General features: G+C 38.7%; 3 protein-coding genes, 1 non-coding gene and 1 pseudogene across 6 annotated transcripts; 3 read left to right on the forward strand and 2 right to left on the reverse strand.

Moving 5' to 3' along the window:
- Positions 1–12,917: 12,917 nt before the first annotated feature.
- LOC150059814 (large ribosomal subunit protein eL24 pseudogene) lies at positions 12,918–45,152 on the reverse strand (annotated as a pseudogene).
- A 2,457-nt stretch (positions 45,153–47,609) lies between these two features.
- Positions 47,610–111,986, forward strand: Mettl24 (methyltransferase like 24). The gene is made up of 3 exons (XM_090338291.1): positions 47,610–47,688; positions 57,570–57,798; positions 107,588–111,986. Exons 2-3 carry the CDS (start codon positions 57,604–57,606, stop codon positions 107,900–107,902), a joined length of 510 nt encoding a protein of 169 aa, XP_090194417.1. The 5' UTR covers positions 47,610–47,688; positions 57,570–57,603; the 3' UTR covers positions 107,903–111,986.
- Positions 111,987–113,259: 1,273 nt separating this feature from the next.
- On the reverse strand, positions 113,260–158,675 carry Cdc40 (cell division cycle 40). Of its 2 annotated transcripts, none has more exons than XM_090338292.1 (15): positions 158,264–158,675; positions 147,679–147,765; positions 141,087–141,216; positions 135,235–135,318; positions 133,084–133,223; positions 131,859–131,955; positions 130,100–130,239; positions 129,376–129,450; positions 127,042–127,087; positions 124,827–124,928; positions 122,710–122,825; positions 122,349–122,482; positions 118,225–118,301; positions 116,613–116,757; positions 113,260–114,489 (listed from the first exon to the last, which is right to left on the reverse strand). In XM_090338292.1, exons 1-15 carry the CDS (start codon positions 158,450–158,452, stop codon positions 114,312–114,314), a joined length of 1,740 nt encoding a protein of 579 aa, XP_090194418.1. In that variant the 5' UTR covers positions 158,453–158,675; the 3' UTR covers positions 113,260–114,311. The 2 variants fall into 2 exon arrangements, with proteins under 2 accessions (XP_090194418.1, XP_090194419.1); XM_090338293.1 differs by lacking the exon at positions 158,264–158,675 and adding an exon at positions 154,729–154,785.
- Positions 158,676–159,045: 370 nt separating this feature from the next.
- Wasf1 (WASP family member 1) lies at positions 159,046–209,319 on the forward strand. 2 transcript variants are annotated; one of them, XM_090338295.1, is made up of 9 exons: positions 159,046–159,469; positions 193,232–193,392; positions 199,822–199,956; positions 200,790–200,943; positions 202,160–202,277; positions 204,506–204,675; positions 206,034–206,213; positions 207,294–207,922; positions 208,519–209,319. In XM_090338295.1, the coding sequence occupies exons 2-9, from the start codon at positions 193,260–193,262 to the stop codon at positions 208,674–208,676; spliced, it is 1,677 nt and encodes a 558-aa protein (XP_090194421.1). In that variant the 5' UTR covers positions 159,046–159,469; positions 193,232–193,259; the 3' UTR covers positions 208,677–209,319. The 2 variants fall into 2 exon arrangements, with proteins under 2 accessions (XP_090194421.1, XP_090194420.1); XM_090338294.1 differs by having other exon boundaries at positions 159,048–159,469; positions 204,503–204,675.
- On the forward strand, positions 201,733–201,888 carry LOC150059818 (U1 spliceosomal RNA). Its single transcript, XR_016536540.1, has one exon. It is a non-coding gene; the product is annotated as a U1 spliceosomal RNA (small nuclear RNA).
- Positions 209,320–213,871: the final 4,552 nt, after the last annotated feature.

Below are 213,871 nucleotides of genomic sequence, written 5' to 3' on the forward strand. Positions count from 1 at the left end.
TAAAAACAAATAAGTGGAGCTGTGGGTCAAGTGGTAGAGCAATAGCCTCGAGCAAGAAAGCTCAGGGGCAGCACCCGAGGCCCTGTGTCCAAGCCCAAAGACTGGCACCAAAAACAGTAATGTTGCAGTCAGTAATCATCAAAGGACAAATGAGAACCCCAATATGACTTTTATCTGTGTGGTGGTTATTATCACAAAGACCAGAGGTGACAAGTATTGCTAAGAGCCATTGGCAGGGCTTGCGAATCTGAGCACACTGGTGGGAAATGTTATGGGACAGACCATGGGAAAATAGGATTGAGCATCCTAAAGAACTGCCATACAGTAAGACTCAGCAAAGGAGAAGAAATGGCCACCTTCTAAAGATAGATGCAGTTGCATGTTCATCATTGCTATGGAACTAGCTACCAACAGATAAATGGAGAAAGCCAAAGTGGCATATTTATACAATGAGAAAGCCAATGTGGCATATTTATTCAACGAGAACAAAAGGAGGAGATTCTGCCACTTCTTACAGCACAGATGGACTCAGAGGACGTTATGTTAAGTGGCATTGCCAAACATAGCCAAAAAGGATTATGTGATCATCTCACTTATAAAATAGCTCAAATATGCAGAGATAGAAAATGAAACACTCGTTGCAAGTGGAGGAGGAAGAGCAGGGAAGGAAATGAGGGATGTATGTGGGAAGATAAAGATTGCTGGACACATGATATGAACAAATTCAAAGACCCTGTAGTTACTGTCTTAGACATTCTTGTTAAATTGGTACAATCTCTCCGTCTCTCTCTCTCCCCCCTCTCTCTTTTTCTCTCTCTTGCTGGGCTATTACATTCTGAGGTTGCAGTTACATCAGTTCAATTGTGGTGTAAAAGTATTAAAATGGAATTTCCATTTATTATTCCAGAAATAATTTATCAGTTTTAAATGGAGTACTGGGTTTTGGTAGCAGTCAGTGGATGTCTCAGTTATCAGACTGATGGTTGTGCTGTGTTTTTTGTTTTTTGGGTTTTTTTTTGCCAGTCCTGGGCTTGACCTCAGGGTGAGTACTGCCCTTAGGTTTCCTTAAGGCTAAAGCTCTACTACTTGAGCCAAGCACGCAGTCTGTGCATGCTAGGCAAGTACTCTTCTACTAGGCCAAAATGCTGGCCTAGTGGTTGTGCTTTTGCAGTGCTTGTAAATTGACTTGAATGCTGCAGACATTCAAGGGATCTTGGAATCTATCCCTGTGGGGTAGGGCCAGAGGGAGAGAACTGCTGTAGGATTTTGGACACTCTTCTCCTAGGACCTATATGAGATTGTAGATATGTTAATGCACTTTACTACAGAGTCTACAATTCATGTTCTCTAGCTCATAACATTGTGTTGTAAGCAGCCAATGTACATAATAAAATTTGTTTTTAAAAAATGATGTTGGCCGTTAGTTTGGCCTAGCAGTAGAGTGATTGCATGGCATGCATGAAGACCCCCGGTTCGATTCCTTGGTACCACATACATAGAAAAAGCCAGAAGTGGTGCAGTGGCTCAAGTGATATAGCTCTAGCCTTGAGAAAGCCCCCAAGGACAGTCCCTGAGTTCCAGCCCTAAGGCTGGCAAAAAAAATGGTGTTGTAGTTAATAGGGAACAGACATTTTTACTATGATAATTTCTTTTTATCTTATAATAAACTTCTAAAATCTGCTTATGCATAATATAACCAGAAAACTGACCATAATCCTAACTAGTCAGTTGATGAATACCTTTATCATTGCATTCCCTCTTTCCTGTGATTCAGAACTTACGACATAACTATTACCATCCATACATTTAAAGAGTTTTAGTGCTATACATGGCAATGTTCCAGGCTTAAGCACATTTTGTGAATCATCTCATTTGGTCTTCATTGTACTCCCATGAGGGAGACTATATTATGATAATTTCAAATATGCTCAATGATAGAGAGCTTGCTGTAATGACCATCAACTCAACCCTGTGTACCCTCCTACCTCCCTATAGGATATCTTTAAGCATCTCTAAAAATGTTGTATTAGTTTATATGAAAACTGTAGATTATAAAAGTAGATAAAACTATCACAATACAATTTCATTTTGGTGAACTATATACATATAGGGAAACATCTGACAGTATAGTTATGTCTGAGTCATGATTATACAAGTCGTTGTTATATTTTCTCTTGTCTGCATGAACTTGAGCATATATTGTAGACAGAAAAGATGGGGAGGGTGTGTCTAGGCAGGGGTTGATACTCCAGCTTTATTCCTCTTGTATATTTGATTACTTTAATTCAGACTGAGTACTTCAGTTTGTGGAAACAGAAATATGACTTCACAGAGGTATAGAATCAGCCCCTGCCTTCTCCTTGGACAATCTGGAACTCAAAGCTTACCATGTTAGCATCTTTTGTTACAGCAGGGTTTCTCAGCTTCGGCTCCAGTGACATGTTGGCCTGGATCCTGCTTGGTTGTGGAACACTGTCTTTTTCTTTAATAGCATCATCTCCCTTACCCCACCAGCTGTAACAACCAAAAATGTTTTCAGACTCTGCCAAATGTTCTCTTGGGAGGCACAGTCAGCTATGGTTAAGAACTGCATATTCAGCAGGTGTGTGAGTTGAAATGCACGAGGTCTGAATTAGCAGCCGAGATGTTTTGTTTCACTCATTTTGCTGGCTTAAACATCATACGGGATATAATTTGTGATTGAGTAAAAGCTGCTATTGCAGTTTGCTGATCGGCACGTTGAATTAGCCAACTTATGACACAGTGGTTAACAGTGGTCTGCATTTCTGAAACACGCGCAGGAAGGGAATAAGATGAGTTCAACGCTTTGAGAAAAGCAAAGTCATGACTGAAAGATGACATGTCAGCTAGCACAGTGATCAGTCAGATTTGCATCTCTGGTTTCTAACAGCCTATTTCACTATTCACGACCATCCAGGGGCACAGGGAGATGTTGTGTGGTGTTAAAAAAGAGATTTCTTCCTTGAAAATGATTATTCTACATACATATAAAGAGATCTTTTGGGTTAGTAATAAACACATAGATAATGGCTGCACAAGAAAATAAAAGGGGCATTTAAATAGTCTATTTAATTTAGTTATTTTTTCATAATGGAAACATTTTATTAAACAGCCATAGACATGAGATAAGGGAAATATGAGGTCATCTTGCCCATTTTCTTCAAGGGCTACACTGTTCTGTATGCACCCACCCCACCCTCTACTCCATCCTCTGTGGAATCTTACTAAATGCTTTCATTTTAATAATCTATCTACTGAAAGATGAAAAGCAGAGCAAACACATCAGTTGTACCTTACATTCAAAAGATTAGTGGCACTGTACAGCCTGCATAGAAAAAAAAAATTGAGGCAAAGTTGACATCAGACCTTGTTGATCCCGATTTATCAAGCACTGTACAAATTATGTCTTTTATTTGTTATTTTTTAATTTAGTTGTTTTATATTTTGCCAGTTCCTGGAGCTTGATTTTGGGCCTAAGCCGCTCTCTTTGAGCTTCTTTTCTCAAAGCTAGTGCTCTACCACTGGAAACCACAGCACTACTTCTGGCTTTTTTTGAGTAGTTTATTGGCAGTAAGAGTCTTATGGACTTTCCTGTCCACATTGGCTTTCAACTTGATCCTCAGATTTCATCCTCTTAAGTAGCTAGGAATTACAAGGTATAAGCTAGCTGTGTGTGTGTGTATGTGTGTCTACACTTTGGCTTGAGCCTTGAGCTCTTCCTTAGCTTTTTCATTCATGTCTGATGCTCTACCACTTGAACTATGCCCCCCCATTCCCCAAATCGTATCTTAAATAGTATCACATAACTATACAACTTCATAGAGTGTTTGTGGGGTCTTGAATTTTAATGATTATTTTCTTAGAATTATTGGGTATTCCTAATTACAGAGAACACTGGGAGGTAAGTGTAAATCTCCATATGTATGTGTGTAAATATGTTCTCTAGTGGTTAATTGGAGATAAGATTCTTGTAGGCTTTTGTACCCAGGCTGGCTTTGAACTGTGATCCTCAGACCTCAGCCTCAGTAGGTAGGATTACAGGCGTGAGCCACTAGTCCTGGGCTCCTTATACTTTCTTACACTTGATTATCTTAAAAAAAACAAACAAACAACGTACTTTTTTTGTGACATTTGGAATTTTCTTTAATGGCCAATAATAGAAAAATAACTATCAGGGTGGGGGGTTGGGGGGGAGGGTAATGAGTACCAAGACATGTGAAAGGGTATCAATGTATGTGAATTAATGCACCTTCTATCTGGCAAATATCATGTAACCCTTTTATTAATTACAATAAAAAATAAAAAAATAACTATCAACTGAGTATTTTCTATGGGCCAGATATTACTTAGGTACTCAGACAATAGTTATGCAATATTTATATTCCTACTGTATTAACATGTATGTTTCTCCACAGGAAAAATGAAACCAAGAGGTAAGGTACATTGTCTAAAAGTCTCCCTTGGCTAAATGGCAGGTTCCTGATGAAAACACAGCTCAGGTAAATAGTTACAGGATATGAGCCTGTCTCCTCCAGTTTGTGTGAAGAAAAGAAATGTACTTGTTCAGAGCCTTTAACATAGACATCACCTGCAATTTCCCTGTGGGTAGGAAGGCTGCATCTTAAAAACAAAGCAAAACAAAACAAAGTCAATCAAAATAAAACCTTCAAAAGCCTGAGGACCTGCTGTGGTCTAGAAATGGACTAGAAAGGGCTGGGAAGTTTGTTACTTGGAGAGAAATGGTGTAAATGCTTTGTTCTGTGACAAAGATGAAGCTGAGTCTTAAAAAACTCATTATTCTCTTTAAGCAGTTGTATGAAGAGAATTCGATTCAAAGCATCAGTTCATAACTACAATGCAGCTTGATCCAAGTCACCTCTAAGCTGAGTTTTTCTTAAGCCAGGAAGGGAAAAGGATTTTAGAGAAGAGAGCCTCTTATGACAAATCAGCCCTGGAGAGGGCTAGGGCTCCATATTGGTTGGGTCTCTGTCGTCTATTCTGAGGGAAAAAGAGAAGAAAGGTCAATGGATGCAGCCCCATGCTGAGGCATGAAAAAAAATACAAGCACAAACTACCCTGAGCTGGGGAGACCTGGACATAACTTTAAAAGCAACCCCCCCACACACACATACAATATAGAACAACATAAACCCCCCTAAACACAAACAAAAACGACAAAACCACAAAGGAACTAAGCCTGTAGAAGGCAACCCCACCCCTAAACCAAGGATGGGAAATCATCACCAATTGCAAATGAAACATTCAACCTTGGACTTCAGGCTGTGGCTGCTCTGTCTGATTAATTAAGGTGAAGGTGATGATGGAAATACCAGCTGGGGAGCATTTTGCCCCAAGATAAATTCGTCCCTCTGTATCTCTGCAAGACAGCAGGGAGGTGTGTGTTTGGAGCTTCATTTGATTTCCTTCATGCCATGGTGACTTCTGTTCTCGCTCCCTGCTGTCAGATGCCTGGGCGGGCGCCGGCCCTCTCCTCCTTCTTCACCCCCGCGCGTTTCGTAACGCGGGGACGAGGCAATGGGCTGGCTCCAGGCAGAAGTTAGCAATGGAAGAGGGCTAATTTGATGGTTTTTTCTATCCCTCTCCGCCTCCCCCTTCTAGAGGGAGAGAAGTTGTAAAGCGGGGCGCAAAGTAGGGTTTATTTTTATAGGGCGCTTAATGGCACACGCGGCGTGACAGTCCGAACCCGTTCCGTGTGGAAAGCCCCGCGGCCACCTCCCCTCCCCCGGTGGGGCTTCCGTGGTACTAACACCGTCACCCGAGATGGTGGCCCGGGACCCATTAGCAGCGTGCCTTTGCTGGCCCTGTCCCTCGGTCTTTCCCAGGGTCTGGAGGCCAGCTGGAGGGGGGGGTCTCTTGAGGGACCCCTGCCCAGCGGGGCGGCGCGCCACGCTGGGTCGTGGCGGTGTCCGGGCGCGCCTGGCTGGGCGGGAGGCAGGGAGGCGGGTCGGAGCCCGTGCCCCAGCCCGCTGGGGAGTTCCCACCACAGGCAGCTGGGTCCCCGTCGGCCGGATCCGTCTGCAGCCGCCAGGCCCGGGGACCCTGAGCGCCTCCCCCCCGCCCCCCGGGAGTCGGCCCCGCCATGGCCCGGGGCCGCGGCATCCCGCACCGGTGGCTGCTGGGCGCCGCGCTGCTGTTGGGCCTGCGGCTCTGCGTGGAGCTGCGCCGAGCGGGGTCCGGACCTCCGGGCCGCAGCGCCCCACCGGGCCCGGACCCCCGGCCGCCCGGACCGCACCAGCTGCCCCAGCCTGGCCTGCCGCGGGGGGCCAGCCGGAGGCAGGTGACCTACGTGCGCAGCGGGCGCCGAGCGCCCCCCGCAACCACGCCTGGCTGCTGCGCCCCGCGCCCGCGCCCCCGCACCAAGGTCAGTTGCGAACCACGCAGGCCTGGGCCTTGGACCAGAGGGACACCCCCTTCCCCTCCAGCCATGCTAGGCGGCGCTCGTGGGGGGGCCCTCAGCACCCGCGCTTGCTTCCTCCCTCGGGCATCTTCACTGGCCTTCAAGACCCCGCTGGGGTGGAGCGGTGCTGAGCCGAGGTGCTGAGCAGAGCTGCTGCGTTCTAGGCGCCCTCACAGTTGGCTGAGCACCCTTCCAGGCCCAGTGAGGACAGGAGGGTGAAGGAGAAGGAAAGGAGGTGTGGTTGCTGCTTTTGTGCTGCGTGCCTCTCCCCGTCGTGGGGCCTGGACAAAGCTTGAGTGGGCAGCCCACTTGTGAACGGCTGGTCCACGACCTCACAGGTGCTAATGGAGAGCCACTTTCTAGCCAACTTGCCCTGGAATGTCACCCCAGCCGTTGGCAGGATGGTTATGGCAGGGAGAGAAGTCAAGCCCCCTACACCACTACTAATGGGAACTTAATTGGGTCCTGGAGGACTGAATAATAACTGCGCGCGTGTCTTAACAACCATGGACGGTGTTATTCTTCCTACCTCATTAACTTCTTGCCCTACCCCTCATAGACTAGTTCGATTTTAATCGGATTGTTAAGCCTCTGGCCTCCCATCCTCCCTTTTGGAGCTTGTTAAATTTAGAAGTGGAAAGATGAACAACTGTAGGTATGAGCCTGCCTAACTCTTACCCAACACGCCTGCTTTTAACCTCAGCTGCGTCCTCTGAACCCACCTCTGTCTGAGTTCTGGTGTGTCTCCCCCATGCTGCTGAGTCTTAGACTCTTGCTGCTCAACCTCCTCCTCCTTCTCCTCCTCCTCTTGCTCCTCCTTCTTCTCTTCCTCCTCCTCCTCTTCCTCCTCCTCCTCTTCCTTCTCCTCCTCCTCCTCCTCTTCTTCATCTTCCTCTTCTTGTGGGTCATGGGGCTTGAACTCAGCCTTGGCGCTGTCCCTAAGCTCTTCAGCTCAAGGCTACCACCCTACCCCCGGGCCTGGGTGCTGTCCCTGAGGTCTTTAGCTCAAGGCTACCGGCCTACCCTTGAGTCAAGCCCCACTTCCCGTTTTCCAGAGGTTAACTGGAGATAAGAATCTCAGGTCCTTTTGTGCCCTGGCTGGCTTTGAACCTTGATCCTCAGATCTCAGCCTCCTGAGTAGCTAGGATGAGAGGCATGAGCCTGCTCAACTTCTGAACTACTTTTTAAAATTCTCCACTCTCCCTTCCACATCTTTCCTTCCCCTCCCCTTCTTCCCTTCCCTTCTTCCCACACCACTGCTGTTTCTTTTCAGGCCACCCCATGGTATCTGCTAGAAACTCTGTTCTTTTTCTTGTCTTTGAAGTCACAGGTCCTGTATAAAGTCTTAATGAGCTCTTCTAAAAGAAAGCAGCCATCTCCTTCACAGGTTGCTCAGGTGTTTTCCATGACCCTGAAAAGCATTGGACATTCTTGCTCAGAGCTTCCCAGATACCCCATGGTGTCTGGGGAACACAGCATAAGTTCCAAGTCCATGCTCTTAGAATCCTCCAGTGGTTAAACTAGTCCTGTAGTTCAAATGTATTCCTTTGAAAGATTGCAGGGAAAGTCAGGAAGGGCAGAACAAGGAGGGGATGCTGAGAAAAGGAGTTGCAATTTATGAGGAGTTTGGCTTCTTTAGGCCCTTTCTGGATGTGCTCGAATGTCCTATTATTGGTAGGTCAGATAGGATGAGACTAAATGGAATGAACTCTAGGATATGGAAACAAGAGCTTTATCTTTTGTGATTGTTGTTCTTAATGTAGTATGGTATTTCTCTTCTCTTTTTTTGCCCTCTCTTTTTTGCCCTTATGGTTAATCTCATATTGTTACTCTATCTGACTTTGTTACCTGGTATATTATATATATGTTTATATATTTATTTGAAATAGGAAAGGGAAGGGAGAAAACAAGATGGTTGGGAGGGGGTAGGGGGAGGGAAATGGGGGCGAACACCTGAGAAGGGGTATCAATATGTGAGAAGTAATGCACCTACTACCTGACGAATGTAGCTGTAATCCCTCTATACATTATCCTGATGATAAAAAAAAAGTCCTATTATTGGTACTGTTCATTCCACTCTTTTCTTTTCCTTGAATTAAAACATTCACAGCCAACATCTATTGTTTGTGCTGTCCCCTTTCCAAGAACTCCTCTTAAGTTATCGTCTGCACTTTGGCTACAGCACTGATAGCTAGAGCCTACAAATGGCAAGGTTTGGAATGCATGGAGTTTGAGGGTCCCTGGAAGGCAAGTTCACATCTATCTCATCTTTGAGAGGCTGTGCAGCAATCCAGGGGGAGGAGACCTGAGACTGGGTCCTATAGACCTGTCACATTGATAGTAAATTAGAGATAGGCATAGAAGTACATTTTTGCAACCCTAGTGTTTGGACATCCCAAGTATGTTATAAGCACTGAATAATGGTAGCTTTGATTTTTACTAAATAGTCTCAGGTTCTGAACCTTAGCTATCCCTCAAATGCTTTCAATTTCCTTTTCTCTAGTTACTTATCATTCAAAAATGTGTATCTAAATCTCCCCAAGTTCCTAGATAGCAAAGACCTTGAATTTGTTGCCATTCTTTCACACTTGAATCAGAATATTCCTAAAACTGGAAAGACCAGTTACCTGATGGGTCTTTCCACTTCTGGGAAGAATGCCCAATATCTTCTATCTCTCTGGGGACAAAGTCTGTTCCTTCTGAGGCTTAGAATAAGACATGGTGTCATACATACAATACACAGCATTAAGTAATTAAATTAAGTTTGGAGTTATTTGTTAAACTCCAGAATTTTATTTTATTTCAAGTTTGCTTGTTGAAAATATTGATGTACAGTGTTAGGATCTTTCTTGGTTCTTTTGCCTTAGGCAGCTACCAGATTGTAGAGCAGAGCAAGTTCCAGTCTATTTTGAGGACCACTTTCTGGGTGGATGAAAACCTGCATGAAATAATTGGGTTGTTGACTATTTCTTGTTACCACGCTCCCTTCGCAGGTGTTAGAGGCACAAAAAAATTCAGCAATTATATTTGCCACTTTAATCATAGCCTGTTCTGCTCTTGGAGCAAAGAATCTGTTATAGAAAAGGAAGTCAGAAATAGGCCTTAGGTAGTTCTTTCTCCCTATTCCCTTTGTCCACTAAAACACATAGGCACTTGCTCCACATGCTAGGACCTCTGGCTCTTCAGGAATCCTGATCTTAGAGCATTGGGAGGAGAGGCAACGGGGAGATGATAGATGACCTTTTTGGTTGGGTCTACCTCTGAGCATATATATTATTGAATATACAGACTCAAAGTCTTCCCTTGGAGCTCTTAATCTCCAAAATTTGCGTGCCATCCATGTGTAAGGTATCACTAGGATCCTTTTTTTTCTTTCCCTGTTTTCTTTATTTTCTATTTGTACTTCTATCTCTCTGTTTTGTTTTTCCTTTTAAAATAGGCATCACTGATTCTGGTAAGTAATGCTGTCTGTGATGGGGTGATGATGAGAAGTAGACATGGTGTGTTTGGTTTTGCTTTCTTAGGCTGTTCTTGGGTTCATGCTATACATCATATAGGCTGACATTCCACCTAAAAGGCAGCAGTTTTAAAAATGCAGAGCTTATTTACATAGGAGAGACACTCAAGAGGCCATGCTCTCTGGAGAAATGTCTTCTGTCTTATCAGAGATATGTTACTTGACATTTCATGTTGGCTACAAAAAGGACTTCTGAGTCACTGTGCTACAGAACCTAGCAATGTGTTGGCTTGGCTTGTTAGCTACAGAGCCTTTGAAACAGTATGTCAGGGGGTGGAGGGGAAAGCTGTTTCCTCTTCTTCTGAAAAGCCATATGGTAAAGTTTGGTCTTTTATATGTCTTGTCTCTTAGTTTTTTCCTTCTGGGATCATCAGAAAGGAGGAAAAATGGCATAACATGTCCACATATAGCCAAGAACCATAGAGTCTTTATTCTTTACAAAATGCTTGAAAGTAGGCTTGGACTCCCAGTGAAATAGGATCCAGTAGCAGTGCAAAGCCCCTTTGGGTTTTTGCATATGTACCTACACTTCTCCTTCAGAGATCTGCATGAGTCAGTCCTCTCCCACTGCCTGCAGGAGGCAAAGCATTTTTCTTTTAAACAGAATCAGTTGTGGAGGGACTTGAATGAGCTCCAGCAATATGTGGGTGTTAAATAGCAGCAGTTGCTTAGTTTCATAAAGACAAACAGGTTTTGATTACAACTTTGATGTACCTTCGATGGGGACTGGATCTCTGCATTCCATCTAGACCCTGCAGTTCATTTCTCAGAGTGTGTTTTGCAGGGAAAGGAACAGCTAATGGAAGCTCTTATTGTTTTTCAAAACTGGTGGTAGAAATTTTAGCTTTGTGTGCGTGCGTGTGTGTGTGTGTGTGTGTGTGTGTGTGTGTGTGTGTGTGTGTGTAATTTGTCCAGTCCATTTTCTCTAAGGAAAGGAATGTTTTGTTAGTTTTCTTGAAATGAATTAGCTTTTAGCCTGTGAAGAGAATCAGGGTCTCATAGTTTAACCAGAAGCTGTCTACAAATGGAGGCATGTGAGATTTTCCATCTGTGAAAAGGTGTCTTTGGAGTCCTTGTGATTCTAAGGAATTTGGCTTTATTGCCCTGGATTCACAGAAAGAAACAAGAGCTTGAATCTTTTCTCTAGATATCTCACACAGAACCCATTAATGTCCTGTAGAGTTTCCTGCTAAATGAGAGTAGGAAAATTTGCTGTCTGAGAAGCATTTCTACCTGGCTCAAATGATTGAAAGAAAATCAAGTTTTAGGGGCTTTACAATTTAAGGCCATTTGTAATTTAAACTATTAGCAAACTGAGGCTTATCAGGCCTATGAATTTTTGAGTTACATAGCATTTTATGTATTTAAATCTCTCCCCTACCACTTACTGAGGATTAAACTCAAGGCCTCATGTGTATTAAGCAAGCACATTCATTCTGAGCTATATTTCAAGCCCAGATGTTCTCAAAATCACCACTTGCTTTTCCTAAAATATGACAGTGAGGTGAATGATGCTTGGCTTGTTGGTAGTGTGACATATAACTACAAGGTACAGAAACAGAAAGGCTTCTGAATCCTTCCTTTTAAGAAAGAAGTTGCCCAAGGCTGGAGCTAGAGAGGGTGAGTTTGTAAGGAAATCTACATAAAGCAAGGAAAATGGACTCTGGGTCAGCTTGAGCAAAAAGAAGAAGGTAAGAAATAAAGAAATATATTGGACTAGATGCTAGTGGTTCATGTCTATAATCTTAGCTATTCAGGAGGTTGAGATCTGAGGATTGTGGTTCAAAGCCAGCCCATTTAGGAAAGTCTGTGAGATGCTTATCTCTGATTAACCACCAAAAAGAGAGAAGTGGAACTCTGTATCAAAGTGGAAGAACACTAGCTTTCAGCACAAAATCTCAGGAACAGTGCCCTGAGTTCAAGCTTCAAAGGAAAGAAAGAGGGAAAGGGAGAGAGAGAGAAAGAGATAGATAGATAAAGGACAGAGGGAGAGCGAGAGGGAGAGGGAGAAAGAAAGAGAGAGAGAGAGAGAGAGAGAGAGAGAGAAAGAGAAGAAAGAGTGAAAGAAAGGAAGGAAGGAATTGGGAAGCATTCTTCATTGAGTTGGAGGAAGAGTTCAATCACTGTCCTGTGAAGGGTTCTGGAAATCTCAGTTTCTGATCTCCTGTCCTTTTCCCTTGAGAGCCGCCATGAGGTGATTGATCCCATCTCACTTTATGTTGGGGTCCTTCGTCCCCAGTCCCTCTTTACTAGTAGGGGGATGGGGAAAAACACACCCCGACCAGGCCAAGCTGCGAGAGGAAGGGGCCCAATGTCCTCCCGCACTCAGCCTTCTTACCCCGGAGCACGAACAGAGACGCCACGCAGCTTCATCAAGGCAGGAAGACCTCTCTCTCTCTCTCTCTCTCTCTCTCTCTCTCTCTCTCTCTCTCTCTCTCTCTCTCTCTCTCTCTTCCCTAAGTCCCTCCTCCTTATATTGGGTGAGGGAGCCTATCAGTATACAAGATGGACAGGACAAGCCTCAGCAGAAAGTTATTAGACATGGCGTTACTCGGCTCCCAACATCTCCCCAGTTTTTATCTTAAAAAAAGACAACTTAGGATATGTGGGGCTACCACCATATTAGATCGGCTGTGCCTGCCTTAGGTGTCTCCAAGCTCATTAGTCTTCTTACCCATCATGGGATCACCAAGTCCTTTTTACCTGGCTCCTGTCTTAGGTTGATAGGCTAATAGCTGGGACTTTCCTGTCTTTGACTACCAGCCGTCTATTTAAGCAAACCAGACTTGAGGGGATGCACCTATTTCCATGCGAGCAAATGCCTGTCGCATTAGCATTCACTTTCTGCGTTGACTTTGTATTATTTTAGGCAAGCAATATAGACGTATTACAATTATAGCACACAAAACAAATCCAAACTGATCAATCCTGCCCATCTTTGATCAAGTCCTAAAATAGTCTCTAGTAAAGATAGCGATCTTCAGCGATGTGGATAGGGTCGTCATTGCCGCGTGGATTCACTCGGGGATCTGCACTCGTAGAAGAGTCTTCATCTTGACCCACATGCTTCCGAGGAGTCTCCACCGTCTGGCACATCAGTCTCTCCGGCACCTAAATGGGACTGTCAGCATCCTGTGGAAAACACACACACTTCCTCGCCCCCACATGAGGACAGGGTCTGGTCCTTTCCAGTTTCCAGAGAGAATATCTTTCCACAATACTAAAGGTTTATGACTTCTAGAAGGATTAAAATGTCTATCTCCTGCAGAACGTCCTTCAGCATCAAGAGTCAGAAAGTTTAAAGTGCTTTAAACTACTGTTCAAAAATGACTCTGGTCCCTTCATTTTAAGGGGGTTATGGGCGAAGATCCATTTTCTGTAACTTCTTTAAGCTGACTCAGGGGTGTTGTCTCTCTCCTCACTGTCCACACAGGACCTCGGCCCCCTCTCCACACTGTCCACACAGGACCTTCTTTATGGGTTTTTTTCAGACTTCTCTGGTTTTTTCAGTCTTTTCCTTAGGTTTGGGAGAAGTTTTTGGCTTTTCTTTTTAAGCACTCTCATGCCCTTTCATGCCTCTTTTGTGCCCCTTTTGTGCCCCGCATTAGGCGCCAATATGTCGGGGTCCTTTGTCCCCGGTCCCCCTCTGCTAGTAGGGGGATGGGGAAAAACACACCCCGACCAGGCCAAGCTGCGAGAGGAAGGGGCCCAATGTCCTCCCGCACCCAGCCTTCTTACCCTGGAGCACGAACAGAGACGCCACGCAGCTTCATCAAAGCAGGAAGATCTCTTTTTCTCTCTGTTCCCCAAATCCCTCCTCCTTATATTGGGTGAGGGAGCCTATCAGTATACAAGATGGACCGGACAAAGAGGTCACGTGTTTTATCCCTACTACAAGCCTCAGCAGAAAGTTATTAGACATGGCATTACTCAGCCCCCAACAACTTTAGGTCTTGGAGGGGTGAGCTCTTGCCATTTGTCCTAAATATACCATAATACTTGGCTTGTCCTTACTCACTCAGCCATCCTGGAAGCCATTCTTAGAGTAAGAAATGTTTTCTAAGTTCCCCGAAGAAGTTAGTTTTACACAGTTTGCTCCTTGGCTTTTTTCCCCTGTGTTTTATTTTGTTATTTTAGCTAGCCCATTGTGGAGATCTTGGAATTGAGTACCTAAAATAGACTACAGAGTTTTTGTTTTTGCCTTTTAATAATCCCATAATAGCATCTATGTAAATATGAGAGAAGAGTTTCTATTGGTTATTGGCATTACTATGCATACAGTCAGTAGTCACTAAATATTTCTCTTCCTATTTTCCGTCTTCCTCTTCCTATCTTCTTTCATCTGTCTGTCTTAATCTTCTTTAGATGATGGAGATACAAGCTAAGAGGGTAGAAATGGGGAAAAGATAAATAATGAATTTCTAGAGATGTTAATATAAAAAGAGATAGGAGATATACAGTGGCAGTATATTCCTATAATTCTAGCTTTTTTGTTTTGTTTTCTTTCTACAAAACGTTTATTATTTTGAGAGAGATAATTATTTTAAGCAGCATTTAATAAGTTGTTGCCCAAATTGGCATCTAAAAGTTCAGAATATGTACACATAAAATATGTGTCGGGGTCCTTCGTCCCCAGTCCCTCTCTACTAGTAGGGGGATGGGGAAAAACACACCCTGACCAGGCCAAGCTGTGGGTCCTTGGGCTTGAACTCTGGGCCTAGGTGCTGCCCCTGAGCTCTTTAGCTCAAGGCTGCCACCATACCCCTTAAACCACAGCCCCACTTCCAATTTTCTATGATTAATTGGATATAAGAGTCTCACATTCTTTAGTGCCTGGGCTGGCTTTGAACTGGGATCCTCAGATCTCAGTCTCCTGAGTAGCTAGAATTATAGACATGAGCTACCGTGCCCAGCTATCTTGCATTCTTTTTAAAATTTTAACTTTCAATGCTGACTTACTTTTTAATGAAAACATCCAAATATTTTATCAAGGCACTTGTATATGTATAGCCCTCTCTCCAGCGGGCTCGTTTTGGGGTTCTTCAAAGTGTGGTTGCTTTATCACGTAGGACTTTTTGGATTGAGAGTGACAGATCCATCTAATACTAGGAAATCTGGGTATTAGAACAGTGCTTGGAGGAAACATGGAGAGCCAAGAGTACTCTGGGTACTGGACTATGGGTCAAAACAAGCCCAGAGACCTTAGTGATCCAAATTGCCCATTATTGCAAGTGAAGTGGGTATTTATCATTTTGACAGTGTATCTTTGAGCATCCATTTGTGTTTGAGGATTTCCCTACCACTTTAAGAAAAAAAGGGAAAACGTATTTCCCCACCATTTTTCCTTTACCTAGAGTGCCCTTGTGGGTCTAGCCATTCAGTCACAACTGATGAGTGTTTGTATTGTGCCTTGTAGATATAAAGAGGCAGGTGGACTAGGCCCAGGAAAACCCAGGGAAGCCCAGTGATTGGGGTATTAACAGTGGCGAGTGAGTCATGCACAGCACGAGTATCATACAGTCTACACTACCTGTGCAGAGATATGTCTCCTGCCCTTGAGGTCTATAAGTTAATAAATCTTTAATCAATTTCCTTTCTACTTAACTAGCCCGAGCCGTTTCTATTGTTTACATCTAAGCACCTTGACAGACCAATAACTTAGAACGGGCACTTGGAAAGTCACCACTGTAACTTTGTAATTCTGCTTAGGTCTATTTAGTTCAAGACTTAGATGATGAAAAAGAGGAGGACAAGTGAATTATGGGCCTAGGAACCTTCCCCTAACAATGGCATTCAGCTTCAGATTCTAAACTAAACAAATCTGTTCACTCATCTCTAGATGAACTCAATTCCAGCTTCATGGTTCTGTGTACCTCCCATACCGGGAACCAAGAGTGTGGGTTCTATGACTTTCACAAACAATATCCAATCTTAGGGCTCATATTGATGTAGGTTTGTCTCCTACTGGAACCATATATTTAGTGGATTGGCAGATTGGGTACTACTCTGTGCTGTCCTTAGTCCTCCAGGCTAGCAGTACAGACATCCAGCTATTTGCTGGTCAGGGTTAGTGCTCTGCAAGGTCTTGCCTGTCACCACTCTTGCTCACAATCCACCAACCAAGTCTCCTTTGTCCCAGAGTCTCTCTCTTCCTCCTAATGCCAGAGGTGCCAGAAGTCAGAGCTGAACATGTTTGATGGGTGAACTGTGGCCAGCACAGCATGGGGACCCTTCCATCATGGATACTAGGTCATGTTTCAGGTCTGTGTTTTGTACACTTCACTGCATGTGAGCATTTTGACACTACTGAATAAACCACACTTGGCTCTTTTCAGAGGGCTGAGATTTAAAATGAAGCAGATGTCCAAGTTAAGCATCTCTGTGAAATAAAACCAGAACTGATTTACATCTCACAAATAGTGCTGGGGTATGTCCTGCAGTTTGTTAAATGCAATGATGTTTATTGACATGATTATGTGAGATTCTTTGCACACAGAAAAGATGGTCAGCCAGACATTTTCCTGGGAAAAGAGGATGGGGAGAAGCAAGGCATTTGAATAAATAAATCCATGAATGCAAATGAGCTGAAGGCTTCTGATGAGAGGAGTCAAGGCTATGTGCAAAGCCATCTTCTTGGAAGCCACTTACTCTTCACAATTGGAGCTAGCTGAAAGGCTTCCAAGTGTGTTTGCAGAACCCAGCCCCAAATCAGAGGCCGTATACATGTTGTGTAGCATTTGTTCCCTGAACAATCTGACAGCAAGCAATTTTCATCTGCTTTTCATCTACTTTGAGTAGAGCACACTAAATCACTTAAGAAATCTTAATTAGCAAAATGCATGCTCATTGAGCTCAGAGTGATTAGGTGGTGGAAAGAGACTTCTTCAGTCAGCAGTTTTGGAAGTCAAAAATGTGGGCAAAGTCAGCGAAGGTAATGCATAAGATCTTTAGACACCTGTTTATATACATTTACAAGTGTCATGAAAAAATACTTCAGTTGATGTAGGCTGCCCCTAAAGTGAGCGTCAGTCCCCGCCCCCCCCTCTTTCTCTCTCTTGCATCTTGATCTTCCAATCTTTACTATTTTTGTAGCTGGAATTACAGGTATGAACTACTATACCCAGTTCTTGTATTATTCATTTATTTATTTCTATAAGTTGTGGGACTCAAAATTAGGGCCTAGGAGGGGTCCCTAAGCTGCTTTGTGCTCAAGACTAGCACTCTACCAATTGAGACAGAGGGCTACTTCTGGTTTTTGAGTGGTTAATTGGAAATAAGGGTCTCACAGAGACTTTTCTGCTCAGTCTGACTTCAAACTGCAATCCTCAGATCTTAGCCTCTTCAGTAGTTAGTATTACAGGTATGAACCACTGCCCCTAAACCCCTATTATTATTATTATTATTATTATTATTTTGTTGGTCGTGGGACTTGAGCTCTAAGCTTGAATGTTGTGTCTTAGCTTTTCAGCTCATGGCTTCTACCCTAACTCTTGAGCTACAGCACCACTTCCAGTTTTCTGGTGATTAATTGGAGATAAGAGTCCCATGGACTTTTTAGTGCCTGAGCTGGCTTTCAACTGCAATCCTCAGATCTCAGCCTCCTGAGTAGCTTGGATTACAGGCATGAGGCACTGTGTCCACTCTTTTATTATGTTTGAAACATAAAACATATATAATATGTTCAAGCATCAGAGGACCTAGAAGGACCATCTTTTTAGTGTTCATATTTTCAGTTATTTCTGATATAACTCATTTATGAAATTGTTAAGGTTTACTTGTTTATACCAGTTTATGATACTTTTTTCTCAACCTTATCACAAGTATCTCTTGTAAAATGCTGTTGAATAATTCTGGTATATATTATGATTGATTACATAGATGTGATTCTAAACTTTTTGAAATAGGAGTTTACCTCAAAGGAATGTTTATAAGTCTATTCACTGGCTTTGACCTGGCTATTCTATTACTTTAGTTCAAGGTTTTTTTAAAAGAATTATTTTTTATTATGTCATTGCTATACTTCCTACACACTATAGAGTCATTGGGCAGATTACAGTATGAAAAGCAAATGATCCCATTACTTTTACCTTCTGAAGTCTCCTCTTCTCTCAATATTTACATGAAAATGGCTTGAGCCATACACTAGTGGAATGTTATAGCTTCCCTTCCATCCTATACTCAGATAATGTTTGGGGCTTGCATTTCTCAGTCCCTTTTATCTGAACTCTTGCTGCAAGCTCATTGTCTTTCTCTTGCCTGCACAACCCACTTTCATCTTCCTGAGTGATACCACACATGCCCTACTGAAAGTGTCAGGAAAATAGAAAGAGGTAGCAAATGCTGTACAAAACAAATATCACCCTAAAATCAGTGCCTTGAAGTTTTTCTGGCGGTTGAGATTTCCTGCTGGCTATTTCCCTTCTAAGGTTCCTGTATCCTTGTTCCTGCCTTTTCTTACATACACGTAAGTCCCTTTCTTCCATTACTTAGTCTTTATGTCTCCACCCCTCGCCCTATTGTCTTGAGTTCCTAGCAAACAAATCCTAATATATGTCCTTCTGGTTTTTTGTTTGTTTGTTTTTAAACTTGGGCAATTTAACTTGCTTTATTTTCCTCTGGCCTTGCAGGCCTGGCCCAGAGATGAGATGTGCCACTCAGATGGTAGAATTGGCAGGTAGATTTTGTTTTCTTTTTTTTTTTTTTTCCAGTCCTGGGCTTGAGCTCAGGGCCTGAGCACTGTCCTTGGACTTTCTCAAGGCTAGATCTCTACCACTTGAGCCTCAGCACCACTTCTGGCTTTTTTCTATGTATGTGGTACCGAGGAATCGAACGCGGGTCTTCATGCATGCTAAGCAAGCACTTTAACCACTAGGCCAAACTCCCAGCCCAGATTTTGTTTTCAATAGTCATGCTTTCTCTCTTCTCTGCTACTAGTCAACTCATGACCGTGGACATAGTAAGCACTTAGTGCTGTCTCTACTCTATGCGATAACCTGACTCCATGTTGCAATCTAACTGCAGCAAAACATGCTGATAGTATAGGTTTTAAGTTTGACATTAAGGCTTCTCATCTTCTCAAATCAGCGAATATGTTTTAGAGGTTCATTTTTGCTATTTTTGCCATGTTGGAATTTCAAGTATGCCTTACATTGCTTAAAAACAAATTTGAACTGATTATATAATTAGAATAGGAAATATTCTCTTTGAATGGTGAATATTCAATTTGCACAGAAATAGTAAAAACTAGCTTTTGAAACTAATGTGCATTTAGAGCAGACTCAATCAGGAGAGGAGCAGCCAGCTACATCAGTTTTGAAAACAAAATGCTTGAATTTATTTGGGTGCCCTGGATACAGTAAGTTGTTTTGGAAAAAATCTGAAGGCCTGGACCTTATTCCTGGACAAGGAATGTTCTTATTTATAAAACTAAACCACCAGCACACATTGGAGTTTGTTTAACATGTATAACATCATTATCTTTGCTTGTTATGGTAATGTGTCAGGCAAAGAAACAGAAATAGTGAACTACCTATATGTACCATTTTGTCTTTTAGAAAAATATAGATGTTGGCAATTGAAATTGTTTTTGGTCAAGTCATTAACTTAATTTGAAAACCAGAAATTATTCTTAAGGGTTCACCCCCCCTCTCTGGTGTTGTAATAAAAAACCCACACAGCAATGGGGGAAATAGGGTAAGAAAAGTTGGAAATTTAATTGTCTGTCATTTTTTTCCCCAAAGAATTCTTAGGTTACAGTTATTTAAAAACCACAAACTTTAAATGTAAAAATAGATATGAAGAAATAGGAACAGACTGCAGTCTGGAGAGGAAAAATATAGAGTGAGAAAGAGAAATACAGCAGGGAGACTGTACAGGGAACAGTTCTGCTCAGGGCTCAGGCTCTTAGGAATGTGAGGATAACTGAGGGATAAATACTTGGACTGAGCTTTCAGCAGCAGGCTTTCTCTACCATCCTTTCCCTTCCTTTTCTTTTCCCTTCCTGGGGCCTGGGAACTGTCCCTGAGCCTTTCCCACTTATGGCTGATACTCTACTATCTGAACCATAGCTCCACTTCCAGCTCTTTGGTAATTAATTAGAGAAAACTTATGGACTTTCTTGTCCTGGCTGGCTTTGAACCACAATCTTCAGATTTCAGCCTCCTGAGTAGCTAGGATTGCATCCATGAGGCTGGCTATTTCTTTTTTCTTAATGTTTCAAAACTGATGAGAACAATTTGATGGAAGCACCGGAAGCGTAGCAGAATGCTGACCATCTGCACATACATATTAATTGGCAGGTAATTTAAAGGGGCTGTGGTTCTCAGAAAGCTAAACTCTATTATGACAGCAGATCAGTATCATTCATAGGATTTTCTAGAATATAGATAACCTCTGCTTTCCCAGGCATTCTGTGAAAATGGGTGCCTGGGCAAGACGTGGAGCCAGTCTGAGACGGCCAGTTCCTGAACTTGGGGCAGATGACCCACCTTTTGACAGAAGTTGCCCTGGTATGCTGGGCTTTTCTTTCTTGGAATTACCTTACTGTTGGCTGGGCTGAGCTTCAGTGGTGGTGGATCCTGAAGCTGAAGATACCAGCTATAGGGGAAGGAGAACCCCATTTCATCCTCCAGCCTCCTCCTCCTGGTACATGCTAGGCTAGTCAGGTCTGCACACTTTTGTGGTTTTAATCTAAACTCAGAAGAAGAGCTAGGTTTTCTTTTCAGAATAGTAGGCATTAATGTTTGTACTATTCCATTTGAAAGCCAAGCACCTTTGCTATGTCATATAATTGGTCAGTGCTAAATGAATTTTGAACATGGAAAAAAATTCATAGCTTCTGGAAAAATAAAATAAATAAGGGAGTTATAGGTCATCTCTTCCATCTTGTCCGTGTTCTGATTTCTGTTTTTATTCCTCCAGTTACACTTCAAGTTTTGTCTACCCTCTGACTAAGCTGATCAGCAGCCTTGCATTGCCTCTGCCCATGTGTTTATGTGATCTCCACAGCTATTAACTTAACAATTGGAGTCCAAGCATCATATCTAAAGTCAGTCATTTGTAGTAATTGGGTCAGTTACATAAAAGATGGAGGAATCAGTGAATCACAAAGGCATGCACATGTGCATGCACACTCTATTTCAACTGAAAACATGTGCATGCCTATTCCTTTGACAATCTTTCTTTTGCAAATTTTCTTACAAAAACCATCTAAATTGCCTCACCTACCCTTTCCAGTTTCAGTTTCTTTAAAATGGAGCAAGAACTTGACACTTACGAAGCATTCAGAGTGCAGAACACTTGGAGATTTCGTGATTTTTGTTATTATCTTTTACAGTTACTTCACCCATACCCAACCCAACAGTATTTAAAAATAACAACCAGCTTTTATTCACTTGGTTTTTATCCAGAAAGAGAAGAACCCATTTTCTTCTGTGCCCACATTTCTTGCTTTTGCTCAATGATCATAGTAAGTTACATTATTTCTGTAACTTGTACAACTGATAGGGATGGTTTGGCCTAATGACTCCTGATGAACATGAACTAAAACATTAGTGCTGGGAGTGAACAAGGAGAGAAAACTGAAGTGTCAGATCATCTCAGGTGGTTTTGTAGAGACCAAGTAAGATTGCTTCTAGTATCTGTGTGTGACAGCACATGTCTGTAAGGCTAGTGTTTGGGGAGCTGAAGCCCTAAGCTAGAGCTTGTTCGGTCATGGGCTTTGAACTCTGGGCCTGGGCACTGTCCCTGAGCTCTTCAGCTCAAGGCTATGGCCCTACCCCTTGAGCCACAGCGCCACTTCCGGTTTTCTGGTGGTTTACTGAAGATAAGTGTCTCATGGACTTTAGTGCCTGGGCTGGCTTTGAACCTTGATCCTCACATCTCAGCCTCCTGAGACGCTAGGATTACTGGTGTGAGCCACAGGCTCCCAGCATGAATTTTTCAAATTAAATTTTCGTTTTTCACTTACTAGATATCATATTGAAAATGAACTGTACAGTTTATAAATGTGGGCTGGAAGGAAAAACTGATAGAAAGCAAAGGAAGAAGTGACATTGTTCAAACAGAAATGTATTTTTTGCCTGACTTACATAACTGTATATCACCTTCACAATAACAATAAAACGTGTAGAAATTCTACATTAAGTAATTGTGCAAAGAAGTTACAATTCCACAAGTTGGTGAATACAATGCCACTCCTTCTAGAGTTCTCTCTCAGTTTCCCTCTCCTGTCCCTATCCTTGAGTTATGCTGTTCCATTTTTGCATAATATATATTGAATATAATGACTTTGAAGCCAGACTGGGCTACATAGTGAGACTCTATCACGTTAAAAAAGTTTCTACTAGCCACGTGCTGGTGGCACTGTGGCTCAAAGTGGGAGAGCACTATTCTTGAGCTGAAGAGCTCAGGGACAGCACCCAGACAGAGTTCAAACCCCATGATGGGAAATAAAGTTTTTACTGTAATGTACATTAAGGAAAATAAAAACTGTGCATCATACTTTAAAATGTGTTAGCACTCCTTTATTTTACCTATAAAATGAGTTTCTACAAGCAAGAGTATCTTCAGTGAATCTCAAGAGAACCATCGGCACATTGTCACAGAGGGTGACAGGGAAGACTGGATCCAGAGCAGTTATTATCAGGTTACCTCTGAGACATTTGGGGGTCAAACTCTTACAGGTTTACTTTTTTTTTTTTTTTGATGGGTCATGGAGTTTAAACTCGGCCTGGGCACTATCCCTGAGCTCTTCAGCTCAAGGCTATCACCCTCCCCTTGAGCCAAGCCCCACTTCCCGTTTTCTAGAGGTTAATTGGAGATAATAGTCTCAGGTCCTTTTGTGCCCAGACTGGCTTTGAGCCTTGATCCTCAGATCTCAGCCTTCTGAGTAGCTAGGATTATAGGCATGAGCCACTACACCAGGCTTAGTTTTACTTTTATCTGAGCAGTTATGTTCTCTCTACTTTTAGCAAGTAACTGTGTGTGTGTGCATATGTGTGTGTGTGTGTGTGTGTGCGTGTGTGTGTGTGTGTGTGTGTGTGTGTTCTGGGGCTCGAACTCAGGTCCTAAGATTCTTTTTCCCATGGCTAGCACTCAATCACTTGAGCCACAGTGCTACTTTCAGCTTTTTCAGAGTAGTTTATTGAAGGTAAGAGTCTCATGGCCTTTCCTGTCTAGGCTAGCTTTCAATAGCAATCCTCAGCTCTCAGCCTCCTGAATTGCTAGGGTTACAGGAGTGAGCCGCTAGCACTCAATAGCAAGTAACTTTTACAATAATAAATACTTATAGTTTTGGTTTCTGGCCAAATCTTTGGAATTATGAAAACGTTTAATATTGTAGAAAAGTCTATTCTTCTTAAACAGATGTGGATATGGCAGAGCATCTAGGTGGCAAGTCTCAGGCTCTGAGTTCAAACCCTAATACTGCAATAAAAACAAACAACATAAATAGATGTGGACCAAATATAAAGCTACGGTTTTTCATTGTCCAGACTACGTACAGATTTAGTTTAAAGTTTATAATAACTGGTATGTAGCTATTATACTTAAATCTATCGAAACAAGTGTTCATTTTTGTTTGCTTTAAATGTTCAAGAATGCTTTCTTACAGTTTTTCTCAGGGTTTCTCATCCCTGATTTTTATTTCAACTCAAAGTGAATTAAATGGGGCACCAATGGTTCACATCTGTAATCCTAGCCATTGAGGAAGCTGAGACCTGATGATTGTGGTTCAAAATTATTCCAGACAGGAAATATGTGTATCCCTTATCTCCAATTAGCCACCAAAAGCCAGAAGGGAAGCAATGGCTCAAATGATAGAATGTTAACCTTGACTGAAAAATTTAAGAGACAGCACCAAGGCCCTGAGTTTAAGAACTGAAGATATTCAAAACAATCTATTTCTGCCAAAATCAAAGAGTATTTACATTTAGCTAGATTATGCTATTATTACATAATGCCAAGTTAGTAAATTTCCTTTCTTCTCCCACAAACTAATTTTAAAAAGTCCTCAATCCCAAGAGGTTTATCATGCTCTTTCCTCCTTGGAATTTAAATCAATGTAAAAATGTCCCTTGGAACCAGTTTTGTGGAGGATTGTGGAAGATGCAAACATGTGGTATAAGGCTTCTTATCTGGTTAGATTGACTTCCTGAATCAGATCATAACAAACATTCAATTAAGTTTCAAGCAAAAGTAAACACAATAAAACTTGCGCACTCCAGACAGAGTGGACACTTTGGAGATTAGGGCCGTGGAGAGCAGAACTAAAACTAGATTCTAAAAACTGAGTAGAATTTGAACTGACAAATGAGGGTGAAAATTCTGGGTAGGAGGATAAAGGCTGAACAGAGACTGGATATGCTTGGAAAACAGAGAATAGGGCTTGGTTTGTGACCAAAATGTCCTTTAAAAGAATCTGAATATTTCCTATCCCTTTGAAGTTTTATCTCGACACTGTCTTTAGTTAATTTTTTTTCTATCCAAGAATCTCTATAAGGCCAATGTTTTGTTTTAGCCTTTCGTTCAGTCTCTGAAGGTGTGTCATTGGCAAAATTCTGTAGGAATGCAGTCATAATAATAATGACCAGCTTTTACTGAGTGCCTCTTAGATGCTTGCTTGAGTCAGGACAGGCTAGGTTATGCTGGAGTAGTAAACATCCATGGGATATTTGAATTTCAAATTTCAGTGGATTAAAATAAACATCGTTTATTTCTTGGGCACATTGTATGCTCATCATGGTGGGTAAAGTCAAGGTCCTAGTATATTGCAATTATTCAAGGGTTCAAGCTGATCCCTGCTGTAGCTTTCATCAGCCACTACAATTCATCATCCTTTCCCCTGATGCATTCTAGCTTGCCTGCCTACCTGCCTGCCTTCTTTCCTTCCTTCCTTCCTTTTTTTTTTTTTTTTGGTGGGTCATGGGGCTTAAACTCTGGCCTGGGCACTGTTCCTGAGCTCCTCAGTTCAAGGCTACCACCCTATCCCTTGAGCCTTAGCCCCACTTTCCATTTTCTAGTGATTAATTGGAGATAAGAGTGTCACAGACTTTAGTGCCTGAGCTGACTTTGAACTGCTATCCTCAGATCTCAGCCTCTAGCTAGGCTGAGTTCTATCTGGGCTGTAGTTAAGATTATAGGTGTGAGCCACCGAGCTTGACTCCCTCCTCTTTTTTTTTTTTAAGAACAACAATCATTAATTATATGGCTTAAGTTTACATCATATTTTAAATGACAAGTTTAACAAATGCTCCCTCCTCTTTTTAAAGTCTCTTTCTTCTTCTCCTTCATCCCACACCCCTCTTTCTGTACTAGTCCAGGGACTTGAACTGATGGCCTGGGCATTACTGTCCCTGAGCAGCTTTTTGCTCAAGACTAGTGATTTACCACTGAAGCCATAGCTCTACTTATAGCATTTTTGGTGGTTAATTGGAGATAAGAGTCCCACAGACTTTTCTGCATAGGCTGGCTTTGAACTGTGGAACTGTGATCCTTGGATCTCAGCCTCCTGGGTAGCTAGAATTACAGGTGTGAGCCCAGGCACGTGGCTTAGTCTTCCTTTTTTTTTTTTTTTGTCATGGGGCTTGGACTCTGAGGCCTGGGCACTGTCCCTGAGCTCTTTGGCTCAAGGCTACTGCCCTACCCCTTGAGCCACAGTGCCACTTCCAGTTTTCTAATGGTTAATTAGAGATAAGAGTCTCATGGACTTTAGTGCCTGGACTGGCTTTGAACCTCGATCCTCAGATCTCAGCCTCCTGAGTAGCTAGGATTACAGGCATGAGCCACCGCCCGGCTTTAGTCTTCCTTTGTAACTCTTGAGGGTAATGATATTTTTCAGATCCATGGTCAAATTTCTTAATATATTCCATATCTGTTATATAAAGAATTGCATAAATTTAGCCAAGTACTGGTGGCTCACACTTGTAATCTTGGCTACTGTGGAGGCTTAGAAGTGAGGATTGAGGTTAAAAAACAGCCTAGGGAAGAAAAGTCCATGAGACTCTTATCTCCAGTTAACCACTGAAAAGCCAGAAGTGAATTTATGGCTCAAGGGGTAGAGTGACAGCCTTGGATATAAAAAGCCAAGAAAGAGTGTGAGGACTTGAGTTCAAGTCCAATACACACACACACACACACACACACACACACACACTTCATAAATTACTACCAATGAGGCTTCCAGTGCAAGAAAGCAACTGTGGTTTCACCTGTGATTTCCCTTTGAAGTTGCTGTTGGCATGCTATGTGTGTTATGATCAGGAAAACTATGTAAGGGGAAGTAAAAGTGAGAGCTAGGATGGAGGTAGCTTGGAGAATCAGAGCAAGGATGGGACTAGCTGTCCAGTCTCATATGTCAGTGCTTACTATAACTTTGACTTGTCATGTCACTTCTCTGACATGTCTCATCATCTTCAATAATAATATGAAGGGGTCAGTGTAGATGATCTAGAAAGTCACTTTCAATACACGTCTTCTCTATGTGTATGACACAAATAAAATTTAAAGCTAGAAACAGCTTGCTTGCATCTTGTAGATTCTGTAACTTTTGCTTTGGTCTGTCTTTAAGTCTGCCATGTGGAAGGATGTTTTCTCTTGAAAAGGAACATTCATCCCTTCTCAAACTATGAAGAAATATTCTCAGAACTTCATCCGCTTCAAGCTATTTGTTTGTACAACGTCTCCTCTTGATTCTTGTTACTTCCAGTCTGGGATGGTGTCTGGAATGGGACAAGGTCATTGCCACTTGGGAAGTCTCACTTTTGACCTTGGAGCTTCTCACTAACATCCAGTGAAGAACCCCCGATCCAGACAGCTCCTCAGCAGCAAACCCAATAATAACTGGTCTTCAACAAGATCTACTTCCTTCAGTGGCTCTTCATGTTCCTGAAAAGGGCCACTTAGTGATGGAGATAAAGCTTTTCCCTTCCATTTAGGCCAGAGGCTTAAGTGCTTATCGTTTCACAGGAGTCCAGCCAGCTCTGCCTGCCTTGTTTCACATGTTGGCAGCTTCCCACAGATTAAAAAGAAACATTCACAAGGCTGCTTCTAGTTTGTCAGACACTATAACTTACAGTGCATTCAGGCAGAAAAACGTCCTATAAATATAGATTCATGCAAGGAATGTTCCAGAACCAAAGTCTTATCTCTAATTGTCAGGTAGGATTTACTGGGGTTACCAAATACTTAATCACTGCCTAAAGGCCAGAGTGACAATGTGGAAAATATGAAATATGGACAATATGAAAATGAAAAAGAGTTAATATATATGAGTGCATGGTGAAAACTGAGAAATATATATGCCTGTGTCCATGCATAATTATGTACAGGCAATGACACTGAATTGTGGACTATGACAGCCTCACCAGGAAGTAGATGATACCTTTAGCTATGTTTTAATGGCGTGCAAGTGTGTCTGATGTCCTGTACTCTGTTTGGCTTTGTCTCCTTGCACCCTTTTTGGGGGTGGGGGAGGTTGTCCTCCTCACTTTAGGGCACCTCCAGTCTTGCTTGCCCAGGTGAGCTTTTCAAGCATCATGCAGTATCTGTAGTCAACTACCAAGGGAATGTTTTGCTTCTGAGCTGTGTGCTGTGCCACATGTGGCTGCCATGCCTTTTGCCAGCCTTTGGGAGTGGCTGTGGGATGAGGCCTCTGCTCTGAGTTCAGGTCCTTCATGTGGCATCAGGGATGGTCTCTCTCTGCTGTGGTTCCTGTTCCCTTGGTGACTGGAGAAGGGGCATGTTTATTATTTTATTGTGCAAGTCCTGGAGCTCAAACTCAGATAGGGCTTGGGTGTGGTCTCTGAGTGTTGTTTTTTTTCTTTTTTTTGCCTAAGACTAGTACTCTACATTCTGCCATTTGAGCCATTGATTCACTTCCAGTTTTTTGGTGGTTAATTGGAAATAAGAGACACAGACTTTTCTGAATTGGCATTCTCCTTTTTAAAAAATATTAATTTAATTTAATTTTTATTGTCAGGGTAATGTATAGAGGGGTTATAGTTACATTCGCCAGATAGTAGGTGTATTACTTCTCACACATTGAGACTCCTTCTGAGATTCTCCTTTGTAACTAGAATTACAGGTGTAAGTCACTGGCACCTAGCACTACTTTTTTTTTTTTTGTGGGTCATAGGGCTTGAATTCTGCCTGGGCACAGTCCCTGAGCTCTTCAGCTCAAGGCTACCGCCCTACCCCTGGGCCTGAGCATTGCCCCTGAGCTTTGCAGCTCAAGGCTACTGCCCTACCCTTGAGCCAATCCCTACTTCACATTTCTAGAGGTTAATTGGAGATAAGTCTCACTTGTGTAGGGTGGGAAATGTGGCTTAGTGGTAGAGTGCTTGCCTAGCATGCATGTCGGGGGTGGTGGTAGTGGTGGTAAATAACTGCTTGCTGTTTTCATATGGAAGTAAGTCCATGAACAGAGCAGATTGATGTGGATTCAGATGATGTTAGATTTCTAGGATTCTGGGTCCAGTAAAGTCCAGGTACCTTACTTATTTCAAAGAGGTTATAGATGTGGGGTGTGTGTGTGTGTGTGTGTGAGAGAGAGAGAGAGAGAGAGAGAGAGAGAGAGAGAGAGAGAGAGAGAGAGAGAGAGAGAGAGAGAGAAAGAGAGAGAGAGAGAGCAACAAGGATAGATAGAAGTCCTTAAGAGCCTAGCTAATGCTTTCTCCAGCATACATTTTCATATAAACTTATTTAGATGAAGTTCCCAGCTCCTCCCCTGGCTGGTATGCCTCCACATTGAAATCCCTGGCTTGACATTTTCGTTCCTATTTTGTATGCAGACACTGTATAATGTCTGCATCATGAAAACAAATGGAAACCTCTGGCTTTCACTGGATCTATTCCAGGTGTTTGCATCTCTTTTCACTGATAACACCGAAAAATGCATCATGTTTTCTTCTCTTTGCCATCCCCTGGGGTATTCAATCTCACCCAGATTGAGCCATTTTGACACACAGAGAAAATATGGTGAATTTAAAGATGTCAGTTTAAGAACAAAACCCTATTCTAATTTGCTTGGCTCTTCTTTGCAACTTACCAGAATAACTTAAAGAATAAATCTAGAGCTGACTGTTTATTCTTCCTTGTCTTTTCCCCTCCCCTTCACCTCTCCTTCTGAAAAGTTATCAGAGCTTGCTTGAGTTATAGTGCATTTTTTTCTTGCCAAAGTTGATTTGATTTCTGGTTCCCCTGCCTCCCAGCCCACACTCTGTGTAATGAAGTAGGGGTGGCAGATTGATGGGGAAAGGATGCAAAACTGTGCTCTGGATGTGGGTTTTAGCATGATGTGGTCTGCTGCCAGAGACATTTAGCAGATGGACTTGGTGGAGAAGAGCTGGACTGGGTTTTGCCTGGGATATGAGGTGCCCCTATGAACTAGGATGGGCTGGCTCTGCCCTTTCTTCACCCTGATCCAGTGCCCACTATATCACAACATGGTCAGCAGTCAGCTCGGTTGTTGCTGCTGTCTTCAGTTTCCAGCAGTTTGATGATGATGTACATAGATGTGGAATTCTTCCAATGTTTCTCTTAGGTTTATGTATTTTGTCCGAGTTTTGTTAAATATTATGTATAATGGTGATATATTTGTTTTAACAGGCCATTGGGTTTGGGGCATCAAGTTCTAATGTGTTTTTTTTTTTCTGTAATGTCACAGTGTGAATATAAAGTGTCCCCTACAGGCTCCTGGGTGGCAAGGTTGCTGCCTAGATAGTGATGTTATTTGGTAGAAGCCTTAGGAAGGGAGATCCGATTAGAAGAAGTGAGTCACTAGAGGTGTGCTTTGAAAGGTGTCTTGTACCTGATCCCTTACTGCCACCTGGGGTGAGACTCTGCTTTGCTACACGCTTCCACCATGATGCTCTGCCTCACCAGGAGATGGGAAACCTGGAATCAGCCAACTGTGCACCCAAACCTCAAAAGCTATAAGCCCAAATAACCCTTTCCTTCTTTTAAATGTTTTTTCCTCAGAGGTTTGTCACAGTGACAAGAGACTGACATGCATTCTAAGTTCTATGTCCATTCTGTTTGCCAAACCCTCGCCGTGTGATTTAGCTCTGTGTGTGTATGTGCATCAGAGGTCATTCAGTTTTCAAAAAACAGTCTGTTACTATTCAGGATCAAGTCTCCGAAGGTGCAGTTCAAACTGCTTTGTGGGGTGCTCCCCCAGCTACTCCTCTCCAACTGCCATAGTACTATACAACTGGCTCAGCCTTTTGAATCTCTCGACAGAAGGTTTGGGCTTTAGATAACCCAGATCTGTTTGTGATTTTCTGCCTACTTCCTGCACAGTCCAAGACCCAGATATGAGAGGAGAAAATAGTAAAAGGATTCATTCCTGTACTTCAGGTCAGACAAGAAAGCTGTCTTTCCCTCAGAGTTTTAGGTGCCTTTGGGCATTGAAAGATACTCACTGTGGGGCCGGGAGTTTGGCCTAGTGGTACAGTGCTTGCCGCAAAGACTGGGGTTCAATTCATCGGTACCATATGCATAGAAAAAAGCTGGAAGTGGTGCTGTATCTCATGTGGTAGGGCTCTGGCCATGAGAAAGTCCAAGGACAGTGCTCAGGCCCTGAGCTCAAGCCCAGATAGTCAAGATAGTTACCGTGACTTCTACTCTTAATGTTATATTGCCTTGGGTTAGGAGACAAGAATTGAAAAAGGGACCAAAAGAGGGGAGGAGGGAGGTAAGGAGTTGCTTTAGCATTCTTTCTGAGAAACAGGAGCCACCTTCCATCTGTGAGTCTGAACTGGACTGCTGCTCTGGGGCCTCTGTCTGTTCCAAAGCCTATCACCTGGGCTGGGCAGCTGTGAGAGCAGGTGGGAGGGAAGGTAAAGGAAAACCAAGAGGGCACTCACTGCTGATCCCAAGGGACTTTGGGTTTGTGCCTTATTCTGCAATCTGCCTGTAAATGTTTACTTTTCTGATTCCTCAAATTACTGTTCTACGCTATCTATCTGTGCATTTTGTTGCTGCATCCAGTGGAGAAGGCAATGGTGGGAATGTGTTTTTCTGACCTGGAACTGAAATTGAGGCTCTAGTTTTTTGAGTGGAATTTTGATGATGTATTTGAATTTATTATTATTGTTGTTGTTATTATTATTATTATTATTATTTGTGCTTGTCCAGAGGCCTGAATTCAGGGTCTGTCCCCGAGCTTTTTTGTTCAAGGCTAGTGTTCTACTAATTGACTCATAACTCCACTACTGGCTTTTTGGTGGTTAGTGGAAGATAAGAGTCTCATGGACTTTCCTAACCTGGCTACCTTTTAATCACAATCCTCAGATTTCAGCCTCCTTAGTGTCTAGGATTACAAGTGTAAGTAAGACACTAGTGCCTGGTGGACGTACCTGAATTTTAAGAATCACCATAAAAATCAATCACTGGCTCTTGCAGGATTGAGTCTGAAAACTGAGCCACTAGCTTGAGAATGTTGAGGGAAGGCGTGTGAGCTGCACAGTCCCCCCTCCGTGCAACTTCAGAACCCTGGTTCCACTTAAGCAAAGGCCTGGGAACACCAGTTGTGGTGAATTCTCAATTGTGGCTAGATTCATGTTCTGTCCACACACAATTTTGTGCCTCTCCCTCCTCCTACCACCCCAAATAATCCCTTTTCCTTTCTGAACAGGAATAAACAATTTGCCTCATTCACTGTTTCCTGCCCACTAGCAGATGCTCTTAATTAGCACAAAATTGCTAAATAAATCTATTTTAACATGTTTTGGGTTTGTTTCTCCCAGAAAGCTTTGGCTTCTCCAGCATCAGCATGTCAACATTCACTCAGCATTTTATCTAGTTTGTATTAAGGACTGACAATCTTGCACTTTGCTATGGGTACAAGCATAATGTAGAGAGCCAACTGTGAGCCATTCCTCCTGCACAAAATTCTGGTTCTAAAATCTTTCAGGAACTTGGTCATGGTAGGATGTGCATTTAGGACTATTGACATTTCATGAGAGATTTCCCAATCTATTAATTATCTGTCACAATGAGGAAGCTGATCCATACATCACTTACTGTACACTATAGTTCAAAGAACTGTAACATTGAGATGCTGAGAAATGAAGCATTAGACATTTTCTTTCAGTTGATTTTACTTCATATTCTTATATCTCTCCCAAATTATATAAAATGTATAAAAATTGCCTGTAAAGCGAATGGTGGCACTGTTTGTAGTTTGACAGTTCTCTCATGGGCTGCATGGGGCCATTGGAGTACTGTGGAGAGGGTGAGGAAACTGAAGAGAAAACTGAGCTTCCAAATTCCCAGACAACAAGCTTTTGCACAAGTCAGAGTTGAGGCCTTTTTTCTAGGTCATGGGTGGGTCTGCTTTTTTAAATTTTCCTTTTCTTTAACTATTTTTCAAGATATCTGTTTTGTTTGGGCTTATAGTCTTAAACTAGTAAGTGTAAGCTGATAGGAAAAGAAAAATTTTAAGAGTCTCTTTTTGTTTTTGTTTTGGGGGAGTGTGTGTGTGTGTGTGTGTGTGTGTGTGTGTGTGTGTGTGTGAGATCTTTTGGGAATGAAATCTTGTAATCTAGCTTTGAGGTTGAGAGGATCTTTCTTTCCTCCTTTTTTTCTTGACACAAAGTTTAAGACTGAGATCACTAATGATTAAAAAAAAATCCAAAGCTTAGTGACTGTGCCTACTGTAATTTCATTGATTCAGATTCCTTATTACCATGCATTGAAACCTTTCTTACCCTTTGGGAAGTAGAACCTGAGATGTCTATAAAACAGCCACCAAATAACAACAGGACTCACTGTGTCACTTTTGCTATCCTTTATCTTTTAATTTTTGGAATAAAAAGATGGAACAAAGACTTTTGCCTGCTTTTCTGAAACTGGCTTTTAGAGGGGAAAAAAAGCTTTTGAAAAGCCAGCTAGCTTTCAGCACACATTCCCTAGAGGAGGCACTGGAGAAGCCCTTGTGAGCATAAAGGAGGCTGCTTCCTTTCTTTGGCCATCTGGGAGTTTGCTTTGTATGACTGTCCAGAGGAACAGTATTATGAATCTCCAAAGAAGCAGAGAAGCTTCCATCTCTGCAAGAGCTCAGGAGCAAGGCTCCTCTCTGTGACAACCTACCAGTACAGCCTGCTAGAGACACTCAGACAGACAAATCCAAAATAATGGTGCCTCCAACCACCTTCTGGTAAGTGTTACCTGCTAACAAAGAAGTTTGATGGACTGACAAGATTGTGAATCCACATTCTCAGGAACCCTTGTTCTTAGAAGCCATGAAGGTAGCCTTGTTAGGGTCATGGTATTTGAAGCACATAGAAAACAGGCATTTAGTGTAGCCTCATATTAAGCAAGATATTCAGAGTAGAATCATAATAAAAATAATATTGGGAAAAATAATATTGGGTTGGGCGCGGTGGCTCATGTCTGAAGTCCTTCCTACTCAGGAGTCAGAGATCTGAGGATAGTGATTCAAAGCCAGCTCAGGCTCTTATCTCCAATTAACCACTAGAAAAATCAGGAAGTGGGGCTGTGGCTCTAGGGGTAGGGCCATAGCCTTGAGCTAAAGAGCTCAGGGGCAGCACTCAGGCCCAGAGTACAAGCCCCATGACCCATACACACACAAAAAATGTTGGATAAAAAGATGGGATTTTTCCTCCTCTTCTATTAAGCCTGCCACTGTCATTTGAAGATGTTCATAGAATTCTGTTGGTGGGAATGTGGAAAGGGCAAATGTTGATGCATTTGCACTGGAGAATTAAGACAAATGATCATTGAAAGAGATGATAAAAGCTAGTGGTTTCCTGGGGTAACGATCATGATCTGCTGGCAAATTGATTTCAATAAGAACATTGCTTTATGTGAAATGTTTTTTAAGCAGTGCAACCAAATCTCTAAGCCAGAGCACTTCTGATGGTATCTATTTGCTCTATGTTTCTACTGTACCCTCACCTGAGACTCTTTGATCTAGCTGTTCCAGCTGCTGTGTTTATATTCTCTGTGGTCAATATTCAATTGAAAATGAGAAATAGCAGATGGCAAGAAGGATACTATTGGTGGGTTCCTAAGGTAATTCTATAGCTGCACTGTACTGACTCATCCTGTGGATTCACAATTATTGATCTGTGTAGTTACTTTTGTGTATTAGCTTAGGTTAAATGCTACTATTGTGTTCAAACTATCTATGTAACCAGGTGCTGGTGGCTTACACCTATAATCCCAGCCACTCAGGAGGTCGAGACCTAGAGGATCAAGGTTGCAAGCTAGATAGGGCAGAAAGGTCTGTGAGATGCCATTCCCAATTAGCCAGCAAAAACTGGACTGGGAGAATGGCTCAAATGGTAGAATACCAACTATGAGCAAGTAAAACTGAATGAGGGTGTGAGGCCCTGAGTTCAAGCTCCAATAACTGGTAAAGTCTTTTTTTATTGTTATTGTAAAGGTGATATACAGAGGGATTACAGTTACATAAGTCAGATAAAGAATATATTCCCTTTTGGATAATGTCATCCTTTCCCTGTCTGTCCCCTTGTTCCTTCCTGTTATCCCCGCTCCCCCTACACCAAGTGGTATAGTTTCTAGTGAATATCACTAGCTGCATTTGTTTACTCTTTGTCCCACGATTTCTGTGCTCCCCCATTCTGCTCTCCTGAACAGATAAACTTGCAGACAAGACAAATGGTACAGAAAACGAAAACAGCAATGAAGGAAAGAAAAGACCTAACAATAACAGATACTGGCAGAGATGTGGCCAGAAAGGAACGCTACTACACTGTTGGTGGGAATGTAAACTTGTTCAATCACTCTGGAAAACAATATACAGGTTCCTCAAAAGACTAAATGGTATTGTAAAACTCACGAGGAAATGGAAAGACTTGGAAAAAAATATTAAGTGCAGTAAGATGGACCCAAAGAAACATAGGTTGCATAGTTTCTCTCATTTATTGTAACTAGAAAGTGCCTACACAGGGGCCGGGAGTTTGGCCTAGTGGTTAAAGTGCTTGCCTAGCATGCATGAAGACCTGGGTTCGATTCCTTGGTACCACATATAGAAAAAAGCCAGAAGTGGTGCTGAGGCTCAAGTGGTAGAGCTCTGGCCTTGAGAAAGTCCAAGGACAGTGCTCAGGCCCTGAGCTCAAGCCCAGGACTGGCAAAAAAAAAAAAAGAATGTGCCTACACAATTACAACTGGATGATAAAAAAACAAAAAATAATACACTTGAACACAATAAATATGCATGCCATTAGATATTCACACAATATTCTTAGGAGAGGATCACAAAGGCTCAGGAGCTATGTGCATATGATCATATAAAATGATATTTATCAAAATGAACTACAGAAATGGAAACTGGTAAAGTCTTCTTTTTGTTGTTGTTGTTGTTGGTTGTGGGGCTTGAACTCTGGGCTTGGGCAATGTCCCTGAGCTCTTCAGCTAAGGCTAGTACTTGAGCCACAGCACCACTTCTGGGTTTCTGGTGGTTAACTAGAGATAAGAGTCTTATGGACTTTTGTGCCTGGGCTGGCTTTGAACTGCGATCCTCAGATTTCAGCCTCCTGAGTAGGATTTATAGGCATGAGCTCCTGGCACCTGGCTTGAAAAAGTCTTTAATATTGCTAGAAAGATCTTTGAGGTGTTTGGGGGCTAACAGTAAAAATTGTTTTCCATGATCTGCATTATTTGCTTTTGTTTTTGGCATTTTTTTTAATGGACTGACAATCAAGTGTTCCATTTCTTTGTACCTCCACAGTACCCTTTGAGATTCAGACAGAATCCCTAAACAGTTGGTTGACTGTATTGGGTGAAACAGCTGTGTCATATATTAACTTGTAACCAAGCCTGGTATGAGGCACAAATAAGGCCTACAGCATGAGCAAATGATATCTTAGGCAAACATCACCACTTCTTTCGAAAGTATACTCTCCAGTTAAGCTCCATGTACCAATCCTAGTCCAGTCCCTATTCTGTTCTATTTGTTTCTAGGAGGCTAAGAGCATGGGCCAACTACTTTCTAGCCTTCCATTTGTCTCAGGCTAATAGGAAGCAGGAGATCCTCAGAAAGGGCAGACAGCAAAGATGCCGTCTGATAGGATTGGCTATGTTCCTTTATTAAAGACCCACTCAATATCATTTCTCTTGGGCTTGTAGGGCCATGAACCCTGACCACATTTTTGTAAGGGGCCCCTTGCCAAACAGTTTGAAGATTCCTGGTATCTTGCTGGGATCCTGACTGATATTTGCCCAAATTACTTAGATGACAAAGTTGGTTCAATGTAGCTACCACAGCCTGTCTCCCTTGTATGTTTTCCAACTAAATACACTCTTCTAGGCCACCTAACCTCCAAATTAGAATCAACTAGAGCAAGGGTTAGCAAGCTACAGCTCACAGGCCAAATCCCACCCGCAAAGGCCTGTTTCTGTAAATGGAGTTTTACTGGAATACAGCCAGGACATTTGTTTACTGTCTCTGTCTGCTTTTCAGCCAAGATGGGAGGTGAAGGGTTGCAACAGGCTCACTACGGCCTGCAAAGTCTAAACTGCTTGGTATATGACCCATGATAGAAAAAGTTTACTGATCCTTGACTTAGTGGGAAAGTAGACATATGAACTTCATCTTTTATTCAGAAGGCTCCTGGGCCAGATGCCGGGGGGCAATTGTGAGTAAGCCCAGGATAGTTAATGGGGGGTTTTGGACACTAGCCTGACAGTGCTAGTGGAGAGCCATTCTTGCTGTGCAGCTGCTGTAGTGACCTGGGAAGGCACACTGTCTAAAACATAAAAAAGAATGTGACCAAGAAAAAAGAGGAGGTGTTTGTGTTCATCATTTGTGATTTCAGAAATATTTCCTGAAAAGAATGGCTGGCCTGAATGTATTCATACTTCCTTATCAATGTCATATTGTACGAAGCTGACTCCCTCACCTGAGCATACTGCCTCTTAAGAATCCAGCTTGCAGGGGTCGAGAGTTTGACCTAGTGGTAGAGTGCTTACCTAGCATGCTCAAAGACCCGGGTTTGATTCCTCAGTACCACATACATAGAAAAAGCTGGAAGGGGTGCTGAGGCTCAAGTGGTAGAGCTCTAGCCTTGAGAAAGTCCAAGGACAGTGCTCAGGCCCTGAGCTCAAGCCCAGGACTGGCAAAAAAAAAAAAAAAAAAAAAAAAAAAAAGAATCCAGCTTGCATTTAGAGCCCTCCTTATCAGTACCTGGCACAGAGTTGCCAGTGCTCAATAAACAGTTTCACCAAATGGTATTCAATGTCTAAGAACAGAAAGAAAAAAGAAATAGGGGGTGGAAGGTGTGTTAGGCAGTTCTTATGGGTCCCTGCCTGCTTGACCCTCACAGATTAAGAGCAGCTAGCTCTAAGATGAGGTAATCCTTCTAGTAAAGGTGTCTCTCAGGGCAACCGGCTACATAATTTATGTAAATGAAAATCCAGAGATTCTTCTTCTTCTTTTTTCCAGTCCTGGGGCTTGAACTCGGGGCCTGAGCACTGTCCTTGGGCTTTCTCAAGGCTACAGCACCACTTCTGGCTTTTTCTGGGTATGTGGTACTGAGGAATTGAACTCAGGGCTTCATGCATGCTAGGCAGGCATTCTACCACTAGGCCATACTCCCAGGCCTCCAGGGCTTCTTATTAAAAAATTAGTAAAAATTTGAAGACACGGTCAGTTGAGGACTAAGGAAGTCCCTCTAAGCCTGAGGAGGTTGTGCATCAGTGAGAAAGAGGCCACTTGCAGGACATCAGGGAGACCCTTTCTCTCTAGAGCCACTACAAAAGGCAGCTACAGAGCCCTGAGACTCTGCAGTGACAGACAGCTGGGACTGCCTGATCCTGGGTGAAGAATCACCTTCAAAGTGTCTGCAGCAGCTCCCACCAGCCCACAGGAGGCGATTGCTTTTCCCAGGCCCTGCTTATTCTACCCCTCCCTCTTCCAGTTTAATCCCCAGTCATGCAGGCCACCTCATCTCAAGACAGTCAGTTCTTGCTAACATATCTTATGGACAGCCAGTTTAGCTATTTCTTTCCTGAGTGTCCATGACTGTCTTTACCCAATGTTTATACATGGATAATTCCTTATCTTGTCCCCAGAATCCTCCCCTGCTCCTCTTATCACCACTGCACAGAGATCCCTGGAGGTCTTTCCAGTCCTGCTGGCTGCAGCTCCATCTCAGCCCTTCCCCACGCTGCAGGCTGAGCCTCTCCTTTCAGGCTCCTTCTGAGTCTCTGGGAAGTCTCAGGGACAGTGCTGGGCTTGCAGCTCTGACTCGCTGCAGGGACTTCCAGAGGCATGTTTCCTTTTGATTGGATAGATGGCAGTTTCCTTTCCTCCAGACTGCCTTCCTCAGCCCCTCTTCAGTCCCTTCTTGCGCAGAAGGGGCTCAGGGGTCCTTGCAAGCTCCCTACTAGTGGGAGAGACACTGTCAGCAGTCTCTCATTGGCTGGCATAGGGTCTGCTCCACCCACAGTGCCAGGAAGCTACCCTTCCAGTCCTAGAGATGACAGCTCCAAGGTTCTCACCTTGTGTGCATGAACAACAGATGGCCCTGCCTGCTTCTAAGGGGTGTGCTGAGGAAGTGTGCTTGAGTATTTTGCCCCCACAAAGATGTGATTTCAGCATTAGGGTGCCCTCAACACCAAAGAACTGGGCACAGAGTCCCCAAACCCTCATCTTAAGGAAACAGTGGATAAGAAACATTTCTTCCAGGTAGCCTTGTGCAATAAAGGCTGTGTTAAGGATAGCCTGATGAGGTGAAATTTCCCTTTGATCCAAAACATTGGAATGACAATTCGTAAGGCTAATGTAGTCTTCTGCTGAACTTGGGGCGAGGAGCCCTGTCTGGTCTCATTTGTTTGCCTGTGGCCAATATAACTTTAACGACAGTAGCTCTGTGCACACAGCTTTGGTGAGAGCGAAGGCAGCTTAGGCCTCTTCAGATCCTCACCACATCTGCACAGCTCCTCCTGCTCACACAGTGCCTGTGTTCTGTCTCTCACAGGGGTCCCGGTGGCACATTGAGCTCCAGCCATGGGCAGGCCCTGCTCAGTCCCTAGAAGAGGAGGCCTCAAGGTTCCTGAGATACATCAGCACCATGCAGGTTGTGTTTCAGCCTTACCTGGGTTGGAAGACTGTCAAAGATACTGACTGTCCCTTTGAAAGAAGGATTTGTTCCTGAGGGATGGGAGGTTGCTGGAAGGCTGACTTTTATTGGTTCCCTCTGAAGAAGGTAAAGATGCTGAAGCATCTTTTTCCTTCCAGCAGCCTCATCAACCTGAAGCATTCTAATGATTCATCCTGGAGTGTTTTAAAGATCCACTTTAGAAAATTGCTTTGGAAAAGCATTGGAAGCAACAGATTTGTCCCCATGAGAAGGCAGTCAAGAGTGTCATAGAACAAAACTGTCATCTGGGGGCTCAGACTCCAATTTGTATTTGGAGACATTTGCCTTCTTGCCAGCCAGGGACATGCTAGGTCAGGGAGCAGAGGAAATTCTGAGACAGAGCACTGCTTAACAAATCTAAAGGCGCTGGCTCTTTGTGGAGCACTTTAAATCATTACCAAGCAGCGGCCTTTATTAGTGGCTTAACACACAGTGTCAGCTCTCATCCAGCTTGAGGCTGAGTTGACTGAACAGGCGAGAGACCATCTATTAAGGAGAGTCTATGGCTCTTGACACATTACTCAGAAGGTACTGTTCTTGTGGCAGTCATAAGAGAGGATCTAGGCCTCAGGGACACTTAGGCCTGAACTGAGAGGTGCTAGTGAATTAGTATGCAGAGTGCTGGTCCACCTGTGAAGCTGCCCAGGTAGAATGAAGTCTGAGCAGGTGTGATTGCAGGGATCCTTTAGTCTACTGGCTCTGGGCACTTCATTTCTCTTCCTGAGCCTCAGTGGGAGCAAATCCCATTTTTCATCTGCGGAAAAGAATCCTTCTAGATTTTTTGAGGCAGGGGTGGGCAAAGCTCCAGGCCCAAACTCTTTGATCTTCCTAGGTCAGATTTCTGAGTGTTGGGATTGCAGGTATGCAATCTTATATAGCATGGTCAGACAAGCAGGAATTTTGATACTTGTCATCCAAACATGGAATTCAAAGCTTGTGGACTTAATTATGGTGATGGAATGATAAACTGGTCCTTAGGCTTTACATATATCATCTTTTAATAGTGCAAGTTGGTGTGGTAGACTTATGCAGATTGACTAGTATACTGAAATTTTATTTATACTGATTGGCTTTAGACAAAGGATAAGGAATGAGACCTCTTAATTATGACCAGCTGGGTATGGTGGCTCACGCCTGTAATCCTAGCTACTCAGGAGGCTGAGATCTGAAGATCGTGGTTCAAAGCCAGCCTGGGCACTAAAGACCACTGTGAAACTCTTATCTCCACTTAACCACTAGAAAACAGGAAGTGGTGCTGTGGCTCAAGAGATAGGGTGGTAGCCTTGATCTGAAGAGCTTAGGGACAACGCCCAGGCCAAGTTCAAGGTCCGTGATTAAAAAAAAATTTCTACAGACCTTAGAGAGAAATAAGAAGTGTTAAATTTATGAATGGCATTTGGAACTTATTGGGGTCCACTCTCCGACAAGAGTCCAAATTCTACTTTATGTGTATTTTAGGTTAATGTTCTGTAACTTAGATGTGCAATGGTGATACAGTTTCAGACTCCTGGATTTTTTTCTTGAGCTATGGGCTAAGAGGAAGAAAAGTCTTAAAATAAGGGAAGCATTCTATGATATAATATAGTCTGATATTGTTACTCTGAGCAATATACTTTGCTTCTATGGCTCTCACTGTTGTGATTCTGAGAAAGAAAAAAAAGAGGTTAAATTGAACTATTTCTAATGTCTCCCCAGTTCTGTGATCTTGTAGTGTGCAGATATTAGGGTAAACATGTGATTAACTAAGTTTTTTGTTTCTTTCTTGTTTTGGTGCTGGTCCTGGGGTTTGGAATTCAGCCCCCAGGCACTGTCCTTAAGCTTCTTTTGCTTAAGGCTACCATTCTACCACTTGAGCCACAGTGCCACTTCTGGCATTTTGGTAGTTAAGAGTCTCACAAACTTTCCTGACCAGGCTGGCTTTGAACTACCATTCTCAGATGTCAGCCTCTTGAGTAGTTAGGATTACAGCTGTGAGCCACTGGCACCTGGCTTAACCAAGTATTTCTGAGCACCTACAACATGCCAGGAACTGGAAGGCTTTGGGGATAGTCTCTGTCCTCAAGGAGTTGATGAATGAATTGTGAGGATAGATAAATCAACATACAATTTTTATTCAGCTTGATAAGTGCAATAATAGAGGTTTGATGACGCTACAAGGGAGAGAAAGATCCCTTCCGCCTCTGAATTCTTATATGGATTATCTAGGGTCCCAATTAATGCAAAAACTGGTTAAGAAAAGAAACACATAAGAGTTTTATTAAATTTTCATATATGTGGAGATCTTCATGAGAGAATCAAGTCTAGGAAAACAGCATAATGAGGACTGGGAGTTCCGCCTATGGTAGCGTGCTTGCCTAGCATGCACGATTCCTTGGTACCATGTACACAGAAAAAAGAAAAGCAGGGAGTGGTGCTGAGGCTCAAGTGGTAGAGCTCTAGCCTTGAGAAAGTTCAAGGACAGTGCTCAGATCCTGAGCTCAAGCCCAGGACTGGCAAAAAAAAAAAAGCATAATGATTTTATATGTTTTGAGCAAAGGACAGTAAACTTGTGAATAACAGAAATAATAGGCTAAATGGACCTCTAGACTAGAGCAATGATGAGTAACTTCTTTTCTTTCTGTCTTTCTTTTTTTTGTGTGTGCCAGTATTGGGGCTTGAACTCAGGGCCTGGATCTTGTTCCTAAACTTTTCCTCTCAAATCTGGTGCTGTATCTCTTGAGCCACAGATCTGATTTTGATTTTTTTGCTTGCTAATTGGAGATAAGAATTTCATGGACTTTCCTGCCTGTGTTGGCTTAGAACTATGATCCTCAGATCTCAATCTTCTTGAATATCTAGGATTACAGACATGAGCCACTAGTGCCAGGCAGAGCAATATTTTTTAAGGGTGCTGCCAAGAGATATATTGAGTTTCATTATGAATAGATAATTAGGTAGATAGATAAATACATGGGAGATAGATGAGAGATAGCTAGATGATAAACAGATAGAAAAAACAGACTTTAAAGCACTTCAGTGTTTCTAGTTCAGAGCAGGCACTATAGTTTGGATTAATTTTGTACTGCAAGGCTTGCTTCCTGCAAGCATGTGGTTTGGGGGTTGACAACATGGTAAGAATATTATCAACCAAGTATTTTTGTGCCAGTTCTGGGTCTTGAACTTAGTTTCATTATGGTCTTAATTACCAGTCTTTGATGATCAAGGCAATTTCCCACCAATCTGGCTTGCTGTATGTGGTCTTTTCTGAAGTTATAGTTTCTCAAGTAATTTTAGCTTGAAATAATCAACACACTAATTCAGAATATTTGAGATGGCATATTCTCAATTCCTACAAGCTCATTAAATGAATTTTTGTCCTCCAGAAAGAATAAGATAAAGTACCAGACCTGACAATGGCTTTGCGATTAGGAGCCATTTTATCCAGGCAAAGCACTGGGCTTTGGTTCACTTCCAGGCTAACAGGAGGCCAGAAGGTGGGAGTCATCAGCAATGACACTAAGAGATTCTCACCAGAATCTTTTGCTAACTCTTGCTCCATCCCCTTCTCTGTTTAATACAGAGTGTTTGGGTTGCTTTTGTGGCTTCTTGCCTTATTTAGAACTCATTTTGATAATGAAAGTTTGCAAAACTGACAGAATACTGGAGTCACTGTTACCTAAACCTTTTCAGTTAGCAGTGGTGAGTCATAATAGGTAGAACAGAAAATCTTTGTATACCTCTGAAAGTATTAAAGCATATTCATCCCCATCCTCTTATGATAGCTTTTACAATAAGAAATTATGTCTCTCCAATCCATATGCTTGTACAGAACTCCATATTTGATAAGTCTATTATTGATTTTTTTTCATGTATGAGTTACAGCAGGCTTTTGTTGAGCACCAGCTCTGTGTCTGGTACTATGCTGATCTTTGGGGTGTCAAACCTGAATGTAATGCTCCTGCATGCTGGTAATCAGCTAGTCTTCAAGAGAAATCTACGACCTCTCATACAAGGTGTAAAGCTAGGTGGGGAAGCACCCTAGGCCAAAGGGGATGAAGCATAGAGGCATAAAGCATGGCACAGCTGCTGGCCTGGCACTCCTGCACTCTCACTTCACAGTGTCCCTGTTGGCATGATGGGGCCTCTGCATCTTTAGCAAAACATCAGTGGAACATGGTACATAGAACACGAGACCCAGTTTCATCAGAAATGCATTTTTTTAGTTATTATGAAAGGCTATGAGGGCATGGAAGAGTTCTGCAGTCGATAATACAATCTGCTGCTGGCAAGAAATGGTTAAATCATAAACATAGTGCTCTGTTCTGAGAGAAGACTCCAGATACAGCTTTTTATGGCAACCCCCAAACCATATGCCTGCAGGAAGCGAGCCTTGCAGTACAAAATTAATCTAAGATACAGTGGTTATTCTGAACTAGAAAAAAGAAAATGCTTTAAAGTCTGTTTTTTTTCTATTTGCTTATCTATCGATCTATCTATCTATCATCTATCTAATTACTCACCTATTTGTAAGAATAACCTAAGAACTCATGGTTTGGAGCTGCCAACAATAAATTGACAACATTATAACAATCGTATTACTTTTTGGCATTCAACAATAGTATTATATTGATTTTCCTTCTCTCTCTCATTTCCCCCACCCCCTCTCTCTTTCTCTCATTCTCTCGTTCTCTCTCTCTCTCTCTCTCTCTCTCTCTCTCTCTCTCTCTCTCTCTCTCTCTCTCTCTCATACACACACACACACACACACACACACACACACACACACAACCAGAACAAAAGCAACAAAAGTTTAGTTCTTCCCTTGAGCCTTCCAAAACAATGGGACTGTATCAACAAACAGTTGACAAGGAATTTTTGCCCAAAGTCTCCAAATTTTAAAGACTTCCTTTGCCACATTCCAGTTATGAGCTGGCAGTAATGCTATTCAAGCTTTTGGAATAAAAAAGGAAAGAAAGAAAGAAAGGGAAGAAAGAAAGAAAAGGAAGAAAGAAAGGGAAGAAAGAAAGAAAAAGAAGAAAGAAAGGGAAGAAAGAAAGAAAGGAAGAAAGAAAGAAAGAAAGAACGAAAGAAAGAAAGAAAGAAAGGTAGATTAGTTCCCTTTGAGCTAACTAACTAAAAAAGAAAATATTTCAGAAAATATTTTTCCCTTCTGGAGTCTATTTTTCTTTATCCAGACTTGATTTGCTTTTCTATGGCTAAAATTACAAGGGGAATGAGGCATAGAGAGAACATAATTACTTGAGTTAGAGCAGAGCTCCATTTTACCATCCTGGCTTCACTTGCTTACAAGGGAGTTTATTGAAGCCCTGGTCATAAATCTTATCTAGAAAGTGTGAAAAGTCAATATTTAATTAAATTTAAGGAGAGAATTTTATGAAGGACTTCTATGTATTTTCAAAAGCCTAATGTCTGTCAATGAAATGGTTAATGAATGATTAGAATCAGATAACTCCTTGTTTTATTTTTGAGCTGAGACAGGAAGGAGTCTGGATGGTAATGCTGTGTTTTTAAAAGGAATATCATTGTGTAAGACAAAAATCTTTTTTTTTTTTAAGTTACAGATCTTTATTTCAAAGTCTGATCTGCCAAACCAGAGTTTTCCACCAACTTGGGGAGCAGAAATCTTCACAGGCTTTACAATTTTTGGTTAGGCACAGCCTTTGTGGGAGCCTTAGCAGCAGCCATTGCTGTCTTCTTGGATGATTGCTTAGCCTTTTTTGCTTCCTTGGCAGCCCGAATAGCTTATTCTTGCTGGGTTCTGATTCCTCTAACTTCTGGGTTCTGATTCCTCTTGGCTATTATGTCAGCAAGCGATGCACCAATGCTGGCCCTTTGGAATTTGACTGCATGTCGGGTTCTTTTCTTTTGAATTTCTTCCGATTGTCCTTTCTTGTGCTTTCCTCTGTAGAGGACAGTCCAGTTTACCTGTCGAGGATTCCTCTTGGAATGGAAGGCTGACTCCCATTTTGCATTAAGCAATTGGAAAACCTTCATCAGTCCTGGCGTAGCGCCTCCCGTGCCCAGGGTAGATCTTGTACCCGCTCAAAATGCAGAGTTTGACCTTCATGGCGGCAGCTGGAGGCGACAAAAATCTTATAATAAGAAAAATGCTAACCTAGACCAACTGTCATCTATAGCAGGGCAAACTCTAGTCAATGGCTTTAACAAAGGAGGACCAGCTAGACTTAAAAGGCTTGACTTTTGGTTTTTAATACCTGACTTGGTAAGTTTGTAGCTAGCTGTGGGTGCCAAGCCTGTCTGGCCCTTCCTTAAGAGTGGTATTGGAGGGCCTGCCCTGTTCCTTTGGAAGCTCAGGCCCGTGTATAACCTTAAGCTCCTAAGACACAACTGAGATCAGTATGGAACCTTTCCTTGGGACAAAAGACCAGGCCACCCACCTAAGAATCACCTTGGGAAGCATAATACATGTTCCCAGGAGTCAGTGCTTACCATTCTGATGGAACCTGAATGTTAAGTACTGCCCAAGCTATTCTGATTCAATTGGATTACACTTTACAAAGTGCTGTGGAAGAGGCCAAGTTAGATTTTGATGGTGCTAGGAGGAAAGCATGAACACATCCTGTCTGCCATTATCCAACAACCAGAAACATCAGCCGGCGCAGTGAACAGGAAGCTGCCCTGCAGCAACTGACTCAGGCTTCTGAGTCCAGATACACCTTGGAGGCCCAAGAACTGCCTTGGACTCACCTGCTTCCTGCTAGAGCAGGTCTGGAACAGAAAAGGCTAAAGAGGAGGACGCAGCACAGCAATCTTCCCTACTATAAAGTAGATCAGAGCCCAGTATGCACAAGGAACTCTGACTGATTACATTAGGCATTTTCCTGCTCTTGGGGCAGGATGGATTCGTGGGGACAAGGAAGTGGCCTGGCAGAGTCTCCCTTTCTCTCTGAGATAAGAGTAGAAGGTGAGTTCTACAAGGGTACCATGCTGATGTACCCCAGTAATATTTGTATTCTGCACTAGTTGCTTGAGAGAGTTCCATTTGCGATTACTTTTCCCTTTAGACAGTGATTGGAGATAGAGAAGTATGAAGATACTGGATTGAAGGAAAGACCAGTGTTTTTGCGAGGGCAGGCCAGCCATAGATTATAGCAATCAGACTGCAATGCTGGTTGAATAGGAAATAAATGATTTACAGTAAAGGCTTGGGTAAGTCTAGAATACCTTAGAAGAAGAAGAAGACAGTTATCACTTACTGTTAGGTTTTTCTAGTAAATTCAAGCAAGAAACTATATCACCCTTTGTACATAGAGTATTTTGTTGTGTTCTTTTTTTTTTTTTTTTTTTTTTTTACTAGGCCAAACTCCCGGCCCTCACTGCTAGCTTCTTTTTTTTTTTTTGCCAGTCTTGGGCTTGGGCTCAGGGCCTGAGCACTGTCCTTGGACTTTCTCAAGGCTAGAGCTCTACCACTTGAGCCTCAGCACCACTTCCGGCTTTTTTCTATGTATATGGTACCGAGGAATTGAACCCAGGTCTTCATGCATGCTAGGCAAGCACTTTAACCACTAGGCCAAACTCCCCGCCCTATTTTGTTGTGTTCTATGTGACAGCTGAGTCTTGGTGCATCACGGCCGTGAGAGTTGCTTCTGTGGGCTCTCTCTCTCTCTCTGCACACACGTGTGCATGTGTATATATGTGTGTGTGTGTGTGTGTGTGTATGAGAGAGAGAGAGGTCCTGAGTTCAATCCTGGGTGCTGTTCCTGAGTTTCTTTTTCTCACCGCTAGCATTTTACCACTTGTGCCTCAGATCCACTTCCAGGTATTTTGATAATTTATTGGAGATAAGGGTCTCAATGACTTCCTGCCTTGGCTGGTTTCGAACCTGGATCCTCTTGCGTAGCTAGGATTACAAATATGAGCCACTAGTGCTCAGCAGAAAGAAGCTCTTTAGGGCAGCTTATCATCTTATCAACAGAAAGTACACAATAATTTCACTTGACCCACAGTCAGCTGTGTATTCTGGATAATGTATCATCTTTCTGGCCTTATTGGCTCCACCTTCCTGCGTTAAGGAACAAATACCCTTGGGAGAACCCTTCTGAGATCAAGGCCAGTGGTCAGAGCACACATTTCACCCTGTTCTCTGTGTCTGGGATTCCCTGGGCTAATACTTGAGCCTTCTGGCCAAATCTGGTTCATCCTTCCAGACTCACACACCACTGCATAGCCTCTTGATGCTTCTCTTTCATCTCTGTTCCTGATTTGCTCTCTGAACAGATTGTACTAACAGCTCTGAATTCCCCTTCCAATCTACACTGAGTCTCCATGAGGCTACTTCTTATCTGGTATATAGTTTAAATTCCTAGGAACATTCTCCAGAAGTCTTGTGCTTGGTTCCCTGGAGAGAAGAGAACTCTCCTATTAGAGTTTTTAGGAACAAGGAAAGCAGTTTGCCACCTACCTGCCATTTAGCATCCACCACTGTAAGTTATTCATATTGATTTCCAATCCTTGCAGATTGTGTGTGATCACATGGGTACAGACTCCAGCCTTGCCAGCAATCCCTGGTTGGTGTGTCTTGATGACAGATTTGGCTTAATTCATCAAATCCGCAACAAGCAGTGCCGCCTCTATTCTCTAGGGTGAGTACATTTACTCTCCACTCCTCCCGCAGAAGAAAACACAATTCCTGCAGACAGCCCTGGCTTCTTCAGGTACACAGAATTATGACTGGTGTCTGTGTTTACAGGCACGCTGCTTTGTCTCCTGTCCTTGTTACAGACTGATTTGTTATGCTACTGTAGGCACAAGCAGGTCACTGAGGTTGCCTTGTCTAGAGCTGCCTTTATTTATTTATTTTCTTGGTGGGTAAATTCCTGTTAATCAAACTCTGGAATTGTGCTCACCAGGCTAGCACTCTACTACTTGAGCCACATCCCTGCCTCTATTATGACCAAAACATGTCTTTGGTGCTTTTAACAATTAGGATGGGCTAGATGGTGGTGTCGTTCATGTGCACGTTTGGATGAAAATAATAATATGATTACCTTTCTAGTGTAGATTGGTGGGGAGGTAAAAGGCAAGATTCCAGCTTATTGTTATCTTTCAGAAGATCAGGTGATACTAGAGTTTGGTTGTAGGGCCTTACATTTAATAGGAAAGCACTATACCACTTGAGCCCCTATCCTATTTTTTCTCTCCCCCACCCTCACAGGATCTTGCCTTTTGTGGAGGCAGCTTGGACTGTGTTACTCCCATTTACATCTCTTCTGTAGCTGAAATTGACCTACCTGTTAGTTGAGATAGAGCCTTGCTAACTTTTTCCTTGCTGCTTTGGATGAGCTTGAACTATGATTCTCCCTGTCTCTACCTCTTAAGTGGGCATAATGACAGGCATACTCCACCTGCCTGGTCTGCAGTCACTTTTGTTCCCATTCTGTTGATAACAAATTGGCAGTTTGAGTTTTCTCAGGATAAATATAATCCTCTGGTTGAAAATGAGGATTTCCAACTAGAACTAGCATGCCCTCCTTATAAAAAGAAAGAACACTAATTACCTATACTTATGAAACATAAAAATATGTTAAAATTTTTATATACAACTGTGACTAATTCAAGACCAGTGATAGCCACTCCTTGACTTTTTATTTTTTTGGTCATGGGACTTGAACTTGGGCCTGGGCACTGTCCCTGAGCTCTTCAGCTCAAGGCTAGTGCTCTATCACTTGAACCAGAATACCACTTCCGGTTTTCTAGTGGTTCAATGGAGATAAAAGTCTCATGGATTTTAGTGCCCGGGCTGGCTTTAAACTGCGATCCTCAGATCTCAGCCTCTTAAATAGCTACAGACATGAGCCACTGGTGCCTGGCTCCTTGATTTTATATTGTGTGCCAATGATAAATTTATGTATGACTAAGAGCAGTAGCTCTTGCTTAGTTATTCAGAAGGCAGAGCTAGGAATTTAGAATGAGGTTAACTTAGGTAAAAATGTTAGCAAGATTCTCTTGTAATCAACAAGCCACGTATAGAAGCTCATATCTGCATTCCTGCTTTCCCAATGGTGGGTGGAAAAGAACTGAGGTCTCGAACTGGCTCCAGGCAAAAGCAGAAGACCTGATACAAAAGATAAATTAAAGCAAGAGGACTGGGGATTTTGGTTCAACTAGTAGGGCGATTGCCTAGCCCTGCAAAAAAAGATGTGTGTGTGTGTGTGTGTGTGTGTGTGTGTGTGTGTGTGTGTATGTGTGTGCTGATCTTTGGGCTTGAACTCAGGACTTAGGTGCTGTCTCTGAGCTAGTGCTTCACCACTTATGACACAACTTCATTTTTGTTTTTCTTTTGGAGTTAATTGGAGATAAGTCTCACAGATTTTGCTGCCCACTCTGACTTTGAACCACAATCCTCAGATCTCAGCCTCTGGAGTAGCTAATATTACAGGTGTGAGCCTCTGGTGGTGGCTATCATTTTGTACTTGACTAAAAAGAAAGTGAAAGGAACTTTTAAAAAAAAAATCATGTGAAAGAATTGATATTCAATTAAAGTTGAAAATGATCTCAATGCACAAATGGATTTAAGGAGCTTTTAGTAAAAGGATGTATATAATGTGGGAGGCTATTTCACCAAATGCTTCATTGCGCAGTCCTGAACTTACAAATGATAATATGCCCAAGACAAGGCAGGAGGGAGTTATTTCAGTTTGTAACAACACCCTGGTCTATGGATGCTTGTAGAAACTATGCAGGTTCTCAGGCTAGACCCCTGAAGACAAACCTAGAGAGCCTACAGACATGCTTGCTCCTCATCTACAGGTTTCACTATCTGCCTCTACACTTTACGTTCTGACCATGGCCAAGGTGGGCAGGGTTAGGAAGAGCTATCTGATATGGAGACCTCCCCAAGGGTACCCAAAGAGGACCATCATTACTATAAAACTCCAAGCGACAAGAATTACCAAACATCATGGATTGGAAATAAAGCAAAAGATTCCACTGAAAGTTTAAGCATCGTGTAACCATTCTTATACTGAATAAGAGAGATATTGAGATGGCATCTATCAGTGAGACTCAGCATATAGTAGACACTCAGTATTTGCGCTGTAAATGATGGCTTGAAGGGCGGAGTCCATGGAAGGAAATTGGGCTCAGAGTCTAAAGGCTGGGGTGGGTATCGAGCTGCTCAGGCCATTGCTTGGAACTGAGCTCTTTTCTCTGAGAATTAGAGCTATGTTTCTAGTCTGCAGGAAGAGCTGGAAGTTGTGACAACAGAGTTTATGTCACAAGAAAAACTTGTCAAAGTAGTATAAAATAATTGCATTGTATCACATGTAAATTGGAGATCTCAGCTGTAGTCTACATTTATTGCTCCAAACTGTCTTTATAGTTTAATGTTATACACACTGAAATAATTTTATGTTAAGCATATATAGTAAAATAAAACTTGGAAAGCTAGTTTTTGGGAAAAATTCTAAGTTCCTTTTTTCCCCCTAATATTTCCGAATGGGTAGATAAGGAGGTTCTACAGTAATACCTCAGATGATTACAAAAAGGTTGTGTGTGTGTGTGTGTGTGTGTGTGTGTGTGTGTGTGTTTTGAGCTCAAGACCTTGGTACTGTCTCTTAGTTTTCTTGGTCAAGGTTGGCACTTGACTACTTGAGTTACAGATCCACTTCTGGCTATTTGATTATTGATTGGAGATAAGAGTCTCGCAGACTTTCTTGCTTGGCTGGCTTTGCACTGAGATCCTTAACTCCCTATTGCTCAAAGCTCCATCCTCAAGCAATTACTCCCTGATGTTCTGTCTCTGTAGATGTGCATGCTCTGGATATTTCATGAAATGGAATGATATAAGACGTGGCCCTTTGTAAGTGTGTGCTTCACTCACCATGGTTTCTTTGTTGTTGTTAGTTGTGCCACTTGAACACTGGGCCTGGGTGTTGTCCCTCTGCTCTTTAACTCAAGGCTACCACCCTACCCCTGGAGCCATAATGCCACTTCTAGTTTTCTAGTGGTTAATTGGAGGTAAGAATCTCATGGACTTTAGTGCCTGGGCTGGCTTTCAACTGAGATCCTCAGATCTCAGCCTCCTGAGTAGTTAGGATTACAAGTGTGGGCCACCATGCCCGGCCACTCACTATGTCTTTTAAATTTCACCCACATTGTAGCATGCATGTAACAATATTTCATCCCTTTTTGTATCTGAATACTATTCCATTGTTCATGTGATTATGAATATGAACAATGTCCTTTGGTTGTTTCCATTTTTTCAGTTATGTTCAAAGAGTCATCTCATAAAAGGTTTTAAGTAGGCATATGTTTTCATTTGTTATTTATTGTTTACTTATTATTTATTTATTATTAAATTCCCACAAATAATTTCTGGTAGTTCTAGTTTCTCCACATCCTTGCCAATACTTACTCTAATTGGTCTTCAATTATAGTCATCCTGATGGATGTGAAACGCTATCTCATGGTAGCTTCATTTTAAATATCTTTTTTTTTTTTGCCAGTCCTGGGCTTGAGCTCAGGGCCTGAGCACTGTCCTTGGACTTTCTCAAGGCTAGAGCTCTACTACTTGAGCCTCAGCACCACTTCCGGCTTTTTTCTATATATGTGGTATCAAGGAATCGAACCCGGGTCTTCGTGCATGCTAGGCAAGCACTTTAACCACTAGGCCAAACTCCCAGCCCTTCATTTAAATATCTTAAAGGATAATAATCATGAATATCTCCTTCTGTCCTTTGCTCTGAATTTTTCATTCCTAGGGAATGGAAAGGCCATTCACCTTAATACTCTCTCTCTGTCTTTCTATCTATCTATCTTCTTAATACTCTCAAATGTGTATGTGTGTGTGTGTGTGTGTGTGTGTGTGTGTGTGTGTGTGTGCATGCTTGAACTCAGGGCCTGGGCTCTGTCCCTGAGTTTCTTTGGCTTAAGGCTAGTTCTCTACCACTTGAGTCACAGCACCACTTTTGGATTTTTTCTGAGTAGTTTTATTGGAGATAAGAGTCTCATGGATGTTCTTTCTGGGATGGTGATCCTCAGATCTCATTCTCGTAAGTATCTAGGGTTAAAGGCATAAGCCACCATTGTCAAGTTCTCAAAAATATTTTTAAGAGTATACAAAGACCTGGAACAGAGGCGCGCTCCTCTCTCCTCTCTCTCTCCTCTCTCTCTCTCTCTCTCTCTCTCTCTCTCTCTCTCTCTCTCTCTCTCTCTCTCTCTCTCTCTCTCTCTCTCTCTCTCTCTCTCTCTCTCTCTCTCCTGGTGACATAAAAGGGCATGTGATTGACAGCACCACTCTCAGATATTCCAGAGAACTCCACCATTGTACAACTTGCAAGTGAGTGCTTCCTTCAAGAATCCTTACCAGCATCCTCAAGAAAAGCATCACAATGGCCATTATGGGGTGAATGACATTCCCTAACGTTGTGACTGTTGCTTCCTTCTTAACTCTCTTGATGGCTGGAAAAGACTAGGAAGAGAGAAAACTGAGCCCCCATTTACACTTTGATCTGAATCCATGTGGCTAGTCCTTCTTGCTGCCTGGAGTCAACATTGAAATATTTCTATCAAGTAAACTTTTCTACAGGGAATTCTCTTTCCATCTTTGTAAGTGATTTCCTTTAAGAATAAATTCATATTTATATAAATAAGCAGCCATTGTAATATAGTTATTTATTCAAAATTCTTTCTCCATTACTTCACTTTAAGTTTCATCAGTATGTATTTGTCTTTTTGTCTCTCATGTCCAGTAGTGTAGCTTGCATTTATAAAGTATTCTATAAATATATTTAGGTACGTGAGTCAAGCTGTGAAATACTACCCATCACTTCTATGCTTAGATATTGTGTGGCATATTTTGAGGATTTGCGACTTTCTCTAAGAGGGTTTTTTTGTTTGTTTTTCGATGTAGGCAGTGTTCTGTAGTTCTGTCAGCAGATCTTCCCACATGGAAAATTAGGGAATATGCAGGTTCAACATAGACCTTCCTTCAGGGAGCTTTTCCATCTAATAATGGACACTTTTATCCCTGAAAGCGTAAATAGATCCGATAATTCCAAGTCTTATTCATGAGTTACAAGGTGGAAGTAGAGAAAGAGAGTGTACACTTTGGAATTAGCAGGATTGGCTGTGACTCGAGTTAAGACTACTTTGGGCTATTTTCTCGTTTCACAGCACCTTTGTGCATTCCATATGCAATTCTTCATGCTGTTTGCAGCTCCCACAAACATAACTAATTTCCACTAAGCCCAAAGAAGTCTGATTTCGACTACATAAAAGTGACAGTTGTAGACAATAATTAAATCAGCATAGCTTACCACTTTCCAATGTAGTATATGTTTATATACTAATATTAAATTGTATGAAAATATTACAATGAAACCTCTGGTCTTGTCTGGTCAATATATGCTAACAATAAAGATGATTAAATGAAAAATGGGTGCAATTGGGGCCGGGAGTTTGGCCTAGTGGTTAAAATGCTTGCCTAGCATGCATGAAGACCCAGGTTCGATTCCTTGGTACCACATACATAGGAAAAAGCCGGAAGTGGTGCTGAGGCTCAAGTGGTAGAGCTCTAGCCTTGAGAAAGTCCAAGGACAGTGCTCAGGCCCTGAGCTATAAATAATAAAAAAATTTAAAAAAAGAAAAATGGGTGCAAATAATGTAAGTTAAAAAAATAGCCACCAGAAGGCTGAGATCTGAGAACTGAGGTTTGAGCCAGCCTGGTCAGGAAAGTCTCTGAGACCTTTATCTACAAAGCAATCAGAAAAGCTAGAAGTGGAGCTGTGGCTCAAGTGGTAGAGTGCTGGCCTTGAGCAAGAAAGATCAGTGCCCAAGCCCCGAGTTTAAGCCCCAAGATAAGCACACTCACAAAAAAATTAAAAATAGTTTTATGTTATCTAATATATCATACAAAATGACAGCTCATTATTTAATGATTAATATATGAGTGTATGTGATTGTAATAATTTGTGTTACATAACACCCATACATATGTAAAAACCTTAAGGAATGTTATACAAAAAAACTGTCGGCTTTATTAATCTCTGGAACTTAATGGCTAAAATTTCTAGCTGTAGATGTAGAAAAATCTCATTTTTTGATTTCTATACTACTTGATTCTTTCTATAGTATTTGATTCTTTTCTTTTTTTTATTGTATTTTATTGTCAGGATAACATACAGAGGGGTTATGTGCAGTCATAATTCTTATTTTTAATTATAAGAAATTAGTTTAAAGATTTCAGATATATGTCAATGGTATAGTGCCTGCTATGCAGGTTCAAGACTCTGGCTTTGACTCCCAGCTTCACAAAACATAACAAAATAAAACAAAAGAAACCTATTTCAAGTTGGAAACCAATTAGTATGCAATAAAATGGCTTATCTAACCTCCCATGAGAAAAAAAAAAAAACAAACAGAACAGTTTGTGGCTAATTTAATCCTTTAATTTCTTGATTAAAATGTATGTGTTTTAGAGTAGAGAATTGTTCTTGGAAAAGAAAAACCCGAAAATTTACAGAGGAAGTATGCACATTTTGTTTAATTCTCGAAGGTTATGTACAAGTGATATTTAATGAGTATTTGGGTCATCTTTTTCTCTTAGCAAAGTTTCAGAATTACCCTATGATAACATTGCTTTGCTCATCTAAGTTTTAAATAAATTTAATGAAATATAAAAGCCCTTGGTTTGAGTGACTTCTACAGCATTCTAACCTGTATAGAAATAAATCTGCCTACTAAGAATGCTTTGTAGTTTCAGCTGGAACTCTAGGATTTATATTTATGTCACATATCAGCTAGTTTTGCAGTGTAACAAATCATCCTAATACTCAGTGGATTAAAAGCTACTGTTATTTATGGTTGCTAATACGTTTGCTGGTCTTCTGGGTTTCAGTTGATCTAGGCAATTCTCAGCTAGGAGGCTTTATTTCATGATAAGGTGACTGTGGGTAGTTCCATTTTCTTCTTCTTCTTTTTTTTTTTTTTTTGATATAGAAGTCTGGAAGACTGCCTCTGCTCCTCATAGTTCCTATTCTGCTGAGACAAGCAAGCTATCCATAAGACTAGTGGATGAGAGCAAACAGAAGTAGTCCAGAACTATGATGAGGACTGCATACCTCTTGGAAGGAAACGAGTCACAAGGCTAAGCCATAAAACCAAGGGGCAGGAATGGCATTCCCTTATAATGCACATGGCAGGAGTACACGCAGAGGAAGAGTGAAAAACTAGGGACAAAAAGTCAATCTGCCATATCAGAGTAAATGATAGAAAAATTGGAAAGGGAATGGGTAGAATCTATAGTAGTTGAAGCAGTGTGGATTCAATAGGGAACATGACTTTTTGGTGGAAGAAACGGGAATGCTTGAGAAGAGTGCTGGATTCTTCTTTTTCTTTTGCCAAATAGTATGAAAGAACTTCAGTGGAGGGGGCACGTAAAATCTGATGGGAAAATAAGCAGTACAGGAGGGTGAGCAGAGAGGACAAGACAAAGAAGACTGCTAGATAGGGCTGGGGAGCAGCTCCACATTGAAGACATTTTTTTTTTTTTTTTTGCCAGTCATGGGGCATGGACTCAGGGCCTGATCACTGTCATTAGACTTTCTCAAGGCCAGAGCTCTACCACTGGAGTCACAGCACCACTTTCTGGCTTTTGGTATGTATGTGGTACCAACGAATCGAACCCAGGGCTTTGTGTATGCTAGGCAAGTACTCTACTACTAGGCCAAACTCCTGGCCCTGAAAACTTATTGCAATGAATTGAAATTTGCTAAATAATTGTTATCTACTGTATTTCTAAGTTTCAAAAGTATGCAGTGGTCTGAATTAGTAATCTAAGAGTATATAACATGTTTCCATACTGGATTTTGCCAACATACTGTAGAAATTCTGTGGGACTTGGGTCTACGGAATCAAGCTACCTTTAGAGAGAAAAAAATTATTATTTTGAACAAGAATTAACTCTCTCTCTTCTCATTTATTTCCATACTTTGTACCACTTTAATTAAAATGATAATTCTTACATAGTGATGCAAGAAATATTCTTGTAAATTCAGTGTTTGAGAGTATATGAATAACTCATATGATATGTTACCTACTAAGTACATTGCTTCCCCTTATTGATGTGAATTTAGATAAAGAACTTTTTATTTGTTTCTTGTGCTTTAGATCCAATCGAATCACATGCACTTGCTCTTAAAGGAAACTATACTCTTTTATCTTATTTTATTTTATTTTCATTGTTGGTTATAGGGCTTAAATTCAGGTCCTGGGAGCTGGCCCTAAGCCTCTTTGTGCTCACGGCTAGTGCTCTACCATTTGAGCCACAGTACCACTTCTAGTTTTTCAGTGGAGATTTGGAAATAAGAGTCTCATGGAGGCTTCTGCTCGGGTTGGATTTGAACTGTAGCCCTCAGATCGTCGACTCCTGAGTAGCTAGGATTAAAGGCTTGAGCTACCAGCACCTGGTGAAAACTATAATATTTTAAAGCATATCCTGTTCAAAGAAAATGGCTGCCATCTGTAAGTTAAATTTCATACGCAGCATGATGGCCTTTATAATGGAGACACATTTAGTTCGTTGGCAGAATGTATTTCTCCTTAGGGGAATAATCCTATGACTTTTATTTTTGGCATTTTCTAAGAACATCTCTTAGGACTAGTGGATATTTTTATTTGTCTCAATGCTACTATGATTTATGTCCTTAAAAATCATCCTCAGCCAGGCACAGTGGCTTAAACTTTTAATTGTAAATACTTGAGATGTAAAGATCAGAGGATTGTGGTCCCAGGCTAGCCTGGACAAAAAGAAGTTCATGAGTTTCCATTTCAACCAATGGGTGAGGATGGTGGCACAAACGTCTTATCCCAGCTACAGGAGAAGCACAGTATCTGGACTTAAAGTTGCAAGCTTGTCATTCCCGGAAATGGAGGAAGCACAGGGGAAGGAATGGTAGTTAGCCCAGCCAGGGTATAAAGTAAGACCCCACCTCATAAATATCCAACACACAAAGGAGCTGGAAGGCATGACTCAGTGGTGGAACTTGAGCTCAATCCTCAGTGCTGCTGAAAAAAATATTCTCATATTCTTCCACATTTCTCTCTTTCTTTTTTATAGAGGTTTTGAGCTGCAGTGCTTATATGTTGCTTGAAAGGAAGTTTATTGAATGTATGCATTAGACATATATTAAAACCAGAGAAAGCTGGATAAGATTAAGAAAATTAGTCTGGACTGGAGGGTCTGGTAGTTTTAAGTGTAGAGTACTTGCCTGACAAGTGGAAAGCCCTAGATTCAAATCCTAGTACCACAAAAAGAAGGAAAGAAGGGAGGGAGGGAGAGAGGGAAGGAAGGAAGGAAGAAAGGAAGGAAGGAAGGAAGGAAGGAAGGAAGGAAGGAAGGAAGGAAGGAAGGAAAGAGGGAGGGAAGGAAACAGACTGATTTTTGAAACCATGGTTTAAGTCACTTCAATACTTTACTTCATTTGTATTTTTGGTTACTGGTCTCCTTCCTCTTTTACTCCAGGCTAGGAAGTGATGATATTCATTTCGAGACAAGCATGGCCAATAATGGGTGTGAAGTGCACCGTTTTGATCCTAGTGTCAAATCAGCTCACATTCTGGAGAGCCATCGCTTTTGGCACCACCGCGTGTCCATTGATTGGCGAGATCCACATCCAGCTGTCGCCGCTCAAAAGACCCACAGCAACACCCGAAAACTGAGAAGCATCTTGGACGAATTTGGGCATCATAAGGTGGGACTTTGCATTTGCTTTCATAATTAAATAAAGTGAACAAGCCCATCAAATACAAATCAAGGGTTACAATATTGACATTGGAAAGTTGAGGTCCAAGTTTAATCTTAGTGTTCACTCAACATTATTTATGAAATCAGCTCTATGGATGTAAAATTTTGGCAAGGGAGGAGGGAAATGTTTACATTGACTTGAAGATTTTAATCATTGTGGCAAAGATTCTGGCCAACACTGGGCAAGAAGACTGCCCCAAGGTAGACTGTGGAAGAGCACACCATTTATGTCAGAAAGAAATACACAAAAATCTAATCTAGGTTTATGTTTGGTAAGATACTGCTTGTGTATATTTCTCATTATAACATGTTTCTCACTATGTTGAGCCTGTAGGCTTCTGAAATTTACAGGATATGTGTAGCCTTGATTAAAATTTACTTTGCTAAATAGTATGAACATTATGTTTCAGTTTGAGTCTGCAAATATTTGATTGTGGATAGAGGCAAAAGAGAAATATCATCTTTGAAGTATGTTCGCAAAAAGTAATTTTTAACGTAAAATATCTAAGCTAATCACATTTTGTACGCTGCTGCTAAAATGCCTGAGTGTGGTTGGTTGGTTTGATCTGCAACGTTTTTTGAGTTTGGGCTGTTTTGGCTTATGATCCGCAGCCAGAGGTGGCATGAAACGTAGAACTTGCAGAGTGGGCATTCATCTGAGAGACAGGGTTTATGAAACCTTCTAATTTAAGTAGCTTCTTGATCTTTAGTAACAGAATTTCCTGCTGTATTGTTCTTTCTCCTCTCCCTCTTTCATTTTTAAAAGTTGCTTTAATTACACAAAGAATGTATTCTTCTTGTATCATGCATTTGACTATTGATTGGTATTTTGCTTTGCCCAGTGAGAGTAACTAGCATTTAATAGTCAGGAACATTCATGGATTTTGTAAGTGAAAATTCAGAACAAAACCCTTATTCATACACTATTAATATTTCAATAAGTGTGGCAAAAGATTACATTTTTGTGAATTTTGTTTTTTTAATTTTTTTGTCATTTGTTACCTTTGTAGACTTTTATTTTTACAGCTGAAAATTACAGGTCCTATTCTCAAGACACCAACTGGGGAGCTAATACGTACACTTTATGTTCAGTAAGGAGCCTTGCTGCTCCCCGCTCTTGCCTTTTTCTTCCTAGCCTTCTCCCCTCTCTCCCAAGGAAAAACTGAGTAGGAAAAGAGGTGAAATTTAATGCCATCTTGCAATTTTGGATACTATTTTAGCAAAAAATATCCCCCAAAGTGATGCTAAAATCAGGCTTTGAAAAGGCCATGGATGGGCATAATTGATGTAACCCCATTTCCTATAGAGAATATGTTTTGAATAACAAGTCACAATCCTGGATTGTGTTTTGCTTTGATTAGCTTCCTGGGAGTTGCAGTGACAAGGCTGCATTCAGGGGAGAAAGCAGAGAGGTCTTTGTAGCACCACCCTTGAGACAGCTGGAGGATTTATAAGCATGCTTAGAAAGGATTGCTTATGTTCCTAAGGCTATTTGTTTTTATTGAAAGTATTAATAACAATAAAAGTGATCTGACTTATAATCACTGGGTATATTTTTACTGCTAAATACAACAAAAGTCATGCTTAAAGAATTAAAGTTATCCTAATATACTTTCATAGGGATTTTTTTTTTTTGGTAAGTGGTTTCCAACCAAAGCAACATGCTACATCCATGGATGTGTGATTGTTCCCATCAGCAACATGCTTGGAGGGGCACCATGGGGCCAGGTGAAAGCAAAACTTGCCTGGGGCCCATGGCAAGCCTGGTCGGTCTTCATTTCTCTTCATGTGAATAGACCTTGGTAGATATGAGTTAGCGATGGCAAGGAGGCAAAGAGATCAAAGCACTCAAAGTGTCAGTGCCTTTGCCTTGCCTTCTTTACTTACTGATTTTTGAAAGGGCCATTGGGAACCAAAGTTTCTTTTATTCTGTGTGACTTTAAAATATTCTATATAGTTTTGCAATCATTTCCCAGTTTATCTACTTCCCTCTCCTTCCCTCCTTCTCTATACCCAAGCTTAGATTCCAGTCATTCAAAATATTATGGGCTAAATCAAAGGCAGTATTTTGAGAAGGTGACAGAAAGATAAGATGCATATGACTTTTGCAGTGCTTTAAAAAAAGAAACCCTTGGTTGATTTTAACTTCAAGCTATAAAGGAGAACTTTCCTAGAACGCAGGTAAGGAGCAATTAGCTATATCAGCAAAGCTATGTGAATCAAGAGGCAATCTAACAGGGAATAGTATCTTCTAGGGTCTAGCATTATTTCTGCCTTTCTGAGATGGGAGCTTGACACTGAGACTAAACCAATGGCAACTACAAGCACGTTGTTAATACTGCTCAATGTTGGGATGTTTGTTGGGAATAATACTTTAGCTTTTCTGAAAATACAAAACGATATAGTCTTTTAGGAAGGAAACCTGATCACATGGGTGTGTTACTTTTTATTCCTAGAAATCTTTTTGCCAGCCAGGCTCTGGTGCTCATCTGTAATCTAGCTACTCTGCGTAGTCCTGGCTGTTAACGTAGCACATTTTCCCAGAATGTATGAAGACTGAATACATTTTCTACTCATACTAATTATATTCTACACTTATCACCTCCCAGTTCCCTTCTCTTCCCTTCCTTTCCTTCCCCTTCCCTTTTCTCCCCTTCCCCTCCCCTTCCTCCCCCTACCTTCCCCCTCCCCTTCCTTTCTTTCCCCTCTTCTTCCTTCCCCTTCCCTTCTTTCCTCTCCCCTTCTTTCCCCTCCCCTCCCCTCCTCTTCTCTCCCCTTCCCTTCTTCTATTAAGGATTAAAATCAGGGCCTCTGGCTTGCACTCTAATCTAACATTTAAGACACATTCCCGTCCTTTTGTTTTTCATTTGCTTTACAGATAGGATCTCCCATTAGCTTTCACCAGGCTGGCCCTTGAACTGTCATCTTCTCACTTCCACCTCCCAAGTAGCTAGGACCACAGGCATGTGCTAGCATGCCTAGATTGTTTTTGAGACATGGCCTTTCTAGCTTTTGCCTATCTTAGCCTCGAATTATGATCTCAGTTTTCTCCTCTTGAGTATCTGAGATGACGACTGTATAGCCCCATACCTCTCCTCCAACTCTTTAAGACATAGAATTTCAATGAATTACATACTGAAATGTTACTGCATACTCAGGCTTGTTTGTGAGAAATTATGATCATTACTATTAGCAGTCTACGAAGAAGCCTTTTATTTGGATGGAAATTGTGAACAGGAAAAATGCAGCTCCTTCGGTATAAGTATTTCTGAGTTTAGGGTACACACCTCCATTTTTAGTGTTACAACTCTGGACTTTAGGTGCCAGTGCCCCACACTCAACAGCTGTTATTACAGCTTGGAGCTTTGAATGTCAGTGGTCTGAGCTCTTACTGTGACAGCTCTGGGTGGCTTTCAGAAGCTATAGGTAGCAATTCTTCACACCTTTCTGGAACTCTTAGCCAAGACTTGTAGCTCTATCTAGTCTTAGCTCTCCGTGGTCTCTTGCTTTCTGCAGTCCTTGCTCTTCATAGCCTTTCACCTTCTGCAGTCTGTAGAATCTCAGGTCTCTGCACGCTTTTGCCTTCTCAGCAATCCCAGAGTCTTTCGCAATATCAGCAGTCCAGCTGTCTCTGTGTCCAGCAGCTTTGGAACTCTTCAGCTCTCTGTTAGCTAGTGAAGGTTGTGCCTGGGGCTGACAGCCCTGGAAATGGCCTGCTTTTTGCATTATCTATTTCAGCCCACTCCACTCATAAATACTATAAGAGATGGGTGCTCATGCCTCTAACTCTACCTTCTCAGGAAGCTGAGACCTGAGGATCATGGTTTCAAGCCAGTCCAGACAGGAAAGTCTCTAAGATTCATCTCCAATTAACTACCAGAAAACTAGGGGTGGAGCTGTGGATCAAAGTGGAAGAACACTTGCTTTGAGCAACAAAGCTCAGGAACAGCTCCCAGGCCCTGAGTTCAAGCCCCAGGACCACCACCACCAACAAAAAGATTGCAAGTGGGCAGTGAAGCCAATCTGAGTAGGCCTTATTGTGAAAGAGTGTTACAGCCCGGGATGTAGTGCAAATGGTCTCCTGAGCTGACTGGAGGAGAATTAGAGAAGGGCTGCTTACATGCCACTTTGTATAGCCAGTGCCGCACATGCACAGATTTCCCCGTCTATTTGTTACACAGTCTGTTCAGGCTGTACTGGGACTGTGTGTTCCAGCTGTCATGGGCTGGGTGTTCATCCCCAGCCTTCTTGAGGACTTCAGTGAGGGTGTCAGTTGTAGCTATGGGTAAGGTATTCTAACAAAGTCTTTCACTGCCAACTCAGGATCCCAGGAGTTACCTGATGGAAGCAAATCCTGAAAGCCACTGTGATTGGAGCAGCCATGACATAGTTGGGTGGTTTCTGTGTATGGAGGATGCCTCCCTGAGCAGCCATGAGATGGCTAAAGCAGCCATGCCTATCACTGTCATGTTGACAAGGGAAAACAACCAGGAAGAAGTAGCTGATGGATTGACAGCTCCCATGGCTCCCCAGGAAAGAGGCAGTGCTGAAGCTGCAATTGCTGCCATCTCTGACTGGTCTTTAGGAGTGGCAGTGATGTCATTCACAGCCCAGAACCACAGAGACAGCAGTAGTAATTTCCATGTGACCTCCTGGGTCTGGGACAGTGACTGGATTCTGCTGCTAGACAGGTGCCACTGCAGCCGGAGGAGGGAGAAGGGAAAGAGGATCTGATAGCTGTCAATCAAGCAATGGATTCATAGTCATTTAAAGAGAAAAACAAAAACAAAAAACAAATCAAACATCGAGAAGTGCTTACCACAAAGCTCTAACATGAAATCAACATTCTTCAGCAATTAACGGTGCTTAGCCTCTAGAACCCAGCTTATGAAAGGTTTGGCTGTTCTGGTTTATCTCATTGCTGCTTTCAAGTCTTAACCCCTGCTTAAGCACTGCTGAGAATAGGGCCAATATGGCTTGCGGAGAGCTTACCTTTGTGAACTAATTAATCTAGATTTGAAATGTGGGTCCACTTTGTTAGCCCTTGGCATCCGTCAAGTAGTTTAACCTCTCTGCAGAAGTTGTGGCTTGTTTTGAGAATTTGATCTGAGAACACAGTAGAAAGCCAGACCTGTAGTAATCATTAGACTGTTTTCAGTAAACTCAGAGGGTTGTTCAAGAATCTTATACTCAATTTTATAGAAACGATTGGTCTTTCTTCCTTTTCAGGGAAATAATATCAGAGATTTCTCTGGAAATTGCTAACTGCACCTAATTCTAGTCCCAATTTTTAATGAATGCTTTGATGAACGCTTTGTGAGACAGCAAAGGGCAAATAGGTTCTTTAGATGTGATTGTAAGAGAATTCTTATTGCTTGTTGCCTTGAGGCACTGAACCAGCCTGCTGGTCAGTGTGTAAATACTGTATAGAAATTAAATAAGCTGCAGGGAGTTAATTGCAATCTGTTCCACATGAGCAGATATAGACCTTGGGGCTGGATCTCCTGGTTGCATGGCCCCAGGGAGCTGGGCTTCCTGCCTGTCAACTTGAGATCTTTTCCCTTGCTGACCCCATCACTACCCCTGGAGCTCCAGTTTTTTCTTGGATCTGAATTGAATTATAGTTTCTGCCTCTCTAGGCTGGGGGCTTGACATCAGTTTCCTGATGTGTTTTCTGTTGTGTTTGAGAGAAAATGAAGTTCAAGATCAAATTACAAAAAGATTTTTCTTTTTGCTTATCAAATCGGCAAATAGAAGCAAGTTATTAATATTTTGTTCCATATTAGAGAATTTGTTAGGAATAATACTCTGGCTTTACTGGAAATAGAAAATGATGTCATCTTTCAGGAAGGGAACTTGACCATATGAGTCTGCATATGCATGTATATGTATATCTAGATCTAGATCTAGATCTAGATATGGATGTGTGTACATGTGTGTGCCTGTATATATGTCATTTCTTAATTCTTAGAAATGTTTTTTTGCTAGCCAGGCATTGGTGTTCATGACTGTAATCTTACCTACGCAAGAGGCCGCGTTCTGAGGCTTATTGTTCAAAGTCAGCACAGGCAGACAAGTCTGTGAGACTCTTATTTCCAATTCCAAAAACCCAGAGTAGAGCTGTGACTCTATCATTTAGAGCACTAGCCATGAGCATAAAGCTCAGCGGCAGTGCCTAGGCCTTGAGCTCAAGTCCCAGGATCAGATTGTGCACACATGCGCACGCATACTATACACACACACACACACACACACACACCCCAAGTCTTTTTATCATGATTCTGTTTTAATTTGTGATTAGTTCTGCAACACCAGCTTTCAAAAGAAAGATTTATATGAAATACAATCTTAGATTTCTTTATTTTCTTCCTTTTGAATAGTTTTAATCTATGTGTGGCTGGCTAATAACAGCAACTATTCATTATAAATCTGGATTGTATTTAAAATCTAATCCATTGGGGCTGGGAGTTTGGCCTAGTGGTAGAGTGCCTGCCTAGCATGCACGAAGACCTGGGTTCAATTCCTCAGTACCACATACATAATAAAAGCTAGAAATGGTGTGGTGGCTCAGGGTAGAACACTAGCCTTGAGGAAAGCCCAAGGACAGTGCTCAGGCCCTGAACTCAAGCCCAGGACTGGCAAAAAAAAAAAAAAAAATCTAATCCATTAATTGGTTTTTAATAGGTATGTGTTCATTCACATAATTATAATTATTGTGATTACTTTTGTAGTTGTCCTAATTTTTACTTTTGGACTTTTGTTTTTTTCATAATTTTTTTATTCTCTTCTGTTGAAGCATACAGCTCTCTCTCTCTCTCTCTCTCTCTCTCTCTCTCTCTCTCTCTCTCTCTCTTTCTCTCTCTCTCTCTCTCCTTTCTTTCTTTTTTACTTGTGGAGTTGTTTGGTATTTTTTTTGCCAGTCCTGGGACTTGAACTCAGGGCCTGAGCACTGTCCTTAGACTTTTTCTCAAGGCTAGAGCTCTACCACTTGAGCCACAGCAGCACTTCTGCCTTTTTTTCTATGTGATACCGAGGAATTGAACCCATGTCTTTGTGCATGCTAGGAAAGCACTCTACGACTAGGCCACGCTCCCGGCCCAGTTGTGGAATTTTCAGAATTTGATTTTATTGTCAAAGTGATGTACAGAGGGGTTACAGTTACCTATGTGAGGCAGTGAGTACATTTCTTGTTGAAATTGTTATTCCTCCCATGGGTTAGTCCTCCCATGTTTTTCTCCTACTTTCCCTCCCCACTAATCCAAAGTTGTATAGTTCATTTCTAACATATTGCCTTGTATTGTTGTTGTATTGGTTCTTTGTCCTTTGTCCCTTTTTAAATTTTTTTTTGTCCTTTGTCCTCTGTATCACCATTTTATTGTTTCCCTTCCCTTCCTTAATTCAGATAAACATATATACATCAGATACCAAAATCAATTGCAGTGGTCTATCTTTCTAAATACTGAGACTTGATTTTAGAGCCTTGTACTTGTTAGGGTTGGTTACTTGGCTGGTGCTCTATCGATTGAGCCTCATCTCTAGCCTGATTTTTCGTCTGGTTTATTAGAGATGAGGAGTCTCGGACTTTCTCTAGGCTGGCTTTGAATCATGATCCTCCAGGTCTTCGCCTCCTGAATACCTAAGATTAAAGGCAAGTGCCACCAGTGCCCAGCTCAAAGTATGTATCTCTATTCTTTATGGCTATTCCTAATTTCTTTATTTTCTTTCAATCTTTTTTTTTTCAGTGCTGTGAATGAAACCCAGAGCCTTGTATAACAGTAAGGTACCCAAACCCCTATTCTTAAAAAATGTATGTAATTCATTCTATACTTTTAAAACAGCATACTTAAGTAATGCACCCTTCATCTGGTGAATATAATGTAACCCTTCTGTTAATTACAATAAAAATATATGAAAAAACAAAACAAAAAAACAACATACTAGATTGTTTATCTGAAGTGTAAAAGTGACCCTCACATTATTATTATCGGGAGTCTTACCTTTTTAATATTTTGATTTGAATAAAACCTAAAAATTATTGGAATAATATAATGAAATTTCATATAATTCTTTTATATATTTCTAGTTATAACTCACCAACTGTTGAATAAAACCTAAAAATTATTGGAATAATATAATGAAGTTTCATATAATTCTTTTATATATTTCTAATTATAACTCACCAACTGTTAGGGTTTTTTTTGGTTGTTTTTGTTTTTGTTCTTGGTTTTTGTCAGTCTTGGCGACTGAACTCAGAGCCTGGGCACTGACCTTGGACACTTTTTTGCTCAAGGCTAGTGCCCTGCCACTTGATCCACAGCACCATTTCCAGCTTTGTCTGTGTATGTGGTGCTGAGGAATCGAATCCAGGGCTTCATTCATGCTAGGCAAGCACTCTACCACTAGGCCATCCTCCTGGCCCTGTTAGTTTTTATGAATCTTTATGGACTAACTAGAACAATTTCGGAGACATGTCTTTAATGAAAGGAACTTGTAAGGCAATATAATTGCCAAAAATGTTGAAAAGAACAAAGACATGTTAGTTGATTTTAAAACTTAACTGATAGTCAGATATTCACCACAAATGTATGAGCTAGACATTTCTTTTGTTTAGAATATATAAAGACTCATTGCAATAAAAAATAATGAGGCAGAAACTCACTTTAGAATCAACATAAGATTTAAACAGACTTTACCAAAAAATATTCACAGATGGAAAATACAGATGAAAAGACACTTGACATATTAGTCATTATAAAAATAAAATAAAAGCTACAATTAAATAAAATTACAACTGCAATTAATTAGATACCACTCCATAAGCATCAAAAGCTAAAATGAAAAAAAGTTAATACTACCAAATGATGGTAAAAATATGGAGTATCTAGAATACTCCTGGTGGTGATGCAACTTCTTCAGAAATGTATTAAGTTAATGTCATAGTTTGGGTCTGGAATGCCAACCAATGCTTATGTGTGTGTTAAGCTTAGTACATGGTGTTACTGGAAAGTGGTGGAACAGTTCAGTAGGTGTTGCTTGGTGTAAAGTCCTTAGCACATTGGAGGGTATATTGGCACTGTGGTCCTTTCTTCTTCCTCTCCTTCACATCTTGGGTATGAGGTGAACAGCTTGCTCTTCCCAAGGCCTCCTGCTATAAGCCCAAAGCAGTACAGATAGCCAGCCATGGTTAGCCTTCAGAACTGTGAACCAAAATAAACCCCTCCTTTTTAAAGCTTGATTTATTGCAAGCATTTGTTATAGTAATGGAAAGTTGGCTAATGCAGTTGAGTATATATTCACTGATAGACTTACCAATATGTGTCTAAGAAAACGGAAAACTTGTGCTTCAAAGTTCAAAGAAGTCATAGTCATAAGAACATTAACTGGAAACAACCCCAAGTCCACAAGTGAATAAATGGAGAAGTTACACTGTGAATATAACAAATATAATGTTCTATGTTATTATACCAGCCAAATAAGATGGAATTCTGATCAGAAGTAAAAAGGAATAAGCTTTTGACAGATGTAACATGAATGAATCTCACAGACTTTATACTGAAGGCAGCTAAATATAAAAGACTACATGTTGTTATGCATATTAAGTAATATATTCACAGAGAGAGGTGAACTTATTGTGGTGACAGAAATCAGATGAGTGGTAACTTGGCACAGCCAATGAGGTAATAAAGTAGATTACTAAAATGATTACAGGGAAATTTGGGCGTTTGTGAAAATACTTTATATTTTGAATGAATGTGTTGGTGAATACATTACTATATGCATATTTTAAGATCCACCAAGTGCTCATGTCTATACTGCTCACTACTCAGGAGGCTGAGATCCGGGGATCATGGGTTAAATCCAGCCTAGGCAGGAAAGTCCATGAGACTTATCTCCAATTAACAAGCAAAACAACCTGAAGTAGAACTTTGGTTCAACTGGTAGAGTGCCATCATTGAGTGAAAAAAGCTAAGGGACAACATATGGCGCTGAGTTTAAGCTCCAGTATTGATGTGTGCACACACACACACACATACACACACATCATTGACTCATATATTTAAAATATATGAATTTTATTGTATATTAATTGTACTTCAGTGGAGACAACTGCAGAAGAGTATGTATGGTTTCTATCATTTCACTGTTTAGAATATATATATATATATGTATATATGGAGAGAGAGGGAGAGAGAAAGACAGACAGACAGACAGAGAGAGAGAGACAGAGAGAGAGAGAGACAGAGAGAGAGAGAGACAGAGAGAGAGAGATAAGGAGGGAGGGAGGCAGGAATCTTTCTGAAAGCATACAAAATAAACTGATGGTGCTGGTTGCCGTTAGGGAGAACTAGATATCTAAGGAATAGACGCTATGGCTGTGTGTTTTTTTTTCAATTTTTTGAATATCTTGTGGATATTCAATAATGAAACGCTTCTTGCTATAATCGTCTGTTTCCAAAGACACTTGATCCTCCGCTTGGTGCTGTTGGTGGATTTTAGAGGAGTGAGGCCCTTGAAAGGCACATTGGGACCACAGTCTCTTTCCTTCTCACTCTTTTCCTTCCTGTTTGCCGTGGATGAGCAGCCTTCATAGCCACATTTCTTGCCTGACACACTACCTGTCTAGATGCCGAAAAGCAAGGTTGTCAACTGATCAGAGGATCTCTGAAGTCATGGGCCTCTATGTCTTTCCATGTTTCTCTTAATTGCTTTTGCATATTTTAACATGTCGCTTATTTTCATAGTTTAAGGTGAATTCCTCTAGCACTAGTTTCTAATTTATTTATTTAAAGAATTTATTAACATTGATTTTACATCATATTTCAAATGACATGTTTAACAAACAAATATTCAAGAAGGGACTCTCTACATACAATCACTGGCACTTAGATTTTAGAACATAATTAAAATTAGGCGAAGGGTTTGTATGTCATAGATACATATTAATCTGTGTAATAAAATATTATGTCTATAGAGTCATCAATTTTTATATCACCTAGGGTTTTTGACATTTAATCAAAATTGACAATTAATTAATCAAAAAAGATTAATTATGGCCCGGTGGCTCACACTTGTAATCCTAACTACGCAGAAGGATCACAGTTCCAAACCTAGGCAGGAAAGTTTGTGATACTCTTATTTCCAATTAACCACCAGAAAAACAGAAATGGTACTCTGGCTCTAGGTATATTTGCTGGGAGCAGAATAAACTCAGGGACAGTGCCCAGGACCTTGAATTCAAGCCCAATGACTGATGACAAAAACAAAAAGACAAACTTCTATACCTCTAAGCTTTCAATTGGTATTTTTTAATACCCATCTCCTCTGTTCTTTCATTTTGATTTTATAAATTTAAAAATGGATTGTCACTGCTTCTCTGCTTGTGAAAGTACACATTTCTCTTGATTGCTCTGATCATCCAAAAGACACTTATTATAGCCAGATTGTGAAACAAAACTAATTTAATCTTGGAAGGAAATAGCATTCCAATTATTGTTTTGGTAGCCTGGTTTTCTTTATTCTTTGAGTTCTTGCATTTTGGTTTGCTGGCTCATGTTCAGTGGAAAGTTTTTTGGTTTGGTTCTCATTTTCTCTTTTCATTTTGGTTCACTCTTCTCTGTCTAGTGATTTTACAATAGCCTTCAGCATCTGATCTTAGGTAAGTGTCTGGGGAACTGATTCCCCTGAGTAATACAGGGAATATTCCGTCACTGAGCGCTCTGACGTATGGCTAGCTTGCCATTTCCTGGGATGTGTCTCCCCTTCCTTCATTTCCTTAGGCTGTTTTTAAACCAGCAGTAGCTGCTGGGAAGTTTATTTCAGGATCCTTATTGGAATGAGAGAACTCCACCCCAGTCCCTGGTTTTAATCAGTGAAGGGCTCTGGCTATTCTCCCAGGGGGCCTCATTACTTCCTATTCCCTGCAGAAGATGCCCCTCCCTCAACACCACGCTACCTGCTTGAGAATGGAAACCTGGAACATCCTGGCTTTATCCTGCTGTCCTGTCTATTCAGGTTCTGAGAGCTATGTACCTTGTTTTGAGCCCTGCTTTATCTTATTTCTCTTTGTGAAATAATTCTTTCTTTTTGCTTTGTGTTTGACATGAGTTGAAAGTGCACCATATTTTCATACTTCCATTTAAATAACCTTCAACTAGTTTTAACATTCTCATCGTTATCTGAAGAAATAATATGGTAATGTATATTAAAATATCTGACAAGTGACAGTTCTGAAGTGTTCAGTTAAATTGCCTCTAAAGCATATAATGATTTCTTTAATGTTATGTATATATTAATCGCTTTGTTGGCCTGGGGTGGGACTGGGTTTTCTGATTTCTAGTAAGCTCTGAGGTGATGCTGCCCTTGCTGTTTTGAAAGCTCTACTTTGAGAGGCAAGGTCTTCATTGCACGTGGAGAAATCTAGGCCCAGAGGGTACCTAATAGTAATCAGTAATGCTCAGACCCAAATCTGGATGCTGTCCTCCAGCACCTGAGCACTGGCTGCTTTGTGCTCTGTTGATGTCTTCTTCCATCCTCAGCCAAGTTCCTGCCAATGTGGTGTGATGGACAGAGCTATGATGTGTTGTGGGTCCTTTCTCCCTCCACAGCCTGCTATTCCAGATTTCTGTTGCAGCTGCCATCTTAGGACACATTTTGTTCCTCCTCATGAGGGAAATTCCTTTGTTCAAAATGTCCCTGCTGGTCTGGCATATCAGTTAAGGACCATGCATGGCTGAGTTCCAAATGATTAATGATTTTCCCTTGAGCAGAAGTCTTACTTCTGAGATGTACGTGAACTGCTGGGTAGAGAAAGTGACCCCTCCAAATACCTACGGAGGGTTCTGAAACTACACAGGAAACTTGTCAACCGAGCTTCCTCTCCAGTACCTTCCTATATCACATGTGCAGGGGTAGTGCAACTTGAATCCCTTATCTTTTGGCACAGAATTGATAAACAGCAACCAGGAGGCACACTGAGGTCTTCCCGAAGGGCACTGGACTTTCTGAAGAATGAATGTTTGAGTGGGAAAGCTCAGAGAAAACCAGATGTGGTGCAGTAAGGGAGAGATCTGGGTGCAATGTTCTATTTACATTCATTTGTATGCCTTTTTTCAAAGAAAGAAATGTATCATTCAGGGATGTGAAGGTACTTTGCCGTGTGGAGTTATTGCTTAATCAAGAAGATGCTGTGTTTCTAAGCAATAAGCATGAGTCGTTCCTGGTGTTGAATTGCTATTTGAAATGCAGAGACAGATGTCCATCCATCAATCTGTAGTGGACCCAAAGGACAGACATCTTAAGAAGTGAGCCCACAACTTCCCAGCTTGGCACATAGGAAATGAGTTATAGTTGGTTTTGGTTTTTTTTTTTAGCTTTTGCTTGTTCATTTATAATGGTGAGATTTTTTTTCCCATGAAGCAACATTTATTTTATTTTATTTTTTTATATTATTGTCAGGGTATTGTATAGAAGGGTTTCAGTTACATTCCTCAGGCAGTGATGGATTACTTCTCAAACACTGATACCCCTTCTCATGTTTTTGTCCCCCTTTCCCTTCCCCATCACCTCCCAATCAACTTGCTTTTCCCCCTTCCCTTCCCTATTTCAAATAAACAAATACACGTATATACAATACACAGGTAACAAAGTCAGATACAGTAACCACATGAGATTAAGCATAAAGAGCAACATTTCTTAGCTCTTCTGTCTGTCAGACCATTTAGTATTTAACTAGCCCAGAATTACAACAGCTCAGAAAGCCCCACCTGACAAGAGGACTAAGTATCTGTGGATTTCCCTGGGGCTGGTGCTTTCTTGCATGTGTATTCCTCTCAGTATTCCTAGGGTAGAAGCTGTGACTGACAAGGTATGGTGTTTTGGAACCTGGAGACTTCCTGCCACCTGTATGTCAAAATGGTTACGATGGGAAAGTCCAGGCACTAAACCAAAACGATGACCAGCAAGACATCACTAGTAGAAAATTCCAGTGACAAGCAGCGCTCAAGTGAAATGTCATTCTGCTGTAGTTCATCCAACATGGGGTCAGAAACCTGCGTTTTTAACCAGGTCCAGTCCACTCTAAACCAGGTGATATGACTTGGTCATGGTTCGGATTGTTAATATCCTCTAAATGTTTATATGGTATAGGCCTGATCATTATTGTGTGACACTGTTGACGGGCAGTGGAACTTTTAAGAGGTGAAAGTTGGGGGAAGGAATTTAGATCACTGGGGTGTGGCTTCTCTTTGCCCTCTAGCCATCTTGAGGTAAGCAGATTAGTTTCTCCATTGGCTCCCTGCCACAATGGTCTTAGCTCCCCATAGGCCTCGAAACATCAGAGCCAAGACATGGACATCATTGAACAGAAAACCCACATAAATTATTTTCCTTTTTTTTTTTTTTGCCAGTCCTGCAGCTTGAACTCAAAGCCTTAGTACTGTCTTTGGGCTTTCTTAAGACTAGAGTTCCACCACTTGAGCCACAGCACCACTTCTGGCTTTTTTACTATGTATGTGGTACTGAGGAATCAAACCCAGGTCTTTGTGCATGCTAGGCAAGCACTCTACCAGTAGGCCAAACTCCCAGCCCTATTTTTCCTTTTTAAGTTGATCATCTCTGGGTATTTTTTGTCATCACATCAGAAAACAAACTAACACACCACCTACTGAGGAACCTCATTGTGTAGAAAGTTCTTGAATGGCCCTGTCTTCCATTTGTAGATACTGCTTGTTCTGCATGCATTCTGTACAGGCAGAAGTCGGGAGCCTGACTGTCCACTTCTTCAGGATCCTCTCTGTCTCCTCTCCAAATCTTTTTAGTCTTCCATCCCCCTGTTTCTCCTATTGTATGTGGCATGAATCCCTGCCACTGGAGAATGTTGTACAGGCAACTGAGGGAAATTGCCTCCAGGGAGTTAGCATCTGTTGTTGTTGTTCTATGTACCAGGAATGGTTGAACTTGTCTGATAATTTTGTCATCTTGATAAAATTTGGGTAGGAAATGAGAGTCAAGTGAATACTAAGGGAAAAAAAAAAACAAACTTAGGTGCCCACCAAGTTCTTTTGGCTTGCCCATCTGACTTCTTTTCCTGAAGGAGAAAGGTCCTCCTTACGTTTAGAATGGTAGGTTCACACAACTCTGTGCTTCTTTTATGTGTTTTAAAAAATCTTGATGCCTTCCAAAGGAAAGAGCCCTGAGAACTCCCTGTCAGATTAGTGAAGTGTATTTACATCTGAACAAACTCTTCCAGCTTATCCCCATGAGCTGCCCAGAGCCTCAGAGCCCAGCCAGGCTACTTTTCCAAAGAACTAGCTCCAGGTATCTGGGATAAGGTAGATAATATCTGCCCTAACCCTGAAAAACCTAGTTTACTTTCAGCCAGTGAAAATGCCAGGAAAGGTTATTTCATTAAAAAAAAAAGAGAGAGAGAAGAAGAAAAAAAGATGTCTTTTAAAACACAAATTTCCTAGCATAGTGTGGCATTCAAGAGTTTTGCAATTTAAATGATGAAACATTTCTTACAAGAGCTTCTCTTTAAAATCAATGCGATGGGTTCACAGCACACCATTAGGAGGAATTATGTAAAACAGCCTCTCTGTTCCAAATTTTATTTTAAGATTTAATTTATTCCAGATTCGGCAGGAAAAAAATACCCATGTGACAAGCCTGCTAACAGATGTCAATTTCATTTTCTAGCACACGCCTGCACTTGAGAGTCAGAAACTGGAGATTATTCCTTTTGCCTGCTGTTTATTGCATATCCCAGCTTTATAACACTATGCCCCAGCGGGGAGCTGATTAGTAACCTGAGGACAAGCAACCAACCCTGCTTCATCTCTAGCAGCCTCAAGAGTGAGCTTAGTTCACGTTGCCAGGTTGGCTCCAAAGAGCCAAGATGTCAGAAAATGGGGTTTCCTCCATTTTAATATCACCTAGGTCAAAAGACAGATTGTGCTACAGTATGAGTGATACGGGAACAAGATAAAAGCACAGTAACTAAATGTGATCAATATTAGAGTCAAGTTAACCATAGTCAGAATACTTCACTTCTTCCTATTCTAGGGCCTGGTTCTTCCTGTTTTCCAGGTGTAGTAAATGGTAGGTTTCTATGTTCACTGTGGTTTTCATCATCACCCATTCAGTTCTCTACCATTTTCTGTTTATCCACCCAATAAATATCTATTAAGTATATTCTATATGCAAGTTCCCATGCTTAAATAACTATGAAGAGAAACAAATCTCCTTGTAATATTTCACTTTTTCTTTTCTTTTTTGTTAGTCACGGGACAAGTCCAGCCCTGGACGCTGTCCCTGAGCTCTTTTGCTCAAGGCTAGCATTCTGCCACTTTGAGCCACAGTGCCACTTTCAGTTTTTGAGTGATGAATTGGAGGTAAGTCTCATGGTAACTTTTCTGCCTGGGCTGGCTTTGAACCATAGTTCTCAAATCTCAGCCTCCTGAGTAGCTAGTATGCTTAGTAGCTAGGATGCTACTGGTGCCTGTCATTCTTTTAATATTTTACTTTTAATTGCATTAAAATTCATGTAATGAAATACTACCTTAATCACATTAAGTGGCTCAGTAGTATTGTTGGCAGTGTGATGTTTGGCAATGCTAAACATATTTACATAGTTGTGCATTCAATTTCCAGACTTTTGCATTTTGTAAAAGAGAAAGCCTCTGCCCATTGAGTAACTCCTTCCTTCCTCCTTCACCCCTAATGACCTTGTCTTTTCCCCCTTATTTGTATACAGTTTATTTCACTTACCATATTCTTTGCCTAGCATAGGTCCCAATATTGTGGCAAGTGTTTCAATGGCCTTCCTTTTTAAGACCAAATAATGTTCCTATTTGGTTTATCCGTTTATCTGTCAACAGATACTTGAATTGCCTATTGTAATACATATTACTATAAAATTAAGTATTCAGATCTCTCTTCCAGGCCCTGCTTTCTATATTTTTGGATATGCCAGAACCATATGAACTATGTGGCTACCCTTATTTTCAGTGTTTTGAGGAACAACCATAATGTTTCCTATAGTGAATATATTCTCATAAACATGTGTTTTAAGATTGTGATGATGAGGGCTGGGAGTTTGACCTAGTGGTAGAATGCTTGCCTAGCATGCATGAAGACCCAGGTTTGATTCCTAGGTAACACATACATAGAAAAAGGTAGAAGTGATGCTGTGCTCAAGTGGTAAGAGTGCTAGCCTTGAGAAAGCCCAAGGCCCTGAGTTCAAACCCCAGAACTGGCAAAAAAAAAAAAAAAAAGATTGTGGTGATGAGTACTACAAAGGGAAAGTACAGTGCACTATGGGAATAATTAAGAAAGACACACAATCAAATCTGTTACTAGTTGTATATTCTTCCGGCTTGTGGCAGTAATGGGGCTCTCACTTTGCTTTTTCTTTCATGGATGGTACTCTATCACTTGAGCCACTTCTGTTTTTTGTTTGTTTGGGGACTTTTTGTTAATTAACTGGAGCTAAGAGTGTTTTGGACTTATCTTTCCTGAGTAGGCTTCAAACTCAAGATTCTCAAATCTTAGCCTCTTTAGTAGCTAGGCGTATAAGTAGGAACCACTGGTGTCTGGTTGGTTTTGTATTCCTGATTCTTGCTCTATAATGGGCCTTGAGGAATGTCGGACAGTGGTGAATGAGCCACCAGAACTTGAGGACTTCCTTCTTCCTTCCTCCATTCTATAGAATGGCAATAGAGCACTTATTCATAGATAATTGGCTTTTCTTAATTGCTCTTATTAATTAAGGAAAATATGCAAGTAGTTTTTTAAATTCTATATATCATCTAACATTCAGAGATGTTGAGATATTTCCATCAGAGACCTGTCTGTCTTTTCTCTGGGGCGGAAGGAAGAAGCTGCCTGTGAATGTTAGATGAAAGTATAGTGATGTTGGAAAGTGGTGGGATACTCAGGGGGAAATGTTCTTTCTATTCTTTGAATATTGTCTCTAAAGAATTTGTTCTTTGTAATGAAATAAAAAAGGCCTCTTCTTCATTTTCTCATTTGGCCAGTAATATGCTATTTGTACCTGAAATAGAAATTTCCATTTTGAGATCTTTCAAGAGCATTTCAGTTATTTAGGATATGTAGACCTCATATTTAATGACTTATATTTCTATTTCTGATTTATGGAGAGGAATCTGTTTACTTGATGCTGAAATAAATGAAAGGCACAGTTACCATGTTGTCCTACTTTTAATTTTGTGTACAATTGAGGCAAAGAAAGAGGCTAGCCACAAAAATATCTGGCACAGTTCTTTTCTTAGAAATGTGTATTGAGTTTAGTGTTTCTCCTGTGTTATATTATTATTAACTAAAGACCAATTATCTGTCTGCAATGAGTTGTGAAGTTTTCCCAGAGTTGCTGTGTTCTTAGTATTGGCATAGGAGAACAGGGTTGATGGTAGATACTTTCAGGGTTTGGGGACTGGGAGCAAAGACTGAGTCATGGTGCCTAGCAGAATGGCAGTTGGATCTCAGCCAGCATAGCAGCTCTCCAGCCTGTTATTGTATGAATAGCACAGGTAAATTCAGCCCTGTGAGCCACATTTCTTGGGGTCTGTAAGGTAGATATAATCCCTTAGCTGCAGGATTGTTCTGGAGGTGATTATGACCCAAAAGGACTGTTTATAGCCTAGCACGGGGCCACTTACTTCCCACATGGGACTGTGTATTTAACAATATTTGGGTTAGATTGATTTAAACTGTCCTTAGGATAGAATATGAATGGTTTAATAGCCTTTATTATTCTTTACTTGCTTAGTAATTACTGGGGAGAGTTTGATCAGGTCAAGCATTCACTCCAGAAAGTGTTAAAAAGTTGATTTTCTATATGTGATTTTGAAAGTATTTATAACAACAAGACTGTCCAGATATCCTTCAAAGCTCTCGGAATCTTGCTTGTCTTTTTTGTTCAAGGTTAGCACTTGAGCCTAACCTCCACTTTCATTGCCAAGCAATTTTGATTCCTTTTTTGAGGGACAGACCCAGTATAGTGTGGCATACTGACAGAACTAAGACCTCAGGAATATAATGAGTAATGGAAATCATCTGACTAAGTCAAGTGGTGGTGTCCGCCTCTCTGTTTGTTATTGCTTTTCTGTGCTGTACATATGTACGAACACTTCTATATTTTATTTGAATTGTGGGTCTCATATTATGCTCAACATTTGGTACTTTGAGTCTTTAACAGTTTATCTAGGATAACTTTTTTTTTTGCCAGAACTGGGACTTGAACTCAAGGCCTGAGCACTGTCCTTAGGCACTTTTTGCTCAAGGCTAGTGCTCTGTCACTTGAGCCACAGCACCATGTCCAGCGTTTTCTGTGTATGTGGTACCGAGGAATCCAACTCAGGGCTTTGTGCATGCTAGGCAAGCACTCTACCACTAGGCCACACTCCCAGACTCCTGGGGTATCTTTCTATATTATAAAAATACAGACATGCAGCATGCATTTTAATTGTCACTGAATATTCAAATGTATGGTTTTTTTTCTGAAACTCCTTTATTCAGTCCTTAATGAAAGGACTGTAAATAATGGACATATGAGACTGTATTAAATGGCAATTTATTGTGTTAACTTAAGTACCTTATTTGATGCCAAGGTCTGAACTCAGTTTCTCACTGCGGGCCTATAGATACCCTATGTTCTCATCTGACTGAATGATTTCCCTTCCAACTTGCCCACATGCTTTCATCCCATGTAACTTTAGTCACAACTCCTATTATCTCTAACAGGTTCTCTGTAGAGAGCAAGTAAAAAAAAATCATCTATCTTTCAGGTCTTATCCCAAATGTCATCTCATTCACAAAGCCTTTCTAAAATCCATTTATTTTTTATTGCATATGCCATGTTCACTGTAGAAAAGTTAGATCACAGGGAACATAGAAAATAAAAGGATAGAAGTTAACTGCATATAATTCTATCCCTAGACATATACGACTAGTATACATAGTCTCTCCTTCCAGTCACCTCCTGGTATGGTTTACTTATAACTGGTTCTCCACCACTTGAGCCATACTTGCAGTTCCAGCCTTTTGTTGCTTAAATGGAGATAAGAGTCTGCCTTAAACCAGCTCTGATCCTTAAGCTCGGCCTCCTGTGTAGGATTATAGTCATAAACTGCCAACGCTCAGTGGCACTTACAGTTTAACAAATAAAGCTGAGATCATACTCTATTATTATTTTATAAGCTGATTTCTTTTTATGGATTACTAAGTCTTGAATATTTTATATATAATTAAGTACTTTAGATATAATGCAGTATTACTTCTAATTGCAAAATTCTGGAAACAACATAATTACCCTTCCATTAAGGGCTGAATAAATGAATTTTAATTAAACCTATATATTTGAATATTCAGGGACACTTAAAGCAGATGATATATATCTGTATTTTGCTAATATAGGAATATATCATAGATTAATTGTTAACGATTCAAACAAAGTATCAAATGGTGAGCATACTATGACAACCACAATTGGAATAAAAATAAAACATGCATGCAGTTATGTTTATATACTCTACATACTTTCAAACATGGGTTTTTAGGAAAGGTGCTGGGAATTCTGGGGTGGAACAAAGACAGGATATCACTTTTTGAGGGGTTTGGATTTTTTTTTTTTACTATTTGTGTTTTGTACTTTTTCTCCCCTAAAATCCTACAAAATATCTATGTGCTGGGCATGGTGGTTCACACCTGTAATTCCAGCTACTCAGGAGACTCAGATCTGAGGATCACAGTTCAAAGCCAGCCTGGGCACTGAAGTCCATGAGACTCTTGTCTCTAATTAAACACTAGAAAATTGGAAGTGACGCAGTGGCTCAGGGGTAGGGCTATAGCCTTGAGCTGAAGAGTTCAGGGACAATGCCCAGCCCCAGGGATAGGGTGGTAGCCTTGAGCTGAAGCTCAGGGACAGCGCCCAGACCCAGGGTACCATGTAATTTAATGGCTTCGTTTATCCTAGTTGAATGTACTGTGGAGTTTTGAACTACTCCTCAGTTGTTGAATATATAATTTCAAGTTTGACAAACATAAGCTGTACAATATTAAACCTATTTAAAATGTATTGCTAAGTTGTTTTCAAGTGAGTTTGCACCAATTTAAAATTTACTGAGCCTCTTTCAATGGGTATGGTTCTTACTTCTTTGAATTGCCATAAAACTTTGTTTGCATGTCTTTGAGGTAGAAGTTAGCCAGTATCTTATACCATTAGAGAGATATACCCAGCTGTCTATGCTGGGTACATAGTGTCTCTGTGATAAACTATGGATCTGTCTGTCTATAGAATATAAGATACAAGTGTTATAAAATTGCAGAGACGGAGACTGTACTATTCACCGCCTTGTGCCCACGACACCTGTGCCTGGCCTGTGTGAAATGTATAGTAAATTAAGGCTAGATACACTGAAATGAATTCCTTTCACCCTGTGAGGGAGCATCTTTGTAAAATGACAGAAGTGAAACTTGTTCAATGGGCTGGGCAGCCAGCTAGATTATATCCTGAAATACCAAGAGCTGTAACTTATCGTTTTCACTAGGATAATTTTACCAGGAGAAAACATGACTAGATGTATGCAACCATGAAGCTATATAACCAGGCCACAAAACTAATCAATGGTGACTACTTCAAGTTTCCCCATTAATAATTGGCTATTACATGTTTGTTTTTCTCTGTGGACACTTAGTGATAGAAAATTAGAAAACACTGGTGAGTTTTGTCATGTGGGAAATTACCCTGATGCAATGTAACCTCTACATAAGCAACTAGATAAGCGATCTCTCTCCAAGATTATAGTTGCTTGAATTGCATGCTTTATTGAGTTAATTAAAAATACACAATGGGAAGGAAAGAGTATGTGGGGGGGAGAGGGTGACACTTAAGCCTAATAAGTTGGTGTTCCTCCTCTGCTTTTCTCCTTGCCTTACCTCTTTCCTCTCCCTCCCTTCTGCTTTCCTTCCCCTTTGATTTCTTATTTCTCTACCTCTTCTCAGTAGTCTCTGCTTATGGTGGGGCTTGATGATCAGAATTGAGGCTTGGAGCAAGAAGGTTCAAATGGAGAGATGCAGGGACAGGTGCTTCTGGTCACAACTCTGAGCTCGTCCATGGATCTAGGAACTGCTATGAATTTTATCTGTTCAGCGCACCTGGAGCGATTGTTGGCAACTGAGTGACTTATATTCCTCCTGTATATTTAATGTTTAGTAATCACTTCAGTGCTCAATCAGCATTTCTATCCCTCTCTGGCCTTAGCACTCATGGACTGCTTATGTTAATTATAACCAGTATATCTCATATAGTACTCTTTTGCCTATACTTACCACATGCTGTAAGCATCACATCTCATTTGCTTTCTCATACAGAATGAAATATTCCCAAGTACAACAGATGCGCATTGCTCATTCAAAACTTAATATTCATAGGATTGTATAGAGTAACTGTTTTCACTATTAACCCACTTGTGCATTTAATCACAGTGAACCTAAAACTCTTATTGGTAGGCTGTCATGAATAAAACAGATGAGTAGGTGGGGAGTTTGCTAATCTGGTATAATCATTCTAAAGCTTCCTTATATGGTGCAGTAATGGTTGAACAACACAGAATTGTATGTGCCTCCATTTAAGAACTTCTTTGGAAGCTGTCCTTCCTTCCCTCCCTTCCCATTCCCCCTCCTCTTTTCCTTTTTTCTCTGCTTCCCTCCTTCCTTCCTTTGAGAGTCTTTCTATGTTCCTTAGGATGGCTTCAAATTCACTATGTAACATAGGCTAGTTTTGAACTCTCCTGTTGCTACCTCCCAGGTAGCTAGAATAATATGCGTGTGCAAGTATGCCCATCTGTGTTCATTTAAAAAAAACAAACAAGGTTTATTGTGTGATTCTGTCCTCATAATTATATTTTCTTGAAACTGACTTGCAGAGAAATATTTTGGCATTGCCCAATGCAGTGCTGTGGCAAATGAGAATTAACTTCTTGTGATTCAGTTCTAGTTAATGGAAATTTAGAGACATTCTACTAGAGGAGTTGTGGTGCTTGAGGTAGAAACTCTCCAGTATCTGACATAGTAAGAGTTAAGCTCTCAAATCTTCCCAGAAAATTAAGCTCGCTCACATCACCTAGTACTCCTTCTTCAATTTCTGGTCTCAGTTTCTTTCTTCACTCTAGATTTTAATACAAGCTATTTCCAAAAGGAAAGAATGCACCTAAAGTGATCCACCTATCAGCTTCCTTGTAGAAAGTGATAAAATGAAGCCAGTGACTCAAACCTGTAATCCTAGCTATTCAAGAGGCTGAGGTCTGAGGATTGTGGTTCAAAACCAGCTGAGACAGGAAAGTCCAGAAGACTCTTATCAAAAAAACTAGAAGTGGAGATGTGGTTTAAAGTGATAGAGTATTAAACTTGAGTGACAGAACTCAGAGATAGTCCCAGGCCTTCAGTTTAAGTAACACAACTCACAGACAGACTGACAGACAGACAGACAGTCAGAAGGAAAGTGATAAAACGTTAAAAAAAAAAGGGGGGGCGGAGCTGGGAGTTTGGCCTAGTGGTAGAGTGCTTGCCTAGCATACACGAAGATCCGGGTTCAATTCCTCGGTACCATATATATAGAAAAAAGCCAGAAATGGTGCTGAGGCTCAAGTGGTAGAGCTCTAACCTTGAGAAAGTCCAAGGACAGTGCTCAGACCCTGAGCTCAAGCCCACGACTGGCAAAAAAAAAAAAAAAAAAAAAAAGGCCAAAACCATCCCTGAGGAATGGAAGCAAGAAAGATATTGTCTTGGTAAGGGTATGCACTAACTCTTAACACAGGGGACCAGAAACAAATGACTCAGCGTGCCCATGAAAGGGTCACTTGGCCTGAGAGACTTACAGAAACAGAGAGGATAAGAATTTGCACCTCCCCCCAATTATGTGCATAATTTATCATTGGTGGTACTTCCAAAAAGTAAACGTCTCTCAGTCAAAACATATCACAGTCAAAAGTTAAAGAAAATTTTCATGTGGAAAAAAATTTAGATGCCATTTATTTTGATCCCTGAACTATTTGATAATACTCTTTCCTTAACTGTTTGGAGGCAAGTCAGAATAATTTTGCATGATTTAATTCAGGCTAGAACATTTCTATTGATACTTTTTGACATGATAAGTGTTTTTAATCAAGACCAGTTCATTTATTTATAAGAAGACTCCACATTCAGGAATCAAAATGAAGGATAAGATATCGTGCCCAAGAAAATCTCCAGCCCGAATAGAAGAAGGCAAATTTATTTGGGCAGAAAAAGATTAGCGGAGTGTTAGCTTTCTGTATCATTTTCCTGACAAAGTTTCCCTTACTATAACTTACACCACAGTTTTGGAAGGGCTTTTCCATTTAGAGTGGATTTAATAGCCATAGATACAATACAGGATAGCAATTTCTAAGAAATTATTGGACAGCAGAGGATAAATGGATCCAGTTCCCTAGGCAACCACATGGAAGGGATAACATCCTTCAAGCTCCTAAAATAAAGTGTATGGTTGCTACTATTTTTGGTTTCAGCTTCCTCTAAAAATGGTTTTTATTTCTTGAAATTATTCTTTTGTGTAATGAAGCCTGAGACTTTTCCAGTTCTTCGGCCTGTAATATTATTGGTCTTGTAGGTAGCTCCATCCTTGACCTCAGCATGTATGGCTGGTTACCCTGGCAAGCAGGTCAAATTGAGGTTAGAAACTCCAGAGAAATGAGGGCAGGGCCAAAGCATTTCCAGGCATTTGTTAGGTTTTGTGATAAGGAAAAGTATTTGGAGCTTTCTGATGCATGCAATCTTTTGTGAATTACAGTTCCCATTTTTTTCCAACTAGTGTGAGATGAATGCTAAGCTTTAGGTGAAAGACATTTTAATAGAAAAATGCTAAAATGTGTACATTTCTGATTCTTTTGGTAGCTTTCTGTACTGGTACCAAAGGCTAGCTATTTGAGTGTGGAATCTTCTATGTGGTTCCCCCCAGAACTGTTATCCTTTCTCATCTCAGCTTTTTAAAATCTCCTTGTCTTTTTGCTCTGTTTCTATTTGTCTTTTAGTAATTTTCTCTCTTACCTCACCTCCACCCAGTAATTCAGTGATATATACACTAAGCAGTTTGGTCTTCAGAGCCTTTTTGTCCTCTCCACCCCACGAGGAATCCTGCAACCTTTCTCTTTCTGTGTGAGTTCTGGTAACTGATGCCATCACTTTACCATGCTGGGGCTGGTGGTATCTTTGACCCAGAAAATCCCATGGACCCCTGGAAGGCCTCCAATAAACATCTCTCTCTGGTGTATTCTGGTTAGATTATTTGTTAATTAGTACTATTTGAAAAAGATGTTCCTCTCTGGAGAATGAGCTTTTTTCCCTGCTTGAATATTAACTACTTGTTTTAAATCACATTACATAGTAGGTGTCTCACAGAGGTGTTTTATGACACTTGGTTAAAGGGTTGCAAATTGGCCAAGGTAGAAAAGGAGAAATGTTTCTATGAGGCTTGTTGCATGTGCTTTAATAAGAAACTCTGGCCAACCAGAAGGGCATCTGATGGTGAATACTGAGGGTGCAAAGTCACAGGAGATGAGAAAGAAATACAGTAGAAAGTGGGATCATTTACCTTCTTTGCAGTTTGGCTGGAGCTACAGAAATTCCCCTTGTGGAATATTTTTCTTCCATGAACTAGTCATCAGTCCGAAATGTTTGATTATTTTATTACTGGTGATTTTGCTGAGCTACATTACAACTCTTTAGTATTTTTTTCCCTTGAAAAATAAAAACAGAACAGACCATTTATTTTATGTAAAATAAACTGCAAGCATAATACTAATGATAGTTTTCTTTATTGATTTTACTTGCTACATACTGGTAATTTATCAAAGTCAGTTACAGAAAGTAAATGACTGAAAATTAAACAGATAGAAATCATGCACTTGCACTTGTAAAACAATCTATATCTATCTATTATTTTTTATATTTTAGGGGAGGTAGGAATGGGTTTGAACTTGGGGTCTTGCTCTTGGTAGGCCAACACACTACCACAGGGGCCACACTTCCAGCCTTTCTTCTACCTTAGTTATTGTGGGGTGAGGTCTCATGTCATTGTCCAAGGACAGCCTCAGACTGTGATCCTTCCATCTGTACCTTCTGAGCAGCTGGGATTAAAAATGCACACTACCATGCCCACGTTGTTGACTGAAATTGGGATCTTATTAATTTTTGCTGCCCTGTTTGATCTAGAACTGACAACCTCTGATCTCTACCTCCTGAGTATGTTTTTTTCCCCCTCATTTAATTTTATTGTCAAAGTGGTGTACTGAGAGGTGACAATCACATATGTAGGGTAATGTGTACATTTCTTGTTGAACGTTTCTGCCCCCTCCCTTGTTTACTTCCATGTCCCCATCTCCTGGCCGCCCCCCAATTAGTATTCTTTTTTTTTTGCCAGTTCTGGGACTTGAACTCAGGGCCTGGGCACTGTCCTTGGGCTTTCTCAAGGCTAGAGCTCTACCACTTGAGTCACAGCACCACTTCTGGCTTTTTCTGTGTATGTGGTACCAAGGAATCGAACCCAGGGCTTCATGCATGCTAGGCAAGCACTCTACCACTAGGCCAGTTCCCTAACAAGTATTCTTTGAACCCTTTTTTGTGGGAGAGAGCTAGGCTGGGTTTCTACTGTTTTGGTGCCATCTGCTTTCCCCTTGAACCTTTTTATGAAGGTCTCCTGTACACCAAGAACAGAAAGTCAATGCCAAAGATCCTTGCCTTTAAATATATGATGGTCAAACAGTTGCACAAAACTTGTATTTAGTGCCTCACAAAGAAGCAGTTTTTCCGTGAAATCAGGAAGGGTGAGGGCATACAGGAAGTAATATTTGAGGCGACTCTTTGCAGTTAAATAGGAGTTTACCAAAGGTAGAAAGGAGTAGTAGTAGGATAGAGGTGAGAAAGAGGAAATCAAATTCCAAGAGGGGAAAGATACAGTATGCTTGGCACAATGGATGATTTGTGGAGGGAGCCAGGACGCAGGGCAAGAAAGGGTGGTTGGGCCTAGGTTTAGAGGGAGTCCTGGAAACACATTTCATTCTGGAAGTTAGCAGAGACCCTTAACTAGAGAACTTAAATAATTAGGTTTAGATGTACACAAATTCTGGAAGCATAGTAGAAGATGCACAATTCAAGGCTAAGATCTTGAAAGAGTACACGTACTGTATTAAAAATCACAAACAAACAGTGAAAAAATTGATCCCAGTCAATGTTGAAGGAGATGCCACTAGTTGAGTTTGGCATTTTAGTAAAAGCTATCATATCTATCAATAAGTGCCAAATGTGGTAGGTATGGTAGTTCTTAGTGTTATTTTTTTTGTATGGGTCCCGGGGCTTGAACTTGGCCTTGGCACTGTCCTTGAGGTCTTCAGCTCAAGGCTACTATCCTTGAGCCAAGCCCCACTTCCCGTTTTCTAAAGGTTAATTGGAGATAAAGAATCTCAGGTCCTTTTGTGCCCAGGCTGGCTTTAAACCTTGATCCTCAGATCTCAGCCTCCTGAGTAGCTAGGATTACAGGCATGAGCCACTGCGCCTGGCTTAGTGTTATTTTTATAACCAATTTTCATAGTAACAAGTTTGTTTTTGGAAAAGAGAAAATCAAATCTCAGTGGAATCAAATTAAAGCTATAGCCTGAAACTTTTTAAAGCTTTATTTAATAATTCATTTTCAATAAGAAATATTAATTCCTAAAACATTAAAAAAATCCCTGTAGGAATGGCTATAAACAAATTTAAAGTGTTTTTGTTTGTTTTTAATCTGTGAGGAAAACAAAGAAAAATATGTCACATTCTCCAGAAACAATGAAAAGTGTCTATTTAGTTCCTCTAGGGATTCTTTTAATATAAATTACACATAACTCCAAATTAACATTTGATATTTACCAATGAACTCTGCACATGTAAGTGCTTTTGTATATGGGTTTGGAAATCACAATAGATAAAAGAGTTTATTTCTCTTTGGAGTGTAGGCTAAATAATTGTGAGGTTTCATGGTTTTGTAAGATGACAGGGTCATCTTACATGAAGCCAGGCTGACCTGGAACTCTGCATGTAGCCTAAGGTGATGTTCAAGTTCATAATCCTCCTGCTTCATCTTCTTGAGTGCTGGGATTATAGATATGTGCCACCACGTTCAACATATACATGCACACATACATGCATACATGCATACATACATACATACGTATGTATGTACATGCATATATACATATATATATATATATTTTTTTGCCAGTCCTGGGTCTTGAATGCAGGACTTGTGTTTCTTTTGCTCAGGCTATCAATCTACCACTTGAGCCACAGCTCCACTTCTTGATTTTTGGTGGTTAATTGGAGACAAGAGTCTCACAGATTCTCCTGCTCCATCTGGCTTTAAATCATTATCCTCAGATCTCATCTTCCTGAGTAGCTAGGATTATAGGCAAAAGCCACCAGCACCCAGCTATTGTTGTTTCTAATGTGAACTATAGACACATTTTTTGTTGCTGCTTCCCTGTGAACTATTTTTCAAATGTATGTCTAGGTGAAAATTTCTAGCACATGACTGGATACAGGTAGTTTCATACACTCAAATTTTTGGTGACAAGAAACTGGAAACATATTCTCCTGAGACTATCAGAAGCAGTATTCAGCATGAAGTTGGTAAAAACCCAATTTGTGAAGTTAAGTTACCAAAATTGGCAACTGCACTTTAGAAAATCCAAGATGATGTCAATTTCCCCTCTCATGTGGGACAAGACAATTAGAATACATTTGTCTCCTCCAAGTGACACTGGTTTGAGGACTATTAGTACCTTGAATTTGGAGTAATCTATGTTGTTAGTAGAATTGCATATTAGCAACTTTGCAGTTCTTCTAGAGAAGAGAGATGAATAAGAGGGCAGAGAATCCTGGGAACTTCAAATGCTGTTATGATATCGAGGAAAAGAAGCTATTAGGTTTGTAACAATTCTTATTTTATTCAAGCTAATTTTATTCAGAACTATCCAGGGAGACTGAATAATATCTGCCTAAAACCACTCATTCTCTGGAATACAGAGTGTACGTTTTGTTTAGATGAAGTGTTCATGGCAACAGGCTGGCAATCAACTGACTGCTGCACTGCATAAATGGTGTCTGCACGTTGGGGCATCTGCATTCTACCCTATGCATTCATTGGGAAAATGCCATTTGGAAAACTCCATCAGCTCTAAATCACATCATATTACCTCATGTTTGAAACCCCCAGGCATCAGCAATTCTTCTGAAGAAGGAAAATGAATAGGATAAGAGAATCCTGGGAAGTTCAATTAAAAAAATTATAGTACCACTATCCCTGAAATAAAGCAAGATGATGATGTTCTTGGCTGAAAACCCATAAAACCTTGATGATTACCTCTACTCTCTGTTCTGGGCCAACACACATCCTTTAAAAAGATCCATTATACATATTGATCTTTTTGCTTCAGTTAGTAGAGTATATTTTTGGATCATTTTCAAAAGGATGATTATTTGCCAAAACCCCCTCATGTCACTTCATATCAAACAAAGCAGTGAGGGCTAGACACTGGCGGCTCATATCTTTAATCCTATCTGCTTAGGAGTCTGAGAGCTGAGGATCTAAATTCCAAGCCAGTCAGGCAGGAAAGTCCCTGAGACTCTTATCTTGAAGTAACCAACAAAAAGTCAGAGGCGTGGCTCGAGGGGTAGAGTGCCAGCCTCAAATGAGAAACCAGGCAAGAGTTTAAGTCCCCATACTGGCACAAAAAAACCCAAAACACCAAAACAGAAACCAAACCAAAGCAGGAGCATAGGTGCCTTTTCATTTTTGTGGCTCAGTTAGCAGTCATCTTACTATTTTCTTTGCGGTAGAGCTGAGGAAGTGAAAAGGTCTTTGGCAGCCAGAGAGGAGAAATTGCAATTCAAGGTCCCATATTGCATTCCTTTCTCTCCTCCTCTTTTGAATCCAATTCTTCCACCTCCCTCCTATCAAACAAGGTTCTCAACATCCAATAAATGTTTCAGTGACTCCTCTGCATGTGCTGCAACCTCTCCTTGCTTTTCAATGTGCAATTATTTCTCCTTATACAGTTCCAAGATTGGCAGGCATAGAGCTTGTGAAACGTGGAAAAATGTAAAAAAAAAATTTTTGAATAGGCAGAACAGCACTAAATCAACCACATTTTTTTCCAGAAAAGTCAACTCTCATGTTGTCATGAGGATGGGTATAGTTTAAATGTTGGAGGAATATTTTCACTATCCTAGGATTGAAAAGTTCCAGGACTGCTTACTGGATTACACTTATGAGAAACTCAGACTGTCTACGCACATCTTCCAGCCTGTTCAAGTCAAGATGCTCAAATGATCTGTGACTGACATACAAAGGAGCTCTTCATGACTTACATAGATGGTCTGTGAACCAATTCAGCAGTGAAATCCACTATGACACTATGTTGGACATGAACTATACAACATGGGGTGGGGAGGGAGGAGGATTCAAGAGGGGAAAAACTGGGAGGGAATGAGGAAGGGGGTACATTATTCAAAAGAAAGTATACTAATTACTTTGTTTATGTAACTATAACCATCTGTGTAGCATCTTTGTATTTTAATCTCAAAAACTGGAAGTGGTGCTGTGGCTTAAGTGGTAGGTCATTGCACAAAGAGGCTCAGGGACAGCACTCAGACCCTGAGTTCAAACCCTACAATTGACCCCCCCCCAAAAAAAAGAAAAGAAAAGATGGCCTCCTAAAGTAAAAAATCAAGAAAAAACGCAACGACTGATTTCAGGATTATAGACTGTATGATCCCAATTATTTTCTAGTAGATAAAATGCTGCAAGAAGTAGCAGTCATTTCGCCTTGTAAAAGGAAGGTGAAATAATTTTTTTCTTCTTCTCTCTGCCTTTTTTATTTTCCTAATTTTTAAAAATTGCTATGCCTTATTTTAAGGAACAGAAACAAAGATATAGCTTTCCACATTGTTGTCTCATTCTTTTCTTTTTGGTGCCAATCCTGGGTCTTGAATACAGGGCCAGGGCACTGACCTTGAGCTTTTGGGGTCAAGGCTAGAGCTCTATCACTTAACCCACAACTCTACTTCTAGCTTTTTGGTGTTTAGTTGGAAATGAAAATCCCCTACTTTCCTGCCTGGGTTAGCTTTGAACTGCGATGTTTAGACCTCAGTCTCCTGAATAGCTGGGATTACAGGTGTAAGCCACTAGCACCTGTCTCTGTTGTCATTTTCTAAGGATAGAGAGTCCTAGAGTAGAGTTCAGATGTCACTGATGGTTTCCTAGCAAATTAGGTCTCAAGTAATGTTTTCTTTTTGAAAAATTAATATGCATCATAATGTTCGCTATAGGCCTAACTCCTTCCAATTGGACCTCAACCTGAATTTAGACATTGAAGAGAATAATACAATCCATTTTTGGAGGATGTGGAGAAGGATGCATTAGTAGAGAGAAACCTTCTGTAGCAGGACCAGGCTAATGACAGTCATTTGGTCTTCAATACATGAAACTGGTGGCTTTCTTCCTATTATGTAATCACATCAGTGTATATGGAACCTTATAAAACATGAAGTAGCAAAGAAAATGTTTCAACCCCTTAAAATGCCATTCAGTCATTAAGGAAACATGAAATTAATATGGAGAAGGAAAAAAGTACATAGAGCAAGAAGGCCGGGGGCAATAGCTCCAATGAGAAAATACCTACAGATGTGATAAATTGTAGCCAGGCCTGACTTTTGTCATTTACCCCCAGGGAAGGCAGAAAGTGAGCCACGCATGTTAGAATCTCAGCAGGACTTGTTAATAAATACTCCACATTTTGCTTTTGTCTAGTCTGTCCGTGTTGCGAAAGAAACTGAAAAGTCAGCAGCCCACAACAATGTGATACTCTGTGCTTGAGCCCATTAGTTCTGAGAAGGTATAAGAATGTCAGTTTTAATGTCGGATCCCAAGAAATTCCTGACTCTGCCACTGAATGACTGATCTTGGATAGTTGTTTTGCTACTTTGAATCTCAGATTTCTCTGGAATTTTTTTTAACTTGGAATTTTACTTGGACTTTTTCCTAGTACTGTGGAATTTTACTTGGATTTTTTCCTAGTACTGATCCTTGAACTCAGGGTGTTGTACTCTTGCCTGGCTTTACTGCCTAAGACTTGTGCTCTACCATGGAAGCCACACCTCTACTTCTGGCTTTTTGCTGGTTAGTTGGAGATAAGGATATCTGGGATTTTTCTGCTAAAGCTGACTTCAAATTGTGATCTTCAGATCTCTGCTTCCTGACTAGCAGAAACTACAAGCATGAAACACCCGTGCCTAGTTGTTATCACATTTATAGGCCTCAGTTCTCATGTGTTACATGAGGGTAAGGAGATAACTTTTTTATTTGTTTATTTGAAAGTTGAGGCATTCCATATAAAGTGCTTAACATACTACTTGGACGAGCACATCCAAAAACTTAAATATAGTTATAGTTTTTCCTTAACAGTAGGTACATGATGAAAAATTTATTTCATTATTATTAATTGCTTTTTTTAAAAATTTTTAATTAGACTTTTTTTTTTTTTTGCCAGTCCTGGGCTTGAGCTCAGGGCCTGAGCACTGTCCTTGGATTTTCTCAAGGCTAGAGCTCTACCACTTGAGCCTCAGCACCACTTCCGGCTTTTTTCTATGTATGTGGTACCAAGGAATCGAACCCGGGTCTTCATGCATGCTAGGCAAGCACTTTAACCACTAGGCCAAACTCCCAGCCCTATTAATTGCTTTTGTCAGTTGTAGGGCTTGAACTCTGGGTGCTGTCCTTGAGTTCTTTAGCTCAAGGCTACCGCCCTACCCTTGGAGACACAGCACCACTTCCAGTTTTCTAGTGGTTAATTGGAGATAAGAGTCTCTTGGTCTTTAGTGCCTGGGCTGGCTTTGAACCTCGATTCTCAGATCTCAGTCTCCTGAGTAGCTAGGATTGCAGGTGTGAGCCACCGTGCCCAGTGCATATAAAATTTTTTTAAACACAATAGAGTGAAAGCCAGTGAATGTCCATTGCAGATCACTGTCTAAACATTTTTATGAGGATGAGATTTATAGATCTAACTCTGATCTTAGTACCTAGTACTTTTGTTTGTATGGAAGACATCTATGTGATAGGAACTGATTTTGAGTATGATGTAATTGCTACATGAAAATAACAAAAGATTAAAACTCTACTACTGGAATGTTTGTCTTACAGTACTTTTTTTTTTCATCTTTTCTGGACTTTAACCATACATATGTTGATAGCTTTTTTTCACATATACAAACCTTGTGTATACATCTTGATCATAAGCAAAAGTTGGTTTATTGGGACTGGGAGTTTGGCCTAGTGGTAGAGTGCTTGCCTAGAATGCACAAAGACCCAGGTTTGATTCCTTGGTACCACATACATAAAAAAAAGCCGGAAGTGGTGCTGAGGCTCAAGTGGTAGAGCTCTAGCCTTGAGAAAAAAAAGTCCAATGACAGTGCTCAGACCCTGAGCCCAGGGCTGGTAAAAAAAGAAAAAAAAAGTTGGTTTATTATAAAGTTGTTGAAACTTAAGTCATAGGGCCTCTTACTTGCATGGGTTGTAGGCCTTTTCCAAAACCTGCATCTAATTCTCTGCTAGGTATAGTTACAATTTTGTAGTCATCTTTTTTTAAAAAATTAGTTTTCTTCAAATTAAATAAACTTCAAGTTCCACAAGATCTAGATCTTCACAAATTACAAATTATGTTCATTTTACATGTAAAAGACATGCTATTTTCAAGTTGAAATTATGTAAGGTAAATATCATTACAGGAGTATTATGAAACTAAGCATATATTTTATTTTATTTGACTTGTATGTCTGATAAAGGTTTGATCGGCTTCAAATAAAATATTTAAAAAAGCATCTGGACTTCCTTTAAAAATGTACAGAGCCTGTAAAATCCATTAGCTCTTCACAATAAATCAGCATGTGGCTTATTAAAAACATTCTAGAATTCCAAGTGTACAGACAACATAGAGCCCTAATTTAATGAACATGATGCCTCAAATGTAGTTTTTGGACTAAAGGAACTAACTGTGACTTTTTTTTGTTTTTGTGAGGTTTTGTTTTATTTTGTAAATTTCTAGACTAAGAAAGGAAGGTGGGTAAGTTGCAGTGGTCATGGGAATTATGGCAGGGGTTTATTTCTGAGAAAAGGGGAAAGAGCCAGGAAGGAAATATGTAGGAAATCTGGAGGAAGAGTAAGGATCCCAGAATGTGAAAGTTACTCATTCAGATATGAATAAGAACCAAGGACCTGGAGCTGATAGTAGTTGCTTCCTATCACTCTGACAAAACTAACTTAAAAGTAGAGATATTTAATTTGCCTCAGAATTTTAGAGGTTTCATCCCCTTGTCAGCTTTTAGACCTGTGCAAGGCAGAAACATGAGCCAAGGGCATAGTGGAGGAAGTTATTGGTCATGAGAGCAGAATGATCTGAGAACAAGATCTATCCTTCAAAGACCTCCGGTCTCTTCTTCCAAAGAGGGCCCACCATTATCTCACAGCCATCAGCGGTTAATTCATTACCATCAGATGAGGACCAAACTTTCAACACATGAGCCATTTGAGGGAACATCCCATTCTTTTTTTTTAATTAAAGAATTTATTAACATTGATTTTTATATCATATTTCAAATGACATATTTAACAAACAATTATTCAAGAAGGGAATCTCTATATACAATCTTCTAATTTATTTATTTATTTTTATTAAAGAATTTATTAGCATTGATTTTTACATCATATTTCAAATGACATATTTAACAAACAAGAATTCAAGAGGGGAATCTCTATATACAATCACTGGCACTTAGTTTTTAGAACATAGTTAAAAGTAGGCTGAGGATTTGTATGTCATAGATACATATTAATCTATGTAATAAAATATTATGTCTATAAGTCATAGATTTTTATGTCTATGTAGTTGTGTTTGTATTTCCAATACCATGTCTATAGCATTGGGCAGGCAAATATTGAGTCCTCGCTCTTGTACTATTTGGATCTAATAGCCACATATTAAGGATATCATGCACCTTTTGTTCCTTTGGTCTTGACTTGTCTTACTCAACATGATTTGCTCTAGATTCATCCACTTCCCTGCAAATGCCATTATTTTATCTTGTCTGTTGGCTATGTAGAATTCCATTGTATATATATATATATATCCATATATATATGGATATATATATCACATTTTTATCACATTTTCTGTATCCATTCATCTGCAGTAGGGCATCTGGATTGTTTCGATCGCCTGGCTATTGTGAATACTCCAGAGATGAACATAGCTGAGCAGGTGTCCTTGTCATATTTTTGGGTTATGATGTTCAGGATAGATGCCCAGTAGTGGTATGGCGGGATCATAGGGAAGGTCAATTTTTAGTTGTTTAAGAAACCTCCACACTGCTTTCCAGAGTGCTTGAACTAGTTTACAATCCCACCAGCAGTGCAGAAAGGCTCCTTTTTCTCCAAAACCCCACTAGCATCTGTCATTGTCTGAGTTCAAAATCTTGGCCATTCTTGTTGGGGTAAGGTGGTATCTTAGGGTTGTTTTTATTTGCATTTCCTTTATGATCATGGATGATGACCATTTTCTCATATGCTTTTCTGCCATTTTAACCTCTTCTTTTGATAACTCTCTCTTTAGTTCCCTTGCCCATTTAGTGATTGGTTTGTTGGGTTTGAGGGGGATTAGTTTCTTGAGTTCCCTGTAGATACTGGATATTAAACATTTATCTGTTGTATTGTTGGTAAATATCTTTTCCAAGTTGGTTGGCTATCTTTCTACTTTTGTGGCTATGCTTTTATCTGTGCAGAAACTTTTTATTTTTAGGTAGTCCCATTTATCGGGTCTTTCTCCAATTTGTTGTGACCCTGGGATTTTTTGCCTATGCCTATGAGTTCCAGTGTCTCTCCAAATCTATCATGCAGCAGTTTCAAGGTTTCCTGTCTGACATTGAGGTCTTTGATCCATTTCGAGTTAATACTTGTGCATGGTGAAAGGCTAGGGTCAATGTTTAGTTTTCTGCATGTGGCTGCCCAGTTTTTCCAGTACTAATAATTGAATAGGCGGTGTTTGTTCTACTGTATATCTTTGGCTCCTTTGTCAAATACAAGTTGACTATAGGTATGTGGTTCTATTTCTGGATCTTCTATTCTGTTCCATTGATCTTCTGGTCTATTTTTGTGTCAATACCATGCTGTTTTTGTTATTATGGCTCTATAGTAGGGTTTGAAGTCTGATATTGTAATAGCACCTGCATTGCTCTTTTTGCCTAGAATTGTTTTGTCTAATCTAGGTCATTTCTTGTTCCATATGAACCTTTGGATTATATCTTCTATTTCAGTAAAGAATGTCTTTGGGATTTTGAGAACATCCCATTCTTAAACCACAATATTCTACTGTACTAAAGGCTTTTTTCCCCTTACAGTGAAAAATTCAGTCTGTTTCCAGGGGTCCACCTAAATCTCCACACTTGCCTAAAAGTTGAAGTTCAAAGCTACTTCTGAAACTTGATGGAAACACTCATAATGGTAGGCTAGTCTATACACTTTCCTATTCCAAAAGAGAGGAATAGAAAAATAGGAAGGAAGACTTGGGCTACAGGAAGAATGCAATCACATGGCAGACATTAAATGCTGTAACTCCATGTCTGGCATTTATAGTGTGTGGTGGTGGGATATAGATACCAAATACTGTAGGTAGCTCTGTCTCTACGACCTTGCTGCTCCAACCCAAATGGCCTCTCATCACTTGTGATTTTCCTCAGCAGATATGTCTCATTCCTGGCATCTCTGACTTCATGGGTCCATTCTCGGAGACGCACACATCACTCTTTTAGAAGCTGACGGCAGGAATCTTGACAGTGCCCTACATTGCTCAACCTCCCTGCCTTTGAAATCTGGGTGGAATCTTCTAGGGTTACAATAACTCTTGTATTCTTCAAGAATAGGGGGGGAAGGGGGAAAAAAGAGAGGGGGAGAGGGAGGGAGAGAACATGGATATGTGGGCACACAACATCTCTTCTAGGCTATATTTCCTTTAAATAAAAAATGCACATTATTTCCCCATTTTATAAAATATATCTTAGTGCATTTTATGGGATCTGAATTTTATTAATGTACAAACTTGTATTGACTAGAAATAAATTTAGAAAACACCAGATTGTGCTTTTCTTTGTGCTTCTGGTGTAAAGAGATTCTTGGCAGGGGAGATGGTGGGGGGGGAGATAGAGAGGGAGGGAGGGAGGGAGGGAGAGAGAGGGAGAGGGAGAGGGAGAGGGAGAGAGAGAGAGAGAGAGAGAGAGAGAGAGAGAGAGAGAGAGAGAGAGAGAGAGAGAGAGAGAGAGAGAGAGAGAGATTTGAAGAACCACTGTATACATGTATTAAATTTTAATTTTGCCTCTATGCTATCTCCCAAACTCAGCTTGTCTATAAAGTACATTTTGATCTTAACCTAAGTCAGTAACTCTTAATATCTTTTTGGATCACAGACATCAGGGAGAAAGAACTGGCAAAAACAATAGCCAACATTGATGGAGCGCTTTGTCCATGCCAGGTTTTTATGTAGATGCAGTATGCTTTGCACATATTCTTTCTGTTGCTTTTCCTCTGAATCACTAAGTGGAATGACTCCCTCAAACCTTGTGGTGGGGTAATTAATTGCCCCAGACCCCATGCCCTAAACCATCTTACTGTTCTTCAAGATTGTTTGTGTGCACAAATAACATACTTGTATTCCAGGGAATATGACTATCACTGAAATTCTGGCCTTGTATTTAGGAAACTGACCACAATTAAGAAACAGCTTATGTAGAAAACTACCATAGACTCTACAAGGCCAAAGACCACCAGCATGTGAATAACTGGGGCATCTCATCTTCTGACGATGGGTACGGAGGGGTGGAGGGGAGCGGAGGGCAGGGCAGCCAGCTTGAGCTGAAGCTGAGAGTCCAGGACACACACAGCATCCTGAGGCAAGTCCCCGTGATTCTCTGAGTGTGGTTCTTGGGCCAAGCAGCTGGGCTTCTTTTTTTTCATATATTTTTTATTGTAATGAATAGAAGGGTTACATTATATTCACCAGATAGAAGGTGCATTACTTCACATACAATGATACCTTTTCTCATGTCTTGGTCCCCATTTCCCTCCCCTGGCCCCCGCCCCTCATCTTGTTTTCCTCCCTTCCCTATCTGACTTCAAATAACCAAATACTCATATATACAATATATCAGATAACCAGGTGAAATACTGTAACAATATGAGATAGCCAAGGGACAGCAAAAGAGAAGAGAGATAACGTAGTACATTAAGGACATCAGTCACTCATTATATGGCTTTTGTTGCAGCTGGGCTTCTTTAGAAATACAAATATTCAGGCCCATTCTAAATTTATCTGTCTGTCCATTGATCAATCACCTATCTCCTGTTCATCTATCTGTCTATCATCTATCAAACATCATCTGTTTATCATTTATCTACCCTTCATCTATCTGTCTGTTTCACTAGCCCTCCAGATGATTTAGATGCATATGGTTCTGAGCAGCACCAGCCAGTGAAGCATTGTGGGAAAACAGGGAAGTCTTGGCGCTTCCCTGTGCTGTGTGCTGGAGACTGTCACATGTAGCTACCAAGAACTTGCAATGTGGTGCAGGAACTATCATTTCAATCGCATTCATTTAAGTGGCACATCGTGAATAGCTACCATGTAGAAGAATATAACGGAGTAGTATTCCCAGGTCTTCACATCCAGTGAACTGCCTTGCACACTCACAGCAAAGTAAAAACAGAATATTTGGAGAATTGTATGTTGATGACATATATTTCCTTATTCAATGTTGATATCATTTAATTCGAAAATATTTGAGATGAGAGAGCCTTGCAGTTTAGTGCCAGTGAAGCATTTCATAACAGAAAACCAACTCTATGCATTTCCAGAGAACTGTGAGAACTCATTGTAAATTGTACCTTCTAAGGTAATTGCCATGCTTGAAATCGCAAGGATAGAGTTTTAGAATAGCTTAACAACTCATTTGTTTTTCTAGTCCTGGAGCTTGAACTCAAGGCCTGAACAACATCCTTGAGCTTTCTTAAGGCTAGTGCTCTATCACTTGAACCACAGCACCACTTCCAGCTTTGTCTGTGTACATGGCACTGAGGAATTGAACCCAGGGCTTCTAGGCAAGCACTCTACCACTAGGCCTTTAAAAAAGGAAACCCAGCCTGTACTTGAAGGACATTTGTGGGATTCTGTTTGGTTTGGCACACAATTTGGAGATGACATAAAAGAAGGAAAATGAATGGCATCTTGAGGAATAGCAAGTTACATTTGGATAGACTCATGTGTGTAGTAGTTCTGGAAATCAAGACGCTGGTATATATGTGTGCCCAGTGGAAGGATGCATTCCTTACTGATTTCTCTCCTAACCTCTAGCCTTTTGACCTTCTGCCTCCTTTCTTTTAGTCTGTGAGATCTGAAGTAAGGTCTCCATGAGGGCAAAGTGGAGGATGGAGGAAAGAGCCAGACTGAGAGGTTATACAGATAAATTATTTGTTATTATAGTTTGACAGGTTTTGGACAGGGTACATCCATTACAGGCTAGACACTCTAGAATTGACCCAGACTTACTATACGAAGTTCATAGTCTCCAGGAGCGAGAACATATCTTTCTGAAGAGCATTTGATTTGGATGCTTACTTGATTATTTATTTGTTTATACACCTGAACATTTGGTCTCACTTTGGATTCTTTGGAGAAGCTGAATTGCCCCTAATTGCTTTGCAAATGTTTTCCCTTGTACCCTATTAAATCATATGAATTCTGTTCCATAGATGTATGTTTTCAGTCCCATTTCCTTCCCAGAAATACTTTTACAACATTTGCATAAGCACTATAGGCCAAGAAAACCAATGATCCAGGTGATGTAGCTTAAAGACACGGATCTATCAGCTGTCCCAGAGGTGGGGGTAGAAACCTCAAAGCAGCTGGGTGGTGCTGTCCTTGGTCCTGCCACTGACTTTCCACCCAACTTTGCCTTTGGTCAGGTCTCTTTCTACAACCTGGCTCTTCTTCATGTTGCTTGGTTCCTTGTAGCTGTGAATTACCCTGCTGGTGGCTGTTAGCAGTTCACCCATTGCCTGGGCGGGACATGAGTGCATCACCTGACTCAGCTCTGAAGAATCTTGTCCAGCAGCCTTAGGTCAGATTCTTTGATCAAATTGGTTATCTGGTTTTAAAAAAAAGTCCCTGCAAATGTGTTCTTCGTTTTCTTTTGCATCTGTAGAGTCTTGTTCCCTGCAGAGGTCATTTCTGAGAGCTGATTACTACATGAAAAATATTTTCCTTTATTATTAGTTCAGGATTGCTTTTAGATTAGCTCAGAGTGATTCCCGCATGCTTCTCATAATGCGTGGGGTAAATCTCATCTCCTTCCCTGGTGGTAGCAGATGTTTTGTAACATTACATTTCTACCAGTTCACAGTGATAATTGAACCTGATTTAGTGTGCTTAGTGTCTAAGGCTCTCAAAGAGACTTCTAATCCTCTTGTTCATTCAAGGTAGATTAATTCTACTTTTCTATGATACTCCCTTGATACTGTATTTAGCTATTAGTTTGTAAGTACAGATATAAATTTGGCATAAGGAAGTTTAGATTATTTTATCATTAAGTAACAACCTTTGAACTCTTGGCCTGGGCACTATTCCTGAGCTCTTTAGCTCAAGGCCAGTGCTCTACCACTTGAGCCACAGTGCCACTTCAGTTTTCTGGTGGTTAATTGGAGGTAAGAGTCTCACAGACTTCAGTGCCCAGACTGGCTTTGAACCACAATCCTCAGATCTTGGCCTCCTGAGTAGCTAGGATTACAGTGTGAGCCACCTAGCCCGGCTTTAAGTAATAACTTTTTTTTTTTTTTTTTTTTTTTTTGCCAGTCCCAGGCTTGAGTTCTGGGCCTGAGCGCTGTCCTTGGACTTTCCTCAAGGCTAGAACTCTACCATTTTGAGCCATAGAACCACTTCTGGCTTTTCCTATGTATGTGGTACTGAGGAATCAAACCTGGGTTTTATGCATGCTAGTCAAGCACTTTACCCCTAGGCTAAACTCCTGGCACAACTTTTCTTAATTAAACCAAAGTATTAAACAAGAAGTATTAATGTAATTAATTAAAATTATTATTGAATATTCACCCAAACTGTACCAAATATAGAGAATAAGGATGACATGATTTGCTAGATGGTAGATAATTGATGATAATTCATTTTTTAAAAAAATGTCCTTGTAAATAACTGTATTATGAATCCAATAAACATTTAAAAATATGAGTTCAATTACTTCAAAACTCAGTCTACATACCACCTTTTCTTTTTTTAGTAGTCTGCGATTGGAACCCAAATTTAGTACCTGATTTGGCACTCATTGGTTAGTGATCTACTAACTGAGTCACATTTTCAACTTTTACATACTGCTTTCTGTGAAATTTATTGTTAACAAAATATAAAGTATATCTGTAAAGGTTTTATGTATGATTGTGACCTCTGACACTGAGGTGAACAGTGGTGTTTCTAGGTCAAGGAGAACCCAAGTGGAAAAGTCTCTTGTTCTAAGTTAGGTAATTGCTGTGCTGGATGGTGTTATTTATGTAGCTTCAGGTATTAGCGCCAGATTTTGATGGATGTAATGGCTGATTATCTTCATAATTGCTGGTAATAGTCAATAATAAGCTGTAATATATGTTTTCCAGAGAGAAAAAAGAATATACATATTTAAGTATTTATTATAGAGCAATAGGTTGAAGCATTTGTTATTAAAATGATTTAAATCACAAATTATATAAAAATGATTTAGCATGTATGAAGTTGACCTACTTTGTTTTGCTTGCTCTTTCTAAACAGGGCATACAGGTTTTTGTATAACCTAGTGGATCTTTCAGACCTAAAGGCACAGGTAGGTTTATAATGGTCCAGAATAGGGCTTGGCCTGCAACTCAGTGACAGAATGTGTAGTAAGTTTGTAGGAAGGTTAGGTTTTAGTCTTTTGTATAAAGTTAAAATGAACAAACAATAGAACTGAGTTAGGGTCTAATGGCTCATGCTTGTCATTCTAGCTATTAGGAAGATAAGCTTTTAGGACTGACTTTCAAATCCAGCCTAGATGGACAAATCTGAGACATTATTATCTCCACATAGCCAGTGAAAAGCCAGAAGTAGAGGCAAGGCTCAAATGGTAGTGTCTGCTCATATACATATATATGTATATATCATATAGATATGAAATAAAAGTGAATTAGGTAGAGAATTTAAGACAGGGGGTACAGCTCAATGGTAGAGCATTTGTTAAATGTACAAGGCCCAGGTTGCAATCCCCAGAACAGGAGAAAAGGAGCAACAAACACAAAAACTTACTTAGAAATGCTGTAATTTCAGGTTTATAAAAAATACAAGGTCAGTTTTGTTAATATATGTTGTGATGTGCATTATGTGTATGTTTATGGCACAGAAAACTGCTTAGGTGCTCAAGAGAATACAGTTCATACTCTAGATTATAGGTTTTAAATTCTTTCCTTTTTTGCTTATTGTAGGCTTAATTTAAAAATAATAATCCTGTGTTACTTTACAGTAAATACTTTAGTAAGTATACATTAATTTCTAGATGTTGCAGTTTTATATTCCACAATATTTGACACAGTGAAAATAACTTCTAACTTATTTTCTTGGTGCCACAGTGGTTTGAACATAGGACTCATGCTTACCAAGCAAGTGTTCATCATTTGTGTAGTCATACTCCTAGCCTCTAAATCTGTGGGGGGTGGGGGAGAGAGAGAGAGAGAGAGAGAGAGAGAGAGAATCGGTCACATTTTAATAGTGGGAATGACAGGTAAGTGACATTGTGCCCAGCCTTGCCTTTGAGCTTTCACTGTATGTAACTGGGATGACAGCCATTGGTTGAAGTCTTGTGAATATTTTTGGCCTAAAGCTGCAATCATCTGATTTCCACCCCCCCCCCAAGTAGCTAGGATTACAGATTTGAGCCACCATAGCCCTAACTTAGCCCTAAAAAGAAGTTTTCCATAAATAGCATTTGGTTTCTATTCTTTTTGGTGTCTATTGCTGTGTAAGTGAATCAGTCTTAACATTTTAGATGGTAATAATTGGCCACTTTATCTTTCATAGTTTCCATGGGCCAGAGTTTTAGGAAGGTTCTGTTGGGTGGTTCTACCTCAGGGTCTCTGGCTAGGTGGTGATAAAGTTTCTCTCTCATTTTTTCTCCTATTCTTGCTCCCTCACCCCACCGTCTCCCTTCTCTTCTTTTTCTTTGAGACTAGGTCTTATATGTGCTTGGACTGTCTTGGAACCCTCTGTGGAGCTCAGACTGCTTTCAAAATTGCACTCCTATTGATTGCACTCCTCTTGTCTTGGATGCCAGAGTGCTGGGATTACAGGGGCCTGGGCATTGTCCCTGAGCTCTTCAGCTCAAGGCTACCACCCTACCACTGAGCCACAGTGCCATTTCCAGTTTTCTGGTGGTTAACTGGAGATAAGAGTCTCACAGTCTTTTGTGCCCAGGCTGGCTTTGAACCATGGTTCTTAGATCTTAGGCTCCTGAGTAGACAGGATTATAGGCATGAGTCACTGGCACTAGTAATGTTTTTAACCACTGGTTAATTATCTGAAAAGATGGTCATGAAACAGCCCTCACCACACTAGTTCTGTGTATGCCACTTCTCCCTTCAACGGCTAGAATTTATTTTGCCTTCCTTTGTTATCGGATTGACTTTTATGATTGGCTTTCACCAGTAGTCTACAGCAAGTGATGCTTTATCATGGCCAGATTGCTCTTACTTAAAAGGTACATTTTCTTCCTTCCTTGAGTGTCAGCCAGTTTATAATGGTGAAATCTATTGTCCGATAGGAAAGTCTGCTAAAGGAATACTTTTGAATGGGAAGCAGTGGAGCTAAGGGTGTGGAGTGCCTGAGGGGGCTCAAGAGGGAAAGGAAGAATGGGAAAGACTGGAAGTTCCAGACTCAGGCTGCCCCTGCTGGGCCAGGTTGAATGGCTGAGAATGAAGGAGAGGTTTTGCATTGGTGATTTCAATTGGCCTTGGGGGCTTGTTGATGGGTCTGGCACTTAGCAAGGTTGGCGCTGCCAGGGCTGGCTGATATGGGGACTAGCAGAGCCACATCAGTAATTGCCTCCGACAGTTACAGACCTTGGATCCCTTTAACAAAACACTTCTGAAGCATTGGCTCTGGAAATTGGCTCCTGAACACACACTGTCTTCCCAAAGTCCTATTTTGAAGACTGCCTTGAATGTTATTAGAGGTTCAACTGAATCCTCCCTCCATCCCCCCAGTGAATATGTCTCAGTGGAAACCTCTGGTGACTCAGAATGGAGCTTTGTTTGGAAAGATGGTCATTATAGGTATACTTACTGGAAATGAAATCATCATGGAGTATGCCAGGTTCTAATCCAATACGACTGATGTCATTATAAAATGGAGAAATTTAGACACAAATCCTGGTCCCACAGAGAACACCATATGAAGATGGAGGTGATATGTGTGGGAGCCAGGAAATGCTGATGGTTGCCAGAAAACATCCAAAGCTGTCTCCAGGAAGAAACGGACTTCTAGACTTCACTGTGAGACAATACATTCACTTTAGTTTAGTTTTTGTGCTGGTGTTAGAACTTGAACTCAGAGTCTAGGTACTATTCCTGAGCTTTCTCAAGGCTAGCGCTCTGCCCCTAGAACCACAGCACCACTTCCGGTTTTCTGGTGATGTATTGGAGGTAAGAGTCTATGGACTTTTGTGCCCAGGCTGACTTTGAATTGTGATCCTCAGATCTCAGCCTCCTGAGTAGCTAAGATTACAGGTGTGAGCCACCAGCAATGGGCTAATATAATTCATATTGAGCAATGTCACCCCTTCTGTTATACCTGGCCATCTCTCCCACCTTACCTGTTCCCTCAAGTTTCCTGGCTCCATTTTCATTGAATATTGTGATTCACTTAGTCTTTCTATCTCCATTCGTCGGCCTGAGGAAAATCCCTTTAATACCTTTGAAATTACACCAAAGGGGTTGCTTCACATCTTTGAGACTCTATTACCCAAAATTTGGAAAAATTAACACATCCTTGACTTCCTCTAGAAACCTGCAATGGAAATTACATTTGCAAAGTAGTAATGAGAATGGGGCATTCTGAAATGCAAAAGATAGAAAATATACAAAGCAAGAGACAGGAATGTTTTATTTATAGTGTTTTGGCTGTCTATTCTCTTGGGTCAGAAGGGAGGAGATTGTATATGGTGTGATTCAGTGAATGATTTTGATCAACCTAGGAGATGTTTTTCAATTATCTGAATCTGAGAGGATGGAGGTGTTGTCATGTTTAAAGTATTTTTTAGAATAGATTTGAATTACATATATAAAAACGGAATCTCTATACCTCGGAGGCGAAGATAAGAGGTTTACAATTACAGGGCCTATCTCATGAACAAGCCAGGTAGATGGTGGTTCATGCCTGTAGTCTCATCTACTTGGCAAGTGGAGGTAGGAGGAATGTAGTCTGAGGCTGATCCAAGTAAAAGTACAAAACTAAAGCAAGAAGGGCAGGAGATGTGACTTGGATGGAAGGGCAATGTTAAGTGTCTGAGTGCTACAGTACCTCAGCACTCCAAAAAAGTAAATGTCTGAAGCAAGCCAACTATATTTACTATAATTTAACTTAATAATTTTGCTGTCTTTTGTTTGTTCATAATTTGATTGATAATTGAGCTAAAATATTTTTAGAAGCAATGAAGTATTATCCCTCCATCTCACCAGTGCAGGTTTTTTTGTTTTTGTTTTTGTTTTTATGTGTGTGTCTTGGGGCTTGAACTCTGGCCTGGATACTGTCCCTGAGCTCTTCAGCTCAAGGCTACTACCCTACCCTTGAACCAAGTCCCACTTCCCATTTTCTAGAGGTTAATTGGAGATAAGAGTCTCAGGTCCTTTTGTGCCTGGGCTGGCTTTGAACCTTGATCCTCAGATCTCAGTCTCCTGAGTAGCTAGGATTACAGGCGTGAGCCACCGCACCTGCTTCACCAGTGCAGTTTTTATTTATTTATTTATTTATTATTTATTTATTGCCAGTCCTGGGCTTGGGCTCAGGGCCTGCGCACTGTCCCTGGATTTTCTCAAGGCTAGAGCTCTACCACTTGAGCCACAGCACCACTTCTGGCTTTTCTATGTATGTGGTACCGAGGAATCGAACCTGGGTCTTCATGCATGCAAGGCAAGCACTCTACCACTAGGCCAAACTCCCGGCCCCAACCAGTGCAGTTTTTAAATCACTTTGAAGCTAACTAAATTTAACTTTGTTTTTATTCCATCTCTCCTACCCTCTGGCCATCCTTTTTGATTTTGTTTTCTTTTTGTTGCTGGGGATTAAATCACAGGCCTCACACTTGCTAAGCAAATGCTCTACCACTGAGCCACTTCTTCAACTCTCCCCTACCCCTTTAATATTTTGACTCATTACTCTCACATGGAAACCCACGGTAAAATGGTGATTTTTGCTCTGTAAGGAAGAAATTCTTGGATATGTGGCTTGATCTAACAAATACTGGTTTTCAATTTTGAGTGTAGTGTGTACCAATTAGAACATTTTGTGAATTTTTGATTTCAGTATTTTCCCTCAATTCAGGAGCATCAAGATTAAACAAAGCCAAGGAAGCTCTAGGCCAGCAGAGATATATTCATAAAAAGATAGATAATGACACCAGTGGGTCATATCTATAATCTTAGCTACTCAGGAGGCTGAGCTCTGAGGATCACAGAATGAAGCCTGCCCAGGAAGGAACATCCATGAAACTCTTATCTCTAATACTAAAAAGCTGAAAGTGAAGCTGCGGCTCAAGTGGTAAGATGCTAGCCTTGAGCAAAACAGCTCAGGGGCAGTGTCTGTGTCCTGATTTCAGGCCCCTGGACTGTCAGCAAAACAGAAAGAAAAGGCATTTTAAAAAATAAACTATACCCTTGGTTATCTCATATTGTTACAGTATCTTACCTTGTTATCTGATATATTGTATATATGTTTATTTGTTTATTTGAAATAGGATAAGGAAGGGGGGAAACAAGATGAGGGGTAGAGGGGGGGAGGGAAATGGGGACAAAAACATGAGAAGGGGTATCAATGTTTGGGAAGTAATGCACCTTCTATCTGGTGAATATAATGTAACCCTTCTATTAATTACAATAAAAAAGAATATTAAAAAAGATAGGTAGGTAGTAGGTAGATATATAGATGGATAGATAGATATCCTCAGGAAACATGCCCTTGCTGTTACTTTCATGAAGAACATTAGGAAAATGGAGGAGAAAGGAAAAAGAATAGATTGGATTTGATTCTCAACAGGCTAGGACTGTTTATTGAAGAGCAGAGAGGGCACAGACCTACCCATGAGTATGGAGGTTGTTTAGGGAGGTAGGGTTGGAATTGGGCTTTTTTAGAGTCTGAGAAAGGAAGCAGAGCTTAACAAAAAAGCCAGTAGGTCTAGGAAGGAGGGGGCTTTCACTTCAGCTCACAATGGAATATTTACAAACAGACTGAGGTAGATTGCCCTGTGGCTTGCCTGATGTCTGTGAACACCTGGAATAACGGGGTGGGAAGGTGGGGGGTGGGGGGGCTATGTTCAATCCTTCAGAGAAACGTTTTTCTTTTTATCTTTTCTCTTTGTTGTTTGGAATCATTGGCCCATAAGCTGGTTCACAGACATCTAATTTATTATTTTTTTTCTAAAATCCCCCAGTGATCTTGGAAACACTACTTTTCTCAGACCAGAAGACACCATTTAACACAAGATGAAACTATCCCCACCACCTTCCATGGGCTCTCAGGGTACTATGTAATGCTCATTCTCTTGTACCAATTACATGCAAATTCTATGCGCTTTCTCCATCCAGCTGAGATCACACAAGGAGTGTTTCCCAGACACTCAGAGCCTCACATATAAGCCTCAAGCGAGTGAGAACATTACCAGGTATGCACCAAGAGAAGAGGCTGAGCTGGATTAGTCGGGGTGGCTACCCATCTTCTAAAGTAGCAAAACATTACTATCATGAGACAAAATATTAGTGACCTGGGAAGCTTCCTGAAGGGCAAAAGTCTTGAGGTTACTTCACAGGGCTATAAACCTTTGAAATAAGGAGACTGAGTCTAAGTAACATCATCTTGCTCTCATGGTCATCCTGGTACCTTGCTGGGTGGAGGGCGCTTTTCACCCAGCTCTGAATAGCCTAGAGATGAGATAGGCCATTTTTTGCATTGCAGGTGTCATGCTGTTTAATCCAGGAAAACTTTGCTATGGAGAATTCTTGCTCTCATTTTCGCTAAATGGTCTGATTTGCACACTGAGTATTTCCCTGTTTGGTTTGCTTGGCTTGCCCTTGAGTATTTCCCTATATGGTATATGGTCAGCATTTGTTGGGCCCTGAATATGTGGTTTCTGCCTTTAAAAGTTTTGTACAAGTTACGTTCTGAGCTGCAGGTCTTTGAGACAGAAGTCCACCTGCAGTCACCAGCTTTCTAATAAGGACTCCCAATTTGACTTATCAAGATATGGCGTCTCTGTTTCTTGTGAATGAATTCCTGTATAATTCCTTCATCTGTGATGCTCTCTTTCCCAGCTACCCCAGTTTGTGTCTGAATGCTGTCAGCTTTCCTTTGTGTGATAAACACTCTGGTAATGTTAACAGCAGTCATATGCATGCAACACTCGCTCCTCGATATTTACTCTCCAAATAGTTTTCCAAGGCTCAGTTCTCTTTAGGATTCCAAATGACCACTTTCCCTTTTCTGGGAGGAAGACCACACACAGTGGTTAAGAATGCAGCCTACTGTAACAGGCTATTCAGATATTCCCTCTGCCTCCCCAGCTGTATGACGAGTGTGGGTTACTCACTGAACGTTCCTGAATGTCGGTTGTATTAATAATCACCCTTGCAGCACGAGTGAGATGCGATTAAATGGATATGGAAAGGGAAATACTTGGGTTGGTGTCAGGCACTTATTAGTTACTCACTAAGGATTAGCTTTCCTTGCTGGATGGACCCTGGGACATCATGCATGCCAGGCAAGCCATCCACCACAGAGCCACACCCCCACCTTGATTTCACTGTTTCCTGGGATTGAGAGTTCTGTGATTCGAATTCATTACACAAAGCCAGCAAATGGTGGCAATTCTCAGAGCCTGATTAGTTGCAGAACATTGATTTCCCATTCCTATCTTCTTCCTTGCTGTAGTCCCCGTTCTGTCATGGCTTGGCTAAGTTTGTTAGAGTGGCACCCAGGTTGTGGGGAAAGGCTGGAGCTCCATGTGCTCTGGTCTCTGGGACAGTCATTCATGCAGGGCAGAAAGAAACATGCCTGCTGTGCTTATCTCATCATTTCGGAATTATTAACATGTGGTTTGAAAATGAAGTTTGAAATTCACACCTTAAACAAGTCATTCATGTTCGTTCCACTAGAAGAGGACTTTCAAATTTAAAATTCTAAAAGCTCTGCTGCCTTAGGGTGTAGCTGAGATTTATGATTTGAAAAAAAATGTATATTTAAGTGATTTATTGAACCTGTGAATCCCACTTCTTTGCTTTGTTACAGATTGATGTTCTCAAGGCAGATCTGGAAAGTGCAGAATGGAAAGTTTTGGAAAATCTTATTTTGGAAGATGTCCTTGATCAGATTGGACAGCTCATCTTTGAGATCCACCTCCACTGGCCTGGGTTTGAGGTCAGCGGCAATGACAGCAGTGTGGTACGGTTCTGGTACAGCCTCTTCAAAGAGTTAGAGTGGAAGAATTTCAGGCTCTTTTACAGCTATAAAGATTTGTCTAAACCACAGCGCTTCCTGAAGAAAGACATTCTCAATGCTAGTAGTTGCTACACTCTGAGCTGGGTGAACACAAGATGGAAATAGAAGCAGGATCTCATCGAGGACATGGTTGCCGATGATCAATCCACCAGGCACTCCAGCTTCATAGTTGTTGCTCAAGCAGTGATTGTGGTGCACATAGCCTGGTGCTTGATGTAAGAGAGGTGTTTAGTAAATATTTGAGGAAGGAACAAACATAGATACCCCATTCACCCAAACTTGGGTTCTGTTGCCTTTGATAGAAAGGAGGTGAGGGTCCACATCATTTTCCCTAAAATCCATTAGATCTCCAGAGTCTGCGAATTCACCAATGCGGAATTATAGAAATAATCTACTTTTACTAGTTTGATGATATTCTCACTGTTCAAAATTAGGGCTTTCATTTCACTTTAACTCACTTCTTTCCATTTTGATGGTGTACCTTAGTTAGAAATACTCTGTTCAACCTTGTGAATTTCAATCATTCCTTCTTAGTCTTTGCTGGGGCACACTGGTTTTTCTTTTTTTTTTTAATATAAAAATTATTGCTTTTGGTTTGGGGGAACTAGATACCATATCTGTCACTGAGTTTAAATTTTGCATCCCCTCTGCTCCAGCCTCATTAGAACAAGCAGGCTGTCAATAATCAAATGATTTGTCAGTTGTATTTATAGAAAAGGCTCAAAATTTCTATTTTGAATATACAATTTTTTAAAAAAAACCTGATTTTTGCCACATTTTATCCCTGCTCCAGATTTAAAAAAAAAGACATTTGCCAAAACATTTTTCTCAGACATTTCCTGGTTGCCTTTTGATTTCTTTTTGCATGGTTTGACAATATCACTAGAATAGGATGATTTCACTAACAAATCCAACATTTGATAGGATTTAAAAAATATAAAGTTCTGATTTAAAAACTCATAGTACACTAATAAAAGTTACTGGACTAAGAACAGCTTGAATAGTTGGGCACTAGTAGCTCATGTTTATAATTCTAGATACTAGGAGTCTGAGGGCAGAGGATCATGGTTCAAAGCCAGACAGGGCAGGAAAGTCCTTGAGACAATTATCTCCAGTTATCACAGTATACATGGGCATGTGCACACACAAAGTCAGAAGGAGAGTTATGGTTCAAATGGTAAAGCAGCAACCTTGAGTGAAAAATGCTAAGGGTCAGCACCCAGGTCCTGAGTCCTAGCCCTAGTTAGAGCACAGAAAAAAAAAAAGAGAGAGAAAATAAAAGGAAGAAAGAAAGAAGAAAAGGAAGAAAAATGGTTCAATGAAGTATCTCATCTAAGTATTTTAAACAGTGAGTTTACATGAAAAAGTTAACTTCAGGCTAATTTTGTTTATATATTACAGATACCTTTTCATAAAATTTTATATACTGAAATACATAGTCAATTTTTTTTGTCTATTCTGGTGCTTCAAGTCAGAGTCTGAACACTGTTCTCAGGCTTTCCTCAAGGATAGGGCTCTATCACTTGAGCCACAGCACTTCTGGCTTTTTCTATGTATGTGGTACCAAGGAATTGAACCCAGGCCTTCATGCATGCTAGGCAAGCACTCTACCTCTAGGCCAAATTCCCGGGCTCACAATACATATTTTTATACACTAATGTATAAGGCATACCTCCTTTGTGGGTTTTTTTTTTTTTTTTTTTTTTTTGGCCAGTCCTGGGGCTTGACTCAGGGCCTGAGCACTGTTGTTAGGTTTTTCTCAAGGCCAGAGCTCTACCACTTGAACCACAGCACCACTTCTGACTTTTTCTATGTCAGTGGTACTGAGAAATTGAACCTAGGTCTTCATGCATGCTAGGCAAGCACTCTACCACTAGGCCAAACTCCCGGCCCAAGGGGTACCTACTTTTAAATGTCCAGTCTGATGAATTTTTACATATAGGTATTTACATCCATACCAAGATTTTTAATTCATAGAATTAAAGATTTGTTTAGTGAAAGCTATTTTGTATAAGGCAAGTTAACCATTTATTTCAGATTGGTGGTGGAAAACACTGACTTCATCATACTATATATATCTGAAACAAGAATGGATGTGCTGTTAAAAAGAAATCTAAATACACCCACTTGTACCCACCTACTATGCAGCCTATTCAATGGTTATTTCTACTTAATGCTTATTTCTCTTCATGAATAGTTGGAAAGTTCTGATGGTTGCTATGGTTTCCTGTCTCTAGAATTAACTATGATTGTCACAATCAATAAAGATTTCTTAAACTTAGCACTATTGCCAATTGGGGTTGGGTAACTCTCTGACAGTACTTGAGCACTGTTCTGGGCATTGTGAGAAGCTTATCCACAGTCTTGGCCTCTGCCCACTAGATAACCCTCTATGCTGTGACAAACAGATTTTGTTGGTAGTCATTGCCAAATGTCTCCGAAGGGACCAAGTCCGGTGAGAAGTATTTCTATAAACTGGTATAAAAGGGGACAGATTAGGACCAACTCACTGAAATGGTGCTTGCTTGCAGAGAACAGGCAACAATACAAGATCCTCTTGTGAGAAGACAAACAGCTATCACCAAGAGAACCACCAAAAAAGCAATACAAAATACAGCAGAGAAGATCAAGAATGACTAATTACCTTGAGCTCACCATGTGCCCGGCACTCCGTATAGATTTTTCCTAATGCTCTCAACAACCCAACAAGGAAATGGCATTTTCCTGATGTATGAGTAAAGAAACTGAGGGATGACATCGTTTGTAGAGATTACTAGGAACAGGAATTCATATTTTACTCAGATCCCCAATATGCTAGGCCTCCATTCGTAGCCATCACCAAAGGAAAACCTCTTGTCAAGAAAGACTCTTTTACCTCTCTGTGAATATAAGGAAAGAAATTACAAATATAACTGACTGCAAGTCTGCTAAAATAAGAGGTAATAGGTTTGCTTCACTTGAACCATTTATTTAACAAAAATTAGCTTCTCGCAGAAACACAGAGGCCCCACAGCTGCCACAAAAGGTCTTGGAGGGTCTGGGAGGAACACTTGCTCTGGCAAGTATCAACTCCCAACAATTGGTACGTTTTTCTTGGGCTTTAGAAAGGCCACATCACTTGGCATTTTCAAAGGACTGTCCTTAGCTGTTTTTAGCCTTAAGATAAATGAGCTAGATGTGAATATCTGTGACATAAATCTGCTTAATTAACTATGACAAGGGTAGTGTCTCATAAAAACACAAATTTAATAATGCTCTTATCAAATGACCTGTACTTCTTTAGGTGAATGGAAGCATGAGGATGCAATTCGGATGCTTTCTAACATGAGGTGAAATTCAAAGATAAAATAATTCTCCCCTTCTTCTTTCCCTACTGTAGTTATGTTTGATGCCATTATACTAGATTTCCATGCAATAATTTATAATTATTTGAAACATTCATATGAAGGGAAAAGTGAATAATCTTCTATTAGAACTGACTACAAGTCCAGTAATACATCAGGGTAGAAAAATCAGTAAATCCACAGAGCTTATTCCAATCTATCATTGGACTATCGTAAGCATTTCTGCCTTGTTGTAAGATATTTTAGTAAATATAGTCCAAGATTTGAATTTTTTAATATTAAATGTTTGGGTTTTACCAAGGGTGGATTAAATCAGGAAGCCAAGCCTCATTTAAACATGATCTATACTTGACAATACAACAAACAATACCAACAAGCTAAAGTAAAGTCATTGTTCCTTGTGCTGGTTAAAAATTTGTTGGCTTTTTTTTTTTTTTGCAATGCTATGGATTAAATCCAGGGATTGGTGTGTATTAGGTGATACTTCTACTATTGACCAACATCTCTAACCATTTTGTTTTATAAGTAATATCTTTTCTGTACTGTCCAATTGCTGGTATTTTGTAAATTCAGTAATATACTTACGTTCAAGTATCTTTTTGCCTACGGTGAAAGAGGTATTTGAATTGTATATGAAATCATAACCCAAAGATTCAGTATATTCATAAATTTGGAGACTTAAATTTTTAAAAATGTTATTACATTTGTGATCTTTAGAAAATTGTAGGCTTAATGCATCTCATTTTATGCTTAAAACTTTATGGAAAAGTGGTATTTTGTATTAAAGTAATGTTTTCTAAAGCCAGTGACTTCATATCCATTTCATATAAAATATTATAACTTTAGCCGGGTACAGTAGCTCACCCCTATAATCGTAGTTATTCAGGAGGCTGAGATCTGAAGATCAAGGTTCAAAGTCAGCCTGGGCACAAAAGGACCTGAGACTTATATCCAGTTAACCTCTAGAAAATGGGAAGTGGGGCTTGGCTCAAGGGTAGGGTGGTAGCCTTGAGCTGAAGAGCTCAGGGACAGCACTCAGGCAGAGTTCAAACTCCATGACCCACAAATATATAGATTATAACTTTATTTTAGTAGTTTGTATAATAAAATTGAAAGGAAGTATTTTCCTGGCCAAGTTTGAATTTTAGTTTGGATTATTTCAGTCCAGAAGGAAGCTATGTATGCCCAGTATTAACCCATTGCTATTTATCAGCTACAGATACATATTGTGTATCGGCTGTTGTTCAGAACAGCGGTCATAATGAATAGCAGTATGTTGTACTTAACGACTGCCAAAAGAGCAGATTTTACATGTTCTCACAAAAAAGCATAAGGAATAATGGATGTAAAATAGCTTGATCTAATCATTCCAGTGTTTACATATACCAAAATGTCTTATATAATTGACAATGAACACTCTAACAACTTTATATAAAAAATGCTTTATTTAAAAATAGGATCTTTTCAAAACAGAGAAAACTTTTTATATACAGCTACTTAGCTTAGAAACAGTCAAAAACACAAAAAAATAAATCCAGATTTAGAAATTATGATTTGTAACATATACAATACTGGTGCTGAATAATAGTTTAAATGTAGAATTCTTTTAATCCCATCACATTTCAATAATTCACATATATTAAAACCAGTGCTTGGGACTAAAGAAATGTCTTATCTGAATTCCTTCCTCTTACATTCCACCCTTTCCAGAAGATACAAAATGGCAGCAGCTAGGCAGTATAATTGTGTGCCTATGATTCAAAAAAATACATCTGCACTTTTATTCTCTCTTCCTATTTTCTTCTTTGAAATTCATTCATATGTGACAAAAAGCCTGGTCCTATTGGCCAGGCCTTCTTAAATTTAAAAATGAAAGCTCTCTAGGGGCGAGGAGCCTGTGCTACAAGGAGAGCACACGAGCCTCAGAGGTGATGTTCTGAGGTTATCAACATGATTTTTCTCTCTAAGATAGTACTCAGAATGGCTATCAGCCAATTTTCATCATATGGTACTTCTGAAATATTTCAAGCCATGTAAACATCTAACATAGATTTGTAAAGCAGGAGAACTAGCTTGCCAGACTCAAGTGCTATTAGGGACTATAATCAAAAGGCTGTTGAGATTTAATAATCAAACTTTTCAACTATTATTGCCATTATTATTGTATGATTTTTTTTAAAGTGTAGTCACTGCTTCATAGTCTGGAGAACTCTAGATATCTTCCTATAGTGTAAATTCCTCCCCTCCCAAATATTTGGAAAGAGGTTTCATTTTTAATATTCTTTAAAAGTTCTATTTTTTTGTATCCACAAGCAAAATCAGAATGCTTTTAAAGATACCTTTCTACTCTGCCTCCTCTGAGGAGATTTCAGTAGTAACATAGGTGTATGAAACATCAGCAGTGATTTCTTAGGGTGTGGCGGGTCCTTACTGCCAGTGAACAGCAATCCAGAACCTTCGCTCATTCTCTTGAGCTCCAGCTTTAGAAATAGTGTAATTCTTTGCTTCCTGTCTACAATGATGAGGAAGCATGTTGAGAATAAGACTTTTGGACTGATTTTTAATTTTACGTTGTTTAGTAATTACAGGGATATTGCAATCAAAAAAGTTTACTGATTTACAACTAAAAATACAGAACAGATGTAAAAAAAAAAAGTGGGATCCATGAACTCAATCCACTGAAAGTACTGGAAATAGTAATTAGGAGTGATTTTATTCTCTCAGTACATATTAAATTACACTATCCCTGTTCTTTATTACCCTTTTAGTTGAACTGGTAAGTATAGGCTATCTTTCATAGTCATTCATTACGTTATTTTCTCTGGAAGTCAAATCCAGTAAGGGATTCTTTCTTGACACCAAAGAGATCCTTTCAGTAATGTCATAGGGGAGAAATACAAACTGCCTAGCAACAAGAATGGCTTGTCAAATAGAAAGTCAATGGTCATTCTTTTTTAAAATAACACCTATAAAGAACAAAATGAAGTTACCAATGAAATTATATGTGACAAATTTACAAACTTTTTTTCCTGAACAAAGGTTCAATTTCAAAAGGCCATACAAGGAAAACATTATCTATAAATCAAGTTGTCTTCTAACATTTAATAATTAAATAGTTAAATAGGACTTCGGATCCAAAATGATCCTAGGTAGATGAAGGACGATTCCCATTAATCCCACAATTTGATGAGACCATCCCAACCACATGTGATGACCTTTGAAGTTTCATGTGGATGCCACACTGCACCTATGCACACCTTATCATGAGCTTTAAACCGACTGTACAGCTTTGTGGTCTTCCAATCCCAGATATTTAATTTTCCATTTCCATCTCCTGAAATCACATAGCTACAACAGAAGAAAAATAAATTCAGATTATTCAAACATCTTACAGGGATAAATTGGGCCAATAACCAAAAGGTTTCTTGACTTTGTTACCTGGCATATTGTATATACCTTTATTTGTTTATTTGAAATAGGAAAGGGAAGGGGCGGGGAGAAACAAGATGATTGGGAGGGAGTGGGAGGAGAGAAATGGGGATAAAAACATGAGAAGGGGTCTCAATGTGTGAGAAGTAATGCACCTACTATCTGAAGAATGTAACTGTAATCCCTTTATACATTACCCCGACAATAAAAAAAAAATTAAAAAAACAAATTAATGAAAATATACAATACTCAGAATCATAAGGTAGGCTATAATTTGAACTTCTACCCAAATTATCTCCCTAATGAACTACCAATCTAAGAGTAGTAGCTATTATTATTATTTATTTTGATAGTATGAAGACTTGAACTAAGGGCCTCATTATTCGTCGTCTGCTATTTCAGCTCTACTTTTTTGTTTGTTTGTTTTAGTCTTTTTTTTTTTTTTTTTTGGTTGGTCATGGGGCTTGAACTCTGTCTGGGCCTGAGTGCGGTCCCTAAGCTCTTCATTTCAAGGCTACTGCCCTATCCCTGGAGCCACAGCCCCACTTCCAGTTTTCTGGTGGTTAATTGGAGATAAGAGTCTCACAGTCTTTAATGCCCAGGATGGCTTTGAACCCTGATCCTCAGATCTCAGCCTCCCGAGTAGCTAGGATTACAGGTGTGAGCCACCATGCTGGGTTTTTAGTAAAAAAAAAAAAAAAAAAAGGTCTTGTGCAGTATACTGACCCAGTCAGATTTGAACTGTGCTCCTCCTACCTATGCCTTTGGAGCAACTGAGTTTACAGGCATGAGTTACTATGTGTGGTCCTAGGAAAGTATTATTACATTTTCTGGTACCCGGCTTGAACTCAGGCTTGAACCTCTGCTCTTCCCCTTCCTCAACATTTTTGCTCTTAGCTGGTGTTTTACCAGGTGAGCCATAGTCCCACTTCTAGCTTTTTGGTGATTAAATGGAGATAAGAGCCTGTCTGGGCTGCCTTCAAACTGAGATTCTCAGATCTCAGCCTTCCAAGTAGCCAGGATTAGAGGAATTAGAAAATTATTTATAATTGGAAAAATAAGAGTCCCAGGGGGCCATAATGAATGAGGGCTCACATAGTTAGGGTGTAAACAGTCAGAAATCACATATGACCAGTTTCATAAACATCCAGTGAACATATCAGATACACAGGACCACATGAAATTTATTACCTTACCTGTTTAGTTACTTCATTATCCTTTGAATGTACCCAAGACAGAACCAGAGGTAGGATCTAAATACTAATTACCATGCTAAACGCAAAAGGATTTCTAAATCCCTTCCAGCTACTTATTTTAATTAGGAAAGGGGAAATTAATGTGAAATTTCACTCTTGGCAAGACTGTAGGCTCTACAATCAGTGTGACCTAGAAATATTCAAAAGCAAGCCTTTGATTTTCAGCACAGATGAGTTTGCTAAAGTTGTTATTTTATACACTGTGTGATACAATTAATAATTTTGGTGTTATTTAATCATGACAATATAGTTCTATAGCTTTGCTTAGAAAAATAAGGTGGTTGCCAGTGGCTCACATCTTTAATTCTAGCCACTGAGAAGGCTAAGATCAAAGGAATAAGTTTGGAAGCCATCTGGATTACTCCCTACCCCCCCCCTAAAAAAATTTTTTTTTTAGAGAGATTCTATCTCCAATCAACCAGCAAAAGGCTAGACTGGAGCTGTGGCTCAAAGCAAGCCAGCCAAGTGAGATCTTGAGGCTGAGTTCAAGCCATAGTAGAGGCACAAAAAGGGAGAGGGGGAAGAAGAGAGGGAGATAAAGCATTGGTGACATTGCCAGAGATTTACTGGGTGGTTAAAAGGCACACGCCTAAGTAATACAAGGGGATATACTGAGAAGCTTAAAGAAAAACAAAGTATTTTTTGTAACTTGTTTCACTTTGACAGATTACCTATTCCTCATACAAATAACTACAGGTAAAAGTGACTTGTAGAGTATTCTTAATTAAACAAGAGTTTGTATCAAATAATCATATTTGAATATGAGAATAGAAGATTTAAACTTACCTCATGTCTGGTGAAAAGTCTACCTGACAAGCATAGCCTGCAACCATATGGCCCTTAAAAATTTTTTTCTTGTTTAACCTGAATCTGTTCTGTGCTCCAAAAATTAAGATTTGGTTGTCCATTGATTGGCATGCTAACCATTTTCCTGTAAAATTCAAGAAATAAAATGTTTTAGAAGGATAAAAAAAATTTAAAAATATTTAAAAATATGTCCAGTCAATTTTTCTCCCAATTATTTTATAATATTAGAAAATGAAGTTGGTGCCAGATATAAAGTGTTATAAAATAAATTACTGGAAGGCAAAAGACATTTTTATATGAAGTAATGGATTTTTGTGCCTATAATTCTATTACTATGAATTGCTGTTCATATAAAAGCTTTTTAAAAAAATAAGTAAATACAGGAACTCTAAAGAACTAAATAAAATATTTGAGTGGAATTAATTTATAATATGTATAAAAATAGAACTCTGAGGAGAACACAACAAGAAAGAATAACTGGTGAGAAAAACTTATGATTATCAACAAAGAATACATCTGATTACCAAAATTATAGTAACTGTTTTTTTGTTTTTTGTTTTTTTGCCAGTCCTGGCCTTGGACTTTCTCAAGGCTAGAGCACCATTTCTGGCTTTTTACTATGTATGTGGTACTGAGGAATTGAACCCGGGTCTTCAGCATGCTAGGCAAGCACTCTACCACTAGGCCAAACTCCTGGCCCTATAGTAACTGTTTTTAAAGGGTCACTTAGCTTTTATCCACCTAAGCATCATAAAGCTTCTAGATCTTAAAGTACAGTATTTACTTGCACCCTATATTCTTGTAAATCTTACTAAGGGAAGGTCCTAACACTGTCTGAGTGAGAAAATTATTTTATTCAAGGTTACACTGTATGTGTAATAGATGGTAAAAAAAAAGTAGACTCCACATAGGCTGCTCTTCTTTTAAGAATGACAGTCCAATTGAAAACTCATACCAGTCTGCCTGTGCAGATGCTCAGGCAGAGGAGCAAGTTCTTCTTTGCCTCCTCATCCTTGTTCTACACTTACAACAGTTATGCAAGTTAGCTTCAAAGACAATGGTCCCAAAATCTCATGTAGAGCTATAATATGAGTATAATGCCATTGTGTGTGCAGCATAAGGGATCTTGTACTTAAAAGGCAATGAACTATTGAGTAGAAAATAGTATAAAATATTTACCTTTTTAGTTTTTGTTTGAGAAAATCTTTTATAGTGAATTGCTAAGGCATTCTCATTGAGAATCTGACTGAACTTCCTATCCCTTTCAAAGAGAAGACCTTACTGAATGATTTATTGAATCTGATCCAGTTGGAAGAATTACTAGAGAAAAAAGGAAGGAATGTCAGAAATCCTCAGATTCTCAGTCAATATTAGCTGTAAGTGATTGTTTCTTTTATTTTCCCTTTTCAAAATGAGGCGAGGTAACTCACATTAAAATAATGCTTTCGAATTTTGAAAAGACGTCTTAATACTAATATGGCACCCTGACAACATTCCCCTAGGACAGAATGGCCAAAATTCTTATGATACTTAGCAATACACTATGTTGTGGAAGCTCAGTTAATAAGAGCACATTCCACACACAACTCACCATTTGGAGACAAAGTCACTGCAGGCATGGAATGCATGCTGGGTTCTGCTATGTACTTGAAATCCACAGGGATATCCCTGAAAAAGTTAAAAACAGTATATCAGGGCAAGTAATTTACAAAATACACCTCTAGAAGAATTATCTCCAAAACAAAAGAACAACATCTAAGAAAAAGCAAATTTGAAATTACATGTTTACTGAATCTTTTCATTAAACTTCTTGGATAAAGGAAAAAAAATCACGAAATAACATGATATTGTTTTTCAAAGCTTTTACTTTATAAGTGGTTTCCTATGAAAATTATATGAGTGCCAGGAATTTTTATTTTCTATAAGTCAGATTTAAGCTTTGGCCTTTCATGTTAAATTTTTTTTTACAATGGGCTGGGAGCATGGCCTGGTGGTAGAGTGCTTGCCTGGCATGCATTAAGCTCTGGGTTTGATTCCCTGGTACCACATACACAGAAAAAGCCCAAAGTGGTGCTGTGGCTCAAGTGGTAGAGCATTAACCTTGAGAAAGCCCAAGGACAGTGCTTAAGCCCTGAGTTCAAGCCCAGGGCCTGAGCAAAAACACTGTTACTTAAATATTCTTTAATAATTAATCCATCTTAAGATGTACTGTTATAGGCAGAAGCAAGATGTCTGAGAAAGTCGATAGGGAATGTTATTTCACTCGCCAGCCAACCCTGACTCATCATCTTGCCAGCAGTTCTTAGTGCTCTAATGTCCTCAGCAATGCAAATTGTTCACAGGCAGTGCTGTGGGCAACTGAGCTAGTTTAACCCTCTCTAGAAATAATAATTAGGGCCATGAATGTTAAGTGCTTGGTACTTAGACTATTTACTTTTACATGAAAAACATTTTGAAAGTGTAAGGTACAGAGGAAAAAAGCACTAAGACCAAAAAAATGTGAGTGATATAAAGGATAAAAACAGTGAAAATGTAAAAAGTCTGGTGGCTCACACCTGTAAAACCTGCACTAAGACCAAAAAATGTGAGTGATATAAAGGATACAAGCAATGAAAATGTAAAAAGAGGTTGCTGGCTCACACCTGTAATCCTAGCTACTCAGGAGGGCTGAGATGTGAGGATCACAATTCAAAGCCAGCTCAAGCTGAAAAGTACCTGTGAGACTCGTATCCCCAATTAACCATCAGAAAACTTGAAGTCATGCTGTGGCTCAAAGTAGTAGAGCACTAGCTTTGAGTGAAAGAGCTCAGAGACAGTGCGTAGGCCCCGAGTTTAAGCCTCATGACAGGAGGAGGGGAGAGGGGAAAGAAAGATAAATACAAAGAAAAAACCCGTCACCTAAAGTTAGAACTATCAAAAGCTCTAGGCACCTTCTCATTTTTACTATTCTCTACAATAAAAATTTTTAATTTAGGAAGGAGTTGATTTTGCTGCTTCTCATGAGACTAAAAACAGTTTTACAGTAATGTGCATGAAATGGAATTTGATGACTGGGAGACTAGGTAGCAATTTCAATATCAAGGTAAGGCTCATGTTCCAATATTTTGATTAATTAAAAAAACAAACGAGTATTTTGGTTCATGTAAGAATATTCTCTATCTACTTAGCTTAGCACCTGGGCAAAAGATCAAATGATTATTAGATAAAAAAGTTTTCAGGTATAACCAGAAAGATAATAACTTTTGTCAGGTCTCCAGCCCTGTATATCTCTAAACTATGGTAAAAATGGACCGAAGAGAAATTCATCTAGGAAGTGGCACTGTGGCTCAAGAGGTAACCTTGAGCTGAAAAGCTGAGGGATAGCACCCAGGCCCAGAGTTCAAGCCCCACAACTGACAAAAAGTTGAAAAAGCAAGCAAGCAAGAAAGCAAGCAAGCAAGCATTCGTAAGCCAGGCACCCAGTGGTTCACACCTATAATCTTAGCTACTCAGGAGGCTGAGATCTGAGCATCACAACCCTGGGCACAGAAATCCTTGAGACTCTTATCTCCAATTAACCACCAGAAAGTGGGAAGTAGTTCTGTGGCTCAAGTGTAGAGCTCTAGCTTTGAGCTGAAAAGCTCAGAGACAAAGCACCCAGGCACAGAGTTCAAGCTCCACAACTGGCCCCACCACCAAAAAAGAAAGAAATTCATGCTTTTATCCTTATATTTATTGTTGGTGGCTAACAATTTAAAACCAGATTGAAGCAAGAACATTTTCTAGGTTTATAATAGTGTGTTTTCCTAACCATAAACAAAAAAAAAATCAAATGGACAATCATTTCAAGAATCTTGAATTGAATCTGAACTACCCTAGACTTCATTACTTTTAGTAAAAATGTCTTCTAGGCAATTAAATTTAATAACTACAATACTATTTTCTAATTATACTGTAATTCGGTATAATAAGCTAGGGATTTATCTTCAAATAATCTGTTAGGAAATGAATTCATAAAAAAAAAACTAACAGCAGTCTATGAATTTTCCTTTTTTTTAGTGGGTTATGGGCTTGAACTTGGCCTAGGTGCTATCCCTGAGTTCTTCAGATCAAGACTACCTCCCTACCCCTGGGCCAGGTCAATGTCCCTGAGCTTGCACCACTCCCCATTTTCTAGAGTCTCAGGTTCTTTTGTGCCTGGGCTGGTTTTGAACCTTGATCCTTGGATTTCGGCCTCCTGAGTAGCTAGGATTACAGGTGTTAGCCACCTTGCCCGGCCCAGTCTATGAATTTTAAAAACAAAAATGTAGTATTTATCTAACTATGCAATTTCCTATTAAAATATATTTCCAAAATAAACATTTTTGGGGAAAGACGTGCCTATGACATTTCATGATATTAGCTATTGAATGTATAATATAAACTCTGATTCTCATTCAGAACTAAGTTTCAGCCTTTTGTTGGCATAGTATTGTTTAAGAAGACCCAACTTCTTCTGGCTTGTGTTCTTGTATCATTGTGCTACTCTAAGGAGATATAGGATGCAAGATCTGGTAAACATCATCTGGGTACAGGCTCCAGTGTTGCTAACTTCCTTGCTGCTGAAGTGAGCTCTCACTCTGAAGAGGTTAGAGCCTTCATTCATCTCTGCAAGCTGCCAGATGATAAGTACCACTAGTAATACTCTTAGGGTGTCTGTGAGAGCTCTGAGGATCCCAGCTGTTTTTGTTTCCTATTTGCCTTTAAAGCAAGAGTGAGCTTCACATTTATTGCTCTCTCACTAAATGAACTAAATTCAACATACTTCTTTACCAGTCAGTCCCTTTATGCATCTATCTAGCCATAAAAATCATAAACTCCAAGTTTCTGGAATCGGTGTGACATAAATTTGAAATCTGACCCATTCACAAGTCCTATAAAATAGCCTTAGGCAAATCACTTGCCCTAGTTTAGTAATTTATATAGAAAATGGAAATAATAAACATATCTATCCTGTAAGACTGCTTGTAGGACAGGAAAAAACACTTATCATAATGATTGGATATAAATGTGATGTCATTAATGACTATAATAGTACGTAATGGTTAAATGGGAAGTTAAAGAAGATCATCATTTGTCACAAAATGGTATCAAGTCTTATAAGAACTGCGAGGAGAAGACACACTCTGTAGTCCTTGCAAAGCTGAAGCCACTTCTAAGCTATGCTTCATAACTAACTATGAAAACAAGTTGAGCTCCATGCAAAAAGTTTATCATATTTTTTGGTAACTAGATCATAAAACATAACTTACTATACTAAAAGAAACTAGCTTTGCTATTTCTTGACTTTAGGAAAATTATTTTCTTCTCTAGGAAAGCAAAAATAAACCACCATATTTTGATTATATTCAACAAGCAAATATTTGTACAAGGGTGATGACTGAGTAACCTGCACAATAAATAGCTATTATTACTATAAGAAAAGGAATATACTCTGAAAATACCATCCAAAGGCTGTGAAGGGTAGGAAGCTTAGATTACAATTTCTAAATTGAGGACATTTAAACAGAGTATTATACACACTTTCTAAGATAGTTTACATAAAATTTGGGGCCCATGTCAGATGCTTTGGACACACCATATCTGAAGAAGGATCCTTGATATAAAGATCACAGACGTGAAAATATTCACATGGTTACAAATTATTGACTACCAACTTTTAAGGGGGTTGCTGTTATAAGTCAGATGAAAACTTACCACTCCCAAACTCTAAGGCTCTTATCATCAGATGTGCTCACAAATCTTCTGTTCTCGTCCACAAAAACAATGGTGTTGACAGCTCCCAAATGCCGATCATATTCCTGGACAATTTCTCCACTTCGAATGTCCCACTGCACAAGCATACACAGTACAGTTAAGGACAGAAGTGGAGTAACAACGAAGACGCAATTTTCTCAGGTTGAGAGGAGAAATAAGTCACACTTATATGCATTAACTATTTTCTCCTAGGTACCAAGAATCAGTAAAAAGTAGCAAACATTAAATGAGTTAACATTCTCTATTCCCCAATACACATAAAGCTCAAGAATCTCATTAAAAATAACTCAGAAAGACTTACTTGTACAATCTTTTTATCAGACATCCCAGCCACAAAGAGATTTTGCTTATCTTCATCAGGATTGAATTTGACACAATAGGGTACTTTTCGGTTTGTAAACCTTGATATACATTGTCCTAAAAACAAGGACTCAAATTAAGTAAGGAAAATAAAGTGGAACACTAAGAAGAGAAGAGCATTAAGATCTAATGGTCATTTGTTTAACACATTTTGAGGAAGAGAAGCTTGCTTGTATTTATTTTATGTATTTTATGTATTTATTTCCAAAAATTTTTAATGGTGAAAAATAATTTGGCTGGGCAATGCTGGCTCACACCTGTAATTTCAGCTACTTAAGAGGCTGATATTTGAGGATCATGATTTAAAGTTGGCCTGGGTAAGAAAGTCTGTAAGACTCGTATCCGATTTAATCACTGGAAAAAAAAAAAAAGCCCAAAGGGAAGCTGTGGTTCGACTGGTATAGCACTAGCTTTGAGCAAAAAAGTTCAGTGTCAGTATTCAGACACTCAGTTCCAGGACCGATACACATATGTGCACACATACACACAAAACATTTTTTTCAAAGTAAATTTACACTATTAATTGTTGAGTAGATACATTGTGGTTTCATTCAGACACTGGAATACTTTCAGCAATAAAAAGAACAAATTAATCTTAGATATTATGTAGAATGAAAAGAGCTTGAGACAAAAAAAGGGGGAAATAAGCTATGATTCCATCTTATCAGAGGCTCAAGAACAGGCAAAATGCATCTGTGATGACGGGGTAGTTACTGTGGTTACCAGGAGTGGGTGCAAAAGAAAATTGGAAAAGGCATAAAAAGCTGGAGTGAGTGCTAGGAAGTGTTCCATATTTAGATCTTGGTGGTAGTTAAAGTGAGCTCATAGATATGTTTGCCATTAAAAAAAAAATCACTGTAATGTGTAAGTACTTTATATACTTTATACTGTAGCTTGATTTTTTTTTTTTTCTCTGTGGGGCTTGAATTAGGGTCTAGGTTCTGTCCTTGAGCCCCTGCATGCCCAAGGCTAGCACTCAACCACTTGAGCAACAGTGCCACTTTTGGTTTTTGAGAGGTTAAGTGTAGATAAGAGTCTCACAGTGACTTTTCTGTGCGGGCTGGCTTTGCATCTCAATCCTCAGATCTCAGCCTCCTGAGTAGGTAGGATTACAGGAGTAAGCCACTGTGCTCAATACTGCAGCTTGATTTTTAAGAGAGCTATAGAAAGGTTGGCTCTTAGCCATGGCTACATGGGGGAATCACCTAGTCCACAGCCTCTGAGGTTACACTCAGTCTGACTGGTAACTGATGTTCTTTAGTTGTCTATACTATGTAAGCTAGACTTGAAAATTGCTGATAAACAGGGAGGAATATGGGTCTGGCATCAGAGAGCCCTTGGTTTAAACCTGACTCTGTCACTTACTAGCTATGTGGCTCTGGTTTCCACAACTGTACTATAATAGTAGTATGTATTTCAGAAATTATATTAAAATCGAATGACATAGTGCATATAGATGCTTAGCATAATGCCTAATATCTCATTCAAATTTGGTATGGATTTTTTTGTTTTGTTTTGTTATATGACAGAGTATTGGCACATAGCCTAAGCTGCTCTGAACTTGTGTCCTTCTTGTCTCAGTCTCTTGAGTGCTGGGATTGGGGGCATGTGTCACCACATCCAGTTCTAAAAGACAGCCTTCTCATATGCAGTTTTCATGGGTCTGCACACAAAAAAACTTGGCCCAAGTAAGTTTATACCTACATATCAATTTGAGCAACTAAATTTAATTCAGATATTTACTGTTTCTGTTACGTGTAATAGACCATGCTAAGTGACGTAGGAGAACAAAGAGATCCATAAGAAGATGATCTATTGGATATTTTAAATTGGCTTGTGCGTCAATGTTTGCTTTGCAAATAATGTGGTCTGGAAATAAGAGCAACTTATATATCTGAGTTTCAATCCTATAAACCTGTCAGAGATACTAGCTGATATAGTGGTGTGGGAATCATCAGGTAGAGAAGGTACCATTTTGCTATAGAAGACCACTCTTCCTGTCTCTTGTATATACACTAACTCAGAAGATAGAGATATATTAGAGCAGTGTGCTCTTACCTGTTTCTGTGTCCCAGAGTTTAAGATATCTGTCATAAGCTGCGCTAAGGAACTGTGTCCCTGCAGTGTTGAAGCAGATGTCTCTAACAGCTTTGCTGTGACCTAAAGGCAGAGTCAATAGCAATGGCAATGAGATAAAGCAGCATATCGTCATAAAAATCATGAAGAGAAACAGTATGAAATAGTAGTTTCAAGGAAAGCTGGAAGTCACCATCACTAAAGCCCTACATCCTGATTCATTGACAAATATTGTTATTAAATAAATGTGGCCTGTAGCTGGGCACTGGTGGTTCACACCTGTCCTCCTAGCTACTTCAGGAGGCTGAGATCTGGGAATTGCAGTTCAAAGCCAGCTGGGCACAAAAGATCAAAAGACAGACTCTTATCCCCAATAAGCCACTGGAAAATTGGAAGTGGCACTGTGGCTCAAGTGGTAGAGCGCTAGCCTTGAGCTGAAGTGCTCAGGGACAGCACCAGACCCAGAGTCCAAGCCCCATGTGGCTGTGATTGCTTTTCTTCCTTTGAGAAGCTCCATGGATAATTCTGATAAGATGCCATTTTGGTGAGAACCAAGAAATTTTTTTTTTTTTAATCCTTGTCATGGCAATCTCTTAAAATGCAGTGTAGGCAACTGATGACTAACTAGTGAATACTTTTTATGGAGATATAATAGACCATTTATTGCCAGTGAAAGAAACAATGCTGACATTTTGAAAGTTAACTCTGATTTAACTGAAAACAGTAACCTGGATCTAAAGTCCAGGAGACTGTAGCCTGTGGGCAATAACTGTATATTTCCGTGATCACATAACTTATTTCATAGAAACTGATGTAGTATTTCCTACAGTAAGCATTTTGGGAAATACTGAATCCTATTTTGTTATAAGATAATGTATTATGACTCTAAGGTGCTGATGATGCTTTACTTGGAAATCATTCTTGCAATCTCATCAAGTCTAGAAAATTCTATGGACAAACAAAATAGGGCTAAACAAAAGCAGAAACTTTTCTATTTCTTATTACCTTTCCCATGACCAAATGTGGGACAGTTATGCAAAATGAGAGGGTGGAACAAATTGTCAACTGTGTCCCACCCTGCATGGAACTCCAGTCAGATGTATGTGCCATGGTCATTAAACCTCCTTTTCTCCAGCAAGAGTCCTACTCAGAGACACTATCATCTCTTAAACAAGGAGAATTGCCAGTTTCCGGGAATGATCTGCTAGAACAGGGAGGCAGGTGAGGACCAGGCCCATGACAGATGACAGATATCTCATTCCCTACCTTACTGCCTTGCTACAGACTGCATGGCACAAAGAGCCTAAAATGTGAACAATGCACAGGAGGGCAGAATCCCACTTTAATGCAAAACACAGCCACTACAATCCAGTATTTCAGTGTGGTACAATTAAACTTGGAAAGAGTAACTTCACCTGAAGAGACAAAGACAATAAATGCTTTTTCTTCTAGAAAAATTAGTTTGTTACACAGCTATTTTTCCTTTGGCTCTGTTCTTTAAGAAGTCTTCTCAGTCTTATCCCTGTTTAGTTAGTTGCCAACTCCCAACCTTGTCTCAAAGCTTGACAAATGCCTATTGCTTACTGAACAATTCTACCTCATCCCACAGCAAATGAGACTCAGTGAGTCTAAAACCTCACCATTTCCCCATGTGGCCTTCTGAGTGAATAGCACCACCATCCACCCAGACAAGCCACCTGAGGATTATCCTAGATTCCTGCCTCTCATCACTCACGTCCTTCTCTATCTCTGTTGCTTTCATTCAGAGTTGGACCTTGTTTCATCCATACCAATGAAATAACTAATTCATTTTCTTCTTTTCAAGCTTGCTCTAGGCAAAGAACCTTCCAGATTTTTCTATGATCTTTGTTTTTTTTTTCTTTTTTTTTTTTTTCTATGATCTTTGTAAACTTGTAATCATGCTATTTTCCTGAGAAGAGTTGTGTATTGGCCCCTCACTGCCATTGAGTCTAACTATTTATTAGTAGCACTCCACTTTTGCCTGGAATAGGTACCCTGGCAGTTCTGCATCACGGGAGATTCTCCCAAACCAGTGCCATTTTTCATATTACTTTTACTCCTTTTAGACTAAGAGCATTTTCCTTATCAGGGAAGTAAAATTACCACAGATTAGTTTATCTTACATGAAAAAAAAAACCCCAAATAGATTTATAGCTAGAGAGAAAAGATATATTACCAATAAATGTTCGAAGACAGCGCCGGTCTCCATAAACTTCCCATAGCTGGAGAAAAAAACATCACATGGAAATATTATTTTGGGGGCAGGAGGGTTTCTAGGTATAAATCTAGGGCCTTATTCATGCTTAAGCCTATGCTCTGCCATAGAGCTATACCCCCAGCCATGGAGATACTAACTTCAATAAGAATGCAATCAGTGACAATAGTTGTAAGCTTGCTATGTTTGTCTGTATCTGTGTATGCACACGGAATTTAATTATTAAATATTGCTGAATGGTGTCAATTTGTTACATTATTTGGAACATATATACTACAGTTTAAGATACTTTGTATTGAAATATCAAGAGAATTTAACTACTGATGAAGCTCATGTAGGTTTCATTTTCAGATTGCTCTTTTCAATACTCATATTTTCTACAATGAAAAGTTTCTACTTCTGTAATACTATGTATTATTTTTAATGTAACTACATGTTACTAAAATTGCCATGTATTTAATATTTTGATACTGACTTAAAAAACACTTTTCTGAAGTAATAGGTATCACAGAAGCTATAAGAAAGTAATTATTGAGCAGGAGTTTGGCCTAGTGGTAGAGTGCCTGTCTAGCAAGCACGAAGACCCAGGTTCGATTCCTCGGTACCACATACGTAGAAAAAGCCACAAGTGGTGCAGTGGCTCAGGGTAGAACATTAGCCTTGAGGAAAGCCCAAGGACAGTGTTCAGGCCCTGAGCTCAAGCCCAGGACTGGCAAAAAAAAAAAAAAAAAAAAAAAAAGAAATTATTTCTACTAAAATAATAGTCTCATAATCTCATAGCTAAGTGGATGAATCCAAAAGCTGCAGAATGAGCTCCCTCCCCTCTAGATTTTCTCAACTCTAATCCTTGACAATATTGCTAGTGTTCTAAAATTGAAACTATTTCTAGTCTCCACAGCCAACTGGATCAAATCTTGGTTCCCATAGCAGGCTAGGCAAGGGTCTCGGGGACCTGGCCCCCTACCTATCACTGCAATCGTTCTTAGATTTTATGTTCTGGCAACCACAAAACAGTTATAGGTTTCAGCATAAATCATGCTGATTCATTATGCTCGCTATTCTCAAACATACAATACTCCTCCCTGCTTGCTTAGCCTTCTTGCCAAGGCATGCTTCTTCTTTGAAACCAGTATATCTACCTGTACCTTGGGCCTGTCAGCATAATCACTATTTATGCCAGAAAAAAGTGATCAACTAGGGTACCAAGACATGTGAAAGGGTATCAATGTATGTGAATTAATGCACCTTCTATATGGCAAATATCATGGAACCCTTTTACTAATTACAATAAAAAATATTTTAAAAAAGTGATCAACTGACTTGGAGAGTACCTTAATAACTTTCACTCTCGGCCCCTGTGCAGAAGAGGCACCTAATAAATATTTCTAGAACTGAGTGAAATTGAATTCTGTACGTCTCTAGTTGGTCAGAGAGACTATAATTTCAACATCATTTGTATAAAATGCAAGTTAAAGAAAATGAGGGGTTTTACTACAAAATGACTCAGAGACTGAAACAAAATGTTTCTGTTAGAGACAAATGTCTAAATGGTTGCTGTCATCAAAAGGTTGCCTTTATATATTGATAATATTCATCAATTATTTAGGAAGGATAAGACTTTAAATGACCCTACTTTCCAAGCCACAAGAGCATTTTAGGGTTGTTATTTATTGAACCATCATAATGATCTAGATATAAAGAAGACACAAAAAGGTAAGAACTATCCTTTCAGATAGTTTTTGTAATTTGTAATTTTATTTTTCAGGGCTTTTTTTCTACCATATATTCTACAACTGAGCAAAAGGTAAAGGCAAATACATCTTCATGATTACTGAAGTGGAAGAGAGACCAGGAACAGTGATACTGCTTGGTGATTGCAGAGTTCAGAGGAGGAAGTATGAATTACATTACCTAGGCACTAAAACTGGGATTTCTACCATGTATCTTGTCTACCCCAGACAGTTCTGAAGAGTGAAGAACTCGCTTACATATCTAAAACCTCTATAAAAAATGCATTATTAGTGATTAAATATTTATGTGCCAAATGCCAAAGTGATTGGATTACATTCTAATCAGTTGTCTAAGCTTTAAAAACAGTCTAGCCAATTGGACTGCATAACCACATTTGAATCTACAAGTTTGGAAGCTATTCATGAATAGCTGCATTCATAGGGCCTAAGAGAAAATAATTAGCCTCTAATTGCCTAACAACCTCAAATTTATTTATAATTAACTAAACAGATTTAACCAAAGCACTAGCTCTGCAGTACTCCCATTCTGTTACTGACAACTCACCTTAATTTTACAGTCCATGGAACAAGACAGCAATAAATGGCCAGAGAGAGGAAACAATCTGACTGCACTTACTCCCTGTAAAAAAGTATCACAATTATCACTCAGAAACATTTAAAATATTGACTGGAATTGAAAATAAGGAAGATGGTAAATTTTAAGCCACCTAATTTGCTATTTTTTTTCACTCCAAGCATTATGTCCCAGAATAGCCTTCATTAGCATTCCAACAGCAGGCTTTACTGACACTAAGCTTTTGAAGATTTTTTTTTTTTAACTTTTAATTTTGACTTTCTCATCCAAAGGAATCCTGCATTGATCAAACTGTTAATGCTTCATTTTTGTCCCTTTGCTTTCTATACAGAGATGAAAATTAACAACTGGAATTGTATAGAGGAGAAAGAACACTAACATTCCAAATTTTCATGTGTCTTATTTCTGCATTAGTTGAAACATCACTTGTAGACAGGGGCAGAACGTGGAAGTGGGAATGCTGGTGTTCTGGTCAATCAGATGGCCTTTAAGACTGATTAATCACTTGAGACTGTTATGGGTATGTATATCCAAAGCTTAACTCAGGTTCATATTTAGTATGGTGACTTTCTTTTCTATCTTAACTTTTCTGAATCTTTAACAAAAATATTGAGTGTTCCACATTCACATTGAAAAATTACATTGGCTCCACTGTTATCACCTTATAGTAAATGGGAACATCCAACTTGCTTACCTTTGTGTGTCCAGACCACACATGAATTTGTTTTTTGGGAAGGTAACACTTCTCAGGTGGTACAGATGATCGTAGATTAACACCAACATCTTGAGGTATGTGAAGGTAGGATCTGCCTTGATAGTCATACATTTCTTTAACTGAAACAAGAAGGCAAATAAACAAATAAATAAATGCCACAATCAGGAAATAATGCATTCTTAAAATGATAACCAATTGTCTGATCATAGGGCAAGTATCCTTATTAAGGCTATGTTACAACACTCTGATGTCAAGATCATGAGTTAGCTAAAATTTAGCTGCCAAATTCTTGCTATTACTTAATAAAGAGAAGTAATATTTTGAATTCCCAAATACCAGACAGTATTAGATCTTCAAATAAGATCTCTTTTTTCACTCACAATTTTCACACACAATTATACTTTTTACTGATGTATAATAAAGAATTCTCTGCAGTATAATTACTTGGGAGTCACTGGTGAAGAATCAGAAGGAGACAGAATAAGGATAACAAAATACATCAACTTTTCTCTGGTTTTCTGCTTTTATGCTCTTCTGGTTCCTTTCCATTGGTCTTCTTCCACACTCACCACAAATCTTAGTCAATCATGAGGGTTAGCTTGGATTACAGTGTGTATACAGCATGTAGTAGCATGTCTGGCAAAGTGGATAAGCAAGCCATGTGCCTATTATTGCTATCATGGCTGAAGTATCACAGTAATCAACAGAGTTCTTGACATAAAACTGGAGTTTGTAAAACCATATATTTGGTGGAACAAAAAATTACAGTAAGCAATGTTCTCGCTGTAGAATTATTCTTTATAGTTTCAGGTAGTCATTATGTATTTCCTAAATGTAATTCTCCTTCCTTCCTCCCCCCCCACCCCGCGTTTTTTTTTTGGGGGGGGGGGAGGGGTATATAGCCAATACTGGGGCTTGAATTGAGGGCCTAGGCGGTGTCCTTTAGCTTTTTTGCTCAAGGCTACTGCTTTAACACTTGAGCTACAGTTCTACTTCAAGCTCTTTGGTGGATAATTGGAGGCAAAGAATCTCATGTACTTTTCTGTCTGGGCTCACTTCAAATTGCTAGGAGTGCAGGTGTGAAGCAACAGAACCAGGCCTAAATGCAAATCTTAATGAACAGTTACATTCTGGAACACTTGTAATTTATTTTGGTGATTATACACCTGTTCCCAAAGTCAAAATAAGTATGAGAATCTGAATCCTCAATTATTAACATAAAAAACAAAGGTAGGCGTGGTGCCTGTTATCCTAGCAATGTGGAAGTGTAAAGAGGAATACAGGCTGGCTTGAGGCATGACACAAATGGTAGAGCTCTTGCCCAGCAAGTTCTAGACCCTGAGTTCAAACACCATACCAAAAAAAAAAAAAAATCACTAATAACAACAATTTTTTTTTCACGGCTATCATTAGTTATGTTGCTTTATATTCTTTATTAGTAGAAAGAAGTGCCTGCTGCTGTGATTTCTTTGAGATGTGAAGTGTTAAACATAAATATTCTTTTAAAAATTTTTATTTTTTGTTATTATAAAGGTGGTGTACAGAGGGATTATAATTGCATAAGTCTGGCAATTGAATGCCTTTCTTTTTTGACAATGTCACAACTTCCCTTGCTTCAAAATTACTTTTAATATCTTTATAGCAGTTGACAGAGGACAAGTGTATTTAATGATCAGAGAGTAGCAAATAGGAATTTTTTTTCGTGAAAATGCAGAAACAAAACATATCTCCATCTTACCATGAAGGATTGTTTTCTCCTCCCCAGGTTTCTCATCTTCCTGTTTGCCTTTTTTCTGTCTCTTTGCTGTGATTTCATCCAATTCTTTTTGTTCTTCCTGAGAAAATGGAAGTGTGAACTTTAAAATGAAAGTCTGAGAACCCTATCAAGTCAAGGCTGATAGTAAAGTCATTATAATGAGGTCTATGTTTTGGTGAAACAATGCTTCCAAATATGTCTTTTGGGACAACAATCTCAGCTCTTCCAGTCCTAGAATGATTTACCTTCCCACAGATTCCAAAGTGCCAGTGCACACTTAATAGATTCTAGGCACTATTTTAAGGTGATTTTTCATATAAAACTCATACTTCTGGGGCACCTAGGAATAAATTTAACATGTGCTGTCAGCTGTGCAAGTGAAAGGCAATCAGAAAGTGTGGTTCCAGAGAGGAAACTGAATTTTAGTACATGATGTTGTTCTTCTGCAAACAGCTTTTACTGAGTCATGAAGATATAAATGACAACCACAGAGCATGACCAAAGTTTCTGGGAAGAACTGGGGAGGGAAAATGGGAGGAGTAGTAAATCTACATCCATAATAACAAGGAAGCAAAGAGAGGCTATTTGACAGAAAGAAATAGTGCTATGTATACATATCACTAGACAGTAGAGATATAAAGAGTCGTTAGAACACACACGTCTCACAAGGACAAGCTTTTCTTGATCATGTTCACGTAGGACCTAGAGTATGGTTGGCTCTTGAGGCAATGGTTATATAGGGAGGTCATACAGGGGAGAGAAAGGAAGGCTGAAGTCCTGTACTTTATAAACTTCACAGTAATGTTTCTTTTTGTTGTTGTTTTGTTTAAAAAACAATATAAAGTTGGAAATTTGTAAATAAACTCCACCACTAACTACAATATGATAGAAAGGTAGACTCTGTAAATACCACCTGAATGAAGTGAAAGCAACAGCTAGCATGGTAGATTAAGAGAATTATTAAAGTAATTTTTATTTTAAAATGTTTAACAATTTAATTTTTTAAAGTATAGAAAATAGAGAAAGGGCAAATAAAAATACTGCAAAGAAAACCAACACATTTTATTGTATTTTCTCAGTCAACCAGAATAGAGAAATTATACTGAGTCATTTAGTTCCCTAAGCAAATCTCAAGCTTATTAATATAGATATGCTTCGTAGAGACACAGTGTACAGTGAACTGCAAATGAAAAACATCAAAGCTTACTTCTGAAGGTTTAGCTACATCTTTTTCATCCACGTATTTTGCCCATGGTCCCAAGAAACCATCAATATTAGATGCATCATTTTCTTTGAACTTCTTCCTCTTTTCTGTTTTCTTCTGGCCAGTTTCAAAGACAGTTAAACCTATATTAGCAATAACAAATATAAAATATAATAATGTGTAGTTTCTTTAGAAATATCAGCACTTTTATATACTTTTATATGGGTAGAGAAATATAACTGTTGAAGTACTCAAACTCTAAACCAAAGAAAATCTATATGAATCTGCCACTCATGCTACAATAGAAAGGGACTCAACCTGGGATTGGGGTAGTGGAGGGAGGAGAGAGGAACTTTCTATTTTTGCACTGTTTTGGAAATTCTAATACATTAACAACAACAACAAAAGACATGCAATCAGATGATAGAATACAGCCTTTTGAATGAACCATAAACCCATGTCCGTGGACTTCTGAAAAATCTTGATACATAAGGACATATAATGTGAAGCTAATTGAAAGGACCTCCAGGATAGTGAAACAAAAGCCATATAATAAATGATTGTTGTCCTTAATGTACTATGTTGTCTCTCATCTCCTTTGCTGTCCCTTGTTATCTCATATTGGTATAGTATCTCACTTTGTTATCTAATATATTGAATTTATTTGTATTTGGATATCTGAAATTTGATAGGGAAGGGGGGAAAACCAAGACGGGTGGGGGGTGTGGGGGGGGGAGGGAAATGGGTACCAAGACATGTGAAAGGGTATCAATGTATGTGAATTAATGCACCTTCTATCTGGCAAATATCATGTAACCCTTTTACTAATTACAATAAAAAATAAAAAATAAAAAAATAAATAAAAAAAAAGAAACCCAACAACTCAACATTGCTAACAAATGGTAAAGCTACCTTAAAGCAAGAATAACTAGAATGTATCATTTAAAAATAGAATTAAACTACAGTAAAATACTCAATTTATTTTCACTTTACTTGTGATACAACAATACAAGTTAAATAAGATTTCACAAGAAATTAGTATTTTTCCTACATGTCCATCTAAACTTGACCTTGAGTACCTATCTTAACAGTATAAAGAAATGAAGATTAACTACAATAAAAAATATATGAAAGAAAAAAAAGAAATGAAGAAATATGATGATTTTGACATTTTTCATTTGATTACTAAGAGGTGGTATACTATTGATAATAACTAAACTTCTAGAAGAAAGGCTTCTAGGTGTCGTGGTCCAAAATTAACTAAATATGGTTTAATTTAAAGGAAAAGAAAGATTAAAATCAGTTTCCTTTAGGTTGTTATGTTAGAACAAAACAACAATAGTCAAACTCAGACACAGAAGGAAGCTCAATCATACAGGATATTCCCTATGCAATTAGCATAATTTTTTTAATGGCATTTTATAAGTAGGATTTTAATGTTCTGATGAGCTTTGTAGTTTTGAGTATGATGTGTTTTCTTATATAATAAGCACGAAATGAATATGAGCGTAATACATTGTAAAAATATGACTGAGTTATCAAAACAACCCTTTAAGGATAATCTTCCTTGAACTCAGTGTCTAGGTGCTATCCCTTAGTTGTTTTACTCAAGGATAACACTCTGCTCTACCACTGGAGCCACAGCTCCTTTTCTGGCTTTTTAAAGGGGTCATCAACTTTCCTGCTCAGGCTGGAAACCATAATCCCTAGCTCTCAGTCTCCTGAGTAAGTAGGATTACAAGCGTGAGCCATTGGTACCCTATTCAAAGACAATCTTTACAGATATCCAAATAAAAATTTTCTGCTGTGCTGAAATGTAGCCTGATTTTAGTGTTGGAAAATCACTGACTGAAACTACTTATATATTAATTGTAATTTACTGAAGGATTTCCACAAGGTGTTAAGTATTCAAATAATCCAGAGATGTATATTACTTGTTCCTTGCAAGACAGTATAGTGAGGTGGTAAAAACAAGCTCTAAACTGTAATAACATTAAAATATATTATTTTAACATGTATCGCTCTGTTGCTTCAACTTGAAAAATAAGAGTTAAATAGAATACCAGTTTTCTTCTGCTGCTACTATAAAACACTAATAATAATATACAGATAAAAAATTATCATATTTAAAATTAACTTTTTCCAATAGATTACCTTGATTTTTTTCAGCCTCTTCTACAGAACCAATATATTTAGTAGACACTTGGTGATTATCTAATGAAGGGTCTAATGCATAACCTGGAAGAGAAAAAAGTGCAAATGACTGACTTTATGTTCTCATTTACAATTACTTTATTACTATATACCTACATTTCACATTTTCCTTCCTTGAAACAAAAACCATCTCTTTAAGGGCTAATCCATCTGGACATGAAATCAGACTTCAAATATACACATAACTGTATGTTCAAAAGTTTAGACACTTTCCTCTCTCCTTTTGATAATGGGTGCTGCATTTTTGGATATTAGTAATTATTAAATCATGAAAGAAATAAGGTAAGAAGTTAATCATATGACATATAGCTATTACTTTCAAAATGTTATTCTCTGCAAGGACAGTCTTCCTTCCCTCCAGTCTTAAAATACCGCATTTCTAGCTGGGCGCCAGTGGCTCATGCCTCTAATTCTAGCTACTCAGGAAGCTGAGATCTGAGGATTGCAGTTCAAAGCCAGCCTGGGAAGGAAAGTCTGTGACACTCTTATTTCTAACAAAAACTATGCAGAAAAAGCCTGAAGTGATACTGTGGCTCAAGTAGTATAATGCTAGCCTTGAGCATAGCGAGGCTCAGGGACAAGACCCTTGAGTTCAAGTACCAGGACTGATCCAAAAACAACAACAACAACAACAAAAACAATGCATTTCTATGTCATAAATCTTTTTTTTTTTCCAGTCCTAGGTGTGAGCTCAGGACCTGAGCACTGTCCTTGGACTTTCTCAAGGCTAGAGCTCTACTACTTGAGCCTCAGCACCACTTACAGCTTTTTTTTCTATGTATGTGGTACCGAGGAATCGAACCTGGGACTTTGTGCATGCTAGGCAAGCACTCTACCACTAGGCCAAACTTCTGTCCCAGCCCATATTTTTAAAGGGTACATCCTAATAGATATATTTGACATTCTTATTTTTTAAATGAAGATTAATAGGAATTTCTTGGGGCAAAAGATTTGTTGTGAAACATACTTTTAAAACCAGCTAAGGATGTAGGTGTTCAGCTCAACCTCGTGGTTTTCCAGAATAGAACAAACCAGCTGGTTAATAGCACATTTGCATATGTTTTTTTTCAGCATTAAAATATGTATTTTGGGGAGGAGGGATCTGGGACCAGAACTCAGAACTTGGTGTTTGATGTTTTTGCTTACTGGCTAGCACCCTACCACCTGAGCCATGCCTCCATTCCCTAAAATATGTTCTGAGTCAGAGGAGAGAGGTGGGTGAATGGTGGGAAAGGGGCTTTGAAGCAGAATTTCTGAAATCGCAGGTTCAAATTCCATAAGTAATTTTAGCTTTAACTTCTTTGATGCTCAGAATAGTGTTCTGTATGTAATTTTTAAAGATGAGACTTTGGTGAAGCTCATAAAATCTAGACCAACATACCCTGAATTATGAATTCCTCCCTCAGCCATATAAACTTACCAAAACTGTAAATCCCACTTTGAAAGAACATTTAGGGCTAAGTAAATGGCACTGTAGGTTATGTTTGGAGGGCTGGCTAAGGAAAGAGAGGGCAGGGTGTTGTCCTCCCTGTGTGTGTGAGCACCACTTCCCCAGTTCACCTTCCTAGGCTTCATTATGAGGACGGGAGTGCATGCCTTTCTCCTGTTCTATATCCTCTGCATGAAAACCCTTTACCTCCACTTTCATCATCCCTATTGCTGCCTCCCACACCAGGTGATTATGGACAGCATCATTCTAAAGAGAGAGAATTAATTATCTAGCCCCTATATCCCACTCCAAACAGTCAGTGATAGAACAAGATTTAACTCTAACACTATAGAATTCCAGTCAAAACAGTTTTCTGTTCCATAGTTCAAATAAATAAACATATCTCCATTATAGTTCTGAAATATTGTCTTTCTGACTCTTATTTTCCCTTTTTAATCGAGTTAATGTCTACTTTCTTACTTTTGGCAGTCATATTTAAATAGCTGTAATTATATCAATCTATTATTATGAAGAGCTAAAAAAGCACCCCCATTCTGAAGCAGCAACTGTCTTATTGTTTATGTAAACTATGAGTGACCCAAAAGTGCACCTAAATTAAAGAAACAGAATTGTGGTGCCATTAAGTCCCAGGAATTGGCCTGTCTGTGTTAAAATTAACCAGAACTCGTGTAAATTCAAGGGATGGCATTTGTTTTCCAAAGCAGAACTCGCACGTAAATTCAAGGGATGGCATTTGTTTTCTAAAACCATAAAACTACCCTTAGACAGCTAATTAGGACTCTACTGGTATAGGAATCCCCCTTAGCTCCAACTGCCCTGAACTGTCCCTAACCCCTACCTTATCTCATTCCAATAGCTGATTGCTGTGTTGATGTAAATCTGTAGTCTTTGCCTTTAAAAGCCCTGTAGAAAAGCTGTTCAGGGCTTCCTCGTGGGCTCCCGCTGTATGGGAGTGTAGGACGGAGCCCCGAGCTAGCCCACCTGAATAAAGCCTTGCTTTTGCATTTCGGAACGTCTGACTCTGGGTGGTCTCTTGGTGGTCTTCCTGAGACTTGGGCATAACAATTATACTTAAGATTATCAAGAATAATGTTCTACGATAAACTATAAATGATTTGCAAAGGAATGATAGTAAACATATAGAGCAACCTTCACTCTCATGAGCAGCCTAGAAAAATCAAATGAAAATGAATGGAAATAATATTTTGGATATCAAATAAGCAATGGAAAAAACCATATAGTGGATCCTGGGTGAAGAGGAATTGAGTTTCTACATATACACAGTGGTGGTGTAACAAGTTGGGAGAATTTTTATGTTCTTAATAATAGATAACAAAAGTTTTAAAACACATTCGTTGACCTATTTTGGGGAATTCATTTAAACAATAACAAAGAGGCTTATAAAGTTTTATGTATAAGAATATTCACTACCACAATTTAAAAGTATTTTGGAGCAGCATAAAACACATTTTTCATAGTGAGATTGAAACTAATTTAAAACCTAATGATACAAGGAATTCATATAAACAGATGGCAGATCTTAAAAAATATAATTTGTTATTATTAAGGTGTTGTACAGAGGGAATATCAATTCATAAGTCAAGTGAAGACAATTCTTTTTTGACAATGTCACACCTTCCTTCACTTTTCTTCAGTATCCTCTCATCTCTGCCCACAAGTCGCACAGCTCGTTTTTTTTCACCTAAGGTATACTGAATACCATGGCTGCATTGTTCTCCCTTCCTTCCTCCATTTCTGTGCCCCTCTCTGCTCCCATAAAAAGAAAATACAAACAAAACATACAGTAGCAACCACTACCACTACCACCGATATTTCCATTTTGTAGAATTAGTTTATACATACCTCTATCTCTAGCTATCTATCTATACATATATATATATATATGTATATATGGAGAGAGAGAAGAGAAGAATATATAGAGAAGAATATATATATATATGTATTCATTCTTCTCCAGTCCTGAGGCTTGAACTCAGGGCCTGGACATTGTCCTTAGACACTTTTTGCTCAAGGCTAATGCTCTGCCACTTGAGCCACAGCACCACTTTCGACTTTTCTGTCAATCAAACCAAGGGCTTCGTGCATGCTAGGCAAGTACTCTACACTAGGCCACGCTCCCAGCCCCAAGATAGCATATATATTTTTTTGCCAGTCCTGGGCTTGAGCTCAGGGCCTGAGCACTGTCCTTGGACTTTCTCAAGGCTAGAGCTCTACCACTTGAGCCTCAGCACCACTTCCGGCATTTTTTCTATGTATGTGGTACCGAGGAATCGAACCCGGGTCTTCATGCATGCTAGGCAAGCACTTTAACCACTAGGCCAAACTCCCGGCCAAGATAGCATATTTTTAAGAAACAAACTGTACTACCAGTTGGTAATACTGAAGTTAAAACCTGTCAATGACTATGGTGGGACTAAAAATTTCATCTGAAATTCTACTTTCCAGTTCTAGACTGGTGTAAAGAAGATTCTGAGTAGAAATAGAACCAGGGAGAAAATCCACACTATAGTGAGAGCCACAACAGAACATACCAGGATCTTAGAGAAGACAGGTAGCAGCCAGGGAGAAAGTACACACCACAGAGGGACTGTAATGACAGGAACGTGGTACACAGGAGCCAGCAAGACAGCCCTGAGTCTTCACTGAGAAGGACTGGAAGGGGGGCCCTAAAGTAAACCAAATGTACTGCAAACAGTCTCCTCCCCCAGGTCATTTACTGAAACTATAACAATATTACATTTAAAATAGGAAGAATAAGGCCCTAGGTACAATCCCTAGTACCAGAGTGGTAGGGGTAAAAAAAGGAAAGTAGGACCAATATTTCATCTATATCTCAACAGTCATATTCAAGAGTCATCATCATGATACTTGGCAAAACTGAATTGACCTGCTATCTCCTTAGTACAAGATAGAATAAGATATAAGTCAGAATAAGAACTTACTATGAATATAGTTGTAACCTAACAGAAACTATACCATTCAGTACTTCAGCATAAAGACAACAGAAAAGGCATTAGATCTGAGGCTGCTTCACTTGTAAAAACTATCATAAAGGAGATACACCATGACCCCCTTAGTTCTTCAACTGGCTTGTCCATTTATTCCAGGTTGCTTAACCTAGTATAGTTCCAGATTCACTTTTCTAAGTAGTTCACCCTATATTGAAACCCACCACTTTCTTGTGAGAGAGGCAAAAATCTTGATCTTTCTATTATTATTTTAAAATAAGCCAATTTCTTAAACTCAAGGATAAAAGCCAACTGAAACACTGTAGAAATGATTATTTTTGCTAAAAATAACCTAAGATATCAGTATAAACATAATCAGGCGTTCCTACCTTGTTTTTTTTTGTTTTTGTTTTTTTTTGGTTAGCTGTGGGGCTTGAACTCTGGGCTTGGGTGTTGTCCCTGAGCTCTTCAGCTCAAGGCTAGCACTCTACCATTGAGCTTCAGCACCACTTCTGGTTTCCTGGTGGCTAGGAGATAAGAGTCTCATGGTCTTTTGTGCCAGGGCTGGCTTTGAACCATGATTCTCAGATCTTAGCCTCCTGAGTAGCTAGGATTATAGGTGTGAGCCACCAGCACCTGGCTCCCCCCTTGTTGTTATTGTAGGGAGATTTTATCTTCAATTGTTACTTAAGCTCTTCTACAGTTCAGAATAAAAACCTTATTCTTTTAATGGCTGTTACAGTATCCACTATAATATATTAGCTCATAATACAACAAAACTGATTTTTCTGTGCTATACATTACTTTTAGACAATAGGCATAATGCATTTGTAACCAGTAAGTGTGACTTTTTCACACACATACACCAAGTATACTCAATCTAATATATGACTAGCTTTCAAGTATATTAATTTTTTTAATCCCACCTTTGGTAGCACATGATAATGTTATACATGAGTTTGTTGCTATTCTATTTTCTGAGCTCCTTTAGTAGTCAAGGGAAAATATTTCAGAGACAAAATTTGAGAAACAGAGTAAGGTCAACTAGAGTATAAGATTAAAAAAAAGTAATCTCTTAATTCCATCATTTACAAGAGACATTCAATACAAGTGTTCATTAAACAATGACAAAAAAATTCTGTTTTCTCCTTAGAGAATATTTCCAGCACACAGCATCAGTGGATTTTAAATAGCACTTGAAAATATTAGTTCACTTTTCCATTTGTGTAAATATTTATAGTTATATATAAAAAGGTATATAGTTACCATTTTTCAGGGAATCTAGATGAATAAATTTTAAAAGGTGGAAGATAAAATAGATTGCACTTACAACTCATACTTCTAATAAAGTCAAATGCTTATCATGATCTTACCATATGTAGCGAAAGTTCTTCTTTGCTGTTCGAACATGAAATCATTGATATGAGCCGGTTCAGCATATCCTGACAGCATATTTCTAGGGGCAGCCATTTGCTGTGTTCTAAAGGGATTTTCTGGTCCAAACTATAATATTAGGAAGGAAACAAAGAGAAAATAACAAAGAAACTTACTTAGGTTCTCATTGTAGCAGAGATAGAATTATTGAAATTACTGTACAATGTGTTTTGAGAGCTTATTAACCTATTTGGGAACTTGGTGGCCAATGCTGCTGAGCACTATTCCTTGGCCCAGGGGGATAAAAGAACACCACTCACCAAGTCTATACATGACTACTATTTTAAGAGCTTGTAGCCACATATGCTTATTGGCTACTGAAATGACATCACTGCATGGAATGACAAAGCACTATTTGATCGTATTGCTCTACATAATTGAGAATTACTATAGATTTTTCTTCATCTCTACCACAGTGCCCAGCATATTAAAAGTATAATGAGCACAAATCAGAATTCTACTGGGGGAACAAGGTAACAAAAAAGACAGGACAATTAAATACTTGAAACTCTGAAAAGTCCATTGTGACTTATGGCTCAAAACAGTATCAGCACTGCTAATGTTTATGTTTTCAATTTCCAGAAGACTTTTGAAATACTATTTACCATGATTTGTACAAAATTCCTAAAAAAGTTAGATATTCTACTTCCTATAACATAAATAAAGCAAAAAGCCAAAGATGATATATTTGACCCCTAAGGGGTAAAAATGTTTTACCAACTAATAAAACTAAGGCTAGAACAATCTCAAGCATCTTTTCATACCGTAATATTGCTTAAACAGGCAATCATAATCCCTAACTTGTAAAAATGAAGGTTCAGATATAGCAGAATACAAATTCAATTTTTGTTTTAAAATGAATAAAATGAGCTTTCCACTTAGGAAAGAATGAGCATAACAATATCTCTTATTTTAACTCTGGAAAACCTACCATACTTTTGAAATATTTTTTTAAATTTTTTTTATTGTAATTAGTAAAAGGGTTACATGATATTTGCCAGATAGAAGGTGCATTAATTCACATACATTGATACCCTTTCACATGTCTTGGTACCCATTTCCCTCCCCCCCCCACACCCCCCACCCGTCTTGGTTTTCCCCCCTTCCCTATCAAATTTCAAATATCCAAATACAAATAAATTCAATATATCAGATAACAAAGTGAGATACTATAATATGAGATAACCAAGGGACAGCAAAGGAGATGAGAGACAACACAGTACATTAAGGACAACAATCATTAGAGCATCTTTGGTCATCATCATTAGGAACAATTTTTTTTGTGATATGTTATTATATTCCCAAATGTAAAGTACCAATTTTCTCCAATAAGCACCCTGACTTCTCTAGATCAACATTGTGAATCTCGATAAATCTAAGTTATTAGTTATTAGTTAACATAACTAATCAAAAAAGAGTAGTATGGGGTGGTGTGTGCTTGTGACTTCAGCTAAGCAGGAAGTATAAATAAGAGGAATCCAGCACAGGCCAGATCAAGCAAAAGTGAGACCTTACTTGAAACAAAGAACAAGAGAACTGGGGTATAATGTAAGTTGTAGATCACCTGTCTGGCAAAGTCTAAGGCTCTAAATTCAAATCCCAGCACTGAAAAAAAAAGGGGGGGGGACTGAAAAACCTAATAAAAGAATACTTAATTAATCACTAATCATCAGAGAAATGAAAATTAAAATCAGCATGAATGCTATCATCAAAAAGACAAAAGATAATGAGTGCTGGCAAGGATGTAGAGAAAAAATCCATACACATTGTTGGTGGAAATGTCAATTTGTATAGGCAACACAGTATGGAGGGTTCTGGGAATTTAAAAATAGAACTACTATATGACCTAGCATTTTTTAAACTATATTTTATTGTTGGTGTAATGTTACAGTTACATTCGTCAGGTAGTGGGTACATTACTTCTTGAACACTGATGTCCCTTCCCATGTTTTTCTCCCATTTTCCCTCCCCTGTCTTTCTCTCTTCTTTCTTTTTCATTTTCCTCCTCCTCCTCCTCCTCCTCCTATTTTAAGTGAGAAGATGCTAGTAGATAACTCAGAGATTTAAGTATTACAGGTGGTGATTTTCAAAAGTCTCTGAAAGGCAGAGTTCTTAAGAAGCACTATCTTAGAAATATTTCATTATTATATAATAGACAGTAAGAAAATTTATAATAAAAATTAAACACAAAATTATAACCATAAGTTCACACAGAAGAAAAAGCCAAATAATATGAATTACTATTATATACATATTATTAAATTTTTATAAATATTTATAGCAGTCATTAGCATTTAAAAATTTATAAACAGCTATTAACAGAATTATTTTCTACAAATTAAGAGAAGATAACCACAATACAATTTTTTTGCAGAATACTTAAGCTTTTAAGTATAAGCAAAATTTAAACATTATTTGCATAAGAAAATTTCATTAGTGCTGGTCCCTATGACCTTGGAGCTCAGTTTCTTATAAACTAAGAGGTAAGCCATATGCCTCATTCTAAGTTCATTCTAGCATTAATATTTATAGCAGCCCTTTATTTTTAACAGTATCTGGTATTTTTCTTTTCTCTTAACTTTTATATTTTTTTTCCCTGAAAGTACAATTATTTAAAGGTGTCTGAAATTTTCTGAGATCTATAAGTTTAAATAAGCTAACAAATACATTTCTCCTCTATGATATTAAAAAAAGAACTGAGTGAAATGCAAATAATCACCAGATGGGAACAATGACTATTATGCATTTCATTTTACCCACAATTTAAGAAAACTTACCTAGGTAGAAAGACCAAGGAAAACTCCTTGGTTGGAAGAAACAATATTTTATAAAATAAATGTTTCATTAATTTCCAGAACTAGCAAAAGTCAAAGATGTAGGAATGTACCCAGCAAACTCCACCATGCCTTTAAACTGATCTTCTAGTTATAGAGAGATCTGGACTTGAATCTTCAAAAAAATGCCACTTGCTGGCATTATAATTAGGGACCTGGTTTCCTTGCTATGAAATAGGGATAGACTATTAACTTCATAGAAACATAAGGAGGACAAAATGAGCAAAGGTGTGTTAATCACTCAGTAAGGTGCCTGGCACACAGTGGTGATGCAACTCTTTATTATGCAAACCCTAATCCCACAAGTCTCCTGAAGAATTCAGTTTTGATGATGTGATCTCCCCTTGTCAGACCCTCAGAAATCAGCGGACAGAGGTGTGTCTCAGGAGGTAGAATGCCTCCCTAGCAAGCATGAAGCCCTGAGTTCAAACCTTAGAACTAACAAAACAAACAAGAATCTATCAGCTATTAATCAAAACCAAACTCTTTCTCTTGGCTCCTTAAACCCGGAACAATATTCTACAGAGTACCATTCTTGGGTCTTGTGGGGTTTTCTTTTGTCTTTTAATTTGTAGTTTCTGTTTTCTGAGTAAAAATCTATAATAACCATTCATATCAAAATTAATGACTTCTGTGCTAATGATACTTCGCAGAACATTTAATAACTTTTTACATGATTCAATCCAGTTATTTACATTAAAAAATCTCGTGGAGATATAATACCTAAAAACTACATGGAATTTTAGACACCTTTCAGGGTGTGTACACATAAGATCAGGGATCTTCTGTTGTCATCAGCATCCTCTTCCATTTACATAGGATACTTACAGGCACCAGGTACTGTCTTCAAACAACACAAAGCATATACGTTAATGGAATATTGTTGATGAAAAATGCAGGCATTACATAAAAAGATGAAGGAAAAACTTTGGCCTACTTAATTTTGGAGACTGAATCTATTAAAACTTTAAAATTGCAGCAGAATCTAAATTGATACATGTACATAATTGATACATGACATATTTCTATATTTTAAATCCTATTGAAGTGTACTCTAAAAATTCTTAATGCTGTTTGAATTTTAATAAAATCAAGTCAAAGTAACTACATATCCACACCAGATCCAGACCACTCTAGTTTTATTTCCTACATGTACTTTTACTGGTTATTACTAAGCCTTTTATGATTTGGTTTCTGCTGCTCTCTTTGCCTATAATCTTTCCTCATCTTTCCAATCCAGTCATCAACACTATAACATTAATATAAATAGCAATGCCAACTATCACTCTTAAATGCTGACATTTGGCCACATCATAGAACACCTTATTTATGCTCATAACCTCTGAAAGTATGCTTGTTTTACCTAGAGAAAACTGAAAACATATAAAATCACTCAGAACCTAGATGTACTCCACTTCAAATCTCATGTTTTTAACCCGTATTGCCAATTCAAATACTACTTCCTTCATGCAGCTTTTTATTTTTTAAAAATCTTTAAGGTGCAATGCTTCCTTGTATCTGAGAATAGTATACAAAGGCTTATAGGAATTTGTCTCTGATTTCCTATTGTTAAATAACAACAAACAGTTAGCAGGTCCTCTCTGGCAAATACTAGTTTAATAAGGATTATACTTTGTTTCTAACTGTGGAACCTCAATTAATGGTATTTGAATTTAATGTAGTAAAGTTTCTAGTGACACTTTTTCAGACTTTGGCAAGCGATTCATAAAAGCCAAAATTCCTAATTTGGTTTTTGTTTTTTTAATCACAGATGACTGGTTAATTTGGTAACCAGGAAAAATTACAATTTTCTTGCAAGTTCCATCCCTCTTTTCTTAAATTGTTAACAAGTTATGAAATGTCACTAATATAAAGTACATACATAACTGAGAAAAAAAGAACAGAAAATTGGTTAGGTATATGGGTGCATGTCTCTAACCCCAGAACTGGGGAGACAGAGGCAGGGGGATCCTGAGTTCAAGGCTAGCCTCAGCCACAGAGTAAATCTGAGGCCAGTTTAATCCACCAAGTAAGACCTGTCTCAAAAATCCTAAAAGAGGGCCACGAGTTTGGCCTAGTGGTAGAGTGCTTGCCTAGCATGCACAAACACCCGGGTTCGATTCCTCGGTACCATATACATAGAAAAAAGTCAGAAGTGGTGCTGTGGCTCAAGTGGTAGAGCTCTAGCCTTGAGAAGGTCCAAGAACAGTGCTCAGGCCCTGAACTCAAGCCCAGGACTGGCAAAAAAACAAAAACAAAAACAAAACAAAACAAAACCCTAAAAGAAGAAAAAAATAAAACACAAACAAAAATCTAAGAAAATGTAATGATGGCTAATCCCAGAGAGAATGATAGGCCTATTTCTTTGACATTACCACACAAAAAAAATAGCTGATCTTTAAAACTCTCCTTGAAAGTTCTGAAAACTCTAATTATAAAGCAGTATTCAGTTCTACACAAGACTAACAAATAGAAGAAAAACAGACATCATAGAAAATGTGTTGATATCAAAATGTCATTTACCACATTACTTTCAAACTTTGTTTTTTTAATTCAGGAGCTCTGTTTTACTCAAGGACTGTTCATTTAAAAATCATGAAGCATATATGTTTTATACAACCTCTCTTCAGTGAGCCAGCTGAAATGGTGCCAAGGGAATGAGAAAGCCTGTATCATTCACCAGTCTACAAGGCCTTAAATAATAAAATAAAAGCTAAGATGCACTAGAGGCTCAAGAGCATGAGAACAAGATTGTGCTCACTGACATTATAAAGCAGCCACAGCATTATCTAAACATAAGAACTACCATTATTGACTGTGCTTCACAATTTACTGGCCACTTTTTAAGTAGCATGGAAATCTAGGCAAAACATATGAAATCACTCTTGAACCCTGAGATAACAAACAAAAGACAAGGTCTATATGTCGTTGTAAAGTGAAAAATACAAAGAAGATAATAGCATCTAACCTGAACCTTTAAGGTGCATCCTAAAGGCCCCCCTACTGATACCTAGTTTCTCTGTTTCATAAAGACTATTTTTTGGCTTCTCTATTTGTCAACCAAACATCCTTTTTCATTTTAATGTTCAGGAATGTAATTTTTAATACCAATTTTCCTAAGTATGTAATAATGGAAGATTTTCATAAAAGGACAATGGAAATTGTTTCTGCCATTTTTGTCTTCATTTTTTTTCATGCTCTATTAGTGTTATTACCAGGACTAGGGGGAAGTAGGTAGGTAGCAAACAAAAACTCCTAAACTTAATGCAGTTATCTACATCAAACATTGTGACTACTTTCCAGAGGTGTTAGTATGACATTTCAGAGACATTTGTAAGTAAATGTTTTATAACATACTACATACTACACGTTGCTAGTAAACGAATTCCTCCTTTATGGTTAATTACAACACTTTGCTTTTTATCAATGTTGAGAGGAAGATGTCAAGTTCGTACCTAAGAATCAGGTATCTGCACTTTTCCTTTTTTCAGAGGACATAATACCAGCTATCTATAGTTAAATTATCCTTACCAAAAAAAAGTACTATTTAGGTTTTTGAAGATCAGAAGGGTTTTTGTTCTAAAAGTTCAAATAGTAAATTTTTGTGACAAAACTTGAAAAAAATCCAATAACTCTTAAACTACTTGTGTATGATTTATATACTTCAAAAGGGAGAATCTTGAATGTGTTTTCTTACCTCAGGAGCAAACATGGTCTCATAGGTAGGATTGTATTGAACTTCTTTCACAGCAGGGTCAAGGTGAACTCCAGTCTCCAAATCTTCCTAAAAGAAAGCCAAGTGAATATTAAAATTTTCACATGTAACTATTTCATTTTAGAAGCAATATCAAAGCTTCTAAACACTAGGTTTTTTTGTTTGTTTTTTTATATATTTTTATTGTAATTAATAGAATGGTTACATTATATTCACCAGATAGAAGGTGCATTACTTCACATACCTTTCTCATGATACCCTTTCTCATGTCTTGGTCCCCATTTCCCTCCTCCCATCCCCACCCCTCATCATGTTTTCCCCCCTTCCCTATCCAATTTCAAATAACCAAATACGCATATATACAATATATCAGATAAGGTAAAATATTGTAACAATATGAGATAACCAACAGACAGCAAAAGAGATGAGAGATAACATAGTACATTAAGGACAACAAGCACTCATTACATGGCTTTTGTTTTCATATTCTGGGGGTCCTTTCATTTAGCGTCATACTATATGGCCTTTTATATCTAGGTTTTGCTCTATTGTAAATCTCTAATAGGAGAGCCCAAGGTCTCTACTGATTATGACAAATGAGGGAAACCATTGAGCCTATATTCCTTTGAGTCTGGCTTACTTCATTTAATACGATTTTTTCTAAGTCTTTCCATTTCCTTACAAATGGGGCGATGTTGTTCTTTCTGACAGCAGCATAGAATTCCATTGTATATAAATACCACATCTTGTTGATCCACTCATCAACTGAGGGACATCTGGGTTGGTTCCATATCTTTGTTATGGTAAATAGTACTGCAATGAACATTGTTGTGCTAGTGGATTTAGTATGTCCTTGTTTCTGGACAATTGGGTAAATGCCAAGTAGTGGAATTGCTGGGTCTTAGGGGAGCTCTATGTTTAGTCTTTTCAGGAACCACCATACTGCTTTCCAACAGTGTAGTGATCCCTCCTGGCCATCCCCGCCAGCATCTGTTGTTATTTCTTGATCATGGCCATTCTAACTGGAGTGAGGTGGAATCTTGGAGTTGTTTTGATTTGCATTTCTTTTATGACCAGAGATGTCGAGCATTTCTTCATGTGTCTATAGGCCATTCTTACTTCTTCAGAGAAGACTCTCTTTAAGTCTTTGGCCCAACTTTTAATGGGATGGTTGTTTGTTTGGAGATTAGTTTTGGAATGATTCAATTTTTTGAGCTATTGATATATTTTAGACATGTGGCCTTTGTCTGTTGTATGGCTAGTGAAGATCTTCTCTCACTCTGTAGGCTTTCTAGTTCATTTGCTATGTCCTTTGCCATACAGAAGCTCTGCAGTTTAATGCAGTCCCACTTATCCAGACTTTCTCTGACTTGTGTTTCTGGGTCTTTATTAAGAAAGTTTCGACCTGTGCCAAAGAGACCTAGTGTATCTCCTATTCCTTCTTGTAAAGTTTTCATTGTATCTGCTTTTACCTCCAGGTATTTGATCCATTTGGAGTTAATCCCGGGGCAGGGTGACAAAGGATCCAAGTTTAGTTTTTTGCAGGTGCTTATCCAGTTCTGCCAGCACCATTTCTCGAAGAGACTGTTTTTCTTCCATTCTATTTTTTTTGGCTCCCTTATCAAAGATTAGGTGGCCATAGGTCTGTGGGTTAATATCTGGGTCCTCAGTTCTATTCCATTGGTCTTCAGGCCTGTTCTTGTGCCAGTACCAAGCTGTTTTGAATATTATAGCTTTGTAATAGAGTCTAAAGTTTGGTATTGAAATTCCTCCTGTGCTGTTCTTTCTGCTAAGAAGTGTTTTTGCTATTCCGGGTCTTTTATTATTCCATATGAAATTTGGGGTTGCCTCTTCTATTTCTTTAAAGAATGACTTTGGGATACTGATGGGTATTGCACTGAATTTGTAGATAGCCCTTGGCAAGATTGCCATTTTCACGATGTTAATTCTTCTAATCCAGGAACATGGAAGGTTTTTCCATTTCCTCAGTTCTGCTTTAATTTCCTTTTACAGGGTTTTAAAGTTTTTATCAAAAAGGTCCTTTACATTCTTAGTTAATGCCTAGGTACTCTATTTTCTTTGAGGTTATTGCAAAAGGAGTTGCTTTCCTGATTGTTGCCTCATTCCTCTCATTGTTGGCATATAGGAAGGCAGTTGATTTTTGAGGGTTAATTTTATACCCTGCTACCTTGCCAAAGTTTTGAATCAGCTCAAGCAGCTTGGAAGTAGAGTCTGTAAGGTTCTTTAAATACAGAATCATGTCATCTGCAAAGAGGGAAAGTTTCACTTCCTCTATTTGGATCTCCTTTATTCTTGCTTCTTGCCTTATTTCTCTGGCTAGGGATTCTAATACTATGTTAAAGAGGAGTGGAGAGAGTGGGCATCCTTGTCTCGTTCCTGATTTTAGAGGAAATGGCTTTAGCTTTTCGCCATTAAACATAATGCTAGCTGTGAGTCTGTCATACACCGCCTTTATTATATTGAGGAATGTTCCATGGATTCCTAGTTTCTCCACAGCTTTTGGCACAAAGGAGTAAACACCAATTTTTTAAATCACCAATTTTATGACAATTATATGACTGATAATTCTAAAGGTAAAAAATAAAAATAATATTTGAATGTATATGTATGCCTAGTTCTAGGGATAAAATATATAACAAATCTCTTTTCAAAATGTTTACTTTAGCTAGAGATGTGGCTCAAATGGTAGAGCTATTGCTCAGCAAATGCAAGTTTAAACTCCAGCAGGACCAAAAAACAAAGAAAAAAAAAAAACCTCTTAGAAGTAAGTTAATTAGGAGATCCTAATTCTTGTTTTGTTTTAATTAACTCAAAAGTCTTGGTTCTCTAGTTCCAAAGTCAGAAGAGGCACTCTGTTTTTATTTAGCAAGTCTATTAAATGTGTGAACAGATGGCTCTTGGTTGGGTACTGCAGAGGAAACAAAAGGAAGTGGCAAGGATTGAATCTTTTTAACCTAAAGTCTTATAATCCATGTCAATGCTTCCATGTTTTTCAGTTCATTCCTCAGTTTAATGAATATGCTGGAAAATCACTGGCAGTCCCTTTTGTAACTCTACCACTAATAATGGTATCATTTCTCAAAGTGGTATCCCTAGTCTGGTCCTCTTCCCTGAACTCTATAGACTTGTATATCCAAGCTTACACCTGGGATCTTTTCTCAAATATCTAAGAGGCATCTCAAATTATTCTTGGTCTTGTTCCTTTAATGTCCTTCCAGGCGCCTCTATATTACTGGCAATTACGTGTATAAGCAGTTGCTCAGGTAAAAATCTCTAAGTCATACTTTTTTTTTAAGTCATCATATACGTTTATTTTTGTTTTCCATTATATAACGTACTTTATACTTGACTATTCTTCTGCCACACTCTATAGTAATTCATCAGCAAATCTATCTTCTGTATACATTCAGAACTTTTCCTATCCTCTTTCCATCAGCTCATTTCAATAAGCATCCTGCATAAAGATTACTTACTGAAATCTTTCTACACTTGCCCACCTATAGCCTCACTCCACATAGAAGCCAATGCAATGTTTTCAAATATTAGTCAGAGTATGTTACTACTTTGCTGCAGCCCCTTCATTCCCCAGCAGCTTTTCTACTCAGATTAAAAACCTAAAAAATTTCTCCAAGGCCCATTACAGTTCTTGGAAAGTAGGCATGGCTCCCTTGGGTAATTCTGCAGAGCATTTTTCTTTTTTCAATATTGTATTGTCTAAGCATCCATATATTTCAAACATGTTATTCCATTATAAATAAGTTTCCTTTAGTTAAGCTATGTTGATGTCTTGCTGAAGGTAGGATACATCTGTCAAAGTGACACAAACTAATACTGCAAATTCTGCATAACATGTGGGATTTATAAAGTTAACAGTGATACTGGAGAATCAGAAACTATGGATGATAATCTGGATAGTTATGCAGGCTAATAATCAAAGATTAGAAAACCAATAAGAAAAATATCATAGTTATTGTTCCAAAACTTTCCACTCAAAATGTTTCAACAGCTCCTATATTACAGCAGCCTGGTTAGTTTTTTCTACTTCTCAAAGATAGAGTTATCAGAAAAAATGGCTTCCTTGAAGTTCCCCACCCCTGTAGTTCAAAATCCTTTCCTTACCCCTTACCTTATCCTATGACCTCCAATTGCCATTCCTAATCCACCAACCGTTCCTTGCACTCTGACCCCACTCCTAGCCTCTATATCCTCATATTCAACTGCCTACTGAACTTTATTATATGTGGATGACACCATATCATACACTATGCCACAGAACATATTGCTCTTCCTATACTTTATCTTCAGGCAGCTTCACTTGTTAAATCTATGTATATTTTCTTCAGAAATCCTATTTCTTTCTCCCTTCTCCATATTCCACCTACCACTGTCCTAGTTCAGGACTCTAATTTCCCTACTTTTATCATATTTAACTAATAGGTTCTTTTAAAGAAAGAACAAGCAATTCAATACTTCCTGTACTACTTTGTATCACAGGCATTTCCTTTGTTATTTGACAATATCATCTTCTTATTATTCCTGATGTTTCCTCTGCCTGTCCCAGGACAAACACTTTGATGCTCACAATTCTAAAGTATTTTTCAGAGTACTTGCAACATGATTTGTTCCGTGTAACTTTTACTTATATGTTATATCCTAACTGCCTAATGAATTCTGGCCATTCAGTACATGTTCAATAAATATTTGTTACATTAAAAAGCAGAAAGGAAAAAGTAATTCACAGAAAAATTAAATACGATTGGGCTGACTTAAAGGTTGCTGGGTTTGGCAATCACATTAGAAAAAGACATCTTCCAGAATGATTTTGGTACTGAGGTGAATCATAAAAAGATAGCTGTAAGGATCACTTATACAAATAAGTATGTAGGACAACAAAAGAGTCGTGAATTTTTAGTCTTTTAAGTAAAAACCCACATATGTTAGGCTGGCTTTGGCTTTGAACTTCTGCCTTAGTCTTCCAAGAGCTGAGATTATAGGTACATGCCAGCAGGTTAGTCCTCTCCTTATTCTTAGCTTGTGTTTCTCTTTCTTTCTTTCTTTCTTTCTTTCTCTCTCTCTCTCTCTCTCTCTCTCTCTCTCTCTCTCTCTCTCTCTCTCTCTTTCTTTCTTTCTTTCTTTTTTTTGGGTCAGTCTTGGACCTAGAACTCAGAGCCTGAGCTCTGTCCTTGGGCTTTCTCAAGGCTGGAGCTCTGCCACTTGAACCACAGCACTACTTCTGGCTTTTATTTTTTTTCTAGGTATGTGGTACCAAGTAATCAAACCCAGGTCTTCGTGCATGCTAGGCAAGTACTCTACTACCACGCCAAAGTCTTGGCCTTGACTTTATCTCTTTTTTTGGGGTAGGTCCTAGGGCTTGACCTCTGGGCCTGAGCGCTGTCCCTGAGCTCTTTAGCTCAAGGCTGCTGCCTTACCCCTGGGCCTGAGTGTTATCCCTGAGCTCTTCAGCTCAAAGCTGCCACCCTACCCCTTGAGCCACAGCCCTTCTTCCCCTTTTCTAGAGATTGGAGATAAGAGTCTGAGAGTCTTCAGTGTCTAGACTGGCTTTGAACCATGATCCTCAGATCTCAGCCTCCTGAATAGCTAGGATTACAGGCGTGAGGGTGCCAAGATTGACTTTTATCTTTTTAAGCAGAAAAAAATAAACTTTTTGTGTAGTAGTATGATTATCTTTTTTTGAATATATCTTTTTTTAAGAAGAAAGAAAAATGAACTTAATTTTACTTAGAAACACCTCTCATCTGACATCTCATCTCATCTCTCTCTCTCTTTTTTTGGGGGTAGGTCATGAGGCTTGGACTCAGTCGAGGGTATGTCTCTGAGCTCTTCAGCTCAAGGCTATCACCCTACCCCTAGGCCTGGGCATTGTCCCTGAGCTCTTCAGCTCAAGGCTACCACCCTACCCTTGAGCCAAGTCCCACTTGCCATTTTCTAGAGGTTAACTGGAGATAAGAATCTCAGGTTCTTTTATGCCTGGGCTGGCTTTGAACCTTGATCCTCAGATCTCAGCCTCCTGAGTAGCTAGGATTACAGGCATGAGCCCCCACACCTGCCCGGATTTGACATCTCATCCCTTGAAAACAATATTTCACATTGTGTCTGCTATGTGTAGAACTTTACATGAAGTTTAATTTTGCTGCTCAAATTTTTTGTATCACATTGATATTTGCTGTTTGTTCTCTCAATTCTTGAGATACATATATTTATATTAAAATCTCCTACTGTGATTATACATTCATAATTGTTACTTTGCTTAAATATTTTGTGTTTACATTGTTATATATGTCTTTGTGAATAGAATCTTTTATCATTATGAGCCATAACCAAAAAGGAATAATTTGATAATACTAAATTAAACAATTCTGTTAATAAAAAGGCAGAAAAATTGGTTAGAGGCCAACTTACAAACAGAAAAAAAATTCTGCAATATATGATTGATAAAGGATAGCATCGATATTATAAATATGCCCTACAGATAAAAGGAAAAGACAAACCAATAATTTTTAAAAGAGGCAGAAAAATCACCAATAGCAAATATGAAAATACAATCTCACTAGTGCTCAGGAAAAAAATTGATTAAAAACAGTGCATAAAGTTGTGTTTTGTGCCAAAAGACTTGCTATTAGTCAAGTACCAAAGTGATGTGTTTTCACACTTTATTTCTCCTTCTTCAATCTTTTGCAATCAATACATTTACCACATGTAGGCTTTTTCCCTGACCCCATGATATAAGTAAATGTTGGTTCTCAAGCCGGCAATACGTTGCTCTCCCATCAGAGAACGAGGACCATTTGGGCTAGGGGGATATAGAGATGGCCCAGCTCTACATCTAAGGTACCTTATGTACTCTTTCCTCCCGAATTTCCTTACTTATTAATTTTTAAGAGCCTGAACTAAATAAGCTCTAGAGACACTCCATTTCTGCCACTGCCAGTTCAGCTCTAAATTTCAAGTTCTCAATGTACATACTTTATCAAAGCATTCTTTTTCACTTACTTTTCCATCCTCTTTCCAAATATATTTCCCTTAATCTTGTATTCCAGGATTTGAAGATGCAAAGGAATAGACACAACAATCTCTGGGGCCCAGAGTCAGTCCAGGTGAAAGTAAAAAGTTAACAAATCCCAGCAATGTGGCAAGTCCTGCAGTTGAGATATAAAAAGGAGGGGCTCAGACAGACACAGCTGAGGAATCTGGCACTGGGAACAGAACGATAGTCGAGCTTGGGATGTGGGAAAGAGGCATGAGGCATGGGATTTTAAGGCAGAAAGACTACTGTGAGCAAAATCATGACAAGAAAAAAGAAAACTAGACTTATGGGACTTTACAGAGTTCAATGTTATATAATGGCAGGCTTTAAATTGTATGTAAGAAACCTAGAAATTCTCTAATAGGCAACATGGATTAATAATTCTCTAATAGGCAAACTGGGATTAAGAAAGATGCTTCAAACTACATGTGGAGGAAAGAATGGGATATGAATCAGAGACAAAAAGGAACTGAGAAGAAAAAGATAAATGAAAAAAATTTGAACTAGACAGTGTTAGCAACAGATCAAAATGAGTTATTATATGTCACTAGTTACAATGGGTAGGATCTATCACTTAAAAGCAAAGTCTGAAAGAGAAAGAAAGGTCAATAGTTACTGGGAGAATTAGAAAGCTATGAAGGTAGAAACTGAATTGAGAAAAATTAACAAAACAGAAATGGTAGCGGAATGACTAGCTTCAGTGGCTGAGGAAAAAAGGAAAAAAGTGATTCTACAGGATGGAATGTAGAATGATTAATAAAAATGGGAAAAACAAAAGTGGATTTTGAGGGAAAGAAAATGTAATTTTCCAGCATACTGAATTGGAGGTATCTGAGGGCCATCTGGGAGAGGTGTTTATTAATTCTTAGGCCAGTAAAAATGTTGAGGATTGAAAAAGAGAGCTGACATTTAATCAGTGCTTACTGATAAAATTGCTTTACATGATTTATGAGATAGGATCCAGTGTTGAACATTACTATGAAGATAAAGACAAGATTGGCACAGAGTACTTAGGTCACTTATAAAAAGACACCAGTGGTAAGTTCTGGGAACAGAATTCATATCCTGGAGTCTTGACTCAAATCTTAGTGGTTACTTATGAACCCTCAGCAGCACAGACTGAGTTTGAAAATATAGAATTTGTGGGGTACAAATAGGTCCAAGGACAGAGACCTGGGAAACACAAAAATTTATTGAAGGAAAGGGCAGAAGAAAGAGAAGACCAGAAGACTGAGGACAGACTATTGGCAATCACAGAGAATGTTTTGAGAAAGAGGAACAAGTTAGCATGCTGCTTCATCATATGGAGATCCAAGTCAGGGAGCAGAACTTGACAACTGGAAGGCCTGGAACATCATCTAGAAGAATAGTTTCCCATGAGCCTAGGACCACAATGCATTGGGTTAGAAAATGGAGGTGAAGAGGTAAAGAGAGCTTCAAAAGCTGGACTATAAAAAGAAGTTTCTGGGGCCGGCAGTTTGGCTAGTGCTTATCTAGCTTGCACGAAGACCCAGGTTCAATTCCTCGGTACCACATACATAGAAAAAAGCCGGAAGTGGTGCTGAGGCTCAAGTGGTAGAGCTCTAGCCTTGAGAAAGTCCAAGGACAGCGCTCAGGCTCTGAGCCCGAGCCCAAGCCCAAGACTGGCAAAAAAAAAAAAAAAAAAAAAAAAAAAAAAAAGTTTCTGAAAGATTTAACTTGGGAGAGTTTTGTTTTGTTATAAAGACCAATTTCCCAGCTGAGTGCTGGTGGCTCACACCTATAATCTTAGCTACTTAGGGGGCTGAGAACTAAGGATCTCATTTCAACAGGAGTCTGGGTAGGAAAGTCCTTGAAACTCTACTCTTCAGTTAACCACCAGAAAACCCAACGTGGATCTGTGGGTCAAAGTGACAGAGTGCTAACCTTGAGCAGAAGAGCTCAGGGACAGAGCCCAAACCCTGAGTTCAAGCCCCAAGACTAGCACCACCAACAACAAAAAGACCAATTTCCCAACATTTGATGTCCTAATAAAGAGTAAAACTCAGCTGGGCCCTGTGGCAAAAGATTGTGATTCTAGCTATCTGGGAAGCAGAGAAAGAAACAGGTTAAGGTTCAAAGCCAGCTCAGGAATAAACATTTGTGAAACTTCATCTCAATCAACAGCTGGTTGAGGTGTTCTGTGCGTATTTTCCCAGCAATGGGAGAAGAACAATGTCTATGCCTGCCATCTACAGAGACAGAAAAGCACAAGTAGGAAGAATGAATCCTAGGTTGACCTGGGCAGCCCTACCTGGAAAAATAACCAGTGCACAAAGGGACGGGGGGTGTGGCTGAAGTGGTAGAACAACTGCCTTGCAAGCTAGAGACCCTCAGTACTGTAAACCAAAACAACCCCAAAACTCATCAGTAGGTCCTTAAACAGGAAGCATTTCATGATGGCACTTTGAACACTGTTTCTACCTCACACTTTCTGATTACCCATCTGGGCATCTAACAGCAAGTGGTGGATGCTCCCACAGGCTACAGGCATACCACCTTTTCCTTACTCCTTAACCACATCAAGCTCTCTGCCTTCCCAGGTTTCTTAGTCACCTATGCTTGGGAACTCCTTCATGGGACTGACTTCTCATTCTTTGAACTGTCCTCTTCAGAGAGGACTTGCTTGACTAACATACCAAAATCATACTCTTTACTTATACTTTATTTTGGTATCCTCTATAGTTTATGTCAAAATATTCAGTGCAATCAGCAGCTACTTTATTTGGTCACTCTTACTTGGCTAGAACATATGCATCCCGGGGTAAAGAATGTTGGCTTGCTGGTCTCCATGGTTTCAGCCCTAAAAACAGTACCTGGCAAATAATACGTGCTCAATAAATAATTGCAAAATGAATGATATAACCCAATATGTCCCTTTATCTTCTTCCTTCATTGGGATCATGCATGCTGTTTCTTAAGTCCAATGCACGTTTGTCCATTGTATTAACACAGAGATCACAATAGTCAACATCCACTGCACTGTATCTGGTTCTGTGCTACACGCTTGTCATCTTTACAATAATCCTTCGACACAAATAAATGTTTTAAAAATTATCTCTACTGCAGACGGGAGAAAACAGGATACTATACGTATCCTTGGCTCAAGTTCATACAAGTGGTAGAGCCAGATTAGAAACTAGTCCTTCCAAACCAAAACAAAGTCAGACTACTTTGGGAAATCCAGACCTGGTGTTATTTACGTGCGGAGACTACACTGGCTCTAAGCAGCCCATGTCATAGTCCCCAAATTCAATTCTACCCTCCCTTTGACCACTTGCTTCCTGATGGACAGACCCGGGCCGTGGAGTGGGCTGTCCGGAGCCTGCAGTTCTCCCAAGGGTGATGAGTGCGGGAACCGGCTGGGTCTAAATGTTAGCAACTTTATCACTCCGCACCATGGGGTGACCCAAGAACTAAAGGCAACCGGCGGGTCTGGAACCGAAGCCAATTCTCCCACACCCCAGGACCCCAAACCCTTACCTTAACTGCCACCTCCGGAGCTGAGTCCACCGCCACTGCCAGCGAGGGCTTGGCCGAAGGAGACTTAGTCAAGTGCATGAGGGAGTCGGCGGCTGGCAGCGGACACCGACTGCCCTCACTGTCCGAGTCCGATTCAGACCCCGAGCCCGAGCCGTAGGAAGCGGCTAAAGCTGCGATGGCAGCCGACATGACGGCGACTGTTCCGCTACAGACACACCAAACACCAGGCCCGGGCGGAAGAAGCTGTGACTCCCGGGTCCTAGCAGATTAATAAAGAAGGCATAATTTTACCCCCTTCGCCGAGAAATCACTTATCAAGCTTTAAAACAATACATAGATTTTTTTTACAAGAGCTATAAGTAAACATGGGATTTCAAACTCTTATCTAGGGAAGCAAGGAAAATTCCCCACTATCGTAACTTTCAGGACCTCGTCGGGTTTGAGTAAAGGCTGAGTTCTAAAATACCTTGCGGCGGGAGGCTCCCGTCGTGCAGCGCGGCAGGAAGTGAGGCATGGACGATGGGAAATGTAGTTTAGAAGCGAGGGGAGGGGCTACGAGGGCAGGCTTCCTTTCGACCCCGCCCCCGAATGGATAGTTCATTCAATTGGCTATCATCTTCCCTCAATCCCTAGCCAAGCAGGGCTCTCTCCGTCCCCCTCCCCCCTAAAAACGCGAGGGTTGGGTAATACCATAGAGCCCCAGGAAAGGGGGGGGGAAAGCCATCTTCACCCCTTCGGATGGGTGAGTGGGCGGGGGCTGGGTTTGTCACCAGGGCCGCACCTGGGCACCCGGGGCTGCCAGGGTAGGTGAGACTCTTCAGTGTGAACACCTGCGGCGTGGCCAGGAGTCGCTCCTGGGAGGAAGAGTCAGGCTTCAGGTGGAGCGCGCCGCGGTTCCCCCCGCTGCCGGCGCGGGTCTCCGCGCCCGGTTGTGGAGCGTCGCGCGCGGGAGGGGGCGGGAGGAGGGCCGCGGCTGCTCGCCGTGTTGTTCGCCCGCACATCCCGCACACCGTGGGTCCGGCGGCCGGCGGGCGCCCGGGGCGACGTTCCCAGGGGCTCCGGCGCTTCGGCTGCTGCCAGGAGTCGGTTCCCTCTCGGAACCCGACGCTCCCGGAGGCTCTCGGTGGAGTCCCGGGGCTGAGCGGGACCGGCGGCCGCCGCCGAAGCATGCAGAAGGGGTAAGGCGAAGCCCCTCACGATTTCACGGTGAGCGCGAGTCTCGCAAGCATTTATTTTTTTTTCGGGGGAGGGGGCCTAGGAAAGGAACTCGTCGTCCCGGGCGGGGACCGAGCGCCAGCCGCGGAGAGCTCGGGTGTTGCAAAGGTTGCAAGAATGGATGGGCGCGCCTCCCCCGCGACCCTCCCCCCCGCCCCCATCCCGCGGTTCCCCGACTCCCGCCGCCCGGGCTGGACGCCTCGGGAGATCCAGGCTGGCGCGCTGGGGTCTGCGTGGCCGGACCGGCCTGGGACTGCTCGGGGAGGGCAGCTGCGGGGGTCCGCGCTCAGCTGCCCACCCGCCCCCGGGCCTTAGGCTCTGGGGGAGGCTGCAGCCCCGGGGCCCCGGAGGGCCCCTGCTCGCGCTACGCGTCTGCCTAAAGCCATCTCTTCTTGCTTTCGTGTGTTTTGCAACGAAGGTCTGTCTATAAAGGCATAACGGTGAAGCGAGTGCCCTTTTATATTTTATTTTATCTTATTTATTTTATTTTGGAGAGAAGGCAAAGCGAAGCCCCTCTCTTTTGATGCCCGGGAATGGGGAGGTGCCCGGGGCAGAGTTAGGGAATCCGCTCTCTCAGCTCTGATGTCGGCAGAACTGGCCCATTGTGCCACCCGGATAATTATTCAACTATGCAGCATCCATTGCACCTTTCCCATTTTTTTTTTTTTTCACGTTTCCCCTTGCTACAGCATGCCCCCTAGCTTCGGTACTCCGACACCTTCGCTCGCACTTGGGGATGATGAACTAGAATAATGATGGAAAGGAAGCACATCCGACCTGTCCTGGAGCCGGTTAATTAATTAATCCCCAGTTAGACTAGGTATACTTCATTCAGTACGACGCATTCTAACCCTAGCCTTTTTCAAACAACGCTGTGCCTTAGATTCTGTTTTAATCTCTTTTGGGTGTTGCATTCACGTATTCGCTAAGTCTTCTGTTCAGTAATCGATGGCGTTGATCTCGCGGTTACTCAGTCCTTCTGATGTTCTTCAATGTAATTTTTATGATAAACTTTCATTTTTCTAAATTTCGATGGCATTATCCCATAATGGCAAAAGCAATCTCAGTTTGAACTCTTGGGGCTGATTTAAATCCTTATTCCTTAAGTTTCTATTTGGGAAAAAAAATATGTTTAATGTATCTTGAATATTTGAATAAACTTTACATTAAATTTCTCAAGTTTTGAGTAAGAAAGCGTTTGCCCTTATTTTATCGGTAGCAGAATATTTGATTCCTAATCACGATCTTCAGTTGAATGAAAGGTAGGATTTAGTACTTAAGATGGGGTTCTTAACTGCCCTATATTGATTGATCCTTAGTTGATTGGAATTTAATTTCTTAATTCAGTTCCTTGTGAAATATTAAATTACTTCTTAGAGGGTTCTATATTCTTTTTCTAACTTTCATCTACAAGGATGAGTAGGCTCTAGTCTATCAGCAAAAGGAAATATTTATCTGAAGACATAATAATGAACTGTTGGTTTACTGATTATTACCTTAAAGACTATTGAGAATAAAAGACTAAAAAATAAAGGTTACAAAACATGTCTTCTTGTAATTGGCCTTTTCTGGCGTTCCTTGGATAAGCTTGTTACATTAACCCTTTTGCTAAAACCAGAATCACATATAGACATTGCAGAGGTAGCTTGAAGGCACAGTAAGCTTTAATGGCTCTTGGAAGTGATGCACTTGGAAGTTGATGGTGTAGAATCAGTTACTTGGTTAGAAAATGACCTTGCAATTTACAAAATGGACAGCTTTGTGCCTTAGCTTCCTGGTATGTAAATAAAGATAATACTCATCTACTCCACAAGGTGGTATTCACAAATTCAATGAAGATGTTTCCTAGTGCTTCTAAAGAAAATGTAAGGATTTTGACTCATGGGCAAAGAAAAAATTCCTATGTAAAACACAGTAAGAAGATTTCTTTAGGATTTTTTTTGACACTTTAGGATGGTTGATAGTATTTGCTTTAGAGAGATATGTCTCTAAATTGCATAATTTCTCATTTATAAAGGGGTTTTAATTGCAGATTTAATATTATAGTTAGAGTATGTGTAGTTAAAAAGCCATAGTTAATATCAATTGTTAGTAGTTAATATCAGATTGTTACTTTGTAATGAATAAAATATTAAATTTGTGAGAAAATACATAGAAAACGCTGAAGCTTTTTTAAAATTAAAAGCATTGGAGGTGGCACAATCCAAAATATATAGTTGTGATCATTTATAAGGGATAATATGAACATACATAGTTATTCAATTCTGTAAATATTCATACATTTAGAGTCAATCCATTTATATTGCAAAATACTATAATTATACATTTTCTTTACTTTTAGGAATAAGTTAAAATATATCTTCCTAGTGCTTGATTTTCATTCTAACAGCAGTTAGTAAATTTGATTTCCTTAATAAAAAAATTTAATTCAGTCAACTTGCATGGCAAAACCCACTGTTGCAAGATCATGTTAATAGACATTGTATTAGATCAATACTTTTGGTTATTTTGTGTGAGAATTTTATATATTAAAGTGTGCTTTAATTGACTGTTGTATGGAGTTTTTTTAAGGTTTTATTACAAATCTTTATAATGTTCAAAATATAAGCTAAACTTTAGCTATCATTATTACTTGAGTAAATGCAGTTAATTTATATTTTCTTTAGCTCTTTGAGGAGAGGAACTAACATGCAGCTAGTTGTTACAAATCCAAAGGTTCTAGCATAGCATTTAACAAAAAGTAAGAGCTCCATTTTTTTTATTGTTGGTGAACAAATAAGATGAATAAATAATGAATATCTATTGAACTGTTGTACTGAGCTGAAATTTTGAAAGATTATTTATCAAATATTTTAATTAATAGAACATAGTTTTAATCACCAGGGAAAAGAGTAAAATATGTTTGGAAGTTCTCTGTAACTTCTTTTTATTTCCCTTTATAATCCTTTTATATTAGTGAGTTAGGGCTTACACATTGAATGATGTCTATGTTGTATTGCATATGTTGGTAACATAAATGAAATGATATTAACCATTTTTCCTTATCCCTTACAGCTTACTTTGTTAACTTTTCTTGCTTTTTCAAAATTAAATGGTTACAGAAATATTTTTGACTAAGTTTTCCAGTGAAATCTTAATAGATTAATAGTTTTAAAATTAAATCTTGTGCTGAATATATAATTTTAAGAATAAATAATCCTTCCAGGAAATGGAAGCATGAGGTTTTTTATCTTTGTTGCTATTTTTCTTTTCTTTTTGTCTTGTTTGTTTCTGTACCTGTCTTTGGCCATAGAAATGGAGGGACAAAGTATGAACAAATATACCATGATACTCACTAGACACTGTGTTGAAACTGAATTATATAACTGGTGGGTGGGAACAAGAGGGAAAAACTGGGAAAGAGCTAGGGAAGGGGTGACATTTTCCAAAAATGCTACCTGACATTTACCTGACTTCTGTAACTGCAACAACCCCTCTGTACATCACCTTTATAATAACAATAAAACATCTTAAAAGAAAAATGATCCCCAAGGAAGAACTTTTTACAAAATTAAAAACCTTTTTTTTAAAGTTTATTCCATTCATCTTCTAATTTGGAATCTCAAATATTTGTAAATTTGTCACCCTAAGTTACAATAAGAGTTAGTGTATTAAAACTTATAAAATGGTTTAGGTCTCGGGGCCTTCTCAAAACTAATAAGCCTAGAAGTTAAACTCACCATCCACTAGAGCGTATGTAACCCACAATATGTTTGAAGTATAGGACTATTGCTAGTAGCACTAGAGAATTATAAAATTATACTAATAACATGCAAATGTGATATTAAAATACAGTGTTCTGTGACGATCTTTTTATTAGGCTTGACAACATTGTTAGAAACTTGTCTTTTTTCACCCGCTGGACACGAAGAGGAGGATATTCCCCTTTTATGTGAGGTTTACCTTTACATCAGATAAAGCAAGAAATTAGGGCATGAAAGAAGCTGTAAGGATCTCAGATTTTCTACCTCTCAGGTCTTTGCTTTTATCAGTTGTAAAATGAGATGATGAAGTAGACTTCTGAGGCCCTTCTCAGTGACAAAATTCTAAGAGGCTTGGAAAATATGTGCCAGTCTTTATTATGAGCTAATTTCCCCCCTTCCCCTAATATTACTGCTTATATATTTCTTGTCAGAAATCTCTCCTTCCTGCAGTCTGCCTCTGAAAAGAGGGAGAGCATTCCCATTTTGGAAAGCAAGAACGTTTAGTTCTTTGTTGTTATGGCTGTTTTTTTTTAATTTCATTTTTGTTGTTGTTGTTTTCTTAGATAAACCCCCAGCACAATCAAGAAGTAGAATTAAGATGGCATGGTTTGAGGCTAGAGGCAGACTGAAAAAAATGAACTTATGGATTTTTCAGGGACAGGGCCAGTTCTGTTGTTCGTTTGGTGATTTGACTTTGCTTCATTTTGAGTCTAGCACTTGTTTTTTTGTTTAAGCTAAATAGATTTCAAGTGGGTTCAATTACTACAGAATAGCAGGCAAGTCATTATCTTAGGAGGGTAGAAGATCAGAGTGCCTGAGAAAAAGTCATGAAACACAGCTATATTAGTCATGTAGAGTGGAATATTTTGTAGGTATTCAGTTAACTTATTTTGAGATTAGTGATTTTCAAGGATAACATGTAACACTGTCTCCTAAGAGAAAAGGAAATGATGCTGCATTTGATTCTATTTGGAAATGCTGGGTACTATTGCAACTCTTTGATTTAACTGATACTATCTTGTAAGAGGATTTTAGGGAAAGAGGTTAACTGAATTGAAGAAGTTGTTTTCTCTGCCAAATTGAAGCCCGGCTTCTGAGTCTTTCACTCACCTTTTGCCATTTAGTTACTGTTGGAGCACTCATTCTCATAACTTGATAATGACAACGATGTCTGTCTGCTACTCTCCCTGCATTTGTGGATCTAGTGGTCATTACCAATTTGCACCCTACTAGATAAATTATTCACTTAGTACCTAACTATTAAGGACCAACTAGATGCTAAAAGGGTAGATCTCTATCTTCTTGAGTTAATTTCATAGTAAAAGAGACAGATAATGAATGAGTACACACATTTATAATTAGACATTGCATTGAAAGAAAAGGATGAACCTAATATACTTTGGGAATCAGAGAAGGTTTCTTGGAGGCAAGATTAGTGGAAGTTAGGTAAGGGCTGGGAATGTGACCTAGTGTTAGAGTGCTTGCCTAGCATGCATGAAGCTTACCTGGGGTTAGATTCCTCAATACCACATACACAGAAAAAGCCGAAAGTGGTAATGTGCTAACCTTGGGCAAAAGAAGCTCAGGGACAGTGCCCAAGCCCTGAGATCAAGCCCCAGGACTGGCAAAAAGAAAATAATAAAATAAAATGAAGGAAAGGAAAGAAAGAAAGTTAGGTGAGAGCAAAAGATGATGACCTCATGGAGGTAAATAAAAACATGGATACACAGCACCCACATGGAATCTGGTTGTACAAGTGCTGTGGATTTTATTAGTCTGTTAGTGAAGCCTAATAACTGGATCAGATCTATTTTTTATAAAGACTTTGGAGCGGCCAATCACAGTTGCATGTGTTTGTGTAGTTTATTAGCCCAGTCTAGACAATTGTCATTTACTGGTCCACATCACTCAGTTTTTTCCTGGGCCCTATGTGCCCATGTGTTCAATAAATTTGTTTTCTCGGTCTGGGATGTAGTTCAGTGTCAAAGTGCTTGCCTAGCAAGTGCAACATCCTGGGTTCAATCCCCAGTACCAAAAAATAAAAGACAAAAAAAAACAGTTATAAAAACCCAAACAAAGAAATTTGGACCAAAATGATAAATTATGATTCTGAAACAATGATCTGTTTCTTGTTCTTTGAACTAGTTAACAAAGAAATATAGAACAAAGAGTAAGAAGAGAAGGAAACATGAAGTCTTCTGTGTAGAAGTCCTGGTTTTTAGCACAGATTAGTTGAAATTCTACTTCTTGTACATGTCTACTAATGGTTTTCTGTCATCCAGTAGGTTGTTTGTACCAAGTAGAGGCTAATAAAAACATGAAATTTTAACATGTGTGATTTCAAAACTTTTTTCCCCCATTACCCTGTGCTGAAGGTAACAATCCTAAAGCTATTTTCTAGAGAAGGATATTGGGTGTGTGCATATCTCTTGGGTGATGAAGGCAGCCAAGTTTTGTAGTTATTTATTTATTTGATGTGTTTGATAGTAGGATAGCTTTTTGGCATTTTTTTTCTTCTTGAATAACTTACCAAGATCTCCTCCAATAGAACAATGTTTTTATATTGGCTTTAAAGCAAGAAAAGCTTATGTGTCATGACATGAATTAACTTGTTTGATTCACCTATAAAAATTAAGAAGTCTTGTTTTTTCATATTTTGTTACAGTATTAAGGTGGGTTTTTTGTTGTTGGTGGTGGTTCTGGTTTTGTTTTGTGCTTGCAAGACAGGCAGGCACTCTTACCACTGAGCCATGCCACCAGCCCATTTGACTTGATTATTTTCAAAATAGAGCCTCCCTTAATGCTTAAACTGACCTGATCTGCAATCCTCCTACTTGTGCTTCCTGTACCTCTGGGGATGGCAGAGCCATGGCACTTCCCCAGACAGTGTTCTTTCCTATAGCTGAGATAACAGGCACGCACTCTTGCCTAGCCAGTAGCCATTGAGATAGAATCTCATGCAATTGTTATGCCTGCTGGCCTTGAACCTCAGTCCCACTTTTTGCTTCCCAATTAGTTAGGATTACAGACTTTAGCCACCAAGCCCATCTATTTTTGTTTGTTTATTTTATAGTGTTTAAATAGAAACATTGCCTTAAATGTCTTTTGTTGTTGTTGTTGTTATTGTTGCAATTTCTTACGAACATGCTAGTCTTCTTGGAACATGAGTGGGGGAGTTTCACTATTACATGTTCACATACCTTTTATTCTAATCAAATTCTCCGCCTCTGTCATACACCTTCCCCTCTTGTTTGTAAATTTTTATAACATACATGCACTAGAAGATACTCCAGAGAATTGTTGGAGAAGGTTAAGAGAAAGAATAGGTGAAACGTTTTGTATTTCATTGGAAGATAAGAACTAAAGTAAAGGCCAGGAGTTTGGCCTAGTGGTTAAAGTGCTTGCCTAGCATGCATGAAGACCCGGGTTCGATTCCTTGGTACCACATACATAGAAAAAAGCCGGAAGTGGTGCTGAGGCTCAAGTGGTAGAGCTCTAGCCTTGAGAAAGTCCAAGGACAGTGCTCAGGCCCTGAGCTCAAGCCCAGGACTGGCAAAAAAAAAAAAAAAAAGAACTAAAGTAAAATACAAGTTCTGTGTGGCTAGGAGTTTATTGGTTTTATTGATAGTTTCAAAGAATTCTCATTTGGTCTCATTGAATTTTTTTCTTTATTGATTTCTTGTTTTCAGTCTCATTGACCTTTGTCCTAATTTTTATTATTCCCTCTTCCTTTTGCTTCCCTTAGACTTCTTATAGTATTCTTTTTCTAGTTTTCTAAGGTGACAACTTTGAGTATTGCTTTTAGAACCTTCTTATTAATGCATGCATTCAGTGCAATAAATTCCTTCTAATCACTAGTATTAATACATTCCACAAATTTTGAATAACATTTTCATTTAGTTTACAATATTGAAAAATTACCTTGAAACTGAACTATGTTACTTAGAAGTGTAATGTTCAATCTCCAGATAGTATTTCCATCAGTCTTTCTATGGTGTTGTCTAGTTTCATTCTTTTGTGTCTGATACTTTGTCACTTCTATTTTATATTTTTAGGGGTCTATTTTATGGCCCCATAATGTAGACTATCATGGAGAATAGTCCATATGAATGTGATAAAGATATCCATTCTGCTTTTTGTATGAAGTACTATATATATGTCAGCTAGATCCAGTTGATTGGTGGTATTATTTAGTTCAACTGGATCCTTACAAATTTTCTGCCTGTTGGATTTGCCAGTTATTCATAGAGAGATGCTTATGTTTCCAACTATGATTGTGGATTTAACCATTTCTTCTTGTAGTTCTGTCAATTTTTGTCTCATTTAATGTTTTGTTGTTAAGAGCATACATTTTAAGACTTGTTACTTCAAGCTTTCTTTAGGTTCCTGGTAGCATGGTATAGCTTCACCCCTTTAATCTGTGTATGTCTTCATACTTACAAGTGGGCATACTGTATTCACTAATGTTAGTTTCTGTCTTTTACTTTGTATATTTTGACAATTTACATTTAAAGTGGTTATTGACATGGCTGGGTTAATATCTGCAACCATTTTGTATTCACTTTATTTGATCTTTCTTTTTTGAAAAAAAACAATCTCCTCCTCTCCCATCCACTGCCCTATTACTGCCATTCATTCCACTTCATACCCTATGCCTTTACTTTATTATGACAAACAAATAGTAATTATATAAGAATAAGAAACAGGGAGATTGTAGCTCCAATTATTCATTCTCTCACACTCTTTTTCATGTTTTTGAATATCTGGTCTATTTATTTTATTTTGCAAAATAAATTTCTTGGGTTTTAATTTTACCTGAGAAAGTATTTCTTTTTCCTTTCTTTTTTTTTTTGCCAGTCCTGGGCTTGAGCTCAGGGCCTGAACACTGTCCTTGGACTTTCTCAAGACTGGAGCTCTACCACTTGAGCCTCCACACCGCTTCCAGCTTTTTTCTATGTATGTGGTACCTAGGAATCGAACCCAGGTCTTTGTGCATGCTAGGCAAGCACTCTGTCACTAGGCCAAACTCCCATCTTATTTCTTCATTTTTGAAGAATAACTGTGTACAAATTCTAGAATGGTAAGTTTTATTTTCTTTCAACACTTGGGTATTTGATTCAGATTGTTTCAGTGGTTAATGATAAAAGAAGTCTAATGTAATCTTTGCCCTTTCCCTTCTGTAGGTAAGATGGCTGCTCTGTGGCTCCAATCCAGATTATTTCATTCATTTTGTCTTTCTGCAGGTTGAATGAGGTGTTTAAAAAAATTTTTTTTACTGGAGTTTGAACTCAGGACCTCACACTGGCAATGTAAACAGTCTACCACTTAAACCACACCTCCAGTCTGTTTTGCAGTTTGAATATCATGTGCCTAGCCTAGATTTGCTGACTTTCTTTCTCTTGGTATTGTTTGAGCTTCACTGATTTGTTACTTGGTTTGAATTACTAAAATTGAAGAGGTTTTAAGCACATGTGTTTTCTAGGCATCATACATTTGTGATGTAATCTTCACAACAACTCTGTAAATGAGGCCAATTATTATTTAAAGTAAAAGCTAAGATTTAAATATAGATGGGATAGATTATTATTATTATTTTGTGAGTTGTGGGGCTTGAACTCTGGGCCTGGGCGCTGTCCCTGAGCTCTTCCCTTGAGCCACAGCACCGCTTCTGGTTCTCTAGAGAATAATTGGAGATGAGTCTCACGGTCTTTAGTGCCCAGGCTGGATGTGAACCATGATCTTCAGATCTCAGCCTCCTGAGTAGCTAGGGTTACAGGGTGGAGCCACTGTGCCTGGCTTGGGATAGATTATTTTTTTTACAACAGTAAACACTGTATAACTGCCTTTTGCTTGCTCCCGATTCAATATTTGTTGAGATAAAGAGAAAAAAAATGAATTACTTCAGTTTACTTTTTCAGTAGCAGTTTTAGAAATGGTTATTGGGAACTAGATTCAGGATTCAAGACAAAAGCATTTTTTTCAAATTAGCCTATTATCAAAGGAATTGAATGAATATGATACTAATACATCTCTTCTATGAGATTGCAACTATTTTACCAGTATTTCAGTTGGCTGAAATTGAATGTAGTAATGCAGACCTGTAATCTCAGCACTGAAGGGTCTGAGTCAGAAGGACCATGAGTTAAAGGCCATCCTGGGTGACCATGAGACATTGCCTCACTTTCATTTAAATCCTGCATGATTTGGTGCAGTTACTGGAAATGGAAGTGTAAAGGATGAGTAAGTTTTCTTGTTGAGAGAGAGTCATGGCTAATGAACTTGATTGTGGCTACTTAGGCTGTATTTGTGATAGTGAGTGTTTCTTTGGAGCTGTCTGGCAGACTGATAGCATAAGACTACATATTGTTGTGGCTTTAAGTTATTTAAGTTTATGCAAATAATATAGAGGTTGTAATTCAAGATCTGTAAATAGGTGGATTTATGAAAAGGGGAGAGTAAATAGAGATCTGGGCTATATCATGCCTATTCACCTTCTGACTCACGTTTACAGAGTAGGAAAGACTGGAGAGATGGAAGAGGATGCTGAAGGTGTGGCTTGAGAGGACATATGTGTTGCATTCTAATGTGATTATTCTCTTGAGGTTCGTGACTATTCCCACAGACTAAGGCCTATGGTCTGAGCAGATCTCTGAAGAGAAATCAGAAATGCTAGTCATTAGGAACGAAAGTAAAGCCAACTACATGTGAGTGGATTTTAAAGTAGAGGAGAATGATAGGATTACAGGACTTGGTAAGGACCAGCAAATTTTTTAATGAGGAAATGAAGGGGGTAAGGAGACTTAGGTCAGAAGAATGGATAATAACATTGTTATCCATTGCATTCATCCATGTTAGAAACTTCAGTTTTGGAGCAGAAATGTTTTAAGAGTATGTACACCGGCATTTGATGTGCCTAGTGATAGAGGACAAGGCACTATTTAGTCCTCTGACTAATGGAGCCCTTGGGAGAGATGGGGTACACTTTTAAAAGCCTTGTTCTGGCCCAATATCTTCAGTATTCCAATATTCTAACACTTTCACTGGGGTTGACATGTAATACAAGCCTCAGCATTTGATGTGGGAATCATAGGATAAAAGGGATCATGAATTACTACTGATTACTCTATTGTAAATGTATTTTCTTTGCTTGCAAAAATAAGACTTTTATTATAGTAGATACAATCCACTACCCTGTACCTTATTCAGTAGATTAGTGTTAATATCATAAAAGTCATCATCTCATTGTCACAGAAGGACATGCAATAGAGCATGTCTCTTAATGAATTCCTATATAAAGAACTTAGTTTCATTCTTAGCATTGAAAAGAAAATGTAAATTTCCTTTTGTTATTTATATTAAAATTATTTTAAGACCTGTCATGGGGTGGACATGAATTTTAATTCTATTTCTGGTAGTAGGAACTGATTTGCAAGTTCTCCAACTGATTTTTAATCCTATTTTAATTTTTTTATTTTGAAATAGAATATTGCTATGTGCCAGGCTTGCTCTACACTTCTGGGTTGCACTTGCTGTTACTCTTGCCTCAGCCTATTGAGTAGCTGATACTACATGGGCCTAGTCTCCAATTAAGTTCATTAAATTCACTTATTAAGGGACTATTATGTAAGGAATTATAGTAGGGGAAGAATCATTGTGATTGTTGTTCTTAATGTACTGTTATTTCTCATCTCTTTTGTTGCCCCTTTGGTTAATCTCATGTTGTTACTGTATCTGACTTTGTTGCCTGGTATACTGTATATATGTTTATTTGATTATTTGAAATAGGAAAGGGAAGGGAGGAAAACAAGATGATTGGGAGGGGGTGAGGGACAGAAATGAGGCCAAAAACTCAAGAAGGGGTATCAATGTGTGAGAAGTAATTTACCTACTATCTGGTGAATGTAATTGTAACCTCTCTATACATTACAATAAAAAATAAATAAAAATAATACTTGCTATTTTTATGAAATCTTTTGGGGTAAATAATTATTATAAAATGGCATTTGAAGTAAAGATAGTAATAGAATTGTTGTCAGTATATATTAAACCAGTGGACTAAGACTATAGATAATCCTAAAATTTATACTTTTATAAACATTAGCATGGTATTTAAATCATTTGTATTTCTTTTGTTTTTCAACAGTTTAATTCTGTCATTTAAACATTTTTGAATACAGTTGATCTTATTTCTTTGAATTTGACAGTGATGGAGTTTGTGCTTATTAGACAGGCACTCTATCATTTGAACCATGCTCTGGCCCTATTTAAAATTTTTAAATGGCACTCTATACTAGTCAGGTAAATTTGGAGGTAATAATAATACATCAAAAATTAGGTCACTTATTTGTATTTCATTTATACTTGCAAACATATACATTTTTATTTTTATCTGTAGCTACCTTGTTGAATAATATTAGAATTATTTATAATTAACTTTATTTGAGGATGACAGTGAGTTCTAAGTTATATAGAAGAGTATATTCTATACATAGAAATATATCTCACAGTGAGCTAAGATGTAAGTAAGTTAAATAAACAGAAGTGACCACTGATTGTAACAGGTAACTGATATTGGGGAGATGGTTAGCACAATTTTGAGAGTGAAAGCATGAATAGGACAGATTTAAAAGTGAGAATTGGAGGAGGAAAATAAAAGAACAGAGTTAAGCAATGTTGCCATAAAGGAGAATGGAGAAAGTAGGAGGATATCTGGAAGGAGAGTGGGACCACGAGAAGTTTTTTTTTGTTTGTTTTTGTTTGTTTGTTTGTTTGTTTGTTGGGTCATAGGGCTTGAACTCTGGGCTTGGGCGCTGTCCCTGAGCTCTTTAGCTCAAGGCTACTACTACCCTACCCCCTGAGCCACAGTCCCACTTCCCAGTTTTTTCTAGTGATTATTTGGAGATAACAGTCTCATGTTCTTTAGTGCCCAGGCTGGCTTTGAACCATGATCCTCAGATCTCAGCCTCTTGAATAGCTAGGATTACAGGCATGAGCCACCGCACCTAGCCATAAGTTTTTGTTGTTAGCTTTTGCTAAGATGGGTGACATTTTATGCCAAGGACAGTGGTGGAGGAAATGATGTAGAAGTAAGGCAGAATAATTAATCCTGAGTGCTTAAATAGGACTTTGCAGCCTGAACAAGAACTTTGCCACCATATGAAATGGGTTCTGAGGAGAATTTTTTTTCTTTGACAAAAACAATTTACAAGAGTCTAGTAAAATAACTCAGCTATTTTATAATTGTAAATTATCTTTGGTGATGATATTAAGGTCACTATTTTCTTCTAGATGATTATTTTTATTTTCAACTCAGGAATGAAATTGAAACATCTTGATAAAAGATAGCAAAACTCTTGTTTGATATCTCAACTTGTCTGAATTAGCTTCAATCTATTAGTGTGCAAGATTTTCCACTTACTATTTCCAGACTTTTTTTTTCATATATTTTTATTGTAATTAATAGAAGGGTTACATGATATTTGCCAGATAGATGGTGCATTAATTCCCATACATTGATACCCTTTCACATGTCATGGTCCCCATTTCCCTCCCCCCCACCATCACCCCTCATCTTGTTTTTCCCCCCTTCCCTATCCAATTTCAAATAACCAAATACAAATATATCCGATATATCAGATAACAAAGTGAGATACTGTAACAATATGAGATAACCAAGGGACAGCAAAAGAGGTGAGAGATAACATAGTACCTTAAGAACAACAATCATTCATTATATGGCTTATGTTTCTATATCCTAGAGATCCTTTCATTTAGCGTCCTACTATATGGCCTTTTTTATTATTGTAATTAATAAAAGGGTTACATGATATTTGCCAGATAGAAGGTGCATTAATTCACGTACATTGATACCCTTTCACATGTCTTGATACCCATTACCCCCCCCCCACTTTCTTTTCCCCTCTTCCCTATCAAATTTCAAATAACCAAATACAAATAAATTCAATCTATCAGATAACAAAGTGAGATACTATAACAATATGAGCTACCCAAGGGACAGCAAAGGAGATGAGAGATAACATAGTAGATTAAGGACAACAATCATTTATTATATGGCTTTTGTTTCAGTATCCTGGAGTATCAAGGTTTTGCTCTATTGCAAATCTCTGCTAGGAGAGCCCAAGGTTTCTACTGATTATGACAAATAAGAGAAACCATTGAGCCTAAGTTCCTTTGAGTCTGGCTTACTTCACTTAATATGATCTTTTCTAAGTCTTTCCATTTCCTAACAAATGGGGCAATGTCATTCTTTCTGACAGCAGCATAGAATTCCATTGTGTACAAATACCACATCTTGTTGATCCACTCATCAACTGAGGAACATCTAGGTTGGTTCCATCTCTTTGCTATGGTAAATAGTACTGCAATGAACATTGTTGTGCTGGTGGATTTAGTATGTCTTTGGAGACTTTGGAAACACTACATAGATTGTCGTGCATGTTAAAGTTGATACCTAGTATTACTAAGTTTAAATCATGTATTGTTATATTATAGAAAGCAATATTTTATAGCATGAGTATTATCTATAAAATGGAATAGTTGATGCTGTTTGACTCAGTGGATTTTTGAGGTCTCTGATGCATTATGTACAATAAGATAAATTTGACTGTGGAGACCATCATGACAATATAAGAAATCCTCAGAAGTTTCCTATTTGCCTTTGGTAATCTCTATGACCTACCTTTCCCTATTCCTCTACCAGCTTTAGTTCTTTGCCAAAACAACTGATCTGGTTTTTGCTACTATAGATTAATTAACATTTTATTTGTGTATGGTGGTACAGTGGTTTGAACTTGGGCACTTGTGCCTTCTATTGGCTTTATTGCTTAAGGCTGGTACTTTGTCACTCATTTGAGTCCCATATACACTTCCAGCTTTGAGGTCTCACAAACTCATCCTCTGGTTAGTTTTGAACGGTCATCCTCAGATTTCATCCTCTTGGGTAGCTAGAATTACAGGTGTGAGCCATTGGTGCCTGGCTAGTTCACATTTTTTAAAAGCTTTCTATGAATGAAACATATAGTGTATATCCTTTTTTGTTTGGCTTCTTTTGCTTACAATAATAGGATTCATTCTTATTGTATCTATTATTCATTTTGTTGCTGAATGCTACTCCACTGTGTAACTACTATTTTATTTATTTATTTATTTACATATATTTTATTTTAATTAATAGAAGGGTTACATTATATTCGCCATATAGAAGGTGCATTACTTCACAAACATTGATACCCTTTTCTTATGTTTTGGTCCCCATTTCCCTCACCACACCCTCACCCCTCATCTTGTTTTCCCCCCTTCTTTGTCCTATTTCAAATAACCAAATAAACATATATACAATATATCAGATAACAAGGCAAGATACTGTAACAATATGAGATAACCAAAGGACAGCAAAAGAGATGAGAAATAACATAGTACATTAAGGACAACAATCACACATTTTGTTTCTGTGTCCTGGAGGTCCTTTCGTTTAGTGTCATCCTACATGGCCTTCATATTTCATTTTTTGTGTGTGTACCAGTCCTGACACTGTCCAGACTTCGGACAGTATCCCTGAGTTTCTTTTGCTCAAGGCTAGTGCTCTCCCATTTGAGCCAGAGCTCATCCTCGGACATTTTGGTAATTTATTGAACAGAAGAGTAACTACTATTTAAATGAATAACATTGGTATACATTTGTTGATGGGTGTTTGGATTATTTTCAGGTTTGGCTTTTATAAATACAGCTCTTTTCTCATTCCTTTACAATTCATTTGGACATACACTTTTAAGTCCACTAAGTACTTAGAAGTAGAATGCCTGGATCATGTACTAGTTGTATGTGTTTAACTTTGCAACAACTCTCAGATATTTTCAACGTGGTTGTGCCGTTTTACATTTCCACAGGCAAGGTGAATGGACTTGTTCCATACTCTTACTCTTCTAACTTTAGCCATCTACATTCTAACTAGAGTGTAATACTATCTCATTGTTGCTTTTAGCTGCATTTCCCTAAGGACTAATGATTTGACTCCCTTTTAATAATATGATCATCATGTACTTTGGTGAAGTATTTGTTCAAATTTTTGCTTCTATCTTTTGGGTTGTTTTCCTATTATGGAATTTTATTTTTTTCTAGATATCTGTACTTTTATCAAGTAGGTTATTTGCAGATGTTTTCTTAAACACTTTGATTTGTCATTTCATTTCTTACCATTACTATTCAAAAGCAAAGGTTATGTTATTGTCTCATTCCTATAATTGTAGCTACTCAGGAGGCTGAGATCTGAGGATCACAGTTTGAAGCCAACCTAGGCTTGAGCCAACCTAGAATCCTTGAGACTCTTATCTTCAGTTAACCACCAAAAAAGTCAGAAGTAGAGCTGTGGCTCAAGTAGTAGAGTGCTAGCCTTGAGCACAAAAACTCGGGGACAGTGTACCCTGGCCCTACGTTCAAGCCCCAGGACTAGCACCCCCCAAAACAGTAAAAGTTTTAAATTTTGGTGAAGTCTATTGTGTCCTCTCCTCTACCCTTCCACTCCCCCAGCAGAGGTTTTGAATTTAGGGCCTCCTTGTGCTTACTAGTTGGGCATACTATCAGGTCTCTAGTAATTTCTTTGTAGGCTGAGTTGGGTTTTTGCTAAGGGGCCTAGATCATCAGTTTAGATGGAATCTTGGTAACTTTTTGTGCAGACTGGCCTTTCTGATCTCTGCCTCGTGGGTAGCAGGGATTACAGGTATGTACTACCTTACCCAGACTGATCAGCCATTTCATACATTTTTTTCTTGTAATGAATTTTACTCCTGGTATTTTTTAATCTAAGAAGTCTTTGCTTAACTCAAAATCACATAGATATTATGGTCTCTTTTAGATTTATAGTTTTACTTTTTTTTTTTTTTTTTTTTTTGTCAGTCATGGGGTTTGAACTCTGAGCCTAGGTGCTGTCCCTGAACTCTTCAGCTCAAGGCTACTGCTCTACCACTTGAGCCACAGCACCACTTTCGGTTTTCTAGAGGTTAATTGGATGTAAGAGTCTCATGGACTTTTGTTACCTGGGCTGGCTTTGAACCTTGATCCACAGAGATCAGCCTCCTGAGTAGCGAGGATTACAGGTGTGAGTCACTGGCATCCAGCTTAATTTTACATTTAAATCTGTGATTTGTGATGCATTTATGTTAATTTTGTACCTGGTATGCAGTAAAGATCAGAGTTCCTCTTTACTGAAATATGTGTCTAATATAGAACCATTTTTTTTTCTTTTTTCTTTTTTGCCAATCCTGAGAACTGAACTCAGGACCTGAAAACTGTCCTTGGGCTTTCCTCAAGGCTAGTGCTCCACCACTTGAGCCACAGCACCACCTCCGGCTTTTTTCTATGTATGTGGTACCAAGGAATCAAACCCTGATCTTCATGCATGCTAGGCAAACAGTACCACTAGGCCAAACTCCTAGCCCGGCAATACCATTTTTCAAAGGAAGAATAGACTTTTCTCCACTGAATTGCTCTTGCATGTAAAGCAAAAGACAATATATAACATGTGAAGTTATTTCTAGAATTACTTTTCTGTTCTATTTACCCCTTTTCCATCTGCATATCAGTATCAGTATCACACTGCTTTGATGAATGAAGATTTGCAATATGGAGACAGGCAATGAAAATCTTCTTTCAAAGGGCTTTGCTGAATGTTTCTTCTGGAGTTTTGATAGTTTATGTCTTTCAAAGAATGTATGCAGCCTGACGGCGGTGGCTCACGTGTAGCTACTCGGGCGGGTGAGATCTGAGGATTTCAGTTCAAAACCAGCCCAAGCACTGAAAAGTCCGTGGGACTCTTGTCTCTAAGTAAACACCAGAAAATTGGAAGTGGACTGTAGTTCAAGGGGTAGGGTAGTAGCCTTGAACTGAAGAGCTCAGGGACAGCACCTACACCTAGAGTTCGAGTCCCATGACCAACAACAACAAAAGTCCACTGTTGATATTAGTTATTTGTAATTTCCTTTTTTGTAGTATTGGTTTTGAACTCAGAGTCTCTTTTGCTCCTATCATTTGAGCTACATCTCTAGCTCATCCTTATTTATTTTATTGTGTTTTATTTTTGTTGGTCATGGGTCTTGAACTCGGGGCCTCACTGCTGTCCCTGAGCTCTTCTGCTCAAGGCTACCACCTTACCTCTGAGCCACAGCACCACTTCCAGTTTCTAGTAGTTAATTGGATATAAGAGTCTCAAGGTCTTTAGTGCCCGGGCTGGCTTTGAACCCTCCATTTTAGATCTCAGCCTTCTGAGTAGCTAGGATTACAGGAGTGAGCCACCAGTGCCTGGCTCATCCTTATTTATTTTTTGTTTGTTTATTTATAGTATTAGGGGCACTATTATCTACTTCTATATAACCTCCCCAAATTTTATGTTTTTCTTCCTTTTTGTTGAACTAAAAAGCCTCTTGCTTCCATTTCCTGCAATTCATTTAGAAAAATGTTATTTTATATAATCAGATGCACATAGGCATTGTACCTTTGTGTTGCTCTTATAAGTGCATACTCATTTTCATTCTTAATTTTTTTAAGATCTGCAGAATCTACCATAAAGTTCTTCCTTTTCTAGATCTTAACAAATCTCAATTACATTTTTGTCCTTATCCAGTTTTAATGTTGACTTCAGACAACTAGCTCTTAATTTCATTGACAGTCATTTTATTACATCCTTTCTGTTTGTTATTTTTCCATTGAACACATCTTTATTTTCTCTTGTTTAGTTAAGCACATTAAACAATTTTCTTGAAGTGAAAATTGTTGACATTTATTTGAGAACTTTTGTAATAGAGGCATGTTATTGCTGTTTTCTACTGTATACCTCTTAGCTATTTCCTTCAGATTTTCTTCCTTTTCACTAAGTTCAACAATATTCTAACACACCCTTTTATTGATCTTTGAGTCAGAGGTTATTCAGGAGTATGCTATCTAGATGTTATTTTAGAATTTTCCAGATGTCTTTCTGTGATGGACACCTAATGTAATTCAGTTCTGACTAGAGAAATGTATTTTATGTGAATTGAATTCTTTTAAGCTTATTTTGACATGACACAGAACATAGTCTTAGTAGATGTTAACTTGCATATTTGGAAAAAATGTGTATTCTGCTGTTGTGTAAATTCCATTAGATCAGGTTGTTTAGTGGTGTTCTTACTGGTTTTCTGTCTTCTAACATTATTGAGAGGAATGTTAAAGTTCTGCATGTGGGCTTTGCAGGGTTTCTTTTTTTTTCTTTCAGTTCTATTTTTATTTTACTTCAAAGCTGTTTCTCCACCCTTTATGTTTTGATCTTCCTTTTCCTTTGCTCAGTAAACTCAGTGAAAGTGATGCTTTTGAGATCTGAACTTGGGGTGTAAGCCTTTGTGTTTCTATTATGTTATCGCAAGCCTCAGCTGAACACATAGAGAGACATGTAGGCTAATGATGAAAATGAGAGATCACATAGAGCAGAGATGGCACATCTGCCAAGCCGTCTTGTGTTGGTTAGCCCTCATGCAACCTGGAAGCTATCCACAAACACAAGGGAGTTTGCACATGATTAGCAGAACTTCCCAGCTGTGTTTTGCTTAAATTGCTGACCTGTCCAATCAGTTCTTATTTTAAACCAAGAATTTGGGTGGGTGATATGTTGCATAACAAAAACCATCAGAAAAGCAATGAATGTCCTTAATAATCTTTACTAAATAATAGAGTAGTTGAAATTTTTGAGATGCTATATTACTGATAAATGTATACACGTGTATATATTTATTAAACAGCATGTAATATAGAAAAATGTTATTTGCAAGGAATAGATCTTCACAAATAAAATTATTTTTATAAAATCCTCAGAAATAAGTTCTCTTTTTTCTGTTTTCATCCTTTGACAGAAAAAGAAAGTGAAAATGTTTCTTTGTTCCTAACTTTATAACCTCTTAATTTAGTTCAATATACTTTCTTATTATGAGAAATACATAGATAAAGGATAATTGACTAAAGTATATCTGCATTGCAATTCCATAATTGCTTCTATTCTGCTGAGTCGTAAAACTATTCAGATTTGGTCATTGACTATGTAAAGGACCAGAAGAATATATCTAACAATTCAACAAAGCACTATTTTTTATAGGCATAGACATAATGGATTTTGTGAACGTACAAAATAATAGTTCATAAGTGCAGGCTTTGGTTCAAATATCTCCTAGTATAGAAGAAATACAATCCTATAAGCTAGGCTAATAAATAATCATGGAAGATTCTGCTTTAATAAATGGTTTTTTTTGTTGTTTTTGTTTTTTGTTTTTTTTTACCAGTCCCGGGCTTGAGCTTAGAGCCTGAGCACTGTCCTTGGACTTTCTCAAGGCTAGAGCTCTATCACTTGAGCCTCAGCACCACTTCCGTCTTTTTTCTATGTATGTGGTACAGAGGAATCAAACCTGGGTCTTCGTGCATGCTAGGCAAGCACTCTACCTCTAGGCCAAACTCCCGGCCCCTCTTTTTTCTTTTTTAAAATGACAATCCTGGGGTTTGAACTAAGGGTCTGGGTCTGTCACTAAGCTTTTGTGCTCAAGGCTAGTGATCTATGACTTTGAGCCACAGCACCATTTGTTGCTTTTTGGGGGTTGATTGCAGATAAAAGTCTCATGGATTTTCCTGCCTGGTCTGGCTTTGAACTGTGATCCTTTGTTCTTAGCTTCTTGAATAGCTAAGATTACAGAAGTGAGTCACCAGTGTTTGGCAGTTTCAATTTTTTTCATATATTTTTTATTGTAATTAATAGAAGGGTTACATTATATTCACCAGATAGAAGGTACATTACTTCACAAACATTGATACCCTTTCTCATGTCTTGGTCCCCATTTCCCTCCCCTGGCCCCCGCCCTTCATCTTGTTTTCCTCTCTTCCCTATCCGTCTTCAAATAACCAAATATGCATATATACAATGGCAGTTTCGAATTTTTTAAACAAAAATCCAAGTACTTTTTACTTCTGTGTACTCAGTGTATTTAATTTAATTCTCAGAAATGTTCAGGTTAAATGGATAGGCTTCGCTTGAGATCTTTTGCACAGTTTATAAACTTTAGAGCCAGGATTCAAACCTTTTAGTGTTCAGATTCTGTACTTCTAACAACCAAAGAAATTGTCCGTTAAGTTTTACAAATTAAGTACATTAGCAGTGATTTTTGCTTCAGGACAAAAGAAGGTAATTTTTTTTACTTCAGCTGTTGCTAGAGCATGCACTTGGCAATATTACTTTGTTTTAATATTCCTGTGACGGGCTGGGAATGTGGCTTAGTTGTAGAGTACTTGCCTAGCATGCATAAAACCCTGGGTTCAATTCCTCAATACCATATAAGCAGAAAAAGCTGGAAGTCGCGCTGTGGCTCAAGTGGTAGAGTGCTAGCCTTGAGAAAAAGGTCAGGGACCAGTGCCCTAAGTTCAAGCCCCAGGACTGGCAATAAATAAATAAACAAACAAACAAACAAACAAAAAACGTGTGTGTGTGTGTGTGTGTGTGTGTGTGTGTCACTAAAACTGAAGAACTGAAGAAGCTCCATCTCATGGAGTGAAGACCGTATGTTGAACTTTGCTTTCCATGAGATGAGGACACTAACTGTTCTCATCAGTAATTTGAATATTTTCTATATGTATTATACTTTTGCAGAGTAAATAGATGTTGGATTGGAATTAGGAATACCTTTGGTATTAAAAAAAAGCATTTTAGTTCCAACTCTGTTTAGGCTATAAAAGAGATAAAAAAAATTTCAGTCAAAGTGGTAACTCAAATACTGTAGCACATCATTTTTCTCATTAAGAAAATCCTCTTCCTAGTTTTCTTATTTGTTTTCTTGATCCATTGAACTTTTCTTTTTCATAAGCATTCATCGCCTTTGCTATTTCTTATTTCATATATGATACAAGGTAAATGTCCTATTTTGTTTAGCTTACTTTATCACTTTTTGTCATGAATAATTTTTCCCAACTATGCTCTTTCACATCTCTCTTTTTCCCTCTCACTTTTAAATTTTAATTCTATATCCCTAACCCCTTTTCCATTTATCAGAAAACTTGGCCTGCCTCACTAACTTTAGTTATATCTTGCTTGCTTTATTTCAAAAGCTCAGTCTTCTAGAACACTGTACCAAAATTTATCATACATTCTGATTTCCTAGAGATTGTGTCAAAAAGCTATCTATCTATCTAGCCAGCTATCTAGCTAGCTAGCTAGCTATCTATCCGTATTTTTTTTCCTTGTCCTGGGGCTTGTACTTAAGAGTCTGGGCACTGTCCCTGAGCTTCTTTTGTTCAAGGCTAGCACTCTACCACTTGAGCAACAGTGCCACTTCCAGATTTTTTGCATATGTGAATTGAACCGAGGGCTTCATACATGCTAGGCAAGTATTCTACCACTAAGTCACATTCCCAGCCCTTTTAATTTTTATGTTTAAGAGTGAGACCCAAATTCTTCAGTCTTATGAGTTTCCAGAGAATAATAATACCAATGCTATTGATATTAGTTTAAGGACCACACTTTAAATTAGTAATTAGTAAATTAGTAATTAGTAATCTTTTGCAAATATTTTCTCTTAGTTCATGGAACAAGAATTACCAGTGTGAACCCCTGGCACCTGGCTTAGTTACTGCCTGAGATTTTCAGTATTACACTCTACATTTAGATCCATAGTTAGTTTTGTGAAAGGATAAAATTTGTGTCTAGATTAACTTTTTTTTTTTGCTGCCAGTCCTGGGCTTGGGCTCAGGGCCTGAGCACTGCCCTTGGGTTTTCTCTCTACCACTTGAGCCATAGCACCACTTCTGGCATATTTTCTATGTATGTGGTAGCGAGAGATTGAACCCAGGTCTTCGTGCATGCTAGGCAAGCACTCTACCACTAGGCCAAACTTTTGGCCCTAGATTAACTTTTTTTTAATCTAAATATGTGAGTGTCCTGTTTACCCTGTGTGAGGATAGACTGTCTATTGTATTATTGTATTCTTGTATTATTTTCTTTTGTCAAAGACCAGTTTACTGTATTTTTCTGAGTCTAATTATAAGCTCTGTATTCTGTTTGCTGAACAGTTTTTCTGTTCTTTCTCCAATACCACACTTTCCTATTTACTGTAGGTTTGTATCAAGTCTTGGAGTTGGATATAGCCAGTCTTTCCTATTTTGTTTTCTCTTCCAAATATTATATTGACTTTTCTGGGCCTTTACCTTATCATATGAACTTTAAAATCAGTTTGTTAATCTTCACAAAATAACCTCTTAGTTGATTGGAATTATAGTGAATCTATAGTTGAATTTGGGAAGAACTAGCATCTTGACAGGATTGAGGGTTTTTGTTTTTGTTTTTTGTAATCTGTTAGAGATTGAATGAGTGTGTTCCATCTCACCAGTACATATGTTGAAATGCTAACCCATAATATGATAAAACTAGGAGACAGGCCTTCAGGAAATGACATATAGGTCATGAGAGTAGACCCCTTAATACCTTTATAAAAGAAAAGAAAGAAATCTCCCAAGGTTTCTGTTGTATGAAGACAAAAGAAGTGAGAAATCTGCAACCTGCAGCACGGCCCTTCCTAGAAACCAGCCATAGTGGCACCCTGGTCTTTGGCTTTCAAAATGATGAGAAACACATTTCTGTTGCTAAGAGATACTTAGTCTTGGTATTTTGTTATAGCAGTCCCAAATGAGACACTATCTATGAGCTTTGAATATATTTCCATTTATTTAGTTCTTCCTTGTTATCTTCTATAAGAGTTTGTAGCATAAATCTTGTACATATTTTGTTATATTTATTCATATATAGTTAATTTTGAGAGTACATTTGTAAATGACATTGTATTTCCAATTTTACTTGTTCATGGTTGGTATGTAAGAGAACAGTTAACATTTGCATATTAACCTTATATTCCTCAACCTTCCTGTAATTGCATAGTTCCATTTTTGTTGCTGTTCTTTCACATTGTCTATGCAGATAGTCATGTCATCTGCAATTTGTATATCTTTTCCCAATTTGTAAACCTTTTGTTTCCTTCACTTAATGTATTAGCAAACATTTTTAGTATGATATGGATAGATTTCCTTGTTTTCTTCCTGTTTTTAGTACATATTTTTTTTGCTAGTTTTTTTGTCTGCATCTCAAAGTAATCATATGATTTGGTTTTTTAGTCTGTTGATTCCATGAATTATGCTCATTGAATTTCAAATACAAAACTAGCCTTGCATATCTGGAATTAGGATCTATATACTATTTTGTTGCTGTTGTTACTGTCTGTGGTTTTAGTATTAGTCTACTACTGAATTTAAAGAACGAGGTAGATTCTATTTTGTTTTGTTTTTATATCTTGTGAAACAAGAAATGTGTGGTTTATATAACAAATCTTTAGTTTATATCTTGTTTATTTTGGGAATACTGAATAAAGAAGTTAAATTGTGATAAATGGGACTACCTAAAAATAAAAAGTTTCTGCACAGATAAAATAAGTTAAATTGTGACTAGGTCACAGAAGAGTCTTGAATAGGAAAGGAGCTGGGTGCTGGTCACTCGTGCTTTTACTCTAGATACACTGAATATATTTTCTTAACTGCATTCACTGAAGTACTCATTATGTCAGTATGACAGAACTCTTTGAGATTTACTACTCTTATGCTCTTTCAAAGTTACTAAAAATAATCTTGAGGGTTTTTTTTAAAAACCTACTTGTAATAAATTTCTTCCCATTATGTGTTTTGCTTTAGGTCATTTTTTATTTGTGTATGTGTAATACATGTTAAATTGAAGACTTCTCATCTGTCAGGTCCTGACTCACACGTCCTTTCAAAAAGGCTACGTATAGCCCATGCATGGCTCTTCCTGCTGTGGAGGCAGTTCTTAGAGAATAAACTGGCATTGTTTCGCACGTTGAAAAATCTGACATGCAGGCATCATTATGGCATTGCAGTGAAAAGGTGCAATCTCTTTCTGGGATTGTAGTAGATGGCAAAAGAATAACCTTCTACTTACTTTTCTTATCAAGATGTAGAATTAACAAAAACATGATCAGCAACAATGTACAGTTTAGTGTAAGCAGTAAAGTAAGGTCTCTATATCTTGAGCATGTAAAATCAGGGCAAGTAAAGCTTAATCTAATAAGCTAAGATATGCTTGATGGCACAGCAGTCCCTTACTATGTGAGAGGCTTACATGAAAAAAAAAAAAGAAAGAAAACCAGCCTTTGGGAGTTCAAGGTATGGCTTAGTTGATAGTATGCTAGGCAGTGCACAAAAGCATCAGGTACTGAGTTCACATCCTGGTCTCAAAACTAAAAACAAGAGAGAGAGAGGCTTATGGGAATATGATGAACATATTCCCAACCAACACCTAGAAGAGAAGCTAAGGGCTGAATTCATTCATCCATCAGTTGGTGGGATTTCTGAATTCATTCATCCAGCAGTTGGTGGGATTTCTGAATTCATTTGGTTGCTAGTTAACTGAAACATCAAGCTGACTTGTGCCTTCTTTTTTTTTAAAGATTGTTAATAAAATGATATGACTTGATAAAAATATTTTAGTTGTAGTCATATCTGCATAAACTGTAGAGAATATTGACATTTAAATGTTACATGAAGTATTTTAGTCCTGCGATTAGCTAAAACATTATTCTTTCTATATTGCTATTTCTGTGATGTAACCAGGACAACTTTAGTTTCAAATATAATTTAATAATATGTGACAGAAATGTATATTGTACATTTCAAATTAGGCTTAATATTCTAACTAAAAATAACTGTCAAGATGGTATTCTTGAATTGAAAACATTTTCATTTTAATACTAAGCAAGAGTTGAAATTTGCTGAAGCTTTACTGTTCTAAAGCTATTTAAAGAAAAAGTTGCTTTTCAATGATTGTGGCCTTAAGAACAATGCTACTCAGTGAGCTGGCCTATCCTAACACTGGGCTCTACCAGGCTCCACAGGGTGTTGATGAGAGTTGATATTTGAAGAACCCTATCAAGTACCAAAGGATGAAATTGAAGATGTGGAAAGAATCTTGTAATGTCATTCCACTTCACTGATAGCATTACTTTTCTCAAAATCTGGCAGTGTCCCATGGTTGTCTCAACTTCCGTATGCATCTTTGTCAAATGATATGATAAGATTGCATGGGGTTTAGGTATAGAACCCCACTTTCTTCAACACAAGGTTTCCTCTTCCCTAATGCAAAGTTGACTAGACATTAATCTATATCTAATAGTAAGGTCTCACCTCAGGCTTCAGGGAGTTTATCATAGAAATAGGGCAAGGTAAAGTATGGGTATGGAAATTTGAAATAAGGCATTGAGCGGTTATTAGTAGTAATAAGTAAACTGTGATTCAAAGGTTCTCAAATAGTGAACTGTTATTTAAAGGAAGTAATAATTCATCATGAACTGGGATGCTGAGAAAGTTTTCATGGAGAAGGATTTGTTTTAGGACATTGGCTTGAACTACAAGAGGAGGGAGTGGACGTCCTTTCTTAGCAGAATAGCAGTTTGTTCATTAACTCCAACATGAATTATGTAATTTTAAGAAAGTCACCAAGCTAATGGAGTCAAGTAACCAACCTAAGTTCATTAATTTTTGTTTAGCTTGAGGTTAATGAAACTCATATGATAGTTTCTGTATTCATTCCCTAAAAATGGCCTTTATCTTTCATACTATATGCAATTATAAACAAAAAGATATCCTAGAAATAGTGCTGTAGGGTCTCTCATCTTTCGTAACAATATACCTTCCAGAGACAATCAACTTCTTTATGGACATGTCTATTAAAAAATAAGTTTTCTTATGTTTAAGCACTTTAATGTATTCTAGATTAGCTTTGAGTGAACTCAGCCTCATGTCAAACTAGGAAACAGTAATGACTAAGTCTAATGTATTAGTTTAGATGAGCTTTGAAAGAATTCTTTCAGCCTCATTTCAAAGTAGGAAACAGTGATGACCAATCTACATTTGAGGCTTCTGTTCCAGTTTGACTCTATAGCAGATAAGAAGCACATTTAAAGCCAGGTACAGCGGCTCAAGCCTGTAATCCTAGCTATGTGTGAAGTAGAGATTGGGGTATCACAGTTCATTTGTGAGATACCATCTTAACCAGTGGTGAGGTGTACTGCTGTCATCTCACATTGTGGGGGGAAACAATAACTGAGTACAGTGCTATGTGCCTGTCTGCCCCACAAGGGGTAGCATGAATAGGAGGATCATCCTGTAGTTTGGCCTATGCATAAAGCAAGACTCATTAGTAAGTAGGCTACAGAATTAAAAAGAGAGGTCGAGTGCTCACCTAGCATGCAAAAAGCCCTGGGTTTGATTCCTTGGTAGCACATATACAGAAAAAGCTGGAAGTGCTGCTGTGGCTCAAGGGTAGAGCCACTAGCCTTGAGAAAGCCCAAGGACAGTGCCCAGGCCCTGAGTTCAAGGCCCAGGACTGGCAAAAAACAAACAAAAAAAAAACACAAAAAACCTGCCTACCAAACACAAAGCCCTGAATTCAAATTCCAGTACTGAAAAAATAGGCATGCCTAAGTATTCATTGTAATGGTATGTGATATATTGATTCTAAAAAGGAATGACTTAATAAGTACCTAATAGTTAAGAAAAACTGCAGATTGAATCAAGTATAGCTGGGAAAGTGAGCAAAATTAGAAGTTTGCCAAGTTCATACTTTTTGGGTGTCCTGGCTAGGTATTATTTACTTCAAGGTATCCTAGATGTATCTAGCTAAGCTGTACCAGATATCCCATCTGTAATTGCAGTGTATTATGGCCATTCAACCTTTTTTGGCATTTGGATGTTCATAGAGTGTTTTATTTTTGTTTTGTTTTCATTTACCCAGCTTTCACCAAGGGTAAATTTATACAAGATCCAGATTTTTTTTTTTCAGTCCTGGAGCTTGAACTCAGGGCCTGGGCACTGTCCTTGAGCTTTCTCAATGCTAGCACTGTGCCATTTGAGCTACAGCACCACTTCCAGCATTTTCTGTGTTTGTGGTACCAAGGAATGGAACCTAGGGCTTCATGCATGCTAGGGAAGCACTCCACCACTAGACCACACTCCCAGCCCCATGATCCAGATTTTTTAATCTTTTTTTTTTTTCCTGCTGGTCCAGAAACTTGAACATAAGGCCATGGCATTGCTCAAGGCTCATGCTCTACCGCTTGGCTTCTTGGCAGTTAATTGGTGCTCAGAGTCTCATGGGCTTTCTTGATTTGGAACTATGATTCTCAGATCTCAGCTTCTTGAGTAGCTAGGATTATAGGTGTGAACTACTAGTGCCTGCCTATTCTTAAGTTTGTGTTTTCTAATAATCTCTTGAGTTTTCCTTCAGTAATTGACAGTTTAACTGCTAGAAACACTGGAAAATATTTTTTAAAACCTGGGAATTGTCTTAGTTTTTTATATCTCCAGTACTCAATTACTTTTAGAAGTGCTTGAGTTGCATGGTAAATGTGGAACTTTTGGGGTTGCGTAGTGTCATTAGCTATGATCTAAGGGAGCAGATGGAACAATTTCCAAAATTAGTTATATATTTTATATTCTAGTACAATTGCAAAGTTGCATTTTGACATAAAATACATGATTTTTAATATTTAAATCAGAAATAAATTTGATTTATATTTGCTTGCTAGCTAATTAATTTATACCTTTCATCTGTGAGGATTTTATTTTTACTCTTCCTAGTCTGAAAAGAAATATCACATTTTTAAAGATGCTGGTATTGGCACTTCCCACACAAGAATTGAGCAGGTTTTTTTTTTTTTTCAAGATTAGGAGAGTACATTTTAAGCCTTTTAAAAATTTGTGTGTCGGGGGGACAGAGCAAGGAGGGAGGGAGGGAGGGAGGGAGGGAGGGAGGGAGGAAGAGAGAGAGAGAGAGAGAGAGAGAGAGAGAGAGAGAGAGAGAGAGAGAGAGAGAGAGAGAGAGGGAGGGAGAGAGAGAGGGAGGGAGGGAGGGACGGACAGGGAGAGGGAGAGGGAGAGAGAAAAATTGATGATCCTGAGGTTTGAACATGGACTGTACACACTATTCTTGAATTTTTTTACTCTACCACATGAGTCAGGGCTCCACTTTTGGCTGTATGTTGTTTAATTAAAGATAAGAGTCTCACGGACCTTCTTGCCTGGACTGGCTTCAAATTGTGATCATAAGAACTCAACCTCCTGATTAGCTAGGATTACAGGCACAAGCCACCAATGCCCAGCTTTATTTATTTATTTATTTATTTATTTTAATTTTTTTGCCAGTCTTGGGCTTAAGCTCAGGGCCTGAGGACTGTCCTTGGATTTTTTCTCAAGGTTAGAACTCTACCACTTGATCCTCAGCACCACTTCTGGCTTTTTTCTAAGTATGTGGTACCAAGGAATCTAACCTGGATCTTCGTGCATGCTAGGCAAGCTCTCTACCACTAGGCCAAACTCCCAGTCCCAGCCCAGCTTTATTTAAATCTTTACAACCAAGATTTTGATCACTGAGCTTGACAAATGACTTAAAATTTCTGAGACCTACAAAATGAGAAAATGAATGGTAATTAAATTGTAAAGGAAAATGTTATTTCCATCTAGAAAAATTTCTAGATGAAAATAATACTTTGAACTACTTTATATGCTGTTTACTATTCTTCCCAAGTTTATATGTCTTAGTAACCTAAATAATTTTATTCACATTTTTGTGTGGCTATTCCCCCCATTTATGTATAGTCAGTTCATCTGTTTGTATCTTGGAAATACAAGGAAGGCAAGATTTTTTTTTTTTTTTTTTTTTGCCAGTCCTGGCCTTGAGCTCAGGGCCTGAGCATTGTCCTTGGTCTTTCTCAAGACTAGAGTTCTACCACTTGAGTCTCAGCACCACTTCTGGCTTTTTTCTATGTATGTGGTACTGAGGGTCTTTGTGCATGCTAGGTAAGCACTCTACCACTTGGCCAAACTCTCAGTCCGAAGGCAAGATTTTTAAATTTAATTTTATTGTAAAGGTGTTGTATAAAGGGATTATAATTGTATAAGTAAGGCTATGAGTTTGTCAAACTTCATTACCCCCTCTCATTTTTCTCCCATTTTCCCTCTCCACCCCTGAATTCCCCCAAATTATAAAGTTCATTTCCAACATAGTGTCTTTTGTCACTGTTGCATTGGTTCACCCTTTGTCCTTTGTTATTTCCCTTTCCCTTCCCCAAATCAGATAAGCATATATACAAGACACAGGATACCAAAACAAAAACAGTGACAACAGGGGATAAACCAAGGAAAAAAGAAAATGAAAGACAAGAGAAATAACTACACAACATGCATTAAAAACAACAAGGCCCTCTTGTTTATTTATCTTAGAGTTCATTTCAATTAGCATCATTTTATATTGTCATATGTACATAGCTATTGAGCAGTTGTGATTCTCTGCTAGGACTATCCTAGACATGTACTAATTATTACAAATAAGGGAAGCCATGGAGCCTATGTTTCTTTGGGTCTGGCTTACTTCACTAAATAAGATTCCTATCCATGTCTTTCCATTTCCTTATGAATAGGGTGATGTCATTCTTTCTGATGGAAGCATAGAATTCCATTATGTATATAGACTACATTTTCTTGATCCATTCATCTACCGAGGGGCATCTGGGTTGGTTCCCTATCTTGGTAAATAATGCTGGTAATAATGTTGGTAAATAATGCTACAATGAACATAGTTGTGCTGGTAGCTTTAGTGTGGCCTTATTTGTGCTTGGGTAAATGCCCAGGAGTGGGATTGCTGGATCATAAATTAGTTCTGTGTTTAGTCTTTTGAGGGATCCCAGTACTCCTTTCCACAGTTGAACCAGTTTACATTCTCACCAATAGTGCAGTAGTATTTCCTTTTGGCCACATCCCCACCAGCATTTACTGTTATTTCTTTTCTTGATAATGGCCATTTCTAACTGGGGTGAGGTGGACTCTCAATGTGTTTTCTGTTTTGTTTTCTTTTTTTGTCAGTGTTGAGGCTTGAACTCAGTGCTTGAGCACTGTCCTTGGGCTTTCTCAAGGCTAGTGCTCTACCCTTGAGCCACAGCAGCACTTCCAGCTTTTTCTGTGTATGTACTGCTAAGGAATCAAACCCAGGGCTTCTTGCATGCTAGGTGAGCAGTTGACCTCTTTTTAATTCTTTAGCCTACTTACTAATGGAGTGGTTGTTTCCTTGAGTTTTTTTTTTTTTATTTTTTGAGCTCTAGGTATATTTTTGATATGAGGCCCTTGTCTGTTGTATAGCCAGTGAAAATCTCCTAATCCGTGGCCTTTCTATTTTTCTTGCTAGCTATGTCCTTTGCCATGCAGAAGCTTTGCAGTTTAGTGCAATCCTATTTATCCAGGCTTTCTTTGATTTGTTGTGTTTCTGGATATTTATTTAGGAAGTTTTGACCTTTTCCAAGGAGCCCTAGTATATCCTTTATTCCTTTCCTCCCTATAGTATTTTCAGGGTACCTGCTCTTATCTCTAGGTCTTTGATCTGTTTGGAGTTGACCCTGGACAGGAGGATATATAAGGGTCTAACTTCAGTTTTCTACCTGAAGTAGAGTTTTTTGTTGTTGTTGTTGTTTGTTTGTTGGGGGGGTTGTTTTGTTTTCCCTCTCAGGTCTATCAATCACGCATTGACATGTAAAACGTCATTGACATGTAAAGGTAAGTGTAACTAGTAGAATTTAAGATAGATTCAAATATGAATAAAAACCTAGAGTACTAAAAGTAGCTGGCTCTATTTGCCTGCTGTATTCAGCTAGGCATCAGGGGGTAGGTGATAACTTAAGTCTAGTCTTCAATAAGTGAAAAATCTCTATAAAGATGAAAAAGCAAAAAGTAGGCAGAGTGGCATGAGAAATAGTGTAAACTTAGAAGTGATTTGAGAGTAAGGTAGGAAGATACTAAAGAATGAGGGGGTGGGAACCTTGAACTTTATCCTAATATTAAAAAGCTAGGGGTGTCTACCTTGGAAGAAGTAGACATTGTCAGATTTTAAAAATTGTTAATATTCCTAAAACCAGCAAACAAAAAAAATCAGTAAGCCTATTGACAAGGGTTCATCATATGATATATTTAATAAGATAAATATTATACAGTTTATTGCACTAAAGAATAAGAGTAATAATCAGCACAAGAAATGTAAGAGAGACATTTGACATAATCAGCATCATTCATGATTTTAAAGATTAATTTTTTTTTTTTTTTTTGTCAGTCCTGGGCTTGGGCTCAGGGCCTGAGCACTGTCCTTGGACTTTCTCAAGACTTAGCACTCTACCACCTGAGCCTCAGCACCACTTCCAGCTTTTTTTTTTTCAATGTATGTGGTACTGAGGAATCGAACCCAGGTCTTCGTGCATGCTAGGCAAGCTCTCTACCACTAGGCCAAACTCCCGGCCCTTAATTTTTTTTTTTTTTTTGCCAGTCCTGGTGCTTGAACTCAGGGCCTGAGCACTGTCCTTGGGCTTTTTCCTAAAGGCTAGCTAGCATCCTACCACTTGAGCCACAGCACCACTTCTAGCTTTTCTTTGTATATGGTACCAAGGAATCGAACCCAGGTCTTCGTGCATGCCAGGTAAGCACTCTACCACTTGGCCATCTCCCAGCCTTAAAATTTTATTTAATTTTTTAAAAATATTTGATCTGGCTGGAGGGGATGTGGCCAGGAGGGATCACTACTACACTGTTGGTGGGAGTGCAAACTCGTTCAACCACTATGGAAAGCAGTATGGCAGTACCTCAAAAGACTAAACATAGAGCTCCCCTATGACCCAACAATTCCACTACTTGGCATTTACCCAATCATCCAGAAACAAGGGCATACTAAATCCACTATCACAACAATGTTCATTGCAGCACTATTCACCATAGCAAAGATATGGAACCAACCTAGATGTCCCTCAGTTGATGAGTGGATCAACAAGTTGTGGTATTTGTACACAATGGAATTCTATGCTGCTGTCAGAAAAAATGACATCAACTCATTTGTTAGGAAATGGAAAGACTTAGAAAAAATCATATTAAGTGAAATAAGCCAGACTCAAAGGAACTTAGGCTCAGTGGTTTCCCTCATTTGTCATAACCAGTAGAAACCTTGGGCTCTACTAGCAGAGATCTGCAATAGAGCAAAACCTTGATATATAAGGCTATATAGTATGAAGCTAATTGAAAGGACCTCCAGGATACTGAAACAAAAGCCATATAATGAATGATTGTTGTCCTTAATCTACTATGTTATCTTTCATCTCCTTTGCTGTCTCTTGGGTATCTCATATTGTTACAGTATCTCACTTTGTTATCTGATATATTGAATTTATTTGTATTTGGTTATTTGAAATTTGATAGGGAAGGGGGGAAAACCAAGACAGGGGGTGGGTGGTGGATGGGGGGGAGGGTGATGGGTACCAAGACATGTGAAAGGGTATCAATGTATGTGAATTAATGCATCTTCTATCTGGCAAATATCATGTAACCCTTTTATTAATTACAATAAAAAATTATTAAAAAATATTTGATCTGTAAGTTGTTGAATATCTGTACATTTTATGTGGAAATGTAAATTTGATTCTACTCTCCTAAATTCTTTAATCCTTTTAGATATTCTTTAGAGAAGACATCATACTAACATTCTACAACAGTAGCCTCTTCCTGAAAACAACAATTTTTATTATAATAATTGTGATGTGATTACCAATTTATTGTGCGGCAAGTTACTTTGAAATTAAATGTCTTGAAAAATGTGTTATTGCTGGATGTGACATTGAGTGCATGAAACCCCCAGACTCAAGAGGTCAAAGCAAGAGGATTGGGAGTTTGAGACCAATTTGGGCTAAGAAATGGAAAGAAATAAAACCTTTTTTCTATATATTGATGTTATGTTCATTTAAAACAAAACTGTTTTTGATTCCTTTAGTTAGATAACTCCATTTTGGTTGTTAAATTTAGGAGTCTCATTATGTATTGGTTGAAAATGAATAATGTTAATTATTTCTGTGTTTTACAGGTAAACTGGCATAGAGGTCAGTCTCAAGATGCCGTTAGTGAAAAGAAACATTGATCCCAGGCACTTGTGCCACACAGCATTGCCCAGAGGCATTAAAAATGAACTAGAATGTGTAACCAATATCTCCTTGGCAAACATAATTAGACAACTAAGTAGCCTAAGTAAGTATTTTATATCAATCCCCTAACTATAATGTATATAATTATATAATCTATTATTAATTTGGGGGATTAATCTGGTATAAAGAGTATAACCTGAAAATGTAATTATTTTAAGTAATATTAATGAGTTTTAGAATCATGTTTTATGCTGTTGCTTTTTTGTTTTGTTTCTGGGCAAAGAAAATACCAGAATCTTTAAGAATAGAATTAACCTGATGTTTGAAAATTACTGAGATAGTTTTAAAAATAAAATTTCACCTATGTAAGGTAGAACCAGAAATGTACTTTTGCTTGGTTGGTAATCTATATTAGTAAATAGAGGCTTCAGTTATTTATATACTGAGACAGTAGTATCTCTTATACAATGTATTTTATTAGTGTAGGCAAATATTTTCATGTCATTAAAGATTGAAAGTGAAAGGTATGAGGTCATCACTAGTCAGAGAATTACATTAGTTGAGTAAAGCTTTGTTTAATGGACATGTGAATGTGAGTCAGGGGTCTTAATAATACAATATGATGTGAAAAGAGAATGTGGACTTGACTGCTGACAGAAAGAAGCAGATTAACCAAGGGTAAAGGCCATCAGAGAGTGTAGGTAGGAGAGTAGACATTACAAGATTATAGAATACAAGTACTTGGTAAAGAATTAAACTATTTCTCATTCCAAATTTAATCAGGAAAGAAATTTTAAACAATAAATCTGATCTGTCTTTGGAATTGAAGGACTAGCTTTTAGTCAGACAACTATATTTCATTTTAAAGGTAAAACAATGTGTTCTTGGCCTAAATATTTTCCAGCTGGTACTAGATTTATTCTGTCAGCCATACTAATCAATACAGATTCTGTAATAGTCAGGTTTTGTTTTTCTTTTCCCTTTATTTAACTTGTTCTCTCTATAAGTGAGTATAGTCATTTCTTGGTATTTGTGGTAAATTGCTTTCAGGAATATTTTGAGACGCAAAATCGACAAATACTCAAATTTCTTAGGTACTAGGACATAGCATTCGCATGTACATACTGCCAGATACTGGCACCTTTAGATTGCTTATAATACTTAATGTATTAGAGGTGTTGTATAATTAGTTCTTATGCTTTATTACTTAGGGAATAATAAAAGAGGAGAGATCTATACATGGTCCAGTACTCAAGCAGTTTTTTTCTAAATTACTGTCCAAAATTGATTGAATCTGCAGATGCAAAACCTATGGATACAAAATCAGTAAGGACTAAATCCATGCATCACAGGACAAGTTTTAGGTCTCAAATGTCTGACTATATATCCTGTACGTAGAGCAGTGTCAGAAGTTAAATAGATGCTTTTCAATGTGTCATGGAATTGCATCCAAATAAATGTCATAAGTTGAATATATCATGTTGAAATATAGTTGATACAACCTACCAAACATCATGGCTTAGCCACGCAGAATGCTGTGGAGCATCAGTTCTTTCTCCCTTGGGATCGAATGACTTACTGAAAGCTTTGGCTTACTGCTACTTCCTGGAATTCTGAGAGAATTTTGGACCACATATTGCTAGCTCAGGAAAGACTGATGGTATTCAGAATTTTCAAGTATGATTTCCACTGTATGCCTGTCACATTTATATAATTGTAAAGCTGAAAAAAATTGTCAAATTGACTCCTCATGAATTGAAGAATCCCTGTTTATGATTGTAATATCCCCACCAGGTTTGGGGAAGTCTCTGGTTCCTGTGAGAGTAGTAAATGTTTACACTGTCTATGAAATACTTGTGCAAATAAATGTTGTTTGTATTTGTTTTCTTTTATTTATTTGGGTTTTTTGCCTGTCATGGGGCTTGAACTCTGGGCCTAGGTGTTATCCCTGAGCTCTTAAGCTCAAGGCTACCACCCTACCTCTTGAGCCACAGCACCATTTCCAGTTTTCTGGTGGTTATCTGGAGATAAGAATCTCATGGATTTTCATGGTCCTCACATCTAAGACTATTGAGTAGCTAGGATTACGGGTGTGAGCCACTGGTGCCAGGCTTACAGTTTTAGAAATTATTATCCTGGGGCAAGGAGTTTGGCCTAGTGGTAGAGTGCTTGCCTAGCATGCACAAAGGCCTAGGTTCCATTCCTTGGTACCACATACATAGAAGAAAAAAAAAAGCCAGAAGTGGTGCTGAGGCTCAAGTGGTTGAGCTCTAGCTTTGAGAAAGTCCAAGGACAGAGTTCACGCCCTGAGCTCAAGCCCAAGACTGACCAAAAAAAAACCTATTATCCTTATTTCTATTGGTGGTTATTTCAGGTTAGTTCCTAGCAGTCACTAAAATTTTGTATTGCTTACTTGTTTCTTCCTTAGAAAAGCCATTGTAAAATTTTCTTTGACATTAGTCAGAAGAAAAGTGTCAGAGTTTGAAATAGATGTATTACCTGTATTGTTTAAAGATATTTTTGGACTTTTTTTTTTGTAATCTGACTGATCTAGTATTACACTTCCTGTAAAATCTGTTTGTTTTTTTCTTGGATTTTTTTTTTTTTGGTCAGATGTGGAGCTTAACTTTGGGCCTGAGCACTGCCCCTGAGCTCTTTTGCTCAAAGCTGGTGCTCTGCCACTTGAGCTGCAGTGCCACTTCCAGTTTTCTGGTGGTTCATTGGAGATGAGAGTATCATTGACTTCCCTGCCTGGGCTGGCTTCAAACAACCTCATATCTGAGCCTCCTGAGTAGCTAGGATTACAGGCATGAGCCACCAGCACCTGGCAAAATGTGCTTTTATATATACATGACTACATCCATATATTAATACAAATATTTATGTTAACAGCGTGGAAATAATAACTTTGGACAAAACAGTCATTAAAATTGTAGTGAATTATGAATCTGATATATCCACCTTGTTTTAGAAACTTGTGCAATATAAAATTGAGAATTAACATGATTGTGTGGTAATTTGCATATCCACATTCTTATGTAACATGAAGATGAATATGTAAGGATTTCTTGAGTCTGATAGAGTCCATATAAGCAACATCTGTCAGTAAGCACATGGTCACATAGCTACAAAATCTGGATATAACTACAGTGTAAAAATATAACTAAGGGGGCTGGGAATTTGGCCTAGTGGTAGAGTGCTTGCCTAACATGCACAAAGACCCAGGTTAGATTCCTCAGTACCACATACATAGAAAAAAGCCGGAAGTGGTGCTAAGGCTCAAGTGGTAGAGCTTTAGCCTTGAGAAAGTCCAAGGACAGTGCTCAGACCCTGAGCTCAAGCCCCGGACTGGCAAAAAAATTATATATATGTATATATATATATATTTATTTATGTTCAGTTTTGGGTGTTTCACATTGGAATTAGAGATTATATAGATATTTCCTAAGCAGTTCATAGAAATTCAGAATGGAAGAGAATATTATAGCAAGGTGCAGGTTTACTACACTAAGATGAGCTTCTCTCCAGTTTTCCTACTTGACATAGTTGGGAACCTGAAATTAAATATAAAAGGTCTCTTCATAGCTAGAATGAATAATACCCCACACTAAAGAACTATGCACATAAAATAACCAATAGATCTCTGACCCAGGGCCTATTTACTTTTACTTTAATGGTTCAGATAGATTTGATGATATGGTTTGTAAATATGCTTCGGAGAATTTTAAAGAGGAATAAGAGGGAGACTGAGTAAAGGTAAGCATCACTGAAAATAGATAGCTTACAGCAAAAGAAGAATTGACTGAAAAAGCAAGAGGGTATGTAATGTAACAGCAAATAGTTATGTATTTCAAGGCTGTTTTCTAGACTAGGATAATAAATTAGTTTTCCTAATTAAATCTTGGCAGTGAATCTTCAAGAACAGGTTAAATTGTATTTTAGTTTGTTTCCATTTTATTTACAAAGACAGGAAACCTTAGGATTCATTTCACTACTATTATCATCTGAAATAATTAAGCTAATAAGTGATAATCTTGGATTATTTAGAAACCCATTTTTTTCATCTAAAATGGTTCTCAATAATGGATGTGTTCACTTTAGTTCTATTATTAGTACCAAAACTGCTTGAGAACACAGTAATAAAAGTAAACTACAGGATTCCAGGTGACTTAGAGATTAAAAGCCTCCTGGCTTCCTCTTAAGTATATGGTCCAGTCATATTTTTTTCCTTATCCTTTTTTTTTTTTTTCCAGTTCTGTGGCTTGAACTCAGGGCCTGAGCACTGTCCTTGGGCTTTCTCAAGGCCAGAGCTCTACCACTTGAGCCACAACACTACTTCCAGCCTTTTCTATGTATGTAGTACCAAGAAATCAAACCTGGGTCTTTGTGCATGCTAGGCAAACACTGTACCACTAGGCCAAACTCCTGGCCTCCTGAAATAATGTATCTCATTTAATCAAAGAATCTCAAATGATCTCAAATGTGATGAGTACAGAAAATATTCTGAACAGTATGGTCATTTATAGGTTAACATGGTGATTAACATGATGATTTAAGAAATATTCCTAGCTAAAATCATTAAGGGAAGTCTGCTGAAATGTGAATTGGATTGGGAAAAATAGGGAAGGAAGATTTTTTTAATTGTCAGGATAATATATAGAGGAGTTACAGTTAACATTTATCAGGTAGTAGGTACATTATTTCTCACACATGATACCCCTTCTCATGTTTTGTCCCCATTTCCCTACCCCCACCCCCTCTCAATCTTGTTTTTAGGGAAGGAAGATATTTCAACATGTATGCCTTAGTCAAATGGAGGCAAAAATAAATACATATTAGAAGGAGGAGGGGTTAAAGAAACAAGTGATGGACTAGGATGGCTCAAGTCTAGCAGGTGCTAGGCCCTAAATTCAGTGTGAGGTGTGTGTGCTGGAGGGGGACAGGGGAGAAGATGCATAGGAGAAAGAAGATTAGAAAGACCTTGGATACTAGGTGAGAAGATTTGCATGTAGTTTCATAGAAAGTAGAACACTGTCGGTTCTTGGGAAGTAGCACAATAAAGTTAAGGGTAGTTGACATTCAGATATGTACACAGTACTTTCCTGGGATGCAAGAGGGGTAGCTTGGAAAAGTGAGAATGGATATGAAAAGGGAAGTGGGTGAGATGTTATGCACTAATATCCTTTAGCTTGTATATGTCATAAACTTTTGAAGTTTTTTGAAAAGGCTAAACCTTCAACAAAAATGCAAATATGCTTAAAATTTCCAGGTAGGTAAAACTATATTAAACACTTGAAGGGATAAAATTGTCTCTTCCATCTCTGTATCTCAAACATTTTGCCTATAACGTGTTCCCTAATGTAACCTACCTTTTCTTCCATTTGAGATATTTATCTTCTAGGGAAAGTCAGTACTAAGTCGTACTTGAAAGTTAGATACCTCTGTTTCTATCCTGAGGCTCTTACCTGAGACACTAAGAGCCACTTACTTGTTTTTGAACTGCTCTGGATCAGATACACTACCAAGTTCTCTGTGTCTTCTTAAACTTCTTTTGGGAATTGGAAATATTAATATCAAGTAGTTGATAGTTGAGAAAAGTGGTACAAATGACTCGCAATAAATGCAACAAAGATTTGGCCTTTTGTTTATTAAGTTACATTTTATGTTTTTTTTTTCTCCATCTGCTTAAAACTTTTTAAAGGCAAAGAACTTCTTCCAGTTAGTTTGTTTTAGTCTTTTGAGTTACAGGTTTTTACATGATTAGAGACATTCAAGAGTTTTTGATTTTTAAATGTTTTCTAAAGAAATTATAAAAGAAATCAAGTATCTTTTTAAGTTTTATGAATCTTTGTTTAGGCCTATCTGAGACAGAGCATCCATTTGGTCTGTGAAAAATCTTACATTCTTACCATCTGGACTAAAATTTAGTTCTAATATAGAATCTATGCAAATAATCCTGATTTGGGATTTAAAGATGTAGTACTTTTTTTTTTTTTTTTTTTTGCCAGTTTGAACTCAGAGTCTTATTGCGATCCCTGAGCCTCTTTGTGCTCAAGGCTAGTGCTCTACCACTGGAGTCTCAGCACCACTTGTTTTTTCTGAGTGGTTTATTGGAGATAAAGTCTCAGCGACTTTCCTGCCTGGACTGGCTTCAAACTGTGATCCTCAGATCTCAGCCTCCTGAGTGCCCATGATTATAGGCAATGAGACACCAGTGCCTGGCTGTTTGTATGTACTTCTACATCATAATTTTCTCTAACTTTCATCAGGTAGAGAGATGTGGGTATCAAGTTTAATATTTGCATTTTTAAACACAAACCATCCATTACAAAGTCCTATTCCCAGAGTTTGTATTTTCCTCTCTCACTCTCACAGCTGAATGGCCTTAGGGCAAGATTTAAAGTTTAAAATAATCACAAATAAATGACAGATTAAACAAGATGGCATTTTGAATGTTACTTTGTTAAAAGTATTTATATCTAATCATGACTACATTACATTTTATATGTATATATGTCTTATTTTTGCTTAGGTAAATATGCTGAAGATATATTTGGAGAATTATTCAATGAAGCACATAGTTTTTCCTTCAGAGTTAATTCATTGCAAGAACGTGTGGACCGTTTATCTGTTAGTGTTACACAGCTTGATCCTAAGGAAGAAGAATGTAAGCCCTATTTGTATATTTTATTCCACATATATATTGTAAGATAAATGAGGCATGCCTACATTTATTGTATATCTTTTTTACCCATTATCTTTTATATATAAGTAAATAATTTATCTATAGTTACCATCAACCTGACTTTCTTGACCTCTCAATTCTATTTTGAATCTCTTCCTTTTGTATACTGCTTAATGGGGGGGGGGGGACGGCTGGAAACTGTGTGTTGAACTCAGGGCATGGGCTCTCACCCTGAGCTTTTCTGCTCAAGGATAGTGCAGAACGCATCGAGCCACATGCCATACTTCCATGAACTTTCGTGCCTGGGCTGACTGTGAACCATGATCCTCAGATCTCAGCCTTCTGAATAGCTAGTGTTACAGGTGTGAACCACTGGTACCTGGCACCACTAATTAACTTTTTGACATAAAGAAGATATTTTAATAGGAATCTTTCTTCATTCTCTTTTTGTAATATTTGTTACTGATTACTAGCTATCAAAAATCAGGGAGTTAATAACAAAAGATTACAGAAGAAAATAGGAAGAGAATCTCAAGTTGGTAGGGGCCATGAATAGCAGGTAAAGAAGAAAAAAGTATATATTTGGTGGAAAATATAGATATGCTTGCTTCCAGTATCACTAGAGCCTTCTGAGTCTTATAAATCAAAATTGGTCCCAAAACAATAGGGAAAAATATTATGATAGAGTATTTAAAGTGGTTTCTGATTCATGTCACTTTTAAACAATCTTGACTTTTAAACCAATGCAGATTATGAATGTCTTTGAAGTTAAGTAATCTTAGAAAAATAAAGTGAAATTTTTATTTTTGTTTTAGTATCTTTACAAGATATAACAATGAGGAAAGCTTTTCGAAGTTCCACAACTCAAGATCAGCAGCTTTTCGACCGCAAGACTTTGCCTATTCCATTACAGGAGACATATGATGTCTGTGAGCAACCTCCACCTCTTAATATACTCACTCCATACAGGTCAGTGAAATAATAAATAAGGAGCCCCCCCATTTATCTCAGAGTTCAAATTTGCATGTTAAGTCCCCATTCGTTCCTTATTTCACTGGGTTCAGTCAACACAGAGAGCCCTTCAGATATTCTTTGCTTCACTCACGTGGTGAATTTCTAAGGTTCTAACATATGAGACAGAACCCATTCACAGAAGTTGTTTTGACATCTATTGACAAAAATCTACTTGTAAACCTATTAATATGAAAGGCCAAAGAGTTGTTATTCTTTCAGTTAATTTTAGATCAAAGGAGAAATAAAAGAGCTCAAAATGCTACTCAACTAAAAATAACCATTTTTAATTTAATTTTTTGTATGCTGTATATGTAGTATCTTTTAAATTTGCTTTATACTCCTCAAAATAAAATATGGAATCATTCAGCCTTTCTTAAAGGTTCTTTCACATGATTTGTTAAATAGACAATTTGAGATGCAGAACACATATCCCAAAGTTATAAATCAGTATGCAGGTCCTTGGCTATAAATTTTATTATTAGGCTGTCTATGAAGAGATACTGAAATTCAGTAGCATACTGACAGAAATTGTAAGATTTTTCTGTTCTAAATGATAACAACAGTCTTTTCAAGCTTTTATCTTTGGCAGAACTATCTGTAATTATTAATATCTCTTGAGGACTTAGAAAATCTGGTATTCAGCAGAAGTTAGTCATTAAAGTTGCACAACCATCCTTTGAATTATATGTACCATTACTGGAAAGCATAGGATTGTCTTTTGTTTGTATGAAATTTTGTTTTCCTGTACTTACCTGGCAGGGGAAATGCCATGATCGCGAAGGTGGTTTTCCCAAGGCGAAGCTTATCCATTGCAATCTGGATGTGCTGACCCCTGCGACTTCCCCAAATGCAGGAAACTCAATTTGTGGTAGTAGGGGACGGCATTCATGTTCTACCCTAAAAAGAAAGAAAAATAAATAAATAAATAAATTTTGCTTTCCTGCAGTATTCTGACATTTAGTTAGTCATTTATTTGGAGACTTCATTTCACTTTGTAGTTCAGGTTGGCCTTGTGATCCTGAGTGCTAGAATTACAGGCTTATACCAACATGGTCAGGTTGGCAATATTTTAGTATGCCACATTTTATTTATATGAAAGGGAAAATATGCAAGTAACTTCTGATTGCTTCTGTCTTACTACATATATTTTAATTGCTATGTTATATTTCAGAGATGATGGTAAAGAGGGCTTGAAGTTTTACACCAATCCTTCATATTTCTTTGATCTATGGAAAGAAAAAATGTTGCAAGACACAGAGGATAAGAGGAAGGAAAAAAGAAAGCAGAAGGTATTACAACAGGTTCAAAAAATGAAGTTTTTATGTATCTGTGTTGTGTCACATGTATGGAAATTCATTAATCCTGTACTTGGACAATCTTATCTTACTGTGTCAATATACTGAAAGTTTTATAGCTATACAAATCTGTGTCACAGGGAACATGTAAGCATTTAGGTTATTTTACTGTGATATGATAAGTATCATACAGAGGTGTAGATGTAGGGTTTGCATAGAACAAAATACATCAGCTTTAGCCAGTAGATAGGTCAAAGAATGAATAGGAGTTAAGTGAACTGGGGAAGAAAAGACTTTTAATCTAATGAATCAAAGGAATATTGTGAAGATAGCAGTAAAGTAAGAAGAGTATGCTAATATTTTCTTATTATAGAGCATCTCTGAAATGTTTGGGAGAGGTTATTATATTTTCACCAAATTTCTGTTATCTGCTATGTGTTATTTTCTCCTTTCAGGTAAGATCCACTTGACTATAATTTTGTTCATATTAAGGATAACAGTGAACATAAAAGGAAGAGAAGAAAGTTAATTGAGGCAGAATTATGGAGACAAAGTATGTCTTCACTAGTTTTCTGTTTCTACTTTTCCTAACCCATGATGCCTTCTTGTGCTAGTTCCTGTGTTCTCACTAGAGTAGGCAAGCTAGATAATGCCTATAGATGATGGGTTTTATTTGCTAAACACAGAAGTCTTAGAATTTTTTCACTGGACATTTGATATTTATTATATCTACTTAGCTTTTTATGCTTTCTTCTTTAATTTTAGTCACTTTTCTTTAAGGATGCTGTTTTCTGTTGAGTGACAGTTATTTGGGGTTAATTGGATAATTAGATTTTTATTTTGTTATGTCAGACAACTGATTGCCAACTTCTCAGAAAAGATGCCCTTAGTAATTGTTCATATCTTGGTTAGAGGTGGACAATGCTAGTCAGTGTAGAAATTTCAAACTAAAATGTGGATAAAGGGATGTTGAATTGATGGGTTTCTTTTGTTTGTTTGTTTTGTTTTGTTTTCTGTTTTGTTTTATTTTGTTTTTTTGGAAGTTAAACAGAGTTTTATTCCTCACTTAGCATCGAGAATCATACTGACCTCTCAGGGCAATCTCTAAGATGTGAGTGAGAGAGAGACCACACTTAATCTCACAGGCTACTTTTATAGGCCACCAGCCTTGTGGTTGGGCTTGGCCATACACAAATGGCCAATAGAATCTCAACATACTTGAGTGACTGCTGAGGCGACCACTGACACCTTTGCTGTTTGAGCTGACCTATCTTCTCATCTCAGCAGGCTTCTGTTCTGGCGAGGGCTTCTGTTCTGGGGAACTGCTCTGATAAGGGGAATGGGCTTTCCTTATCCTGGCAGACAAAGAGGGTGGGGTGAGGGAGGAGCTCTGGTAGCTCAGACTACTCCTCAGTAGTCAGGCTACTCCTGTAATCTGAGCCCTTTTATCAGGGAATTTACAGCCCCCAGCTTGATGTTCAGCAGTCAAGTACTCCTTTGTCATGAGGACTGGAAATACCTATTCGGGATGGAAGAGAGGTCTCAAGGGGTCTATATTTTAAGGGGAATCTAGAGAGGGGTCCCTTCATTCCCCCCTTGTTTTGGAAAATGAGTCAAATCCTTGACTCTTCCTCCAGCCCCATGTCCTCTTGTCATAAGGGCCATATTGAGTCTGCAGCACTGGCATTTTAACTGCTCCAATTCTCTTTTGTACAAATGATCATTAGGGTGTTTACAATGCAGGGGCCAAAAGCAACATTTAGTAGAACTAGGTATTCTGCAATTACTGATATTCAGGATGTCATCTATGGAGACCAGCTGGATAAGTTTTTATATACCATCCTTGGGACCCCTGCTTCTCTCTTGCTCAAGTCCCCTTTTACAGCTGCCAGGTTATCTTTCATTACTCCATCACGGTTTGTGATCCTTTTGTCAAAAAAGATTTTCTGACCTCAGATTTTCATACTATTTTGTGTCTAGTACATCAGTTCAAAATTAGAGCTTAAAAAGAAAAAAATCATGGCAAGAATCTACTATTGCAACAAACTGGTAAGATGTATCTGTGAATGTATAAGTGAAAATTCCTCTGTCACTTCTATTATGTTATGATGACATTGTCTTCTTCAATATTGATGTTAGAATTTTGTTTTGATTGTTGTAATCTCTTTAAAAAATTTAGCGCTTCAGCATTTGGCTTTGTTTCAATACATCTGTTATAGCAGAAAAATCTAGATCGTCCTCATGAACCAGAAAAAGTGCCAAGAGCACCTCATGACAGGCGGAGAGAATGGCAGAAGCTGGCCCAGGGTCCAGAGCTGGCTGAAGATGATGCTAATCTCTTACATAAGCATATTGAAGTTGCTAATGGCCCAGCTTCTCATTTTGAGACAAGGTTTCTTTTCTTTGTTTCTTTTCTTTTTAAAGAAATTACTGGTGAAACATTGGCTTTTAAAAAGTAATATCTATACTTCTAAATCTTAGATCCTAAACTGTTAAACTGGAGGATCTTGTTGTAACTATAAAGATAGTTTCAAATCTCTGGCTACTGAGCCTACTGAAGCTTAAGACTTGAGTTCTGTTATCTGTAGAAAAAGGTGCTACAGTACGGAAGCTGTACATAGTACATGTTTTTAACTTTCATCCAGAGTCTTAGCCTCCCTCCCCCTCACCATTACCATCCTGTAGACTTTATAATAGAATGGGTCTGGAGTTTAGTATGTATTATTATCAACTTAATATATATTAAGTTGAAGTTGAAAAGGGGTTCTAGTTTGTCATATTTCTGTCACCTGACTACTTCTGTAGTATATTCCAACCTCAGATATATCAGAGATTCTATGCTATATTCCAGCTTCAGTAAATCATGGATTTTGAACAAAATTCCTCATCCTCTTTTGCAGAAACACAGATGGAATAGACAGTGACAAGGGCCCCTGTCCAAGAAACATGCCACCATATAGCAAATGTATCCAGCTGCATAGCTCTGTAAAGATTCTTGCATATTTTATATTAAACTTCTTAATGAAGAAGAGCATAATGGTTCCTTTTAAATAGTAAATTGTTAGGCCATATATATGAAATATCTTGGCCTCCTTTAAAAGAAATGTGTATCTGAGAGATGAGAGATCCCATCAAAATTAAAAGAATTTGAGATTTGAGATTTTTTTTAATTAATGATCTATAGATGAACAAGAGCCTACTACGTAAGTAATGAGGCATTTAAGTAACCTACGTACTAGTATAAGTATGGTAATTCTGATTTGCTGTATACACATCTGCTATATCCAACTTTGTTCCCAGAATGTACTGCAATTAATAATACAAACCCTCACATGCTCAAGCTAAAATTTTGCTTAAGTTTGATATAAGTCCCATATTGCTCTATTATTCAACTATTTTTATGATGGTTTTTGCACTTTTGAGATACAAAACAGACAAGAGTAAGATAGCTAGCCATATCTGGCTAGAATCAAGAAAGTATTTCTCCCAAGTGCAAGACTTTTAGAGATCGAAAGTTTAAGGGTAGTAAATTCCAATTTTCATATTTACCTGTCACTGGCAGTTTATTATAAAGAAAACAATGAAATACAGGCAAATCATTTTGAATATGAGTTGCCAAAAAGTTTACTATTTTCATGGTTATGGATTTTCAATCCTTTTGAATTAAATTATTCTATTATAAAATAATAAAATAGCTGATGATAGCAAACTGAATTTGAAAGATGTAGTCATACTGTGCATTTATTTTAGGCCTCAGACGTATGTGGATCATATGGATGGATCTTACTCACTTTCTGCATTGCCATTTAGTCAGATGAGTGAGCTTCTAACTAGAGCTGAGGAACGGGTCTTAGTCAGACCGCATGAACCTCCTCCACCTCCACCAATGCATGGAGCAGGAGATACGAAACCTGTACCCACCTGTATCAGGTATGTTGGGACAGACTCACCTGTATCATATATGCTGGGAAAGGCATATAACGTTTTTGTTTATAGTCAGTAGTCTTTTTAGTTAAATACTTGCAGACTTTGTGGGCCCATGCATTCTATCACAAGTACTCAGTTCTGCTGTTGTGTCTTTGTTTTTGTAAAACTTTGCTTACAGAAACAAGGAGCTGGTCAAATGTGGCTGGTGGGATTAATTTGCCATCCCCTAAGTAGAGCTCACAGTGTCCTGTAAAAAATTTAGCTAATAAGGTATACTGTAAAGAAGATGTTGCCATTGTAATTATTGCTTTGTTATGAAATATACCATGTACAGCATAGTAAGAATTTTATAGAATGTAGTGAAGGATCTCAGAAGTGGGAACCATATATGTGGTTATTAATATTAATTTAATATTGAAATGATATTTCAGGAACTTCAAAGACAATAGGCAGTTACTTAGACTAATCTTTCAGTAGATGCTATTTTGGAGTTTTAATGTGGTCAGTTATCTACTTTACATGTTTTTATGGAGAAATATAAAGACATGTTCTGGTAGAGAAGTATAAACTAGCTTTATAATTTTCAGTTAAGATAAAACAACCTTCTATCACTGATTCATTTAATGTTCCAGCCTCAGGAAGAAAGAGGGCTTTAAATTTCCTTTTGTGGTTTTTAATTAGCTGTCATTGACTTCACTGAAATGACATATGATGAGCCTTAATAGCTGCAATATAAATATATTGTTGTTATTAGCCAAGTGTGGCTACCCATACTGCAATATGATAGCATTGAGTCATTACAGAGGCTTCTATTGCAGTGAAGAATCCAGCACTGATTTATCAAAATAAGCATAAAATGTTTGAGTGAAGGTGAAAATTGTATTAGAATATTACAGAGCAAAGCCACCACTCCTTAATTTTCTTGTAGCACTTCTAGTTTTAATTTTTTTGAAATAATGTTGCATTTAAATTGTCCACACACTTGTTAATGCATCTAGTTCAATATAGTTACTGACAGTCACTTATAGTTTCTTTTCAGGGTTTCTGTTTCAGTAACTTGCTAGCATCTCTTTATCACTTCAGTTCTGCTACAGGTTTGATAGAAAACCGCCCTCAGTCACCAGCTGCAGGCAGAACACCTGTGTTTGTGAGCCCCACGCCCCCACCTCCTCCACCACCTCTTCCATCTGCCTTGTCAACTTCTTCATTAAGAGCATCAATGACTTCAACTCCTCCCCCGCCAGTCCCTCCCCCACCCCCACCTCCCACCACTGCTTTACAAGCTCCAGCAGTACCTCCTCCTCCAGCTCCTCTTCAGATTGCCCCTGGAGTTCTCCATCCAGCTCCTCCACCAATTGCACCTCCTCTAGTACAGCCTTCTCCTCCAGTAGCTAGAGCTGCCCCAGTATGTGAAACTGTACCAGTGCATCCTCTCCCACAAGGCGAAGTCCAGGGGCTGCCTCCACCCCCTCCACCGCCACCTCTGCCTCCACCTGGCATCCGACCATCATCACCAGTCACAGTCGCAGCTCTTGCTCATCCTCCCTCTGGGCTACATCCAACTCCACCCACTGCCCCAGGCCCCCATGTTCCATTAATGCCTCCATCTCCTCCATCACAAGTTCTACCTGCTTCTGAGCCAAAGCGTCATCCATCAACCCTACCTGTCATCAGTGACGCCAGGAGTGTACTGCTGGAAGCAATACGGAAAGGTAAGTTCCTCAGGGCCAGGAGAGAATTTGTCCTGATAGCATTAGAAAACGTCTGAGAGATAGACAGTAAATCATTGTTTATTTATAAAGCCTTACGCAGTGATGTTTTGTACAGATGGCCATTTTTTTTCCTTTGTACCAAGAGGAAATCTTATATTAATTCAATCAAAAATTTCCTAAACTGCCCCTGCATTCCAAGTACCAAGGATATAAAACAAATAGTACCTTCAAGTATAAAGCACTACATGTACAGATCCCAGAAAATACTTCTACTGAAGTTTAATTTATTTACTCATAAAGGTAGCAGAAGAAATATTTCACCTGCTTTGCTTTCTGCAGGGGTGGGAGGAGGGGGACATAGACCATGGTAGATAAATAAGTTGGAGATAACCACTAAGATTTTCTAGTAAGTTTCACAAACAAATAATAATGTAATGAAATATTTAATAACTCTCACAATATTATTTCTTTAACATTCCTTTTACTAGATTGTGCTTTTGTTTTTTCATTAGTATTTTCATATGTATTTGATTTTGACCAGAAAATATTAAGTATGTAGCATTTTGACTTAAAATCATTTGGATTTATTGTATTAGGTATTCAGCTACGCAAAGTAGAAGAGCAGCGTGAACAGGAAGCTAAGCATGAACGCATTGAAAATGATGTAGCCACCATCCTGTCTCGTCGTATCGCTGTAGAATATAGTGATTCAGAAGATGATTCAGAATTTGATGAAGTAGACTGGTTGGAGTAAGAAAAATACATTGCTAAATATTACAAAACTGAATGCAAATGTCCTTTGTGGTGCTTGTTCTTTGAAAATGTTTGGTCATTCTAGTGTTTTGCTTTTTATTCCTTATAATAAATAACCCTTTCCTCCATAATTTTTTATTTCTAAGGAAAGTATTAGCCTACTTTTCAAACTAAATATTTTACAGTGGCTTATTTTTTCCCTGAAAAAATATAATTTGATCCAGTAATATACCACTAAGTATTAAGCATGGACAGCTGTTAGAGTAGCACATTCAGTTTTTTTCTTTTATATAACCTTAATTGTGCACTTTGTGAACTTTAAGGAAAGCAACTGAGATGAAATCTTGAGGGCAGCTGTATCTATTAATGAGCCTTATTCCATTTCTTGATGTTGTAAAAGAAGAAACACTGCCTTGACTATAGGAAAACATTCAGAAAGTACATTTAGCTTGTAGTGTTGAATTCTCTTAAAGGAATGCTTAAAAACTTTTGTTACTATTTTGTTGTTTTAAACACTTGCCTTATTTGAATGTTTAGCAGTCCCCTTTCCCACTTATATATTGTGTGGTACAATTTTGCTTGCCTATAGGAGTTTAAAATTTTTCCATGTAAAACTTGGAATTAAACATACATGTAACTTACGTAACTGTTAAGAATAACAGTCTGATTTAATAAATGGTTCATTTTAAAGGTTCAAGGGTGTTGCTCTTTGAGTTTATAAAGTAGGCTGTAAATACATGAATAGGAATGAAAGTTCAGGAAACACTTCAGCTACATAATTTTCCCTTTGTTCTAGTACTTATATTACCTTGTATGTAAGCTAACTTGTATGTCACTTTTTTATCAATGTTACAAAATGTACATTTCTCTAGTCCTTGTGATTAACCTCAACTTCATCTAATTTCAGCATCTCTTATTTTAGTTTAACATCGTTAAACTAAGGTAAAGTCCGTCATTTTTGTTTACGTAGATTTGAGGGTAGAGGGGAAACACTTAAACTTTTAAACACTTACTATACTTTTAAGAAGATTAGATGATGAACCAGGCACATACTTGTAATCCCAGCACTTAAGAAGTTGAGTCAGAAGTATAGTGTGCTGGAGGCAACCTTGAGCTTAATTAATAAAAATAAAAAACAAGTAACTACCAGCCTTGATTGTACCCACCCCTTTGTGTAATGTAGTTTCTAACTCTTCCCATCAAGAGGTATGTTCTGTTATGTAGAGTGGTCTGCACAGGTTCTTGTCACAAACAGGGAACAATAACAACCTACCCTCCTTCCACCCCATGGTGGAAGCTCCCTTCACCCTTCCACACAGCTGTTTCAGACTATCCAAGCAACAGTTTTCCTGTTTCTTTCAGAGGTTTCGAGTCGTGTTTTGTGAGTACGCGTGTTCTGTTGTTTCATTTTTTTCTTTTTGTTTTGTTTTGTTTTCCTCTAGCTACTATCTGCCTAGATTACTACCTAGCTCACTAAGTTATCAGCTTTTCTTAAAGCCACATAACTGCAGTTTTCTTTCTGGTCCATGGCAACAAAAAAGTGGTGAGTTGGCCGGGAGTTTGGCCTAGTGGTTAAAGTGCTTGCCTAGCATGCACGAAGACCCGGGTTCGATTCCTTGGTACCACATACATAGAAAAAAGCCAGAAATGGTGCTGAGGCTCAAGTGGTAGAGCTCTAGCCTTGAGAAAGTCCAAGGACAGTGCTCAGGCCCTGAGCTCAAGCCCAGGACTGGCAAAAAAAAAGTGGTGAGTTAGCAGCCCACTGTCTTCACATAACCTCTTTTTGTTCTCCAATACATTCCTACAAAATAATTCAAATATATAGTGTTCATTTTAAAATCAAAATAACCAGCATGGATATGGTGATACCTGTAATCTTACCTACTCAGGAAACAGGGGGATGAGAATTATGTCTGAAGCTAGCCTAAGCAAAAAGCAAAACGAACTGTGGGTGTATCTCAAATGGTAGAATACTTGCTAAACAAGCATAACCTTTTAGTCTAGATATTCACTTTAACTTGTTTCAAGAATATGATGGCAATTTTAAAATCACTAAAGGGTCACTTTTATTACCATCAAGGAAAATTATGGTAATAACTAAATGAAAGTTACTGAATAATGACTGCCTTCTTATTACTGAATCATTTTACAGTTTGACAAGATTATGCATCAACATAGTGTCAAAAAAAGATTAGATTGTATGCCATATAGAAATTTTTGGCCATTCAGAAACTTTTTAGACTTTGGTTGAGGTCACTCATTTACCTTTCTAATACCAAATCCAGAGTTTTGTTTTTTTTTTTCTTTTTGTCAGTTGTGGGGCTTGAACTCTGGGCCTTGAGTGCTGTCCCTGAGCTCTTCAGCTCAAGGCTACTGTCATACCCCTTGAGCCTCAATGCCACTTCCGTTTTCTGGTGGTTAATAGGAGATATAAGTCTCATGGACTTTAGTGCCTGGATTGGCTTTGAACTGCTATCTTCAGATCTCAGCCTCCTGAGTAGGTAGAATTTCAGGTGTGAGCCACCACACCTGCCCCAAATCCATAGTTCTTAATCAATCTAGTTTTTACTCTTGTGTTCTGCCTCCTTGAAACTCTCAGACCCACTTTTGCCTTTGTAACACTTTTTTCCCCTTTCCCTTTCCCTGAGTGATGAAGCAAGAGATTCTACCTCTCAAGAGTGGTGTTTGTAATAAAATTCTGCCTTTGAGACAGGAAAGGGCATTTTTCTGCCTTTTCCTAACTTAAGGGAGATTATGATATTCATAAGATTCAGGTTTATAGTCATTATAAATGCTGTTGCCTTAGCCATCTGTAACTATAATAATCTGGTCAGGTAACGTGACTTCCAAAGGACTTTCCTTATCAAACATATTTCCTTATCAAACATATTTATGAAGATATAAATAAGACTAATGTTCATTTGAGTTGTGAAATATTTCCCTCAATTTCCATTTTTTAGAAAGCCCTGCCCTTAATAACTATAAAGTCTTCTATAATTACCACAGAGTTATATTCCTTTTGAATTTCTCTTAATTCATTATAGCTCTCATCCAGTGATAAGCCATGTAGTTATTATCTATGTGAGCTTGCCAAGTAGATTACTTCTTCATAAGACAACTGGGGTGTTGTATTAAGTAGCTCACAAGATCTCTTTATACACAGGTCCTATAAGACCCTCTCTTTGTTCTGTCCTCTAGGGTACTTAAAATTATTCCTTCATAGGCATGGCTCTTGTTTAAAATTTCTTTCTTCATCTGTACACAGGAAGTCAGAATAATGAAACCCACCAGATGCTGTTTGAAAAGGAGGGAGGAGAGGAGGAATGGGAGTCTGGTAGAAAGGGTGAATTTGTTCAAAGTGCACTGTGTGCATAGATGGGAAAATGACAATGAACCCCTTCATACCACAAATGTATGCTGATACAGAGATAATCAAGTATTCACTCACTTCAGTAATAGTGGTAAAAACCAGTCGTAATGCCATCAAAATAACGTGTGGATTTAGTAAATGGAAAGTATGGGACTTTTGAGACCAAAAGATAATGTTTCTAAAGGCAATTCTTAAGGTAGAAAACTTGAGCCTGTTTTAATGTAATGGGGAATTTCAGATTGCTTTCAAAACAGAACTTTGAACATTGCCCTTCATAAGCATAACACTACTATATTTTTTTCATTTTCACTCCACTGCATTTCTCTTGACACCAGCTTTTTTTCAAAAACAATGGACTCTCTAAATTGAAGGTATGAAATTAATTATTCAAAGCTAAATAGTTTAAGAAATTCCTTTTAGAACCCATTATTTCTGTAATATTCAGTAAATCAAAAATGCCAATAAGCCAATGCAAGGATATAATCCTTATGCTAAATCAGAGTTTAAAAATAAGTTTTCTGTGTTGAACTAATGAAATGGAATATCAGTCATGGAATATTGAAGCTGTGTCATGTAACTGTAATTAATTAAAATCATCTTACTGAAGCCAAGATGAATGTATGGGCCCTTGTGATACAAAGAATAAGTTTTCTCTTCCTCTATCCATTGCTGTATTAAGAACACATTTATTTATGGTCCCCATGACTTGATGTAGAATGCAGCAGTTATCTCTGTTGCTTCTCAAGCCTGGCAGCCAAAGCTCTAAATAAAGAATGAACACCAGCCTTGAATGAGCATTTCAGACACTTCCTTGAAAAGACTAATTATCAGTACCTTTTCCTCACTATTGTATGACCAGCTGCTCTTTTTTTCTCCCTTTAGGAGAAAAAAACCCATAATTGAGCATGTATTGAAGTCATTTTTTTCAGTGTGTGTATACTATATACATATAATATATATATTCTCGTCTCTAAATTTGATAATGATTTAAATATTTTAGTATATATATATATATGAAAGTTACCTTTGTGGATACTGAGTGTGATAATCAAAGATTTCAGTACCTTCTAATTTATCCATCCTACCTTTTGCTAGCTTTTTCAGTGCTACTCTTTTGATATACAACACAGATGTCTTCAAGAATAATAAAATACCCCATTTACCTCTGACCTAGAAACAATATAAAAGATACAAAATCCATTAAATCACAATGAGTGTCCAATTATAACAGCTTCCAGTATTACTTAATGTCTTTCATTTTTATATGTGAATGCCATTGAAGTACTACTCTAACTCTAATGAAGGAAGATACATAGAAACTATTTAGACCAGTCCAAATAAAGGACCACATCTCTTATTAATGGTTCAGCTTAGTTTTAATTTCTTTTTATTTTATATTTACTCCTACTGCTTTTCATTTATCCAGTAACATTTCCCTGATGGCTGTAGAAGTTTGAAACTATGCTGGGTATTGAGGCCACAACAGTGAATAGACAGAGCCCTGCTTTCTGAGGATACTGATAAATTAACAAAGAACAATGGAGGTTGTGTTAGGAAAGCTGACAGTACAGCGCCTAGCACCAGATCTAATCTAAGAGGCCAGGAAAGGCCCCTGGAGGGAAATAGTATTAGAGGCTGGAAGTGTACTTAGAGGTTGCAGTGGGATGAGCATCTCCAGGCAACTGAACAGGTTAAGTGAATGTTGGGAAACATTCGGTGCAAAGCATTCAGAGAGTCGAGGAATAGTAAGCAGGTGCTAATTGTAGGAGGGTCTTTGGAAAGACTCTTCAGAGGAATCTACATGTTATTCCGAAGGAATAATATAG

Source organism: Megascapheus bottae, chromosome 8, assembly GCF_031878675.1.
Source record: "Megascapheus bottae isolate mThoBot1 chromosome 8, mThoBot2.hap1, whole genome shotgun sequence".
Taxonomy (NCBI): Eukaryota; Metazoa; Chordata; class Mammalia; order Rodentia; family Geomyidae; genus Megascapheus; species Megascapheus bottae.

Bases quoted from the DNA above. Each gene is read 5' to 3' on its own strand.
- Cdc40 (XM_090338292.1), bottom strand. From the start codon at position 158,452: ATGTCGGCTGCCATCGCAGCTTTAGCCGCTTCCTACGGCTCGGGCTCG. The intron at 129,451-130,099 runs GTAAGCAAGTTG...ACTTTTTTACAG, and splicing joins TGTGGTCTGGACACACAAAG to GGAGTAAGTGCAGTCAGATT. The intron at 124,929-127,041 runs GTAATATATCTT...CTCTGCCTTTAG, and splicing joins CTGTCTTCGAACATTTATTG to GTCACAGCAAAGCTGTTAGA.
- Mettl24 (XM_090338291.1), top strand. From the start codon at position 57,604: ATGGCCAATAATGGGTGTGAAGTGCACCGTTTTGATCCTAGTGTCAAA. The intron at 57,799-107,587 runs GTGGGACTTTGC...GCTTTGTTACAG, and splicing joins ACGAATTTGGGCATCATAAG to ATTGATGTTCTCAAGGCAGA.
- Wasf1 (XM_090338294.1), top strand. From the start codon at position 193,260: ATGCCGTTAGTGAAAAGAAACATTGATCCCAGGCACTTGTGCCACACA. The intron at 200,944-202,159 runs GTCAGTGAAATA...GTTATATTTCAG, and splicing joins AATATACTCACTCCATACAG to AGATGATGGTAAAGAGGGCT. The intron at 206,214-207,293 runs GTATGTTGGGAC...TTATCACTTCAG, and splicing joins CCTGTACCCACCTGTATCAG to TTCTGCTACAGGTTTGATAG.